General features: G+C 53.9%; 5 protein-coding genes and 1 long non-coding RNA gene across 14 annotated transcripts; 4 read left to right on the top strand and 2 right to left on the bottom strand.

The window, feature by feature from the left end:
* ZBTB21 (zinc finger and BTB domain containing 21) lies at window positions 7,010-26,486 on the top strand. Of its 2 annotated transcripts, XM_021071019.1 has the most exons (3): window positions 7,010-7,194; window positions 11,911-12,125; window positions 19,141-26,486. In XM_021071019.1, the coding sequence occupies exon 3, from the start codon at window positions 19,153-19,155 to the stop codon at window positions 22,354-22,356; it is 3,204 nt and encodes a 1,067-aa protein (XP_020926678.1). In that variant the 5' UTR covers window positions 7,010-7,194; window positions 11,911-12,125; window positions 19,141-19,152; the 3' UTR covers window positions 22,357-26,486. The 2 variants fall into 2 exon arrangements, with proteins under 2 accessions (XP_020926678.1, XP_020926677.1); XM_021071018.1 differs by lacking the exon at window positions 11,911-12,125 and having other exon boundaries at window positions 7,011-7,194.
* On the top strand, window positions 58,293-123,170 carry C2CD2 (C2 calcium dependent domain containing 2). The gene is made up of 14 exons (XM_003358976.4): window positions 58,293-58,962; window positions 69,778-69,876; window positions 78,795-78,914; window positions 82,198-82,302; window positions 87,655-87,777; window positions 91,580-91,700; window positions 93,933-94,041; window positions 96,889-96,953; window positions 98,350-98,474; window positions 106,057-106,231; window positions 107,612-107,725; window positions 109,418-109,545; window positions 111,909-112,260; window positions 121,256-123,170. Exons 1-14 carry the CDS (start codon window positions 58,690-58,692, stop codon window positions 121,474-121,476), a joined length of 2,130 nt encoding a protein of 709 aa, XP_003359024.1. The 5' UTR covers window positions 58,293-58,689; the 3' UTR covers window positions 121,477-123,170.
* On the top strand, window positions 130,599-197,805 carry PRDM15 (PR/SET domain 15). Of its 7 annotated transcripts, none has more exons than XM_021071013.1 (25): window positions 130,670-130,732; window positions 154,112-154,157; window positions 155,102-155,194; window positions 156,840-156,993; window positions 159,072-159,324; window positions 164,951-165,052; window positions 166,772-166,996; window positions 169,556-169,679; window positions 171,264-171,445; window positions 171,561-171,655; window positions 171,955-172,042; window positions 176,191-176,358; window positions 179,132-179,223; window positions 181,338-181,469; window positions 181,953-182,087; window positions 182,686-182,849; window positions 183,543-183,622; window positions 183,861-183,980; window positions 185,216-185,347; window positions 186,893-186,976; window positions 187,319-187,494; window positions 191,400-191,480; window positions 193,616-193,825; window positions 194,930-195,447; window positions 195,896-197,805. In XM_021071013.1, the coding sequence occupies exons 3-24, from the start codon at window positions 155,136-155,138 to the stop codon at window positions 195,407-195,409; spliced, it is 3,336 nt and encodes a 1,111-aa protein (XP_020926672.1). In that variant the 5' UTR covers window positions 130,670-130,732; window positions 154,112-154,157; window positions 155,102-155,135; the 3' UTR covers window positions 195,410-195,447; window positions 195,896-197,805. The 7 variants fall into 7 exon arrangements, with proteins under 7 accessions (XP_020926676.1, XP_020926670.1, XP_020926669.1 ...); XM_021071015.1 differs by having other exon boundaries at window positions 130,671-130,736; window positions 194,930-195,454; XM_021071016.1 differs by having other exon boundaries at window positions 130,672-130,736.
* LOC110256284 lies at window positions 211,521-212,781 on the bottom strand. Of its 2 annotated transcripts, none has more exons than XR_002337649.1 (2): window positions 212,596-212,781; window positions 211,521-211,885 (listed from the first exon to the last, which is right to left on the bottom strand). It is a non-coding gene; the product is annotated as an uncharacterized LOC110256284 (long non-coding RNA). The 2 variants fall into 2 exon arrangements; XR_002337648.1 differs by having other exon boundaries at window positions 212,660-212,781.
* Window positions 219,161-244,922, top strand: RIPK4 (receptor interacting serine/threonine kinase 4). Its single transcript, XM_003132781.4, has 8 exons — window positions 219,161-219,401; window positions 227,541-227,832; window positions 233,223-233,371; window positions 235,773-235,822; window positions 238,088-238,246; window positions 238,966-239,081; window positions 240,438-240,699; window positions 242,501-244,922. The coding sequence occupies exons 1-8, from the start codon at window positions 219,220-219,222 to the stop codon at window positions 243,658-243,660; spliced, it is 2,370 nt and encodes a 789-aa protein (XP_003132829.1). The 5' UTR covers window positions 219,161-219,219; the 3' UTR covers window positions 243,661-244,922.
* On the bottom strand, window positions 263,525-264,854 carry LOC110256283. The gene is made up of 2 exons (XM_021069289.1): window positions 264,153-264,854; window positions 263,525-263,819 (listed from the first exon to the last, which is right to left on the bottom strand). Exons 1-2 carry the CDS (start codon window positions 264,844-264,846, stop codon window positions 263,809-263,811), a joined length of 705 nt encoding a protein of 234 aa, XP_020924948.1. The 5' UTR covers window positions 264,847-264,854; the 3' UTR covers window positions 263,525-263,808.

Raw genomic sequence — 280,927 nt, 5'->3', positions numbered from 1 at the left:
AGAAACAAGAAACTGCCATGTCTGATCTTTTCAAAAACGGCTTCAGGCTTAGATCAATCCAGGCGGCGTTTTGAACCCTCTGTTCCCTATGTGCTTAGGGTCCAGCTCAGACGGCCACGCTCGGCCGTGCGGAACGTCTGGTAGAAACCCCACCTTTCCGCTTGGAGAGGCACAGAATAAACCGCTGTTTGGCGAGTTCGTTTTTCTCCTACAGTCTGGTGTCTAGGTCTAGAAATCCAGAAGGACGGTCAGCTCCCTCTGGTCTGTTCTGGACCCAGCGCGACCTGTGTCACGGATGAAGCGGGATTGCCTGGCTTGGTGGCCTCTGCGGGAAGCGGTGACTGATGGATTCCAGGGCTCTCTCTTCATGGCGCTGAGAGGACAGAAGCTGGCAGGGTCACCCCAGCCTCAGGCCCACCCTGAGCCAGGTCGCCGGGGAGTGGGAACTGCCTACCTGGGGCCCCACAGTCCTGAGTCTCACAGCCTTCGCCACCTGGACGGACTGCTCACGTCCCTTCCCCAGAAAGGATGCCAGGTCCTTGAGGACGGGGACCCTGCAGGGTTCATGTTCTGGTCCCGAAGCCTGGGTCATGGCAGGCACATAAATCACAACGTGGGAGGCAGGGAGGGGGCAAAGAAGAGCTGGCCAAGAGAGGGACAGTCCTTGGCCCCACCCACCTCACTCTACAGCATAAATAGCTCACTGACCAACTCAGACATCCAGCACTGGCCACGACTGTGAACCCCTCTGCCTCCTGCTTGCTTCTAGTTTATCCATCTGCACACCCTTCTGGAACCATCTAAGCCAGGCTCTGGGCTCCAATTACCCCTTCCCGTGAGGAGGAAAAGAAGGTAACGGGGCTGACCCGTTAACACATCCCCCCTACACACCTCAGTTATTTTCAGAGCAGGTGTTCCCATGGTGGCTCAGCAGGTTAAGAACCCAATATAGCATCCATGAGAATGCGGGTTTGATCCCTGGCCTTGCTCAGTGGGTTAAGGATCTGGTGTTGGGCGTTCCCATCGTGGCGCAGCAGGAACCAACCCAACTAGGAACCATGAGGATGCAGGTTCGATCCCTGGCCTCACTCAACGGATTAAGGATCCAGCGTTGCCGTGAGCTGTGGTGTAGGTCACAGATGAGACTCAGTTCTGGCATCGCTATGGCTGTGGTGTAGGCCAGCTGCTTCGGCTCCAATTAGACACCTAGCCTGGGAACTTCCATATGCCGAAGGTGCGGCCCTAAAAAGACAAAAAGACCAAAAAAAAAAAAAGAGAGAGAGAGAGAATCTGGTGTTGCCATAAGCTGGGGTGTAGGTGAAAGAGGCGGCTTGAGTCCAGTGTTGCGGTGGCTGTGGCGTAGGACTCTTTTCTTACCATGATGTGTGAGGACAGGCTTCTCAACGGGTGAGAACCCAGTGGGACTGACCCTCAAGACGGAACAAATTCCACCATCCAGAAGAGAACCGGCCCAGCCACTCCCGAGACGCACGGAACGGAACACGACACGGCGGCCACGGTGAGGGCAGCTGTCACAACCCACCCGCACAGAATCAAACATTTCACTACTTCCCATTCCCTTTTTCTTCTGCCTCATATGCTTTTCAAAGACCTCCTTCCACTGCTCATGTGTAAACAGGAATCCTGTTCTCCCATGTAGTAGGTTCAATGGCAGAGCCTCAACCATACCAGGTCCTAATCCCTGGGACCTGCCGTGTGACCTCATGTGGAAAAGGGGTCTTTGCCGGAGTGATTAAGTTAAAAGTCCTGAGATGGGGAGATGACCCTGATTGGAAGGGGCCCAAACGCCATCCCAAGGGTCTTTATAAGAGAGAGGCCATGAGCCAAGTTATGGCAGCAGCCACCAGAAGCTGAGAGGCCCCCAAGGGGTCCCTATCGTATCCTCCAGAGGAAGCATGGCCCTGCAGAAACTTTTTTTTTTCTTTTCAGGGCCACACCTGGGGCATATGCGAGATCCCAGGCTAGGGGTCAAATCTGAGCTGCAGCTGCCAGCCTACACCACAGCCACAGCCACGCCAGATCGGAGCCACATCTTCACCCACACCACAGCTCACGGGAATGCCAGATCCTTAACCCACTGAGCAAGGCCAGGGCTCAAACCCGTATCCTCATGGAGACAACGTCGCATTCTTAACCCATGGAGCCACAACGGGGTGCTGAAATCTTGATTTTAGCCCAGTGTTACTGATCGTGGACTTCTGACTACCAGAACGATGAAAGAATACATTTCTGCTGTTTTAAGTCACCAAGACGGTGGTAATTTGTTATAAAGCCCACGGAAAATGAATCGACTACCTTCCACCCTAACCTGACTGTTCAAAAGGACAACCCCACCCCCAACCTACAGGTTGGGCGAATTTGGACACTTAGATGCAAGTTCAAAATGAAATGGAGAATCACAGCGGGTTAAAACTTCCCACGTCCACATATGCAGAGGCTTGTGTTTTTAGATCCCACTTGATGAAAGGGCTATTTATTTGGTACAAGAAATGCAAACGAGTCCAATTATAGCATTACTAACACCCCCCACTTGGATGGATGTCACTGGGACAGAGTTTCTGAAGGAAAGCTGGCCATCAGGGCAGATGGCCTGCGACACAGAGCAGGCGACAGGTCCAAAGCTCCGGGGACACACAGGCTAATGGCAGAGTCTCTCCCCAAAAGGGCCCGCAAGCAAGTGGAGCAGCTGGCCTGCAAGCGGCCAGGAATAGATGCACAGACGTGACAGCAGAGGAACCACAGCGCAGAGGCAGGAGGCCTTGGGCGGATGCTCTGATCCACCAGTAGACTGAATGGGAAAAGGGAGGCTGAGCCAGGCCTGGCCCAGCCACGCAGGCCAGAGCAGCTGGTGCGGCCGGGGAAGCCGAGAAGCTGCCTCCACGCTACTCTGCAGGCTGTGCCAGCGCCAAGGCTGCCGACAACACCAGATCTGCGCTTAGATAAACCGCACTCAAAACGGACTGGACTGGGAAGGCAAGGCGCAGACTCGGAACTCAGTTCAGTGGCTCCCATGAGTGGCCAGAGGCCCTGGAGGCCAGGACCAGCAAGAGGGCAGATGAGGACAGACAGCAGGTGCGGAGAGGTAGATTTGATAGGACTGAGTGATGGATGAAAGCAGAGGCTGAGAGAGAGAGGCATCTACAATTACCGTCAAGTTTCTGGCTTGGGTGACAGGGCAGTCCCACCAAGTAGGACGGGGACAGGGGAGGAAGCACAGGTTTCAAAGAGAGAAAGCAGATGGGAAGTTGAGCTATGAGCTTGCTGAGGGCACGGCTGTAGTTTATCCCCGTGGAGATGCCTAAGAAGCTGGCCAGATAAGTGATGGGAACTGCATCTAAATACATACGCACGTATACGGAGCTGGAAATCCTGCTGGGATGCATCCATGGACGGATAACACTCAATAAAAGCATGTTGAACTCCTACCACAGGTCAGGCACTGCGTGGGCACCAGGCAGGCAGAGGGGAACAGGAAGCCCCCGGGGGTGGGGGCGGAGGAGAGGTTGGGGGGCAAAATCCAACAGCCTGTGCACAAGCGTGTGACCAGCCACATCAGCAGCCACGGGAGCACAGAGAGGGGCCACCAACCCCAGAATGAGGCTGCGTGATGATGGCGGGGAGGGAGGACCTGGAGGAAGGCAAGCGAGCCAGTAGGACAGAATGACCAAGGGGACACTGAGCGTGCATGGGATGGGGGAGGAACAGCTCCGGGGAGAGGACACTCAGTGACGAGACCGAGTGCGACTTGCTCAGAGAAGATGTGTGTGTGGGTGCTGGGGACACACATCAGAGGTGGGCTGTCACCCGCGTCAACCCACGCCCAACCTGAAAGCCGAGAGCTACGTTTTATTCAGCGGGCTTTCTGAGGACTTCAAGGCCGGGACACAGCATCTCAGATGGCGCTGAGACGCTGCTCCTAAGAGGTCAGGGAGCAGCTGGGATATAGAGGGGTTTCTGCAACAAGAGCCAGGGAGTTGGAATATCAAAAGATTGCTATTAATCAAAAAAAAACCCAAACACTTCAACTTTAGGAATTTAGCAATTTTTTACATATGAGGCCATGCAAGAGTGAGGGCTCCCTGAAATCATTCCTTTGATTGTGCACCTCAACTATCAGTGACAAGCATTTTTTTTTTTTTTTTGGCTTTTTTGGGCCGCACCCGCGAAGCTACAGCTGCCAGCCACAGCCACAGCCACAGCCACACGGGATCCAAGCCTCATCTGTGACCTATACCACTGCTCATGGCCACGCCAGATCCTTAACCCACTGAACAAGGCCAGGGATTGAACCCGAATCCTCGTGGATCCTACTTGGGTCTGTTAACTGCTGAGCCACCAAAGGAATGCCCAGTGGCCAGTATCTTGTGCTTTCTCATCCGGAGTCCTCTCAGGGCTCCTCGCTGGGACACTGAAATGTGGGGCCTGACGGCTGCAACATCCTTTGTGTGTCTGCAGATATGGCAGCGACATTTTAGTTCACACCATCCTGGTGTCACATTGTGAAATCTGAATGTTGTCCTTGAAGCCAGAGAGCCATCAAAAACGGAAGCACGGGAGTGCCCTGGCATCCTTCCCTTTTAAGAAAGATCACGTCGACTGCAATCCGAGGATGGGTTAAAAGGGAAAAAATCTTGGAGGTGGGAGCGCACTTAGGGAGTTGCTGGGCTGGACCGTGGTGACATTATCAGAGGAACAGTCAGGAGGTAGGTGGCCAGACCTGGTGACGGGCCCAACACCGGCAAGCGGGGAGGGGCTCGGGCTCAGGCCGCCGGGCTCAAGTCCCAGAGGTGGTGAGTGCAACACGAGGGCCAAGGTCCGGGGACTTGAAGTGTGAGGCCAGCTGGGGCAGACAAGCCAGCACCGGAGACCAAGAACCAGGGGGCAGGGAGCAGGTGGAAAAATCCAGGGCAATGAGGCATCACTGAAACAAGCAGCTCTGACGAAGGAATCGGTATCGTTACAAACCAGAGGCCAACTGAGCAGACTGAAAGGTTCGACTGGATTCGGCAGTCAGGCCCCTTTTGTGAAACAGCCCGATCACATGCTTTAAAGAGGTGACAACCACTCGTCTCTTCCCGAGGCTGCTGCGGGAAACTGCTCTGGCACGTGGTAGAATGCAGCGAAAACTCGAAAACCCAGCTCCTGGCAGCGGCTACACAGCTCAGGGTTTTCTCCCCTGTAACGCGGGGACAACAATGCGTGCTCGCCCAGCCTAACCACGGGGACCCCAAAACTCAAGGCCCTTTGAAAAACTTACAATCACGGTTCCTTTATGTACAAAGGCACTTTTTTGCTCCTCCGCCGTTCAGTTCAAAATACAAAGACATTTTTCAAGGTTTTAAACAGTTAAAGAAGAAAACTTTTAGGTGCCAGATTCTTCCTTTGAAACTGAGTCCTCTTAAAATTAGTGGAAGGAAAACTTAATGGACAGTAGAGCTTTAAATTTGGGAACAATTTTCTTTTTTCTTTTTACAGGCACATCTGCAGATATGGAAGTTCCTAGGCTAGGGGTCAAATCGGAGCCACAGCTGGGGCGTCTGTCATAGCCACAGCCACACTGGATCTGAGGTGCATCTGCGACCTACACCACAGCTTGTGGCAAGGCTGGGTCCTTGACCCACTGAGCCGCAAGGGGAACTCCCAGGGAGTTCCTGTCGTGGTCCAGTGGTTAACGAATCTGACTAGAAACCACGAGGTTGCAGGTTCGATCCCTGGCCTTGCTCAGCGGGTTAAGGATCCGGCGTTGCCGTGAGCTGTGGCATAGCTCGCAGATGCAGCTCGGTTCTGGTGTTGCTGTGGCTCTGGCGTAGGCCGGCGGCTATAGCTCCGATTAGACCCCTAGCCTGGGAACTTCCATTTGCCGAGGGTGCGGCCCTAAAAAGATAAAACAAAACAAACAAAACAAAACAAAAAACAACAACAAAAACACAAGGGGAACTCCTGGAACATAGGTTTTAATCTTTATCAACCTAATCAAGATTATTCCTTACACAAATTCTTCGAACATTTCTTAAGTTATCTTACCTATGGTCATGTGCATATATTCAACTTTCAAAAATCAATCTGAAAATTAAAGATATCTGAAAAAATACTAAACAACGTGGACTGGAAATCTAAGACTTAAACATCTGTCCTAAACGCAGTCTCCTCTGCCTCCAGGCTGGTCTGCTCTGCCTTTGGAAACACATCCAGATGTTCCGATTAGCTTGCCTACCAGAACCCTTCTTCAGTGTTCCGTTATTTCTGTAATACTAATTTCCTGGTTTGGAATGAGAGTGAAGTGAGCTTTCAAATTGATGAGCTTGTAATATTCATGCAGGAAAACGAGTCTGCCGGAGAGCAAATGAGAACTGAGAATACAGAAAATAAGTTAGCTACTCAGAGATGGTTTAAGTGATGCCTCCGAAAAGTGAAGGACCACGCAGCCCACAAGTGATGCCTCCGAGCCCTCTCCCCCCCCCCCACCTGCTCGGGCAAAATGAACCTGGCGGCCGGTCCCCGAGTCACCGGCGAGCGGTCCCAGGCCGCGCAGGTGGGTGGAAACGTCTGCGCTCAGGTCCGGACTCTGCAGACCCGCACCCAGCGCACCTCCACGCCTGCCGAGAGGCGTCCACGCTGCGGGCGGCACCTGCGGCCGAGGACAACCGCGCGGCGGTCGGAGAACCGTCCCCCGAGGGGCCGGCCGAGGGGCCGGCGGAGGCGCCCGCAGCGCGCTGGCCCGGGAAGGGGGCATCACCCGGCGAGCCCCACCGGCGCGGGTCCCCGCGGCGCCAAGCCCACCCGTGCGCGCCCCTCCCGCCGCCGCCTCCCCTCAGGGATACGCCGCCCGCCAAGGGCCGGGGGAGGGCGCCGGGCGGCGGCGCAGCAGGAACATCAGGCGGAAGGCGCGCGCGGGAGGACGCGGCAACCGCGGCGTCGGCGCCCGGACTCCCGTCAGGCCCGCCCTCGCCCGGCCCCCAGGGCCGCGCACCTCCCTCGCCCCGCCCCCCGGCGCCTGGCGGCCAATCACAGCGCCGCGCACGTGACGAGCGCTGCCTGCGATGACCTCATCCCTGGTGTGGGATGACGTCAAATTCAAGATGGATGGAATCACAGCGGCAGCGGCGGCTGCGGCGCGCGCGAGCCGAGTGTGAGCGGAAAGGGGCCCGGCGTCTGCCTCGGGGCTGAAGACGGGTGAGTAACTGTCACGCCCCTCGCCCTAGGAGAACTGCGGGGCCCCGTGGGGGGCTACAGCCTTCCCGCAAAACGCGGCCTTTCCTGACGTAACTCTGAGGTGATCTCTCTCCTCCTTTTTCTCTCCGCCAGCGGGTTGCGGGCTCCGAGCGCTTCTGCGCGTGCGCCGGGCCCGGCTCTCACCGAGCATGCCCCGGGCTCCCACGTAGCCGATTGTGCCTTCACACTGCGCATGCTCCTTGCCCGCACTTGGCCTCGCCCTCGCCACTGCGCACGCTCCGTCCCTCACTGGGCTTCCCTCGCCCGGCCGGTGCTCCTGCGCCGAGCGGTTGGGGCGCCTTCCGGCCGCGGGCGCGTGCTCCGTCCCTGGCAGGCGTGGAGGCCGGCCCGTGTCCTCCAGGCGCGCGTGCGTGCGCGGAAGCTGGGGGCCGGGTGGCCCCCCGCACCTGCCGCGGCCCGCGCCCCCGCCCCGCCGCTCCTCGGGCCCCGCCTGGCGGCCGCCGGCACTCCCAACGTGGTCCCGAAAGGATGCTCTCCCTGCCTCCTGGCCGGCCCTCCGCCGGACGCCGCAGACCCCCTGGAGGACCCGTTTCCCCGACTCTCCACCGCCGGCCGCAGAGCACAGCCCCCAGCTGCCGGCCAGCGTCTCTGCTGGGATGCGGAGGACTCCACCCGAGAGAGCCCCCGCCCGAACCTGCTGTGGGGAAGGGGTGGGTCCCGGCCAGCGCGCTGGGGACTTCAGCCCCGAGACCTCTGCTGGCTCCAGTCCCGAGATCTTTTATCACCCAGACCGCTCGCCTGGAACAGGTTCACTAGTCCAGTGCAGAAGCGCATGCCCTTGAGCGCAGGAGCGCCCCTCGGTCTGGCCCTTCACCGGGTCGCTGTGCCCTCCCCCGCAGCGCTGCGTGGTTCTGGAGGACCTACTTCAGCAGCACCTGTGGGGGCAGGGGGATTTTAGAGATCGGTTCTCCTACCGCATTGCCTGGCGAGGGGGTGTTGGGGGGCGGCGGGAACGTTAACAAGAGCCCGCAGCAGCCTGGAGGGGTCTCGGTGCAAGAGCCGCACTCACTTCTAGCATCCCGAAGGCACCAGCCTATTCAGCAGAGTCCAGTGACTGCCTAACGATGACCCTGAACCATCGATAAGGAGCCTGCATTGTGTTCTGCTTCCTTGTTCGGAAGAAAGTGGGTTAATCCATTTTAGAAAGATTTCTCATTGACTTTTTTTTTTTTTTAAGTGTTACCCTCTGATGCTTGGAGTAAATCCGTCATGCACCTTAATGATTAATAGTCATTACATTTAAATTTTAAGTACCATTAAATATCAGTGTTAAAAAGAAATTTGGGGCATTGGCTTACTTAAAAATAACTGTTAATTCATTCTTCCTTTTAACACTATTCAGTATACTCTGTGCTTCATTCTGTGGAAATAAAAGTTGGAAAGGATATGATCCCCGTCCTTGAGGGCCTCACAGTGTTTACGGCAGGCAGGGCATGTTAAGTGTGGGACAAAAGAGGGGCCAGGTTATGGAGAGAGTCTCTGGGTGAGGGGGAGGTGAACTGGAGGAACTGTTGTAATTGGCCCCAAAGCCAGTAGGGCGGAGGAGAGCAGATTCTAGAGCTGTGTATGAGCAAGGCTTGACAGGTTGTAGTCACCGGCCAGAAAGGAAGCGGGTTCTAGTTCGGGAGGCCTGCTGGCTGGCAGCACACCACACTCATAGGGAATGTGTGAGGACGAGCAGTCATGGGGGTAGGGGCCGGGGGAGGGTCATACGTACTGTCTTGGACAAGTGGGATATCTCGTGACAGCAGCGTCCTGAGAAAGACATTTGGAGCATTGAGAAGGCTAAGCAGGGATGCAGATTTGGGTGTCACCATCCAGCAGGAATGAAGGCCACAAGCCCTCATCAAAAAGCAAAGGAGGCTGCCGTGTGCTGGGCTCTGTGCTGGATGCTGGAGCAGCAAAGGTGAGCCAGCCCAGGTCTCGAGCCCTAGTGATGGCTGCGCAGTAGACACCTGCTGGGCCTGCGCTAAGCATTAGGGATGCATGGATGGAAGCAAGGGTTCTTCCTTCAAGGACTCTCATGAGAGGGTAGCTATAAAGGCACATCACTCGGAAGAGCTGTGTCACTGCAGAGGAGTGAAGAGGTGCCGTAGCTTGGATGGCTGGGCTGCTGGCAAGGAGCACATCACCAGCTTGGCAGAGACGGGGACGTCTGCGCTGGCTCTCTCTCTAGACGGCAGCACAGTGAAGGAAATAGGGTTCGGGGAAGTTGGGTATGCTGGTTTGTGGGGTGGATGGGCAGGAGGGTCCTGTAAGGGTGGAGAGATGAGTTCTGATCAGAATACCAAGAGTTTTGGGGGGGGGGTTCTTGGTTTTTTTTGTTTGGTTTGGTTTTTTTTTGTTTGTTTTTTTTTTTTTGCATTTTAGGGTCGCAGTGCAGCATATGGAAGTTCCCAGGCTAGGGATCGAATTGGAGATGCAATTGCTGACCTACACCACAGCCACAGCAACGCTGGATCCTTAACCCACTGAGTGAGGCCAGGGATGGAACCTGCATCCTCGAGTCGGGCTGGTAACCCGCTGAGCCACCATGGGAACTCCAGAATATGACAGTCTTGTGCGCCATTCGGTAGAGTTGGGCCTTATCTAGGCAGGAATAAAAAAATCGATACAGTATGCTAAAGGGCGCTAATGGGAGGAAGACAAACAAAAGGCAGTGTCCACTTCTGAGAGTGTCAGAGGACAGAACAATCAGCAAATATTTATTGTTGTGTCAGATACCCCGGTGAGCACTGTGAAGGGTGTCAAGGATGTTAAATAGGTGCCTAGTTCTTCGGTAGCTAACAGTCCTGCTGGGGAGACAGGACTAACAACAGGTGACACCGAATAAACGCTGTGTAGATGGTGTCACTCTCATCCAGGAGTGGAGCGGTGTTTTGCTCCTTATCAACTGCGGTGATGAAGGCAGGTCTGTGTGTTAGCTTGGGCCACCAGACCACAGCACTGCAGACTGGGGGCCTCGACCAACAGCAGTGCGTGTGTGTTTCTCACAGTTCTGGAGCCTGGAAGTCCGAGATGCAGGTTTTGGCAGCGCTGATTTGGCCCGAAGCCTCTGCATGCTTGGCTCATGGGTGCTTGTCTTCTCCCCGTGTGTCTGCGCCTCATCTCCACCCCTCACGGGAGCCCCAGTCCTGTGGGCTCAGGGCCCGCCCACCTCAAGACCTCGTTCTAACTTCATAACTGCTTCAAAGACCTTGTCTCCAGATATGCTTACATTCCGAGGCACTGGGGGGTTAGGACTTGGACATGTGAATCAGGGACACGATCCAGCCCTGGACTGGAGGCCGAAGGAGGAAATGGGCCCTGAGCTGAGCTCCGAAGGATGAGTAAGGTTCAGCTGAGTGGTGTCGGGAGGGGCTGGCGGAGGTCTGGGACACTCCAGATAGGGTGGTGGGAGAGGCCAGGCCTCGGCATCTGTCTCCGAGACGGAGTATCTGAAACAGGAAGTCGTCACAGGGCGGTCATTGGGGAAAGGAGATTTTAAAAGTGGTTTGAAACCAGATTTACAGAGCCTTGAGGTCTTTGTTTTTAAAACTTTGCATTTTTACCTAATGGAGACCTAGTGTTTTTATCATTTCATTTTTGACTTGGGTCTTAGTTCTCAGCATCGAGGCATTTCTTGACCACCTGCAAACCCTAGTTACTCCCTCCAGTCGTAGCACCCTGTTTATAGCCATTATAGCTCGTAGCACAGTGAGAAGTTACCTTTGCTTATGTTGGTTTCCTTGTTCATCTGATTTACCATCCTAGAAAGTTCTCTGCAGCCCTGTATTGCAGGTATGTCTATGCCTTGCACATAATAGAAGCTCAGTAAATAATTCAAATAGTAGTAATACGTTTTTTTGCTTTTTGTCTTTCTTTTAGGGCCACATCCGTGGCATATGGAGATTCCCAGCTAGAGGCTGAATCAGAGCTACAGCTGCCCACCTACGCCACAGCCACAGCCGCATGGGATCCAAGCCGCATCTGCGACCTACGCCACAGCTCACGGCAATGCCCGTCCTTCACCTGCTGAGCAAGGTCAGGGATCAAACCCTTATCCTCATGGGTACTAGTCGGGTTCACTAACCACTGAGCCACGATGGGAACTCCCATAGTAGTAATGCTTAATGTGTGCATCTGTTGAGCAATCAGAGCATTGTTTCAGGAAGCTCAGTCTAGCAGCCCTTTTATAAAGGAGGGATTTGGGGGCCTTGGTAGGAAGAATGAAACATAATAGTTAGGGTCCTTTAATAACAAGAGCCAAAACTGACAGGCCAGCTTGAATAGGAAAATAAATTTATTTTAAAGGTATAGTTGCTCTTGCAGTTGAAGGAAAAGCTAAAGTGTGGAGCCAGGAAGGACAAAAGCCCCGGGAACCGGTCGCTCGCCGCCCCGTGGGCTGCCTTTTCAGGCCACACCTGAGCTGGGTCGGCTCTGCTCACTGGCCGCCGTTGTTCTTCTCAGCCCTGCTGCCAGGGGAGAAAGTTTCTGATGGGCTCGGCGCTGGTCGTGTGGCCAGCCCCGAAGCCCTGAGCGAGGGGAGCCCAGTGCGTCGGACGTCTCAGGGCAGGCCCTCGGCGGGGCAGGCACAGCCGCCCTGTCAGCCGATGTCCGTTCCGCTGGCCGGGCACATCGCACGCCCTTGGACCAGACCCGACTTTCTCGTTCCAGGGGGGCCGCACGTGTGGCGAGGGGGGATCAAGGGAGTGACATCACCGCTCTCGAAGGGTCAGGTCAGCGCCACCAGCTTTGAAATCCGAGGAGCTTAGATGATGTCTGGATATCTGCACTGTCTCCGTGGGAGTGATGATAAGACCTAAACTCTGCCGACTTCTGTCCCCGTCCGATGGTGACAGCAACTAGAGAGGGCCAGGCCAGGTCCAGAGGTGAGGGTTGGGGTGAGCGGTCATATTCCAAAGTCACTTGCCGATGCTTTGTTTTGCTGAGTGTTTGCTGTGTGTTCTGTGCATTCCTTTTTTTCCAGTGCCACAGTTAGGACTTTATAAGCAGTTGCCAACATTCCAAAGGATTGTGTGCCCAGAATTCAATTTGGCATTGATGTTCTGGATGTAAAGAGACACTTTGCTGTGGAAGAGGCCATGAGGGGTTTGTGGGCTCCTCCTTGGAGCGGTTTGATTTATAATGGACCTTAGTCGTGCTGCCAGCCTGGAGTGTCGGCAACTGGAAAGCTGGTGGGGCTCTTTTGATCCCTTCCCACCTCCCTTTCTGGGCCCCTCACTCCCCTCCTCCCGTTTTTTCCCCAGGAGCTTAGCTCTGCTTTGCTTTCTTCCGTGTATGTTCCCAGGATGTTCTGTATTCCAGAGTTGCTTGCTTTTCTTCCATCTGCTTAAAAACCTTTACTTCCTGCCATTGGTATGGAGAGGGAATTATCTGCATTGGGTTAACTCATATTAAGATACAAATTCCCTGCCCCTCTTAGCACTTGGTAGCGGAGGACTTTGAGGTGATGATATGAAATGACTTTCTGGGATCCAGTTGGGAAGGGCTTTGTAGCCGTTCCAGGGAATTGAAACTTCAGGCCCGGGCAGGCCTCCAGGCTTGTCAAGCCCTGGCACCATCAGATGCGTGTTCCCGAAGAGCGTCTGCAGTGGATGGTGGCCGGTGGAAGCTTGAGTATTGTTGTCAGCATCCAGTAAAAGCCATGAGACCCTGGTGCTCCCTCAGTTCGTTCATCAGCCCCCCGCCCCCACCCCCGGCCAAATGAACAGTTTCCCAAGGTCCTTATTCTAGCGGCACTTCTGTCCCCCGGTTACACTCAGTCTCACATGTCTGTCCCACCCCGGAATGTGTGTTCCTGGAGAAGCCACCGCCAGCCAGCTCACCCCCTCCAGTTACTCCCTGGTGCTCCATGGCACGTGGTGGCCCATGGGGACATTCAGGAAAGGAAGAGGAGGAGGAAGGGAAGCACCGGCTTGCATGCGGGGAGCTCGCAGACACGCTGCCTCTTCTGTTCTTCACCCCGTGCGGTCGGGGTGTTAGCCCCGTTCAGCAGGGTGAGGGGCGCTCAGCCAAGTGGGCTTCACCAGGTCACATACCCACTAGGTGGCAAAGCCAGGATCCGAGACGGGTTGACTCATTTGAACGTCTTTTCCATGGCGCTGTAGTGACTGCCATGAATTGTCAGCCGTAAAGATTGTCTCATTTTGAAACATCAGGGAACAGCATGGAATAGAAACAATTCAGGCAGCGTTTAGGGAGCTCTTTGTGTGCCGGGATCCATGTGGTAAGCAAGCCAGCCCCGTTCCAGAATCTGGATTTCCGGGGGCATTTCCTCTGGCCTTTTCTGTGGGGAAGGGGCTTTCTTCCCCCTTTCACCCACTGTCCTTGTCAGAGCACCCAGGTTCTCCAGCATGGCAGGTGGTGGCAGGAGCTCCTGCCCTGGGCGCGGGTGGAGATGGGCAATGGGAAGATGGGGGCCCGGGAGCAGACAGCACGGTGGCTCGGCTCCCCTCCAGGCTGTGCTGTCTTCCCCAAGGCAGAGTCCTGAGCTGCTGGTGGAACTGGAGTTTGAGGAGCCCGCAGATTTATGGAGGAGAAAGTGCCTCCGGCCCCAGGCTGGCCGGCTCTGAGCTGAGAGCACAAAAGGCAGGCGGGTTTGAGAGCAAGTTCCACCTGCACATCCTCCAGCCACAAAGCGCTTTCTGGATCCTTTCCTGACATTCAGCAGTCGTGATTTGCCCCCGTTTTGCCTGCATTCTCAGCATAGCATTTTATATTTTTAATGAAGTTATTAAACTCGGTAAATGTACCTACTGTGTCGTTAAAAACCAGTGTTCATCGTTTGCAGCTAAACCAGGAAAGCTTTGGTGGCTGAATTAAAAGGGGAAAGCCAGAGCCTGTGCAGGACGGTGGGGCACCCCCTGCGCGTGTGCTCCTAACGCCCCCAATGCTAGAGCCCCAGAAGGTGGAGCAGCTCCCTCTCCTCCGATGACCCTTGAGGGGCCCTCGTGTCTCCATCATCTCCCCAGCCTCATCTCCTGCCCTCCCTTCCATGTGTCCTTTGCTCCAGCCAGGCCTCGTCTCGCCTCTGAGTTCTGGATGCCCTGCTCCTGTCCTTGAAATGTCCTTCACCTGTCCTCACTCCTCTCACATTTTCTGACTCCTGCTTGTTCGGAAACTTTTTTTTTTGGCTGTGCTCAAAGCATGTGGAAGTTCCTGGGCCAGGGTTCAGGGATCGAACCTACGCCACACCAGTGGCAACGCCAGATCCTTACCCCACTGTGCCACCAGGGAACTCCCAGGAAACTTCTTTACGCCCTCTGGACCTCTGCACGCTGGCACCTGGCGCTTAGCATCCTGGAGTGCGGTGACGGATTCTTTCCTCTTCCTACACGGGACTAAGTGGCATGAGGCAGGACCAGCGTTGCAGACAGACGCCCTGTGTCGGGTCAGTTCTGGCAGACTCTAGACGTGCCCAGCCGTAAGTGTGTAAGGTGATGACCAAGAGTCCAGGCTCTGGGGCCAGACTCCAGCCCCCTGCTGACTGACTGGGTGACCGGAGATGCACTACTTGACCCTCGATGCCCCAGTTTCCTAATTTGTGGGACACGGATGATGCAGTGCCGCGCTCAGGTGTTCGGGTGAGAATGAAAGGAGGAAGGTATGCCGTGAGGGTGGGAGCGTGGCCTCTGGCGCCACGTCACCTGGTGGGCATCCTGCTCTGCTCCTTACTGTCTGCGTGACCTTGAGCGAGGTAGTTTGCTCGGCTGTAAATGGGGGTGATAGGCTGCCTCCGAGGGTTGGTGTAAACACCGAGTTAATGCATGAAAAGTGTCTACAGTCGTTTGCAGCAGAGTGAGCAGTGTTAGTATTAGGAGTGTCTCATTAGGGTTTAGGGGCTGGAATGGAAAGGACATAACCTGGAGCTGTCCTGCCCTGGCCGTCAGGGTTTGGACACGCTCGGCCACTTTCACGCAGGTACTTTCATCGATGGCTCTAAAGGCAGCCAGGGTCAAATGAATAGTTCTAAATTCCACATAATTTTCCGGGGCAGTGACGATTCCTCTTACAGTTGAACTCTCAGTGATTTATTTGTCCTTAATTCCCTGTTTGCGTTCAGAGAATGTAGAAGCCTGTGGTTTAGGGATTATAATCAGTAACTTAGAACAAAATAGAGGTCATGATAATTTGATGGAAGAAAAAGGAGGACACTTTCTGAGCAGTGGCAAGTGAGGCAGTGGTTTTGGGCCTCGGGAACGGGGAGGAGCTGGGAGGTGGATCAGCGCAGCTTCACAGCCGAGGACCTAGAAAAGCTCGATGGGTTCCGTCCTCACACAGCCCCTTGGTTTCTCAGTTCGGGTTCCCCCAAAAGCAGACCCTGACACGGGGGTTCAGCTATAAATATTTATTTGGGAAGCGATCCCAGGAAGGAAGCACAAGAGAGGCTGGAAGGAAGTGATGCCGGCAAGGATGCCCACAAAGGGCACCCGAACGGCCAGATTCCTGCTGACACCGAGAATATCTAACCTGAGTTCCTGAAACTCTGCCGAACCAGTTTTTCTGTCAAACTTCATTTAGGAGTTCCCATTGTGATGCAACGAAAACGAATCCGACTAGGAACCCTGAGGTTGCGGGTTCAGTCCCTGGCCTTGCTCAGTGGGTCAAGGATCCAGCATTGCTGTGAGCTCTGGTGTGGGTCACAGATGCAGCTCAAATCTGGCGTGGCTGTGGGGTAGGCCTGCAGCTGTAGCTCCAGTTAGACCCCTAGCCTGGGAACTTCCATATGCCGCAGGTGCGGCCCTAAAAAGCAAAAAAACAAAAAAAAACCTTCATCTCAAGTAAGGGCATCCTTCCAGTTCTGGCAGAAGCCTTGGAGACATCCTCAACTCATCACGTTCACGCTCTACACTCATCCATTGGCGATCCCAGTACTGTCCTTCCCCCCACGGCCGCCAGCCTGGTCCAGGCACCATCCTGACTCACCCGCATCACTGCAGCAGACTCCCGACTGACTCCCCAGCCTACCCTTTTCCATAGTCCACTCTCTGCACCATAGCCTGAGGGACCTTTTAAAAACGCGATGCAGGTGGTTGTCATTCCCCCGCCCAGAATCTTCAGTGGCTGCCCAGTTCACTCCTGGTAAAGAGTGCAGTTCTTCCAGTGGCCCACCCAGCCCCGCCCAGTGTCTCCTCGGGCTCCCTCGGTGTCTGTTCCGGCCCTGCTGTCACCGTGTCTCTTCCCTCTGCTCGCGGGCCGTGATCCTCCAGGCTCACCCTTGCCGCCTTTAGCCCTTCTCAAGGGCCATTCTGTGGTGTGAACCACACGTGAGTTCCTGGTACAAGCTGGGGTATGACGTGGGTGCTGAATGAATGGTAGCAATTATTGTTTTCTTCCTCAGTTCTTACAGTAACATTATTAGCCCGATTTCTAGTGGGGAAAACTGAGGCTCAGACAGCTTGACTAGTCTCGAGCACTGACTTTCACGCTGGCTTGACTCTGACCCACAGGACAGTCGGTCCTCGTAGCTACGGGTCCCACATCCATGGATTCAGTCAACCGCAGATGAAAAATATATAGCAAGGAAAAAAGTCCAGAAAGTTCCAGAAAGCAAAATTTGAGTTTGCCGCTCACCTGCAGTTGTGTACAGATCATTTACATTGTATGAGGTGCTCTAAGTGATCTAGAGATGATTTAAAGTACGCGGGAGGATATGCAGGAACCACTCCATTTTTTGTAAGGGCGAGCATCTGTGGAGTTGGGTATCCTCGGGAATCCTGGCCAGTCCCCCGGGATACCGAGGGACAGCTGACCATCTCCGCCCAGTGTCCACTCACACGCGTGGAAATGGATGCATGTGACGGCAGCCAGTGTCCCCCAAGGTCATGGTCAGCCTTACTACGCTTGGGACATTTCCTGCTCTGCTGTAGTCTTTTTTTTCTTTTCTTTCTTTCTTTCTTTTGAAACGTTCTTGTCCAAGCTTTTGACTCTGTATCTGTCGCTTTTCCCTGTGGGAACATCTGAACTGGCTGTCTCAAAAATTATTTGCACTAAAAATAGTGTTCAGGACGCAGCTGAGTTATGAGTGTGGCGTTGTAAGCTTAATTTTTTTCTCTGCTGACCTCTCAATGATGACGGTTTCTTTGCACGTAAATAGACATGATTGCAAAGACAGTATGGTAGGATTAAGGGGGAAATTTCAGTGACTAACAGACGGAGAAGGGACGGGAATCTCTCTCTCAGGCACTCGCCATGGCCGTGAGACGATGCCAGGCAGGAATGAAGAGGAACTCAGCGCAGGCCAACTAAGGCAGCGTCTGTGGACAGGCTCCAGGCCGTGCCCAGGGAGGCAGAGTCACGCCTCCCGGTCAGCCAGGTGGAGGCAGCCCCGCAGCAGGGAGCCAGAGCGGCGGTGACAAGGCTGTGGACCGTGCCTGGGCATTCCAGGTGGCAGCCTGGGAAACTTCTTTGCAGGTTCTTCTCAAGAGCACAGAGGCTGGTTGGCCAGCAAAGGCTGACCCTTTGAAGCCGCAGGAGAACCTGCAGACGTGCAAGGTGCCAGGTTTGGTGTCTCCGCAACTTGCCCTCTGCAGACTGTGATGCAACGGTCCAAATGGTCTTTAGGCTGAATCCTTTTCTTATCACAAATCAACGTCATAACTGTTTTAAGAACAGATGGCATTATTCGCGGTTCCCATCATGGCGCAACAGAAACGAATCCGACTAGGAACCATGAGGTTTCGGGTTCGATCCCTGGCCTCGCTCAGTGGGTTAAGGATCCAGCATTGCCATGAGCTGTGGTGTAGGTCAGAGATGCGACTTGGATCCTAGGTTGTTGCGGCTGTGGTGTAGACCGGCAGCTCTAGCTCCAATTAGCCCCCTAGCCTGGGAACCTCCATATGCCACAGGTGCCACCCTAAAACCAACCAACCAACAAACTAAAGAACAGACGGCATTGTAAAACCAACGCAGAGAGATGAGGGGGCCTAAGGGAAGAGTCCAGTTTGGAGAGTCAAGCATTGTCTCTGTGCGAAACGGCTTCATCTCTGTTGGGCGTGCGGCTGGGATTCATCTGGACCCTTTTGCTTTTATTCTGAATTAAATGCATATTAGTGCTATAGTTTCTTCAAATTAATCGCACACCATTTGTCAGGTCCTTCCTAGGTTCGAGGTGGAGCTTCACCTCATTTTTGCAGGAGCCCTAAAGGAGGGCACCACTGTTACCCGCTTCACGCGAGGGCTCATCTGCGATGCTCGTGGACCACGAGGGAGGAGCCGGCATTTCCACCGAAGCCTCTCCGCAGAGCCTTTAGATGTGAAGGGAATTTCAGTGAAATCTCAAGGCAAACCCCTCAGGTTAGAGTTGGTATAACTGAGTTAGATCCAGGCCAGTTTCCATTGTGCTGTTGTTGAAAGTATTAACTGGGCAAGAAGATAGTATTCGGGTTGCAAGGTGTTCAGTGTAGGAAAGAAAACAAACTCCTTTTTTCTTTAACATTCCGACCTCTGTTAAACCCTGTGATGCTCTGGTAGTTAGCAAATGAATTTCCCTTTGCAACTTCTTACCCACTCAGAAGGTCTGCCAGAGAGCCCACAACTAACTTACACCCTGTTGTTAATTCATTAAACCCTGTTGTTTAATCCCAGCCAACAATAAAACTGACTTCCTTTCAGAATTACGGCTCGAGAGGGTTCAGTACTTCCTCCTGGCTCCCTGAGCTAACAAGGAACAACAGAACGAAACAGCAAGTGGCTGAGGGCCCTAATGACAAACCTTGCTGTCCAACGTCGCGCCGCCACACACCTGCCAAGTTCCAGCTGCCCTGTGGATGGCATTGAAAAGGCCGGTTTCCGCTTTCGCCCCCAGCCTTCTTCACTTTGAGTGCTGGCTGGCCCGCTGCGCCGTGGCCCGCGCTCACGCCTGTGCTTCCGTTTGTCTTTCAGACGCGCCCAGGCATGGAGGGGCTGCTGCACTACATCAACCCCGCGCACGCCATCTCCCTCCTCAGCGCCCTCAACGAGGAGCGCCTCAAGGGGCAGCTGTGCGACGTGCTCCTGATCGTCGGCGACCAGAAGTTCCGCGCCCACAAGAACGTGCTGGCCGCCAGCAGCGAGTACTTCCAGAGCTTATTCACCAACAAGGAGAACGAGGCGCAGGCGGTCTTCCAGCTGGACTTCTGCGAGCCGGACGCCTTCGACAACGTGCTCAACTACATCTACTCTTCGTCCTTGTTCGTGGAGAAGAGCAGCCTGGCCGCCGTGCAGGAACTGGGCTACAGCCTCGGCATTTCCTTTCTGACCAACATCGCTTCGAAAACGCCCCAGGCCCCCTTTCCCACGTGTCCCGGCAGGAAGAAGGCCTTCTCGGAGGACGATGAGAGCGCTTCTCAGAAGAGAAGCGTCATCGTCTGCCAGGGCCGAAGCGACGGCCCAGGGAAAGCCGCGAGTCAGAACCAAGCCGACCTGAGCCACCCCTCCCGGCCCTCACCCGGCGCCGCGGGCAAGGCCCACGCCAGCAAGCCCCAAGGCCCAAAACCAGGGGAGCCGCCGCACAGTCTGGCGCCGGCTGAAAAGACGTGGCCGAAGGAGGGGTCGGTGGGCCCCGCCAGGCCGCTGGAGCTCCCTGCATCTGCGGAGGAGCCGAGCCGAGGCGGCCTGGCCAAGCGGAATGCGGCGCTGCCTTCGAAGCCTCCGCAGGACAGGGAGGCCGCGGACGAGAAGCTGCCCAAAGGCCTGGCCATAGAGCTGGCCCTCAGGAGGCCGCGGCCGCCCGTCCTGTCCCTGCGCGGCTCCTCGGAGGCGCCCTACCTGCTGAAGGAGACGGGCCAGGGCGGCGGCCCGGCCGAGGACCGGAACCTGCTCTATTACTCCAAGCTGGGGCTCGTGATCCCGTCCAGCGCCTCCGGTCCCGGGAGCCAGGGCGTGGACAGGAGCGGACCGCTGGTCAAGAGCCTCCTGCGACGGTCCCTGTCCATGGACAGCCAGGTGCCCGTCTACGCGCCCGCCGTGGACCTCAAGTCTCCCCAGGGCTCGGCCCCGGGGCCCGGCGACGCGGCAGGAGGCCTGCTCTGCGCCCTGTCCCAGAAGTCGGCCCTAAAGGACTGCAGCGAGAAGGCGGCCCCCGACGCCGCGCCCGCGGGCCCGCAGCCCCACCGCCTCAGGTCCTTCAGCGCCTCGCAGCCGGCCGCGGCCCCCGGGCCCGAGGTGCGCGTCAAGACGGAGCCCCGCAGCCCCCCCGAGCCCTCCGACATCATCCGCGTCACCGTGGGGGACGCCGCGGCGCCCAGGGACCTGGCTCTGAAGACGGAGGACGACCAGAAAGACGTGAGCAGACTCCCGGCCAAAAGGAGGTTCCAGGCGGACAGGAGGCTGCCCGCCAAGCAGCCAAAGGCCGCCGAGCAGGGCTCCCCCGGCTCGGAAGGGCCCTTCGAGGGCGGCTCGAGCCCAGCCCTGCTGGAGGCGGACTTCGCAGATGCCGACGCGCATAAAGACGACTTCGGGGAGTTGGAGGGCCCGAGACCCGCCAAAAAGTTCAAATGCAAACACTGTCTTAAGATCTTTAGGTCCACGGCTGGCCTTCACCGGCACGCCAACATGTACCACAACCCCGAGAAGCCCTACGCCTGCGACATCTGCCACAAGCGCTTCCACACCAACTTCAAAGTGTGGACCCACTGCCAGACCCAGCACGGCATCGTGAAGAACCCGTCTCCCGCCTCCAGCTCCCACGCCGTCCTCGACGAGAAGTTCCAGAGGAAGCTGATCGACATCGTGCGCGAGCGCGAGATTAAGAAGGCGCTGCTGCTGAAGCTGCGGCGCGCCAAGCCCGGCTTCCAGGGGCCCGGCGGCTCCCCGGCGCAGGCCATCAAGCGCAGCCTGCGCTCCCGCGCCAAGGGGGCCTACGTGTGCACGCACTGCGGAAAGGCCTACCGCTTCCTGTCGCAGTTCAAGCAGCACCTGAAGATGCACCCGGCCGAGAGGCCCCTGGGCGCCGCCCGGGCCGGCCGGCCGCGCGAGCGCGCCACGCCCGGGAGCCCGGGGGGCGGCCCCGAGGCCTTCCAGTGCCGCCTCTGCAGCGCCAAGCTCTCGTCCCTGCTCGAGCAGGGCAACCACGAGCGCCTGTGCCGCAACGCCACCGTGTGCCCCTACTGCAGCCTCCGCTTCCTGTCGCCCGCGCTCAAGCTGGAGCACGAGGGCAAGTGCGAGTTCCGGCGGCTGACGTGCCTCGAGTGCATGCGCACCTTCAAGTCCGCCTTCAGCATCTGGCGGCACCAGGTGGAGGTGCACAACCAGAACACCATGGCCCCGGCGCCCGGCGCCTCCCCGCCGCGGCCCGAGCGCGACCGCAACGGCGAGCTGCCCGCCGCCACCGCCGCCGCCCGGCCCGCCGCGCCCGCGCCCGAGCCCGCGCCCGCCCGGGCCAACCACGTGGCCGCCGCCCGGGAGGAGCCGGGCCTCGGCGACGGCCCCGAGCCCGCCGGCTTCGACTCGGAGGACTCGTCCTGCCTGCCCGAGGACCTCAGCCTCTCCAAGCAGCTCAAGATCCAGGTCAAGGAGGAGCCGGCCGAGGAGGCCGAGGACGAGGCGCCCGAGGCGGCCGCCGCCGCCGCCCCCAAGGAGCCGGCCTCGGGCCCGGACGCCGGCCTGTGGCCCTGCGAGAAGTGCGGCAAGAGCTTCCCGGCGCACAAGCAGCTGGAGCGGCACCAGGAGCTCCTGTGCTCCGTGAAGCCCTTCATCTGCCACGTGTGCAACAAGGCCTTCCGCACCAACTTCCGCCTCTGGAGCCACTTCCAGTCGCACATGGCCCAGGCGGCCGAGGACCCCGCGCCCCGGGAGCCCGAGCCCGGCCCCGCGCCCTCGCCCTCGCCGCCGCCGCCGCTGCCGCCGCCGCCGCCGCTGCCCAAGATCCAGCCGCTGGAGCCCGACAGCCCCACGCGCCCGGCCGGGAGCCCCGCCGCCGCCGCCGCCGCCGCCCCCGCCCCGGCCGCCGCCCCCGCCGCGGCCGACAAGCTCTTCGCCCCGCAGGAGTCGGACACGCTCTTCTACCACGCGCCCCCCCTCTCGGCCATCACCTTCAAGAGACAGTTCATGTGTAAACTCTGCCACCGGACATTCAAGACGGCCTTCAGCCTCTGGAGTCACGAACAGACCCACAACTGAAGGGCCGCCGGCTCCCAGCCCGGAGTGTGAACTGCGTCCTAGACACCAGATGTTTTTTAAAAAAGAATAATAAAGGTTGGAAATTGTTATGCTTGAATGTACGTTTGAGGCGAACGGATCCTGCGTCGCGCTGTCCTTCCTCAACCTAGAAAAACTCGGAAAACGTTCTGCTTCGGGACCTTCCAGTCCCAGGATGACTCGAGTCCACGTTGCTGTTGACATTTGTTCTCGGTTGTCTGCATGGCTCCTCATTCCCGGGTGTCAGTCTAATCAATCTTTTCCTGGAGGTGGTTTGGCTTTTTTTTTTTTTTTCCTGATTTGCAATTCGTGAAACACTATTCAAGTATTTCTTCTTTTGATCAAGACACCCAAGTTCTAGATAAATCTTAGCTCTTAAGTCCAAAACGTATCAGAACAAAGGGGAGTGAGTAGTTTGCAGTATTAAGATCCTAGAATACTTCAGCAATAAAAAAAAAAGAATTAACCTCAACTTTAATAAGTTATCCTGACACTTGATAAATATTTGGTATTTTGTGATCATGTAGAACTTTTTTTGTATGAAAATTGTGAGAAATTTAAATCAGCAATAGTAATACTGCGATTTTTATAGAATAACAAAAAGACTTGCTCTTGGGATACTTCATATAGTTAGTGAGGGAAGACTTGGGAAATGAGAACAGTAGGATTTCTGGAAGCCCGCTAGGCCAGTCACCAAAGCTTTGCAGCCCCAGGCCCAGGAACCCAAAGTGCCCCGTCCCAGCTCTGGAGTCAGACCCACAAGGCAGGGCTGTGCGCCTCTGCCTTCCCCTGGCTTGTGCTGTCACAGATCGAATCGCTGGCTGTATTGGGGACAAGTGTACCATAGGGCACTCGTTTTGCATTTAACACCATGAGCATAACAAATAAGGTCAGGACGCATATTTTCATGGATCCCGAGCCGCCCCCCCCCGCCCCAGTGAGTCCAGCTGCTCTAAATCCCGAATTGCTGTTTACTTCCAGAGACTTGAAGCCGGGGAGGGGCCGCAGAGCACTCTCCGTGCGCTTTTCAAGAACAATGTACACAGGGGTCAGTTCTCCTGCCTCTTGGTCTTGGGATTTCTCTTCGACGTTTTTAGAGTTTATCCTGGTAAAGTGTCCGTCTTGAAACCATCCTGCTTGAAGTCCCTGCTTAAAATTTCGTAAATATGTCTTAAAGCACTATCAAGGGTCCCATATTAGTTTTTGCTACTTATTTTGACCCAGAGGGTTGGGGCTTCTTTTTTTTTTTTTTTTCCTCTTTGCTCTAAGTTATAATTCAAAGCCGTTCAGTGGGGTGATTCAAAAGGGATACAAATTATTTACTGGTGGAGGGGGTTAGCTACAGGAAAGTAGAACTACTGCTGAAACCCCCACATCCTTGTCAAGTAGCAATGGGTTAAGTGTCCAACTTTCTTAATTTTTTGGCCATGCCTGTGGCAAGCGGAAGTTCCCAGGCCAGGGATGGAACCGGTGCCACAGCAGTGGCAACGCCTGATCCTTAATTTCTTTTTTTTTTTTTTTTTTTTTTTTTTTTGCAATCAAGTAAAATCAACTACTGTGACTAAGAAATAATCTGCCGAGTGCCTAACCTGGTGCTCTAGCAAGAAAGAACTCTACTCATCCATCCTGTTACCCACATTGCCTACCAACGGTCAGAAAGATAGTCTTACTTTTTTATTGAAACACAAGCACTTTTATAAAATTCGAGTTGACTTCGGACATTGTGGAAAGTACATAGGAAATGTTGCCTTTTATTCTCTCATTTGGAAACTATCAAAAGTCCCCGGACCTGGTTGCTTGCTCTTTTTGTTCTTATATTTGATGGAGGAAGTAAAATAAAATTAAGTTGCAGTTATTGATGGTTGCCATCGCTTTGGCTTCTTGAAGAAATCTATGCATTTTAAAGACAAAACTAAAGCATGGGATCTTAAGTGAAGCGGCAGGATGGGTCATTGTGCGTGGCAGTCATTCCCGGGTCCGGTGGTGTTTCTTCCTCTGAACGCCCTGGTAGCTTTCACTGCAAACGAAGGCAGTTTCCCCAGAGTTACCATTACTTATGGCTGTTAGAGGATCAGCTCATAATTCTGTGACACACGGGATCTTGGCATGGTAAATTCCGTTTCCCAGGACTTGAACCTTTATGCTACATTTTTGAAGATTTTTTGATAACAGCTAATTAGTAAAAAAAATATTTTTGATCTAAATATAGGCTCTGCATACCTGTTAGATTTTAAACATTGCCAGTGTTTTGTCTTGTTAGTTCACATTTTTGTCTAGGCAAGGAACATAAGATTTCAAATAAAATTTTGAACCAAAAACATTTATAATGCAGTTCGGATTTTTCTATTACTTTTTATACTGTACCTTAAAAGCATTAGGCTGAAAGAGTTTATTTTGGTGGTCAAAAAATATGCTTCCACTCATGTAACTATTTTAAATGGTAAGATGTAAAATAATGAAAGACACCTAAATTGCTTTATTCAGTAAACAGGTTTTTTTAAGAATGTTTATCTCAGCCGGTAGGCATATACTTGGTATAAGAGAAGTTGGTCTTTTTCTTGTTGAAACGCGTTAGCTGGTTAAAGATATTCTTGAAATTTTTTTTTCTGATTGTAATTAATTTTTGAAAATATAGAAAGCTCTTTATTCCTTGTAAGTATTCAAGATGCCTGCTTTTTTTATGCAATTGTGGAGAGAATGTCAGATGTTTTAATATATTTGTTAATCTGAAAACTTTGCTATTGAGTCATTTTCTTCGTTTGGAAGACGGAGGGACAAAAGTGTTTTTTATCAAAGTAGGCAATGGAGGTAACAAATCACGTGCATTTTTTAGGAAAAATATTTACAGAGTCATAGAATACGCACCTTTGAAAAATCGTGGATAGTGTGCATTTACGGTTTACGCATTTCGGAACATACAGCTTCACAATTCGACGGTGGTGTTTGCATTTGTGGGCGGATGGATATGGTTCTTAGTTTGCTGTTTGGGAACAGACTGTAGCCTTCTCTTCAAAAATATGCCCCAGCACTTAATCGGTGATAATCAAGCCACACACAGCACCCACTGGTGCTGAGAGTGAGCAGAAACTGAGACCAAAATCAAATGTGCCCTTTGGGGAGAAAAGAGGTAACTTCACGCCAACCTGACGGGGTGAGGGAGGGTCAGGAATGGACTGATCCAATCGGCCTTTGTCCCCTCAAACTGCGTGTGTGTGTGTGTGTGTGTGTGTGTGTGTGTGTGTGTACACACAACCATAATCTGGAACTTTAGGAAATAAGACCATTTTCTTACTGCAAAAAGAACTAGATGTCATTCCTAACAGGTTTCTTTCTAAATTGCACTAATTAATATTGGACTATTACGAGTCCATCAATTTCTGATGTCTCGATGTTTTTTGCAATCCTTGTGAAAAGCATTCTTGATTTAAATGTTACTAACACATATTCTTTAATAAGTTCCTTAACACTGGCTTTTTTTTTAAGTTGTACAAATAGGTTTTTCTCTTGTGGCTTTAGCACTTTAAGAAGTTTGGTGTTTGCATCGCTTTCGGTGTGTCCAGCAGCGTTTCCCGGTATGTGGGCCACACGACCCGGGAGGAACCTCAGTGGTCGTCTTTAGATTCCGGAGGAGAAAACCATGAGTCAATGTCAGGTTTTTAAAAAAATTCCATTTAGAGACAGCCGTTTGGGAACCAAAGTATTTTACTGCACTCCGTTAAAAGAATTGAATTCAGTGCGCTGTAGTCATTTATTCGTACTGTCCAAATTTTCCACAAAGGTATACTTGGTTAATACTAATTTTCAAAAGGTGATTATTTCTTCTTGACGTTCGTCCAAGACTGTTTCAGAATTTTCATTGAATACATACTTAACTGCTTTAAAAAAATGTGGTTTTATAAGTGTGCATATTTTGTTGTCATATGCCTTAGCAGAGAAATGGTTGTTCAGTTTCATTTAGGAAATAAGCTCTTTTGGACTGAAAATTCTTAGTAAATAGGACTTCTACCTAATGTTAATCCATTGCTTATTTGTATCCAGTTGTCTGTTTACTTTGCTTAAATCCTGACTAAGATTGATCGGAGTCAATAAATTTGTACTGTATTTTGTTTTGAGTCCTGGTCTCACTGGTGTGTCCTGGGCCGGAACAATCCGATGAACAATGTCCCAGGGTCCAGAAAGCGGAGGTAGGGCGTCCCCATCGTGGCAGCAGAAACCCGACTAGGGACCCTGACGACAGGGAGTCCATCCCTGGCCTCGCTCAGCGGGTTAAGGATCCGGCGTGGCTGTGAGCTGCGGTGTAGGCCGGCAGCTGCAGCTCCGATTGGACCCCTGGCCTGGGAACCTCCATATGCCGCGAACGTGGCCCTGAACAGACAGAAAGTGGAGGTAAAGCCCTTCTTTCCGGGTAGCAGGAATAGCCGCTGAGAAGTTGTCAGATTTCATCCCCCCACCTCTCTAGGGTGCTGGTGGAAGGAATTTGCCCTAAAGCTTAAGTCCCTTGGGCTCCACAAATACATGGCAATAAAAACCCCACCCGAGGCCGTGCTTTTGCCGGTCACCTTTTCTTCACCGTTCAGATTAGCACGAACATCCCTGGTGAAACCGTTTTGTTTCCTATTTTAAGGAATTCTGCAGGGCAGAGGGCCTTTTCATTCTAATGAGGTTCTTAGCACCCGAAGCTAACTCTTTATCCTGCTGGCTTCCCCTGTCAAGTGCGGAGCCGAGCTGGTGACGTCAGGTAGCCTTGGCGGGCTGGCTGCCCATAGGGGAACTGGAGATGCTGGGGTGGTCGGTGCCCACTCCCCCTCCGCCCGGGCTTGTCCTCGCCTCTTCCCGCAGCTTTTGTTTCCTTCCCTGAGAGCCACTGCCAGCCGTTCCTGGAGCCTCTGGCTAAAAAGTTCTTGAACACGCTGCACCAGGAACAAATGATCTCATCTTCCCGTCGTGGCGCAGGGGTTAATGAATCCGACTAGGAACCATGAGGTTGCGGGTTCGATCCCTGGCCGTGTTCAGTGGGTTAAGGATCCGGCAATGCCGTGAGCTGAGGTGTAGGTTGCAGACGCAGCTCGGATCCCAAGTTGCTGTGGCTCTGGCGTAGGCCGGCGGCTACAGCTCCGATTCGACCCCTAGCCTGGGAACCTCCACATGCCGTAAGAGAGGCCCAAGAAATGGGAAAAAGACCAAAAAAAAAAAATTTCTATCTGCTTGAACCCCTGTATTCAATTTGTCACCCAATAGTTAGTCATTTAAGAAACTTAGGTTTGGAGCTCCCTGGTGGCTCTGGGTTCAGGTGCTGGTGTTGTCACTGCTGTGGCGCATGTTTGAGCCCTGGCTTGAGAACTTCCTCAGGCCACACGCAGGGCCAAAACAAACACCAACCCCAAAAAACCCTTGGGTTTGCCCTTTGTTCTTAGTAATAACGGGCTTGTCAAGTTTTGCAACTGGCACTGTGGCACTCCCGCCGCATCCGGTTTGGTCGCAGGCATACACACCTCTCTGACCTGTACTTCTTCCCAAAGGGACAGGAGGAGTTCCCGCTGTGGCTCGGAGGGTTAAGAACCAGACGTTGTCTCTGTGAGGACTCAGGTTCCACCCCTGGCCTCACTCAGTGGTATACGGATCCTGCGTTGCCGTGGCTGTGGTGTAGGCTGCAGCTGCAACTCCGATTTGACTCCTGGAGGTTCCATATGCTGCAGGTGTGGCTATAAAAAGAAAAACGAACAAGCAAACAAAAAAGGGACAGAGGCATGGAGGGAGGGATAAATTAGGAGTTTGGAATTAGCAGATACACGCTACTGTATATAAAATAGATAGCCGACAAGGACCTACTGTATTACTGTACAGCACAGGGAACTATACTCAGTACATTGTAATAACCTATAAAGAAAAAGAATGTATGTGTGTGTTTATATTTATATATATACGTAGAGAGAGAAAAAACTGAATTGTTGTGCTGCAGTCTGAAACTAACGATATTATAACTCAACTACTTACATTAAAATTTTTCTTTAATAAAAGAAAAGAACCCGAGTTTCCTCCTGCTGTCACAACAGGATTGGCGCTGTGCCAGGATGCAGCACAGCGGGTTAAGGATCCAGCGTTGCCTCAGCTTCCGGGGTAGGTCGCAACTGTGACATGGATCTGATCCCTGGCCCGGGAGCTCCAAATGCCTCGGGGAGGCCAAAAAAGAAAAAAACAAGTCAAACCAAACAAGGTGCCCATTGCATCACACCAGTGTTGACGGGCTGCCTGGCTAAGTTCACCAGTCCGCCTAGGCGTGGCAGCAGCTAGTTAGTAGCGATCACTAGTACTGCCAACGTGGCCCAGGCTGGTGCTCTTCACGCGTGCCCTCCTCCCGTATTATTCCCACTTTCCCTTCCTGCCCCTGCGCCCCCTCCCCTTCTCAGGGAGCCCAGTGCTCTCGGGTCCCCCTCCTGGACGGTTGCTCAGTCCGCCTGCGGCTTTCTCAGCCTTGATGATTTTGAAGATTGCGGACCCCTCATCCTGTGGGTTCCTTCAGCCCGAGTTTGTCTGGTGTTTTCTCGGGATGAGACCAGAACATTTCACACTTCTGTCCTGGAACATCCCAGGGGCTGCGTGCTCCTCCTTGCGGCCTATGGGTGGCACACGACGCCTGTTCCTCCTGCTACTGATGTATTCATTTTGATCATTTGACCGAGCTCGCTCCTGCCAGGTTTCCTCACTAAGCGTCCCCCCTTTGTAGTTCATGAACACTTTGCAGGGAGACACCCTGAGACTGTGTAAGCCCCCATTCTTCATCTCAGGTTTACCCACTAATGTTAGCATCAGTTGATGTTTCTGTTTCTTGCCTGAATTATTTTTATTTTATTTTATTTGTCTTTTTAGGGTCACACTCTCCAAACATGGAAGTTCCCAGGCCAGGCGCCAAATTGGGGCCAGGTCTGTGACCCCACAGCTCAGGGCAACGCCAGTTCTTTAACCCACTGAGCGAGGCCAGGGATCGAACCTGCATCCTCACGGATACTAGTAAGAATCGTTTCCACTGAGCCACAATAGGAACGCCCCGAATTATTTTTATAGTTGTTGCCAAACAGAGATTTTTCTTAAACCTGCATTTGTGGGCTTTCTACTCCAAGAAAAACTGTTCTCTTTCTCCCATTAATGTATTCGTGTATGTAGGCAGATTCATGGGTCCTGGTCTGTACAATGGGTATAATCAGTTGCCATCATTTTTATTTTTTTTTTCATTTCGATACACAGATTATCCTAGTTTAGCTCGTGGGCTTCTCACTGGCTTCTCTGATCTCTGGCCTGACCCCTTTATTCTGCTGGTGCTTCTTACTTGCTGACACATCCCGTCCCTTCCTTGCCCGAGCCATGAAATAAGCCATTTCTCTAAGGAATCTGATTCCTTTTCGTGGAGAATGGTGTTTGGAGCCCAGAGTCTGGCATTGAGTGTGCTTACTCATACTAACGTGTGCATGCCCCAGGCCCTTCTGTAGCTAGGCCAAAAGGGGAAACACACACACACACACACACACACACACACACACACGGGGGGGTTTCCTTTTCACGGCCACAGCCTGGGGAAGTTCCGGGGCCCAGGACTGAACCAGAGCCACAGCAATGACAATGCTGCGTCCTTAACCCACCAAGGAACTCCTGGATTTACTTCTGAATCTTCTAGACGTGCCAACATATGCCGAAATCGATGAGTTCACAGCATGGCTTCAATTCCGCATCCACATGGTTCTGTGGCGGCCTCTTTCCAGGTTTGTGTCTCCACCGAATGGCTTTTAACAAAGGAAAGAAGGACGGAGGAAGGAGGGAGGGAAGGCGGAGGGAAGGAAGGATGGCAGGAGGGCTGTTCTGGTAGATTTGTCTCTTTTCTTTCAGGTCTGTCCATTTTTTTATCATGTAGTTTAACACTCAGATATTAAGTGCATTAAATATACGGGTTGATTAATTAACCCCTTTATCATTTTTTTCTTTTCTTTTCTTTTAGCCACAACCAGGGCCTGTGGGAGTTCCTCGGGAAGGATCAAGCCTGTGCCACAGCTGTGGCGACGCCGCATCATTAATGTGCTACCACACAGGAACTTCACCCGTCCCCCCCTTTTTTTTTTTATCATTTTTAGGGCTGCAACTGCGGCATATGGAGGTTCCCAGTCTAGGGGTCGAATCAGAGCTACAGCTGCCAGCCTACACCACGCCGGATCCTTAACCCACTGAGTAAGGCAGGGATCAAACCTGCTTCCTTATGGATACTATTCCAGTTCTTAACCCACTGAACCACACGGGAGCTCCACCCTTTAGCATTTTTTTTTTTTTTTTTTTTTGTCTTTTTGCTATTTCTTGGGCCACTCCCGCGGCATATGGAGATTCCCAGGCTAGGGGTCTAATCGGAGCCGTAGCCACCAGCCTACACCAGAGCCACAGCAATGAATGATCCGAGCCGCATCTGCGACCTGCACCACGCCGGATCGTCAACCCACTGAGCAAGGGCAGGGACCGAACCTGCAACCTCATGGTTCCTAGTCAGATTCGTTAACCACTGCGCCATGACGGGAACTCCTAGCATTTTTAAAATGACCTTCTTCATCTGCTTTGAAACCTACTTCATTTGTGCTAATATAACTACTCCAACTTTCTTTTGACTAATTTTAGCTTGGTATATACTTTTTTCATCCTTCTACTTGTAACTTATTTGTGCCATTATATTTAAAGTGTGTTTTTGGAGTTCCCATGCTGGTGCAGCAGAAAATGAATCCTACTAGGAACCATGAGGTTGGGGGTTCGATCCCTGGCCTCGCTCGGTAGGTTAAGGATCCATCTTTGCCATGAGCTGTGGTTTAGGTTGCAGCCGAGGCTCTGATCCCACGTTGCTGTGACTGTGGTGTAGGCCAGCAGCTGTAGCTCTGATTGGACCCCTAGCCTGGGAACCGCCATATGACACAGGTGTGGCCCTAAAAAATAGCAAAACTTAAAAATTAAAAAAAAATAAAGTGTGTTTTTTAAAAAAAAGTCCTACTGTTTGGTGCAGAGAACTATATCCAATCTCCTGGGGTAGACCATGGTGGAAAAGAACGTAAAAAAATAATGAGATAATTTTTATAATTATGTATAACTGATGTATAACTGAGTCACAGCAGAAATTGGCACAACATTATAAGTCAACTCTACTTTAATTTTTTAGTATGACAGCATGCACTTAGGTACTGGTTTTTTAAATCCAATCTGACATCCTCTGTCTTTTAATCAGCATATTTGTATCATTTACATTTAATATGATTATTGATATGGATACATTTATTTATTTTAAATTTTATGGATGTACAGCTTATTCACAATGCTGTGTTAGTTTCAGCTGTACAGCAAAGTGATTCAGTTATATACACATATATATATATGTGTATATACACCTTCTTTTCTGTATTCTTTTCCATTACGGTTTATCACAGGATATTGGATAGCGTTCCCTGTGCTATTCAGTAGGACCTTGGTGTTTATCCATCCTGGATGTAATAGTTTGCATCTGCTAATTCCAGACCCCCCGTCCCTTCTTCCTCCACCCTCTCCCTTGGCAGATATGGTTGCATATCTTTTTTCTTTCTTTCTTTCTATTTTTTTAGGACTGCACCCACAGCATATGGACGTTCCCAGGCCAGGGTCGAATCAGACCTACTGCTGCCGGCCACAGCCACAGCAATGCAGGATCCAAGTCACGTCTTTGACCTGCACCACAGCTCATGGCAACACCAGATCCTTAGCCCACTGGGGGCAGGGGGGAGCAGGGATTGAACCTGCTTCCTCATGGATACTAGTCAGAATTGTTTCCCCTGAGCCACAATGGGAACTCCTAAATCTACCATCTTATTATTCACTTTCCATTTATTTCACCCATCCTGTGTTCCCTGTGTTCTCTCTTTTTTTGGAATTAACTGAGTTTGTAGGCTTTTAGTTATCTTCTTTGTTGGCATATTAGCTGTAACTTTATTGTTTTAGTAGTTGCTTTAGGGTTCGCAATATGCCCCTTTGCCTTATCATAGTCTCCCCTCAATAATATCATGCTGCCTTACGGATGATATAAAAATTGACAGCATATCCTTCTCAGTCTTTGTACTATGGTCGTCGTACTCTTCACATCTGTGTATGGCATAAGCCCCACAATTGTGTTACTATTTGCGTTTTAAATAGTCAATTACATTTTAAAGGAGTTTAATCAATAAGGAACAAAGTATTTATATTTACCCATATAAGTTTCCCCTCCAGAAGCTCCTAATTTCACCTGCAAATCCAAGTTTCCATATGGTATCATTGTCCTTCTGCCTGGAGGATGGTAGCATTAACATTTCTTGTTGTGCTGAATTATTTCAGCTTGTGTAAGGCTAGGAAAGTCTTTATTTTGCCAATTTTGAAAGATAGCTTTGCTGGGTATAGAATACTAGAATGGGAGAGTTGTTGGGTTTTTGTTTTTTTTTTTCCCAGTACTTTTAAGATGCTGCTTCACTGTTTCTACCCTGAATTATTTCCAGTGAGAAGTCTGCTGTCCTTCTCTTTTCCCCCATACATACTGTATCATTTTTGCTGTTTAAGTTTTTCTCTTTTTAATTTTATGGTACCACAGAATAATTTTACGTGTGTGTTTGTGTGTGTGCACATGCACACCTAGGCTAGTTTAATTTCTTGGATGTTTGCATTTATAGTTCTTTTCAGATTTGGAAATTTTTCCACTGTTATTTCTTTAAATATTTTTTTCTCTTCCCTCTTTTCTCTCCTTCAAGGGCTCCGATTATACTTTTATTAAGCCATTTGAAATTGCACCAGAGATCACTTTGCTTTATTAAATTTCCCCCTTTTTTTCTCTCTGTTTCATTTTAGATGGTTTTTATTACTATTCATCTAGTTTAATAACTCTTTTTTTTTTTTTTGCAACATTGAATCTGCCATTAACCGTCTGGTATAGTCTTCATCTCTAGAAATTTGATTTGGATCTAATTTATATCTTGTATGTCTCTACTTAACATATTTGATATTTCCTCTAGCTTCTTGAACATATGGAATACAGTTATAACAACTTTTTAATGTCCTTGTATACTAATTCTATCATCTGTTCCATTTCTGGGTTAGTTTTAATTTACTTCTTTTTTCTCCTCATTCTGGGTAAAATTTTTTTCCTCTTGGCATATCTGGTAATTTTTTGTTAGATGGTAGATATTGCGAATTTTACCTTGTTTGCTCTGGGTGTTTTTGCATTCCCACAAATATTCTAGAGCTTTGTTTGGGGGGCATAATTAACTTACTTGGAAACAGCTCTATTCTTTGAGGTTTTGTTTTTAAAACTATGTTAAGTGGAATCAGAGCAGCATTTAATCTAAGGCTAATTTTCTCCCACTACTGAGGCAAACATATTCCTCCTACCCAATATCCCAAGAGTTATTTGAAACAGTCTGGGTTCTGAGATGGTTCCCTCTCACGTGGCTCTTTTTCTGGCTTCAGAGGTTTTCCCACATGTATGTGCTGATCAGCACTCGGCTGAGGAGTCAAGCAGCATTGCCCTGTGGAGCTTTCTCCTCTCTGGTGCTCTCCCCTGGAGACCCCAGCCACCATGTCTTCCCTGGACTCCCAGCTCCAGCTCCTCAGTCAGGGAGATAGTGGTTCATCTCATTTCCTTATCACCTCTCCAGGGGTCACTGGTCTTTGTTGCCTAATGTTCAATGTTTTTGAAAAATCATTCATTCATATATTTTGTCGAGAATCCATTTGTTTCTAGCAGCATGGTAAATGCAGACCCTGTTACTGAGTCTTGGAATTGTAGGAAGGGGAACTGAGACTCATTATTTTATTTATTTATTTTTCTTTTCTTTTTCAAAAAAAATGTTTTAGTTTTTGTTGTTGTTGTCTTTTGTCTTTTGTCTTATTAGGGCTGCACGCACAGCATATGGAGGTTCCCAGGCTAGGGGTCCAATAAAAGTTGTAGCCACAGCCACAGCAAGGCCAGATCCAAGCCATATCTACGACCTACACCACGGCTCACAGCAACACCGGATCCTTAACCCACTGAGTGAGGCCAGGGATCAAACCCACAACCTCATGGTTCCTAGTCAGATTCATTTCCACTGCACCACAATGGGAACTCCTAAAAAATTTTTAATTGTAGTTGATTTTTTTCTTTTCTTTTTTAAAAAATGTTTTACTATAGTTGATCGAGACTGGTTCTTTTATTATCAGTATATTGTGAACATGCCCCAAAGCATCTAGCCCTACACATCTGTGGATGCTACCCTGAAAACCTGTCTGTGGAAAATTCTTCCAAATTCCAAGCAGCTCATAAATGAAAGTATTCCATAGGGATTTTCTCCAACTTGACCAAAAAGTCACACACGCATCTCCCTAAATCCAAACTAAACTTGCCCCGTGCTCAGCTCACTTTTGGTCAGGTTTCAAAAAGCCTGTGTTCACCCCATCAGGGTGATGGGGGGATGTCAGGGCAGAAGCAGACAGACCCCTCTGTTGTGTTCATTGTGTGGCTGGTCACACTTTTATAAAATTTGCCATAAGAGGATTGTTTGTGCAATCCTCCACACGTGAGGAACCCTGGAGTGTGGCCTCATTAGCTTCAAAGTGAATCTGCCTCTCTGTTATTCACTTCTAGTGAAAAACCTCAGTCACAACCTGGTCTGTGAATTTCAGGATCTGCTAATGGGTCACCACCCGCCGTCAGACCCTTTGCTCCGCCCGAGTCTTCAGATGACAGGGCAGCTGGGGTGCCCTCTGCAGGAGGAGGCTGGGGGACTGGGGGCTTGCTGGCTGAGGTGGGGGGGGCTGTCCCTTTTGGTCCTCCGTGCATTTGGTGGCAGAGATGAGGGTAGGGAAAATGTCAGGTGCACCAGATCCGTTTTTCTCCCACACGTGATAAAGACACCGGGATGACACCTTGATTTGTACTATTCGAGACAAATCTGGCGTCTAAGGACGCTGAGACTCGGTCCTCACGATCTCAGGGATGAAAAGTAGGTTTCCCAGGCATTGGCACTAGCGTTGGCTCTGCAAGTTGAGGTCGTAGCGCTCACCAACATGCAATGTCTCTTTCCGGAATCGAAGACCATAGACAGATTATTGAACGATGAAATTTGATGTTGTTTTTTTTTTTCTTGAGTTAAGTAAACAAACACAAAGTGTAAAATGCCCTACTAGCTGTTTCACGGAAGACAATTCTCACCCCTTGCTAGTGGGCCTCTAAGAAAGGTCGAGAACTGCTTCGAGCCATCCGTACAATTTGAGAAACACCCGGGGAACTTTTCCCAATGGGTTGCATTGAAGAGTTGGAAACGACTGTAGCAGACCCCTAGCAAAAAGCTTTACACAATTCAGCACTGAAGTTCTTTCCTGGAAACTTATATTGGTCCAAAGAATACAGGTGAAAGGATGATGAGAGCTCTAGAACCATCTTATAGTGTATAACAATCAGGATACATTTTTTTGGCCACACCTGCAGCGTATGGAAGTTCCCAGGCCAGGGACTGAACCCACGTCACAGCTGTAGCCAGAGTCACAGCAGTGACAGTACCAGATCCTTAATCACAGAACCACCAGGGAACTCCTGGATTTTGTTGTTGTTGTGGGTTTTTTTTTATTTTGGGGGGGGCCGCATCTGCAGCATATGGAGGTTCCCAGGTTTGGGGTCAAATCAGAGCTGCAGTTGCTGGCCTACACCACAGCCACAGCAAAGCCAGATTTGAGCTGCATCTGCAATCTACAGTGTAGCTCATGGCAACACCAGATCCTTAACCCACTGAGCAACACCAGGGATCAAACTCGCATCCTCATGGATACTAGTCAGGTTGGCAACCTGCTGACCCACGACGGGAACTCCCTCCTGGATTTTTTTTTTTAATAGCCGTATTTCCTGTGTCCATGCTAGTAATATATTATGCTTCCCAATAATTATTTTTTAATACATCAAGGGCAGGGCCACATTATAATTTTATTGTCTCTAGACAGTTCAGGGGAACTTTCTTCCATAGAAATATTTAAAATTATATTTTACATTTAAAGTATAAGAATCTTTTTCATTGAAAAAGAAAACTAAAACCCAGGCTGAATTAAGAATTAAGACATTTTCTTCAGCCCTAAAAGCTCTGTTTTCTTTCCTTCTGATTTTCAAAGAAATTAAGGTATTTTGCGGTTCTCTAAAAGTTCCATGGACCCTAAACACTGTGTCTGGTAGATAAATCACCCCGAGTGAAGGAAGGAATGAGGCCAGTGACGCGCAAGCCACCAGAGAGCAGGTCCCCAGGCAGAGGGAGGGAACTTGGGTTTCCCAGTTTCCTGTGAGAGAAGTTACCTGCTGCGTGACCACCTCCCAACATTTAGGCTGACTTCTTAGTCTGATGCCTGAGATTAGGGATTCTTCTTGGGGCTTTTTAATTCTTTTCAAAAAGAAGTATAAAATAGCTTTATTTCTGACTGACAATGAACGAGGTGCTCCGAGATTTCCTACTTAGGGACACTGGATTCTTGACGAGACAATCATTTTCTTTTTTTTTTTTTAAAGTATAGTTGATTTTCAGTGCGGGACCAATTTCTGCAGTACCGCAAAGTGGCCCAGCATACGTGTATTCCCTTTCCTAGGTTATCGTCCATCCTGCTCCACCCCAAGAGACTGGATCTCGTCCCGGTGCTGTACAGCAGGACCTCAGGGCTGAGATCCATTCGAACGGTTAGAGTTTGCACCTGCTAACCCCAAACTCCCCGTCCATCTCACTCCCTCCCCCTCCCCCTTGGCAACCACAAGCCTACTCTCTGTGTCTGTGCGTCTGTTCCTGTTTTGCAGATAGGTTCATTTGTGCCGAAATTTTAAATTCTGCATATAAGTGATCACATATCATAAGTGATAAATGGCATTTGTCTTTCTCTTTCTGACCTACTTCACTTAGTATGAAAATCTCTAACTGCATCCAGGCTGCTGCAAATGGCATGATTTTGTTCTTTTTTGTGGCTGAGTAGTGTTCCATTGTGTATATATACCACATCTTCTTTTTGTTTGGTTGGTTTTTGTTTTTTGCCTTTTCTAGGGCCACTCCTGCAGCATATGGAGGTTCCCAGGCTAGGGGTCTAATCAGAGCTGTAGCCACCAGCCTACACCACAGCCACAGCAAGGCAGGATCCGAGCCACATCTGTGACCTACACCACAGCTCATGGCAACGCCAGATCCTTAACCCACTGAGCAAGGCCAGGGATCGAACCCACAACTTCATGGTTCCTCGTCGGATTCGTTAACCACTGCGCCACGACGGGAACTCCATACCACATCTTCTTAATCCATTCATCTGTCCATGGACATTTTTGTTCCCATGGATAAGTCACTTTCTGATGAATTACCAGGCCCACAGAAGTAGGGGTTTTTTTTGAGTTCCCGTCATGGCTCAGTGGTTAGCGAACCCGACTAGCATCCATGAGGACACAGGTTTGATCCCTGGCCTCGCTCAGTGGGTTAAGGTTCCGGTGTGGCTGTGAGGTGTGGTGTAGGCGGCAGACGCGGCTCAGATCCCGGGATGCTGTGGCTGTGGCGTAGGCCAGAGTCTGCCCCTCCCCTGGAGGGGCCCCCATTCGATTCTGATTTGGTTCTGATCACCTCACGGATGACAGCAGTTCCCAAAATGAACACGTGCAGCGGGACTGGGTGGGGCGTGGCAGCCGAAGAAGGAGACTTTATTGGGGTTGGGTCTTCAGGCCCTGGGGGGTCAACACCAAGATGCCGTCCAGTTGGCAGGTGGGAGGGGGTCTCCTTCCTGTGACCCCGGCCTCCTTTGGCCTTTAGGGCAAGAAGCGGACCGAGCTGCCTGCAGGGAACAGGTCTGCTCCGAGCCCCGCCTGTGCTCTGCCCCTGGACCTGCCTGATCTGGAGGCTCAGCTCTGAGACCCCGGAGAGTGGTCTGCTTGGCTGCCCAGCGCTAAAGATGCCAGCCTGCCTCCTTGTTCACTGACCCCCTCAGTCCCAGCTTCCTCAGCACCGCGGCGAGGAAGAGGGGTGCTTTGGGGGACAGGGCGCAGAGATTCTAATAGAAGGCGCAGCGAAAAGGGAGTGGAAAGTCCCTATTTTTCCCAAGGTGGCGCCAGAAATTTCAATCTGGTGATGTTGGCATTGATCCCTGACAGCATGTCAGTCGGATCATTAGGCAGATGGTTTGCAAAGATTTAGAAAACAGCAGAGACTCCAGCACGGAAATCCGTTCCCAAGGCACATCTCTGGCTTCCGGGTTCTAGACCCGTGGCTCCGGTCACCCAAGATGTAGCATCCCCTCCACACCGGCCCCCTAACCCCGGGCAGACCCATCCCCCATCTCCCTCTCCCTCCAACCTGCTTTCGGGCCTTCTGCTCAGGAAGGGCTTCACCCTACCCGTGGGGACCCGGCCACCTGCCCCTTCCCCGCTCCCCTTCCCAGGTCCCCCAGCAGGTGCACTTGCCCTCTGGCCTCCCCTCCTCATCTCTCCCCCAGAGCCTCACCCACCCACCCCCGCGGAAACGTGCCCCGCCAAGTGCCCTGGTTGGGCCGTCTCATGTTTTTCATGCGCCTTGGGCTCTTTCAGGGCAGGCTTGGATCCCACGGTCTGGGGCGGGGCCTGAGAATCTGCATTTCCTACAAGTTCCCAGCCGGTCCCAGGCCATGCTCTGCACAGCGAGGCTCTGGGCAGCAAAATATACAGTCTTCCTCCCTCAGTCCTGGGCCAGTTCCCCACCCCTTAGGGATAAGGCCCGCCTCTCAGCAAGGCCCCCCTCTCAGCAAGGCCACCTTGCAGCAAGGCCCCCTCTGGCCAGGCCACCTCTCAGCAAGGCCTGCCTTCATCTCCAAACTCACCTCCATCAGGTCCAACCAAACACGGTTCCCATCAGCCGCCAGGAGCCAGCCCCGCCGTGGGCGGCCGCTCTCACTTCCTGGCCTTTGAATGCCCTGCACCTTCTCTCCTCTCTCTGCCTGGCCTCCCGCCCCCACGTCCTGTTCAGGCTTGTGTATTTCTGCTGACACTCAAGACCTGGTTCAAACTGTCCCCGGACTCACGGGCACCCGGAAGGAAGCAGGCTCTCCTTCATTCATGCCCCGCCCCCCACACGTGCCACCTTGTTCCGCAGCTAATGGTTTGGGGGTACCGTGGTCCCTCCCTCTGGACCAGGAGCCCTTGCGCAGGCTTTCCCGTCTCCCCAAGGGCAAGAGCCTGCCCCCTGGTGGTTCACTCCTGGAAGTGATTCTAGGGAGCAGGTGGGGGCTGGGAGGGAGGCCACCCCCAGAAGGGATGGGATTAAGCTCTCCGTGTCTTGGCTCAGGGACCCCCTCCTGCTAGGGCCCATCTGAGGACAGGCGGAGTGTGGGGGGTTGCCTCTGAGAAGGAAGACGCCGAGAAGGGAGTGCTGGTCCCGCTGGCCCTGCATCTCCCGTCACCACCCGCCAGGGCTTGGCCCCAGCTTTCTGATGTCCTGTCATTTCAAGACTTATGCGTGTTGCAGAATGGCTGTGCCGTCCACACGGAGGCGCCAGAGGAAGCTGGGCAGAGATCCCTGGTGTCACCAGGCAGAGGGCTGCCAGGCTGGCTCCCAGACAGGGCCAAGGGGACAGGTCGATCAGGAGGGTGGGAGGCGGCCCAAGTCCCTGACATGGTGGGGAAGGGGGTGCAGCTCCCCTCAGGCAGGGCCCAGAACAGGGACCACCGCCCCGGGCGCAGAGCTGTGACCGCAGGATGAGGAAAGGATTGAAGAAGAGCCTTGTTTTCGTTAAGGACCCGGCGGGCAGGCTGACAGCCAGGAACTAGTCAACATGCGGAAGAGCTTGCGGGAAGGATGCGAAGCCTGTCCCGAGCCTACGGCCTGAACCCGCAGCCACCGGGGGACCAGCCTCCAAGAACCCAGGCTGAGGACCAGGCCCTTCCTGGCCACCCCTCCTGCTCCATCCTCCCCGGGCCTCGGCCAGGGCTGACCTTCAGTTCTCAGTCCAAGACTTTTTAAATCTATTTACTTATTTATTGGCCGTACCCGTGGCACACAGAAGTTCCTGGGTCAGGGATCGAACCTGAGCCATAGCAGTGACGAGGCCGGATCCTTAACCCACGAGGCCACCAGGGAAGTCCTGTTTCAGAGACTTTGAAGTCGGACTGACAGTGATCCAATTTACAGAGAAAATAAAAACTGGAAAAATATCAAATAGATCATGGGCAAAGCTAAAGGGAAAGAGAAAGATGACTTGACGGGGCAGGAAAAATCAAGGAGTCCGCAGAAGCAGAGCTGGGAGGGAACGAGAGGGAAGCAGGGGCTTGGCGGGCCTTCTGGCGCGCAGACGTTCACGGGTCAAGAGGCAGGAGAGCGAATTCTGACTCCTCTTTAACCGGAAGTGTGAATATGCGAAATGAAAAACAAGAATCGCCTCCATGTGTGTGGTTGTCACAGCATCACCCTCTAACCCCTGCCGGCCTCCCTGGGACTCCTGTCTCTCCTGGGACGGGAGAAGGCTGAGCTCCCCCTGTGACCCCATCAAAGCTGGGGGTCCTGGCACTGCCTGTGTCAGCAAGCGCCCGCTGCCGGTCGCCCGTTTTCCAAAATACTCAAAATGCGCTGCTTCGCAGGTTTGCTTCTCTTTCTGCGCCTCTCGATGCGGTTCCCTTCTCATGAGGGCCCTCAGCAAAGTAATCTGAACACGAAGCAGAACAGTGAAACACCCAAGACCCGATCTGGAGCCCGCGGGAAGCAAACCCGTGAAACGGGGCCGCTGCTGAATTTCCCTCCCAGTCAAGAGGCAGCTGGGGATTCGCCGGTTACCGTCACATCTTGGGGTCAACTGGGGGATGACCTCAGGCTGGCAGTAAAGGCGGAATTCAATACTTAGCTGCAGGATCCTTGGGGAAATAACCCAAGTTTTCTGTGTTTTGTGTTTTTAAAAGACCAGAACTGGCAGTTTCTGTTGGGATGCAGAGGAAACGAATCCGGCGAGTATCCATGAGGATGCAGGTTGGATCCCTGGCCTCCCTCAGTGGGTTAGGGATCCAGCGTTGCTGTGAGCTGTGGTGTCAGTCGCAGACGCAGCTGGGATCGGGCGTTGCTGTGGCTGTGGTGTAGACCAGCAGCTGTGGCTCTGATTCGACTCCTAGACTGGGAACTTGCGTATGTCACAGGTGCAGCCCTAAAAAGCAAAAAAAATTAAAAAAAAAAATAAGATCAGATCTGTTCTTCAAACAAACGGTCTTTATATTGGAGCTTATTAAATGCTGAAGGTATATCATTAATAATAATTCAGGGAACCCTTCCCATGGGGGGCAGAAGCGAGGTCGTTTTTCCCCGCAGTCTCTCAGGACAGAGCTTCAGAGCCGGAGGAGAGGCTGCCCAAGGTGTCGGCAAGGGCCTGATTCTCCGTGAGTCGCTTCCGATGCTGGGTGTCAGGGTGGCCCCGGAGCCCGGCTGTCTCCTTTTCCTGGTGACCTTCACCCACCAGGGCCTGTGGGACCAAGATCTGTGTGGCATTTGCTGCCAACGTTTTGCTGTGGCCGTTCAAGGCTCTGACTTGTGTTCTCGCGCAGACCAAAGCCCATCTGGGTCCCCAGAGAGGGGACAGCGGTGGCACCTTGAAGCAGGCCTCTATAGAGTCCACAGTTCTTTATAGGCCCGCAGTGGGGCCCGGGCTCCCCGATGGGCGGGTCCCGGCTCAGGCCCAGATGCTGCTCAGGGGCCCTTCACCCGGAAAGACACCCGTGCAAATTCCAAGCGTGGAAACGATTTCCAAAGGGACGGGCAGGGGACTGTGGAGGGAGGCCAACCAAGGACCGAACCCCAGCGGACCCAGCCAGGCCGGTGCCAGAAGGAGGCCTCCTGGGGGAATGACGTAGAAACCTCAAGGTTGCTGGGAGCAGAGGGTGCAGAGAGCATCTCAGCCCGACGCCCAGAGCAGGAAGAGAAATCGAAATCGCCTCCTTTTCCGAACAGACCCTCTGTCTCGCCTGCAAGTGAGCCGTGTCCCCAGTGTTTGTGGCTGAGCTGTGGGCAACGTGGCCAAGGCTGTGGGAGATGTGGGGCCGCATCTCCAGGCCCCCACGCAGGCACCTGTTTCCACCTCCTGCATCTGAAGTCGGGGAGAACCTAGAAGCTGAGGCCCCCCGCACTGCCCCAGGCAAAGCCGGCAGCCCCCAGCCCCACCCTCGTCTGTCTCACCGCCCCGCCTCTGGAGCCCGGCCAGCTTTCTCCCGTGTCCCCAGTGGGAACCAGAGCGCAGCTTTCCTTGAAATAAGAACACGCTCCCCGTCCTGAGGCTGCTCACAGGCTGCACAGCCTTGTTTCTTGGGCTTGGCTGCAGGTCCCTACTTCCTGGGTCGGCATCCCTGCACCCCAGGGAGGACAGGGCAGCCAGGGCCCTTCATGTGGGTGTTAGAGAAAAGGAGCCCTGCCTCCAGGCAGATGCACGGCAGCCCCAATCACCCCTCAGCCCGATGTCCTTGTGCAGTGAGCAGCCTGGGCAACTGGATCGGGAATGGAGAGTAGTCACAAGAACCCACCAAGGGGTCTCACCTTCTTCTCTGTGCCATGAAAAGTGGCATGAAGAGGTGTCCAGTGCGGCAGACCCTGCAGCCCCCAGGGAACTCAGAGAAGAAATGGGTGAGTCAGCAACAGAGGACCATCTGGACGCAGCAGAGGGAGCTTGGACTGGCCTTCACCCAGTTTTCAGGCTTAATCTTTCAGAGATTTAAAATGAGGAGTTCCCATTGTGGCGTAGTGGTTAACGAATCCGACTAGGAACCATGAGGTTGAGGGTTCGATCCCTGCCCTTGCTCAGTGGGTTAACGATCCGGCGTTGCCGTGAGCTGTGGTGTTGGTTGCAGACGCGACTCGGATCCAGCGTTGCTGTGGCTCTGGCGTAGGCTGGTGGCTACAGCTCCGATTCAACCCCTAGCCTGGGAACCTCCATATGCCGCAAGAGCGGCCCAAGAAAATGGCAAAAAGACAAAAAAATAAAAATAAAAATAAAAATAAATAAAATAAAATGAATGTTGCATGGATGCACAGCGGCCCCAGTCACCCCTTTTCAAAGGTGCTTATTATCTGTGCTATATCCAGAGGGTAGCCTCAAACTTCCCGTGGTGAGCAGTTCGGATGGCAGCATAGCCCCCAGTCTTAACCCCAAGATCACACTTCCTTTAAGTGGAAGCTTTTCAAATCAGGGACGGTGTTCTAGCATCCCAACTCGGGGGCAGTCGAGGAAGTTGGGGCCGTAAAAGGCTCACTAAGGCGGCTTTGCTTTTGAGTCCCTGCTCAGGTTGCTCCAAGAACCCTCGTAAGGCAAGGACGCGGATACGGAGTCACCTGTAGTGACCGGAAGGAACGAGAGGCCGGGCCACCGTCCACGTGGGGGGAGCAGCCGGGTGCTGTGGGCCCCTGTGCATGGTCAGCCTCACTGGACCTTGACTTTGGTTCTGTTTGAATATCCTGGAAGCTGCTCTTCACCCAAGGCCCTGCCAGACACAGAGGGGTCTCTCCTCCCGCCGCCCTGCCGTGCCTGCTGCCCAGCGGGCCTCCCAGAGGGAGACACAGGGGTCGTCCTTGTCTTGCACCCACAGGGACGCTTTACATTCTGGGCCAACAACCACAGTTTCACCTGGAAGCTGGCTTGTTGATCTGCGCCACTTGCATTCACTCATTCCATCACCCAACAGGCACCTGCTGGGCCCGCACCCTCTGACCTGCCTCCTGTTCCGTGCTGGGATCCTGCCACACTGCGGAGGACGGGGTGCCCAGCCCAGTGAGGGAAGGAGGCACAGAGGACCGGTGACCCCCTTCTGCCATCACAGGAGAGGCTGAGGGCGGGGCGGAGCTGAGGCCACCATCGAGGGCCCCGGGGCTGGGCCGCTGCCGGCACTGTGCTTTCCCACGTTGTCGTCCAGTTGGGAAGATGGCTCGTCCAGTCCCGGGGAGATGAGCATAGTAGCCCCATTTTACAGACGGGGGAACTGAGGCGCAGAGAGATGAAACAACTTGCCTAAAATCACAGGAGCCCAAATTTGAACCCAGGTGGTCTGGCCTGAGCCTGCGGTCCTAACCCCTGTGTGACACTTCCTTTTCAGAGGGTGACTTGGATCTGATCCTGGAAGGAGAAGCATTTGCAGGTGGAGAGGGGAGGGGCACTGCAGGCAGAGGGCAGTGGGGGTGATACCGACCTTCGGGCTGATCGGGGGTCTGCAGAGACCCTTGGGAGGCTCGCCGTGGCTGGGGAGGGGCCCAGAGGGATCCCCAGAAGGGACGGTTTGGCATGGCTTCCAGGCCGAGCAGATGCAGTCCTGCCGCCCTTCGTCATCCCAGAAAGACAACCCGGCCACAGAGGGTCGGACCAAGCCCGGGGGAGCAGATCCACCCCACCCTGGAGGGCTCGGCTGGAGAAGGACCCGGGCACACCTGGGTTCAGGTGCAGACGGCAGCCCCCAACCCCACCTGGCTCTGGGGCTCGAGCTTCCAGCCTCTAATGTGAATGAAGGAATGTTTCTGGAAAACCTGTAGCGTCTTGCAGAGAGACCTCGAAGGTCTGTAAGACGTCGTCTCAGTCCTGAAAGAACTCAGAGTCTAGCAGGGGCCATACACAGGCACACACGCGTTCACACACGCACAGACGCACACACACAGAGAAATGACCACGAAGACCCCTGCAGCCGCCCAGCACAGCCCAGGAGGTGTGGCAGCGGAGGGCACACGGGCTCAGTCCAGGGCAGGCAGGGCAGGATGCAGCAGGCAGGAGAGAGGCCGAGGCGGGGAGCACCACCCAAGGGCCCTAATGGGAGCACGGGTCAGGGGGGTGGGCAGTGGAGGGGGACCCAGCGTGTGCAAGGAGGGAACGGGGAAGGGGGCGGCTCAATGCCAGGACCTAATCCTGGGGCGATGGGAGCCGTGGACAACACCCAGCCCTCTCACATGTGCCCACACTGTGCGGGAGCGCCACACCGTGCCTCCCAGCGGCCCCAGGTGCGAGGCATCCACGTGCCTGTTTTGCGAGGGGAGGCGAGCTAGAGAAAGGCCAGGTAAGGTGCCAAGGTCACCCAGCCTGGGAGGAGCGCAGGGGCTGGGGTGGGGCCAGCCACAGGAGGTGGTTGGGAGGTGGGAGGGGTGGCACGGGGGAGAAAGTGGCACAGCCGCCAGAGGACCAGCTGGAGAGCCCTCGGGTGGGGCGGGAGGACAGAAGCAGGAAGCTGCGTTTAGACTGAAAAGGATGGGACGTGGGTCCCGAGCCTTCGGACAGCGTCAGGTCAGGGCTGGAAAAATGAGGCGAGTGAGATGCTTCCGGTGTGTTTTCAAGAGAAGGTGGTGCCTCTAGGGCACAAAGAGACAAGGCAGGGATACTTGGGTCGTTGGATGCATTGAACGCTGTGTTTGCAGGTTGCCTTGCCAACAAAGTGCTCAGAAAGCGCGAGCTCGGGAGTGAAGGAGCGAAGGGGCGACTCTCCTCTCTGAGCCTCCTTCAACTGTGCTTAACAAAGAGAAGCCTCACGGGCCGTGCTCGGTTCCGATGTCCTCCTCCGATCCCACTCATCGGGGGTTTTCTTTAACAAAGGAAAATTTCACGTAACATAAGTCACCATTTTACAATGGACAATGTGGCAGCCTTGGGCACATTCGCAAAGTTATGCAACCATCAGTCCAACTAATTTCAGAACTTTTGCTTTTCTTTGGCCATGCTCATGGCATGTGGAAGTTCTCCAGCTAGGGCTTGAACCCTGGCCACAACAGCAACCCAAGCTGTGTGCAGTGACAACACTGGATCCTAAACCCACTTTGACACAATAAAACTCCTAATTTCAGAATATATTGATGGTTCCAAAGGGAAACTCGTCACCATTAGGGGGTCAGTCTCTCTTCCTCGACCCCCAGCCTCTGGCACCCACTGAAATCTGCTTCTGTGCATTTGCCTGTCCTGGGCACTTCATAGGAAGGCAACCACACTATAGGTGGCCTTGGGTGCCTGGCTTCTTTTACTCAGGGTAATGAGGCAGGGTTCTCCACGTTGTAGCCTGTGTCACTACTTCATTCCTTTTCATGGCTGAATACTATTCCACTCGATGGGTGGAATATGTTGTGCTTATGCCTCCATCTCTTGAGAAACACTTGAGTCTCCCTTTCCATTTCAGCAGACTCGGTCCTTGCCTTCTTGTGGCTGGTCCCAGAGCAACAGGATGGGGGCAAGTGGCCTCCCAGGCTCATCTGGCATCCTTGCTCCTGCCTGGCTGCCTCTTCCCATGGTCTTTTCAAGACAGGGCTCATTAAATACAGTGGATGGTCCAGTTCTGCCACTTGGCACCTGCACCGGGACAATTGCTTTAATGGTCTCCTTGGAAGGTCTCCCGCCACATCCAGGACTGGTCAGCCTAGCTCTCCCCTCCAATAAGGGATGTTCCTTTGTCACCATCTCTCCGCTTCCCACCCCACACCACCCCCCAACCCCCATCGAAAGCATCTCCTGTTTTATCAGGTGCAACCTTATTTTTTTAATTTTTTTCCATTACAGTTGATTTACAGTGTTCTGTCAATTTCTGCTGTACAGCCAAGTGACCCAGTTACACATATACTATACTCTTTCTCTCATGCTATCATCCGTCAAGGAAGCATCTCCCGTTTATCCCTACCGCGTTCAGGGAGGGGGAGAAACCTGGGCGAGGAGACGGTATGCGGGCCTCCCTGGCCCAACCTTCTGGACCTCAGGGCGGGTCACAGAGCAGATGGCCCCCCATCCGTCTGTCCCTCCCAGGGGCCTATTTCCACACAAAACACCTCTTCAGAGACAGAACTTCATGGAGACACGTCTTTTCCCTGTTCCTTCAACTTCACCTAACTTCGTAGGTCAACCTTTTTTTTTTTTTTTTTTTTGTCTTTTGTCTTTTTAGGGCCACACTGCGGCATGTGGAGGTTGCCAGGCTAGGGGTTCAATCAGAGCTGCAGCTGCCGCCTACATCACAGCCACAGCAATGTGGGATCCAAGCCACGTCTGCCACCTACACCACAGCTCACGGCAACGCCGGATCCTTAACCCACTGAGCGAGGCCAGGGATCGAACCTGTGTCCTCATGGATGCTAGTCAGACCCGTTTCTGCTGCGCCACGACAGGAACTCCGGGTTACTGCATTTGAACAGTGCTGCACAAACAGTTCCACCAGTGGGAGCCGCCCAGTGAGGTGGGCACACTTTTTATTTGCCAGTGGAGGGCAGCTTTGATGCTATGTTTGGAACGAACACGGAGGGTTATTCTTGAAGCAAATAATGACAACCAGCCCTTGACAACAGCTTGGGCTAAAGACCCAAGGTCGCGTCCAAGGGGATTGACGTGTCGGAAGTGAGGTTCCCTGCTCGGTGGCTTCCCTTCCCTGAGGCTGTTCTCAGCGAGCACAGGAGCGTGTGCGAGCACAGCGCCCAGGGACCCCTCCAGCCCTCCGGACTCAGGCGCCTCCCCCAACGGGGATAATCACTGCACAGCGCCGCCCGGGGGGCTGAAATCTAAACGCGTCCTGTGCTGTGTTCTGGCTTTCAGTTCCCTTGAAGGTCTTTGGTCGCTTTCCCTCTTGGTTAGTCTCCACGTATTTGTACTGGCCAAGATTCTGGGTGGTTGCAGCTGCAGATCTTCCTCGAAGATTCTGCGCCTTGGACTCTGTGTTCCTTGAAACAGTTTAGCCGAGGGCCTTGCGGTAATGAGGAGCCATGTCCCCCTGCAGAGGGGCTTCTGCAGGTGCCCTGGGCGATCCCAGGCGACGCCTCCCTTCATGAAATGTGGCACGGATTTCTGAGATCCCCAAGTTAATGCAAATGCAAACCATCTTTCTTGACATCATGTTTGACCCCTGGAACATTCTTTCTCTGGTTTTCCTTAGAAGGGATCTGTTCAGCATGTGTGCACAGGGGTCATTCCCAGATGCTCCTATTTATCTGTTCCCTGTGTCCTTAAATCCCCAGGTCCCTGGTGACAAAGACCGCCTAGCCTACCCTGCCCTGGCCTGCCCCAGAGCAGCTGGGCGCCTGCACCGGAAATCACCCTGGCCTACTTCCTGCTCCTTCGCGGAAGCCGCGGACTGGGGCTGTTTTCCAGGCAAGCTCAGCTGTGCATTTGAAAGGCCGCTGGTGTCCCTCCCTGGGCGTTCCTCCACCTGTGGGGCCAGGATGGTCCCATCCTGGTCTCTTGCCCCCGTCTTGCTGGACACAGAAGCATGGAGTTAAAACAATATATGTATGAAAAGGGGCTCAACATCGTTCATTATTAGAGAAATGAGAATCAAAACTCCAGTGAGCACCACCCCACAGCGGTCAGAATGGCCATCATTAATAAGCCTACAGATAGCAAATGCTGCAGAGGGTGTGGAGAAAAGGGAACCCTCCTGCACTGTTGCTGGGCATGTAAGTTGGTGCAGCCACTATGGAGAACAGTATGGGTGTTTCTTATAAAACTAAAAATAGATCTAACATATGATAGCGCAATCCCATCTATCCGTAAAAGACAAAAAGTCTACCTCAAAAAGACACATGCGCCCCAGTGTTCATAACAACGCTGTTTACAATAGTCAAGACATGGAAGCCACCAGAACGCATCTATCGGCAGAGGAATGATAAGGAAGATGTGGCGTACACCCGCAATGGAATATTACTCAGTCATAAAAAAGAATGCAGGCGTTCCTGTCGTGGCACAGCGGAAACGAATCCGACTAGGAACCATGAGGCTTTGGGTTTGATCCCTGGCCTCGCTCAGTGGGTTAAGGATCAAGCGTTGCTGCAAGCTGCGGTGTGGGTCACAGATGCAGCTCAGATCGCCCGTTGAAGCGGCTGTGGTGTAGGCTGGCGGCTACAGCTCTGATTAGACCCCTAGCCTGGGAACCTCCATATGCCACGGGTGTGGCCCTAAAAAGACAAAAGACCAAAAAAAAAAAAAATGCAATAGTGCCATTTGCAGCAACATAGATGACCTAGACCTGTAATACGAAGTGAAGTCAGAGAAACGAAGACAAATATCATATGATATCACTTATATGTGGAATTTAAAAAATAACACAAATGAACTTATTTGTAAAACAGAAATATACTCACAGACATAGAAAAGAAACTTATGGTTACCAAAGGGGAGGGAGGAATACATTAGGAATTTGAAATTAATAGATAAATACCACTATATATAAAATAAACAACAAGGACCTACTGCATAGCATAGGAAATTCTATTCAATAGCTTGTAAAAACCTATAATGAAAAAGAATCTGAAAAAGAATATCTCTGTCTGTCTATCTGTCTACCTAGAACTGAATCACTGTGCAGTACCCCTCAAACTAACACAACCTTGTAAATCAACTATGCTTCAATTTAAAAAAAGAAATATTGAAAAAAAATCAATGTATGTATAAATAATCAAGAACTGCAGGAGTTCCTGTTGCGGCTCAGTGGAAACGAATCTGACTAGCATCCATGAGGACACAGGTTCGATCCCTGGCCTTGCTCTGTGGGTTAAGGCTGGTTGCCTCGAGCTGTGGTGTAGGTTGTAGACGCAGCTCAGATCCTGCATTGCTGTGGCTGTGGTGTAGGTCAGAGGCTACAGCTCCAATTCGACCCCTAGCCTGGGAACCTCCATGTGCTGCAGGTGTGGCCCTAAAAAAACAAACAAACAAAAATCCCTGAAGCCCCTAGAACACACTCAAGGCAGGGTTAGTGTGTTTGCACAGAAAGGGTGGGGCTGAAGGGGGACCTTTCTCTCCCACTGGGACCCTTCAGCTCCCTCTTCCTGTCGCCTGGGGAAGAGCCTGGAAGGCAAAGTTGCTCCCTCCCTAGGGTCCCTGCTTCATTTTTGTGGCCCCCCTTAGCTCAGGGAGGGTCAGGCCAATCGGACTGGATGTGGAGGGGAGGAGGGGTCGCACGGGGGTGTTCCCGGGCTCAGCGGGGCTCCCTGAGAGGAGCGGTCCCCGCTTCCAGAAGGTGACTCTGCCGAAATGACACACCTGGAGACGCATGTGATGACCTCAGGTGTTCACAGGTGCAGCCACGCCTCTCACCGAGTGGCGTCGGGGGAGCACGACTCCATCAGAACTGTGAAAAGAGTGCAATTAATTTGTGCGCAGAAGCTTTAGTTCCCCAGGGATGTTCCACGGGCTTCGTGGGGGGTCACACAAGGGGCTCCTGGACTCCAGGTCCAGCTCCACCGCCCTCAAGCCACCTTGTCCCCCTGAGTTACTGTAACCGTGGCAGCGTCTAGGCGACCCCGGGCGTTCACCTTGTCCTCTCTTAATCCCTACAGCAATTGTCTCCAGACCAGAAACGTGTTCCCTTTGTCTCCTCGGAGCGTTGGTGACACACGGGAACACAATTACCACTTGTGGTCAGCGCATCAATGCTTTGAGGTCAATAGCTGCCCTTGGGTTGTTTGAAAGCCCATTAATAGTAGTTTCCTATAACGCTCAAGAGGTTAAATGTTCCTTCAGATATTTAGTTGATTCTATCTTTGTGCCCAAGTCTTTTCCAAAAAGAAAGAAAATAAAAAACTACAATGGTACCAAGGAAAATTTGGGGCCAGAAAGAAGGCAAAATATCGATTATAGGGAATGTGACTTGACGGGGATGGGAGAAGTTTCCAGGGTCCCTCGTGGGCCGGCTGAGCCGTGGCCGTCTCTCCAGCCTCCAGGGTCGGGACCAGCCATGAGCCGTGAACGCGCCCTTCTGCGGCCGCGCCATCCCATGCATCAAGTCCAAGTTGTTCTGAGGTCCACACTGGGAATGGCTGGACCACTGGGATGCCAGGGAAGATCCCAAGAAGCTGGGAGTGGGGCCGCTTTGTGCCCAGGAGTCTGTCCCCAGCAAGAAGGCCCCACAGAGGCCACCCCCAGTAGGAGCCTTTGAAACAGGCCACACAGCAAAGCCCCAACAAGGGGTGTGTGTGGGGGGGGGTCTGTCTTCGTGCCTTCCACTCTCTCTTCCTCAATGTCCCCCCTCCCAAGGCTGCCCCCCCCACCCTATGAACTTGACCTCCCTATGGCGGACACATCTATCCCTCCCCACGTGTGACTTCAGGTGTCAGTGGACAGGCGCGAGTCGGCACTTTCTGAATTGCGGGAAACAGAGCGTAGGCCGCCGCCTGCTCAGAAAGGCGCCTTCAGCACATGCAGAAATAGAGGGTCACACATTTCCGTTCATGAAGTAGGTCCCGGCCTCAGGTCCGAGCAAGCTTGCCAAGTCGCCTTGCTCTTGGGCAGTCCCACGGGCTCGCTGGGCCACCTGGCTGGGCCAGAGCTGTCATCCGGTCACATTCCTCCATCCACCCAGTGTGGGTGCAGAGTCACAGGGACTGTGTCATCAGGGTGGCCCAGGGGAGGCTCTTGGCAGGCTGGCCCACAGCAGGCTGCCAGGCCCTGCCTCTGACCCCGCCGGCTGCCTCCAAGCATCACCGCGTGACTCAGGCTCAGCAGTGGCTGTCGCCAGGGGGATGCAGGCGCATCCTGTTGACTGTTCACTCTTTGGGTGAGAGGTGGGCGCCTGGAAGGCCCCGCAGGGGTGGGGGTGGGGGGATCAGACCCACCTCGGTGGGCACCTGCAGGACAGGACTGCTGGCTCACTGCCCAGCCATCTCCACGGCAGGCGCTGGGTCAAGACTTGTCTGTGTTGTCCCCAGAAAGGGCTTGGGACCCAGCAGAAGCTCCACCCAAGTCCCTCTTGTGTGAATGAACCCTGAATGAACTTCCTTCCCCTCTGGGTTTGCAAGAATCCATGTCTCCTGGACTTCAGAACACAAATGGCAATTCATCTTCCTTAGGCAGACCTTTGCCTGAGCACATGAGAAATGGGACCCCTGGAGTTTCTGCTGTGGCCTGGTGGGTTAAGGATCCGACCGCAGCAGCTCAGGTCACTGCAAGAGGTCCAGGTTCAATTCCTGGCCCGGTGCAGTGGTGTAACCACAGATGCAGCGCAGGTGGCATGGGAACCCTTCATTTCCAGGTTTTAACATTTTCCTATTTTTAGCAGAAAGTGTTTGCTTTATAAAAGCCCATGGTAAGACCATGGGCTTTGGGGCCGTCACCACCTGGGGGCCAACACTGGCTCTGCCATTTTCCTGCTGCGTGGCCTTGGGCAAGTGACTCAGCCTCTCTGAGTTGTTTGTTTTGTTTTGTTTTGGTTTTGCTTTTGCTTTTTAGGATGGCATCAGTGGCACATGGAAGTTCCCAGGCTAAGGGTGAATCAGAGCTGCAGCTGCTGGCCTCCACCACAGCCACAGCAAAGTGGGATCCGGCCTCCTCTGCGACCTACACCACAACTCACAGCAACCCTGGATCTTGGACCCACTCACTGATCAAGGCCAGGGACGGAACCTGCATCCTCATGGACACTAGTCAGATTCGTTTCTGTTGCGCTGGGCCGGGCGCTCCCACTCAGCATCTCTGAACTCGGCTTCTTCACCTTTAACGGAGGCGGGGGCCACCACCCTTCATGGGCTGCCGTGAAAATTAAGTGGGCCCCTGGAGCAGAGCAGCTCCTCGGGTCGCTGGCGCACTTCTGCGCCTGCGCTGAGCGCCCGCAGCCACCCAGCCACGCAGCCTGCGCATGTGTGGGAAACCCGCCCTGGGGACACACGGCGACGGCTCGCGGGACAGACAGTAACTCCATCTGTATCACAGTCCCGCAGCCGGGGCGGCGTGCGTGTGGTCTGATCTTCAGGCTCAGAAACCGTCTCACGGCCCTTGTGATGCTGCACTATGAACAGTGCCCGCGGAAGGTGCCACCGAGCTGGGAAACTTCCCAGCAGGAGGACCCAGGCCCGAAACGGTGGCCCCGGTTCCCCCACCCCCACCTTCCCCCACACCCCCGAAGGCCCTGCAGGAAACCGTCCCCAGCCCCCAGCCTCCGACGGTGGAAATGACTAAGCCCTGTCCCAGCAGCCAAGGCCATCAGGTCAAATGTCCCCGCGGACCCCACGGCGGAGCCAAATCTTAAAAGCATTCTACTGAGAAGGAATTCTCGGAATGTCTTCCGGCAAGTGCCCCTCGAGGAAGCTGCACGTTTGGACTCCCAGGTCGCCCAGCACAGCCCCACGGGGGCCCAGACCCCGGTCCAAGGGGGAGGGGGACACCTGTTGATAGTTGAAGCCACCCCATCGCCATCTGGAGGCAAATTGCTCCAGAGAGAGGGAGATGCGTCCCCACCAGCAGAAACTCCCTGCAGCTCCCTCTTTCCTCTTCTAGAAAAGTAAGGTCATTAATTGGAAACTTCATGAAACTTTTTAAAGTCTTTAAGTATATATCCCAATTTTTTGTTATTTTACAAACCAGGAGAAGATCTTGATAACAATGAAGCCTATCTAGGATTCATCAGCATACCTTCGCTTAAGGATATAAAATGTGTATGACACTAGACATGGCTTTTTTCTTTCTATGGCTGCACCTGCAGCATATGGACATTTCAGGCTAGACGTTGAATCGGAGCTGCTCGCCTGCGCCACATCCATGGTAACACCGGATCCTTAACCCACCGAGGGAGGCCAGGGATTGAACCTGCATCCTCATGGATACTAGTCGGGTTCTTAACCTGCTGAGCCACAACGGGAACTCCCCAGACATTTATTAGTTTAAAAAATGTAACGTCATCACAGAAACTTTGGGGCTTGGTGCAGGGAGACATTCAAATGCTTCCACAGAGGCACTGAATGGAGCACCCTGTGCGCAGGCTCACAACCAGTTACTGCAGAACATTCTGAAGGGTATTTGGAAACATGGTTTCTGCTCTATCCTCCCTGTGGCCAGGGGACCCACCTGGTCCAAGGTTCAGAGTCACGCCTTCCAGAGAATTCCAGGCAGGTGGCTGCCTCTGGGTCCTGTAGGTGGGTGTGAAGACGGTGGCCTTGGGAACATCGCCAGCATGCTTGGGCCCTTCCCCTGCGCCCAGGCCCCTAGACCCCCACCCCACCTGCTCACAGGAGCCTAACGTAAGGGCTTAGAGGATTCAAAACACAGTAGTTTCCTGTTAGGAGCTGTTACAGGAAGCAAACCGCTGCTGTAGAGTGTGACGGACGCCAGCCCATCCAAAGGTTTGGTAGGTGACAACAAGAGTCCTTGGGCAGAGATGCAGTCTGGCTCCTTGGGTTTGATCCCAGGGAGGCAGCAGTGAGTGACAGCTTGAATCGAGATTTTTTTTTTTTTTTTTGTCTTGTATTTTTAGGGCTGCACCTGCAGCACATGGAGCTTCCCAGGCTAGGGGTCAAATCGGAGCTGTAGTCACCGGCCTACGCCACAGCCACAGCACAGCAACATGGGATCCAAGCCACATCTGCAACCTACACGACAGCTCACGGCAATGCCAGATCCCCAACCCACTGGGCAAGGCCAGGGATCGAACCTGCAACCTCATGTTCTAGTCGGATTCACTTCCGCTGCGCCACAACAGGGAACTCCTGAATCGAGATCTTAATTCTCTGCTTAGGAATTGAACCTGGGCAGCCTGGGTGAAAACCAGGAATCCTGGCCATGAGACTGGCTAGAGGCCCAAAGCAGAATGGCCCTGATTCGTGTTCCCTGTTTGAAAGCAAGAATGTCTCCTTGGAGAGACAAAGACTGTGAAAACAGGTATAAAGTTTATTGCTAGAAACACTACAACATGTGGGAGAGCACGCAGAGGAGTAGTTTATTTATCTAAAGCAGAAGCAAAGCAGAAATGCACACCCAAAGGAGGCGTGAGGGTGCAGGCATCCCCCTGAAGCGAGCCAGAGAGCTGACTTAAATCACTTAGATGGGACAGTTCTTCCGGGTCTTTGTTTTCCTTTGGCCAAGGATCCTGTTTTATTTCGCACACCTACTGGACCCAGGCCCCTCCCCAGTCTGCGTGTGCATCTTTTGGCCAAGATGGATTCCAGAGCAAAGGGTTCTGGGACGGTGTCAGGACTTCTTATGGCCTGACGCCCCCTCCCTCTTTGACCCTGAGGGGGTCTTTCTGTGCACGTGGAGTTGGGGAGGGCTCCTGGACGCAGGGGTGATTGAAGGGTCATCTTATCTTTTTATTCCAACAGAGCTCAGCTCCCGTCATTAACTTTCTCCTTGACGTGTCAAGGAGAAACAAGGCCCAGTTTACTCCGCCTAACAAGTCCCAGCTGGTTTCTTCCCCCCTCCTCCTGCTTTTTAGGGCTGCACCTGTGGCTTATGGAGGTTCCCAGGCTAGGGGTCGAATCAGATCTGCAGCTGCCAGCCTCCACCACAGCCACAGCGACGCCAGATCTGCAATCCACTGAGCAAGACCGGGGATCGAACCCAAGTCTTCATGGTCACTAGGTGGGTTGTTTCCGCTGTGCCACAACGGGAACCCCCAAGCCCCAGCTGTTGTCAGCCCAGGGGCCCATCCATCTTCTACCTCAAGTTGAAGGGACACAGGATGGAGAAGACAGCACGCAGGGAACAGAGAACGTGCCATGTGCTGGGGAAAGGCTGCCATTCCTGGAGACAGACCGTGCGCTATCTTTCACACCCTGGATGGATGGAACCTGGGGCGGGTGACGCGGGGCAGGGAGCAGAAGCAGGGGCGCCTGCTCCTGCCCAGAGGTTTACAAGGTGTTTTGTTGACCCTGCATGTCTTGGCCACCTGCGTTTTCCTGTAAGCCCAAGGCATTCCTCATATTCCCTCAACTCGCTTCTACACAGAAGTAATTCGATATTTATATGTTTACCTTCCCTTTGAAAAAAACTTAACAGCAGTGTGATGAATTCCACAGCAGGGGTGGTTGTTAGTTTATCGTGTGTCACAAGCCTCTAAATGAGCCGGTGGGGTGAGCAGGCCTTGGAGACATGGCTGCAGAGGAATGAGACTGGTTCCACCTGTCCCCCGGGCGGGGGGTGGCTGCCTCCTTCCTGCTGCCCAGCCAGTGCGCATGTGCACACGGGCCCTCACGCTGGACCAGGGGAGCCCCGGAGGTCCAGGTATCCTGGCTCGGCTGCCAAGGGGGCCAGCCTGACTTGGGTTATTTGACTGCATAGATCCGGCTACAGACCAGAGGATAATTAGATCTTTCCCCCAAACAAGCTGAGGTTTCTGCGTGAAGGGGGAATTCCTCCCAACCCTTCACAGCCTGTGGGCTGGAGGGACAGGTAACTCTCAGGAAGGTGGCGGGGTCATTCTGTTTCCCTGCCCAGTAAGGGCTGAGTCTCCCCGGGCCCAGCCCAGCTGGACAAACCAATGGATTGACCTGCCTGCCAGATTCCCGTGCTGTTCCCCGCGAGGGCTCTGGGTCCACCCACCTCCCAATTCCTTCCTCCTTCTCAAAGAAAATCAGCCCTTGGGAGCAAACTCCCACTGCCCCCCCGCCCCCAGCATCAAACTGGTCCACCCTCCTCTCCCGGCCTCTAGCCTCTAAGCCAGAAACATCCTCTCCTGCAAGGAATGATTTTCTCTCCCAGCCAAGCCCTAGACCTACTTTAAACCCTTCTCGTGGACTCTTAGGATCACCTTCTAGCTGGTCTCTCTGCCCGATCCCACTTCCCTCCAATCCAGCCTCCACTTGCTGCCGGGAGCGGGCTTTGTAAAATGCCGTCTTTTCGTTCTGTGCTTATGATGGATTGTTGCCTCTCCTTTTCTGTGGCACCGTCTACTGTCCATAATTTAGGTGCCCCAGGTGCAGACTCCACCCCCCCACCTCCTGGCCACCCCCAACCCTCACACCACCCCCTGCCACGCTAAGCCTCAGGATACTGACCCACCTGCAGGCCCCAGGGCCTTTGCACATGCACAGACTTCTTCAATATGCCAGTACCCCGATCTCCCCCCTTTCCAGCCTGGCACCTCTCCCTCAGCTTTAATCCTTGGTATCCAGGGCAGATCATCACAGCATCTGTGGTTCTCTGCTCTACTGCTCCCAGGGTTTTTTGCATAATAGGTGTCAATAAATGCCAGTAGGCTTGAGCCAGATCTAGATCCTAAGCTCCATCTGCCAAACTGGTCTGTCTTCTCAGCAATCTCTCCTCTGAGCCGGTTCAAAAGCTTCTCTTTACCTAGTGCTGGGCAGGGGCCAAGGAGGAGCTGGGGAGGAATGACTGAGGACCCTCTGCTGCAAGGGCAGGGCCAGAATCCCCGCTGATGGGCAGACTCTGGCTAGGTAAGGGAAGGCCAAGTGCCCAGCTTAGCCAGCGCAATTCAAGGTCAAGTCCCCTTCACACAGCTGCAGAAGTACAAGCAAACCACTAGCTTATGAGTTAGGCTTTTCATTAGGCCTTAGAAATCTCGGGCTAATGTTCCGAGGCCTTTCCTAATGATGGGGCTGACTCTTCAAGGAGAGGGGCACCGGGAACGTGCCACACACGGGCACACGCACAAACTTCTTAATGGGTATTTTGCGGAGCCCCTCCATGGGGTGATCTTAGCAGCTCTTTTTTCAAGGGCGAGGGGTGGGTTTCTAGGGACTTTCCAAGTATGTTAGGAGCAGAAACCAGACACTGTCTTGCTGATGGGCACACAGCGATCCCAGAAGTCACCCTTCCACACGTACCCGCGCACACACACATGCACACATACGCGTGCACACGCGCTCACGGAAGCCCAGCCAGCCTGCCCCGCTGTAACCCCGGGGTCGGGCTGGCGAATAGGAAAGTCCCGCGCTTCCGCGTCGCCAAGCCGGGAACCTGCCAGCTCAGGAGGATGCAGAGCGCGGCGCCCGCCCCGCCGCCGCGCCGCCACACCCAGCAGACGCGCGCACGTGGCAGGCCCGGGCCGAGGCCGCGACGGGGGCGGGGCCGCCAGGGGAGCGGGCCGCTGGGCCTTTAAGGGGACGGGCGGGGCGGGCCGCGGTCGGGGAAGCGCGGGGCCGACCCGGGCGCCGGGGAGGCCCAGGCCCCGCCCAAGGCCCCGCCCAAGGCCCCGCCCCGGCTCCCGCCGCGGCCCGGGCCCCGCCCCCGCCCCGCAGGCCGCGCCCCCTCCCCCGCCCGGCGGCCGGAGCCTCCTCTGGCCGCTGTGGGGCCGCCGGCGGGACGCCCGGGGCGGCGCGCGCAGGAGGAAGCGCGCCTGGCCGCGGCCCCGGGAACTGCCCAGACGCCCGAGTCGGGAACGCGAGCCGCCGCGTCCCCATTTGCCAGGTGTGCGGGGTTGGAGACGCAGTCCCGGGCCGCGGCTGCCGTGCGCCGGCCGGGCTTTTCCTCCCGCTCACCCCGCCCGGCTTCCCGGCGCCCGGGGCCGCTCCGCCAGCCGCCCGGCTCCGGCTCGCCGCGCCCCCTCCCCGCCCTCCTTGAGCCCCGGCCGGCCGTGAGCTGATGTCCTGAGCTCGCCGCCCGCGGGCTCTGCGCCCGGCCGGGGACTGCCCGGGAAGTTGGGGCGAGGCGCGCCGGGTATGCGCCATCACCATGTCCAGCCTGGGCTCGTGGCTCGGAGAGGTCCAGTGGCTGGTCTTGGTGGGGCTCTTCGTCGTGGCCCTGGGCACGGTGGGCCTGTACCTGGCGCAATGGGCGCTGGCCAGCGCGCGACCCCGCTCTCCGAGGCGGGCGGCGGAGCCTGGCGAGGGCCAGCGCCCCGAGTCGGATGCGCTGCTCGCCTGGATCCTGACGCTGAACAGCTGGAGGAGCCAGTGGCAGGCCGCCTGGGTGACCGCCCTGAACGATGAGGCCAAACGGAAAGGGGTGAGTTTCTGTGAGGGCCCGTCGTGCGGTGGGGTCGGGTGCGGTGATCTCGGGGTGCCGGTTCAGGGCTAGCTCGTCTTCCCTGAAGCCTCACCACAAGCTCTTGATTGATTCAAGCAGCAGGGCATCCTTGAAAGTTAGGAGAAAGACCTTGCAGAGTTGAAGCCCCGTGATGAGGAATCAAGACAACAGGGTCCGATTTTATCCCCCAAATAGGAGGTGTGGGGGGCCCTAAAATTCGCCCGCGGGATAGACTGGCTGTTGGAGAGACTCGTCAGGCGGACTTCGTCCCCTCGTAGCTCATACCTGCCTTTCCTGAAGTCCCAGGTGGAGTCCAGTATTCAGTTGGGCACTTAACTGCTTTTGCATCAGATACGCGAATAACTGTGAACCTAATCACTTCCGTCTATGGAGCTGAATTTCACCCAGAATGTGTTTCCAAAAGGTTTGCATTCCTACGAGTTTAAATTAGTGACTCGCGGGCCAGCCACTTGCCACACACGCACTGGGGCCTTTAGGTACACATGTCGTCTCTGAATCGTCCCAACTCCTGGGACAAAGGCAATGTCAAACATTTTGCCGTGGGGGCAACTGAGGCCTGGAAAAGTTAGGTAACCTGCCCAAGGTCACCCAGCCTGTGGGTGGGAGAGCGAGGATGTGAGCCCAGCTACCTCCTACCTCGAACCTCAGGCGCTGATGACAGGACTCTGCCGCCTCAGGCTCCTGTGGTTGTTCCTTGTCTGGTTGATGCCTTGGTGCTTTATTTTTACTTTCAAGACATCTTGCTTTAATGGCAAGCTCCTGGCACCTGCTATTTCCAAGCTTTCCATAGGAGGACTTTGGGCCTGATGGGTTTGGCGCACTACCTCCCAGCCTTTGCTGGTCCTCCCTGCCCCCAGGTGCATATATTCTGCAGCTGCTTGAGAGCTCCATGGAGAGGCCTGTGGCCTTTTGCTTTGGACATAGCGAGTGCTCTGTGTCTGGGCCATCTGCCTTCGCAATGTCCCACGCTGGGCCCTCAGCCTTGGTGCCGTGGCCGTGGCCCACATAGCCATGGATTTAAGAAGCAAGTGTTTGGAGCGTGAATGAGCCTCAGTCCAACTGAAGACTGTGTTCTGGACTCTGGGAAAAATAACTGTACCTTTTGGATGAACAAAAGCCTTCGGAGTTCCCATTGTGGTGCAGAGGAACTGAATCCAACTAGGAACCATGAGGTTGCAGGTTGTATCCCTGGTTTCGCTCAGTGGGTTAAGGATCTGGCATTGCCGTGAGCTGTGGTGTAGGTCGTGGATGAGGCTCGGATCCTGAGTTGCTGTGGTTGTGGTGTAGGCCGGCAGCTGCAGCTCCGGTTAGCCCCTAACCTCCATGTGCCCTGAGTGCGGCCCTAGAAAAGACAAAAAGACAAAAAAAAAAAAAAAAAAAAAAAAAATAATCCTTCAAGGTCATTTGTCTGCTGGCTGCCATGGTGCCTGGGATTGGTGCCCCAGCCACCAGCACTGGACAGCTAGCTCTTCACAGGAGCCACCCATCATCTCGTAGGCATGAGAGCCGTGTGACCTCAGCTACGTGAGCAAACACAGATTTGTTTCCCCACGAAGCTGCTGGCATTGACCCCTGGCTGACCCAGTGTCCCCGGCCGCAGTCCTGGGGCCGGGTACACTGCAGGCTGGAGTTAGGAGCTGATGAAGAGCCTGTCCCAGCTGGATGAGGCAGGGGACGTGGTGTGGGCCGCTGAGGCTGCTTCTCACCCTTCTGGGGGCTGTAACACACAGGCCTGTTGGTGAGTGATCTGGAGGGTCCTGGTGGTCTCACCCTGGGACCCCCGAGTCCGCCAGAGGCATGGCCCGCCTTCCTGGGAGTTTGGGACAGTCATGCTTTGTTCCCTGACATTTCCTGACTGGCTTAGAACCTGTGATTGCTTGCACATTGCCCGTGTGCCTGGCACGCCGGAGAGAACAGAGGCGATCCCTGCTCCAGAATCTGTCTGCAGCCAGTTGGGTAACGCTGAGAACACGGGAAAACACCTGAAGGTTTCAGAGGAAACCTTTTGCCCCACACACTTGAATCTGTGTGTGGGAGGAGGGAGGGCGGGGAGCGAGGTCGGGCTTGTTTGGATCTTCCGTGCCCTCTGCTCTCCTCTGTATACTGCAGAGGCTCAGACACCAGCTTTTCCAGAACCCCTGCCTGGAAGGGGTAATGATGGACCGGATTTAAGCTCAAAGCAGCTCTGAGTCCTCTCTGACAGTAGATTGGGTGTGGTTGTGGTGGCAGGGGTGTGTGTGTGTGTGTGTGTGTGTGTGTGTGTGTGTTGAGGATAGGGTGGCATGTGTTGCTCTGCCCTCCCTGGTGCCTGGAAGTGGGGCTTGATTTGAATTCACATGAGGGTTCTGCAGGCTGCTAGGCTCTGGGTAACTCCTCCTACTGCCTTGGCACCCCCCTTCCTCCTCTCCCCGCCCTGGGCTGTCACCATTGCGGCATGGATGGCAGCGTGGGTGCGCAGGCTCTAGTGTTGCATTAGTGGGTGTCCTGACCCGGGAGCCCGCCCTGTGGGAGCCTCCCTCTGCCCTCCCTCCAGCTGGATCCCTGCTAATCCCCGATTAGGGTTGACACTCCAAGCCCGCACTTGGCCCAGAGAGCCCCAGCTTAGTGGCCCCCTCCTGCCCCCACCTGGCCTATCTCTCTGCCTAGAGAGAGGAGACCCCTCCTCTGGCTATCACTGGGGCACTTGGGGACACAAAGCAGTAACTCAGCCATCCCCAGCGTCTTCAGTGAGCGTCTCTCCTCCCGTTCTGTTTTACCCCAGCTTGTATTTTCAGGCTGAAAGGAACCCTAGACCTTCCTGGTGGAGCCTCTCCCTTCTCCAGAAGGGCAGACCAAGAAACCTGCTGAGCCAACCCAGACCCTGGCCAGGGGTCTTCATGGGCCATCCGCATCTGAAGTCACGGTCCCCTGTGGGGTCCAAATTGGATCACCTTTTGACTTGGAGACCCAAATGTTCCTTTTGGTTGCGGTCCAGCAGGAAAGGCTAAAAGGGTAGGATTGCTTCAAGAATCATCCCTAACAGTGGGGCCCCTGGCTCCCGGGGTCTGAGGATAGGTCAGTAACTCGTGGATCTCCTTTGACCCTGGATGACCAGTGACTGTGGCCGCCGTGCAGGTTCCCTGTGTCCCAGGGGCTCATAGGATTTCGACCTGACCCTCACACTGAATGATTAGACAGGATGGTGAGCTGGGGAGCCAGGGGAGGAAACCATGGCTGGTCTTCCAGCTGGCCGGGCAGGTGCCAGGTGTTTGGGGAACACTGGCAGATTGCCTGGCGAGCCTTGAGAAAATACACAGGCCTGCCCCACCTCCCACTTCAGCCTTAATAGGTTGGTGCGGATGCAGGGAGCTTGCTGTATGGCTCACGAGTTCCCCAAGCCAGCTCCTCACTAGTGAGGAGCTGCTGGACACACACAGTGTCTGTTATCCAACCACCAGTCAACCATCAGCATCCCCTCCCCCACTGCCTCTCCACTCTGGCCTTGCAAACACCCTGTTCCAGCTGATCTGATTCCAGTTTGGTTCCGGAGAACAGGAAGATCCCAGAACTGGCTCAATCTCTTGACTAGGAATGAGTATCAGTCACCACGCTAGGAACTAATACCTTATTATCCAAAGGCAATAGGTGAGGTTTTCCCTTTGGTTCTCCTGCATTTAATCAACCTTTACAAAGTGGTTTTGGGGTGACAATCACCCCAGCAGTGGTCCATGCCCTTGTCACCCAGCTGGCAGCTCCAGGGCTGCTATTTCCACCGCAGGTCATTATCAGCTCTCGTGGCCTCATGACCCCTGCCTGTGGGCTGGACAGCACTTCCCTCCCAAGGATGCCATGGCCAGGCCATGTGTGGTCCAGAAGCAAGGACCATATTCTGTCTGGGCTTGTCTGGGAATGGGCCTCTCCAGCAGGCCCAGGCCCTGGGTGGGAGGGGGAGGGTCACTGAAGCTGTTTGTTTCTTTAGTCCTTTGTCCCAGGATTTTTTTGGAGGAATGTTCCAAATGCAAGTAACCAAGACTATAGGACAGTTTGTGGTCTTCGTGGGGGGAAAAGAAAAAAAAAAAAAGAGATGCCGTGTGAACTTAGAACATGTTATTAATAGCTCTTACTTGTATATGCATTCGCCAATTTGAAAAGTAAATAAAGTGACAAGACCTGGAAGTTTTCTTACTCTGTCATGAGCTTCCGGCATGTGGTACTTCCAAAAATTCAAGCTCCTAGACCACTGATGGCGGTCACAGTGTAAGAAATCAGCAGGCAGGCATGGGGCGGCACCCTTGGGTCAAGGCCATGGACCTGCCCCTCCCTGCGCCCTCCACCCTGACCCCCAAACGGGCTTCTCTCCGTTGCTCAGACATTCAGTGTTCTTTCCTGCGTGGGGCCTTCCCACTGGGCATTCCAACACTTATTTAAGCCTCTTCCTTATTTAACCTCTGTCAGTATTTCAGGGCTCAGTTCCAAGGTCCTTGAACTTCCCCTTCTGCAGAAGATGCTGCCCCAGCCCCAGCCCAGAAGTACCATGTGGTCACTGGTGCCCTCATCAGCCCCTGGGATTGTCAGGGAGGCCCGAGCCCTGTCTGCTCAGGCACAGCCCACCTGGTGCCCAGAGGACAGCTGGCTCAGGCCAGGCAGTGGTCAGAGCCTCAATAACAGGCTCTGTTAGAAACTTGTCACTGGAGGAGGGAAACTGGTGGTGTGCCTCACCCTGTGTGGACACAGGCCTTCCCTGCTTGGGATCGGGCCAAGCCTGGGCCAGACAAGCTGTTTAATGTGCTTTGTTTTTCACATCTAAAGAATCAACGTTAAAGGAGGCTCACTGATGACTTTGCAAATTGTCAATAGAAACCAGGCGTAGATGCCAGTTCAGGTTGTTCTTTGCACGCAGCCATTCTCTCAGCGAGCCCGGAATTGAGGGGAAGGAAGAGTGGGTGTAATGTTAATATCAACTAAAATGCAGCCAAAGCTCACTTCCACGCCCATCGGCCCCTCGTGGGTTGCTGAGGAGGGAGGCGACGTCTTGAGCCGCTTGGAAGGGCTGTGTGTTCACTGCTTAGGCTGGAAGACAGCTCTGGGGCTGTGTGTGACCTTGGGCAAGCCCTGACTTCTCTGTGCTTCATCCGTGGAAGCTTTGGGTTCAATGTGGAAAACAGTATCCACTCTGGATGAGATGAGGATGAGATGAGATCTATATGAGACCTTTCACCAACAGAGTCAGTAAAGGTGGGCTGCTTTCTTATAATGCCTTCCTTAAAAAAAAAAAAACAAAAAAACTTTATTTTTTTTAACTGCTTTTAGATTTAGAGAAGAGTTGCAAAAAAAAAAAAAAAAAAAAAAAAACAATTCTGTGTCCGTTTTTTCCTCACCCAGGCTTTCCTAAGGATAGCACAATGATCAGAACCAAAAATTAACACTGGTGCAATGTTACTGTAATTCATAGTACAATGATTTTAACATTGAACAGGATAGGATATTAACATTGACACAATGTTAATATAATTATAGTAGCAATATTAACATTGTAACAGTATAGGATAGGGTATTAACATTGATACAGTGTTACTATAATTCATAGTATGATGACATTAACATAGAACAGAACAGGATATTAACACTGACACAATGTTACTATAATTCACAGTACAATGATATTAACATTGAACTGTATAGGATATTAACATTGGTACAATGTTACTGTAATTATAGCACAGTGATATTAACATTGTAACAGTATAGGATACCATATTAACACTGACACAATGTTACTATATTTCATACTACAATGATATTAACATTGTAACGGTACAAGACATTAAGGAAATTTTTAACTAAAACTAGAGCCCCTACTTGAATGCCTCTACTTGAATTTCACCAGCTTTCCACCAGAATTTTTTTTTTTTTTTTTTTTTTGCTTTTTAGGGCCCTGCCTGTGGTATATGGAAGTTCCCAGACTAGGGGTCAAATTGGAGCTGCACCTGCCGGCCATAGCCATAGCAATGCCAGATCCAACCCGCATCAGTGACCTACATCACAGCTCACGGCAACACTGGATCCTTAACCCACTGAGGGAGGCCAGGGATCGAACCCACATCCTCATGGATACTATTTGGGTTCATTACTGCTGAGCCACAAAGGGAACTCCGCACCAGTATCTTTTTAATCCTTTTATCATCCCAGGATCCCGTTGAGGTCCTATGCGGGTTGACTTGTCCCCTTGCAGTTGTCTCCTACAGTCTGTAACAGTTTCCCAGTCTTTCTTGTTTTTCATAACCTTGACAGCTCTCAAGAGTATTGATTGTTGTTTTGCCCAATATCCCTCAGTTGGGTGTTTTCACACAATTGCACTGCAGTTACGCAAACCACAGAAGTGATGTGCCCCTTTCAGTGTCCTGCATCTCAGGGTTTGTGATGTCAGTGTGGCTTACCACTGGGGACAGTGGCCTGGATCCCTTGGTTGAGGTCATTTCTGCCAGTTTCTCTCTTTTCATCTTAAGTCTCCTCTCATAATTTTCCCCGTAGTTAACAAGTAACTTGGGGAGATACATTGAGATTGTCCAAGTCCGGTTACTCCTCATGCTTTTGCTCACTGGTTTTGGCATTGAACATCTGTATCTAGTTTGCAACCATTGATTTCGGTGGAGTTTGCCTAATAATGATTCTGTTTCCCTCTCTCCTTCTACATTTATTCATTGGAATTCTACTGCAAGAAAGAGCCACCCCTTCTCCTCCATCTGTGTATTTACTTGATTGTTTATGTCCATGTGGACTCATGGATATTTATTTTATTTTATGGGTTATAATCCAGTCCTCTGGCTATTTATTTTGTTGCTTAAACCTTTCTTGTTTTGGCCATTAGAAGCTCTTTCAGTAGAAGTAGCCCCTGGTGTTATTCCGTGTATATTTACATGCAGTATATATACACATGTGTTTATGTATAGTTTTGTTTCCTTTTTTTTAAAGCACTTCCTTACTTTATGTTTCCACAAGATGTTTGCTCTAGACATGTCTTTTAGCTTCCTCTCCCCCGGCCCTGGATTCAGCCACTTCTTCAGGCAGCCCTGATTCCTTTTACTGGAGATGTGTTTAGAAGCCAAGATCTGGGCATCAGAAGTGCTCAGCACTGCTGGGACCTCATTGCTTCCAGATCTCTTAGTGGGCAGACCTAGGAAGGACATGGGTGGATGCAGACCGTCTGTCTATACGCGTCTGTCTGTCTGTATATTCAAACCCATGACTGTGCTGACACCCTGGGTTCCAGGTCAGTGGCACAGAGTTCATTGTCATTTTCATCTTCCCCTTTCCTTATCTTTAACTTCCTCTTCCACGAGTGAAGCATCTGGGACTGATTACCTGTAACATATTTATCTGGTCAATTCTAGTACACACATAAAGCATAAAGTGCCTTTTTTTTTCCTTCTTCTTCTTCTTTTTAGGGCCGTACCTGTGGCATATGGAAGTTCCCAGGCTAGGGGTCGAATCAGAGCTACAGCTGCCTGCCTACACCACAGCCACAGCCATGCAGGATCACCAACCCACTGAACAAGGCCAGGGATCGAACCTGCATCCTCATGGATACTAGTTGGATTCACTTCCACTTTGCCACACAGGAACTCCCCACATAAAGTACTTTCTGAATTGCTATGTGGTACCCATGTGGGAAACACATTTACTGATTCGCTGTTAGCATTTTCGAGCAGCCAGGATCCTGTTTTCCACAGTGTCTGGGATAGATCTGTTTCCTGGCCTTTGGTTGGTTCTGTGTTTTGTGGTGCATATAGGTTTGTATTCTATCTGGGGTTCATCCCACATCCAACCTTTTTTTTTTTTTTAATCCATCTTTAGCCAGTAATTCAGGGTGCCACCTTGGTCACACACTGCTTCCACTGCTGTTTTACTCTCTCGGTGTATATTCCTGCCAGTTCCTGCCACTTGCTTTCCCCTGTGGACGTGAGGTCTTGCTTTAGTCCAGCGGGGCAGAGGCCTGCCCTCGGACAGGGTCTGAGTTTGCAGTTATGCTGTACACACGCTCAGCTGCCTGCAACTCAAGGATTCGGCAGCCAGAAAGAGGAAGGGAGCCTAAGCACACGGAGCTATAAGGAATGACTGGCCAATGGGGACCTGCTGCCAAGCACAGGGAGCTCTACCCAGTGTTCTGGAATCATCCGCGTGGAAAAGAATCTGAAAGAGAATGGATGTGTGGACATGGATCACTGAGTCACTTTGTTCTACAGCAGGAGTTTTCACAGCCTCGTACATCAACTCTGCTTCAATAAAACTTCTAAAAAATGAAAAAAGCAAAACATAAAAAAAAAAAAGAAGGGAAGGGAAGCTTGGGGTCCTCATTTTCACTTACTCCTGTGTTCCCTTTGTGAGGCTGCCCCTTGACATTCACTTTCCTAGCAGAATATTTTCAGAGTTTTCACACAGAAGGCATCATAGATAAGAGGGCACCGCCTGCATCTTCGGATGGGCGGGGCAGGTGGCAGCCTCTGGGCTGCTGGAGGTGACGTCCTGTCTCCAGGCTGATGCAGAATGTGGCTGCTTTCACACGCAGTCCCAGCAACTGTAATGACTCCTGGGATGGGCGGTTCCCTGCGTGGCACTGGGCTCTGTGCTGGGGGCATTTCTTTCAGCCCCCGTGGCTCAGTGATGTCATCCCCAAGCCACTGGCCAGCAGGTCCCCGCAAAACAAGCTCCAGCCCAGGTTTGGGCTGGGCAGGTGCACATTATTGTCTGTGGAACGATGGTCAGTGGGGACCTGCTGTCCAGCACAGAGACCTCTACCCAATAGTCTGTGACCATCTATGTGGGAAAAGAATCTGAAAGAGAATGGATGCATGTCCATGTGTAACTGAGTCACTTTGTTGTACAGCAGAAACGACCACAACCTTGCCAATCAACTGTATTTCAAGAAAACCTAAAAAAAAAAAAAAAAAATCAACCTATTCTGGCTACAGAGAAGGCCAGCAGAGCAGCCCAAACCATGGCTTCCTCACCCTTGAGAGGGAGATTTAATTCTCCCCTGATGTTTAGGGGGTGAGATAGATGTTGCTAATACAGGGTGGGGTTAGAAGCCTGTCACTGCCAATGGGCTTTGTGCATTGATTCTTGATCCCCAGCAATTCCTAAGAAACAGCCCCGCGATGACTTCATTCTGACCCATCGGCACTGCACTTGCCAGAAGGGCTTTGGTGCCGTTTTGCAGCATTTTTATCCCCACCCTGATCATGCCTTTGTAGTTGGAGCTGGCTCGTCACAGCTGAGTCTTGGAAATAGATGAGATACGGTGGGAAGTTGTGGGGCTGAATTTCTTTTTTAACCCCTTGATCAGAACTCACTGGACTGTGCTGAACTTTCTGGAGCATGTTAGGAAAAGAGATCAAGAAGGTGTTCCCATCATGGCTCAGAGGTTAACAAACCCAACTAGTATCCATAAGGATGCGGGTTCAATCTCTGGCTTCGCTCAGTGGGTTAAGGATCTGTCGTTGCCATGAGCCGTGGTCTAGGTCCTAGACACGGCGCCGATCCCGAGTTGCTGTGGCTGTGGTGTAGGCTGGCAGCTGTAGCCAATTGACCCCTAGCCTGAGAATCTCCATATGCTGCGGGTGCAGCCCTAGAAAGAAAAAAGACCAAAAAAAAAAAAAAAAGAAAAGAAAAAAGAAAAAAGAGAAGAGATGAAGAAGAGTTTTGTTTCGGTCTCGTGTTATTGGCACAAGTGCTCAGCCTCTAAAGAGAACTTACTTTTAAAGGCCAAGACTTGGTTGGCTCCCCAAGTCCTGATTTGTTCTTTTTTTATTTTTTATTTTTTTTTTGAGATCTGTGCCCAAGGCATATGGAAATTCCTAGGCTAGGGGTCAAATTGGCGGTGGAGCCGCCAGCCTACTCCTCAGCCACAGTAATGCCAGATTCAAGCCGCATCTGCGACCTACACCACAGCTCATGGCAACACTGGATCCTTCACTCACTCAGGGAGGCCAGGCATCAAACCCACATCCTCAGGGATACAAGTCGGGTTCATAACCCGCTGAGTCACAATGGAAACTCCCCACATTTCTTCTCTTGTAAATCATCAATCTTGTTGCCTTGTGGTCACACCTTTCACTTGGAGAGTTCAATTGCAAGAACCAAAATGGACATAGGGTCACCAACCACCCTTTTCTGGAACGGTAGGAGAGGATGCCTGGAGCTGAAGGCAGAGTTGAGCCAGGAGACCCTGAGGGGCAGCTTCGATAGTCCGAGAAACAGTGGCTCTGGAATCTGATCCTGGGGAAAGCCACCGGCTGGCTCATCGCCAGCCAAGGAGTCCCAGTTCCAGGGGAAGCAGCTGGCCCTGGATTGGGGGGGGGGTCCCTCCCCCCAACTGCAGTGGGACAGGGGGAGGGGAGCTCCCACGTGGAGCAGGGAGAGGGGACCCTGAAACCAGAGAGAGCTTTCCCAGAAGGGGAGGGCACAGCCCTTGAACCTGCTGGGCTTGGCCAGATACTGTGCTGGACCTGCAGACCCATGCCCAGCACAGAGCCCCTGTCCCCACCCCTGGAGCTGGGCTTCTCCCCTCAAAACATCCTTTGCCACCTTCACTGCAGCATCTCTGGTTTCGTTCATGCATTTCTTATGCCCATTTGCCCATCGCTGCTCTGTAGAAGCACAGGTTGAACCGACAGAAGTTGTGTTCTGTATTTGTGCATCTGCAGAACATGGTAGCAAAGGGTGTTGTTTCCTTTAGAAAGTAGCCCCCTGCCCCTGTGCACCCGTCCCCTCACTGTCCTTTCCTGTTTGTTCCAGGGCCCACTGAACCTCAGCTTCCAGGCAGACCCACTGCAGCAGCCCCTGGAGCTGGCGGTGCAGGAAGTCTCCAGCGTGGCCAGGTCGGCCCAGGAGAAGGTGAGCTGGGTGTGGAAACAAATTTAAACCTGGGGTTGGGGGAATCTCGTCTGTCTTAGAACTATTGAAATGGCAGACACTTTATATCAAAGAAAAAAAACAGCTAGGTGTTCCCACTGTGGCACCGTGGGTTATGAATTCAACTACAGCAGCTCAGGTCTCTGAGGAGGCTCAGGTTCAATCCCTGGTCTGACAGAGTGGGTTAAATCCAGTGTTGCCACAGCTACAGCTCAGATTCAATCCCTGGCCTGGGAACTTACATGTGCTACAGGTGCGGCTGAAAAAAAAAAAAAAAGGAATCTGGTCCATCAACTGATGAATAGATAAGTCGGATGTGGCATGTCCACATTGTGGAGTGTTATTTGGCTTCATAAAGGAATGCAGTTCTGACACATGCACACAAAGGACATTCTAATCACTCCAGAGATTCCAGGGTTTTAGGAGCTGTGTTCCAGGAACAGAGGACAAAGCCACAGGCCAAGCAGGGGCCACAGCCTTTTCCTAAGGGAGCTCCTCCCTGCAGGGAGCCTGGGCCATCTCACAGCTTTTCAGGTGGCAGCTGAAGCACTCCAGGTTCTCCTGCAGACACACGCTCAGCTTGGCTGGGTGGCAGGACCCAGCGATGGCTTGATGGCTTGGTCATATAGCGAGGCATTCTTGCGGGGAGGTGCTCCACGTGGAGAAGGATGTCACCCTTAGACCTGCTCCAGGGGCTGTCTCCACCCTCCCTCCAGTCTCAACACGCCCCAGTGCATTTCTTCCTCCCAGACTGTAATTACGCTCTTATGCAAGGGCAACTGGTGTCTGCCTACATCCTCTTTCCTCACATCCTGGGAGCAGTTTGCTCCAGAATGTTGGACCCAGAAGATGGAAACTTTGTTTCTAGATTCTGAGAGAGGCCTGAGAGCAGTGCTTCTGCCTCAGGGTGCAGCAATAGCCCTTCCCTGGCATGTCTGTGGGCTCAGAAGTTCTGTGGAGATATGAGGGCCCCAAGGGCAGCGTGGCTGTTCTCCCAGTGTGAATCAGGGTTTGGAGGGTTGTGCTGCGAGAGGCACTCCACCGAGAGACCACACATTTTGTGGACAGGATGCCTATGTGGGAAGCTTTCCAGGGAGATCAAGGTCATGCCTGGTGCTGGGGGACGGCAGTGATGTTGGCCTTCCTGGTGTGTGGTCCCCTCCGTGAAAAGTTTTAATTATCCTTGTTTTCAGTGTCATTTGTAAATAAAAAGGAAAAATAAATAAATAGATAGATAAATAAACATAATAATCCACCCAGACTAGAGAAAGGCTTTGAAGCCAGGTTGGGTCTGAGCTCACCTTGGGAATGACTTTCTCTCTCTGAACCCGGGCTTTGTACCTGTGAAGGCTGAATCCCTCCCCAGCAGGGCTGGTGGGGGAGTGAGAGCCCAGCCTGCCCACCTGCAGGGCCCCTGCCACAGATCCTGGTGCCCTCGGCCTATAAGGGCCACGTCTGTTCTCACTCGTGCCCCCAGCCCTCCTCGGCCCAAGGGAGCATCGTGCCCACTGTACAGAGGAGGACACCGAGGGCAAAGGGTTCGAGAACTACTACAAGCAGAGGCCAGAAGCGAACCCGGGTCATCCTCGCATCCGAGCACGAGCTCTGACCACAAACAGGGCTGTTCCTCTCATTCTTCCCGTGTTTATCCTTTTACTTAAGCTCCCCCCGGCCCCCCCACCACAGAGACCGTGCGGCTGGGCGGAGGGAACTGAGAGGCACCAACCCACCCTTGTTTGTGTGAAACCATGGCAACCAATGGATCTGGGCGCGGATGGGAATTTCCCCCAGAAGCTTATTCAGAGTGGTGTGTGGGGAACCCCACAGCCTCACTGGCTGTGAATTGTGTATTGTGAGCACATGGGTTTTTTTTTTTTTTTTCTTTTTTGGGACCTCATGTGCGGCATAGGGGAAGTTAGGGCCTGAATCGGAGCTGCAGCTGCAGGCCTACACCACAGCCACAGCAACTTGGGATCCGAGCCAAGGCTCTTGGCAACGCTGGATCCTTAACCCACTGCGTGAAGCTGGGGATCAAACCCGCATCCTCTTGGATGCTAGTCAGGTGCATAACTGCTGAGCCACACTGGGCACGCCCCACACGGGTTTTTGTTTGTTCCTATCTAAGTGTATCTGTTACATATTTATATACAAAAATACACTCTGAGATCTGAGGTGGTCTCCTTGCTCTTTGGTTTGAAGGGGCAGTGGGATGCAATGTCGCCCCGATTTCTTCCTGTGGTTGCAAATAGGAGTTTGGTTGACTTTTTTTTTTTTTTGTCTTTTTCCAGGGCCACACCTTTGGCATATGGAGGTTTCCAGGCTAGGGGTCGAATCAGAGCTATAGCTGCCTGCCTATACCACAGCCACAGCAATGCTGCGTCTGCAACCTACACCACAGCTCATGGCAGACACCTGATCCTTAACCCACTGAGCAAGGCCAGGGATTAACCTGCACCCTCGTGGTTCCCAGTCAGATTCATTAACCACTGAGCCATGACGGGAACTCCTGGTTGACCTTATTTTAATTCCAGGTACTACAGCATTAGCCTGGTATTTATGCTAAAACACTCTAGATTGCGAAATTGTTTGAAGGGGGTTGGGTTGGGGTGGGGTGTCTTTCCAAGGGCAGGTGTGAGATTCCTCCCTGGAGGCCCTGCCCTTCAAGCACCACCTCCTGGAGGAGGGGGTGGGGATGGGGGCAGGCCACCCTTAAAGGACAGCAAAGGGAATTTGGGGCTGAGTCAGCTCTCAGGCACTCAGCCTGGAGAAGGTCCTGGGCTCCCTGGGGCTTTGTTTGTGTGCTGGGACCAGGGCAGCGGCAGTAGGTGTAGTTGTGACTGAGTGACCTGGCCCAGACCCGGGCGCTAACAGCGGCCTGGAAAAGACCCAGTTCCCTCCTACGTGTCATCTTAAAAGAAGTGTCTTGTGTAGGCCTTTTAATGCCCGGAGTTCAAGGGAGAGAACAGCGCATGTTTTTTGTTTTTTTGTTTCTTTTTAGGGCCACACCCACAGCATATGGAGGTTCCCAGGCTAGGGGTCGAATCTGAGCTACAGCTGCCGGCCTACACCACAGCCACAGCAACTTGGGATCTGAGCCATGTCTGCGAACTCATGGCAACGCCGGATCCTTACCCACTGAGCGAGGCCAGGGATCAACCCGCAACCTCATGGTTCTTAGTTGGATCCATTTCTGCTGCGCCATGACGAGAAGCCCATGGATTTTTTTTTTTTTAATAAATTTTATTGCAGTAGAGTTGACTTAGAAAGTTGTATTGTTTTAGAAGGTACAGCGCAGTAAATCATTTATACATAGACATGTATCCGTTCCTTTTCAGATTCTTTTCCGTATGGTTGTTTAGGTAAAAAAGACCTACTGTCCCCACACACCGCAGCTGCTTCTTCCAGAACACACCTTCCCTCAACCCTGGCTAACCACTTCTCAGCAATAACAGTGATAATAAATTTTAAGTGAACACACAAAAAAAAAAAAAAAAAAAAAGACGTACTCTATAGCACAGGATTTTTTTTCTTTCTTCTTTTTTTTTTTTTGTATTTGGCCGTCCCAAGGCATATGGAGTTCCCAGGCCAGGGATCAGATCTGAGCCGAATCTGTGACCTACATCGCAGCCACAGCAACACCGGATCCTTAACCCAATAATGGAGGCCAGGGATTGAACCTGCAACCCCATGAATACTATTTGGATTTGTTTGCACTGCACCACAGTGGGAACTCCTATATAACATGGTTTAATGTGGCATTCCTTAGCTTAAAAATCCTGTGCCAGAGATCCCACTGAGGCACACAGGGCTGGCAGCATCTTGGGAGCACTGGATGCAGTTGCTATTGGTGACAGTGGTATGATGCAGCGGCCAAGCTGAGCATAGGCAGCTGTGCTCTGATAGACCCGGCCTACCTCCATGTGCCAGGTGCACCTAAAAAAAAAAAAAAAAAAAAGTGAAAAATACATGAATCAAATCTAGTATTGTCACATGTATTTTTGACAGAAGAAAATATCCAGCTCTAGAGGTCAGAGAGGACTGAGCAGTCAAGTAAGCTAATGAAAAAAGTAGAATCTGCACGGTAGGGAAGAATCACTGCAGGGTGGCATTTGGGGCCTGGATGCAGGTTTAATTCCGGGTCCGGCACACTGCATTAAGGATCTGGTGTTACTGCAGCTGCAGCTTAGGTCACAGCTGAGGTCAGATCTGATCCCTGGCCCAGGAACTCTGTATGCCGTGCGGTGGCCAGAAAAGAAAGAATGAATGAAAGAAAAAGAATCCAGACTGTGGCAGCTCGGGTTTCTGCAGAGGTGTGGGTTCCATTTCCATCCCCGGCCTGGCACAGTGGGTTAAAGGATCCAGCATTGCTCCAGCTGTAGGTTGCAGCTGCAGCTCCCGTTCAGTCCCTGACCCAGAAACTTCCATATGCCAAGAGTGTGGCAATTAAAAAAAAAAGAAGGGGGGGGGGAAAGGAAGGTGGAAAGTGCAGTGAGCTTTGAAGAAGTCAGAGGACTGTCTTATCAGCAAAGCGAGAGCAGGACTTTGGGAGAGTACCTGGGCCTGGAATTCTTCCCTGCCCCACTCTGTCTAAACAAAGGAACACAGTTGGAAGATAAGACCCATTCGCATAGGTGTGCAACCGTGTGTAAGTCCAGGAAGCTGGAGAGAACAGAAACCCAGGCGGCCGCCCGCTCTCTTCCTTCTGCTCAGGTCACAGCAAAAACGTGCGCATCTGCACCCTAGTGATGCTCCCCTCAGCTGCCCCCCCCCACCCCCGATCCCTGGGGGAGACCTTCACCTGCCAGCCAGGTGCTCCTGCGCCTCTGGGCCCCTCCCCGTGTGGAGCCCCTTCCCCAGGAAAGGCCTCCTTTGCAGACAGGAAGACTCTGAATAGAGTCTTGTTTCTTGATGTTTGGGGTGCGGTGTGTCACCCAGGACTTCTAGACTTGCTTTAGGGGAAAAATCTCCGGAGTAACGCAGGCAGGTTCGTGGCTGGCTGTTTTCAAGGCAGCTCCCTTCCCTGCTCCCAGACCTTGGCTTTGTCGAGGGGCCCACACAGCTTCCATTCTGGGAGAAGAGGCCTCGGTCCCCCCACCGAAACCAGATCTAGTTGCCGTTTACCTTAGAACCTCCAGTATCGATGCCAGACCGCCTCGGAGGGAGGCCCAGGCGGTAAGGATTTCACTGCCCTATTGAAACAGCTCTGTGGGGTTGGGGTGCCCTGAGGATGGCATCAACTTGGCGTCTTCAGGAGGGAGGCTTGTAAACAAGCTTGCATTTGAGCTGGGAGGCTCAAGGTCAAGATCAGGGTGTCCACCTGTTCATCCACGTTTAGGAAGAAGGCCACCCCGGACACCCTGGCACTAGCCGGAAGGGTCTCCCTAACCTTGCATCAGGTGACCCTGTTCTGAAAGGGCACCCTTGGGGACACTGACAGCCCTGCCACAATTTGCCTGGGTTGAGAGAATTTAATCCCAATGGCAGATAACACCTTAATGCACTCAAAGCAGATTAATTATTTTTAAAACCTCCTTTGCATTTTGGCCTCGTCCATTTGGCAAATGGGACCTTCGTACTCTCGGGGGGCCAGAGGCTGGCCCTGGAGAAGGATCTGGCCCTGGTCTGTCCCTCCAGCTGGACACGAGGGGATGGTGGTGGCATTTTGTTTGGTTGAACTGGAACATCAAGGCAGGACCAGATTGTTGTTTGAAGAGTTTTTCCAGCTGGATACTGAAGAGAGGCCAAGGTGTGGTTGGACTATATGACAGGTGGTGTTTAGAGGGTCTGGAAGCAGTAGGACTGGGAGAGACCCTCCAGGGAGGTCTCTATGAAAGGACGTAAAGGAGTTCCAATTGTGGCTCAGCAGGTTAAGAGCCTGATTAGTATCCGTGAGGATGAGGGTTCGATCCCTGGCTTGGCTCAATGGGTTAAAGATCCCGCGTAACCGTGAGCTACAGCATAGGTTGCAGACTCGGCTCGGATCCTGTGTTGCTGTGGCTGTGGTGTAGGCCAGAAGCTATAGCTCCAATTGCACTCGTAGCCTGGGAACCTCCATATGCTGCAGGTGCAGCCCTAAAAAGACCAAAAAAAAAAAAAAAAAAAAAAGAGAGAGAGAGAGACTTCCAGCCCTTTTAATGTCCCATTTTTAGTGATTGCATTTACTTTCCTGACTTGATATGATGGTAATTGTGACCTTTGGAGGCTTGCATTCTAGGAGTTTTAAAGTCTTTAAAAACCTTTGACTGTTTATTTGCATTTAACCAGGTTTTTGGGCTATCTCTGTGCCAAGGAATAGAGCCGTGGGGTAGCCTTTTGCAAGATGCAAGATGGAAACCAAACTCTTCTTCCTCCTCTTCCTCCTCCTCCTCTTCTTCTCTTCTTTCTTCGCTGTACCCATGGCATGTGCGGAAGTTCCCAGGCCAGGGACTGAACCCGAGCCACACCTGTGGCAACACCAGGTCCTTTAACTGCTAGGCCGCCAGGGAACTCCACCAACTCTTTCTTGAGTCAAGACACTAATGACACTCAGTGTTCTTTGTCACATTCTAATTAGCTACGTATAGATGGTTCCAAAGAAATAGCAGGAGTCCGCCCGTCGCTGTCTGGTTTTTCAGTTTACACCATAAAATGGCCTGAGCTATTGAGACAAAGGATTGAATTTTCTCCATGTCACTTGTGTGTGTAACTCGTCTGGCATCAAAATGCGTTCCTCCAGAAAGGATTGTTTATAGAGCATTTATTTTTAAAATGAATAGACGACATTTCTTATACAAACATTTTTTTGTTCCAACCTTTGATGGACCCTGGAGATGCAAAAACATGAAGATATGTAACGAATCCACATAAATCTGTCCTCCGACAGCAACCTTGCAAGAACGGATGAAAGTAAGGGTTGTGCAGTTTTTCTGCATATTTGGAAAAGGCAGTGTTTTCTTTTCTTCTTTTTTTGGGGGGAGGAGGGGGTGGCAGGGTACAGTGGCTTGATATGGAAATCTCAGTTCTCAGACCAAGAATCAAACTTGGGCCACAGTGATGCACATGCCAAATCCTAACCACTAGACCACCAGGGAACTCCCTAAGAGTTTCTTTTTCTTTCTTACTTTCTTTCTTTTCTTTTTTTTTTTTTTTTTTTTTTTTTGTTTGTCTTTTTAGGGCTGCACCCGTGGCATATGGAGGTTCCCAGGTTACGGGTCTAATTGGAGCTGTAGCTGCTGGCCTACACCATAGCCACAGCAACACCAGACCCGAGCCAGGTCTGCGACCCACACCACAGCTCACAGCAATGCCTGATCCTCAACCCACTGAGCGAGGCCAGGGATCGAACCCACAACCTGATGGTTCCTAGTCGGATTCGTTTCTGCTGCACCACAATGGGAACTCCGAGTTTCTTTTTCCAACCCTGTCCCATCAAGGTGTTTTATGGCAGATGCTGCAGACAGGCCCCGTGTTGCCCTAATGCAGTACAGGTCCGGTTTTTGTTGAGGGGCAGATGTGTCTGGAATGGAAAAGTACCGGTGGTGGTGGAGGAGGGAGGGGGGATAGCCAGCGATCAGAAGCGGGAAGGAGGATGTTTTCAGCCTGAACTTTGTGAAATAACAGTTACCCCGACAAAGGAACTATTTGGAAAATCTTCGACTTGGTATTTTAGATTCTCAATCCACCAGAGAATTAAAGAATTTTTCCTTCCTTTCCCAAGTAACACCATCCCCTGGGGGCTCACTCTGCCTCACTCCCAGCCTCCTGGTGCCTCCCAGCCACCTGCCGGACCCCCTCCGCCCTCCCTGTCCCCCTCCTCCCAGCCCGGTGCACCTGGCACCTGGCGTTGTGGTCCTTTCACACTGGGCTTGCTCGGCGTTCTGCCAGGAGGGCGGCCGACCCCTCATTCTCGAAGGTCTGCCCCTGCAGAGGGACTCGGTGGCAGAGACTCGCTGCTTCTCTGCGCAGTAAGAGCTATCATCGTTGTCCCTGGAAAAGGCTTTGTGATTTATGTCAGGAGTATCGTCTGCTATATTCCTGATGCAATTTGAATCGTAGGTCTTTAAATGAGCTCCTTTTATAATCCTGTTTTGGTTCAGCCTGTATCATGTTGTGACTGTTTTACTATTTCATGTGGCCTTTGAATTATCCCCACATCTTTGGAAACCACACTGGGTTAACAGTTATTTAGATAGAAACAGTTTCGTGTGTTCTGGGTGAGTCTTTTATTTGTTACATGTTAACACCCATAGCTAATGCTCTTGTTGAGCCCTATTTTCAGTGAGAGACGATGGCTGGTGGTTTTCACTCGTGGGAATGTGGAAACATCTGGGGAATGTGAAGTCAGCTGTGTGGAGAAATAGAACCGGGCAGTGTTTAAAGAATCCTTATGTGTGAAAAGATCATGGCTGGATTTGGACAAGACAGAGTTTAGCTCCTGAGAAACCCGTCAGGATGAAGAGACTTGAAATATTCTTTCTAGTTTTCGAACTGCTGCCAAACAGAAGAGATATGAATCTGAGTATTTACCCTCGTTTGAAACCCTGAATTCTTGTTCTTGCTGATGTATAGAGCCTGGATTATTTTGTGCAATGAACTGAAGAGTTATAAGACGTGAAAGTTCTCTCCTCGAAAGTTCTCTTGTCATCTGGAGTTCTCACTGTGGCTCAGAGGATTAAAAACCTGAGTAGTATCCATGAGGAATGCGGGTTCGATCCCTGGCCTCGCTCCGTGGGTTACGGATGTGGCGTTGCGGTGAGCTGTGATGTAGGTCGCAGATGCAGCTCGGCTCTGTCGCGGTGGCTGTGGTGTAGACTGGCAGCTGTAGCTCTGAATCGAACCTCCATGTGCTGCGGGTGGGGGCCCTAAAAAAAAAAATAAAAATAAAAAAATAAAGTGCTGTTGTTATCTGGTCCCTCCTGCAGGTGGTGTTTTGTCACGTGGTGGGCGATTCCATCCAGTTCCTGGTCAGCGCGGGGCCTGCCTCAGCTGGGGATGCGGGGCGCCCGGTGTACGGCGTGCGGCTGTCCCCGCTTCATCTGCAGGTACCGCTGGGGAGATGGTGCGGGTCTAGGGAAGCAGCTCTCATGAGCCTGTAGTGGGAGTGCGGAGCCACCACAGAGGGGACCCTGTTCTCCTGTATTACTGCTCACTTTGTAAGTTTCAGTGTCACCTTCCATGTCACATTGTCTCTGTCGGAAATGAGAAAGCGTGCGTGTTACAGGGGTATGTATATACAGGCATGCGTGTATACACACACCTCTATGTCTATACATTCGTGTATCTGTGTACATATGAATTCAGAGTTTCCATCTATCAAATACAGGAGATTCAGTATTTTTCAAGGGTGTTGTCCGCTATTAGATTTCGGATAGGTGGCACCTGAGGTGAGGAGAGTGGTTCTGTTTCAGGATCTGATACTAGATGTCAGAAGTCTCCTGCAGCCTGGAAAACACTTAGGGTCTGGAGCTGGCCTTTTTTTCAGCTTTTGAAAAAGTCAACTTTAAAAGACCCTTTGTTGGAGTTCCCTGGTGGCTCCGTGGGTTAAGGGTCCGTTCTTTGGCTTTGTTGCTGCTGTGGCATTGGTTTGATCCCTGGCCCAGGAACTTTGGCCTGCCATGAGCATGGCCAAAAAATAAAAATAAAGAGAGAGGGATTCTTTGTTATTCGTATAAATTAAAAGATGAGTGTTACCATTATTTTTGGATAATAGATACTATTAGAATAGTTATAGTGGACAGATATAATATCTAACCTTTATAATTGGTATATTTACATACTTTATATATAATATTAATAATTATATAGAAAACAATTATAAAGAGAGACATATATAATAATTACAGGCTTATGAGTGAAATTTCTAGATGCGTAAATCGTCAGGTAACTCTGCATCTTGCACATAGAGCAGCAGTTCACTGGAGCTGCTGTTGTGGCTCACTGGGTTAAGAACCCCACATAGTGCCCGTGAGGATGCGGCTTCCACACCTGGCTTCGCTCAGTGGGTTGAGGATCTGGTGTTGCCGCAAGCTGCAGTATAGGTTGCAGATGCGGCTTGGATCGGATGTTGCAGTGGCTGTGGGATAGGCTGGCAGCTGCAAACTCCAATTCAACCCCTAGCCTGGGAACTTCTATATGCCGCAGGTGTGGCCATAAAAAGAAAAAAAAAAAAAGTTCACTGAACTCTTGTTTAGTTGCTGTGTAAAGACTGAATTTCTGGGGCTTTCGTCGGGGTTGCTGCCACTTCAATGCTGTGTTTGCTCTCCTCTGTCCTTCTGCTTGGCTGCTAATTTGGGGATGAACCCAAGTCATAAGTATTCTCAGTTGCAAGAGAAGATGATATTCTGTATGCTTTTCTTAAAAAGCCATGATTTTAAATAACCAGGGCAAACAGAAATTTCTGGCTGCCTAAATGGCTTTTTCTCAAAACCCTTTCCAAGAGGAGGGAAGCAGAGAGCGTCAGTGGACCTCATGAGCTCATTAGATGTTAAAGCCCTCCTGCTCTTTTCAGTTTTTTGGAGAACATGATTGGAAGATAATTTTATTTATTTTTCTTTTTTTTGCTTTTTAGGGCCGCACCCACGGCATATGGAGGTTCCCAGGCTAGGGGTCGCATTGGAGCTACAGCTGCCAGCTTACACCACAGCCACAGCAACACCAGATCCGAGCCACATCTGCGACCTGCACCACAGCTCATGGCAATGCCAGATCCTTAACCCACTGAGCGAGGCCAGGGATGGAACCTGCAGCCTCATGCTTCCTAGTCAGATTTGATTCCGCTGCGCCACAATGGGAACTCGAGAAAATAATTTTAAAGTCTGGGACATGCATACCCAACATGACCCAGGTTTCGGGATGGGGTGACTCCAGCAAAGACGGCAAACATCCACCAAGAAAATGTAGTTTCTGAGATGTGGCTTGTGTGCATTTGACGCAGCTCAGACACAAGCAGCAGAGTTGTGTCTTTGATCTCTTAACACAGGCTAAAAGCAGCCTGTGGGTACCTCTCAGAGCAGAGGCAGCTGCTAGAGGTCGGTCAATTATTCATGCTCAAGGCAGGAGGCATTGTCTTCCTCTGCTTTTTCTCAGATAAAAGGTGCAGAGAGGCCAGCAGCTGCCCCCCTCACCTCCACCTGGTGGGTGCCACTCGGGGACCGTGGCAGTGAAACTAAAGGGCACTTTCACACGAGTCACCCAAAGCTACAGGGCAAGGGACGGACCTTTTCTCAGATGGGGTTGCCAGCATGAGTGAGCATCCTGCCTATTCAGAAAAGGAACCTGAAGCTGTTATGTCCGTCCCTTCCCTGGGGCTGCGGGGCAGCACGGAGACGGGAGGGGTCCAGATTTGGGCTTTGGAAGGAGCTTCCCGCTGACGAAGCCGGGCTGCTGGCTGCATTTGCTGTGGCTGCTGAAACAAACCGCCGCACGCTTAGCCCAAAACAGCACACACTTCGCAGCTTCTCTTTCTGGAGGGCCAATGTCCCACCCAGGTGAAAAGCCTGGATGCTCTGGGGGAGCATCCGTTTCCTTGCTCACCCATTGTTGAACTCAGCTCCTGAGGACCGTGGGACTGAGGGTCCAATACCCCGCTGGCCATCGGCTGTGGGCGGGTCCGAGCTTCTGGAGGCGGCTTATTCCGGGCTCCTGGCATCCTCCTCCCTCTTCACAGGGAGATGGCATGCCCTTCTGCCTCCCCTCCTTTTCACGGGCTCCCTGCAGCTCCTGGGACAACCCAGGATTGTCTCTCAGCCTCAAGCCCTTACCCTAGTTACACCTGCCAAGTCCCATTTGCTGCGGGAGGCAATGTCGTCACACGAATGTTGGAGCGTGGACGTCTGTTGGGGGGACAGCGTTATGCTGCCACGAGGGATGGGTAGGGTTGGATGGGGCACTGGGAGAGGCCAGAGAGGATAAGACGCTGACCTGCTCGGCACACCACCCAGGGGACTGTGAGCAGGTGGGGCTGGAGGGGGCGCCCGGCTCCCTTCTCTCTGTCCCTCCACATCCTTTACGCCTGGGTGGTCTGCTCAGAAAAGAGCTGCAAAGCAGAGGCGTCGACGTTCCCGAGGCTGCAGGGCTCTGTGGCATCCGGCCTTCCGCCTCCACCCTGAGGGCCCTCTCCAGGTGGGAGGCTGAGGCAGAGGAGGCCGCCAGCCAGGCAGGTGCAGGACAGTGAGGGGGAGGCCGATCGCAGCTCTCCTCTGGGTCTGGGAAGCACACGGTCTGCCAAGCGGGGATCAGCAACGGTCTAGGAAAATAAATGAACACGTAGGTGCACCTGATGGAGAGAGCAGCCCTCCAATAATTTTTTTTTTTTTTTTTAAACAGCTGGAGCTCCACATGAAGGAGAAGCGAGAGGACATTCAGATCAAGTGGTCCTTCATCAGCGCCCCGGAGATGGCCGTGGGCACCCAGCCCAAAGCCCCGGGGGAGGTCAGTCCCTGCGCCTCTCAGGTTCCTCCTCCCTGTGGTGTGCAAACGTGGGCACGTCGGGAACCCCTGCTCTGGTAACAGAGCCTCTGATTAGTGCATCTCTGATGGGGGAGCCTAGGAAATGGGCGGGGCAGAATGGGGGCGGGGCTTCCACGGCTTTAATCCCAGGCTCTCCCTTGGGCTGCACCTGCTATTGTGGAGCAGCTTTTAAACGTCCTGAACCCTGCCTGCTCCCCGCCCCATACGGGTTTAATTGGACTTTTTTTTTTTTTTTAAGGGCCACACCCGCAGCATATGGAAGTTCCCAGGCTAGGGGTCTATTCGGAGCTACAGCCGCTGGCCTACACCACAGCCACAGCAACGCTGGATCCGAGCCGCATCTGCAACCTACGCCACAGCTCAGGGCAACGCCAGATCCTTAACCCACTGAGCGAGCCCAGGGATCAAACCCGAAACCTCATGGTTCCTAGTCGGATTCATTTCCACTGCGCCACAACGGGAACTCCTAATTGGCCTTTTTTAAAGCGCTCGTGGGCAGCTGAAGCTGAGAACCATCGTGTGATGGAACCTAGGTTTGCTTGGACGGTCAATCACCCATGACCATCAGACCCTCCCCTTCACCCTGAGGGCGCCTCACCTGTGGCTCCAGCTGAGTCCAAAGGCTGGCGCCCAGGGGCCCCAGGTGCAAAGGCACCGCCTCCTTTTGCAAAGCTGTTTCGGATCTGAAGGTGGCTTTGGGTGTTTGAAGAAGTGAATCTGGGAGCGGGAGGAGGTGTGCGAAGTCACCTGGCAGCCGTCACTTTCCGTCGCTAGAAGGATGGTGAGAAGCAGCCGCACCAAAGGCAGAGATTACGGTTACTCCTTTGCAGCGGCTTTTCTGATCGTTCCTTGAAATGTTACCCCACTTCGGACTCTTGCTCAGCTGCAGCGCCATCACCGCAGCGGAAGTGTGTGAATGTGACAATTTGTCATAAAGACTTCAACCGTGCATGCCTTGAGAGAGACGTAGGCAGGTTTTTAAAACAGACTAAGAAGTCTGTAATTCTCTTCACGTGAATACGTGGAAAGTGTTTCTGAATTGGAATACGCTTTTCCTGACCAGCTGGTTCTGTGAAGTAATTGCGTTAAGTGTTTCCCTGGCCGTTGGTTTATCTTCTCCTGCTCTCCCGTGTTTGTAGCACCTTCCCCCACATGGCATTGCTATTTCAGGCCTACAGTAGACACACACAGTGTAAACTGCTCCCCCACCCCAACATCAAACCCACCGAAGTGCAAGGTCGCTTCCCCCGTCTTCATAGCAGAGGGTATCCCATCGAGGGGGCCCTGAGTCTGTCTTCCAAAACTACTCCAATTAAGTGTTTCCCTCTGGGTGGATGTGCTGCCAACTTGATGATCGTTCACGCAAGCAGATCTAAGCATTCGCTTCTGTTAGTGGCATTCCAGGCCTTGTCTGCCATCTTTTTTTTTTTTTTTTTTTGTCTTTTTGCCATTTCTTGGGCCGCTTCCATGGCGTATGGAGGTTCCCAGGCTAGGGATCTAATTGGAGCTATAGCTGCCAGCCCATGCCAGAGCCACAGCAACGCGAGATCCGAGCCGCGTCTGCAACCTACACCACAGCTCACGGCAACGCCAGATCGTTAACCCACTGAGCAAGGCCAGGGATCGAACCCGCAACCTCATGGTTCCTCGTCGGATTCGTTAACCACTGCGCCACGACGGGAACTCCTTGTCTGCCGTCTTTATGGAGTTCCATATTTTTTGAATGTGCAAAATTATTAACATAGCTGACACCTCAAAATTCCATGAAGTATTGTACTCAGAAGCCTCGTCTCCATCCTCTGCCTCCCGCCCCATCCGCCCCCTGCTCTCTGCTCATGTGTTTCTCTAGTTACTGCTTATCCATCCTGGGCTTCTTTTGGTAAAGTGGCTCTTCTTCCCCGTTCTTATCTAATAGGGAGCATTCTTGTCACGCCTTGCTTCCCACGGCGCCCTGGGCATGTCTCTGAGCATCAGGTACCCCTCATACAGGGAGCAATTCGATAAAAGTAAGCCGGCCCCGTGGGGTAACGCACCCTCTTGACCGCAGATGGGAAGAAGGCGTGGGGGCAGGGGCGTCGCTATAAAGGAAGGTCCCCAAGTCAGCTGCTCTGCAGATCTGGGATGGGAGGGACTCTGGCCTCTGAGGACCCCAAAGCCCAGCTTTCCCCTGGGTCCCCTCCTCTGTACAGTGAGGAGAAATTGTGGGGGTTAAAAAAGATACAAATACATAAGCCGGGCGAAGTACATTCTTACAGTGGAATATTATTCAGCTGGAGAAAGAATGGAGGGAGTTCCCATCGTGGCTCAGTGGTAATGAACCTGACTAGTATCCATGAGGACGCAGGTTTGATCCCTGGCCGTGCTCAGTGGGTTAAGGCTCCAGTGCCCCTGTGAGCTGAGGTGTAGGTTGCAGACACAGCTTGGACCTGGCGTGGCTGTGGCTGTGGTGTAGGTCGGCAGTTGCAGCTCCAATTCGCCCCCTAGCCTGGGAACCTCCATATGCTGCTGGTGAGACCCTAAAAGGACCACACCCCCCAAAACTCCCCTCATAATAGAAGAATGGAGTACTAATACCTGCTGGAACAAGACTGAACCTTGAAAATATCATGTCAGTGAAAGAAGCTAGACATAAACGACTATATATCATATGATCCCATATCTACGAAATATCCAGAATATGCAACTCCATGAAGCCGGGAAGCAGACTGGTGGTTGTCAGGGGCTGTGGGGGGCGGGGGAGTGACTGCTAATGAGCGAGGGGCTTCTTTTGGAGGTGATGGAAATATTTTGGAATTAGAGGTGAGGCTGCACAATACCGTATATGTACTAAATGCCGCTGAAATGCATGCCTGAAAGTGATTAAACATATGCGGCTTCACCTCAGTTTAAAAAGGAGGTAATTATGTCACATACCCATTGTCCCCAGAGAAAGGTGACAGCAGAGTGGATGGAAGTGCAGACCCCGGGGCCTCAGCGCCTGGGTTTGGCTCGGCTCTGCCCCTTATCGGCGCGGCCCCACTCCTGTTAACCGTGGCTAATTACTTCCCCCGGGGGGCCCCGGCCCCCCCCCCCGTCTGTAAAACGGGGGTGGTCCCATCCAAGGTGCTTGCTTGCGAGGATGGAGCAGCTAATACGTGGAAACGCACAGACTCGAGCCTGGCCCGTCCCCAAAGTGATATTAGCCGTCTTGGTTATTATTAGTTGCAGATTCCTGGCAGAGGATAGATTTTCAGTAAAATTTGGCGTATGTTTGCTGTCACACGGCCTGGCCACCGGTTGTCCTTGGGACACCGCAGACCAAGTTCTGAAATCACGTCCAGCCCCCAAGTTGGAAGATTTTCAATAGATTTTCCATGGCCCTGGTGAAAACAGAATCCCTCTGGCGTCCGTCCCCCTGAGCGGTGGGCGGGAGATGGGCTGGGACCACACAACAGGGACACTTACACCAGAGGTGACGAGGGACACCGAGGACAGAGCCAGAAATGTCATCAGGGCCACCAAGCATCTGGACTTATCGCCCGAAACCGCAGAATGACAGTGTGGACGCACGGCCGGCAGGGTTTGACGTGTTCGGTTCACAAGCATCCACCCAGATCCGGTTTGTGTGTGTGTGTTTTGTTTTGTTCTTGGTTTTGTTTTTGGTCTTGGCGGAGCCCCCAGGCCAGGGATCACATCCGAGCCACAGCAGTGACGACGCCAAATCCTTAATTACTAGGCCACCAGGAAACTCCCAGATCCAGTTTTTGAGTTCAAAAAAAAAAAAAAAAAAAAAGTCTTATTTAAATAAGGCTTTTACTTGTGATCTTAAAAAATAGATCCTCCCACTCAAAAAATGTAGTTGAGATGAGATGTGCAGAAAGGCGCACAGATGGTGGAGCATCCGTCGATCGAAGCTGTCACACACTGACCCTTCCTGAGTGCCCGGCATCCAGGCCAACAAGCGAGCAGGGTCAGCTCCCCAGAAAAGCCCCTCTGCCCCTTCCACTGACCCCCTGCAGCCACCACCAAGGGTATCCACGCTGGCAACTGATGACCACAACCCTGCGGCGTCACACAACACCCATTAATCTCAGTTTCTGTTGGTCAGTCCAGGTTCACTGGGTTCCCCGCTCAGGGGCTCCCAGGTTGTCATGGACTGAGCTGTGTCCACTGCAGAGCTCGGACCCACTTCCTGGCTCCTGTGGTTGTGGGCAAAACTCAGCTCCTTGCGGCTGTAGGACTGACGTTCCTTGCTGGCTGTGGGCTGGGCTGCTCTCGGCTCCTCGGAGCCCTGGCACTCAGTGCCCTGCGGCTCCCTCCCGTGTGGAAGCCCCTTCTTCACGGGCAGCGGGAGAGTCCCTTGCTCCAGTCTGCTCCGAGGGAGTCGTATAAACATAACCGTTGACGTCGTATCACCTTTGCCGTATTCCATTGGCTGGAAGCAAGTCACGGGTGCCCCCTGCCCTCCGGGTGAGGGGCTTAGGCAGGACGTGGCTCTTTGAGGGTCATCTTAGAACTCTGCCCACGAGCAGCATCGCTCAGCTCTGCCTGCCTGGGCACTTTAGGTAAAGGAATTGGGCAGTGAGTGTGTGTGTTTTTCGCTGGTTGGTGTCTTTCATGTAACGTGACGTCATGAGATTCATGTGTGTCCCTGTGTGGGCTCATGGCTGGTAGAATCCCACGGTGTGGCTGCACCGTAATTTATGTATCTCCCCAGGTCCTGATAGATACTTAGGCTGTTTCCAGCATGGGGCCATCATGCATAGTGGTGCGGTGAACATTCTAGAACCCGAGAATGCCTTTCTGGATATTCATTACAGTAGCTCTACAGAGCTTGTCGTGTGGCATATGTCATCCTGACTTGTTCTTCCACAGGTTTCTTTCTTTCCAGGCTTTTCCATTTTCTTGACTCCTTCTTAATTTAAAAAAAAAAAAAAAAAAAGCAAATGTCATGCAAGAAAGGAAAAAAACCCCACATGTCTACACATGTCTGTATGTTTGGGGGAAATAGCTGAAAGGACGTACCCAGAAATATCAGCATATTTCTATGTTGCACATGTCTTTGTGTGTGTGTGTGTGTCTTTTTTCACATCTTATTTTTAGTCATTTTTTAAAATAAGGACCATGAATTACTTCCGCAGTCAGTACAGAGGGTCCTCTGTCCAGATAAGACCCGGTGAGTGTCTCCCCCTGTCTTGGTCTGACCTCCCGGAGCCCCGGCGACAGCAAGTAGGTTTCATCTCAGGGACACAGAGGGGAGCCGTGCATGTGCCCGCCCTCCTGCCCTCCTGCCCGGCTATGAGACGACTTGGCGATGTCCTCCTCTCTCAACAGGACCAGGCGGTTGGGACAGATGCAGTGTCAGAAAGTCTCAAGGATGCTTTGAAGCACCTGGTTAGTTCCGCCTCCCCGTCGGTGGTTCTGAGCACCAAGCCCGCGGATGTGAGGGAAATTCAGGTAAACTGCTTCGCAGGCCGCGGGTGCTTGGCGACCCAGAGGGACCACAGTCTGCCTCCCTTGGACAGTCTGTGCTTTCCCCGCCCTCCGCCCACCTCGTTGAGCCAGACTGCATGATCACTTGCTGGGGGGTAATGACCTGGCCTGGGGCGAAGCTTTGAGTTCAGGGCACAGGGTTCCAAAGCCCCACGGGAACGAAGGAAGAGGAGTCTGGACCCCTCAGCCCGGCCAACCCTGATTCGCCCACAGCCTCTCCTCTTCAGGAACCCACACTTGACTTTCACTGTCCACCCAGAGCCTGCTGCCTGAGCCCTTATCCTTCCGGGATTGAGGTCCAAGGGAACTTGCCCCAAGGCATATACAGCGAGCTCCCTGGACGCGCAGACTTTTACCCGGGCTGGGGGACACCTGGTGACCAGGCCCTGCCTCCAGTAGCACCATCTCTTGGAGGGCTGTCTCCCTTGGGCCGTGCGGCCACATGAAGCTGTCTCTTCTGCATGGACCAGTCCCATGCTGCCTGCCCCTCCCCTTCCCCCCCCCCACCACCTGATTAGCTGCTGCTCCTCTGACCAAGTTCATGTTCAGGACATTTGTCCAGGGCAGCCTCCCTGGGCTTAGTCTCACATCGTTATGGGCGAAACTTCTAAAAGCTTTTGCTTGAGGTGAATTCATTCTCCCAGTTACGAGCCGATCCTGTGTGTGTGTGTGTGTGTGTGTGTGTGTGTGGTATCTATCAAGATTTTATTTTATTTTTTATTTTTTATTTTTTGTCTTTTTAGGGCCGCACCCGCAGCATATGGAAGTTCCCAGGCTAGGGGTCCAATCAGAGCTGTAGCTGCCGGCCTACACCACAGCCACAGCAATGCCAGATTCAAGCCGTGTCTGTGACCTATACCACAGTTCACGGCCACATCGGATCCTTAACCCACTGAGTGAGGCCAGGGATTGAACCTGCGTCCTCATGGATACTAAGATTCATTTCTGCTGTGCCATGATGGGAACTCCTATTTTTATTTTTTTAAATTTTTTATTATAATTGACTTACAGTGTTTGGTCAGTTTCTGTTGTACAGCAAAGCGACCCAGTCATTCACATATATCCATTCTTTCTCTCACACTATCCTCCATCCTGTCCCATCACAAGCGATTAGATATGTGGTTCCCTGTGGTATACAGCAGGGTGAGCCCATCTTTTTATGACAACAAATACTTTTATTTTCCTGAAAGTTATTTTTCATGCGTATTTCCCGTATTTTTATGTGGCATGGTGGACTATCCATTGTTGTTATATAGTTCACCACGAAATCAATTTGAAGATAGAACTTTTTTTTTTTTTTTTTCATTTTACGGCCCTACCCACAGCATGTGGAGGGTCCTGGGTCAGGGATTGAATCAGGGCTGCAGCTGTGGCCTGCACTCTTTAACCCACTGTGCTGGGTCGGGGATCAAACCTGTGCCCTGCAGTGACTAGAGCAGCTGTAGTCAGATTCCTTTTTTTTTGGCTGCCCCGTGGCCTATGGAGTTCCCAAGCCAGAGATCAGAGCTGAGCCACAGTTGTGACCTAAGCTGCAGCTGTAGCAACGCTGGATCCTTAATGCACTGTGCTGGGCCGGGGATGGAACCTGTGTCCCAGCACTCCCAAGATGCTGCCAATCCCATTGCACCACAGCGGGAACTCCTAAAATAATGGAACTTTTAATATGATGTCTTTTTGGCTATGCCAGTGGCATGCAGGAATTCCCAGGCCAAACCTGCACCACAGCAGCAACCCACACCATAGCAGTGACATTGGATCCTTAACCACCAGGCCACCAGGGAACTCCCTAGTATGATTGTTTTTGATGCAGGTTCTGGTCTCTGGTTCTTGTTAGGCATCCCCAGCTGTGAGTGTGCAGAGTCTGGAGACAAAGTGCCTCATTCACTGGACTAATATCAGTGGATCAGGGTGTTTTGTGATGTGCTCTGGGCATTGGGGGTTGTCAGAACGTAAGAAACAGGCCTCCTCCTCCCTTTGCAGCAGCAGGAGCAGCTGAGTAAGCAGACAAGCGGAGTGCGGTGTGTGTGGGTGTTTGTGCAGGATTCCCCAGGGCGGACGGTAGGTGGGGCTCCGCCCGGAGACTGGGGGTCAGGCCTGGCTTCCCAGAGGCGAGAGCAGAGTCTAGGCTGCTCTCCTTCAGTGATTCTGTCCTGGAGGTTTAGCTCAGATCAGAGGTACCCGGCTGTTTTGAATATGACTAAAATTTTAACGTCAAAATGTAAGACACTTCACAAAATAGTACTGTATTTTTAGAATTCATTGATTCTGACAATAAAGGCTCCAAGACCTACCGCAAATTCAATAATACTTTTAAATAGATTTGTGCAATTTATATATCAAAATAGCCTATATATTATATTGGTCAGGGTTTTTGAGAGAAACAGAACTTATAGGGTGTGTGTGTGTGTGTATCTTCTATAATAATAGCCTCCATAATTGCATAAGCTAGTTATATATATATACAATTTTTTTCATACACACATTTGGATATTTCTTGTAAGGAATTGGCTCATGTGGTTATAGATGCTGACAAGTACAGGAGGATGCAGAGGCTAGAGGACTGGGAGAGTTGATGCTTCCATTCAAGTCTAAAAGCAGGAGAAAACAGATCTCCCAGCTCTAAGGCAGTTAGGCTTGAAGAATTCCCTCTGGGGGAGAATCAGCTCTCTGGTCTACGCAGGACTTCAACTGATTAGACGAGGCCCACCACATCAGGGACACAATTTGCTTCAGTCTGTCTGTTGAGCTAAACGTTAATCTCATTAGAAACCTCCTCTCAGACACACCCAGAATTCTGTTTGACCACATACCTGGGTGCCCCATGGTCCAGTCAAGTTGACACATAAAATTAACCATCACACATATACAACTGATAAAACATGGCCTCTCCATCCCAGACAGGGGGGTTGCTCTGTGCCCAGTGCCCTCGGACCTGGTTTTTAAGGGCTTCTGTGATTATTTCTTGGCCTCCCAAGACCTGCAGCTCGCAGCTGGCAACCCCCTGGCTCAGAAGAGCCTTTTCTAGATGGTAACCTAAACAATACGACGGTTGTTTGAGACATTAGCGAGTCCTCCCCCAAAAGCTGAGGTCAAATGGGTGCTTAAGAGCCCCCCGTGGGAGGCTGTCACTGTGCAGAGATCCGTGACGCCTCCGAAAAGCCTTTCCAGGATCTCAAACGTTTGTACCTTGGGAGTCCCGTACTCAGGGCCGTGGGTGGGAGGGGGGAGCTAGCTTGGAGAGGCCGTTATGGAGGTGGGGTCCTCTCTGCTTGGGGCGCTCTCTGGTGGAGATGCGTCGATGCTGATTTGAGGACGTGGTGATGAGGCTGGCCCAGCACCTGCCTCTGCTTCCTCCCCACCTGGATGGAGGAGCTGCCTGGAGGTGGGAGGTTGCCCTCTGCATCCTGGCTGGTGTCCCGCTCGGTGCTAGGGGGTGGTGCATGCCTGCAGCCTGGAGAGGGCGTCCTGCTCTGTCTTCAGCACCTGCTGGGTCAGGCGTGGACCCATCGCCACCCACAGCCAGATTCTCGGGAGCCTTCTCTGGCCGAACGCTCTGTTGCTTCACCTGCTTCCTGTGGGAAGTGGCGGTGGGCGAGCGGTACCCTCTGCCCCCTTGGAAGAGACAGTTGTTAACGGAGCAGGCCGGGGGCGAGGGTGGGGCCAGGCTCCCTCTGCAGGTTCTCGTGAGGGTTCCTCCCGTGTGGCAGGTGCCTGGCGGCCGCTGCCCCTTCCCCCAGGTCACTGCCCTTTGTGTGACTTTCTGCAGCATCCACAGCGCACCCCGTCTACTCAGGAATCCTGCCCTCCCAAACCTCCAAGGGCTCACGAGCTCAAACTCTTGGTCAGGAACATCCGAGCCTCCCTGCTGAGCCGTCCTGGTGCTTCAGGTGGGTGATGCTGCCGCAGGGGCTCCCAGGTGAGGGCAGGGGGCCCAACGAGCTGTGGGCGTGGCGTCGCAGCGGGAGCAGAGGGGAGGGGTGCCTTGGGGGGGGGGTCCTGCTTGGGCCCCCCCCGCCTTCTTTTGTGGCTTCCCATGGCCAGGTCTGTGGCGTGATCTGTGCCTCTCAGCCAAGAGCATCACCGTGGTAGGGATGCGAGCCCGTGAAGCCACGTGCCAGTTTTGCACACGGGAAGCCTAAAGGAAGAAGGAAGCATCTGTTGCTGGCCCTTTTCTTTAGTCTAGAAGCCGCTTTTCTTGGGATTTTTTTTCACCGGTGACCTTGTAAATGCACGCCGAGCACCTCTGACTGACACGCACCCTCTGCTGCCCTGGAAGGGGAGGTGCCACATGTGGGGACCCTGGGGTGCCAGGAGGGGCTGCTCTGGAGGGGAAGCAGAAACGCTGCAGAACAGATGACTTTTTTGGTGATTTTAAATGACAGCCAAGGAGTTCCCGTCGTGGCACAGTGGTTAACGAATCCGACCAGGAACCATGAGGTTGCGGGTTCGGTCCCTGCCCTTGCTCAGTGGGTTAAGGATCCGGTGTTGCCGTGAGCTGTGGTGTAGGTTGCAGACGCGGCTTGGATCCCACGTTGCTGTGGCTCTGGCGTAGGCCGGTGGCTACAGCTCCGATTCGACCCCTAGCCTGGGAACCTCCATATGCCGCGGGAGTGGCCCAAGAAATGGCAAAAGGACTAAATAAATAAATAAATAAATAAATAAAATGACAGCCGAGACCCCACATCCCTGGTAGCTTAGGACCGGACACCTCTTTCCACTGGGGTTCAGCTGTGCAAAGAAGAGCAGTGAGTCCTTTTTTACTGTCTGAGAACTTCAGGGTCGCTTATCCTCATTTGCAGGGAGTTTCTTCTAGTTCCAGAAGCACAGGCAGGCCGCACTTAACAGCCACCCTCCGTGAGGCTGGGAGTGGGTGACTGTTCGGTACAGACACTTGGACGTCACCAAGTGGCCGCGCCGCTTAGCGGCCGGGAGGGACTCCCGGACCCATGTGGCCAGGATCAGGGTGCCCCTTCTTCACCTCTGTCTGCAGCTCCCCCTCTGTGTCCAAGTCTCCCCTTGAGAGTGGTTGTGAAAATGTGTCAGATGATGTGTGTACAACACCAAACACCAACCCCCTGCTACACAGGAAAGGGCCAGTGCACCGCTCATCTTTTTTTTTTTAAACTTTTTAGGGCTGCACCCTCAGCATGTGAGAGTTCCCAGGCTAGGGGGTGACTCGGAGCTGCATCTGCAACATACACCACAGCTCACAGCAATGCCAGATCCTTAACCCACTCAGCGAGGCCAGGGATTGAACTCCCGTCCTTATGGATCAAGTTTGTTAAGGCTGAGCCCCAGCAGGAACTCCCCAGCATTGATTGTTGACTACACAGTATAATCGTTCATGGCTTTATGCTGTGGGGCAAGCATCGCCTCAAGGCAGACACAACCCACCCGTTCATTGAAATGTCCCGTTATCTGGATCAAATACCTCAAAAAGTTTTGACTGAGCCAGTCAGACCTAAAACCACACACTGTAAGCAAGGAAACGGGTTCTCTGAGGTACCCCCAGATTTAGCGGTGGCCTCTACCTTTTGCAAGTGGGGCCCACATCTCTGCTGGAGCGTCACCCCCAGGGAAGGTCCCTCACGGGGTGGGGGAGGGAGCAGGGGCACTTGGGGTCAGCCCAGGCTGTGGATATCCAGTGAGTAGATTCTCTAGCCCCAGGTGAAGTGCTTTGAGGGTTTGTAAATGGCAAATGCAAGGCACACTGGGAGTTCCCATCGTGGCGCAGTGGTTAACAAATCTGACTAGGAACCGTGAGGTTGTGGGTTCGATCCCTGGCCTTGCTCAGGGGATTAAGGATCCAGCGTTGCCATGAGCTGTGGTGGAGGTTGCAGATGCGGCTCAGATCCCACATTGCTGTGGCTGTGGCTGTGGCGTAGGCCGGCGGCTATAGCTCCAATTCGACCCCTAGCCTGGGAACCTCCATATGCCAAAGGTGTGGTCCTAGAAAAGGCAAAAAGGCAAAAAAAAAAAAAAAAGGCCCACTGGACCCTCAGAAGTGGGGGAGCCAAGACCACAGGCAGTTCATCAGCCTTTCTTTCCTGTGCAAAATGTCTCGATGCACCGAGAAAACAAGACTAAAGCCCAAATGGTGCCACTCTGTGTGATTACAGGCAGCATTCGCCCGGTGTGCGTAGTTCAGCTGAACGACCCCGCTCAGAAGTTCTCCAGCGCCGTCTCCAGAACCACCACGGCCCTCACCTGGGATGAAGAATTCGCCTTGTGCGTACAGTTGGTTTCCAGGAGCTCGGGGTTCCACGGCCGCACCCCCCGGACGGCCACATTCTAAAACTATTTTGCAGTGTTGTTCACAGGGAAAGAAGGGAGGGAGGGAAGGAGAGAAAGAAAGAAGGAAGGAAGAGAAGTGTGCTAAGCATCTGCAGTAACTTACATACGCGGATTTCTTTTCAAAGGCATATCCCTTAACCTCGATCCCTCCTCCCCTAAGTCCCCGTGCCCTGCTCTGGCAAGAGAGAGCTGTTGTTGGGCCTCCTGCTTGCTCTAGAAACACCATCTGGAGCAGAACAGAAGGACATTTCTTTCTTTCTTTCTTGTCTTTTTAGGGCTGCCCCCACAGCGTATGGAAGGGCTCAGGCTAGGGGTTGCATTGGAGCTGCAGCTGCTGGCCTACGCCACACCACAACAATGCAGGATTCAAGCTGCATCTGCAGCCTACACCATAGCTCACGGCAACGCTGGATCCTTAACCCACAAAGCAAGGCCAGGGATCAAACCCAAGTCCTCATGGATACTAGTCGGGCTGGTTACTGCTGAGCCCTAGCAGGAACTCCAGTACTGACGATATCTGATTGATACTAAAATCTGATCAAGAGAATGGGAAAAGGCAAGAGTGTAGAGACCACTTATAAATGATGCTGTAGGAATTCTGACTGATGTATTATCACATAGAATCCAGTGGCACATTAAAGCAATACACCGAGACTGACTGAGTTCATGCCAAGAATGCAAGGATGGTTTAATATGAGGAGATCTATTAAAGAAATCCGTGTCACTAGATAAAAGGAGAAAACAAACGTATTATCTCTATATGTGCCCAGAAGATATTCAGTGACATAAATGCCCATTTCTTTTCTTTCTTTCTTTTTTTTTTTTTTTAGGGCTGCACTTGTGACATACGGATGTTCCCAGGCTAGGGGTCAAATCGGAGCTGTAGCTACCGGCCTACACCACAGCACAGCAATGCCAGATCTGAGCTACATCTGTGACCTACACCACAGCTCACGGTAACGCCAGCTTCTTAACCCATTGAGCAAGGCCAGGGATCAAACCTGCATCTTCATGGCTACTAGTTGGGTTCTTAACCTGCTGAGCCATGACAGGAACTCCCCATTTCTAATTTTAAAACTTAATTAGAACAAGATTTATGGTCATTTCTTTAATAAGATTTGTTTTAAAAAATCACTGAAAATGATAAATACTAGAATCATTCCCATTAAAGTCAAGAGAAGGATACCCACTGTTTTGTTCCAGAAGTACTGGTTAAGGCAATTAGATAAGAAAGAGAAATAATACACAAGTACTGGAAAGGAAGAGGCAAAACGAATCGTTACTTAGAGATGATATTATCGCATATCTAGACTGCTTAAGACAATCAATTAAAACTATTAGAAATAATGGATATAGAATAGAAATAATATCTAAAACCAATATAAATAATATTTCAGTAAAGTAGGTGGCTACAAAAATGTAGAAATCAATCCGTTTCTGGTACTTAAGTAATTAGAGGGAGTTCCTGTCGTGGTGCAATGGAAATGAATCTGACTAGGAACGATGAGGTTGCGGGTTCAATCCCTGGCCTTGCTCAGTGGGTTAAGGATCTGGCATTGCTGTGAGCTATGATGTAGGTCTCAGATGTGGCTCGGATCCCACGTTGCTGTGGCTGTGGTATAGGCTGGTGGCAACAGTTCTGACTGGCCCCCTAGCCTGGGAACCTCCATATGCTGCGAGTGTGGCCCTAAAAGGACAAAAGACCAAAAAAAAAAAAAAAAAAGTAATTAGAAAAACCAACAGAATTCCATGTGTAATATGAAGAGCTTTTATAAATTATTAATGAAAACATGAGCAGGCTCTTAGAAAACTGGGCAAAATCGCTGAACTAGAATTACAAAAGTAGGAGCTATAGATAGCTAGAAATGTCTTAAGGGAGGTTCCATCTCAGAAGTAAAGTAATGCAAACGTAAACAAAAGAGCTTGTTTTTCACCTTATAGCTTGTTAAAGTGAGACTTATCAGTGGAAGTACATGTTGGAATGATCATTCCAAAAGTCATCAATATATATGAAGAAAAGCAAACCTCTAATATGCATGTGCTTTTTGACTGGCAACTGCTTTTTTTCCTAAAGAAACAATCACATAATGTGTACATTTGAGGATGTTTATCTCAGCTTGTTTATAAATATGAAATATTGGAAAAAACCCATTATAGAGGGTTGGTTATGAAGGAATTGCCTGAATAAAATCTCATCAGGCCGGGGAGTGGAATACTAGACACCTGTTAAAAAGGATCTTGCTCTGTGGTTATTGACATGGAAAGATGTCCATGATATCTTAAGTAAAAAAACAAGGTTATAAAGGAGGCAGGAGGTATATTATGTTCTAAATTTGTTTTCAAATATATAATTATACCTTATATGGCAATATCTTTCAACACAGTAACTGCTAGCCACATGGAGCTCTTAAAATTTCAATGAAGTGAAATTAAAATTAAACTCCGTTCCTCAGTTCGTACTGGCCACATTTCAAATTGTCAACGGCTCTATGTGGCCAGTGGCCCCCGAATTTGGTAGCAGCTCTCCAGAGCGTTTCCATCGTCATCCAGGAAGTTCCATCACATAATCCTTGGAAACTAATCACCAAATAATCACAGTAACTATTTCTGGGTAGTCAAGTTGCAGATGACTTCGTATTTTGGTTATATGTATCTCCGCCATTTCTTAAATATTGGCAGTGATTTGCATTCCTTTCAATAATCAGAAAACCAACACCATTTCAAAAAAAAAAAAATAGTGAAGTGTTTTTAAGGCTTCATAGCCTTTCTTTCTTTCCACAGTGAATTGAACGCCAAGTCGAGGGAATTGCACCTGCAGATCTCAGAGGATGGGCCGTCCTCAGAAGGTAGGTGTCCAACAGGTGGGCCCTGCCCTCTGGGAGGGTCACCCAGCGGCCCTGACCAGGGCCTCGGGGCGGGGAGGGCAGGAGACCCAGTTGAGGGGTCAGCCTCTCCCCTGAAGCCACCCTGGTCTTCCCAAGGGAATGTTTGGTTGAATGTCCTCTCTGGTCATAGCAAGGCCATACGTTTTGCAAGGTCATACATGTATTCAACTGGTTCCTTTTTTCTTAAAAAAAAATCCAAATTTTTTATTCAACAGTTCTTGGCTTCGAGAAGCAGTTCTCATCTCTCTTAGCCTTCTAGACCTTGTTGTGGATTTTTTGTTTGTTTCTTAGATTTTTTTTTTTTTTTTTTTGGCTTTTTGTCTTTTCTAGGGCCACACCCGCGGCATATGGAGATTCCCAGGCTAGGGGTCTAATCGGAGCTATAGCCGCCAGCCTACACCAGAGCCACAGCAACGTGGGATCTGAGCTGCGTCTGTGACATCTCCAGGATCCTTCTCATCTCACAGAACTGAAACTCCGGCCCCATTAAACAGCCCCCCTGCCCCCCCCCCAACTTCTGCTTTCTGTCTCCATGAATCACACCTGACTTTTCCTTATAAACTAAAGCCACAGCAGCTTGACATGGACCCACACTGTAGATACAAGAAAGCAACGATCAGATGTAAAAGACTCACTAAAGTGCTCACGGACCTGGGTGTGCGTGGGTGTAAATTAATAATTTCGATCTTTATTCGTTTTTTTAGAATCTCTGAGTACATACCAAAGTTGGGAGTGGTGACCCTTGCCTGGCTTATTTAGCTGTGAAACCAAGCTGTCAGGGTATCTCCCGAAGTTACAAAGACACAGGAAGAAGCAATTCAAAGTCCCCGCTATGAGCAGGAATTCTGAGGTGGCCTCCTTGGGTCTGTAACGTGGATGCTCCTGGGATGAGAGCTGACCTTCCAAGAGGCGTGTGATCTGCATGCAGGGCGGGACCGCGCTTTGTCTCATCCGTTCTGGGGGCACCACCCCGAATGTTTGAGTGCCCAGATCCTAAGAACAGGGACCCTGTCTTTCTTGCCCACAGCCAGTTTGCAGCTGACACCGATCTGCCTTTTTAATCTCCCTTCTAGATTCCAGTTTCCATCGCCTGACCCCTGATGTCCTTCAAAGCAGTAGTTTCTAGCCAGTGTAGGTCAGACCTTGCCTCTCATCATCCTCTGTCTGTAGCCTCTGTTGATCTGGAACATTCCACAGCCTCCCTGTGTCTTTTTTGACCTCGTGGTTTCTAAAACGTTCCCAGCAAGAGCAGTGCGAGTCAGGAGCTGGTTCCGGTTGCACCAGATCACTGGCCGTCCCACCTTGTGGTCCCCTTGGAGACACCCAGTGTGTCCCTGCCTGTCCCCTGTCTCTCTAGGTCTGTTGGCGATGACGACTGTGCCCTTGGATTTATTTAAGAAGCAGCCTTCTGGGCCACAAAGCTTTACGCTGACCAGTGGGTCCTCCTGGGGCAGCTCGGCCCTGGGTTCGGTCACGGCAGAGGTAAGAGGTCATTCGCTCTGGGGCCACATTCAGCTCGACCTGCTCGGGACAAAAGAGTGTCTTAACTTAGGTTTGTCAGAGTCCTGTTCTTTTTTTTTTTTTTTTTTTTTTTTTTATTACGCAAATGAATTTATCACATCTGTAGCTGTATAATGATCATAACAATCTAATTTCCCAGGATTTCCATCCCACAGCCCAAGCACATCCCCCCACCCCCAAACTGTCTCCTCCGGAGAGCATAAATTTTTCAATGTCTGTGAATCAGCATCTGTTTTGCAAAGAAGTTCAGTCTGTCCTTTTTTCAGATGCCACATGTCGGCGAAAGCATTTGATGCTGGTGTCTCATTGTACGGCTGACTTCACTTCGCATGATAGTTTCTAGGTCCATCCATGTTGCAAAACATGCTGGTATTTCATTCTTTTTAATGACCGAGTCATATTCCATTGTGTATCTGTACCACCTCTTCTGGATCCACTCCTCTGTCGATGGACATTTAGGTTGTTTCCATGTCTTGGCTCTTGTAAATAGTGCTGCAATGAACACCGGAGTACATGTGTCTTTGTGAGTCATGGTTTTCTCTGGGTAGATGCCCAGGAGTGGGATTGCTGGATCAAATGGTAGCTCTATGTTTAGTTTTCTGAGGAATTTCCATACTGCTTTCCACAATGGTTGCACCAATTTACAATCCCACCAACAGTGTAATAGGGCTCCTTTTTCTCCCACCCTCTCCAGCACTTATTGTTTATAGACTTATGGATGATGGCCATTGTGGCTGGTGTCAGGTGGTACCTCAGAGTGGTTTTGATTTGCATCTCTCTAATAATGAGTGATGTTGAATATCCTTTCATGTGTTTCTCGGCCATCTGTATGTCTTCTTTGGAGAACTGTCTGTTTAGATCTTCTGCCCATTTTTTGATAGGCTTGTTTGTTTTTTTGGTATGGAGCTGCAGAAGGTGTTTATAAATTTGGGAGATTAATCCCTTGTCAGTGGATTCACTGGCAAAGATTTTCTCCCATTCTGTGGGTTGTCTTTTCATGTTGTTTAGGGTTTCCTTTGCTGTGCAGAAACTTTGAAGTTTAATTAGGTCCCATTTGTTTATTTTTGTTTTTGTTGTCAATACTCTAATAGGTGGATCTGAGAAGATGTTGCTGTCATTTACGTTGGAGAGTGTTTGGCCTATGTTTTCCTCTAAGAGTTTGATAGTGTCTGGTCTTGTATCTAGGTCTTTAATCCATTTGGAGTTTATTTTTGTGTATGGTGTTAGGGAGTGTTCTAATTTCATTCTTTTCCATGTGGCTGTCCAGTTTTCCCAGCACCACTTATTGAACAAACTGTCCTTTCTCCATTGTATATTCTTGCCTCCTTTGTCATAGATGAGTTGGCTGTAGGTGCGTGGGTTTAATTCTGGGCTTTCTGTCCTGTTCCACTGATCTACATTTCTGTCTTTGTGCCAGTACCATGCGGTTTTGATGATTGTTGCTTTGTAGTATAGTCTGAAGTCCGGGAGCCTGATTCCTCCAGCTCCGTTTTTCTTTTTCAGGATGTCTTTGGTTATTCTGGGTCTTTTGTGCTTCCAAACAAACTTTAAAATATTTTGTTCAAGTTCTGTGAAAAATGTCCCTGGTAGTTTGATAGGGATTGCATTGAATCTGTAGATTGTCTTAGGTAATGTAATCATTTTGATAATATTAACTCTTCCAATCCATGAGCATGGTATATATCCTTTCATCTATTTGTGTCATCTTTGATTGCTTTCATCAGTGGCTTATAGTTTTCAGAGTACGGGTCTTTTGTCTCTTTAGGTAGGTTTACTCCTAGGTATTTTATTCTTTTGGATGCAATGGTCAATGGGATTGCTTCTCTAATTTCTTTTTTTGCTCTTTCATTGTTAGTGTAGGGAAATGTCATCAATTTCTGTGTATTGATTTTGTATCCTGCGACTTTGCCAAATTTGTGGATGAGATCTAACAGTTTTCTGGTAGAGTCTTTAGGATTCTCTAGGTATAATATCATGTCATCTGCAAATAGGGATAGTTTTACTTCTTCCTTTCCAATTTGGATTCCTTTTATTTCTTTTACTTCTCTGATTGCTGTGGCTAGGACTTCCAGAACTATGTTGAAGAGTAGTGGTGAGAGCAGATATCCTTGTCTTGTTCCTGATCTCAGCGGGAATTCTTTCAGCTTTTCACCATTGAGAATGATGTTCTCTGTGTGTTTGTCGTATATGGCCTTTATCATGTTGAGGTAGGTTCCTGTTATGCCCACTTTCTGAAGGGTTTTTATCAGAAATGGGTGTTGGATTTTGTCAAAGGCTTTTTCCGCCTCTATTGAGAGGATCATATGGTTTTGATTCTTCAGTTTGTTAATGTGGTGTATCACACTGATGGATTTGCGGATGTTGAAGAACCCTTGCATCCCTGGGATAAATCCCACTTGAGCATGATGTATAATCCTTTTAATGTATTGTTGGATGTGGTTTGCTAGTATTTTGTTGAGGATTTTTGCATCGATGTTCATCAGTGAAATTGGCCTGTAATTGTCTTTTTTTGTGGAATCTTTGTCTGGTTTTGGTACCAGGGCGATGGTGGCCTCATAGAATGAGTTTGGGAGTATCCCTTCCTCTGCAATTTTTTGAAATAGTTTCAGAAGGAGAGGTGTTAGCTCTTCTCTAAATGTTTGATAGAATTTGCCTGTGAAGCCATCTGGTCCTGGACTTTTGTTTGTCGGAAGTTTTTTAATCCCAGTTTCCATTTCAGTTCTTGTGATGGGTCCATTCATCCTTTCTATTTCATCTTAGTTTAGTCTTAGAAGATTGTACTTTTCTAAGAATTTGTCCATTTCTTCTAGGTTTTCCATTTTATTGGCATATAGTTGCATATAGTAGTCTCTTATGATCCTTCGTATTTCTGTGATGTCCGTTGTTACTTCTCCTTTTTCATTTCTAATTGTATTGATTTGAGTCCTCTCTCTTTTTTGCTTGAGAAGGCTGGCTAGGGGTTTATCAATTTTGTTGATCTTGTCAAAGAACCAGCTTTTCGTTTCATTGATCTTTTCTATGGGTTTCTTTGTTTCTATTTCATTGATTTCTGCTCTGATCTTTATGATTTCTTTCCTTCTACTAACTTTAGGTCTTGTCTGTTGTTCTCTCTTGAGCTGCTTGAGATGTAAAGTTAGCTTGTTTATCTGAGCTTTTTCTTGTTTCCTGAGGTGGGCTTGTACTGCTATGAAGCTTTCCTCTTAGAACAGCTTTTGCTGCATCCCATAGGTTTTGGAGTGTCATATCTTCATTGTCATTTGCTGCTAGGTATTTTTTAATTTCCTCTTTCATTTCTTCAGTGATCCATTGGTTGTTTAGTAGCATGTTGTTTAGTCTCCAAGTGTTTGTGTTTTTTGCAGTTTTTTTCTTGTTGTTGATTTCCAGTTGTATAGCGTTGTGGTCAGAAAAGATGCTTGATATGATTTCAATTTTCTTAAAGTTACCAAGGTTGGATTTGTAGTCCAGGATGTGATCAATCTTAGAGAATGTTCCATGTGCACTTGAGAAGAATGCATATTCTGTTGCTTTTGGATGAAATGTCTATAAATATCTATTAAGTCCATCTGGTTTAATGCTTCATTTGGGGCCTGTGTTTCCTTATTGATTTTCTGTCTCGTTGATCTGTCCATTGCTGTAAGTCCCCCACTGTTATTGCGTTATTGTCCATTTCTCCTTTAATATGCCTTACATATTGTGGTGAACCTGTGTTGGGTGCATAGATATTTAAAATTGTTGTATCTTCTTCTTGGATTGATCCTTTGATCATTATGTAATGTCCTTCCTTGTCCCTTAAAATATTCTTCATTTTAAAGTCTATTTTGTCTGATATGAGTATTGCTACTCCAGCTTTCTTTTGATCCCCATTTGCATGAAATATTTCCTTCCATCCTCTCACTTTCAATTTGTACGTGTCCCTAGAAGTGAAGTGGGTCTCTTGAAGACAGCATATATATGGGTCTTGTTTTTGTATCCATTCAGCCAGTCTATGTCTTTTGGTTGGGGCATTTAGTCCATTCACATTTAAGGTAATTATTGGTATGTATGTTCTTATTGCCATTTTATTAATTACTTTAGATTTGTTTTTGCTGCTCTGTTTTCTTTCCTTCTTCTTTTGTTCTTTTCTGCCTATAGAAGTTCCTTTATATTTGCTGTAAGGCTGGTTTAGTGTTGCTGAATTCTCTCAGCTTTTGCTTGTCTGTGAAGGTTTTGATTTCTCCTTCAAATCTGAATGAGAGCCTTGCTGGGTAGAGTAATCTCAGTTGTACGTTTTTTCCTTTCATCACGTTAAGTATATCATGCCATTCCCTTGTGGCCTGCAGAGTTTCTGTTGAGAAATCTGCCAATAACCTTATTGGGGTTCCTTTGTATGTTATTTGTTTCTTTTCCCTAGCTGCTTTCAAGATTTTCTCTTTGTCTTTAATTTTGGTCAGTTTGATTAATATGTGTCTCAGAGTGTTCCTCCTTGGGTTTATTTTATATGGTACTCGTTGTGCTTCCTGGATTTGAGTGAGTGATTCCTTCCCCATGTTAGGGAAGTTTTCGGCTATTATCTCTTGGAATATTTTTTCTGTCCCCTTTTCTCTCTCTCTTCTCCATCTGGCACCCCTATAATATGGATGTTGGTGCGTTTCACGTTGTCCCAGAGTTCTCTGAGACGCTCTTCATTTGTTTTCAATCTTTTTTCTCTTTTCTGTTCTGCATCCATAATTTCCACTAATCTGTTCTCCACCTCACTTATTTGTTCTTCTGCCTCCTGTATTCTGCTGTTAGCTGCTTCTAGTGAGTTTTTACTTCAGTTATTGTATTTTGCATCTCTTCTTGTTTAAGTTTTATATCTTGTATCTCTTTGGTCAGGGTTTCCTGTAAGTTATCCATCTTTGCCTCCAGTTTATTTCCAATGTCTTGCATCATCTTCAGCATCAACAGTCTAAAGTCTTTTTTCCTGGAGGCTAAGAATCTCCTCCTCACTTAGCTGTTTTTCTGGGGTTTTTCCTTTCTCCCTCATCTGAGTTATAGTTCTCTGTCTTTTCATTTTTATAGGTTTTTGGTGTGGTGACCTTTTTACAGATAATAGAGTTGTAGCCTCTCTTACTTCTGATGTCTGCCCCCCTTGTGGCTGAAGTCGGTATGGGGGGGCTTGCTGTAGGCTTCCTGATGGGAGGGGCTGATGCCTGCCCACTGGTAGGTGGAGCTGATTCTACTCCCTCTGGTGGGTGGGGCTTAGTCTCTGGATGGGATTAGAGGTATCTGTGTGCCTGAGGGGTCTTTAGGTAGCCTGTTTACTGAGGGGTGGGGCTGTGATCCCACCTGGATTGTTGTTTGCCCTGGGGCTTCTCAGCAGCTGGCTGGCTGATGGGTGGGGCCAGATTTTCCCAAAATGGCCCCTCCAGAGAAAGGCACTGCTGCTGAATATTCCTGAGAGCTTTGCTTTCAATGTCCTTCCCTCACACCAAGCTACGTTCACCCCTGTTTTCCCAGGATGTCCTCCAAGAACTGCAGTCAGGTTTGACCCAGATTCCCATGGAGACTTTGCTTTGCCCTGGGACCCAGTGCACGTGAAAGTCTGTGTGCGCCTTTTAAGAATGGGGTCTCTGTTTCCCCCAGTCCTGTGGAGCTCCTGCGCACAAGCCCCACTGGCCTTCAATGCCAGATGCTGCGGGGCTCTTTCTCCCTCTGCCAGATCCCCACACGTGAGAGTTTGATGGGTGGCTCAGACAGAACTCTCACTCCTGTAGGTGAGTCTCTGTGAACCAGTTAGTTTCCAGTCTGTGGAGCTTCCCACCCAGGAGGTATGGGGTTGTTTATATCACGAAATCACCCCTCCTACCTCTTGATGTGGCCTCCTCTTTTTCTTCTGGAGTAGGATAGCTTTGTTAAGGTTTCCCGTCCATTTGGGTGAAGAGTGCTCAGTCTTTAATTGTGCATTTTGTAGTTTTTAGAAGAGAAGTTGAGCTCCAGTCCTTCTATTCCACTATCTTAATCCCGTCCTCCCAGGAATCTCCATTTATTTATTTCTAAACCCCTCAGAGTAGTACCTAGTGATTTCTTAGCATATTATTCAACCTCTGATGCAGTTGTAAAGAGAACCATTTCCAAATGAACCACAGCTCTCGTGGATTTACCACTGTTTCTCCTAAAGAACCACATCTGTCTTTTTCCTCACTTGGAAAACTCTTCACTTTCTTCATGTATCCTCTCTGTTCCACCAAACTTCAATAATGGACAATCAGCCGGGACCATTCCACCAAATGCTCCCTGGGACTTGGGGACAAGAGGCCATTAGGGTCAGAGTCATTGACGAGGAGAGTCCTGTTCTTGCTTCCACGTGAAATGAGACACTCGTCCAAGAAGCGCTGGTGTTGCTTAGCGGGCATTTCTAGGCATCAGCGGGACGCTTCCTGACCGTGATCACATTGCAGTGTCTGCCTGGTGTGAGTCCACGATGGCCTTTCCCGGACCAGGAAGGGCAGATGTATTTGGTTTGGTTTTCCAGCTTTTATTCCCATCATGATGTGTTGAGGGGCTGGGTTTGTGGCTGAAACCCAGCCTCTATCCACTGGTGCCGAATAGAAACACCACAGAGACAGAGTTTTGGGCGAAGGAGAAAAAAACAGCTTTAATGCTTTGCCGGGCGAAGGGGGGCTCCCAGCAGGCTCGTGCCCTAAAGACTGTGCCCTCCTGGGGTGAGGTTAGGAGGTGGTTTTAGAGTTTGGGAGTGGAAAATAGGGCCGCAGAGAAGGACCAGGGTAAGGCAAGCTTGCGTTCTTCTTCTAAGCTGGTGTTTAGTGGCCCTGGCACGGGTTCTGGGGGCCCCCCTCTCTGGTTTTCATTTGTTGAGGGTTTTCGTTCTGCAGAAGCAGCTCAAAGATATTGTTAAGTATATTCCATGAAATGAAGCCAGGACTCTGTTCCCAAGGCTGCACTATTTTTGTTGTTGTTGTTGTTGTTGCTATTTTTTTCTTTTTTTTTAATGCCTCACTTGGGGCACATGGAAGTTCCCAGGCTAGGGGTCTAATCGAAGCTACAGCTGCCGGCCTACACTGCAGCTACAGCAACTCGGGATCCGAGCCATGTCTGCGACCTACACCACAGCACACGGCAACGCCAGATCCCCCACCCACCGAGCGAGGCCAGGGTTCGAACCTGCGTCCTCATGGATGATACTCGTCGCATTCGTTTCTGCTGAGCCACAACGGGAACTCCCCACTATTCCTTCTTGACTGTTCCTTGTCTGCGTCCCTCCCTTCCCTGATGAGCAACTGTTTGAACCTGCCCTCTGGGACTTGGGGAAGGTCACGGTGGCTGAAGCTTATTCCCTAAAAACAAGAATTGGGGGGCCCAGAAAGGTCCTGCTCCGTTTCAGATTTGAGCCTAGGTCTCATCGCCTTACCTCAGTTCTGGGGGGTGGGGCGGAATCCTGTTAATTATAAGTTAATTACGATACTAGGTGACAGCTGAAGAAATCAGGGCCCTTGCAAAGGAGGGCAGGGCCTGTGGCGGGGGGTCCATCGGCCGCAGAGCACGTGACCAGGCTTCTCTGCAGTTCTCTTACGTAGAACCCAGCGAGGCCAAGTCCTGGCAAATCCCCCCTCCTGTTCCTGCTGCAAAGATAGAAAAAGACCGCACGGTGATGCCCTGCGGGACCGTGGTCACTACTGTCACTGCTGTGAAAACCAAGCCTCGCTTTGACGCGGGGAGAGCGACCCCGCCCAGCTCTGGTGAGTTTCTGCCCCGTCGAAACTGAAGTCCCGCGTCCCCTGTGCACGTCTTGCCTCTACGCTGCAGAGCCTGTGGCTGCCCGGTGTTATCACGACGAAAACCTCAGGGGACAGGAGGCATGGTGGTTGGCAGCGGTCGTTGGCAGAGCTTTTCCTGTTGTAGATGGCTGTCTTTCTGTTTTGTCAGACATGTGAGAAGCCAAGGCAAGGCTCAGCCCTGGAGTAGATTTTGAGGCAAAAAACTAGACATTAGATGAAATAGCTATAGTTAAATTCGGTGCTCCGTGGTGTTTCCATGGGGACAGCATACCGTCCTCAAAACATGAGACGTGAGTGGTCCGTGTAGTTTCTCATGTTCAAAATCATCCATTCAAAGGCTTGATTTTAGATCCAGCAGAATTCTGTACCTGTCCCCACAGCCGCTGTCTTGGGACGACTTCTGTATAAGTGCGTGATTTTTTTTTTTTTGGCCAGGGCATGCAGTGGTTTGATGTGGGTTCTCAGTTCCCAGACCAGGGATTGAACCTGGGCCTCCACAGTGAAAGCAACAAATCCTAACCACTAGACCACCAGGGAACGCCCTACTATTATTTTTTTAAATTTATACTGTGTTCCTGCCTATACAAAAAGTATTATCTTCCCGGAACAGACCACTTAGCACAGTTGTTGAATGCAAAACAGAGAGTGAACTTCTGGCTTAATTAAAAGGTTTCCAAAATTTTATTTAATCCTGGACTTCCAGCTCTTCTTTTGGGCACACCCCCCACCCCCCAAAAAAATAAGGCGGTTAAAAATAGGGAGTTCCCACTGTGGTGCAGGGGGTTAAGAACCCTGTTTCAGAGGTGTGGGTTGGCTCCCCAGCTGGCACAGTAGGTTAAAGGATCCAGTGTTGCCATAGCTGCAGTGTAGGTCAGCAGCCGCAGCTTGGATTCAGTCCCTGACCCAGAAACTCCCATATGCCGCAGGGGTTAAAAATAAAATAAAAAAAAATAAAAAAATTTAAAAAGTAAAGAAAACCATAAGGTTTGGTGCTTACCTTTTCCAATGGCATGAAGTAGGGTTGAAGGGAGGGGTGATTTTGCCTTTCCGCCAGCCATCGAGTCAGCTTTCGGACGGCCTCCCCCCCTTTTTTTTGTCTTTTTACGGCCACATCTGCAGCATATGGAGGTTCCCAGGCTAGGGGTCTCATCGGAGCCACAGCAACGCCAGATCCGAGCTGCGTCTGTGACCTACACCACGGCTCATGGCAACGCCGGATCCTTAACCCTCGGAGCGAGGCCAGGGATCGAACCTGCAACCTCATGGTTCCTAGTCGGATTCATTTCCGCTGAGCCACGAACTCCTCGGAGGGCCATTGTAATCGGGATTTCTCCTGGGCAGAGTCTCCCCTGAGGACGCCCGTCAAGGTGAAGGTCGTTGAGAAGGACATCTCTGTCCAGGCCATCGCCTGCCACGGCGCCCCCGTCAGCAAGACCTTCTCTTCCTCAGATACAGGTAACGCAGATGCGCGTCCCCGCGGCCTCTCGGCCACTGGGCTGCGCGCGGTACCTCTCAGGAATTTGGGAGGAGTTGTTTTTCATAATAAGTGAGGAACGAGGAGCCCAGGGAAATGGCAGAGGCTGGAAGACCAGGAGCCGTGTGGATGTCCCTGCTCTGAGCCTGAGGGACCCTCCAAAGAAGCCCCACACCCAGCTTACGCCTCACTTTATACAGTGTCCCAACCCGATCTCCCCCTGGTTCAGGGGCCAGTTCCGTGGGTGTCGGAAGACAAGCAGGACCCGGGTGACATAGGCATAAGAGCGACTTTAGTTTTTGTCTCCCGCTGTCCCCTGAAACCTGCGTGATAGGACGTTTGCCCCAGACCACTGGGTGGCAGTTTCCCCTTTTATTGTCCCTTGTGTCAACACCTGTCCCTTGAAATCTAAGCACGATCCAAGTTTGGGGGAGGACTTTTCTCCCTCGGCTCAGGTGTGACCTGGGGTCTGAGAAGCGGCGGGCAGACACCCTCCCTCAGGCTCATCCCCCGACCCACCCCACCCCGTCCCCCGTCCACCGAGTCCTGTTTCTGATCTTGCCACGGTCAAGGCTGGGATGCAGAGGAGCCCGCAGCAGGCAGGCAGTTCTCATTTGACAGGTGTTATCTCGATGGTCCTGTGTTCTCTGAGCCTGGTGCAAGTTGAACACTGCCTCTTGCCCTGGGGGCACTTCCCTGGTTTTTGGGGGGGTGCTGCAGGCCTCCCCCCAAATGCAACTTCCTCATGGGAGGTCAGGCCCCTTGTCAGCTGCTCCTGGAGGTGCTTCTTCAGCTCTGCTCCTGCCACGTATCACAGGGGCACCATCACCCCGGGCTGGCGTCCTGCTGTGGTTCCCACCTGGTCTGTGGGCTGTGACACCTGTCCCTATTGTGCAGCCAGGACCCTAGAAACTTCCTCGGGCACAGCTGGCACCTGGGCAGGCTCCCTGAAGCCAGACAGAAGTGCCCAGGCTCTGCGTACGGAGCAGGCACCCCCGTCCCTGTGCCGAGGCCTGGTACCTTGTGCACAGCTCTCTCTCCAGGAGCCTCCACTATATCCCAAGGAGCTCTTTGCTGGGTGCGGGTCGGCGTTCAGCTTTTCCCGGGTGTTGCCTGGCTGTGGGGTCGACCATGGCGAGGAGCTGCTTCCGTGAGCCAGCCCTTCCTCGGCCTGAACACCCGAGGTGTTCACCTGCTCCCGGGATGGGAGGGAGTAGCTGTGTGGCCCTTCAAAGTTCATCTCCCCGAAGCTCAGGTTACCTGCCCGAGTCCCTTGTCACCTCAATGGGGGCACAACCTCGGACAGTCAAGGGCATGACCTGGAGTGTGCCCCTCAGTGACCACAGGGGCAGCCACCCCAGACCCCCGGCCGCGAACACCAGCCTAGGGCTGACTGTGGTCCCAGCTGTCACCTGTCCTGCTCAGAAAGTTTCCCCAGACGCCAGCCGGCCCTACTGTCACCCACGGTCTCTGCTTTCCCGCTTCCCAGGCAGCGGGGGGCCCTTGTGACCGGCTGGCCGCCCCCAAAAGCCTGAGCCATTGGCTCTCCGGCTCTTTACGGAAAATACTTGCCAACCCGTGTTTCAGACCAAACCTGTCACCCCGGATGGTCCCAGCAAGGACTCAGATTTGCTAACGTGCCCTCACTGCCCGCCCCCTGCCCCCTCCCGCAGAACTGCTGGTGCTGAACGGCACCGACCTGGTGGCCGAAGTCGCCATCCGCCAGCTCAGCGAGTCCTCGAAGCTGAAGCTCAAGTCCCCGCGGAAGAAGAGTACAATCATCATATCCGGCGTCTCCAAGGTGAGCCCGCCGCCCCTCCCGCCGCAGCCGCCCGCGCTGCGCCCACTCTGGAAGGTTCCGCGCCCAGACGCTAGGGCATCGCGCGCCCGTGAGGGGCGCCTCCTGGTGTGTCGTTTACGCAGCGCATCCTGGTCCCGAAGGAGACTTGAACGTCTGACCCGGGAGGTTTGGTGGTTGAGAGGTTGGTGAATCACTCGGAGGAAACGTATTGAAAGAAAAAGACCAGTGTGTTGTCCGCGACCCTTTGGGACAGAACCGCCCCCCTGTGGCTGCCCCATCGTGGGAACTTTCCCTTCATGACCCGTTTCCAAACCATCTCCGTCTTATGCAGTGAACGTTAGTTAATGCCTTTTGCAAAGCTCGTTTTAAAACATATCCTGCTCCAGGGGTTCCCATTGTGCCTCGGCAGGTTAAGAATCTGACTAGTATCCTTGAGAATGCAGGTTCGATCCCTGGCCTCGTTCAGTGGGTTAAGGATCCAGCGGTTGCCACAAGCTGTGGTGTAGGTCGCAGGTGAGGCTTGGATCTGGTGTGGCTGTGGCTGTGGTGTAGACAGGCAGCTCCAGCTCTGATTCGACTCCTAGCCTGGGAAATGCCATATGCTGCAGGTGTAGCCGTAAAAAGAAAAAGAAAAGAAAAAATTTAATGAAATTGGAACTTCCGTGGGCAATGTGGGAAGGAAAGGGAAACAATATGAATATATGGCTTACAATCTGTTACAGAAACAAGCAGCAACCAAATCCCTGGTCCCAATCCCCCTTCCTTCTTTCTGTTCTGTGACCAGAGCAGACGTCCAGAGCCCATGGCAGGTGCGAGGCCGTCCCTGGGAGATACAGGGCGGGCCAGGCTGCTGGACAGGGCAGCCCCTGGAACAAAGGGCCACATTGCAGCCCCTTCCTCTTCTCTGACTCTTCGGACCCAGCAGGGAGGACGTGAGCAGTGGGGGCAGTTAGGAGCCTTGGCGTCGGGAGGGGATGAGGAGGAAGACGGGTTTTTGGACGGGGATGGCAGGTTGGTACTTTGAAAGCGTAAGAGGGTGGGACAGTCACCCCTCGGCTGCCGGGAGAGGGGCCAGGGCAGGTCCTGGGAGGTGTCAGAGCTGAGTCACCAATGTTGCCATCTTCCCTGGGCCGTGGGTGGCCTTGACCAACCAACCATCCTCTCCCAGGGGCCAGGGGAGCCTCTGGGTTTCCTGCTTGTACTTCCAGTAGCAGCCAGCAGGGGGCGATGGCATCTCAGGAAGTGCCGGGCCCAATGGGTGGGTTTTCTTTAGGACGAATGAGCAGACTCTGACCAACACCTCTGTGCTTTCCCTAAGGTTTGTTTGTTTGTTTAAGAATCACTAGGCTCTTAACATTTAATTATCCAACTGGCTGCAGTGATCATTTTTACTGATGCTCAATTTGTCCCAAGTTGGGTCAGTGAGCACTTCTGCCTTGAGCCAGAAAAGGGTAGTTGTCAGTTGTCACTAAGTAGACTCTCTCGTGCAAGTGCCACACAGATCGGGACCAGCAGCCCAGCCCCCCGGGAGCCCGCCGTGTCCCTGCCGTCACTTTCCTCCCCTCCAGCAAACTACTTTCCGACCGGCAAGCCCATAGGTTAGTTTAGCACCTACATACGCCTTACACGTAAATGTAGCTCTTAGGGTATTAAGTGCACAGTGATTAATTTCTACTTGCAGGAAACACAAAAATGCGATAGAAACGGGTTAAAAGACAAACAGAGGAGTTCCCATTGTGGCTCAGAGGGTTAAGAACCAGACGTCGTCTCTCTGAGGATGCAGGTTCAATCCCTGGTCTCGCTCAGCGGGTTAAGGATCCAGCGTTGCTACAAGTTGGGGCATAGGTCGCAGATGCAGCTTGGATCCCGTGTTGCCGTGGCTGTGGGGTAGGCCTCGGCTGCAGCTCTGACTTGACCCCTAGCCCCGGAACTTCCGTGTGCCACAGATGTGGCCATAGAAAGAAAAGGAAAAAGAGATAGAATCTGGACCTCCAGAGCTCACTTCCTGTGTCACGGTGTGTGTGTCCCCCCCAATAGTCAGAAGGGACCGTGTGTGTCCCCCCAATTCTCAGAAGGGATGCTCTTCCCACAGACCCCTCCGGCTGGGCGGGTTGCACGGGGAGGGCGGAAGTGCCCCCCAGCAGCCTGTGCCCTCGGCCCTCTGCCCTGGGGGCTCTGCATCCGCTGCTGTTCAGCCGCGTTTCCCTGGCTGCCTCCTTGGAGGGCTGGGGTGCCTTCTGATGCTGACGTCACCAGTCGGGGTGTCTGGACAGCGCTATTCCGGCTTTTTCCCTCCCCTGCTGCTCCGCCCAAACGTCCTTGTCCTCTTCCCTCACCGCGACTTTCTCTCTCGCCCCGGGCAGACCTCACTATCTCAGGACAATGACGCCGCCCTGATGCTGGACTACGCGGCCTCCATGGACAGTGCCCGCCAGGAGGACACCCTGGACCAGCCGAGCGCGGCGGCTGCGGCCTCGGACCCGCCCGTGGAGGAGCAGGAGGAGGAGGGGGCGGCGGCAGTGGCGGCGGCCTCAGCCGGGGCCCCCCCGGCCCTGGAGCCCCAGGAGAGCGAGCTGGACTGCTGGGACTTGGAGAAGGAGCCCCAGGCCGGGGCGTGGGGTGGCCAGGGCCCCCCGGACCTTGATGGGGACGAGCTCTCGGAGAGCTCCCTGAGCGTGTCGGAGCTGGAGCCGGGCGCTGCCAAGAAGCATAAAGGTACCAGCACCTCCCTCCTCCTCCCCGAGCCCCCCCAGTGCCCCCTCCCACCTGTGGCTTTGCTCTCCTGCTGGTTTCCAAGCTAAAACTCAGTTCTGGCGCTCGGCTTCCTTCCCCTTCTCTCCTCCGAAGGCGCCTCCCCCAGCGCCCCCACATCCACAGAAACACCTGCAGGGAGGATTTGAGCCATTTCAGAACTGTGTGCAGGGGTGGGGGGCAGGGGGCAGAAGCCTTCCCAGTGTGAGTGGCCGGGTCACCCCTCGGCACTGGGGGGCAGTTTGTGTTCACGCCCTTCCTCTGTCGGGGATCACGGGCATCGGGCTGGGGACTGCGGGGAGCAGTCTTGCTCCTTTGTTCTTGGTGTGGGGGACCAGTGGTTCCTCCTGGGGGCGATTGGGGCCCCTCTCCGGGGACATTGGCCGTGTCTGGAGGCAGTTTCACAGCTGGGCGTGGGGGTGCTGCTGGCTTTGGGCTGGTAGAGCCCAGGGTGCCGCTCAATACCCCGCCGTGCGCACGATGGCCCATCACAGTGTCACGTGGCCCAGGCGACCTGGGGCCAGGCTGGAGAGCCCACTGGGGAGGGGCTGCATCCAGCCTCACCCCCACCCCCATCATGGCCCACTCCTGCCCAAAGCAGAGGGCCCGGATGAGGGGGGAGGCGAAGGTTAGAAGGGGAGGAGGCGAGGAAGGATGCGTGGGTGTGACTTCCGGACCCTGTGATGGGGGTTGGCGCACTGGTCTATCTGCCCGCTGCCCACCGGGCTTGGGGCTTATCCTGAGGACCCTGGCGGGCAGGGGAAGCTGTGACCTGTGACCCCCGGCCCCAGAGGCAGCTCCCTTGCTTTTGTTGTGGAAGAGATGGCCTGGCTGCTGGTCTGCACCCCCAGCCTGGGCGTGTCTGGGGGCCAGAGCAGCCCAAGGGGCCTCGGCTGCCCCTGGGGGAGGCAGGTGGGCCTGGGCAGGTGGAAACACAGGGGGCGGGTGTGGGGCAGGGGCCTCGCTGCCTCTCCCTCTGCTGCCCTGGTGGACCAGCAGCCTGGCTCCTCTCCTTGCCGAGCCCGCCCTCCCTCCCGCCCCACTCCCATCACTCTGAGAGCCTGGGCCTTGCCACCCGGGTCCCTCTGAGACCACTGTCCTTCACCCCCCGCCTCCATGTGGTTCCTTCCGGGGAGTTCTTGCCCTTGCGTCTCCGCCCTTGCTGTGTTCTGGTCACCTGCTCCTCTCCTGTCACCAGCCAGGTGGGTGACACCCTGAGGCCTGGTGTGTGGGGCTGGGGGGACCCTGAGCCCTCTGCACACCTCTCGCTGTGCTGCCCAGACCCAGGATTGCTTTGGCTTTGGTTTTGGGGTTTATTTTTTGCTTTTTTTTTTTTGCTCTTTTCTTTGCATCTGCAGCATATGGAACCTTCTGGGCTAGGGGTCGAACTGGAGCTATAGCTGCTGACCTAGACCACAGCCACGGCAATGCAGGATCCGAGCTGCGTCTGCAACCTACACCACAGCTCACAGCCACGCCAGATCCTTAACCCATTGAGCGAGGCCAGGGATCAAACCCACATCCTCATGAATAGCAGGCAGATTCGTTTCCTCTGCGCCACAACGGGAACTCCAGACCTGGGATTTCTCAGAGGGACGTATTTGGCAGCATTTTAAACGTTGCTTTTCATTCCAGTGTTTTCTGAGAGATCTGTCCTCAGCATCTCCCTGAGATACGGTCAGACCCTTGCATGGGGACGTGTTATGGATGCAGATAACTTTCATCTTCCACCGCAAATTTTCAAAACTGGGGCTACAGGTGCCAGCTCTGTGACATTTTCTCTCATTTTTAAACTAAAGCCTGTTTTTCGGTTTAAGAACTACCCGTCTCTCTTGTCCTAGCAAAGAGCTGGCACTGGTTTCTGAGGCTGCCTTGCCGCCTCAGAGCCCACCCCAAATGCTGCCGGTGGGAAATGTATGCATGGTGATGATACGGCCGATACAGGAGATGCGGCCCCCAAATTTGGGGTTATTTTTAGCCTAACAGATGATGGGCGTGGTTGCTTGGCAACGGGAACGCCCCGCACACGACTGAATTCTGTGCTCGACGTGGCCGACATGGTCCATTACTGTGCCCTTCACCGCGAGGGAGCACGGAAGTCTTGGGGGAGCCTTTGAAAGCGGTTAAAGGGGGAACCACAGCCCGCCTGGCCCGGCGTCCCGCACCGCGAGGCCGCGTGCGGTGCGATGCCGCTGCTGCTGGCCGCCGCGTGCGGACTGTGCTCTTGCCAATTTTCTTTTCATCTCTCCCTTCTCTCCGTCTCCTGCTCACCCCCTTTTTGCCTTAAGAGGATCGCTATGCCAACCAGCATTAATTGCCTACGCAGTAAGTTATTTTTGTTTCATTTATCTTTTTCATTGCGCACGGCCCCGCTCTGAGCAAAGCACCTACCCTGACCGAGCCGAAGCCCAGCCCCCTCCCTTCCTTTTTCCTCCTGCCCCCGTCTCCTTGGAGCTTCTCAGGACGCTGGCTCTCCCATCTTCCTCCTTCCTGGTGCCCTGGTCCAGGCATTAGAGAACCAGTACCTCAGCCGGCTGGGCGGTGGGGGTGGGACCCCTGCGTGAGCTCATGTGACACCCTCACCATGAAACACAGACCGACCAGCTCCCCTGGCCGTTCTGGGTCTAAGCAGTCATCCCTTCCCTAAAGGGGCCGTCTCGGTTCCTCGTGAAATCAGAGGCATTGTTCTTTGGGTGGTCAACCCCAGGTTTCAAGGGGGCTTCTGGTCACTGTTTTTCTCCCTATCAGATTTTAAGATGCATTCTTCAAGGAGTTCCTGTCGCGGTGCAGTGGTTAACGAATCTGACTGGGAACGATGAGGCTGTGGGTTCCATCCCCGGCCTTGCCTAGTGGGTTAAGGATCCGGCGTTGCCGTGAGCCGTGGTGTAGGTCACAGACGCGGCTCAGATCCCACGTTGCTGTGGCTCTGGCATAGGGCGGCGGCTACAGCTCGGATTAGACCCCTAGCCTGGGAATCTCCACATGCTGTGGGAGTGGCCAAAGGCAAAAAGACCCAAAAAAAAAAAAAAAAAAAGATGCATTATTCAACCTGTGTCTGTTAGACTCTGTGGAGACAAGCAGAAATAAATGTGGGAATAGTTGCAACATTAAAGATATCGTTTAGGAGCTCCCGTTGTGGCTCAGTGGGTTAAGAACCCTGACATAGTGTCTGTGAGGATGCAGGTTCTATCCCTGGCCTCGCTCAGTGGGCTAAGGATCTGGTGTTGCCACAAGCTGCGGCATAGCTCGCAGATGTGGCTCGGATCCGGCGTTGCTGTGGCTGTGGTGTAGGCCAGCAGGTATGACTTGGATTTAGCCCCTAGCCTGGGAACTTCCATATGCCTTGGATGCAGCCCTAAAAAGACAAAAAAAAAAAAAAAAAAAAAGTATAATAGTTATTTTTAAATCCCACGTATATTTGTTTATACTTCAGCCTTAGGGGTTTTTTTTGTTTTGTTTTTGTTAACTTCTCTGGAACCAAGGAAAGATTTTTTTTTCCTTTTCCCTGTCCCATCTAAGACTGGTTATGTGCCTCAGATTTCACATACCCTGTTTCCAGATTTTATCTCCAGGCACCTTCAAGGTTGTGGGTGAGTCCTGCTTCTTGCCTGGTAGGTGGATGAGACGGCCTGGTGTCGAGGAGGCTGGCTTGTGTAAACAGGTGGCTCGGGCTCCCTTGTCTGCGGGCGGGAGTTTCTCCATCAGCAAAGGTGACAGGGTCAGATGTGACATACCAAACTGTAGTTACTGTCTCGGCCAGGGAAACACAACCAGCAGCTTCTACATGTTCAGGGAACTGGCTTATGTGATTGTGGGGCTGTGTGCCTGAGACCTGCAGGTGGGCCGGCAGGCAGGAGATGCAGCAGGAGCAGGTGCTCCGGGCCTGAGGCAGCATCTCTTCTTTGGGGACCTTCCCTTTTGTTCTCAGGCATCCAGTTGATTGGACGGAGCCCACCCACACTGCCAGGCCTGCCTCCTTTAGCTCAGGCGCTGATGGGCAACCTTAACCACATCCGCCGGGCGTCTTCCCAGCACCTCATTTCGTGTTGGATGCCGTCACCAGGTGCTCCAGACACACTGACACAGGAAACTGAGCCCCAGTGTCCCTTAGTCCTGGTGGCTCGGAGTGGTCCTGCCTCCTGGCAGACGAGGGGTATGCTGCCTTTCTGAGCCAGTGACCCCTCAGCCCCTGCGGCCAGGCTGCCCCGGCATCTGCTGAGCACACCTGTGTGCCTGTGTCATCATGGCATCATTTACCCCAAAGGTCACTTCAGGGTTTTATTTAGCAACGAAGTTGGCATAACCTCTTTCATGCTGGTGATTCTTCTGGTTTGGTGAGATGAACTGTGGGCCCCAGAGATGGGCTTGCGTGGCTGGAATGTCCTGTCCTCCCCACATGGCCAGCGTGGCTCTCGGGAGCTTTACATCATTCTGGAAAGCCTGTCCAGAGAGCAGGGCTCTGCTCTGCAACCCCTCTGGGAGCCATGTCCAGCCCGCCCTCCAGAGGCCTCCCCCTTGGCTGCCCATGGGTGAGCCCTCCAGACATCTGCTGGCCCCTCCTGGCCCAGACGCTGCCCTTAGCAGCATAGACGAGCCAGCTGTGAGAACACGGCTTTGCGCCCTGTTTCTGCATGTCTGCTTCCTCATTTGTAAGCAAGGGATGAGGTCAGTGTCAGAGGGGCACAGAGGCATAACCAGGGCTCCAGCCTGCAGGTGTGCAGACCTCAGGCCTTCCCTCACGCAGAGACCTGTCCTCTGTCCAAAAAGCCGATGTCCCCATAGATGTCGTGACAAGCTGGGTCCAGGTGGAGGAAACGCAGGCTTGGTGAGCAGAGCAAATGCCTCTAGGACGATTTGCAGCAGGGTACCCAAGACAGCATCTGGTTCTGGCATTGACGTTGGGCAGGCAAAGTTCACAACCAGCACGCCCGTCCCACAGGGCGCGGGTGAGGACAGGAAACAAACAGCCCTTTGCAAGCCTGCTGGGTCAGCACACGCACGCTGGTGCGGGGCTGGCCGGAGCCAAGATGCTGCTTAAACATCGCAGCCAGCAGTGCGTGGCGTTTAAACGGTGATGGCAAATGCATCTCCCCTCTACCAGCTGTTCAGGGGATGCAGGCCGATGCTTCATCTTAATGTGGCTAGAATCTAGAGTTTGGGTGATGGACGTGCAATGGCACTTAAACGAGCTAACGTAATTGCTCGCGAGTGTGCGGGTTCCCTTCCTAGAATGCTTGAGCACAGCCACCCCTCACCTGTTCCCGGGTTCTGGCTTCTCTCTCAATCCAGGGCAGAGCCCGACCTCTCAGCAGCCTGGTGCTGTGCCCTGTGGGGCAGGCTGCCTTGTCCCCCGTTCCCCACAGCCCTGAGACATCAGAACATGAAGGGGCCTCAGGAAGCTGTCACCTTCCAGCCTCTGGTCTGGTTGCTGGTGCTGAAGCCGCTGTCCTTAGCGAAGCAATCTCCGCACTCCAGGTGCTGGTGGCGGTTTGACCTGACCTTGGTGGGCTGTTTCCAGCCCCAGCTATGCATTAGAAAGACCTGGGGTTTTTTAAAAACATGCTGAGGGAGTTCCCGTTGTGGCTCAGTGGTAACGAACCCGACTAGTATCCATAAGGATGCGGGTTTGATCCCTGACCCCACCTAGTGGGTTAAGGATCCAGGGTTGCCATGAGCTGCAGTGCAGGTCACAGATGTGGCTCAGGTCCCGTGTTGCTGTGGCGTAGACTCTGATTCGACCCCTAGCCCGGGAACTTCTGTATGCCACAGGTGCGGCCCTAAGGAGAAAAGGAATAACAAATTAAAAGGTGCTGATATCGGGGTATCTCCCCTGAGCCCATCACATCCGATTCCCGGGGCTGGGCCTGGGCGTCTGTAGTTTTAAAGGTGCCGCCTGACTCCAGCGTGTCCTGGGGCTGAGCACGCTGTTCCACTGTCCGCCCTCTGCCCCGATCGTCTGTGGGGCACCCAGGGTCCAAGGATAACTAGGAGGACGGGGCTGGTGCTTCAGCACCCTCATCTTCAGTCAGACCCCCCCCAGCTCTCTGCCGGGCTGTGTCAGGTTCCTGGGGCCGCCGTGACAAAGCACCGGGGCCAGCACGGTTGAAACAGCAGGGTCTCTCCTGTCTCAGGGCTGGAGGCTGGGAGTCTGAGGTCAAGGCGCAGGCGGGGCTGGTTCCTCCTGAGGCTGGGGGGTGGGGGGTTTGTCCCACGCTGTCCCCAGCTCTGGGGGTTCGTTAACAACCTCGTCACCCCTCAGCTTGTGGAAGCATCCGGCCACCCTCCGCCCTCATCTCCACGGGGCCTCCCTGCGTGTCAGTGTCCAGGTTCCCCGCTGGTATAGGGGCGCCGGTCCTGCTGGGTCATGATTCCGCTGTAACGTAAATCCCACAGTACTGACCATGTCTCTGCATGAGGACCTGTATGAGGGCAGGAGCCCAACACAGCAATTTTGGAGGGACTCGATCCAACTCGTGACACCGCCCCTGCTCAGACCTCAGACTCCAGCTCCAGCCCGCAGACTGAGTTTCAGCGCAGGAACACAGATAAAAGGGGCTTTGCAGGTGGATTCCCCCCGGGAGAGCCGCTCTCACAGCTGGGCTTCCCGGCTCTAGTCTCCAGCTGGTCTGGGGGATGGACTGGTCTGCTCCCCTCCCCACCCTTCACCAGGGGATGGGGGGAGCGTGGCATCAGAGCCAAGGTCCCCAGCGGACTTTCCTGCCTCTCCATTCCAGTGTGACAATGTGACAGCCCCACACTTCCATGCTATGTGGGGGACTCCAAGCATAAACGAAAGCAGTTTCCTCTAGATCAGAAATTCCTCCTAGGTGCCCCCAACCTGAGGTAACTGGCCAGGCTGGGAAGCTCCAGGGCGCTCTATCTGCTGAGTAATTAACCCAGGGCCTCGGTGTACCCGCCCCACTGGCCGGACCCCAGAGTCTAGCCCTGCTGGTGGTGTGATTCTTGCCACAACACACCCCCACTGGTGGGTTTTTGAGATATGAGGCATTTTACAGGGGTTGACTCAGCTCTGGGAACAGACGTTATGGCCCAGGGCACAGCTCGTCGGGCCCAGTGACAAGAGTAAGGCCACTGGCACTGTTACAGTCGCCCGCTGCCTTGTTCCTCCCCTGCCATCCTCACCGCCCTGCACGCGCCCCCCCAGCTTTAGCTGATTGTAAGGAACATCCTAGGTCGGAGTTCCCATCGTGGCTCAGTGGTTAAGGAACCAGACTAGCATCTACGAGGATGCGGGTTTGATCCCTGGCCTTGCTCAGTGGGTTAAGGATCCAGCGTTGCTGTGAGCTGTGGTGGAGGTCGAAGGTGCGGCTCGGATCTGGCATGGCTGTGGCTCTGGTGGAGGCCGGCAGCTGTAGCTCCAGTTGGACCCCTAGCCTGGGAACCTCCATACGCCGCAGGTGCGGCCCTAAAAGACGAAAAAAAAAAAATGTCGTAATGAGTCGTAGGTAATCAGTAATTGGTTGATTGTGTCCAAAGAGACCGTGAAAAGGAAGTTTTTTGGCAGTTTTAACCGAATTCAACCTGACCCATTCCTTGAGCTCCCGTGTTCTGCTGCTTAAATAAGACATGGACAAGTGTCCTGAACACCAGGTCTTGTGCGTGGCCTCTCAAGGTCACAGGCATGCTGCTTTCCCCCCGGGAGGTGGTGATTTTGCGAAGGTCCACGGGTGGCTGGACCAGATTCCACGAGTGCGCGTGCATTTCAGCTGAGAGAATGACGTGATGCCTTCCAGGTTCCCGTGTGAGTAAACCCCGGGGGAGGGGGGTTTAGCCATGAAAAGAATGAATTGCCAGATGAGCTGCTTCTTGGGACAGTCAGCCCTGTCCTCTCTCCATCATCAACACCTACATGCAGACGAGCGTGGGTTTCTCCCCGCCGGCAGGAAGGGCCCCACACCCCGCTGGGGGGGCCCCCCGCTGGCCTGCGTTACCCTGTCTGTGAAAGGGGAATCAGGTTCGGGGCCTTTCGCCCATCGCCGAATTAGCTTGCATTTGACCCCGAAGGGACCATTGCTGTCGAAGTGATTGCTGCTGCTCCTTTTTTCCAGTTCATGTTCCACCACCTGACGTCATAAGTAGGTCAAAGCAAACAAAATTGAGGTTTTAGGTCAAAAATGACCAAGTAACGGACCTTGCCTGTGGGTTAGCCTTGTGTGCATGTGTGGGATCTGGAGTTATAAAAGTGCTTCCTCCTCCTGGAGTTCCCGCTGTGGCACAGTGCGATCGGCAGCGGTGTCTCTGGAGCCCTGGGATGCAGGTTCAATCCCCGGCCCCGCACAGGGAGTTGAGAATCCAGTGCTGCTGCAGCCGATCTGATCCCTGGCCCAGGAACTCCATAGGCCGGGCGGCAGGCAAAAAAAAATCTTTCTCCCCCAGAAGAAATGTTACTTAACTTTCCCAAGAGAGTGAACACCACGGCTCTCAGAGCCCTTACTTTGGTTGTAGTAGTATGAGCATCCTTCTGAGGGAACACGGCACTGCTCTGCCGTTCACACCCTCCTAACGACGGGGAGTGGGGCGCTCTCACCCTGCCTAACGATGGGGAGTGGGGTGCTCTCAGCCCTCCTAACGACAGGGAGTGGGGCGCTGGCACCCCTCCTAACGACGGGGAGTGGGGCGCTGGCACCCCTCCTAAGGACGGGGAGTAGGTGGGGCTGGGGACCCCGAAAGTCAGGCATCTCAATGCCTGCCCTGGGAATGGCTTCCAAGCCTCGGTCCAGCGCACTGCCCAGCTTCCCCAAGCTTCTCACTGCACCTTGGAAGCGCGAGGGCCAGGCACAGACCCTGCTGCCTTCTCGAGCCACCAGCCAGGGCACTGCAGCTGCAGTACTCAGCCTCTTCCTTGTATGAGAGGCCTCGGAGCCGCCTTCCCCCCCCCCCCACCCCCTGGACTCGCCGTTTCCTCTACAGCCCCTGACCCTGTGCCTTGCTCTTGCAGGAGGGATTTTAAGGAAAGGCGCGAAGCTCTTCTTCCGCCGGCGGCATCAGCAGAAAGACCCCGGCCTGAGCCAGTCTCACAACGACCTCGTGTTCCTGCAGCAGCCTGAGGGGGGGCGGAGGAAGGGGGCGACGCTCGCCCGGATCCTGAACAGGAAACTGCTCTCCAGGCACCGGGGCCAGAGCACCGTGAACGGGGCGCCTGAGGACCCAGGCCCGTAGGCGGCGGCGCCCCCTTCCCTGCAATGCTGCAGACGGGACCCACCAGGAGCACCTGCCAGGATGCCGCCAGAGGGCCAGCCAGCTGTCGGACCGACGGACAGACGGACGGACAGCCGCCCTGTCTAGCTGGATAGTTTCCAACAATTTTCCCTCTTTTAAAGGGAAAAAAAAAAAAAAAATCTGAGCCTCCAGCTGGGAGGTTGTCCCCAGGGAGACCGACAGAGCCCAGTGTGCCACCAGGAGCCACGAGAGCTGAGGGCTCCATGGCGTGGGCTGTGCTCACATCTAAGGGTCCAGGTCAAACAGGTGAAGGATATTTACAGTGTGAACTCCAGAGGCTCACATCGGGGCTGGGGGCCGGCAGGTCCTGCACGCTCCAACAGGTGTCACTTTGCGTCCATGCCTGGACCGCGTCCCAAAGAGTGGTCACTGTGGACGGAATGGACGGGTCAGCTCTCCTCACTGGCCGCTCAGAATAGAAAGTGCAGCCAGCCCTGAGGACTGAGAGGCGGGACAGAAGCAGGGTTTTTGGTAAACAGAGAAATGACAAGATAGGAGTGAAAACACTACGACCAATGTAGGAAGACATTGGCCTTTGATAGTAGCCATATAACTTGAAAAATTATGCAACTGCTGAATATATCCTATGCACATCCTCTGCCCGACACCTTTCCAGGTTTCCTTTGAGCCTCTTTGCAAGTGGGAGATATATCAATTCTTATGTGGTTTTCACATGTGTCTCTATGGCGTCTGAAGCTCTAAGAAGGCCACCAGGCCGTCACCACGTGGGAAGCCTTCCTCCCCGTCGGGCACCCTTGCTGACCAGAGTGGCCCAGGCCGCTCAGATGACATTAGGAGCAATAAGTCACAGCTAGTGCCACACTGTAAACACACATGCATGGTTCGTCTTTGGTGCAAGCTTGGTTTGCCCAATGTTGCTGGTAGGTGGCTCAAACCAAGTGCTGTGCAGAGGGCACAAGAGGACATTGTGTGTGTCTCAGGTGTGAGTCTTCGGGTGGCAGTTTAGCAACAAATGAGCCAAACCTGCATCAGAGGTTCGTTTTACAGGCTCTCCTGAGTTCTGCTGTCCTCTGGCTAGCCCCTCGTAGGCGCCCCCGCTCCTTGAGGTCCTGCAGGAAGACCAGTGGGCCTGGCACGCGTCCCCAAGCGCTTCCAAACCCCTTTCCTCGTCAGTGTGCCCGCCGGGGCTTTTCACATCATCCCCTCCTTCTGCAGGAGTCGCTTTAAGACACATGCCTGTTAAAGAGCCCTTGTCATCGGGGTGAGAGGTTGTGCATTAGAGGCATTTTCCTCCAGTAAGATTGAATGGCCGTTAGGAAAATTTGGCTTCTGTCACGGATGTGAAATTGGATGAGTTCCTTTGTGTAGGTGCTTTTGTTAATCCTTACAAATGTACTTCAGGGGAAACAGAGCCAAGGTGGGGCAAAAACCTTTACTAAAAATCAAAATCATGGAGATTTTTTCATTTCCTTTTTTTTTTTTTTTTTGAGAGATTAGAAAACTACATTAAAAACTTTAAAATGCACACTTAAAAATTCTTGGTGTTCCCACTGTGGGCACAGTGGGTTAAGGATCTGGTGTGGCTGTGGCTGTGGCACAGGTCAGTTCTGGCTTGGATTCAGTCCCTGGCCCTGGGAACTTCATATGCCGCGGGAGCAGGCAAAAAAGAAAAAGAAATAAAAATTCTTAGGTGTCCCACAATTTATCGAGTGACGGTAAAGTGACTTTTCCACCACACTTGCTTTTAAAGCATGTATTCCAATTGCACTCTCTGTAAGCCAGCGTCTGGTGTTACAAAATATAATATGTTCATACCAGGGTAGGCCCCACAGGCTAGTAATCACCACTCGTCTTTGTGGAACCCATGGACCTGTTAACGGTCTGTCTGACTCAAAGGAGTTCTGTTCTCTCTCACGTGGTTGGCAGAACCTATGGCATTCCAGGAGTAATTCTCAGAGGGTATGGTGTGTCAGAATGTCAGGCACTGATCAGAAGCTGTTGGTGCAATTTTTTGTTTGATTTTGAAAATCCACATGCACTCGATTTATTCAAGTGTGAAGGTGTCAGTTTTATTTTTTATTTTTTGCTTTTTAGGGCCGCACCTGTGGCAGATGGAGGTTCCCAGGCTAGGGATTGGAATCAGAGCTACAGCTGCTGGCCTGCACCACAGCCACAGCCACCCAGGATCCAAGCCTCGTCTGTGACCTACACCACAGCTCACGGCAACGCCAGATCCTTAACCCACGGATCGAGGCCAGGGGTCGAACCTGCATCCTCCTGGATACTAGTTGGGCTCTTTACCCCTGAGCCACAGTGGGAACTCCAGGTGTCAGTTTTGGATTCAACTTTCTCGACCTACCAAAAGTCTCAGCCACTCCCATTCCTGATGGGCCCCCTGAGCGTTCTGGTCACTGTTCAGTCCCTTCTTCCTGGGCTCAGCTTTCTCGGCCTCCTCGTGACTTGGAAGCTGTTCAGGGTCCCCGGAAGCGCCAGGTGGGCCGTGCGTGCGTCGCACGGGGATTCACAGGAGGGGAGCGTTTGCTGGGAGACCCCGTTCCTGGCATCTGGCGGATGGAGGCCTCACCCTCTAGGCACACACACAGTCTCCATCAAATGGCTTTTTCTGAAGGGAGAGGACACTAATGCGGCAGCGGATAGGAGGGAACCGAGCCGAGGGCAGGGGCAGGGTAAACCCTGAGGACGTGGGCTCTGTCAATACTGGGAATGTGTCTTTTCCAGGTTTGGTTTTCCCTGGCGTAGGATACGTAGGTTAAAGGAGATGCCCTGGAGGCTAAACACCAAATGCAAACCCACGACCCTGTAACCCCCTCCCTTTCCCGTGTACCTGGTCCACAGGCTGGAGTGGTTTGCGCGCCTTTTGCTTGGGTTGTCCTGATGAAATTTTTGCAGAGCGGTGTTTTTCAAAGCGAGTTTTCGTGAACACTGATGTTGGTGTGTGTCTGTGTGTCTGGAGCCAGCTGCTCACGCGGGTTTTAATGAGCTGGCGACACTTCTGGTTGATTCGTTTAAGGAGGAGCCTGTGCTCTTTGTGGAGAAGAAACAGACTGACACGTGTGTGTGCGTTTTCACGGAGCGTTAACAGAAGTACGCATCTCATCGTTCCCGCCGAAAACCTGCCGTGAAGAAGGTGGTTTAGACGGAGCACTTTATTTCAGTCCGGTCTCAAGTTCAAGTTCAAAAGGGGGCCCTGGATTCCCATAGATCATAGCAGGCCCATCGCTGTCAACCAGTCACAAGTTGGGCGCCGGTCCAGATTTTTGGCTGGTTTTACTGGCCACATCTGCAGAAGAAAGTTGCAAGTTTTCTTCTTGGGCGGAAAAGGCGAGATTCATTTTTGCTGCTGTCACTCAATTCGAATGTTTTCTGAGTAACGGTCTCACGGCTCTCGGCCTTAAAACCTAAGAACCCAAGTTGGTGGAGGTCGTGGATCAGACCATCTAACTCTGATCAGATGAAAAGCCCGTCTCAGCGCCTGCCTGGACCCTGAGGCCCGGCCCCGCCCCCCTCGCCCCAAACCCGCCAGGGCCTGACGACCAAAGCTAGCAGCTCGGGGACAGCCGTGCTGCTCAACCCTGTGAAGTAGACTCAGGTGACACCTCTGGCTCCTTTTTCTAGCATCTCTACTTTCCGGATGAGGAGACACTCGAAATACAATAAACTGCCCAGTTCACTGAGCTTCCAGCTGGCCAGTGATGGGCCATTTATAATTCAGGCGTGTAGAGTTTTCTCCCTACATGTTATATCAAAGCTACATTTTTTTTTTTAAAGGAGAAAATAAAAGGGGTTGGAGAGGTCTAGCTTGATGACCAAGTGTGATGAGTTTCCATGACAGTGACTGCACCCCTGGGGCCACCACGGGGTCACGGGGGAAGATGTGGCTGGACCACCAAGGCCTTCGAAGGAAATAAACATATGCACACACAACGCTAAGCGCTGAGTTGTTCTTGCTGAGTCCTGTGCTGTCCCCAGTAACCCGGGGCCCTGCTGAGGGTCTCGGAACCATGGTCTTCCTTCATCAGGTGCCCCATTGGGCGCTGGGCACGGCCACGTGGTCACTGGCGGAGGGAAGAGCCGTCACTACATCTCCTTCTGCGGTTTTAAATCTCTCGGCACCTGCTTTGGGCCTGGGACTAAAACCATTTACTGGGACATCCACATGTCCAGTCCCTTTTGGGTGCTCGTGAACGGGAGGTGCTACCCAGGCAGGCTCGGCTGGGCCGGGGCCACCAGCGGCCTTGTGACCTGGGGGGTGAAGCCTCCACCCATTGCGGACTGCCCGAGGGTGGGTGCGCAGTGGGCCTCTGCACGGGGTCAGAGGGGCAGATTCTAGGCGGGGCTGCGGGAGGGCTGGCATCCGAGCTGGCCCTGGGACCCTGGGCGGGAGCGGGGCAGGAGTCTGCAGGGACACACAGGCTGTCCCTGCAGGACCACATCCTCCTGTCTCCTTCCATTTCACCCCCCTGCTCTGCCCAAGCTCTGGGGCACATAGAAAACCAGAACCTGCCCAGCTCCTCCCCTCCCCCACCCCAGCCCCCAGCGGTCCTGACCCTGCCCGTCCTTTCGAGTGTGGTGGGGTCACTCTGGGGCCAAGACTGACCCCAGCCTTGCATTTCAGAGGAAGTGTCACCCTGTGCAAAGCCCCACGTTAGCGTGGCTTGGATTCCGGATTCTTTGCTCTGGACCTGGCAGGTGGTGGCCCCTCCTCTGATTTGGGATTCAAGGGTCCGGGGCCTGGGATCGAACTGCTTCCTGTGAGACCGGCGTCCACTCTGGGCTGGCACTCTGGTTGGCCAGCTCTCCTAAGCCGATCTCCTGCTGGTCCCTGCAGGAGCAGCTGTGTTCTTGCCATCCCGCTGGTCCCTGCAGGAGCAGCTGTGTTCTTGCCATCCCGCCTACACACCAGACAGGTATCCACCAAAGCCACCTCGGTCACTCTGGAACGCACACCCCTGGCCCCCAGCACACACCCCCTCCCTATTCCTACGATGAACCGCGCACAAGCCCTGCCTCATCCATGAAGTGCTCGGTGGCCCAGGATGCCCCAGGGCACTTCCATGGGCAGCCTTCAGGCCCTGTCACTTGACCCCACCTCCCTCTCTCCTAGACTTGCACCCCGCCAAGAACGTAGGTGCCCGAATCACCTGGGTTTGGGATGCTGCCCGCTCAGAGCATGTGGACATCTGATGACAGCTTTGAATAAGCTCACGGGGGATGTCTGCTTATGCCCACCTTACCTGACTCATCGCGGCCCAGGGTCAGGGGACAGCGCCAGAGGCGGAGAGGATGCATGTGTCAAAACCAGCTGCTTTTGACCTTGGCCACTCCCTGCACGCTCAGGGGCTGGTGTACAGAAATGGCAGCCCACTCATCAGAGGGCTGGACACCAGGATGGATGACCTGGCGCAGAGCCTGCCTTCAAAAGAAAGCTGCCAGGCCAGACTTTCTTCCACGGTGAGCCAGAAGCATGGACTTCCACAGCTGTCCACCGCTCTCCCAGCCCTGAGCCAGGATGGCCCATGATGCAAGTTCCAGCCGGGCTGCACCCATGCCAGGCATTCCAAACTCTTGGTTAGAGTGCTGTCACCAATATTCACTTACTTCATTACCATTATTAATATTTTGCTTTTATTTTTATTTTTTGCCTTTTAAGGCTGCACCTGCAGCATATGGGACTTCCTGGGCTAGGGGTTAAATCAGAGCTGCAGTTGCCAGCTTAAACCACAGCCACAGCAACTCAGGATCCCAGCTGCATCTGCGACCTACACCACAGCTCACGGCATCACCAGATCCTTAAGCCACGGGGCAAGGCCAGGGATTGAATCCGCCTCCTCTTGGATACTAGTTGGGTTCTTAACTCACTGAGCCACAACGGGAGCTCCAGCAAAGGCGTTTTATATTTAAGTGGACAGAAAGCCAGAGCCGAGAAAATGTGTCAGCTCTGCATGTGCTGGGAAGTGCACGTGTCAGGCAGACCAGTGTCAAGGCTGCGAGCATCACCCCCGGCCTGGGGCCACAGGGCTAGTGATTACGTCCTGACCTCACAGCCAGTCTCTGTGTAGGAAGGAAAATCCACCGACAGTCGTGGAAGCTCTTCTCTGTTTATTTAGGTCTCCCAACTTATTTTCAAAATTTTCACATCTACAGAATGTCCCACAGACCCTTCACCTGGTGTCGTCCGTTTAGCCACCTCTGCTCTATCTAATGTCTGATTGATCGGTGGCTCAATTATTGTTTGAGGACATCATGCTTCACCCTAAATTCTTCAGAAGACATTTTTCTAAGAACTCAGGCATCTTTGTGTCATATTTCACCCCAATTATCATTATCCCAATTTCAATTAGGAAACTGAACACTGATGCAGCACTATTATCTGGTATCACAGTCCCCAGCTGCTTCCACGACATCCTTGGTAGGTGGGGGTTTTGGGTGTGTTTTCTGCCTGGAGTTCAGGAGGCAGTGAGAATTTGACACTTTTAAGCAAAAAACCCAAAATAAAACCACTTTTTCCTTAAATGTTAGAATTTTGGATATAGGTCTGTCTTAACAGGAGTTATTTCCGGCCCTCATAGATGGAATGAGTATATTGAACAGGCTGAGAAGAGACCTTTGGGAATGCAGTCCCCTCTGGCGCTGACCTGTCCCCCTTTTCTATAAATGACCAGCTTAGTCTGCACAGACCGGAGACCCGCCTCTGAGCGCGAGAACTGCCTGTCATGTTACTAGTGGGGCGGGTGTGCGGGTAGGGGAGCCCAGCAGTGGTCGTGGCCAGTTTGGGGCTCCTGGGAGTTGGCGTGCATTAGGGCAATGACCTAAGTGATGGGGGTGCCAGCGGAGGACCTGAGAATGTGTCCCAGGCTGAGGGAAGCAGTGCCCATCCCAGACCGCATTCCCGGACAGAAGGTGGGGCTTTCACCGCGGGGCGGGGCACAGCAGGGCGGGGGTGAGGGCGCCAGCAAGGTGACCACCTCTGAGCCCCACCAGATCGCACCGGCAGCACCACACACTGGGCAAGCCTCCTGCCCACTGCCTGTGCCCTTCCCTGCGGATGGGTGCTTGGTGCTTATGACCAAGCTCACAGATCAATTCATACATGTGAGTCTGGCTGCAGGAAAGTCCCTGCCGGTGGGACGGCTGAGCCAGAGGTCACGTGCATCTGGACTGTCTATGGATATTGACAAATGGCCAGGATACAGGCGTGCTAATTAATCCTCCCACCTGGAAAGGGGAAACCACTTGTTTCTTTTAAACTTTAAAAAATCTCTGCTGCTAGGAGTTCCCGTTGTGGCTCAGCAGAAACGAATCTGTCTAGTGTTCATGAGGACGTGGGTTCCATCCCTGGCCTCGCTGAGCAGGTTAACCATCCGGCATGGCTGTGGTGGAGGCTGGCTGCTGTAGCTCCAATCCAACCCCTAGCCTGGGAACCTCCATGTGCCATGGGTGCAGCCCTAAAAAGACGAAATAAACAGTAGATAAAAATGATCTCGTGGCAATTTTGCTTTTTCTCTTATTACAGTACAGTGATTAGCGTCTTCTATGTTTAAAAGGCGTCGCACGTTCTCGTCTGTGAACTGTCCGTCGACTGTTCATTTTCTACGGCGTTATTTATCTTTTCTTTTATGGCTGCACCCCCGGCACATGCAAGTTCCAGGGGCCAGGGAGCCACAGTTACAACCTACTCAGCAGGTGTGGCAACACCAGATCCTTTAACCCACTGCACGGGGCTGGGGATGGAACCTCTGCCTCCCCAGAAAATGAGCTGCTGCAGGTGGATTCTTAACCCACAGTGGAAACTCCTTTGCATCTTTTTCTTGTTGGTTCTTAAGAGCTTTACACAAGCAAGAGGAGAAACCCTTTCTAATATCAATTTCAAATCATTTCTCTCCGTTCATTCCCTCTCTTTGACTTTATTATTACATATTTTTCTTTGGGGGCCACCCTGTGGCATATGGAGTTCCCAGGCCAGGGATCCCAGCCACAGCTGCAGCAATGCTAGATCCTTAACCCACCGGGCCCCGTGGGGAATCGAACCTGTGTCCCAGAGCTCCCAAGACACCACAGACCCCTTTGTGCCACAGAGACTTATACCTCTTCGACTTGATTAATGAGGGTTTCTGCCAGGTAGAAATGAATGACAGTACATCTGAGAATCCTGTCCTGGCCTAGATAAATGACCCTCTGGTCCCTCTACTTCTAAGACTTTCTGATCCTCCTGTCCACTGGATGGTGGGGGCGTCAAGAGGCCAAGCTTGGGAGGGAGGCAGAGCCAGGGAGCAGTCTGCCTGTGAACCTTCCACCCAGCAGTGCGGCGGGGTAGTGGTTAAAGGGCGGATTTCAAGGACTCACTTGGCCTGGCCTCTGTCGCCAGAGCGCTGCTGGCCTCCCTCTCCTTCACGCGCCTAGGGGCTGAGCAAGGGTTTCTAAGCATTTACTGAGTGCACAGGAAAATGACCAGGGATTGCAGCAACTCTGGGCTAAATGCAGAACTCATTATGATTGGGCAGCAAATCTTAGGCCCGTTTTAAAGAAAAAATTCGACTTCCTCTCCCACCTAATCCCCCAAAGGCTCGGAGCGGCCATCAGAAGAAAGGGGTGCTTGTGCGAGCTGCCAGCGCGAAGCTGTCGGGGGTCGCGGTACCAGCCTGCGCCACCAGGGAAGGGGCCGCGCGTGGCCGCCAGACGCTCCCTACCGTCCCGGGGAAAGGGCAGCCGGAACCCGCCCCGCTTTTCCCGGCCGATCCGGATCCAGCCACCCGCTCACCCCGCCTGCGCCCTGTCACAGTCCTGTCTACACCACCCTCGCTCCCCCTCGTCCACGCGGTCCTCAATCCCACTGCCCCGTCTACCCCAGAAGCTCCCGTTCCACTGGTCTGTGCCACCTTCTCCGTCCACACGACCCGCGCGCCCTGCCGCTCCCTGGTCCACGCCGCCCGCTCCACCGTTTCCGTTCTGGTCCACACGTCCAGCTTCCGCGCCCAGGCCTCCCGCTCCCCGGCTCTCGCGTCCACGCCGCGCTCTCGCGTCCACGCAGCCCTGCCGCCCGCTCCAGGTGCAAGCCGCCGGCTCCCCCGCTCCCGCGTCCACGCAGCCCGCGCCCCCGGAGGACTACAACTCCCACAATGCCCCGCCGCCGCCCCCCGGCTTCCGGTGCTGCGCAGTTTCCGGAGCGGATCGCAACCCGGAGTCCGGATCCGATCCCGCTCTGCACATTCCAAAGGCAGGTAAAGCCCGGGCCCCGCGCCCGCCGCCCGCCCCCGCGCGCGCCGCCCCGGCCCGGCCCGGCCCGCCGCCCCCGCGCGCCCCCGCCCGGCCCGCCGCCCCCGGCCCCGCCCGGCCCGCCGCCCGCCCCGGTCCAGCCGCCATGCCGCCTGTTCTTTGTTACATTCGCCGGCTGCGGGCACCGTGGGCGATCGGAGTCAAAACCCGGCTGGATTTCCCGGAGCCGCTCCGGGATCGCCCTGCGCGCCGCCAGCCCGCCCGCCGCCGGCCCCGCCGCGGGCCTCGCCGCCCATCGCCCCCCAGCCGGCCTGCTCCGGGCGCGGGGCCGGGGCCGCGCTCGCCCGTGGGCGCGGCGCGGGGGCTCCTCCGCCCCCGGCCCCCGGCCCGCGGTCCCGCCCCCGGGCGCCCTCGTCGCCGACGGTCCCTCGTGATGTCACTGTCCCCGTCCTGGGCCCAGCCCCCGGGGGCGCACGGGGAGGGTCCCTGGACCCTGGCTCCTGCGATTGGAAAAGCAGACCCCTGGATTCGGGCGATGGGGTTGCCAAGGCCCCCACATCATCCCGTTTGCGTAAACCCGGGGGTGGTAGAGGCAAGGTAGCGAAATCCGTGGACCTGTGACCCAACCAACCCCGCCCTTGAGGTGGGAGGCTGTGTTGGGAAGGGGCGCACCGGCCCCGCCCTGGCGCGGACAGGTGGACCAGCTGGCCACGTGGCCTCTGGCCGGGGGACGGGTGTTCGCGTTAAGGGTCAGCTTTGAGAAGACAGGTGAAAACGCGGAGTGGAGAGAGCGCCCTACCTGACAGTTATGACTATTCTGTGTTTATTAAGCTCTCAGTGTTGTTGAGATCTTTTTCACAAATGCACAGAAGTTGGCCCCTCCCCCACCCGGGGTAGATTAAAATGGTAGAAACAAGTGTGCCATCAGAGACACGTGGAGCAGGGTACGCATTTAAAGCTGTCAACCCACAAAACCCACTTTTGCCTAAGCCACTCTCCAAAAATCTGGACTCACCAGATACATTTGGAGAACCCAGCTTGGTTCCTGGAGGTATTTGTAAGGATGAAAAGTACATGAACAACTGGTTTTGCCAGAAATCTTAAAAGGTAACAATGAGACCTTTCCCTGGAGAGTGCAATTATGTAGACACTTTGTTTTTATAAGTCCGCCTCCCCCACCCCACCCCACACACTGTATTTTGTTTCAAACCTGGACATTTTCACATTTTCCACATTTTCACTGCTCCACTCTGCTTTTCTGGGTTTCACTGACATCCCTGCCTTTTATGGTGAATGGTTGAGAAAGAGAACTGTAGTTTGAATTTTGAAAGCGGAGAAACAATAAGATTTACCCTTTATAAAGTTTCGTTCTCCTGTATCTGTGTTTCATATTTTTGCAGAAGAGTGGCGGACAAAGAGTACAATAATATGGTTGATTTTCTAAGCAGATGGAACAGTTCTTTCTTTCCTAGAGACCAATAAATTAATTTCCAAATCAACCCTGCCCGCAACCCCCATTAGCTTTTCCAGGAATGTGAGAAAGGACCCCCTTAGCTTGGGATTTAAATACCTCTCATAGATCGTATTCTTTCGATACCATCGTCTGTGCGGACAGCCAGGAGAAAAACACGCCTCCCATTCTGCAGGTTTAAGGCTCTGGAGGCAGTTGTTTCGTGCACTTGGGATGTGAGAGGCTGAGACGGTGAGCTGTGACTCAAATGCTGTCTCAGCCTCCGTTCGACACTTGGGAAGCGTGCCTGGCGATACCCATCCAGTTCATCTCACGAGGTTCACGAGTGCGCATGTTCATTGGCCGTCCGCTCAGCAGCTGTCACGTGCCAGGCACTGCAGAGCAAGAGGGAAGCCCCTGCCCGTGGACCGAGGGAGGTAGACAGTGCTTAGAATGCAGAGAAGAAGACCGCAGGAGTTCCCGTCGTGGCTCAGTGGTTAACGAGTCCGACTAGGAACCATGAGGTTGTGGGTTCGATCCCTGGCTTTGCTCAGTGGGTTAAGAACCCGGCGTTGCTGTGAGCTGTGGTGTAGGTTGCAGACGCGGCTCGGATCCCACATTGCTCCGGCGGCCACAGCTCCGATTCGACCCTATCCTGGGAACCTCCATATGTTGCGGGTGCGGCCCTAGGAAAGGCAGAAAGGCAGGAAGGATGGCAGGTGGAGAGGCAGGGATGTGGGTGGCAGGGACCAGGAAGTTCGGTGTGAGCGGGGGACATCTGAACAGAGACCAGGGCTGTGAGGCCCTCAGGGGGGATCTGAAGTGTCACAAGCCAACCAGTGCCAAGTGCAAAGGCCCTGAGCTGGCCACAAGCTTCTGTGGTCAAGTTGGGGCAGCACAGGCTACACTGAATTCAGTTTTCCCTGAGCCAGTGGACACCAGTGGGGGCTTTGGGCAGGGGTGGAGTAGGATCTGTGTCTTTTTAGAGATGACCACCGCCGCAGAGGGGGGAGGGTCCAGGCCCAACAAAGGTCTCCCAGAAACAGGGTGGGGGCGGGGGGACATGAGGTGTTAGGATACAGAGTATTTCTAGAGCGAGGAGGGCCTGGCTGCTGGTCCAGGGGAGGACTGTGCAGCTGACAGGTGTGCGGGTTGGGGGGTGGCCCGGGAATCAGGGCTCCGTGGACCAGCGGCGTCTTCAGACACCCCTTGGGATGGGGAGACCCTTGCCCAGGGCCCATGGTCTGGTCCCCACCTTCCGTAAGTGGCCCCATCCCAAGGAAGGGTCTGCCTGAGAGACCTCAGGCAGGTGGTCCTTGCTAAGTGGGGGTGATCAGGAAACTCTCCCCTCCCCAGCAGCTTGTCTGTGGAGCCGGGTTCCTGCCCCCACATGGGTAAAGAAGAAGAATAGGAACAGAGTGGAATCGAATTCCGCAAGAATGTGAATGGATTGGGGAAATGTCCTCTTTTCCTCCTTGAACCCAGCGCTGTGCCAGGCGGCTGCGTTACCCCGTGTGGGCAGCGTTTTCATTTTGACCAGTGGCGTCCCAACTCGTGGAACCAGAACTCAGACCAGGAGTTCCCATCGTGGCGCAGTGGTTAACGAATCTGACTAGGAACCATGAGGTTGCGGGTTCGGTCCCTGCCCTTGCTCAGTGGGTTCACGATCCGGCGTTGCCATGAGCTGTGGTGTAGGTTGCAGACGCGGCTCGGATCCCGCGTTGCTGTGGCTCTGGCGTAGGCCGGTGGCTACAGCTCCGATTCGACCCCTAGCCTGGGAACCTCCATATGCCGTGGGAGCAGCCCAAGAAATAGCAAAAAGACAAAAAAAAAAAAAAAAAAAAAGACCAGGAGAGATTAGCACAACCTCGGGGTCCTAGGAGATCCAGACTGATTTGGTCTAGAGGCATCGTTTCCAGCGCAGATGTAAAGGCGGGTTTAGCAGCCGCAGTGACGGGAATCGGCGTGGGTGGGGGAGGAGCGTGTCCACCTGCTTGGTGATCGCGGTGGGTATCACCCCCGGTCGTGCTGAGGTTCCAACAGACGTGTGTAGAAGAGCCGCATAAAGGTGTGATCTTACGAAGTTAACATTTATAGTACGCTGGAAATTATGTCCCTTTCAGCTGTTTAAAGCAAGGTGAGCAGTTCCCACTGTCAGCTGAAGAGCTGGAAATAGCATTTTATAAAACACTTTTGTGGGATGGTTGGCAGAGGTCGGTCATACCTGGAACCAGGCGTGGGGAGGGGGTCTCAGGGGCCTGGGTCGACTCCAGCAGGTGATGGCGGGTGCCTGTCGGGTCCAGAGGGAGAGGAGCAGGGAGCCAGCCTGGGTTAGCCCACCTTGGCGGCTTTGGATGGGAGACGGGAGCGCAGAGGGGCCCAGGCAGACCCTGGGGCGGGATGAGAGACCAGGGTTTCTGGAGGGAGGGGCCGTGAGCTGCGGGGTGGGGGGCGGGGTGCTCCAGGGAGCAGCGCTTGGGTCGGGGCCAGTCCCCCATTCGGGGGAGAAGCCAGCCGAGTTCTTCCCCGGACTCGTGCAGCGAGAGGAAGGTCGGGCATCAGGGAGGCGGCCTTAAAGAAAACGCTCCTGTTTGTTTTAAGGAGTAAGCTCTCCTGTAGGCTGGTGTGAATAATCTCGGGGTGTAACTTTGGCAGAGAGAGATGCGGGACTAGGGAGGTGCAGGTGGGTGGGGCTTCCTCGGAGAAGTGGGTGTGACCTGCCGGTGTGGTGCGTGGTGGGCGTGGCCAAGGGGCTTCCGAGAGGAGGGGCCCTTTGGATGAGGTTTTAAGGTTTAGGTAGGAGTTTGACAGATGGAGGGAGAGCATCTAGAGGAGGAAACAAGGGATCGTGGAGGCTGGGAGGCCAGTCGCGGATGATGTGGGTGAGAGGAGCCCTCGGTCGTCATGGAGGAGCAGCTCAGGGTCACCGCGGGGGCCTAGGGGAGGCCTCGGGTCCTGATAAGATCCAAGGAGGCCCAGCTCTGGTCCCCCTCTGGAGTTTCCCAGCAGGCGTGGGGTCCTGTTTCCACCAAGTGATGTGAAATTGAAGCTTGGGCTTCCCAGAGGTGACACCTTTTGTCACCTGGAGGTGCTGGGTGTTACTGGCTCTGCTGGACTTGTGTTTGACATTCAGCACCATCTGCTTCTCCAGCTCAGGCACGGACGTGCTGCAGGTACGGCCAGATACCCTCAGGAAATGGCCCTTCCGCCACGACGCAGCTGGAGGGGAACCTTACGTCACACCCTGCGAGGGGCCTTCCTGGGGTAACGTGGCGGGACTGTCACTCCCGCTGCCTCTCTGGGAGAAGGGACATGCCTGCTGGGGAGGAATGCCCCAGGCCTGTGGCCTTCGGGGAGCTTAAAAACTATACATGCTAAGTAGTTGTAATAAGTTGGCCTTCTATTGTGACCAGAAGCATAAATGCAGTTTTGATGCCACAGTCGTCAAGAGGTTTACAAAATGCCCATTCTGACCAGGCCACTTCGTTCCGTTCCTTGACCCTGTGGTCTCCGTCCCCCTGTCCCTCTGGGTCCCTTCCTCCCACACAGCTGACTCTTCGGGACTTTGTTCTCTGTGGCTTCTCTTTCTTTCCACTCTGCTCCCACCCTTCTGCTGAGAATGAGTATTTTTCACCACCAGTGCGCCCAGGGTGCTTAGTTTTAAAATATCTAGTCTGTCTCACAAAGCCCAGCATTAAGTAAGAATCAGGTCTCTCTCTCTCTCTCTCTCTCTCACACACACACACACACACACACACACACACACACACACACACACACACCCTTTTTCTGTTAAGCCAAAGGATGACTGCCCATTAGAGCTCGAATCAGCCTGAAAAGGTCTATGCCAGCTCAGTTTTTTTTTTTGCTTTTTAGGGCCACTTCTGTGGCATCTGGAAGTTCCCCAGACTAGAGGTTGAATCAGAGCTACAGCTGCCTGCCTACACCACAGCCACAGCAATACCAGATCCCTAACCCACTGAGCGAGGCCAGGGATAGAACCTGCGTCCTCATGGATACCAGTCGGGTTTGGTTCCACTGTGCCACAGCGGGAACTCCTCACTTTCTGTTTTTAAGACGGCATCTGTGGACCGGGCTCTTTTTGCTCAGAAATCCCTCCTAAAGAACCAGATGTGAACCTCAGGAAAACAGGTGTCACCTTTGATGGAACTAAGAGCTTCCAAAAGAGGAAAGAGAAGAAATTATTAAAGAAATAACACAAGAAAATCTGAGGATGGCAGGAGTGCCTGGTTGGAAGGGCCGGCCCGGGCTTGCATCGAGGCCGTGAGACTTCAGGTCCCTGGAGCTAAAACAGATGAAGGGGGGGGCTGCATACAGAAGTTTTGCCTCCTGGAAAGTCATCATTCCTCCGTGGGAGCCCGCGTCCGGCCTTCTGCAGGGGAACGACTGACTGGGTACCAGGCAGGGCAGCTGGCCGGTGAGCTGGGAGTGGAGACGTTTGCAGATATGGCAAGTCCTCTGGAGAGACGCCCTCCAGGCCCCCCTCCAAGGAAGCTGCAGGGAAGTGAGCCCCCCAGCCAAGGAGTTAACCAAGAACATGGAAGTAGCGGGGCTCAGGAGACAAAAGCTCCATACTCACAAGAACAGACAAATTCTGGTCCCAGTGGAGGGAAGGCCTCCTGTGGCCCCTGTCAGACCTGAAGGGCAGTGGGTCAGGAGGGGCCACTCCTGCAGCGCGGGGGAGCCCCCGGGACACCACCACCTGACCCCCGGAACCTGGGGCGAAAGAGAAGCTGCTGTGCATGCGGGAAGATGTAGCAGGGGTACCCTCCCCAACACTGCTGCCACCAGGAGAATCTGCACACGTGCACACAACCACAACACCTCCACGCAAACAGCAGAAACAACACCCCACAGAATTTGCACACAGACAGCACAAGAGCTGCACAAAACAACACAACAGAATTTACACACAAACAGCACAAGACCTGCACAAAACAACAAAATCTGCACACGAACAAGACCGGCACAAAACAGCACACCACAAAATCTACATGCAAACAGCAAGATCTGAACAAACAACACAACACTAAATCTACACACAAGTAGTATAAAACCTACACAAAGCGGCACACAGCAAAATCTATGTAGGAACAACACAATGAGCTACACAGAACACAACAAAATCTACACACCAACAGCAACACAAGACCTGCAACCACACAACAAATCTACAATGTACATAAAACACGACAAAATATAACACAGCAATAAACAAAATTCACACACAAGCACAAACTAAGGAGATATTAGAAATAACCGATTACCTTTAAAAAAACTTATACTAGAAAATAAATATATCCATCATATAGTTTTTTAGGCAAGCAGTTAATATTCTCAGAGCTTTTTTTTTTTTTTTTTGCTTTTCAGGGCCGCACCTGCAGCACATGGAGCTTCCCAGGCTAGGGGTCAAATCTGAGCTGCAGCCACCGGCCTGCAACACCACATTCTTAACCCACTGAGTGAGGCCAGGGATCGAACCTGCATCCTCATGGATATGAGTTGGATTCATTTCTCCCGCGCCATGATGGGAACTCCCCAGACCCATGATTTTATACTCACTGGTCTATCAGAGGGTGTTGGAAGTGGGGCGGGGAGACGTGTGTGTGGAAGCCAGGGGTCCATGCGCACAATCAGAAATAAAACATAACACCCGAAGTTGGGGGACCCAGGGCCCCCAGGATCCGCACGAGGCAGATGTAGCATAAAACCCAGAAGTCGTGCGCGTGTTTGGCCTGGGAGGGGGTGCAAGACGGGGGCGGGTGGGGGGTGATGTGCTGGGTGGGTGCTTGTGGGATCTGAAGCTGCGTGTGTGCTTTATGGCCAATCTCAGGAAGAAGATAAAAATTCTCTTAGGAAAGAAGAAGGAAGTGGCAGAGAAAGGCCTTGTCCTGAGAGGGGGCTTGAGCTGGCTTGGGGCCAGTTTTGACCTTGAGGGCACGGATGGATGTGAGTAGAGCCTGTGGGCCTGGGGGCCTGTCGTCCCCGTGCAGAGGAGGCGAGACCGAACCTGGGGTTGGCAGAGACCGGTTGGGGCCCCTCCCACCCCTGTCTTCTGTGGCCAGGAGCCTGGTACCCCTGGAGGAGCTGGGGTGCAGGCATGCATCTTTGTGGCTGCGGCAGAGGCCCGCTGTTCTGGCTCCATCCTATTTTAAGCTACGGGGACTGGTTTCACGAGCTAACATCAGCCTGCATGTCCTGGGTGGGGTACCAGTGGGTCGAATGAAGGGGCTCTTGGAAATGAGTTGGCAGGCTGTGAAAGGTTGTGTCACGTCCCTGAGCCCTGGGCTAGGCCGGGCCCTCAGACTGGGGTTCTGCCCAGAGGGTGCGTTTATGGGCAGAAACGGTGACAGCGGGGGCTTTAAAAACGGCAGTGCTGCCAGACGGATAGACAGACGGACGGAGGGAGGGAGAGAGGAAGGCAGACCGAGATGGACAAGGTGGCGCTGGTGGCACAGAGGGTAATGGAGGGTCAGGGACCGTCCAGAAGGGAGAGCTCCTGGGCATGGGAGCAGGGAACAGGGCAACCTGTCTGGAGCAGGGCGTCGTGTCGAGCGGGAAATCAGAGAGAGCGGGAGCTTACAGCTAGCTTACAGAATTGTCACCCCAAGTTCATGAGTTTGCACTGCGTCGGTTAATAAGCAATGCAGCGTGATGGCTGTATTATGCCTTTTCTTTGTAACACTGAAAGCTTGCTTTTGAAAAATACATAGGAGTTCCCACTGTGGCATGGGGGTTAAGGGCCTGGGTTGTCTCTGGGCAGTGTGGCGTTGATCCCTGGCTTGGCCCAGTGGGTCGAGGCTCCAACACAGGTCTTAACTTGGCTTGGGTTTGATCCCTGGCCTGGGAACGTCATATGCCATGGGCTCAGACAAAAAAAGAAAAGGAAAGAAAAGAAAAGAAAAATACATACATAGCGAAATGCAATGCAGGGACCGAGCGTTGTAGGATGGAGACCTTTGAGAGCCACCGTGCTTTGAAGTCCTGATGATGAACTCGAACTTCAGAATCGTGCCTCACAGGTGGGAAGGCGGCTCAGAGCAGACAGTGCAGCGCTTCTGTTGAGCAGGTGAGGAAACCGAGCCCAGGGAGAGGAAACAACTCCCTGGAGGTTCTCTCACTCGCAGCTGGGCCCTGGCACCTGTCCTGTCACCGTAGCGCCCGGCCCTTCCCTCCGTCTGTCACATCCAGAGTCTAGCGCCCGGCCCTTCCCTCCATCTGTCACATCCAGAGTCTGTGCTCAGCCGTGATTCTCTAGCACATCAGCCAGCGTGTGCACATGAGTCCAGGAACGGCGGGGCTGAACATGTCAACAGATTCGTATTGCAGGACTTCTCAGGGCCTTTAAAGTGCCATTGCGTATCAAGACCCCAGAATGGGAATCTGAAATGTTTCACAAATGTACTGGTCACAGATTCCACCCCCGCCCCCCACAGAGCGTCCCTCAGGACTGTTTACAGCACGTGTCTGAAAGTTGCTCTTGTTGGTTAGCTGTTTCACCCTCCAGATTTTTCCCTTCGTGCTTTTACCGTCGCCACAAGGCTGTGTGCCCCATGGGAACAAGTCCTCCTTGCTTAAAAGAAGTTCCCTGAGCCCCTGGGCAGGGCTGGCTACTGAGCATTTGAGATGTGGCAGATTCAAATTAAAATAGCCCGTAAGTATAAAATACACACTGAGCATCTAAGACTCAGTGTGAGAAAATTCATTAATCATTTTTATATTATATAGGAAATGATAATACTCTGGGTGCATTTTGTTGAATAAAATGTCACCAAAATTACATATGTGAATCCCAACAAGCTTTTTTGTGGATATAGGCAAGATTATTCTAAAATTTTATTATCTAGGGCCGCACTTGCGGCATATGGAGGTTCCCAGGCCAGGGGTCGAATCGGAGCTGTAGCTGCCAGCCTACGCCAGAGCCACAGCAATGCCAGATCCGAGCTGCATCTGCGACCTACACCACAGCTCACCGCAATGCCGGATCCTTAACCCACTGAGCAAGGCCAGGAGTTGAACCCTCATCCTCATGGATTCTAGTCTGGTTCTTTTTTTTTTTTTTTTCCTGCTCAGGTTCTTAACCCACTGAGCACAACGGGAACTCCTGTTCTAGAATGTCCGTGGAAAGGCAAGGGAACTAGAATAGCTCAAGGGATTTGAAAAAGCAGAATACAGCGGGAGGACCCACTCTGCGGAATTTTCAGATTCTTCTAAAGCAGAGGTCAGGACTGTACTGGCTCATGTCTGCCGAGTGCGGTCGTGGAGGAGAGACAGCCTCAGAGTCGGGGAGCAGGAGACGAGACCCCGCCGAGACCCCCGAGAACGGGGCTGTGGAGCAAAAGCAGTTCGGCAGCTGATGCACCGGACGCCTGTTGGCGAGAAAATGAACTTGGATCCCAGCCTCACATGGAAACAAAAACTGACTCAAATTAGGAGTTCCCGTTGTGGCTCTGTGGGTTAAGGACCCAGCACTGTCTCTGTGAGGATGTGAGTTTGATCCCTGGCCTCACTCAGCAGGGGAAGGATCCAGCGTTGCCTTGAGCTGAGCTTAGGTTGCAGATGTGACTCAGATCTGGCATTGCTGTGGCTGTGGCGTGGGCCGGCAGCTGCAGCTCCAGTTTGACCCCTAGCCTGGGAACCTCCATATGCTGCAGGTGCAGCTGTAGAAAGAAAAAAAAAATACACTTGAATTGGATAATAGAGTTAAATGTAAAAGATCAAACTGTAAGACTTTTCCAGAAAACAAAAGAGGAACTCTTTGGAACCTAGGGCTTGGCACGGAGGTCTTAGCTATGATACCAAAGCATGATCGATTAAAGGAAGAATCAGTGAGTCAGACTTCATCAAAATTAAAAACCTTTGTTCCGTGAAATGCCCCATGACACAGATGGAAAGGCACGCTGTAGGCGGGTGTTCGAGCCACAGGCCTCGAACTGTAAGGAACTTTGAAAATATAGCTGTGAAAAAAACCTGACAGTCCCATCAGAAAATGGGCGAAAGACGTGAAGAGACTTTTATTTTTTCCTTTTTAGGGCTGCACCTGCAGTGTGTGGAAGTTCCCAGGCTAGGGGAGGAAGCAGAGCTGCAGCTGCTGGCCTCGGCCACAGCCACGGCCGTGCTGGACACTTTAGCCCACTGATTGAGGTCAGGGATTGAACCTGCATCCTCATGGATACTAGTTGGGTTCATAACCTGCCGAGCCACACTGGAAGCTCCCTGAAGAGACGTTTACTGAAGAGAATTTAGAGACGGCAGATGAGCCCACGAAAAGATGTGCAGTGTCACTACCCAGTAGGGAAATGCAAGCGAAAACCACAGCGAGAAGAGCTCCAGTAAGATGGGGACTCCAGACGCTGGCGAGGATGCGGAGAAGCGGGAGCTCTCCGAGGTTGGCAGTGTGGCCGTTTCTTTGAAAACCAAACAACCACTTCACCTGTGACCCAGGAATTACACTCTTGAGCCTGCAGCCCGGAGAAATGGCAGTTGATGTCCAGAGCAGCCTGTGCACAGGTGTTCATGGCAGCTTTATGTGGAAGAGCCCAAAATGGGGACAAAACCGAGTGTCCTTCAGTGAGTGGGTGGTCACACCCACGCCGGGGGATGCTGTTACCCGGCAGTAAGAGGGACGCCCTGCTGATGCCCGCAGTGACACGCGTGGATCCCAAGGGCATTCTGCTGGGTGAAGAAAAGCCACACACGGTGCGGTTCCATTTATGTGGCTTTCTTGCCACGGTCCAGCGGTAGGTTGGAGGACCTACATCCTGTAGGGTTAGAGGTTGCTAGGGGTTTGGGGTGGCGGGGGCAGGGCGTGCCCTAAAGGGGCGCATGAGTGAGAGAACATTCGCGAACCTGGATTGCGGAGGTGGTGACGCGCGCGCGTGCACCTGTGATAAGGAGACAGAACTGCGTGCGCACACGTTGCACCAGGGTCCGCATCTTGGTTCCCAGTGTGTGCGGTGGTTCCCTGAGGGATGTGATACTGAATGTCACTGCGTAAGGTGTCACCCGGGGGAAACCGTGAAGGGGCGGAGGGACGCCCCACCCCCACCCCGTGCTCTTTCGGAAACGGCCTGTGATTCTGTAATTATTTCAGAACTGGACTGAAGAGCTTAAAAAGTAGTATGTGTGTGGCCCGCCTTCCGTTTCTGTCGCGAGAACTGCTTTGAATGGTGACGTGGGGAGACGGCTCTGTCGTAGCCATCAGCAGCAGACTTGGCCCGTTCCCTGTCCCCTCCCTGTGTCGCGTAAGCAGGTGGGGGCGGCCAGGGGGCCCAGCCAGGTTAGCAAACAGGAGGTAACCTTCATTTCTCACCTCCATCAGCAGTCTTCTTGAAAACCCCGTAAACCCTGTCTTCTTTGAGTTATTTTTAGCTTCTTTTAGTTATTTTTAGGTCTTCTAAAATGGTGACATTCTCGGAGTTCCCATCATGGTGCAGCGGAAACGAATCCGACTGGGAACCATGAGGTTGCGGGTTCGATCCCTGGCCTTGCTCAGTGGGTTAAGGATCCGGCGTTGCCATGAGCTGTGGTGTAGGTTGCAGACCCAGCTCAGATCTGGCGTTGCTGTAGCTCTGGCCTGGGAACCTCCATATGCCACAGGTGCGGCCCTACGAAAGGACAAAAGACAAAAAAAAAAAAAAAAAAAATGGTGGCGTTTTCATTTTCCAGTTTCAAAACTGATGGTTCTTTCTAAGCTCTGGTCTCTGCAGATCACATGTAACATAATCCTTTCCTGGGAGTTCCTGCTGTGGTGCTGTGGGTTAAGGATCTGGTGTTGCCGAAGCCGTGGCACAGGTCACAGTGGAGGCTCAGATTCAATCCCTGGCCTGGGAACTTCCATATGCTGCAGGTGCAACCAAAAAATAATAAGGAGAAAATAAGCCTTTACCGCCTCACACCTGCTAGGATGGCTGCTATCAAAAACCTCAGAAAATAGGGGAGTTCCCGTCGTGGCGCAGTGGTTAACGAACCCGACTAGGAACCATGAGGTTGTGGGTTCGGTCCCTGCCCTTGCTCAGTGGGTTCACGATCCGGCGTTGCCGTGAGCTGTGGTGTAGGTCGCAGACGCGGCTTGGATCCCGCATTGCTGTGGCTCTGGCGTAGGCCGGTGGCTACAGCTCCGATTCGACCCCTAGCCTGGGAACCTCCACATGCCATGGGAGTGGCCCAAGAAATGGCAAAAAGACAAAAAAAAAAAAAAAAAAAAAAAAAAAAACCAAAAAACTCAGAAAATAAAGGCGCTCCCCCTGTGATGCAACAGGACAGGCAGAGTCCCTGCGGCAGCAGGACTCAGGTTCGATCCACAGCCCAGCACAGCGGGTCCAGGACCCAGCATTGCCTCAGCTGCAGAGTCAGTCGCAGTTGCAGCTCAGATCTGATCCCTGGCCAGGGAACTCCATGTGCCATGGGCTGGCCAAAAACGGATGGGGGGGGGGGGAGAAAAAAAAATGAACTCAGAGAAAAAAGTAAACACAGAAGTATCATATAATTTAGGCATTTCCCTCTGGGCGCACACCCCAAAGAGTCGAAGGCAGGGACGCAGAGGGGTATTTGCGCCTTGTTTGTAGCAGCATCGGTCACAGCAGTTAAAACGTGGAAGCGAGGTGAACATCGGATAGGACTGTACCTGTGATGGGGTCTTCGCCTTGGACAGGGGGACCTTCTGCCCCAGTGTCACAGCATGGGTCAGCCTGGAGGACATCCCGCCGAGTGAAATAAGCCCATTATGAAAGGACAGAGACACTGTGTGGTCTGCCTGCAGGAGGCACCTCGAGGCATTGGAATCTGAACCGTCATCTTTGTGCTCTGTTCCCGTGTTTGCCGAGGTCCTGCTTCCCCATCCAGGACCTGAACCTGGGGGAACCTGGGGCGAGCTGGTCTGCGCGGGAAAGCAGGGTGGCTTGTCTCTTCTCTCCAGTCGGTGTTTAACTCGCTGCAGGTTGGGGAGTGCCAGGTGTCCTGTAGAGCCACACCGTGTGTGTGTGTTGGGGCAGGGGGTTGTTTTTCGTCATCCCCACCGCATGCGAAAGTTCCAAAGCCAGGGACCAAACCTTCACCTCAGCAGTGACCCAAGCCACAGCAGTGGCAACTCCAGGTCCTTAACCCACTGAGCCACCAGGGAACTCCCACACTGTGTTTTAATAGAAAATTTGTGCAAAATTCAAAACAGCCCTGTGAGGTTTCTGGGCTCCCTGAGCTGAGGTTGGCAGTGGGGTGTCTGCTTGCAACTGAGGTCTGGATGATAAAGGCTGGCAGCTAGAGGAGGGGACCTGGTCCCCAGCTATCTGCCTAAGGGCCAGGCTTGGCTGGCGTGTGGCCTTGGAGCCCTGGGCCTTGATGGGAGCCATGGGTGGGCTTGGAGCTCACATCTATGCTTGAGTGACTTTGTTTTTTATTTGTTTGTTTGGAGTAGAGTTGATTTACACTGCTGCGTTAGCTTCAGGTGTACAGCATAGTGAATCATAAGAATCATAGGAATTCACATAGTATGTATTATATAAATTTATGTCATGTTTATTATCTAAATTTCTATTATATAAATTCTTAAATTTATGATATATGTTCTTATATTTATGATATAAACTTGATATCTATAGATTATACATTTTATGGTTATATATAATCATAAGAATCAGTGAATCCAAAGAATTTATATATTCTTTTTCAGATTCTTTTTTTTTTTTGTCTTTTGTCTTTTTAGGGCCACACCTGCGGCATATGGAGGTTCCCAGGCTAGGGGTCGAATCAGAGCTGCAGCTGCCAGCCTACACCACAGCCACAGCCACGCAGGATCCAAGCCGCATCTGTGACCTACACCACAGCTCACGGCAACGCCGGATCTTTAACCCACTGAGCGAGGCCAGGGATCGAACCTGCATCCTCATGGATGTTGGTCAGGTTCCTTAACCACTGAGCCATGATGGGAACTCCCCCTCGCTTTTAATCTGTAGCGATTTTTTCCACTTTTTACAGTTCTGTTGACTTGTAGTTGATTGACGAGGTTGTGGTCTCTCTGTGGACGGCAGTGACTCGGACATGGACTCGCATCCCTTCTTTTCGGACGCTCTCTCGGTATCAGTTATCGCCAAACACTGAGTAGAGGCCCCTGTGCTTTACGGCAGGTCCCTTGTGCCCAGGTCCGCAGGCAGTAGCGTGCCTGTGCCCAGCCCAGAGCCCCAGTCCACCCTCCCCACCGCCCGCCCCCTGTGGTAACCGTAAGTTTGTTTTCAAAGGCTGTGCATCTGTTTCTGTTTTGTAAATAAGTATGCTTTTTTTAGATTCCACATTAAAGTGTTATCCTATGTTGTTTGTTTTTGACTTACTTCACTTATATGATCATTTCTAGGTCTGTCCGTGTTGCTGCAAATGGCATTATTTCATTTTTATGGCTGAGTCGTATTCCCTCGTGTAGAAGTGCCACCTCTTCTTATCCATTCATCTGTCCTTGGGCATTTAGGTTGCTTCCATGTCTTGGCTGTTGTAGATAGTGCTCCAGGGAACATTGGGGTGCATGTCTTTTTGAATTAGTGGGTTTTTGGTTTTTTTTTCAGATAGGTACCCAGAAGTAGGATTGCTGGGTCATATGGTCGTTCTGTTTTTAGTTTTGGAAGAATCTCCATACTGTTCTCCGTAGTGGTTGTGCCAATGTACATTCCCACTGACAGTGTGGGAGGGTCCCAATTCTCCTCACTCTCCAAAATCTATTGTTTGTAGACTTTATTTTTTTTTCCTTATTTATTTTTTTTGTCTTTTTCGGGCTGCACTTGCAACATATGGTGGTTCCCAGGCTAGGGGTCAAATCAGAGATGCAAGTACCAACCTACACCACAGCCACAGCAATGCCAGATCTGAGCCATGTCTGTGACCTACACCACAGCTCACAGCAGTGCCAGATCCTCAACCCACTGAGCAAGGCCAGGGATCAAACCCGCATCCTAGTTATGGATGCTAGTTGGGTTCATTACCACTGAGCCACAATGGGAACTCCTGTTGTTTGTAGACTTTTTGATGATGGCCATTCTGATCAGTGTGAGGTGATTTGCGTTTCTGTAACAATTAGTGATGTAGAGTATCTTTTCATGTGGGTTTTTTTTTTTTTTTTTCCCGTCTGTTATGTCTTCTTTGGAGAAAAGTCGGTTTCGATCTGCCCGTGTGTTGATTGGGTTGTTTGTTTTTTTGATATTGAGCTGTTCGAGTTGTTTATATATTTTGGAGATTAATCCCGTCTTGGTTGCTTTTCTCCCATTCTGTGGGTTTTCATTTTGTTTAGGGTTTCCTGTGCTGGGCAAAAGCTTTGATGTTTAATTAGGTCCCATTTGTTTATTTTTGTTTTTATTGTCATGACTCTAGGAGGTGCGTCTGAGAAGATGCTGCTGTGGTTTATGCTGGAGAGTATTCGGCCTGTTTTCCTCTAAGAGTTTTATAGTATCTGGTCTTATATCTAGGTCTTTGATCCATTTTGAGTTTATGTTTGTGTATGGTGTTAGAGAGTGTTCTCAGCTCATTCTTCAAAAAAAAAGAAAACGCAATGAATTTAATTATATTTATAATTATACAGCCATCATCCTACCCCAATTTTACATTTGCATCCCTAACCCCAGCCCATCCCCCCTGACCTGTCTCCTTTGGAAACGGTAAGTTTTTCAAAGTCTGTGTGTCAGTTTCTGTCCTACCAAAAAGTTCATTGTATCCTTTTTTTAGATGTCACATATAAATGATAGAATACGACATTTGTGTCTCACTGTCTAACTTCACTTAGCATGGCAATTTCTAGGTCCATCCATGTTGCTGCAAATGCCATTATTTCATTCCTTTTTGTGGCTGAGTAACATGCCATTGTGTATATGTGCCACATCTTCTGGATCCACTCCTCTGTCGATGGGCATTCAGGTTGTTTCCCTGTCTTGTCTATTGTATGTAGTGCTGCAATGAACACTGGAGGAGATATATCTTTTTGAGTCGTGGTTTTCTCTGGATAGATGCCCAGGAGTGGGATTACTGGGTCAAACAGTGAGTCTATTGTTAGTTTTTTGAGGAAGCTCCATGCTGTTTTCCACGGTGGTTGCACCCACTTACATTCCCACCAACAGTGTAAGAGGGTTCCCTTTTCTCACTGTTTCCAGCATTTATTGTTTGTAGACCTTTTGATGATGGCCATTCTGGCTGGTGTAAGGTGGTACTTCATGGTAGTTTTAATTTGCATTTCTCTGATAATTAGTGATGTTGAGCATATTTTCATGTGTTTTTTGGCCATCTGTATATGTTCTTTGGAGAATTGTCTGTTTAAGTCTTCTGCCCATTTTTTGATGGTGGTGTTTGCTTTTTTGGTATTGAGCTGCAGGAGGTGTTTATGTATTTTGGAGACTAATCCCTTCTTGGTTGCTTAGTGTACAAATATTTTCTCCCATTCTGTGGGTTGTCTTCATGTTTTTTAGGGTTTCCTGTGCTGTGCAAAAACTTTTAAGTTTAGTTAGGTCCCATTTGTTTATTTTTGTTTTTATTGTCATGACTCTAGGAGGTGGGTCTGAGAAGATGTTGCTGTGGTTTGTGTTGGAGAGTGTTCAGCCATGTTTTCCTCTAAGAGTTTTATAGTATCTGTCCTTATACTTAGGTCTTTAATCCATTTTGAATTTCTTTTTGTGTGTGATATTAGGAAGTGTTCTAAGTTCATTCTTTTACATGTAGCTGTTCAGTTTTCCCAGTACCACTTATCGAAGAGACTGTCTTTCCTCTTTGGTATATTCTTGCCTCTTTTGTTGTAGATTAGTTGACCCTCGGTGCGTGGCTTTATTTCTGGACTTTCTATACCAGTCTATTGACATATTTCTTTTTTGGTGCCAGTACCATACTGTTTTGATGACTGTAGCTTTGTAGTGTAATCTGAAGTCCAAGAGCCTGACTCCTCCAGCTCCATTTTTCTTTCTCAGGATTGTGTTGGCTATTCGAGGTCTTTTGTGTTTCCATACAAATTTCAAATTTTTTTGTCCACCCAATCCCCTCCTTTACCCCACCAACCACTGCTCTATCCTCACCTCAATAATTTTGATATTTCAAGAACATTGTAGGAGTCTCCCATCGTGGCTCAGCAGTAACGAACCCGACTAGTATGCAGGAAGACATGGGTTCGATCCCTGGCCTCGCTCAGTGGGTTGAGGATCCGGCATTGCTGTGGCTGCAGTGTAGGTCACAGATATGGCTCAGGTCTGGCGTTGCTGTGGCTGTGGTGTAGGCCGGCAGCTGCAGCTCTGATTCGACCCCTAGCCTGGGAACCTCCATCTGCTGTGGATGTGGCCTAAAAAGACACACACACACACACACACACACACACATCCAGAACGTTGTATAAGTAGGACGATACAGCAGGTCACCTTCTGGGATTGGCTTTTTTCACTCCGCATCGTTCTGGAGCTGCCTCAGAATCTGTTGTGTGTCAGCAGTTCCGTCCTTTCAAGTGCTGGCTAGTATTCCAGGCTGTGGATGGACCACAGGTTGTTTAACCAGTAAGGTTTGAACAGTCACGTGCAGGTGTTTGCAAGGACGTGAGGTGCCATTTCTCCGGGACAACCTCCCGCCAGTGCTAGGTCATGGCCATGTTGGTTCTACCAGAGATGGGCCGTGAGATGTCTGTTCCCACCAGCGCATGCGGGTGACCGGGTCTCCCCATCTTCGCCAGCATCCCGCCAGGGGTGCCGAGAAGTGTGTCACGTGTCTTCCTGGGTTGTGACTTGGGTGGTGTGGTGGCAGATGATGTTGGGCATCTTTTCCTGAGCTTCTTTGCCAGGCAGATGTTTTCTTTGGTGAAATGCCTGTTCATGTCTTTTGCCCATTTTCTGATTGGATGGTTTGCATTTGTACTGCTGGGTTTTGAGCGGTTTTTGCATATTCTAGACATGGATGTGGGGTTTGCAGAAATGTCTCCCAGTCTTGACTTTGCTCATCCTCTTAACAGCATCTTTGTAGAGCAAACATTTTTAATTTTGGCAAAATCCTAATTATCACTTTTCCTTTTATAAACTATATTTGCAGTGACAAGTGTGAAAACTGGCTAGCCTGTGACTGCAAAGATTTTCTATTTTTTTGAAAAAAATTACTGTTTTATATTTTTAAGTCCATGTTCCATTATAAGTTCATCTTTGTTTTTTTTTGTTTGTTTGTTTTTGTTTTTGTTTTTTCCTGTCTTTCTGTCTTTTCTAGGGCCGCACCCATGGCATATGGAGGTTCCCAGGCTAGGAGTCTAATCGGAGCTGTAGCCACTGGCCTATGCCACCCCCAGCAACTCGGGATCCGAGCCGCGTCTGCGACCACACCACAGCTCAAGACAACGCCGGATCCTTAACCCACTGAGCGAGGCCAGGGATCTAACCTGCAACCTCATGGTTCCTAGTCAGATTCGTTAACCACTGTGCCACTATGGGAACTCCTATAAGTTCATCTTTGTGTAAGATGTGCGGTCACAGGGATTTTTGTTTGTTTGCCTCTGGATATCCAGTTTCTCTAGCACTGCTTGTTGAAAAGACTGCCCTTTCCCAATCGAGCTGCTTTTCCCATTTGTCCAAAATCAATGAGCATATCTGTGGGCTCTGCTCTCCCTTCTCATTCGTCTGTGTGTCTGTCCTGCCACCATAATTAAGCTCAAATCACATAGGCTGACACTTCTCACTTCAACCTTCTTATTCAAAATTGGGTTTGGGGTGCAAAAAACAATAGAAAAAAAATCACTGAAACCAAGAGCTGGTTCTTTGAAAAGGTCAACAAAATTGACACACCTCTGGCCAGACTCACCAAGAAGTGAGAGAAAAAACCCAAATAAAATAAGAAATGAAAAAGAATTCTTAACGGATACCGCAGAAATACAAACAACTACAAACAGTTAGATACCAACAAATTTGACAGCCTAGAAGAAATGGACAACTTTCTAGAGACTTACAGCCTGCCAAAACCGAATCAAGAAGAAATAGATTAACTGAACAGGCCGATCATTAGACATGAAATGGAACATGTGGAGTTCCCGTCGTGGCTCAGTGGTTAACGAATCCGACTAGGAACCATGAGGTTGCCGGTTCGATCCCAGGCCTCGCTCCGTGAGTTAAAGATGTGGCGTTGCCGTGAGCTGTGGTGTAGGTTGCAGACACAGCTTGGATCTGGTGTTGCTGTGGCTGTGGTGTAGGCCTGCAGCTTCAGCTCCGATTGGACCCCTAGCCTGGGAACCTCCACATGCCTCGGGGGTGGCCCTAGAAAAGACAAAAAAAAAAAAAAAAAAAAAAGAATATGTAATAAAAACACTCCCTACAAACAAAAGTCCAGGACCAGGTGGCTTCACAGGTGAATTCTACCAAAGAGGATCTTACACGCATCCTCCTTAAACTTTTCCAAAAGGTTGAAGAAGGAGCACTCCCGAAGACAGGCTATGACACCGCCATCACCCTAATTCCAAAACCAGACAAAGAAACTACCAAAAAAGAAAATTATAGGCCAAAATTTGGTTCTGGGGATTTGGGGGTGGGGGTTGTTTTGGGGTTATTTTTGTCTTTTTAGGGCCACATCCACAGCATATGGAAGTTTCCAGGCCAGGGGTCGAATCAGAGCTACAGCTGCCGGCCTCCACCACAGGCACAGCAACACCGGATCCTTATCCCACTGAGCGAGGCCAGGGATCAAACCCACATCCTCATGGACCCCATGCGGGGCTCTTAACCCACTGAGCTACGGCAGGAACTCCTCCTGATTGTTTTTAACAGCTGTTTTCACAGGGGCTGACACATCACCCTCTGTTGTCACAGCGACCATCTGCCCAGCTCACCCCTCGTTCCCCACATCCCCCCAAGTGACATGCAGGTCGTCCTGCTCTGAGGCCTGTTCTGACACGCGTGATCAGTCTGGTCTCCCGACACTGTCACTGGGGTCCCCCAGCGGTCACAGTTGTGGTTCATTTGCTTTTGGTCGTAGCAATCCCGTAAGTTTTAAAAAGATTCAAGGTTAAGCAGTGCTTCTCAGGCCTGAGCTGCACCAGCAGAGCCTGGAGGTTTGTGAAGACACAGGGGCTGCTGCAGCAGGTGCGGGGAGGGGCCGAGAAGGGCCCAGGGGCTGCCGGTGCACCTGTTCGCTGGTCCAGGGACCACACTTTGAGAAGCGCTGGCTGTAAGCTCCCCGCTTTGGTGGTTAAAATGGCCAGATCTCACCCTTTGAGTCTTTCTGTCATTTTCCTACAGCAGCACTGCCAGCCTGCCATCTCTTGCCCTGGGAGCTCTTACCTGCCGTGGAGTCCAGGGGCCGGCTGTCCCTCCTACGCAGGTGTGCTCTGACTGAGCACGTGGGAAGTTGCCACGACAGCACAGGACCTGAGGATGTGCCTGCATGCAGCCTGACCAGCCACCCAGGGTGGCTGGGAGCTGTGTTCTCAGGCTTCCAGAACTGTGTTAGAGCCCGCGTTTCTGGGGCCAGATGCTTCTAATAAAGAAAGTTCTTCTCAGGACGCACGTAAAACTAGCAAGAGTGCCGTGGGACAAAAGGGCTAAAACGTCCCCTAGGCTCCCCGCCCTCGCTCAGTTTCTTCCTGTGGCACCTCGAACACCAGCCTGGGGCGTTCCCACTGTGGCTCAGCAGGCTCATAACCCGATATCGTGTCCCTGAGGATGCGGGTTCGATCCCTGGCCTCGCTCAGTGGGTTAAGGATCCCGAGGTGCTGTGGCCGGGGTGGCTCCTATTCGACCCTTAGCCTGGGAACTTCCATATGCCGCAGGTGCAGCCCTAAAAAGCAAAAAAGGCTGGGATTTCTCTCCCAGCGGGTGCGCTTGGAGGAGCCGCTTCTTTGGGGCCCCTTGGGGGGCCAGGGACCCCTTCTTGAGAAGCCAGACCTGAGGCAGGTGCTGCCCGGGGCCGGGGGAGGGGGCCTTGCCGGGCCTCGCAGACTTGGCCAGGCTTCCCGGAGGATGGCCAGAGCCCCTCCCTTTGTCAGCACCCTGCAAGTCTGCGAGCTTCATAGGGACCCCGATCCTGCCCTGATCCAGCTGCAGTTGGGGGGCTGCCTCTTCAGGACCCACTCTTCTCCTTGGAGAGCTTCCTTGACCGTGAGCCAGTGGTGGCGGGTCCAGTGGGGTCCTGCTGTGGGCAGATGATACTTGGGCTCCTGGAGGCATCTCGGCGTCTCGCTGAAATGGGTTTGCAGGTGTTTCTTCTGCCTCTCTGTGCCTCTTCCTCTTTTGCTCCATGACCAGCCCGCTGCCCCCCTTCCAGACTGGCCCCAACCTCGCCGGTGGAGCCCCCCAACCAGGAGAGCCCAAGTTAGAGGTGCTGAGGCCACGAGAGACATGGTGTAACTTAAAGGGATGCCCCCTCCCAGGAAAAGAAACTACTCTGTGCTGTGTTTGGGGAACCCAGACCCTGCTTACTTACCCTTGGCATTTTGAGGGCAAACTGGAACCCGCATCCCTCTGCCTTGTTTCCTTAACTCTTCCGTGCTGCTACTTCCGACTCTGCTCCTGAAAATTCAGCAAATCTGAATGTTTCTTTGGACTCTGCATGGTCTGCTTGTCACTCTTGCAAAGCTCCTGGGGATGGGAAGTGGGCAGAGGGCGTGTGGGGTCAGCTTTCAGGAAGGGGGCCCGCGTGCAAGGTACCTAGTGACACACAGAGGGGCTTGGACGGGAGTGGGGTGATGTGCTGGGGGCTTCACTGGGGCCGGGGGCGTGGGAGGGAAGAGGGTCTATCATTCAGGATGTGTCTCATCCAGGGCTCCCCCCAAAACTACACGAGGTGGGCATTTTGTTTCCATTTTTTAGGTCGGGACTCTGAGGCCCCAGAATTAACATGTCCGGGTCCCCCCCGACTATGTAGAGGCCTAAGCGCAGCTGCCTGCTGTGAAGGTGAACCTCAGGGTTGGACAGGAAATGGACGGGACTGTCCTGCTGTCCAGCGCAGGGAGCTCTGTCCAGTCTCTCGGGGTAGAACGTGATGGAAGATAGTATGAGGAAGAGAATGCGTGCATCCGACTCACGGGGTCACTTTGCTGTACAGCAGAAACTGACACAGCACTGTAAACCAACCCTAATAAAACATTTTAAAAATAAATAAATACAGTGACGACTTACCGAAGCCTTTAAAAAGGAACGAAAAAGGAAACGGCAGTGACCGGATGGGATCAAGGTTTTGTGGCGAGCAGGAGGGCGCGCCTCTGCGACGTCATGTGTTGCTTTGGTCCCCAAGGGAAACGAGTGCCACCCGGGTGCCACCCACAGATTAGCGGCTGAAGGAAAATAGAGGTCGCGGGAGGCGTGCTTGCCCTGGAGGAATTCATAGTCTGGAGAGAGAAGGAGAGAATGCAAGTGACCTGTGAAAACTGGCCATGGTTAAAAATGGTGCTATGGGAGTTCCCGTCACGGCACCGCAAACACAGATCCGACTAGGAACCATGAGGTTGCGGGTTCGATCCCTGGCCTCGCTCGGCGGGTTAAGATCCGGCATTGCCGTGAGCTGTGGTGTAGGTCACAGACGTGGCTTGGATCTGGCGTTGCTGTGGCTCTGGCGTAGGCCGGCAGCTGTAGCTCCGATGAGACCCCTAGCCTGGGACCCTCCCTATGCCACGGGTAAAAAAAAAAAAAAAAAAAAAAAAAAAAATGGTGCTATGTTTGCTTTCCAAATGGAAATGGACGGCTGGTGTGGAAAGCTAAACGCCTGAGTTAATCTGGAGCCATCCACACCAATGGCTTTTATTACAAAGCAGTGTCGTTTTGGGTGAGAAAACGTTTCAGGGCCCCTGACCCCATCCCGCAGCAAAGGGGACCCTGCTGTGTGTTGCCCCTAAAGCACAGCCAGTCCCCCCCCCCAACAGGCTCCAGGGGGCGTGAGCGGGAGCCGTCTATAAAGACGCCTTTGGCCAACAGCTGACCACTGACCCGCACTCTGTGCCCGCAGGTGGCGGAGATGGCCGAGGACGGGAGCGAGGAGATCATGTTTATCTGTAAGTGGCCCGAGGCTCGGCCTCACCTCGGAAGGCGGAGCCACGCCCGCGGTTTGCCTTTAAAATAGACAAAAGCTGCCGCTTTTAAAATCGTAGAGATTTTACTTAAGAGCTGTGATTGGAGTTCCCTGGTGGCCTAGCAGATTAAGGACCTGGCGTCCCTGCAGTTGCTCAGGTCGCTGCCATGGCGAAGGTTCGATCCGTGGCCCAGGAACTTCCACATACTGTGGGCATAGCCCTACATAAGTAAGTAAAGAAATAGACGTAAAGAAATGGCATTACATAAAAATTAGTACCGGAAACCCATTTATTGTATGAGAGGTGTGTTGCTGGGTATGTTTTTAGAAACATCATCTGGGGAGCTCCCCTTGTGGCTCAGCGGGTTGTGAACCCAACGAGTATCCATGAGGATGGGGGTCCGACCCCTGGCCTCACTCAGTGGGTTGAGGGTCCGGCCCTGCCAGGAGGTGAGGCGTAGGTCGCAGGTGTGGTTCAGATCCCGAGTTGCTGTGGCTGCAGCTCCGGCTCGACCCCTAGCCCGGGAACCTCCATGTGCCGAATGTGTGGCCCTAAAAAGACACAAAACCATAAAAGGATCATCTTTCTCACAACTCCTGGCAAAGGGCACTGTGCTAGGGCAGCGGCAGACTCCAAACAGTCATCCCAGGGTTTAGAAAGAGGTTTCCGGCACCTGAGGTTTACGATACCAGGTTAAGTTGGTGAATTTAGTCATTTGCTGGGAAAGGCCCTGTCCCCTGTCCCCATGGGGGGTGACTGCCTGCTTTGCCATCTGCCACAGAGCTGGGTTCTCTCATGGGGATGCAGGTCCAGGGCCACGCTTTTGTGTCGCAGGGAGCACTCTGGGTCACCCCAATGGCCGGGGAGCCCCGCGGTGCCCTGGGGGCCTCCCCTGCCCGCCCTGATGCTGGGCTGTCTGTTTGCAGGGTGTGAAGACTGCAGCCAGTACCACGACTCCGAATGCCCCGAGCTGGGCCCCGTGGTCATGGTCAAAGACTCCTTTGTGCTCAGCAGGCGAGGTGAGTGACCGGCTCGAGTTCCTTTTACCGTCCGGCCGGTCAAACGGAGACCGGCGGCCTTGACATCCGCGGAAGGGAGGAAGCAGCACAAGAAGAAGGAGAGCCTTTGGGGAGAAGGCCTGTCCTCGCACGTGTGGCGTCTGGGGTCCCAGCCCCCACCCCCAGGGGCCTCCCGCCGGGCCGAGCCAGGGCGTGTTGCGGAGGCTTTAGGGTCCGTGTCTTTTATCCAGTTCCTGGTTCAGCCGATGAGCTGAGTTGGTTTATGTGTTGAGTGGCCACGGCCAAGGTTGTGGGTCTGCTTGCTCAGTTCCCCTGTGCTCTGAACCCAGACCTGCCAAACCTGACAAGCGCCCTCCTGGGCACAGGGCGGGGATGGGGGGCCCTGGGCCGTGAGCAGGTTGCCAGGCAGTGCTGTTGCAGCTTCTGGAGAAGCACCTGCACATTGGTGAGGAGGCTCTGCGGCCCTGCTGTCCCCCGTTTCCCTGGGGGGCGTGTCCCCCTCGGCCGCCCGCCCGGGTCACAGGCCTACCTGCCCCGAGGTTGCTGTCTGAACTTGGACGGGACGTGCTGCTCTCCGCACCTCAGGTGCCCCATCTGCAAAGTGGGGAGAATGGCCGTCCCCCTGGAACGCTGTGATCAGGGCACCTGCTCCGGGGCCTGGCACTGGTGGTGCTCAGCTCCTCACTCGTCAGTGCTCTTTCTGGAAGCCTCCTGGCGGTTTTCCCAGGCTCTTTATTTACTCTGTCTCACTGTGAGGTGCCGTCCCTAAGCAGAGTGTGCTCTTCCCCCCAAGTGCAGATCTGATCAGCCTCACAGAACCCGCAGAGGTGGCCCGTTGGCCACAGAAGTCCCCCCATGATGGGTCCCTCCCTCCCCGTCCAGCCTCCTGCCCGCTCGAGGGAGGGGTCTGGGCGCCCCGGGGCTGGACGCGGGTCAGGGTCGCCCTCACCTCTGCTCACGCCCCATCCCAGCCGTCCCCCCCGACACGGGTGTCCGTCCTCGACGTTCTCCGAGTTTACTTCGAAAGGCCACCTCCCCAGTGACACTGGCCCAGTGTCCCTGGCTGGAAACTCTTTTCTGGTCTTGGGAATGCGGCGGCCTTTCTGGTCCTACCCGTGGCACCTCCTCGTGGTCTCTGTGGTCCCCCACCCTCTCTTTGGGTGTGTGTGGGGAGCAGAGGCTCTGTCTCTTGGGCAGGGATTTTATTTATTTCTTTATTTATTTCTTTATTTTTATTTTTGCTTTTTAGGACCACACCCGTGGCATATGGAGGTTCCCAGGCTAGGGGTCCAATCAGAGCTGTGGCTGCCAGTCTACACCACAGCCACAGCAACACAGGATCCGAGCCGCGTCTGTGACCTACACCACAGCTCACAGCAACGCCGGGTCCTTAACCCACTGAGCGAGGCCAGGGATCGAACCCGTGTCCTCATGGATGCTAGTCGGGTGTTAACCATTGAGCCATGACGGGAGCTCCTTCGGCAGGGATTTTCACCGCATCCTTGAGGAAACACCCCATCGCCTGCTCTGGAGGGTTGGTGAGGGCGACCTTTCCCGCCATCCTAGCCCACGTGCCCTGCTGGGAGAGGCGCCTCGGCCAGGGCACGCGCGGGGCCGAGAGAGTCCCGCTTTGTTCCACTCCTAGGTCGTCCCTTCCCTCCAACCTGGAGATCAGACGCCTGGAAGACGGAGCCGAGGGGGTGTTTGCTGTGACCCAGCTCGTCAAGCGCACGCAGTTCGGCCCATTCGAGTCGAGGAGAGTCGCCAAGTGGGAGAAGGAGTCTGCGTTTCCACTGAAGGTAAAAGCAGGGCTGGCGGGCCGTGGGATCCGTGTCTCGAGACCTCCCTCCCGGGCAGGTGCAAGGCTGGGCGTGACGCCCACTGAGGTCCAGCGATTCCTAAATGTCTCAACCGCTCCGGGGACGGTGGTGCTGCTGAATTTTGCAGGCAGTCCTCCTTTTGGTTTGTTTTTACATCACAAGAGCACCAGAATTAAGTTAGTATTTTGCAAAACACTAAAGACGAGTTCCCATCATGGTGTAGCGGAAACGAATCAGGCCAGGAACCATGGGGTTGCAGGTTCGATCCCTGGCCTCACTCAGTGGGTTAAGGATCCAACGTTGCCATGAGCTGTGGTGTAGGTCGCAGATACGGCTGGGATCTAGTGTGGCTGAGGCTGTGGTGGAGGCCAGCAGCTGTAGCTCCGATTCAACCCCTAGCCTGGGAACCTCCATATGCCACGGGTTCAGCTCTAAAAAGCAAAAAAAAAAAAACAAACAAACAAAAAAAAAACTAAACAACAAAAAAAAAACCACTAAAGAGAATGTATTTAAAACATATGCCAGCGCAGACCCCACGTGCAGCCTCTAGGCGGGGGCTTTGTGTGGGTTCGCAGGGGTGTGTTGGCAGTTTCCGCCTGTGCAGAGTGTAGGCCGCTTTGCCAGGCTCTCAGAAGGCAGGTGTTTCGCTGCGGCAGTGGTGAGAGGCCAGCGCACAGTGAGGCTGCTCTGCTCCGGGAAGCATGTCACACTGGGAACTGGCAGCTTTTATGTGACCCCGAGAACAAGAAAATGGAAATAAATTGCAGGGAGAGCTTGGGGCGCTTAAAGCAGCCCCGAGGAGGCGCCATGAGCCGGCAGGCTGCGTTCACGGCTCTGTCCCCACGCCCCGCGTGTGCCCGACCGCAGCCAGCCATCAAAACCCCCGTGAAATAAACAGGATCGGGTGCTGGTCAGGCCGCGTTAACCCACAGAGGGAACTGTCCCCGGAGACCGCTCAGCAGAGACCCACGTGTTTCAGGACAGATGACCGTGGCGTTTTGATGGTCCTTGGGAAGCCGAGTTTACCAGGCAGATGTCAGCACAGCAGAGAGCAGGAAAGGTGCTTGAATTGTTCACAAACCGAGCAAGGCAAGAAGGGCTGCTTTATGTGAGCAGTGCTACGGAGAGGCCAGGGGCCGATGCGTGGCAACTGTGGGCACGTGGTTGGCCAGGGCCCCTCTCAAGACGTCCAATGTACCCATTTTGGTGTCTTCTGGTGACTCAGATTCTGGAGGTCCGCGTCTGGTATTGGGTTGTTTCCAGCACAGGCTCCCGGTGGCCACCTGGATGCCGGGGGCAGCTTCAGGCCCATGGAGGAGGGCGAGACCGGCTGGGAGCAGCCCCCCGCGCTGGCTGGCAGCCCCCTCTGCCTCCTCCCCTCGCTCCTGAGGGGGCCTGTAGCTCTTAGCAGTGAGTGCACCAGCAAATAGGGGCAGGAGGCCCCTCTTCCATGTAAACTTCAAAATATTTAGGTTTCTCCCTCTGCGCCCTGCCTGCATTAAACCCCTAAAGCAAGGTGCTGCTTTGCAGACGAGGGCACGGCTTATAAAACTGCAGGAACTTTGCCAGAGTCATTGAATGTACTGGCCACAGAGCTGGGAGGACTCAGGGGTCCTGATGCTGAGCCAGACCGTGTGCAGAAGGCGGCGTCCTGCTACACCTGCGCAGGTGCACCTGGACCAGGAGTAGACCTCAGCTGAAAACTGGTTTGAACTTGAGGATGCGGGTTCTACACCTGGACCAGGAGTAGATCTCAGATGGCCTCGTTCTCACCTGGGCCACGCATGAAACTCAGGTCTCCCCGTGACACCTGACCTCCTGCTGTTTCTTCTGCTTCCCTTTGGCCCAGGACCAGCCTGACCTGTCAAGTTTCTCCCTGGGCCCTCCCATCACTAAACGCCTAGTCAGGGCCCGAACGGAGCCTGGTTTGGCCTGTGATGTGGCATCGCCTAGGTTGTTCAGCAACCACCACCCCCACCCCACCCCCCCGACCCAACACGCGCACACACGCGCACTGACGCACACACTGCTGGGTAACGGGCCGCCCTCACCCTCAGGTGTTCCAGAAGGACGGGCACCCCGTGTGCTTCGACACCTCCAACGAGGACGACTGCAACTGGATGATGCTGGTGCGGCCGGCGGCGGAGCCCGGCCACCAGAACCTGACGGCCTTCCAGCACGGCAGCGACGTGTACTTCACCACCTCGCGCGACATTCCCCCTGGCACCGAGCTGCGCGTGTGGTACGCGGCCTTCTACGCCAAGAGGATGGACAAGCCCATGCTGAGGCAGGCCTGCCCCGGGCTCCATGGTACGTGGGGCCCCTGCCCGCAGCCCGCCCTCTGTCCCGCCGCCCCCCAGCCACCCATGACCCCTTGGCCGTGGGCAGCAGCCTGGCATTCATGCGGCGAGCCGGCTGGTTCAGGAAGTGCCCAGGGTCGGTCCTGACTCCAGGTAGTGGGTCTGTGGTTCTGCTTGTTGAACATCCCAGGTCGGAGACCCCTGCCCAGGCCTCTGAGGTCAGGTTGTGGCCCCTGGGCTTGGCAGAGGGCACCACCCAGAGGTGAAGGAGCCTGCCCTGAATCACAGTGCAGAGGAGGGTGGAGTCAGGATTTGAACCGGGACTCTGGCTCCAGCGCTGATTTTGGCACCTTCCAGCAGCCTCCCCCCCAGAGCTCAGGGTGTGTGTGTATAGCATATACGTGTGTGTGTATGCCTGTGTGTACTCGTGCATACCTGTGTGTATATGCCTGTGTGAATGCATGTGTGTGTGCATATAATGTGTCTGTGCATGTATGTATAGCATGTACATGTGTATGGGTGTGTGTATGCCTGTGTGAATGTGTGTGTATGCATATAAGTGTGTGCACATCTGTGTATGCATGTAAGTGTGTGTATGCATATAAGTGTTTGTGTGTGTGTGTGCATATGCGTGTGTGTGTGGTCAAAGAAAGACCTAGAGGAATCATGCGTGATTCACCCACCCACCCATGTTGGAAAAGCAAATCACAGAGCACGGCCTCCTGACCCAGGGTCGGGGGCATCACCTCTGCGCCTGGCCTTGAGGGCCACGAGAGATGGCGGGCGGTGGGTGTTGGGGCTGGAGAGGGGCCCTTCACACGGCCCCACCCGGTACCACCCAGAGGCAGACGTATGTGCTTCCTGTTGCACAAAGATTGTGTCCCCGGGGGAGAGGCGGACCCTGACTTTGCTTCTGACCCCAAACAAGGTTCTGATGCGAAAACGACCCCTTTTATTAGGAGCATCACGGGGTACAAACAGCTCTGTAGAGAGAGAGGCTTAAGGTGTTTGGAAGGTTCTGGTCTGTCCCGTGCAGTTGAGGTTTCATGAGCTGCTGCGGGTGGAACACACACGACAGTGTGAGGGAGGGAGGGGCCCATGAGGCGGCCCTAAAGGACCACAAACTGGGGCTTAAACCAAAGAAATACACAGTCTGGAAGCTCAAGTGCAAGATCAGGGTGTCAGCGGGGCTGGTTCCTCCAGAAGCCATGAGGGAGGGTCCTTTCCTGGCCCCTGGCCCAGCTCTATGTTTCTGGCAACTTCTAGGGGTCCTTGGCGTCACCCCGGCCCCGCCTGGGTCTCTCCTTACGGGGCCAGTCCCTGGCTTTAGGACCTCCGAATCCAGTGGGACCTACCTGCATTACACCTGCAGACTCTACCCAAACGCTCCGGGTGGACATGACCTTGGGGCCCCTCTTCAATCCCTACAGGCTGGGTGGGGGATGGTGGTGGCACGTGGAGCCTCTGGGGGCGCCCCCAGGGCTGGCACTCAGGGCCTGGTGGCAGCAGAGGGCTTGCGGCTTCACAGGGACATTTGCCGAGGAAGACTGGGCTTGATGGCACTTACTCTGATGGTGAAGGGGACAGGAAGGATTTGAAGAGACCCTTGGTGTCTCACCGGAACTGCTCCTCTGGCATTTGCTAAAACCAGGCACCTGGCCCAGCGCCCCGGGGGCAGCTGCAGTGGCCCCCTGCTGGGTCAGGGGTCATTTCCAAGGAGGCCAGCGCCCCAGGTGCTGGCCAAGGTCACAAGGACCTTCCTGACCTGGTTTTCCCATGTCCCGGGTTCCTTACCCCGTACGCCCACCCCACACCAGGGTTAGGGGGTCAGAGGCTGACCTTGTTAGTTGTGTCCGGGAGGATGGCTCGCCCCTCAGGACTCTCAAGGTCAGAGTCAGTGCTGAGGTCGCCTCCCCTCTTCAGGGTTACGGGGGTGTTGGCTTTCCACCTGCGGGCGAGCTCTTTAAGCTCTCTCTCGGGTTGCGAGAATAGGTTTTAATGAATTAGCCAGTGTCGTCCAGTACAGCCACCTCCCGAGCCGTCCACACCGCCATCACCAGGAACACTCGGGTGTGCGTTTTGAACACCTCACCCAGCTGAAGCCCTCCCTTGGGCGCCCGCCGCTGCCCACTTCTCAGTAACGAGAGCGGGTAACGCAACCTGTGAAGAGAGGCTTGGAAACCCAGGGGAAGCCGGTTTTCGGCATGATCGTGAGAGCCCAGACCCTGCAGGTAGGGGGCTGGCGTCACCTCTCCGCTTCTGAGATGAGGCCGCTCCCCATCCCGCCTCTGGTCTGGAGGCACCTGTGGGAGCACGCGGGGCCTCGGTGACCTTTGGCCTGAGCAGGGTGAAGGGGCCTGTGGGCCAAGAACGGGCCACCCTAAACTACTTATAATACGGCTGAGCGAGCCGCAGAACTGCTAAGACGCATTGATTTAATTCTGGCTCTTTTCTGGGTTTGCGTCAAAGATGCGTCTTTGCAATCAGCCCTGTGCAGGTTAGCAGGGCGGACGTCTGAACACAGAGGAAAGTCGCTTTCCACCGGAGGGAGCAGTGACTAGTTCTTTCCAAAACTGCCGGGTTTTTCCCTGAGCGCACATCCTGTTGGTTTTTCTTTTACGCACCCTGGGCCCCTTGGTGGCTAAAGGAGGAGCCTGGGAGGCCCAGGGGTCTCGGCAGGCAGGCGGGCCTGTGCGGTCGGAGTCAGCTGCCGACGTCCGATGTTCACCACCACTTTAATAGTGAAAAAGAAGACATAGAAATACATTTCATAACACTTGGGGAATTGGGGGGGGGGCGCATCTGCAGCATATGGAATTTCCTAGGCCAGGGATTGAATCTGAGCCACAGCTGTGGCAACTCCCGGTCCTCAGCCCGGGCTGGGGATCGAACCTACTCTGCCACAGAGACAACGCCGGATCCTTAACCCACTGCGCCACGGTGCGAATTCCTAGTTAGGGAACTTTTAAATCACAGGTCCCATTGCTTCTTAACTCAAAGACACTTGGCTTTTTTGATTAGTGTTTTCCAGTAGTTTTAAAAAATCAGCACTGTGGGCATGTGGTGACAGACGATAAAACAGCGATTTAGGTGTGCAGTTCAGACTGGTGTAAACCCACCACGATTAAAATGCAGCTGTTCTCATCACCCCAGAAAGTCCCTTTGTGCAGCTCTGCGATCCACCCCCTGGCTTCTAGCATCTACCCCTGTCCCTGTGGTTCTGCGTCTTTTCCCGTCATTTAAAATGCTGTGTTTCTGCATCGTTGGCTCACTGCACGCGCTGGTGTTCCACGTGACTGGTCCCCACTGCGTGTTTTGCTGGCCATCCTGCCGGGAGCCTTTCCCTGTAGTTACCGTCTCTCTGTCCCCAGGCACCCTTTCATTCTACGCAGATGTTTCTCTTGTTGGATGTGTAAGTTACTGGAACCAGGAATTCACTTCTGGTTGTTGGCTAATTTTTTTCTTAAAAATTCTTACCAATTTTTTTTTCCCTTCTCTACAGCCGCGCCTGCAGCATATGGAAGTTCCCAGGCTAGGGGTCCAGGCAGAGCTGCAGCTGCCGGCCTGCAGCACAGCCACAGCAACGCCAGATCCAAGCCACGTCTTCCACCTACACCACAGCTCACAGCAACACCTGATCCTTAACCCACTGAGAGGCCAGGGATGGAACCTGCAACCTCATGGAAACTGTGTTCGGTTCTTAACCTGCTGAGCCGCAATGGGAACTCCAGAAACTCTTATCTTTTCAAGATCATTTCTGGACAATAGAGTCCTGCCCTGGGTGGGAGGGCAGCAGTCATGACTCGTTCTCCTGCGTGGTCCTGTTGACCTAGCGTCCTTGGGGCAGTGGGCTGATGATCAGGTTTCCTGCCTTGGGGGTGGGGGAGCGGGGACCTCACGATGGAGATAACGAGATAACAGCTCATTTGATGGGACATTGCCTTTTTCCCAGGCATCTGCTGCTGGGGCAGCTTCTTCTCTAAAACTCAGAGCTCCTGTGCAGGAGTTTTTCCTTCTCTAGAACCATGTGTGTTGGGGAAGGTGAGCGAGATGCAGGAATTTGGCTCTGACTTCCATCTGTCTGCGTTTCCTTCTGTCGCTCTTCAGCGGATTCCCAGGGAGCAAGTGCAGAGGGGAGCCCAGGCTGGTGGGAGCATGCATCCTGCAGCATCACCCGGGTGGCTCCCGAGCTGCTGGCTCTCCCCTCTCTCTGCTCGCTGTTTCTCCCTTCTGGGAAAATGCACGCCGGCAGCTGTAGCAATGCTCTAGCTCTTTTTCTCCCAGCCTTTGCCGCCTAACTGCTGGTTTTGATCCAGGAAGAGGTGTGCCTTTTCCCGTACCGAATGCAGGTACAGTCACAGGTGTGGACGGTCTTGCCTTGTGACTCGTCCTGGAGAGTGGCGATGGGTCATGAGGTCCACACAAGCTCCTCGGAGATGGGAGCAGAGGTCCTGGTGGGGACTCCTGGCCCCTTCCAGCCCTGACAGGCTGCCACGTGGGCTTGTTTGTTTGTTTTGCTGTTTAGGGCCAAACCCATGGCATGTGTAAGTTCCCAGGCTAGGGGTCGAATCGGAGCTGCAGCTGCCGGCCTACACCACAGCCACAGCCACGCTGATCCTTAACCCACTGAGCAGAGCCAAGGATCGAACCCTCATCCTCATGGATGCTAGTTGGCTTCATCTCTGTTGAGCCACAGCAGGAACTCCCCAGTGGCCATTTAAACCTAAATTCAAGTTCAATAAAATTGAACGTTCTGTTCAGTTCACCCGTGGCTCCCACCTTGGACAGTGATGGTGGGACATTTCTGTCTTTTTTTTACTATGGTGTGAATGACCTTTATTGTTTGCAGCGGGAGGTGGAAGTTGAGGGAGTGGGATGGCTCTGGCTCCTGGGGCTGCCCTGCTGGACGGCGCTGGGCAGGGGCTGTGGCCGCACCTGCCTGGCTGTTTCGGGTTCCACGCTTTCTTACCGCCTGAGCCAGTGAGAGACGGGGGAATTGGGTGTGGGCTGCATTTTTGCCTGGAAGTCGTCCGAGGGGATGTGTCCGGTCCATGTTTCTCTGCCTGGTGACAGACCTGCTTCAGGCGCTGGTTCCCACTCTTGGTCCCCCCTTTTTTTTTTAATTCAGTGAATTTTATTATATTTAGAGTTGTACGACGATCATCACAACCGGATTTTAGAACATTCCAACCTCCAATCCCCAGCCCATCCCTCCCGGCCCCGACCTGTCCCCTTTGGTAACCATCAGTTTTTCAAAGTCTGAGTCTGTTTCTGTGCTGCAGATGAGTTTATTTGTATCCTTTTTTTTTTTTTTTTTTTGATTGCACACATGAGTGATAGCATGGGATGTTTGCCTCTCACTTGTCTAACTTCACTCAGACTCAGAATTCCTAGGGTCACCCAAGTTGCTGCAAGTGCCATTATTTCCTTTTTTATGGCTGAGTAGTATTCCATTGCTATTCGTCCTGGTTTCCTCATCTGTGAATGGGGGCATTCACAGGTAGGAATGAGTCTGTGTGATTAAAACTCGCAGAACGGTGCTCGGAGTTGCGGGTGCTGTCAGCCTCACCCCTCGGCTGGGCTGGCCGCACGGGGAGGAGCTGCTGGGGCTCACCTTCCCCCTGTGTCTTCTGAAGCCGCAGGCACCCCCGAGAACAGCACCCCAGTGGAGTCGGAGCCCAGCCAGTGGGTGTGCAAGGTGTGTTCGGCCACCTTCCCAGAGCTGCAGCTGCTGAATGGTAAGTCCTGGGGAGCCCACCCTGACCTGCTGTCACTGCCAGGCCATCCCTTTTGCACGGCGGCAGACCCCACGGCTGTCGGGAGCTCCTGCCTCTGCTCCCAGAGCCTGTCTCCCAGGTCCCTCAATATTCCCCATTGGCTCCCATTTCTGTGCTTCGGCTTGAAGTTTCCCTGCGTGTCTGGCACCGAGGGGTCTTGATTTTATTTCTCTGAGGTGCAGCAGAGTGTCACCTCGGAGGGCCATTCTCTAGTTGTGTAGCCCTTCCGAGTGTTTTCAGCCAGGTGGCCTCATCCTTAGCTTGCTGTGTACGTTACTGAACTGCCAGACCCCGCCCGAGACACGTGGCACGTGATATGGCTGGTGTTAAAACGACCCAGTCGGAGTTCCCATCATGGCACAGCAGAAACGAATCCAACTAGGAACCATGAGGTTGTGGGTTCGATCCCTGCCCTTGATCAGTGGGTTAAGGATCCGGCGTTGCCGTGAGCTGTGGTGTAGGTCACAGATGTGGCTGGGATCCTTCGTTGCTTTGGCTGTGGTGTAGGCAGGCGGCTACAGCTCCCATTGGACCCCTAGCCTAGAAATCTCCATATGCCGAGGGTACAGCCCTAAAAAAGACAAAAACAAAAACAACCTAGCCCCTTGTGGGCCTGTGCTCCACACAGTGGCCCTGAGTGTGGGACAAAGGAAGAAACAGCAGCCGCTTGACCCTGAGTGCCTGTGTGGGCCAGGTGAGGTTGTCAGGTCTTTCCTCGGGAGTCTCTGAGCTTCTTCCATTGAAAATAAAGCACTGTTTTCTTTCCTTTCTTTTTTTTTTTTTTTTTCCCTTTCATCTGTGTTTTAATGACAACTTCATTCATTGTGGATTGAATATTTCCCAATATTCTTCGGAGCTTACGTTTTTAAGTAATTGCATTAGGTATTCACTGTAGGAAAGTTAGAAAATCTAAATAAATTTTAAGAAGAATATGAAAATTGCCCTTAACGTCGTTGTCTAGAGAGGCCTGCTTTACTGTCTTGATGTGTTCTTCCTGTTTCTCTTGGAAGGAGAAAATATGTCCACAGGCTTTAGTCGTTACAAAACCACGTGTGGTGGACCTGACATGTTTCTGTCGCCTAAGTGACTGTATAAAATGATAATCATGAAGTTCCCATCGTGGCTCTGTGGAAACAAATCTGACAAGGATCCATGAGGGACATAGGTTCGATCCCTGGCCTCGCTCAGTGGGTTAAGGATCCGGCGTTGCCTGAGCTGTGGTATAGGTCACAGATGCGGCTTGGATCCTGCGTGGCTGTGGCTGTTGGTGTAGGCTGGCAGCTGTAGCTCCAATTTGACCCCTAGCCTGGGAACCTCCATATGCCGCGGGTGCAGCCCTAAAATAAAAAATAAATAAAATCAATAAAATGATAATCTTATTTGGTGCAGTGGAAATGCTTTTTTTTTTTTTTTTTTTTTTTTTTTCTTAGTTGCACCCATGGCACATGGAAGTTCCTGGGCCAGGGATCAAACCTGTGCCACAGCAGTCACCTGAACCACTGCAATGACAACACCAGAGACAAGAGAGCTCTGGAAATGCTTTTTTTTTTTCAAAAGCTAAGGAAATACGTTTGAGTTGCCTATGCAGAGGGCACACGACTAGCAAATAAAATGAACAAACGAGATGGGGGTCAGGAAAGGACACCCTCCCGTGAACGCTCGTGCTTCTCTGTCCTGCAGAGCACCTGTTGGGCCACTTGGAACAAACCAAAAACGTCCCCCCTGCCTCCCAGCAAGAGTCAGCACCTGAGAAGGAAGCGGAAGCACCCCGGGGAGAGCCTCCCGCAGTTCCCAAGAGTGTCAGTGCCGCCAAAGAGCAAAAGAAAAAGCCTCGAAGGGGCAGGAAACCCAAAGCATCAAAACCCGAGCAGCCGCTAGTCATTGTTGAAGGCGAGGAGCCAGCAGGTGAGGCTGGTCCTTGGGGAGGAGCCAGCAGGTGGGGCTGGTCCTGGGGAAGAGGCTGCTGGTGGGGGTGATGGGGGGGGGACGGTCAGCAGGTGAGGCTGGTCCTGGGGGAGGAGCCAGCAGGTGGGGCTGGTCCTTGGGAGGAGCCAGCAGGTGGGGGCTGGTCCTGGGGAAGAGGCTGCTGGTGGGGGTGATGGGGGGGGACGGTCAGCAGGTGAGGCTGGTCCTGGGGGAGGAGCCAGCAGGTGGGGGCTGGTCCTTGGGGAGGAGCCAGCAGGTGGGGGCTGGTCCTGGGGGAGGAGCCAGCTGGTGAGGCTGGTCCTGGGGGAGGAGCCAGCAGGTGGGGGCTGGTCCTGGGGGAGGAGCCAGCTGGTGGGGGCTGGTCCTTGGGGAGGAGCCAGCAGGTGGGGGCTGGTCCTGGGGGAGGAGCCAGCTGGTGAGGCTGGTCCTGGGGGAAGAGGCTGCTGGTGGGGGGGTGATTCTGCGGGAGGAGTGACAGGCGTGGGGAGGGACCTGGAGCCAGGTTGGCTCCCTGCCAGGCAGGAAGACTCAGCACAGGGAGCCCACGTGGAAGCGGAATCTAGCCCTTCTCCTTTTCTGAGTCAGCCCTTTAGAGCACACCTTACCTGTAGTCCGGCTGGCGCTGCCGTGTGTAGGCTGTGAGCTTTGACAGCTGGGTCAGTTGTCAGGCCAGAGGGCATTTCCACGGCCCCGCTCCTTCCTGCTTGTCTCTGCACGTGGCCTGGTGGTCCCCAACCTGGGCGCTCTTGCTGTGCCTGGCGTCTCAACGTGGGGGGAACCCGTCCACATTGGGGTCCCCGCTGCTCCTCCTCCTTTGCTGCTGTGCAGTGTCCGTCCATCACGTGGACACATCTACTTGCGTGTGGGCATGTAGCTGGTTTCCAGGCCGTGGCGAAGGCCACTCTGACAGTACAGCTGTCTCAGTGAGTATGGAGGGACCTTGGATCCTCCAAGGCCGTGGGGCCTCACGCAGCCTCTGCTGGGAGCGCCCACGGGCCACTCACATAAGGACCAGGCATGATGCTCAGACACTAGCAAGCCCCTCACTGCTCTCCTCACCGACCACTGGGCAATTTGTGTTCTTGCTGTCTGGTTGAGCCCAGGATTTCTTGAGAGTGAGAAGAAATCCTTATTCCTTCTCAGAATTAAAAAGAGAATTCAGAGAGTTCCTGCTGTGACTTAGCAGGTTAAGAACCCAACTAGTATCCATGAGGACGCAGGTGTGATCCCTGGCCTCTCAGTGGGTTAAGGATCAGGTGTTGCCGTGAGCTGTGGTGTAGGTGGAAGACGTGGCTTGGATCTGGCGTTGCTGTGGCTGTGGTGTAGGCTGGCAGCTGTAGCTCTGATTGGACCCCTAGCCCGGAAGCTTTCGTATGCTGTGGGTATAGCCCTGAAAATAAAAAAATTTTAAAAGTAGAATAAAATAAAAAGGGAATTCAGGAGTTCCCTGGTGGTCTAGCAGGTTAAGGATCCAGCACAGTGCTATTGTGGCTCAGGTCATTGCTATGAGGTGGGTTCGATCCCTGCCTGAGAACTTCCATGTGCTGTGTGCAGGTGCCCCCCCCCCCCACACACACACCAAAAAGAGAGAGAGAGAGAATTCAGAAGAACGGGCCTCACATGACATTCTTAGTAGACGTGGTTTAACCTCCCCTGGGCAGCCTCCTGCTTCTTTATAAACAAGCAGAGAAGAAGGAGGAGGTGACAAGCCTATCAGGTGATGATTTCACTAATGTTAGTTGCATCAAAAGACTTATCCTAGTAGGGGAAGTGGCTAAATCTTTTGCTTATCTTCCCATGTTTCATTGGTCCAGAGCTCCAGGCCTGGGTCCCTGTTGCTATGGTTATTTGATAGTTGACTCCTGTGAAAAACTGTTACGTGCTTTTGAACGTACTCGAGATGGTGGCATCATTTATAAAAATGACTCTTTCCTGGAGTTCCCATCGTGGCTCAGTGGTTAGCAAATCCGACTTGGAACCATGGGATTGCGGGTTCGATCCCTGGCCTTGCTCAGTGGGTTAAGGATCTGGCATTGTCGTGAGCTGTGGTGTAGGTTGCAGATGCGGCTTGGATCCTGCGTTGCTGTGGCTCTGGCGTAGGCCGGTGGCTACAGCTCCGATTGGACCCCTAGCCTGGGAACCTCCATATGCCGCAGGAGCAGCCCAAGAAATGGCAAAAAGACCAAAAAAAAAAAGACTATTTCCAAATCTCTGTCAGGACTAGTAAGTTATAAGACCCACTATGTATCGAAACGTTTTGGGTTGAGGTGGTACGAAAAGGAATGGAAATAGTGTTATGACTGTCGTGGTTTTTAAAAAGAATCGCAAATGGTAACTGCAGCTTTGAGTTAAGAATCACATTTTGCTTTTCTAAACTCTGCAGGCAAATGTGTGGGTTCTACACCATTGCTGCTTTTTTTCCTTCTATGTAAATCTTGGGGTCCGTGTCTACAATGCCGGCCTGGCAGCGGCCCTTGGGCTGTCGACTTGGTTCGGTTCTGGCCCTGGCCCTGGTGACCTGGCTTGTCCTTCACGCAGAGCACGTGGCAGAGATCATGACCGAGGTGGAGCCTGTGACCTCGACGACGACGGACGAGCGGATCATGGAGCTGGTCCTGGGGAAGCTGGCCACCACCCCCACCGACGCCAGCTCCGTGCCAAAGTACGTCCGTCCCTCCTGGGCAGGAGGCGCCAGTGGCGGCCGATCCAGCGCGGCAGGAAGGCCGGATGGCAGGACATCCTGGGGCTCAGTGCTTCACTGCGCATCTGCTGGAAACAGTTAACAGTTTGTTTAATTGCAGTAAAATACGCATGGTATAAAACTTAGCATCTTAACCACTTTGAAACGTACCGCTTGGTGGTTTTAAATACATTCACATAGCTGTGCAAAACCTTCCATCCTTACCTAGAACTTTCTCATCTTCCCCAGGCTGAATCTCCATGCGTATTAAACTCTGACTCCCCGTCACCCCCTCCCCAGCCCCTGGCACCCACGTTCCACGTTCTGTCGCTCTGAAGGCCTTCTGTGAGGTCTCTAGGGACTGCACACGCATGGAAGCGCAGGGTGTTTGTCCTTCTGCGACTGGCTTATTTCACTGAGCCGGGCGGCCTCAGGGTTCATCCGCATCGCAGCCCGTGTCAGGATTTTCCTTCTGTATCGAGGCGGGACAGTGTCCCACCTCGTGGAGAGGCCGCACGGTGTTTATCCATCTGTCGGGGGACACTCGCGTCGCTTCTGCTTTTTGGCTAGTGTGAGGACGGCTGTAACAGAACCCTTGGTATTTGAACTTCTATCAGTTTAACACCTTGCTCTCTGTTTTTTGCTGTTTCTTTTGTCTTTTTAGGGCCGCACCTGTGGCTTATGGAGGTTCCAGTGCTAGGGGTCGAATCGGAGCTGCAGCTGCCGGCCTACACCACAGCCACAGCCCCGTGGGATCTGAGCTGTGTCTGCGACCTACACCACAGGTCACAGCAACGCCGGATCCTTAACCCACCGAGCGAGGCCAGGGATTGAACCTGCAACTTCATGGATACTAGTCGGGTTCATTACCACTGAGCCATGATGGGAGCTCCTTCTTTTTTTGAACAAGGAAAATATTTGTATGTTAGTTATTATTCTCAGGTGATTTGGGGGTCTGAAGCTGAATGAGATAGTGGCATTTTTTTTTTTTTTCTGGCCCTTTTTGGAATGCTTCCTACAGTGTCAAAACGTGCCTGGTCTTGTATAATCTGGGAACCTGTGCAAAAGCTTAAAACAGCAGAGTATTGTCAGAAGCTCATACTCTCATGCTCAGAGCATTTCAGTCACTTACTGTCAGAAACACATTTAATAGGGAGAAAAAATTCGAAAAATCAGGTTCAGGGAAAATATAAACCAGGGTAGAGGTAAGACCAAGTCGGAAAACAAAACAAAACAAAACAAAAAAAAACACAAAAAAACAAAAATAGGGACAGATCCGGTTCCCCTGCGGAGGCACAAATTGAGCGCCAAGCTTCCAGGCGGCCAGCGTTAACTCCCAGGGAGATGCGTGGCTGGTGCAGAGAAAGCCAGCTGATGCCGCTGTGTGTCAGGGTGTCTCCCTTCCAGACTCCCTGAAGCCGGGGGACACCCGAGCACTGTCCCCCTCGCCCCCGTCTGCCTGGGAAGCTTTGGAAGCTCTTTCCAAGATAACTGTCACTTTGAGCTTCTTTCTCCAGCGACCCCGTCTCCACCCTGTCTTACCAGCTCGTGCGTCTCACCTGGCAGGTTCCCCCATCACCAGGGCAGCACCATCACCCTCAAGAGGAGCCTCATCCTCTCGGGTCGGCCTGGCATCCGGCGGAAGCTGGTCCGGCAACTGGGGGAGCACCGGCGGGTGTACCAGTGCAGCCTCTGCAGCAAGATCTTCCAGAACAGCAGCAACCTGAGCAGGCACGTGCGCTCACACGGTGAGTCCCACGGCCGCCACGCCTGCTCCAAGGGCCGGGCGGCCCGTCCCGGGGGCACCACCCACTCCATGGGCACCCGGAGAAGCAAAGTGGCTCCTCACTGGTCGTTCCTTAGGTGACAAGCTCTTTAAATGCGAGGAATGCGCCAAGCTCTTCAGCCGCAAGGAGAGTCTGAAGCAGCACGTGTCTTACAAGCACAGCAGGAACGAGGTGGGTGATGGACCAGACCCCTGACCTGGAAGGAGTCGTGGGAGGCGGAGGGGGAGCCAGAGCAACGAGGGGAGCCCACACCGGGCCAGGTGCTGCCAGGGCTCCGGGAGGAGCCGGCCCGGTGCCGGAGGGCCCCTGCATGCGGGGCTCTCCTTCTAGAGCAGGGGGATGGCGAGACTGAACGACCCTTCACGGTGCGAAGCTGGGCAGGAGGGGAGCAGAGGCGGCCTGGGGACTGTATTCCGGGGGCTGCCGGAGGGTGTCCCAGCTGCACCTGCTCCCTGTCCCCCTCTCACCAGGTCGACGGCGAGTACAGGTACCGGTGTGGCACCTGCGAGAAGACCTTCCGCATCGAGAGCGCGCTGGAGTTCCACAACTGCCGGACAGGTGCGCTCAGGCGCCGGGCGGGGTGGGAGCCGCGCCGGCACTGGGTCTAAGGGAGCCGCTCACCTTTAACCAAGCAGCTGTTGCTTACAGAGACACAGGTAGAAATTTCCAACGTAAAGGGAATTTATTTTACTTCCTATTATTCTTCAAAAGCGGCTACATGTGGCCCGTGTCTAAGCCACTGAGGTTCCATCCTCAGTGAGAAAGGCGAGCGGCCGGTCAGGCTTTGCTCTCAGACGGCGGGAGAACTCGCAGAAGAGGTGGGGTCATGGCCGGAGGGGTGGGTTTCTGTCTCGTTGGCAGGACCTCCGTCAGTGGTCCTCTGCCCGTGTCCGGGGGCCCTGGCTGTGCCCTCGCAGGCCGTCTCCGCTCGACGCCTGCCTCTGCTCCCATCTCTGCTCCTCCGATGGAGCCGCACTTGCTCGCAGGCAGCTGAAGCCTGCGCGCTTGGACCAACCTGGGTGAACACGGGTCTCTGGGCCTGAGCGAAGGTCTCAGGCCCTGTCCTCTGGCTGAGCTGATGACTGGCAAGTGTACGTGACCAGTAAATCCCCATGTCCAGCCAGGGGACACCCATGTAGGAACCCAGCCTCTGAAGGGGGCCCTGTCCTGTCCCCGTGCCCCGTGGATGAAGGCTCACTGCCCCTGTTCCCACGCGGGGAGAACAGGGATGGGGGGCTCACTGTTGTCTTTGAGGCTCCTCCTCTAGGAATCATCGCACAGCCGGGGAGGGACGCTGGGGCAGTGGGCTTAGAGACCCACCAGGTCAGCCTTTGATTCCGAACCCCTTTCCTGGTGAGCCCTCTGTCCATCACTGCCCGCTGTCTCCGTGCCGGCGCCCCCTCGCATCTCGGGGAACCCTCAACCCCATTATCTAAGCATCCCTGTCCCTCCCTGCCACTGGCCAGTGGCTGGCACCTGCTCCCGCAGCCTCTGCATGTCCCTTTGTTTGCTTCCTTTGCTTGTTCTGCTCTGAGGGCTCCGTCTGAACCTCCATCCATGGGGCCTTGATCCCACAGAGGAGCTTTTGAGTGGAAGGTGAGTCTGTCTCACCTGGGCTCCAGCTGCCCTGCTGCGTCTGTCACGGTCATGAAGTGGCCTTGGAAGCTTCTAGATGGACCTCCAGTGTACTGCACCACCTGCATGCTGAGCTCTGCCCCCCAGGGATCCCCCAAACCCAGGGAAATTCCCCACCCTTCTCTTTGACGCCCTGTCGGTCAGCTGGGCTTCAGCTGCACCTGTTGACCAGAGGCGGGATGGCGCCCCGTGTGGCCACGCTCGGTTTTGCACAGCAGGGTGGGGGCCCGCGTGGAGGGCGTGCCCTGCCCGGTGGGGTGTTTGGTGAGCGACTCAAAGTCCAGCCAGAGACAGCGTCCTCTTTTTCCGTCTAATTCTCTGGACATGAATGAACCAGAAGGTAATACAAGAAGTCAGAGTGGTAGTGGTTAAATATCAGCAGAAAAACTCTGTTAAGCCAGTCGTTTCTCTTTGTTACATAGAGATGACAGCAGCTGTGACTTGAAATGCAGTTTTTCTCTGATTTCCAAGGTTAGACGTTTTGGCTGGAAAACGAAGATAAACCTGGGGACTGAGCTCATTTGGGTAATACCTGGCTTGCGTGTCGCTGTACCTTCCGGTATGGGGTTCACGCTCAGAGGGCATGTCTCCCGTGGACGTGAAGTCAGGGGTGCGTGCAGTGTCGAGGAGAAGCTTCGAGAGGAGTGGTCTGATGGGTTTCTCTCAGGCTTTCGCTCAGCAGGCCTGTCCTGGCATGAGGAGTCCTTGGTCTGACTTCATGGCCAGGCCCTCAGGCAAGACAGGTCCCCCAGAAGCCCCCCCAGCCCGTCTCCCGGGGGCCCTGTGCCCCCGCTTGTTGGGCCGCACCCCCTGGCCTGCAGCCTTGAAGGTCCCCAGCCTCGAGACCAGAACGAGAGCTCAGAGACTGTGACAGATGGCAGTGGTTCCCTGGACGGGGGAACCTCACTCCAAGGTCCCGGAGTGACAACCCCCCCATCATGTGCCAGCAGCTCCCCTTTATAGGGGAATTGGTGTCCTGTGGCCTCATCAGTCACCAGGGGAACCAGCAGCTGGGCGCATCCCTCCCAGCCCCTCAGGTTAACGACCATCAGAGGGCAGGGGTCTCCCTTTAATAAACTAGCAGGTGGAGCCTTTCTGGCCTCAGGTCTAAGACATTCACCAGCTGGAGGCGTGGGTCTGGCGTGTGCACGTGGGCAGGGTGGCGGTGAGTCGGGGCCCGTCCAACGGGATGGACAGGGAGCAGGAGGACAGCCATCTCGAGTGGCCTGACCACATGCCACGTGTTTGTTCTCCGTCACTGCATTTTGTTAAAACATGACTGTGGACCGTGAGGGCAGCGGGATCGTGGGTGGGAGAAGGTGGTGTGTGGATGCCACAGCTGGAAGAGCCACCTGTGATCTGGTGGCCAGCCTCAGGATGGCATGGCCCTTCACAAAGCAGGATGGCAGATGGCCTGACTCTGGTGTCTCAGTCCTAAAAATCCTGCTGGGTCGCTCTAGCAGGAAAAACCCTCTATCATGAAGGACCACCAGATTGCCTGTTATAGCAAAAGTAACGAAGCCAGTTGTGCTGTGTGAACCGGGTGGAGTATTACACACCCACTAAAATGGGCATGAAGGTGTTTGCACGCTGAGCATCTGTGCTGCGCACCCAGACACGTGCACAGGGTCCCGGTAGCCCCAGGCCTCCACGTGGGCTGCACAGCCAGTCACCTGCAAGCAGTTAAACCACCGCTGAGGCCCAGGGACATGGGGCAGAGTCTGGAGACGGTGGGGTTGTAACAGCAGCCTCGGGGGAGGCTGCTGGCCCCTGGCAGAGGGAGGCCAAGGGTGCCCAGGTCACTCCATCTGCATCCCAGAAAGTGACACGGCCCAAATGGCAGCAGCGCCCAGGCTGAGATTCCCGGACGCAGGGTCCAATGTGCCACCAAGAGCAAGAACCTCAGTCAGAATCACCGTAGAAAAGGAAGCTGCCTTCGGGCTCTGGGCCCTGTGCATCGGGCAAACACCTGCTGCCCTGGGGAGCTGGTCGGTGGGCTGTAGCCAAGGGCCCAGAAATGAGGGTGACCCGGTGTGTCCTCAGGCCTTCATTCTGGAGGGGGATGCACAGGACAGGGTTACTGGTGCTGCAGACGGGCCCATGGGCAGTGAGGGCTCCCTTCTGGGGCTGGCTTAGGTGGCGGCCCCCTGGACCGCTGCGTGTCCTAAAGGAGCAAGGTGGGTGTGGCCGGGGTGACGTGGAAGGTGGGGGCACAGGACAAGTCAGGAGAGCGCTTGCAGGGTGGGGCCCCAGGACCGCTTAAACCGGGGGCAGAGGCAGACCCGTGAGGAGGAGCCAGCGCTATGCAGGAGCCCGTGGTCCCCGCTCCTGTGCTCATGGGAGCAGACCCTCAAACCGGCCGATGGCTAAGGGGGCAGGAGAGCCAAGCGGATGCCGTGGGCGCTGGAGGGAGAGAGCGGGTTGGGCACCATCAGAGGCCCGGGTGGGGCGGTTTGTCCGCCTTCGGAGAGGGGACTGGAGGGGAGGCTGGATGCCCGGAGGTGGGTGTTTCTGGAAGCTTCATTGTGGGGTGGGGGTGGGGTGCATGTCTGCTAAAGGGGGGCCTAGAAACAAGAATTGGGGTTCTGAACGTGCTTTGGGGGAGGAGCCTGCGGGAGGGCAAGGGCCAGGTGATGGGTGGGCTTCGGAGGAGCAGGTGGAGGACTGAGCCAGGGGGTGGTGGGAAGGATGCAGCTCCTCTGAGGCTGGGGGAGGCAGGGGCGGGGGCTGCAGTCAGCTCGGGTCGGGTGTGAGGGCCCAGGACGGCTGTGGCTTGGGCCTGTCGGGCTAGGAATCCTCAGATGCGGCGGGAGATGTGTGCCTGGGGGAGGGGCCGGGTGCGGCCCGTGTGCCGTGGGGGAGGGGCCGGGTGCGGCCCGTGGGGGAGGATGACACACTCGGTGCTGGCGCTGCAGGCCGCTCAGGCCTGGCTTGGCAGGGGCCACGTCAGCTCCGGTGGCGCCGTCTCCCGGCCCCGCCCCTCACGCGTCCTCGGCCTCCACGTGGTGCCTGCGCGGGATGTCATTTACCCGAAGGCAGCCCGCCGTGTGTTTTGCTTGCCTCCTTGACAGATGACAAGACGTTCCAGTGTGAGATGTGTTTCAGATTCTTCTCCACCAACAGCAACCTTTCCAAGCACAAGAAGAAGCACGGGGACAAGAAGTTTGCTTGCGAAGTCTGCAACAAGATGTTCTATCGCAAGGACGTCATGCTGGACCACCAGAGGCGGCACCTGGAAGGTGAGCGCACCTGCGGCCGGGCGGGGTGGGGGGAATGTGCTAGCACCGCCCCGTGGGCACCTTCGGACCGGCCCCGCCCGACGGCATCAGCTCAGGCATCAGGAGGTGCTGACACGCGATCACAGAGCCACGTGTTGGTGGGACCTGAGAAACGTCCCAGTGCCCACAGCAGGGACAGTTAAGGAGAACGGACTCTTCGTGGGACTGTGTTAGGCAGTCACCAAAAACGTGGTTTTCAATGAGTTTAACATTGTGAGAAAATGCTTTTGATGTGACCGGAAGTAGGAAAAAAGCATGAATGAAATCTCACACAGGGATGCTTTCCGCCGTGTGCGTGAGCAGCAGGTTCCGGGGAGATGCTATCGGGGCCCTGAGTGACTTTGCTCGTCCCTCCTACACTGTTTCCCTGGGGGCCCCGATGACACCCACCATGCCTGGGGGCTGCCTGTCCCTGGGGTGGGTTTCCCTGAGGCCAGCACAGGAGAAAGGGGACTTCAGTGGGGTCAGTAACGGGTGGGATGCGGAAAGGAGGCAGAGCAGGAAATGAGGTGTGGGTGCGGTGACCCCGCAGGGCAGCCCCGACGAGAAGGCGGGGCGCCCGGGGAAGGTCTGGGCACAGGTGTGTCCTGAGCTCCTACCCCACCGGGAGGCTCAGTTAAAGAACCTGCTCAGACAGATCCTTTTTGAAAGCAGCATTGTAGATTTGGTAAGCCTAGTTTTTAACCCTAAAAGCTACCGCCCTCTGGCTGACCGGCGTTTCTCTGTAAGTGGCACTCACTGACCAGAGCACTTTTTTTTTTTAGGGCTGCACCTGTGGCATATGGAAGTTTCCAGGCTAGAGGTCAAATCCGAGCTGCAGCTGCCGGCCTACACCACAGCCACAGCAACGTCAGATCTAGCCTCATCTGCGACCTATACCACAGCTCACAGCAACACTGGATCTTTAATCCACTGAGCAAGACCAGGGATTGAACCTGTGTCCTCGTGGATGCTAGTCAGATTCATTAACTGCTGAGCCCTGACGGGAACTTCCCAGAGCACTTTCTTATGAAAGTTAGAAAAAAATCACTTTACCAAGATTTGCAAACGAAGATGTGTCTGTGTGAAATCTGACTACTGCACTCAGCTGTGCTGTCACGTGTGGTCACAGCTTTTAAAACAAGCCTGGAGTCACATCCCGTCCTGGGTCACCTTTGCGCTGTGCCTCTCGACCTGGCCGTTCTTCACGCGGGTTCATAACTCCACCCCGTTCCCTCTGTGAGTGGTGGTGCCCTGAGGGCCTCTCCAGCCCAGCCTGGTGTCCACTTAGTGACCGGGTGGCCTTGGCCATGCTCCTGGGCCTCTGTTTGCTCACCTGTGCGGTGGCGATGGTGCCTGGCCCTCTGGGCTGCTTAAACTGGACCCCCTTGTAAAGCCCCAGGTGGGCCCATATCGCCACCACCCACCATCACACCGGAAGTCAGGTGTCTCCTGGTTGGCAGTCACCTGGGTTGCCTTTTATAGCTTCATCTTGCAACATCTTCGAGCTGACACAGCTCTGACGGTTCTTCTCGGGAATGAGCTGACGCAGTGTGGCCGTGCCGGGGTTTTCCCTCTGTGTAGAAGCGTGGTCCACACCCGCCGCAGACCCGTGTGCTTATGCTGCTGGGAGCTTTTTGAAGAGTGATGTGCTGGTCTCCAGGCCGGCTTGCCAGGCCTTCTTAAGCCCGGCTCTGTGCTCACCTGTGTTACTCAGGAATGTCCCAGAACGACGGGTCAGTGGTGTAGAGAGAGGCCACGAGAAGGGGGCTTTTCTTTCTTTTATTCAGAGATTCCCTAGGACTTCCTGTCATGGCTCAGTGGTTAATGAATCCGACTAGGAGCCATGAGGTTGCAGGTTCGATCCCTGGCCTCACTCAGTGGGTTAAGGATCCGGCGTTGCCGTGAGCTGTGGTGTAGGTCGCAGACGCGGCTCAGATCCCACATTGCTGTGGCTGTGGCACAGGCCAACGGCTACAGCTGCGACTGGACCCTAGCCTGGGAACCTCCATATGCTGCAGGTGTGGCCCTAAAAAGACAAACAAAAGAAACAAAGATTCCTCATTTCATGCAAACTTCTAAGTCTATTATGAATAGCTATGCCTTAAAACCATAGCGATTTTAGCATCGCCTGACCTTTTACCTTGATCCCTACTTGGCTGATTTAATTTGAAGGATGAATATTAGTGGTTTTGTTTGTTTGTTTGTTTTCCTTTTTAGGGCTGCACATGCAGCATATGGACATTCCCAGGCTAGGGGTGGAATTGAAGCTACGTCTGCTGGCCACAGCCACAGTCACGCAGAACCCAAGCCCACCTGCAGCCTACACCCCAGCTCACGGCAACACGGCATCCTTAACTCACTGAGCAAGGCCAGGGATTGAACCTGCATCCTCCCGGATACTAGTGGGTTAACTCCTGAATATTGTGTCTTTAATACAGCAGCCTCTCCAAACCCCACCTTTGTCTGGGGCCCTTAGATTGAGCACAGACACTTTTCTTAAGGGCGTTCTAACGCCTCTGCATCATGAAACTCGTGACACTGGCCACCCTTGGCGTTCTGAGTTTCAGGTGTGGCCCGGGCTATGGTCACGGATCTCACAGCGTGGCCACCTGCCTTCTCCCCCGGGGCCGGTGTTGGGTGGCGCAGGTGCGTCACAGGTAGCGCTGGCTCCATGGTCCCACTGCAGGCAGCCCTGTGTCCCAGTGGCCACGGCTGGTCCTGTGGGTCCTGACCTTCTCCGGCGGGGTTGCAGGAGTGCGGCGGGTGAAGAGAGAGGACGCGGAGGCCGGCGGGAACCTGCTGCGCTACAGGAAGGAGCCATCCGGGTGCCCGGTGTGCGGCAAGGTAAGGCTGGCTCGGGTCCGGGACCTGGTTTCTTTAGGGGATTCCGAGCTCTACCCACCGCGTGTCGGGGAGGAGTGTTTAGGGTCGAATGGCAACTCGGTGTCCTGAGCCGCGGCAGCCCCTGCCCTCCTGTCATCTCAGCTCTGGCCACCGAGGCAGGTCTCCAGGGAGGGAGCCTGGCTGTGATGTTCCGTCACCGGGTGCCCTTGCTCTGTCTCCCGCACCCTGAGCCGAGGGCCCGTGAGACGCCCCTGGTTTATTTCCCTGGTCAGTGCAGGTCCCCTGCAGCATTTTCCGGTGAGAGACTGACCTGGCCATGGCCTTGTGCTCCGTGCATGGTCTGTGGAGGCCAGGGCCCCAAGTAAGCAGATGTGCCCCCGGGGCGTCTGAGCTGGCTGTCCGAGTTGGCCATCAGAGAGGGCCGAGTCCTCAGCAGACCCTAAACTCCAGAGCACACTGCCCATCCGAGCAGCCCTGGGCTGTGCCCAGCAGTGGGCATTGGTCAGCTGCCATCTGGGCCTCATCGGTTCACCATGGAAGATGCCAGTGGTCTTTGTGGATGAGCTCCTGGCCCCGGCTAGACGTGCGGCTGCTGGTCCCCCAGGCTCAGCTCCCGTGACTCGGCTCACAGAGTCTCTTGGCCATAGTCCACGGGAGCCTCGCTGCCCTGCAGCAGCCGCCAGGTCTGGCTGGTGGAGAAGTGAAGACCATGGGCACGTGGCCAGCTGTCACTCGCCCCGCCTGCCAGCACGTGGCAGCATTGCCAGATCTTTTGACCTTTTCAAGAGAAAGCGGAAATGTGTGTTTTTATGGGAAACTTTCTGATTTTTTTTCAAACCACAAAGCCAATAGCTCCGCAGGGTAGTGTGGTCTGTGGGCCCTGTGTTGGGGCTCTGACTTAGTTTGGGTTTGGGGGCTGGCGAGGCTGGAGGGTCAGGGGAGCTGGTGCAGCAGAATGCCTGAGCCCAGGTGGCCAGACCAGGCTGCCCACGGGCAGGGTGGGTGCAGGCCGTGCCCTGTGTCCCCACGTGTCCTGGTCATGCTGCCCTCTGACCACTGGCTCTGGAGGAGCAGTGGCACTATGTCCCTTCCATGTCCTTGGGACATCACGTGTGTGAAACAAGCCAGGGGTGCAGCTGACATGCTGTGACAGGTTCTCCGAACACTCACACAGGGTCTGGGCAGGCAGTGGAGGAGGCTAAATGTCTCCACAACTGGATCCTTCACTCCTCCGACTGTTCCTTGTCTCCAGCACCCCCCCCCACCTGGACCAGAGGTGCTGGCGGACCCCTGCCGCCTCTGCCCCTCCCCGGGAGCCCCATCTTCCTGCTGTGCTGACTCAACTTCCCTCCCAGCCTCTCGGGGCTGCCCGCCCCAAGCCACCCGCAGGTCTTGGAAAGAAACGTCCTGTGAAGGCATCAGCCTCTGTTGCTTGCGAGCCATTTGCCTTTCATTCACCCGTCACGCTTCCCCCCTGAGAACACGCGCGGGCAGGCGGGCTCGAAGGAGACCTGCATCCGCTTGCTTGGCCTCTGGGAAGGTCAAGACTCAGATCGGGGGGCCCTGGGAGTGGTCTCTGCCGCCCGCCTTGGCTGCTGAGCTCTGCTGGTGGACCACAGTGCCCCTGGCCCAGCCCCGTGGACAGGTAGTGGGCGAATGACCGCGTCTCCACACGCCTCAGTCTACCCTGGAAACACGGAGAAGCTGGGGGAGGCGACGTGAATTGTGCGTGAAATACGGAGCACCCCCTGAGGGTGGCATCTTTCTTTGATAGCCCCTTTGAGAAGACTGCATTCTTATCTGGGACTTACCGGCTTCTTGGGAGCCTCATCCTAGGGAAGTATTTAAGTGAGCTGAATAAAGTGGAGCCGCATGCCATGTAGAGTGGAGACGAGATAGCAATTCATTATGTATCATAATGTAAGCCTGAACTGAAACGGTTCAACAGTCGCGATTCTAGCACCAACTGACTGACTCTCTGTGTCTCAAACACTGAGGAATTGCTGTCACTTAAGCTCCGGGGGGAGCACTGCCGTTTCCAGCGGGGTTATGGTTTCTCAGTGAGGCCCGACGTGCACGGGGCGGGCTTTTGCAGCCGGCTCTCCCGCCCGCAGGTGTTCTCCTGCAGGAGCAATATGAACAAGCACCTGCTGACCCACGGCGACAAGAAGTACACCTGTGAGATCTGTGGGCGCAAGTTCTTCCGCGTGGACGTGCTCAGGGACCACATCCATGTCCACTTCAAGGTCAGTGGGTGGCGCTGGGAACAGTGCCACGGGGGGGGGGGCCCTCGTGGCTCTGTAGGTGAGCTCTGTTTGCTATGTCGCCTGACTCCAGTTAAAAATCCCTCCGCGTTGGGGACCTCTCGAGGGGAGGACAGGGGCCAGGGTGGAGTGCCTCCCTCCCTGCCTTTGAGGAACGGGAGGCAGGAGTGGAGGGGGCGACGGGCGGGGAGGATCCTGGATCCTCGCTCTGGGCGGGAGAAGTGCCGATCCCGGGAAAAGAAAGAAACGGGTAGCTGGTGCCGAGGCACCGCCTAGCTCGGGACCGACCTGGCAGTTCCTGGCCCCGGCGTTCAGAGCCACCTGAGCGCAGGCAAGGCCTAGGGGCCCTGACTTAGGGGCGTGGGGTGTCCCGGGCGACCCGAGGGAGCCGTTTGCATCAGGTGCAGATACCCGAGTCGGGTGTCCGCCGCGCGGGTTACAAAGCGGACCGTGACCGCTTTCCAGGACATCGCGCTGATGGACGACCACCAGAGGGCGGAGTTCATCGGCAAGATCGGGATCTCCTCCGAAGAAAACGATGACAACTCCGACGAGAGCGCAGACTCGGAGCCCCACAAGTACAGCTGCAAGAGGTGTCAGGTAACTGGACCGGGGCCTTCGTGTGCCCGGGGCTGCTGCCTGCAGAGGGCGGGCGGGCAGGGGGCGCTTCCCAGGCGACCTGGCAGGCGCCCCAGGTCTCGGTGCTTCTCGGGGATGGCGGATGTCAAGGTGGGCTTCGGCCAGGGCTCCCCTCTCCTCGCCCTTCACCTCCGCCTGCGCCACGCACATCAGGGAGCCTTGCAGAGGGGGTTGCCTGGCGGGGGCGGGGGCGGGGGGGGCTGCTTTAGCGCCCGAGGACCCCACGCTCCGCGTCTCCAGCAGTTTGTCCTGTGCGCCGTGGTCCCTGCGGCTTCACTGCTTCCCTACCAAGCAGGTCCGTGTTCTCCACGGGCATTGGCACCTGTGTGCTCCACCGGGCACCTGGCCGGGCCTTTGGGGGTGGGTGAGAGCCGGGTCAGGTGAGGGGAGAGGAGGAGGAGGGTTCTGGAAGCCGGCCGCGGAGGGCGGGACCTTCCGGGAGCTGGGGGAGGAGCTGGTACCCGCTTCTTACTCTGCGCGCTGGGGGCGTGGGGGGCGTGGGGGGCTGGGAGCTCCGGGGCCACAGGCGCTGGGCGTGACCGTGTGCGGCGTGTCGCAGCTCACCTTTGGCCGCGGGAAGGAGTACCTGAAGCACATCATGGAGACGCACAAGGAGAAGGGCTACGGCTGCAGCATCTGCAACCGGCGCTTCGCCCTCAAGGCCACCTACCACGCGCACATGGTCATCCACCGTGAGAACCTGCCCGACCCCAACGTGCAGAAGTGAGGCCAGGGCGCCAGCGTCCAGCGCGGTGCCGGGGGAGGCCGGGCTTCCTTGCAGAGAGGCAGGTGCTCGCGGGAGCGGCTGGAGCACAGAGCCCTGGGCGGGGTCTGGGCGGCGCAGGCCAGCCCCACCTCTGGCTTCAGCCCGTCATCCCTGCCGCGTGGAAGGATGTCCAGCAATGATCCTGTTCAGAGGCTGGTTAGTCGGCTGGGGCAGCCAGCTGGGCGGCTGGAACAACAGAAACGTCTTATCTTGCTTCCAGAAGCCGCAGGTTCTAGGTCAGGCAGGGCTGGTTCCTTCTGTGGCCACGAGGGACCAACTAACTGTCCCGGGCTTCTCTCCCCTTGGCTTGGAGATGCCGTCCCCTCCCTGTGTCCTCCCGGCCTTCTGTGTGTCTCTGTGTCCCTGTTTATAAGGACACTGGTCATACTGGATTAGGGTCCATCCCAGTGTCATGTTTCCCTTCACCTCTGTAGAGACCCCACCTCCAAGGACGGTCACATATTGAGGTGTTGGGAGTCAGGACTCCAACACGTGAATTTTGAAGGGGACACAGTTCAGCCCATGACGGAGGCTAAAGTCTGTGTCCCTTGTTGCCCCCCAGCACCGTCTTTGCGCCACCTGCTGATAGAGGCACTTAGCCAAGTGTGCGCTGCTGCTGACGGTCCTCCTGAGCCTGCGTCTCCTTTCAGGTACATCCACCCGTGCGAGATCTGCGGGCGGATCTTCAACAGCATCGGGAACTTAGAGCGGCATAAACTCATCCACACAGGTAGCCGTTCCTGCCAGGACATGGGTGCCTGTGCTGACCACGCCCCTCCATGGGCTTCGTGCCCAGCGGTCACGCTCGCCTCCCTGCCCGTGCTTCTCCAGGCCTCCTTGCCACCTCATCCCCAGCAGGACCCCTCCCTGCCCGGTCCCCACCCCCATCCCCTCGAAGGCCGAGGAAAGATGGACCAGCTGCGGGCAGGTCCCGTTTTCCCGGAGTGAAAGTCTGACCCATCTGTCAGGTGTGAAAAGCCACGCCTGCGAGCAGTGCGGGAAGTCCTTTGCCAGGAAGGACATGCTGAAGGAGCACATGCGTGTCCACGACAACATCCGGGAGTACCTGTGCGCCGAGTGCGGGAAAGGTGAGTTGCAGGAGGGCCGGTGGTCAGACGGAGGGGCAGCCAGGCCGACCAGTCCCCTAGAGCTGGGTCATTTACTGAACACCAAGACACGAAGTGTTTCGATGAGGCTGAGAAGAGAAATCAGTCCCAAGGCAGGAAGGCAGGATGAAATCAGGCACAAGGAAAATGCTTTAAAAGTAGGGAAATAGGAGTTCCCTGGTGGCCTAGCGGTTAAGGATTCGGCATTGTCACTGCTGTGGCTCCGGCTCCGTCCCGGGCTAGGGAACGTCAGCATGCCATGGGGGCCCCCAAAAGAAAAAGAAAAAAGAAATAGTGTCACATACAGTTGTTCAAAGTCAGACTAATCTAAGAGTCACCCCACGGCCTGAGCATAGACGCAAAGTCCTCGGCCACTGACTAGAACCAAGCCTGGGGCCCCCTATGTAGAGACGGTGATTTACTGTGAGCAGGGATTGCTGTGCCTGGTATTTGAGTCCGATGAAATTAATTGCATAATAACTGTCAGTAAAATAGCTCATGTTAGTTAAGTGTAAGGAGGGCACATAACCCCAGTATATGGTAGATTTTAATCCATGTCTGTTTAAAAACAAAGCTGTCGGGCAGCCTTGGCGCTGCGGGTCTTTCTCTGGCTGTATCAGCTCAGTGCTCTGTGCCCAGTGCCTCCCTCTTCCACCTCCCAATGCACTGGGGAGAGGAGTCTGGGGGGAGCACACGTGGGGGGGCATCCTCTGTAGTAACCCGCCCCTTTCAGAATTCCCATTATGCCTTCTGTCTCCCCCCTAACCAGTCTTTTGCATCTGTCACATCTGTTTGTGTTTGTGCTGCATGTATCTTCCGCTCCAGTCATTGCTTCATCGGCGGTATATAATCTGCTATAACCTGTCCATTGTGTTGTTTATTCCAGTTATTCTGTCTTTTTAAAAAAATGTCTATAACGTGTACTTACTTTTCAAACCTGCAAGATTCTCTGTAACTGGGTGGGGGGCACTGTCTGGGGTGGGGGGTTGGGGGTGGGCGGAGGGGGCTTCTCAGGTAGGGCAGGCTTAGGGATCAGGCCGCACGTGCAGGGTGGGGGGGCGGTGTTTCTGGGGTAGGGCCCTGTTAGGGGTCGGGACATGGGGAGGGGGGTGTGCACTGTCCAGGGGGGTGAAGAGGGGCTTCCGGGGCGCCCCGTTAGGGGCCCTGCCCGAGTGTCCAGGGTGCGCCAACCCGCGCCCCCTCGCCCTATCCCGCAGGCATGAAGACCAAGCACGCGCTGCGCCACCACATGAAGCTGCACAAGGGCATCAAGGAGTACGAGTGCCGGGAGTGCCACCGCAAGTTCGCGCAGAAGGTCAACATGCTCAAGCACTACAAGCGCCACACGGGTGAGTCCGCGGCCACGGTGCTGGCGCCGCAGCGGGCAGCCGAGCCTGGCGCGGGAACGGCCGGAGGAGCTGCCCCTGCTCCTCGCGGGCTTGAGCTGCCACCCGGCCGCAAGCTTTGTGATCCAGCCCCTGGGAGGTGGGCTCGGCAGCAGGTTTCGCAGAAGCTCCTCCTCCCCGCAAGGGCCCTGCACCCCTGCGCACGCGCAGAACCCAGGCTACCGCCCCCTCTCCTGCGTCTTCCCTTCCGCTCCGCGCTCTCCCTGCCGGAGCTCCCCCGAGCTCGAGAGATGATCAGAGGAGGGCCGGGGCGTGTGTACCCACTGGTCATCAGGGTCATCAGGTCGTTGTCTGGACACATCCCGACGGGAGACCCTGGAGCATCCTAAGTGTCCATCAGGGCAGTGGCTAAATCGTGGCCTGTCCGCTAAGAAGGACAAGCGGTCCATACAAGTGATGAGCTGCATGGGCTGATGTGCGTGGAAGTTCGCAGTCCAGTGGAGGAACAGCCAGCCCCTGAAACAGATACGAGTTCACTTTTTAGGAGAACGTGGAGGAATGTATATGCATATGCCAAAAAGAGAACTCTGATGGGAATCAGAAAGAGAGGGTTATCCATCCCTGAAAGCTCTGGTAGGCGCCTCTAGTGTCCCCTCTAAAATGGACTAGGGTCCTGCCACCACCTGGCCCAGCCGCCCTGTGCGCCCACCTCGCTCACTGTCCCCAGGGCCGTCCAGCCACCCAGGAGTCTGCTTTGGGTTCCCCCGGAGTGCCGGCCCCACGGCGCTGGCTTTCACAGACGTGTGCGGCCCTCCTCTTCCGGCGGAAGCTCGTCCAGTTTTCGCTGCCTTTTTTCTGGAAGGCTCATCCCCCGGGATGGGGGTCACACTCCTCTAAGGTCTCATTACACTCCAGCCGCCGGGGCGGAGTGCCCTCTGTCCCTCTGGCCTCCGAGAGCCATGGTGAGCACCGGCTCCTGCGGACAAGGGGCTCCATAAATTCAGGGCCTTGACCATTGCTTGCCTTGTGTCCATCTGGGGGGAGCCTTTGTTTAAGAGGAAGTCTCAGGGGCACCTCCTTGTCACTCTGGGCTTAGAAACAGTCCACTGGGCCCTGCTTGCTCCCTGGCTGCAGGCGGCAGGGTGGGGGCCCCGACTCCTCCGAGCCCTCGGATCTGCAATGAAGCAGATACAGACCTTCAGTCGTCAGTGTGGCTCTGCCTTTCCTTGATCATGAGCTGGGCAGAGGGAGCTCATCGGATCGGCTTCTGCCGATTTAGACGCCGCCGCAGTCCCCGGGTGCCGGGCTGAAAGTGTCCTGGCCTCGGAAGGAGCTGCTGGCCCGGGCGCCTGCAGGAGGGGAGCTTTCAAGCCCGTTTGCTGGTCGAGGTTGGGAATGAACGGTTAGGGTCTGTGGCCTCCTGGTAATGGACCTCCCCCCGCCCCCCCGAAGCCCCTACACGTAGAGACGCGTGTCAGGGACAAGACGGCTTCGGGGTGTGGTTGAAACACTCATGAAACGTGAGGCCGAGCCTGCCTTTCCCCGCAGGGATCAAGGATTTCATGTGCGAGCTGTGCGGAAAGACCTTCAGTGAGCGAAACACGATGGAAACGCACAAGCTCATTCACACGGGTGAGTGGGGGGGGCTTTGGGATGGATTCCCCCCCCCCACCCCAAATGTAAACTTTTCCAGACTCTCTGGCGCCCTTCTGCCTTCACAGTGGCTCCTCCTCCCCCGCCCCCAACATTCAGCCCGTCGAAACTTTGAAATGTCCATCCTGGGATTTTTAAACATTGGCGCAGCCACGGGTTCTGGGCTCCGTGATGGGGGAGGCCGCTCATCCTTGGCTGGGCCGTGCTGCTGGTCCCGTGGTGCGACCGTAGCACGGGTGACCTGGCCGGCGACCCTGGCTGCGCGGGTGGAGGGTGCCCCCACTGACCACCCCGCTTCTCTCCCTCCCCGTGTGTGGGAAGTGGGCAAGCAGTGGACGTGCTCCGTGTGTGACAAGAAGTACGTCACCGAGTACATGCTGCAGAAGCACGTGCAGCTCACCCACGACAAGGTCGAGGCGCAGAGCTGCCAGCTGTGCGGGACCAAGGTGTCCACCAGGGCCTCCATGAGCAGACACATGCGACGCAAGCACCCCGAGGTGAGCCTGGGTGGCCGCGCCCTCTCCCTGCCGCCCTCCCCACGCAGGCCCGGCCCCTCGGCCTGGTGGCTTGGGACACTCAGAGACCACCCCCCACGTTGGCTTATGCCCCCCCCCGTCCCTTACAGACGTGTGATTCCTCCAGGCAGGGCCCGGGTCTCCACTCTCCTCCGAAGCTCCGTGCCTGCGTGTAGAAGGCGCCGAATGAATGCGTAGAGAGCCTCAGATGCATTTTTTGCTGAGGTTGTGAACTATTTTTGCTGGGATTACAGCAAGATGAGAGTATAGCCCTGACCCCTCCCCCATTCCCTTTGGAGACCCCCACGCGGTGTTGGGGGCTGATTAGGAGGCGGCTTTGAGGAACAAAAGGGAAGAATTACACCGAGGCAGGTAGACGCTGGCTCATGTGGAGGCTGGTCCCAAAGAAAGGTCCAGGTGCTAAATAATTCAGCATACTCTAAAAAGAAGTAAATGGAAAAGCAAAACTGGAAGAAAATGCAGGAAAATAGCTCTCGTGTCACTGAAAAAAGGGAGACTTTTTTTTTTTTTTTTTTTTTTTTTGTCTTTTTTGCTATTTCTTGGGCTGCTCCCTCGGCACATGGAGGTTCCCAGGCTAGGGGTCCAATCAGAGCTGTAGCTGCCGGCCTACGCCAGAACTACAGCAACTCGGGATCCGAGCCGCGTCTGCAACCTACACCACAGCTCACGGCAACGCCGGATCCTTAACCCAGGGAGCAAGGGCAGAGATCGAACCCGCAACCTCATGGTTTCTAGTCGGATTCCTTAACCACTGTGCCACGACGGGAACTCAGAAAAGAGGGAGACTTTCTAAGTGCAAAAGCAGCAGAAGAACTTTCAAACAAGATACCTGATTGCATCAGCCGCATAACACTTACAGCTTCTGTAGGTCAAGAGGATAAGCAAAGGGAGGAGCTCCCGTTGTGGCTCAGCGGGTTAGGACGCCGGCTCCGTCCCTGGCCTCACTCAGTGGCTTGGGGAGCTGGCATTGCCACAAACGTTGGTGTGGGTGGCAGATGCGGCTCCAATCCGGTGTTGCCGTGGCTGTGGCGTAGGCCGCAGCTGCAGCTTTGATTCGACCCTGGCCTGAGAACGTCCATGTGCCACAGGTGTGACCATAAAAAGATAAAAAAAGAGAGAATAAGGGAAGGGAAAAAAACTGAAACAGGAAGTTCCTGTGTGGCTTGGTGGGTCAAGGACCCGGCATTGCTGCAGTTGTGGTGCAGGTTTGATCCCTGGCCTGGGAGCTGCACACACACACTGAGTGCAGCCAAAAAAAAAAAAAGAAGAAGAAGAAAGAACTATCTTAAGGTATTACTGCCATTGACAGATAGAAAGTTACCATAAAGGTAACAGGTGGCTGTGGCTGTGGTGTAGGCCGGCAGCAACAGCTCTGATTAGACCCCTAGCCTGGGAACCTCCATCTGCCGCAGGTGTGGCCCTAAAAAGACCCCCCCCCCAAAAAAAGGGGAATAAGTATTCCAGGAGGAGAGCGGAAAGAACCCACTGTGTGTCCAGGGAGAGGCAGTTTTGGAAAGAGGGGCTGCAGATGGTTAAAACAGGAGAAAGCCTTTAGAGGTGACTTCGAAGGTGTCATGCTTCCCCTGCGGAGTTAGGGGGAGTCTTAGATTCAAAATGACTGTGCTCGCGGGACGCCCTCCTAGAGGGCGCTGTGACCCTACTTCTGTAGTGTTTTGCGAATGACTGTTTGACCCCCCAGACAGACAGCCGCAAGGGGGCAGGGCAGGTGCCGCCGCAGGGCGGGGCTGTGGAGGCCTGCGGGGTGGGTGCCCGCTGGTACTGGCAGAGACCTGGGGGCGGGGGGCCGTCCAAGGGCAGCTAACGTGTTAGGATGTTGAGCATAAACCACTTTCCCATGTTCAGGATCTCGCAGAATCGATACCATTTTATGACTTCAAGTATGGTCTTTCTCTTTGCTTTAAAAGAATGTTACATGAAAAAAATTTGAACAGGGAGTTCCCGTTGTGGCTCAGTGGCAACGAACTGGACTAGCATCCATGAGGACGCAGGTTCGATCCCTGGCCTTGCTCAGTGGGTTAAGAATCCAGGGTTGCCGTGAGCTGTGGTGCAGGTCGCAGACGCAGCTCAGATCTGGCGTTGCTGTGGCTCTGGCGTAGGCTGGCAGCTGTAGCTCCGATTTGGCCCCTGGCCTGGGAACCCCCATATGCCACGGGTGCAGCCCTAAAAAGCAAAGAAAAAAAATTGAAATACAAAAAGTGTTTTTCATGTGCGGTTTTCTCTCCTAATGAGAGTAAAGCCAGCAGATGCCCCTTTGGTGGTTCTTCCTTGGCATCAGCCACTGGACTGTGTGACAAGGACACTGATGATGTCACTGTTGATGGAGGTGGTGACAGCGACAGTGGTGACTGATAGTGGTGGAGGTGACTGACAGTGACGGTGGTGACAGTGACAGTGGTGGAGGTAATGGTGACAGTGGTGGAGGCGGTAGTGACTGATGGTGGTGCCAGTGACAGTTGGTGACAGTGGTGACAGTGATGGGTGACAGTGGTGGAGGTAGTGACAGTGACAGTGGAACCTAAGTCCGAAGATACAGTTCCTGTCATCCTTCTTAAGTAAGCCACACCCACAATCTATAGTCTATAATTTTGTGGGGTTTCTTTTTTTTTTTTTTTTGTCTTTTTTTTGTCTTTCTAGGGCCGCATCCACGGCATATGGAGGTTCCCAGGCTAGGGGTCGAATTGAAGCTACAGCCGCCGGCCACAGCAACACAGGATCTGAGCCACGTCTGTGACCTACAGCACAGCTCACGGCAACGCCAGATCGTTAACCCACGGAGCAAGGCCAGGGATCGAATCCGCAACCTCGTGGTTCCTCGTCGGATTCTTTTCCGCTGCGCCACGAGGGGAACTCCCTATAGTTTTGTTTTAGTTTGTCTTGAGCCACGTGGTGGAGGCCCCCCTACAGACAGACGTTCCCAGTTTTCCCCGATCTCGCTGATCCGCTCCCTTAGCTGCTCCCGGGAACCAGCCTCTGCAGGGCACTGTGGTCTCTCTGCGTGTGGGTTCCATGGCCCCGGCTGTGCCGTCATTCACTTAAGTCACAAGTACAGCAGGACGAGGTTCAGGGTCGGGGGAGGGGCCGTGTGGGCACAGAGGGCCATGTGGGCACAGCCTGAGGGTCTGTGTGCGAGGACCGTTCCGTGGCTCATGGGTGGGCAGACGGAGGCAGCGGCCACTTCATCAGAGCTGACAGGTGACAGTACCTGGACAAGTGTCAGGTTAAAAAGAAGCTGGTGTAGGAGCTCCCACTGTGACTCAGCAGGAGCCCGACTAGTATCCGTGAGGATGCAGGTTCTGTCCCTGGCCTCATCCGGCGGTGCTGTAAGCTATGGTGTCGGTCGCAGACGTGCCTCGGGTTGCCTGTAGGCCGGCAGCTGCTGCTCCGACTTGACCCCTGGCCTGGAAACTTCCATATGCCGCAGGTGCATCCCTAAAAAGCCAAGAAAAGTAAGCTGGTGTGAAGCCGCATCCTTGGTCCTTCCTCGTAGGACAGGATTATATCTCAGCCCCTCTGCTCTTGGTTTGAAGTCAGACCCGGTGAGGACGCGCTTTCTGCGAGCACGTTATATGGGGGAGGGGTCTGCACCCTTGGCCAGTGGACAGCGAGGTGACCCACAGGTGTGAGGAGCACAGCAGAACTTGAAGAGGGGACCCGGGAGGAGGGAAGGAGAGGCCCCACCTGGATCCTGGAATTCAGGTGTTCAAGTCCCAGGCAGAGCCCGTGGGGACGTGAGTGCCTTCAGGGTGATGGCCCATCTGCCGCACGTCTGGGTCCCGTCGCCCTCAAAGGCACTCCCGTCCTCCAGGCCCGGGGTCCGGGGCTCAGGGCTCTGTGCTCACTTCTAGGTCCTGGCCGTGAGGATCGACGACCTGGACCACCTCCCAGAGACCACCACCATCGATGCCTCCTCCATCGGCATCGTCCAGGTGAGCGCAGCACCCGGCCTGGGGGGGCGGGGCCTTTTGGGGGCGGGGCCTTTTGGGGGCGGGGCCTGCCGCTCCCGAATGTCTGACCCGTGGGGCTCACGCGGGGTATCTTCAGCAACCTTTGGGGGACATACCACACCCACTCTTCGCACTGGTTTACCTCTCTGTTTTATTGGTTGGTCGTCACCCCAAGAGCCTTTCCGTTTCTGTAAAAGTTTCTAGAATTTCAGTTTTCTGAATGCTCACCATCTCTTTTGGAGAAGAGATGGTTTATTAGTCAGAGTTCCCCCCGAGAAAATAGCTGAGAGAACACAGAGAGAGAATTAGAGACATTTATTTTAAGGAATGGGCCTGCAGGGCTCTGGAGCTGGCGAGTGAGAATCTGTAGGGCAGGTGGGAGGCTTTAGACCCAGGAGGAGTGGGTATTGCAGCCCAAGTCCACTCCTCCTCCGGGAACTTCAGTCTTTTCTCTCAAGGCCTTCACCTGATTAGACAAGGCCCACCCATGTTACAGACGATGCTTTCCTCAGCATCCACTGCTTTAAACATTCACCGCGCCTGAAAAAGCCCTTCATAGTTGCATCTAGATGACAGCGTTTGATCTCACAGCTGGGCACCCCAGCTCAGCCACGCTGACACTTAAAACTAACCATCGCAGGTGGTTTCCAAAAAATGTAGCATGATGAGGTTGTTATAAGCAGAACAACTTTACATGTATTAAGTGAACTTACTTTTCTAAAGGAATTTTTAACCAATATCTTTATCTAAAATCTTCATATTAAAGAGAAGATGTCATGCTGTCAGTATTTTTTTTATTATTATTGTTTGCTTTTTAGGGCCACGCTAGTGGCACATGGAAGTTCCCAGGCTAAGTGTCGAATCGGAGCTACAGCTGCCGACCTACACCACAGCCGCAGCAACATGGGATCTGAGCTACCTCTGCAACCTACACCACAGCTCATGGCAATGCCAGATCCCCAACCCACTGAGCAAGGCCAGGATCAGACCCACGTCCTCGTGGATACTAGTTGGGTTTGTTTCCACTGTGCCATAATGGGAGCTCCCTCGGTTATTTTTAAATTGTGTCTATACCTCTGTGTTTTGAAATAGCACTTTGGGCGCAGGGCTCAGCTGCTGGGTTGTGCTGAGCACCTGGGCCCCCTCAGCAGCTCCAACACCCATGACCCTGTCCACCCTAACAGGGCAGCCTCTCAGTGGCCCTACCCTGGCAGGCCTCCTGAGGGTCTCTCTGCCACCGGGTGGGACCTCGTCTCCTGGGATGGCACCAGAGGACCAGGAGGAGGGTGGCAGACCAGGGTGGAAAGCCCTGCTGGCCTCCACTGCCTGGTGACCTCTGCAGTGCTGAGCGATCCCAGCTGTGAGTCGGAAGACAGGCTGTCTCAGCTGCTCAGAGCAAGTTGTGTCGGTCCCCTGGCTGGGGTCGCTGTTACCAGTGGGCCCTACTGCTGTCCCCAAGAAAGATGACCATACAGTTCTCGTGGTCAGACTCATTTTGACCCGAGGCTGTGTCCACAGTGCATTTGTTTCAGCCTGGTGACAAGAGCCCTGATGCGAAGGCATTTTCAGCTTCAGGCTGAGCTCGACAGAGTTGAAACTATGGTTCAAAAAATTTGTTTTCAGAGATATTTCTATTTCAACACAAAATGCAGCTTTTTAAAGTATGACTTGTGGGAGTTCCCACTGTGGCTCAGTGGTAATGAACCTGACTAGGATCCATGAGGTTGCGGGTTCGATCCCTGGCCTCACTCAGTGGGTTAAGGATCTGGCATTGTTGTGAGCTGTAGTGTAGGTCACAGATACGGCTCGGATCCCACGTTGCTATGGCTGTGGTGTAGGCCAGCAGTTGCAGCTCCAATTAGACCCCTAGCCTGGGAACCTCCATATTTAGGGCAGGTTTGGCCCTAAAAAGACAACATTTTTTTTAAAAATATGACTTATATCTAATTTTTTCCCTTAAGGAAAAACATAAAAGCAACTGAAACCAACAGGAACTCGCCCCAGTCCTTAGACGTGCAGGATAGAAGACGAGCGGTCGGGGCAGCTCTGCGATGCACTGGCCGCCGCGGGCGCACGACCCACTGACCCCAGTGTCGTCAAACCTTCTTTTCCTGCAGCCTGAACTGAGCCTGGAGCAGGAGGATTTAGCCGAAGGGAAGCACGCGAAAGGCGCCAGGAGAACCCACAAGAGGAAGCAGAAGCCGGAGGAGGAGGCGGGGGCCGCGGGCGCCGAGGACGCCAGCTTCAGCGAGTTCTCGGAGAAGGAGGCCCCGTTCCCGGGCGGCGTGGGGGACGAGACCGACTCCGCCGTGCAGAGCATCCAGCAGGTGGCTGGACCCGGCTGGCTGGGGGCCCGGGCGCAGGGGCTGGGACCCCGGCTGCTCTAGCACTCATCCCATCTCCCCGTTCAGACCCAGGAAGCACAGCACGAGGGTCTAGCATGTTAAGGACGGTCAGCCCCCCGAATGGGAGAAGGGATGCATCTAGTTTGGGGGTGGGGACGAGGGCTGAGTGTGCTGGCTGGTCAGGGAGCCCCCACCCGGCCCTGGGTGCTGGCGCACATGGCCAGCCAGTCCGCTGCCCTTCACGGAGCCTTTGCTGACCTTCCCCGCTGGGGCCGGAGGCCCCGGCGCCCCCCAGCTGTATCTGAGCCCAGCTCTCTTGACCATCAGGGGTCCTGTGTCTCTCTGGCCTTTCCTCCATCTCCAAGGGCAGGAGTGATGCTTTCTTTCTCATTTATTAACTCTTGGGACTGCGCATTTATTCAAGGCCCTTCTTAGGTTTTTTTTTGTTTTTTTTTCTTTTTTTTTTTTAAGGCCACCCTAGCAACATGTGGAGGTTCCCAGGCTAGGGGTCAATCGGAGCTGCAGCTGCTGGCCTACACCACAGCCACAGCAACGCAGGATCTGAGCTGCACCTGCGACCTGCACCACAGCTCACGGCAACGCCAGATCCTTAACCCACTGAGCGAGGCCAGGGCTCGAACCCACAATCTCATGGTTCCTAGTCGGATTCATTTCTGCGTGCCACGACGGGAACGCCCTTCTTAGCCTTAAAGTGCGATTCTCACTTTCCAGCAGCTCTTTATAGAAGCCCAAAAGGCATGAAGGTTGTGCTGTTTTTCTCCTTGTTAGTTACTTTTCTCTATTATTCCAGCCCCCGGAATTGTTTTCTCAGTTCCAACGGATGGGCTGGTGGCCTCCACAATTATAGCTGTGTCTTGCATCTCTTTTTCACCAGAATTCTTTTTCCGGGACGAATCAGCTTGGTTTCATCTTTCCCCGGAGGGGGTTGTACCTCCTTCCTTTGGGCCTGCCCTGGCCCTGCCAGCACCACGACCCAGCCTGCGTCCCAAAGGGCAGCCCCGGAAGCCTCCTCTGTTCTCAGTGCTGCAGAAACTAACTGGGCCGCGTTGCGTGTGACTCTTGCAGGTGGTGGTGACGCTGGGCGACCCCAATGTGACCGCGCCATCCAGCTCGGTGGGCCTCACCAACATCACCGTCACCCCCATCACCACCACGGCGGGGACTCAGTTTACCAATCTGCAGCCGGTGGCCGTCGGGCACCTGACCACCCCGGAGCGCCAGCTGCAGCTGGACAACTCCATCCTGACCGTGACCTTTGACACCGTCAGTGGCTCGGCCATGTTGCACAACCGCCAGAACGACCTCCAGATCCACCCGCAGCCGGAAGCCTCCAACCCGCAGTCGGTGGCCCACTTCATCAACCTGACCACGCTGGTCAACTCCATCACGCCCCTGGGGAGCCAGCTGGGCGAGCAGCACCCGCTCACCTGGCGGGCAGTGCCCCAGACGGACGTCCTTCCGCCCCCGCAGCCGCAGGCGCCCCCGCCCCAGGCCCCGCAGCCCCAGGGCCCGGCCGAGCAGCAGCCGCAGATGTACAGCTACTGAGACGCGTTGCGGGGAGGCTGGGAGAGCGCTCCAGACAGGTGGTTGGTTCGTTTTGCTTTATTGTTGAGGTTTGTTTGCTAGATAGCGAGCAAAAACCACGTGCACTGCAGAGGGTGGGGAGGTCGGCTTAGCTTTTGCCGAGTTACCTCCCGATCCCCCAGCAGCCGTCACGGTCTGTCACTTAGCTCCAGAAGTGACCGCCGGCAGGCCAGCCATCCCCAGGCTTCCCTCCCAGAACCTGGATGGATGGACACAGGGTTGGGGACAGTGAAACGCAGAGAAGCCGCATCCTAAGAATGTGTTGTCGGGGAGGTAGGAGGTTGGCTTGTTTTCTTCCTCTAGCGCGCAGCTCCTGTGGTCCAGCGTAGCACGTGCTGCATGAGAACAGTTTCCTCCTGCTCCCGGACTTTTCTGCAAACAGCAGACACAAGTTCAAGTAGCTTTTTTCCTCTTTGTTTTATTTTGGTTTTTTATTTTTTATTGTAGGGCCACACCCACAGCGTAGAGCTGTTCCCCAGCCAGGGGTTGAATCCGAGCTGCAGCTGCAGCGACGCCGGATCCTTTTAACCCGCTGCACTGGGCGGGGATCGAACCCGCACCTCCACTGAGACCCGAGCTGCTGTAGTTGGATTCTGAGCCCCCTGCACCGCATTTCGAACTCCCTTTTTCCTCTTGGAAATTTGAGTTGCATCAGATTCGCTCTGCCGACCAGCCTGGGCCAAAACCTGGTGGGAAGGTGCCCTGTGTGGCCATGCCCTCCTCCTGCCTTAGGGGTCAGTGTGGCCAGGGGCCCGGGAGGTCACTGACCAGGGCGTCTTCGTAATAGCATTTGTGCATCAATTTTCGGTATGGTTTTTTCTTTTAAAAAGAACTTTATCTCCCGCATATAGTGTGTACTTGAGACTCTGGCGAGGCCACGCCGTCCTTTGCTTTCTTGTCACACACGGAAGTCGTTTGCACTGTAGGACTGTGGGTCCACGTCCAGCTTTACACAGCTGCCCCAGTGCTGGGGACAGTTACGTGCACGGCGCCAGCCTCACGCTGCCCCTTCTGGAGGCTTCTTGCAGCTGTCTCAGGATTCTCTGCCATCCAAATATATTTATTATGGCTGAGGCTCAGCCAGAATCCCCTGCACGGAAGAACAGGGAAGAAATTCATGTCCTCTTTGTGTTTAAACTTTTAATTCCAAAGGTTGATGTGTTTCAAGACCAGTGTTCTATGAACGTGTTGACCGAGCTGGGCTCTTTACAGCGGGAAGTTGAGGCTTTTCTGAACCACGAAGACAGGGCTGTTTCCTGCCAAGCAGTAAAGAAAGCGGACGAGGTTGTGGGCTGGCAGCAGCTGCAGTGTCCCGCGTGAGCGGCCGCCTGCTGGTGCTGATCGATGGCACCTCTGCCCCCTGGGGACACGCGCCTCACACGTGGGCACCTGTTTCAGAGGGGCGGGAGCTCAGGGCCATCGAGGGGGCCATCAGCAGCCGGGCCTCCCGCCGCCCCGCCCGGGGCACAGCAAGAGGCGTGGCGGGACGCGTGATGTGCCCTCTCCTGGCCCTTGAGCGCCGTCCAGAATGAACTGGAACACTTGCCGTGCGCGGTCCTGATGGCTCCTTGTCCCCGATCCCGTGGGATCTGGGAGAGCGCCTTGGTCACGAGCCAGCAGTGGAGAAACGAGGCGACCAGCCGGGCTGCGGACGCTCTGTCCCGCCACACGCGACGTTCTCAGCCCCTGGCTCTGTTCCCAAGAGGAGGGTCGCGAGGAGAGGGCTTGACAGGTGCAGCCACGCAGCACGTGAGGGGGCCTCCGAGTCCGCTGTCCACACGCAGCTCCCCGGCACGCCCAGCTCCCGCCTCTTGGTTGACCTGATGGTGGGGGATTGTTTGCCTTTTAATTTATGATAATTATTTTTATGTTATTTATGTATATAATTAACTGCTTTATACGTAATGGGTTCGTCCAATGAACTTGGGCCGGGGTGATACTTTTCTAAGCATCGTCTCCTTCTCCAGATGGGAGTAGACCAGGTCTCCGTGGGATCCTCAAGAGCTCCAGGGTTCCTAGGGTGTTTTTTTAAAAATCCCTGGGAGGTCCCTTTTGCATTCATAGAATATGAAGGACAGACGACCAAGTGAAAAATCCAGACTTGCTTCAACACCCGCTAGCATTTATCTTCTCTTCCTCTTCCCTGTGAAGTAAAGGCCTTTGAAATCACAGTTTTATTTTTTTAAAAGACGTTGTTTTTGTGCCTAGAGCAAGGATGCATCAGATGTTTTTAAAGGGCCTAACTTAGGTCGTGGGCCCGAGACTACTACCACTGTTTATTTAAATACACAGATGCGTAATAATTCTTCTTGTTGTGATAAATGAGAACTCTAAATAAAAATCAAATTTACTCCTGAGTGATCTGTAGAAATACTTGGCCTTAATAGGGTCACTTTCTGCGGGAAAATTGATTTCTGCCGTCTTCAATCCGTGGCTGTGCGTTTGCATATGAGAAACTGGAGAATAAAGCAAAAAAGTCCTTCTCGGCCAAAAGAGTTATCAACTATATAGGTGGTTCTACATTTACCACTGTTTACTGATGCAAAGGACTTAATTTTTTTAACTAACGGCAGGTGCATGGCTGTAGCCATGGGGGAAACTAAATGGAGCCGCTGTGGCTCCTGAGCTCTGTGAATCCCTCTGGGTTATTCCAAATTAATCAACAGAAGAAACGTGCGTTTGGCCCATGAATCTGTAAAGGTGTGTCTTTCTGTGCCACACGATGGTGTGAGCCTTGCAGAGCTGGCCCCCAGGTTCCCCGCCTGGTGTGGGTGGCGTGTCCCCCTGGTGAAGAGGGGGTCAGGCCCTCAAGTGGGTACCCACCGGGGCCCACAGGAAGCCGCCTTGGAGGGTTCCAGGCCCGGGAGGCCAATGCACGCAGCTCACGCAGTTGCAGTGCCAGGGCTTGTGGCTTCCAGCCCAGGGCGGTGTCCGCGACGCTCCTGTCAGATTTTGGAAAGGCGTCAAGACCGAGAAGTCCTGTGTATTCCATGTCCCATCCGTCTGCGTAACGACAAATAAAACCTGCCGTGATCTGCATTTTGCAGTTGCCGGTCCTCTGCTCAGACCCCCTGTTCCACGCAGTGGACACACGTGTATTTTGAGGACGGTCGCAATTCCTGCTGCAGTCCGGACCCTGTGAAATGTTTGCATTATTTCAAATGACCCAAACAAAATAAATGAGATGTTGAGCTATCAGAACCTTTCACAGCCCTTTTTTTTTTTTTCTTTTCTTTTCTTTTTTAAAGCAATGAAGCAGGTGGATGTAGCATGTCTGGCAGAGCTCAGCTGGGCGGAATGGACACGAAACAGCCATGTAGCCGGGGAGGGGAGAGCTTCACAAGTGAGGCCTTTCGTTGGGCCGGTGGCCTGGAAAGATCCCTAATTTTATTGGTCAGGTATTAAATGATACGTTTGGATTTGTTACGAACAACGATTTTTTTTTCTTTTCTATTTTAGGGCCACTCCTGCGGCATATAGAGGTTCTCAGGCTAGGGGTCTCATCGGAGCTACAGCTGCTGGCCTCCACCACAGCCACAGCAACGCCAGATCCGAGCTGCACCTGCGACCTACACCACAGCTCACGGCCATGCAGGATCCTTAACCCACTGAGCAAGGCCAGGGATCGATCCCGCGTCCTCATGGATGCTAGTTGAGTTCATTAACCGCTAAGCCATGAAGAGAACTCCAGGAGTAGCGATTTTAAAGTTAGGAAACAGCTGGAGTGTTCCAATCCTCTCAGGGTATGAACCCCGGGACCCTTGTCTCAGGCACGTCAGTGTCGTCTCAGAGGCCAGCGGGTGGCAGCAAGTTCTCGACTCGGCAAGATGACATTCCCGTGACATCTGACAGACTGTGAGCCGAGGGCCTTCTGCATCCCTGCACCAGTGTGGGAAACAAATCCGAGGGAGCCAGCCTGGCCAGACATCCTCGGGAGTTCCCGTTAACGCTTAGCAGGTCTATAACCCAACTAACGTCTAGGACGATGCGGTTCGATCCCTGGCCTCGCTCAGTGGGTTAAGGGTCAGGCGTTGCCACAAGCGGCAGCATAGGTTGCAGATGTGGCTCGGGTCTGGTGTGCCTGTGGCTGTGGTGTAGGCTGGTAGCTATGACTTCAATTTTATCCCTAGCCCAGTAATTTCCCTGTGCTTTGGTGCAGCCCTGAAAAAACAAAAACAAAAAAAGCACCCACAATGTTTTAATTTGGTACTCAACATTTTTGGAGTAAAAATTATCATGACAGTAATAAATGAATCCAACAAAAACACCCCCCCCAAACAACCCCAACCCCAAAACAATAACAAAACAAATGCTGGTGTGTCACCCCCTTGCACGACCATCTGAGCTTGGGCCTCAGCTCCAGAGTGTCTGTCTTCTGAGCTTTAGCCACAAAACAGGGTAGCAAGGTCACAAAGGAAAGAGAGGGAACTGACCCTGGGTTGCAGGAACTGCTCTAGGAATCTGAAGGCCGCGGCAGCTGCTTTTCTGCAGGGATGGCAGGGGCGGGGGTGGCCACAGTCCGGGCGGATGCTGTGCCATTCGTGCGCTGCTGTCCCAGTGAAGGTCCCCTGACGTCTCCAAGGACCACCAAGCTCACAGTCCGACCCTGGGAGTCACGAGCCCTGGCTCCAAACCTGGTGCCCCCCGACTGTCCCCACTCACAGCCGACAGCCCTACTGTCCGTCCCTCACGCAGGCAGGAAAACCAGGGCCATCTCACGTGACAGCCTCAAACGTTGGCATCTGCCCAGGTCTCGCCATCTCCGCGACCGCCCCCCCTCAAGTTTCCAGCTGACAACCCCTCAGGGGCTGCCCTCCTTCCACTTGTCCCCAGCGTCTGCCCTCTACAGCCTGGCTCACACGGCCCCTGTAAAAATGTCCTTCTGTGTGTCACCGAGACCAAGGCCAGCCTCCTCCAGCAGACTCTACGGGTTCTGTGGGCACAGCCCTATCCTTTCTCCGGCCGTGAGGTGCTTCCTGCACCCCCTGCCTGCTCAGCGTCTCCGCACACCCAGGGCCCTGCTGGCTGCCTTTCACTTGGCTCATGCTGCTTGTCCTTCAGATCTCAGCTCCAACACCACTTCCAAAGAGAAGCCTCCAGAATCCTCCAGGAGCACCCCCCCTTCCTGCTTGCATGACCATCTGAGCATCACCAGGTGGCAGCTACAGCCGGTACGCTGTACAGATGTACGTGGTAGAATTCGTTCTTCTGCTCTTTCTGATGGTCTGGAAGCTCCAGAAGCGAGGGGGCTGTGCCGTCCTCCTCAGGTCACCCTTGCCCTGACCACCCCCCGCCCCCGTAGTAAACCTGATCTCAGTTAGAGATTTTTTTCAATTTATTTATTTATTCATTTTGTCTTTTGCCTTTTTAGGGCCGCACCCGTGGCATATGGAGGTTCGCAGGCTAGGGGTCCCATCGGAGCTGTAGCTGCCGGCCTACACCACAGCCACAGCCACACAGATCCGAGCCGCATCTGCGACCTACACCACAGCTCATGGCCACGCCAGATCCTTAACCCACAGAGCGAGGCCAGGGATCGAACCCACAACCTCATGGTTCCTAGTCAGATTCGTTTCCGCTAGGCCACAATGGGAGCTCCTGCAGTTAGAGATTAATTGACAAGCGTTCTTCTTAAGTGATGAAGGAAAAGATACTCCCTTTGGCACCAAAACTTTGAAGCACCAAACACACAAACAAACCCACCAGATTTTATTGTATCCAGGTGGCTTTAGCTTGTGAAACTTGGAATCCTAATTTCCAATGAGTCAATCATAGTGGTAAGGTTATTATTTAAGTCTTCAACTTTGTTATGATTTTTGCCCCTTGTTAGCAAATAGTAAAATACGATTAAATCTTTGGATTCTTCATTCTTAATAATGAATGGCAGGTGACTGTTCAGTAGAAAGTGATTCTTTTTTTTTTTATGCTTTTTTTTTTAACGGCCACACCCACAGCATATGGAGGTTTCCAGGATAGGGGTCAAATCAGAGCTACATCTGCCAGCCTACACCACAGCCACAGCAATGCTGGATCCTTAACCCACTGAGCGAGGCCAGGGATCGAACCTGCAACCTCATGTTCCTAGTCGGATTCATTTCCACTGCGCCACGACGGGAATTCCTGATTCTTTCTTTATAACAAGTGCTTTGATATTAAATGATCACATACTGGAAATGGCAGTTAAAAAAAAAAAAAAAAGACACTCATTTGACACAATCCTATAAGTCTCATGCCTAAAACTGTAGTAAGCTTTGCAGACCCTGAGGTACTCATCAGTGTTCAAACCTAGAACCTGGGAGTTCCCGTCGTGGCTCAGGGGTTAATGAATCCCACTAGGAGCCTATGAGGTTGCGGGTTCAATCCCTGGCCTTTCTCAGTGGGTTAAGGATCTGGCGTGGCCATGAGCTGTGGTGTAGGTCTCAGACACGGCTGGGATCTGGTGTTGCTGTATCTGACGTTGCTGTGGCTGTGGCTTTGACTGGCGGCTACGGCTCCAATTAGACCCCTAGCCTGGGAACCTCCATATGCTGCGGGTGCGGCCCTAGAAAGGCAAAAAGACAAAAACAAACAAACACCTAGAAGCTGGTGGAGTATTAGTGTATCCTATTTGGTTTTCAAAATTCATATTCCCAGAGTTCCCATTGTGGCCCGGTGGGTTGAGGACCAAATGTTGTCCCAGTGAGGATATGGGTTTGATCCCTGGCCTCACTCCGTGGGTTAAGGATCTGGCTTTGACACAAGCCATGCCACAGTTAGCAGGTGTGTCTCAGATCCGGTGTGGCTGTGGCTGTGGCGTAGACCAGCAGCTGCAGCTCTGATTCAACCCCTAGCCCAGAACTTCCGTATGCCGTGGGTGTAGCCATAAAAAGAAAAAACAACAAATCCTATTTCCTGGGCTGCTCAGACATCCCCCTCAACCTTACTTAACTGTCTAGAATCCTCGGTGTAATGGTTGGAGACTTGAACGGAACAACAGGACAATGAAACTGGCTAATAAATGCCATCGTGAAATCAGCGCCCTGCCTGTGTCCTTCGTTTCTGAGCAAACTGAGCGAAGGACCTTTCGCTGTAGGTGGTTATCTTTTGGTAGGTGGACTTTGATTTTCCAGTTCTTTACAAACTGAGAGCTGATCTTTCCGCGTTGTGTACATCATGCGAGCATCATTCCGTGTGTGTGCGTGCAGCCGAGAGGAGCTGTGTTTAAAAGGCGAAAGACTCGTACGATCTGAAGCAACTAGACTATTAGGGGTTGTAATTAAACCCCCCACACATCAGTTTTGGGCAAGAAGCGTAACAGTCTGGCATCCCGACTCTGCTCAAACGGGGCTCCACCGTCACTCAGCGAGTCCCCCCAGGGGCCCCCCCGGACAGCGGTCATCTCATTGTGTCATGACATGGGGTCTCTCCACCAAAGGGTGGACCTCATTGCCAGGGAAATGTCATGAGAAAACTTTTTTTTTTTTTTGTCTTTTTTGTCATTTTAGGGCCGCACCTGCGCCACGTGGAGGTTCCCAGGCTAGGGATCTAATCGGAGCTGTAGCTGCCGGCCTACACCAGAGCCACAGCAATGCAGGATCCGAGCCACGTCTGCAACCTACACCACAGCTCACGGCAACACTGGATCCTTAACCCATGGAGCAAGGCTAGGAATCGAACCCACAACCTTGTGGTTTGTAGTCGGATTTGTTTCCTCTGCGCCACGATGGGAACTCCAGAAAACTTGGTCTTAATGGCTCTGTAAGTCCAAGCATGTAGAGCTGGGCTTCTCTTTTATTTAGAATAGTGTCAGTACTTTTGGAGAAACTGCGAATGTTGAGAAGCTGCTGGGCCCCTGCTCAGGCCAAACAATTCCTTTTGAGAAAAGCTTGGTGAGGTCCCCTCGTGGCTCAGCGGAAATGACCCTGACTAGTATCCATGAGGACAGGGGTCCGATCCCTGGCCTCACTCCGTGGGTTAAGGATCTGGCGTTGCCGTGACCTGTGGTGTAAGTCGCAGATGTGTCTCAGATCTGGCGTTGCTGTGGCTGTGGTGTAGGCTGGCAGCTGCAGCTCTGATTCGACCCCTAGCCTGGGAACCTCCATGCGCCTCAGGTGCAGCCCTAAAAAATAAAAATAAAAATAAAGCAAAGATTAAAAAAAAAAAAAAAGGAAAGCTTGGCCCACACCAAGGTCCTAAGAGCATTGCACTAGGATTTGCCAGAATGTTCCACGAATAGGCAGCATCTGAAGATGGCACCAAATAGTATAGAGATTAAAAAAAAAGCAACCAAAAAAAGACTTTTTCTTTTTCCTTTTTAATGGAAAAGGCAACAACAAACAAGTGATTTTCCTGGCACCTGAGTCTGTGTCCCCCGCGGCCCCCTCGGCCACCCTTCCCACCCGGCCTGTAATTACCTCCCGCCCCACACCTGTCAGCGGCGTCAGAGCCTAAATATTTGAGCGGATTATTCACCAGCCACAGTGAGACTTCTGACTCCGAAGCTCACGGTCCCCTGCAGGCTGCCGTGCAAGTGGCTGTGAGAACTCCTGCTCGGTAAACAGCTCATCGCGGGCCCCAGTGACTCACAGCGCAGGGAGCGTCTCTTCCCTCTACGTGGGACCAACTCAAGGGTTATAGCCCCGAGCTGCCCCCTGGCACCATTCTTTCCAACCCAGAACAGAAACACGGCTGAGCTCCCGCAGACAGGATGGGTTTTCTAGTGAGTAAGGCAAGAGGAAGGGAAATGTTGCATCATAAAGTAACCGTGCCTGTCCCCAGACATCCCTGCGCCGGATAATCGAGGGGTCCCTCTTCTCCTCGTGGCGATAAAGATCAAAAGAGCTGACTGTAACCTCTCGCCTGATCACGTTGCCCTTCTTGAACCCAAGAACCAGCTCCTTAAGCTGCCCTAGGCCGTCAGCCTTTTCTTTTTTTCTTCCTTCTTTTTTTTTAGGGCCGCACCTGTTCCCAGGCTAGGGGTGGAATCAGAGCTGCCGCTGCTGGTCTACACCACAGCCACAGCAACGCCAGATCACAGCGGCGTCTGCGACCTACACCACAGCTCAGGGCCACGCCGGATCCTTAAGGCACTGAGCAGGGCCAGGGATCGAACGCTCATCCTCATGGCTACCAGTCCGGTTCATTACCTCTAAGCCACAATGGGAACTCCTCCTTCAGCCTTTTCTCAGGACATTTTCTCCTCTCGGTCTTTCCCTTGAAACTTCAAGGTTTCCAGGTATTGCTTGTGAACTGGAAAGTCTTTTTCTGTGTTCTGGTTAGGGGTCTTCCTGACGCAAGTCCTGTGCTTGTAGACAGGACTTAGCTCCGAATCACTTCACTTCAATTAAACTTGACTGAAGTACATAGAGTTTCCAGAGTTTGTTCACTGTTCTGTCTTTAGTTATAAAATTCAAAGAACATCCCCAAGATAATAATCTTCTAAAATTCCCCACTTTCCTGGGAGTGGTGAAACAGTGATGAGTCTGAACCACTTTCTTGTGCCTAAAGAAAGAATCTGAACATGTGACCATTACACACAGATAATAGCCTTGGAAAGATCCCGCACGAAGAATATTGCTCAGGAAGTTCCCGTCATGGCTCAGTGGTTAATGAACCTGATTCGTATCCGTGAGGATGCAGGTTTCATCCCTAGGGGTCGCTCAGTGGGTTAAGGCTCTGGCATTGCTGTGAGCTGTGGTGTAGGTCGAAGATGTGGCTCGGATCCCTCGTTGCTGTAGCTGTGGTGTAGGCTGGCAGCTACAGCTCTGATTAGACCCCTAGCCCGGGAAACTCCATATACCTCGGGTGCAGCCCTAAAAAGACAAAAGACAAAAAAAAAAAAAAAAGAATATTGCTCAAAAACACTGTCCCTACATGCTTCTTAATTTAAAAAAATTATGATAGAGCTAAGCAGAAAATTACCTAGTGCTCCCGTTAGGTTCTATTCGTTCATGTACATAAACAGTACGGGTGTGTGTGTGCAGCCTGAACTTCATTTCTTGTTCTTTTTCTTGCTTTCTTTCTTTTTTGGCTGTCCTGCATCTTATGGAGTTCCCAAGCCAGGGATCAGATCTGAGCCACTGTTGTACCCTACGCTGCACCTGTGACCACACCGGATATTTTAACCATGGCACTGGATGGGGGATCAAACCTGCATCCTAGTGCTGCAGAGAGGCCACTGATCTTGTTGTGCCACCATGGGAACTCCCACTTCTTGTTCTCATACAAAAAGGGTGCATTTCTGTGCTTTTATTTTCTCTCCCGCACGATAGTCCATCTAAACTTTGAACTGAATTTCTTTGATGATCAGTATTTCGGTTTTCCAGGGGAGTCTAACTTTTGAATTTCTCCATCATCCAGAGCATTGTGGTTACATCAAATCTGGCTGTATTTACAAACTCTACCTATTAAACTGGGCTTGTACGTACTGAGGGCTGGGGTGCCCCTAGGCTGCACGCTTTTCCTCCTTCTTTCTCGTTCTTTGAAAGTACTCGCAGGGACCATTGCAGTTCTGTCCCATCACAGTTAGATGGGAAGTGACGCTTTCAGGACCCATAGCTGGAATTATACCACACTGTGTGTGTGTGCTTTGTGGTTTTACGTGGGTGTAAAGAGAGTTCTCCCCTGTAAATGTCGCTTCAGATAATAATCTTTCTTTCACTTTTAGAATGCCTTGCCAATGCCTTTATCACCTGACCCAGTTCAAGGAACACTCTTTATAAGCTACAAGGACATGTCTTTAGGGTGGGGGCCAGGGGAGCCAGCGGGCACCAGCTCAGTGTGTGCTTAGACACACCCTCGGGAAAAAGTTCTGGCTTGTCCTTCTTGTCCAGGAATGTTTGCCCAAAATACAAGTTTTTGATCTCGTGAAACAATAGGTTCCAGACGACAGTGAGTCGGTTGCTATTTTCTGGTAGCAAATGAAATATTCTTGCCAAACTTTTTTTTTTTTTTTTTTTCCTGTGGTTGGATTCCATTAGGATGTTCGAAGCATAAAGTCTGGAAGGTTTTTGAATCACAGTCACATGCTTTAAATGGGCATTTCCTTTTGCATCCGAAGTTAAGGGTTGCCTGTGTGCATAGGACATACCACTCTTCAGGACAGATGGGCAGACAAATCCTCAATTGATCATTGCCGTTTAGTAGGTCTTCACGAAACTGTTTTAGAGTTGGACTGAATTGGCAACACGGTGACATCGTGTCATGATTGTACCATGAAGCCTCAGGTGGTGAAAATTAATGCTGACATCAAGCGACCTTGGGATCCAGGCAAACGCAAAATTCACAGCCTTGACTTCCTCCTAGCTGCCCATGTGAAAACACACCGAGTGAGTCCCTATAAGTGCTTCTTTCAAGTTAATTATATTCAGAAGTTCTTTGAAGAAAGATTTAGAAAGCACACTGCTTATTGTTAAGAAGCGGGGGAGAACAGGAGGTCAGAAATGGGAGGTATTGAAAGGTTTCAAATTCTTTTTAAAGGAGTTCCTGTTGTGGTACAGCAGAAACGAATCCAACTAGTATCCATGAGGATGTGGGTTTGGTCTCTGGCTTCACTCTGTGGGTTAAGAATTCTGCGTGGCTGTGGCTATGGGGTAGGCTGGCAGCTGTAGCTCCAATTTGACCCCTAGCCTGGGAACTTTCATATGCCGTGGGTGCAGCCCTAAAAAAATAAAATAAAATAAAATAAAATAAAATAAAATAAAATAAAATAAAATAAAATAAAATAAAAAATAAAAAGATGTTTTAAAAGAGAATAGCATATTTTTCTATGATTATTGTTTTGCATTCTTTTAAAATAATAGGTTTTTTTTTTCTTCAGCCATCTGATGCTTTTGCTTTTGGAGTTGATCTAGTCCATAGCTTCATCCGAGCTGAAGAACTTCCGTGCCATCTTTATGTTATGGAAAAACTTTTTCTAGATACAAAGATATGGAAAGACATTTTACTCAAAATCTAAGGTACCTTTAGAGGCATGTGTCTTTATATCTTACCATAAATTTGGGGGACCTGTGAGCAACAAATTTTTGTGTTGATAAATTTGGGGCAGTTTCAGATTATGTAAGGATTTGTGGTGATATTGGGCTCTCCAGGTCCAAGAGCAGGAAAAGAATTTAGCATCTTCTTTTTTGACTCTTGGGAACATTCCTGGTTTTGTTCTCAATGGGGGCAGATTGAGGTCCTCACACACTGCTTGGGTTCCAAATATCTCTATTGAATCAGAATGGACTGGAATGTCCTGGATTTCTCCTTTTATTAACGGGAGGTTTGCACATGAAGCACGATTCAAGAACAGGCAATATATGGCTAGCCTGTCCTGCTCCGTAAGAAAATCTGCCACTGCCCTCTTTCTGCTTTCAAAATTTGAGGTCCTTTTCTTGTAGGAAATGTCAGTTGAAATAAGAATTTTTTTTTTTTTTTTTTGTCTTTTTCAGGACCACCCCTGCAGCACACGGAGGTTCCCAGGCTAGGGGTCGAATCAGAGCTGTAGCTGCCGGCCTACACCACAGCCACAGCAACACCAGATCCAAGCCTCATTGCAACCTATACCACAGCTCAAGGCAACATTGAAACTTTAACCCACTGAGCGAGCCCAGGGATCGAACCTGTGTCCTCATGGATACTAGTCGGATTCGTCTCCTCTGAGCCATGATGGGAACTCCATGAATTATATTTTCAAAAACTCTTTTATTAAACCACACATTGCTAATGCGTTTCTGTTTAATTTTAGAGCAGGTATTTATCGGTATTGCAGCAAATGCTTTACCAGTAAGAGGAAAGAGAATTCTAGGCAGCCAGGTGAGGATGTATGTAAGTGAGAGTTCTTTGTGCTTTTTCTACAGGCATATTAGATCATTTAATGGAGATTTTAAGATTTATATACAAAGAGATATACCACTTGATAACTCTGTAGTGATAATTTGATTCATCAGATTCTACCAAAGCTGAGGAAAGAAAACATAAGATGAATCCCTGGAGAGAGCAAAAAAAATTAATCTTAAAAAAAAATCAGTTGAGGGGGTTCTCAATGGGTTAATGATGCGACTTGTTTCTGCGGCGGCTCATTCCCGGGCGGTACAGTAGGTACAGTAGGTTAAAGATCCAGATGAAGCTGTGGCTGGGATTCGACCCCTGGTCTGGGAATCTCCATATACTGTGGGTAGAGCCGAAAAAGAAAAAAAAAAAAAAAAACCAAACAACAATGTGACTCTTTATATTCTGAATTTCCTTCTAATGTGGTTTTTTAATGGTGCATTTTGTTTGTTGCACCTGGTGCATGATTTGATGCTGAGTAATTTCGTGTAGAAAAATGCAAGGACTCCATAACCACAACGATTTCTCCCTCTGCCTGCCTCTGACCAAAGCCATCTGCAGCTTTTTGCAGGTGTGGGGTGCTCCATTCTCCCTGGACATTTGAGTTGCCCCAAGAGCGTCTGCCGGCTGGCAGGACCCCTCCTGTCCAGCCTTCCCCTGTCAATGCCCAGAAGGCAGTTGGAAGCCGGCGCCGCTGGGGTGGGCACGGAGCTCAACCTGCACGCGGTTGAAGAGATCGCGCTGGAAAGGTGGGCCCGCTGGGGCTGCGGATTAAGCTATTTGAATCCACCGTTTTAAAACCGGCCACAGAGCCCTTCAAACAGTTGGGGTTTTTGGGGGAACAGAATGTATATTTATTCAAGACTATGGACATGAAACATCTTTGATACTAAACTACCTTTGAATAAGTAATGCAAATATTGTGGCCCTGACTTTGCAAAGCCTTTTGCTTTGTTTTGCAAATGGAAGAGTTAAAAGCGCGAATTAGATGAAGCGGGTGGTTTTCATGTGTCTCTTGATTTCTTTTTGTTCACTGTGCAAGCTGTTAGGCGCTGTGGTCTGAGTGTCTCATGGCCCTTGAATTATGGTTTCTGTGATAAGAGGGCCGAGTGGGGGGAAGAGAGTTGGACAAGAGGAGCTGAGTTGGTTGTACTCTGGGGACCTGGGCGTGAGCCAGGAAAATAGCCGCCTGGTGGGGATTTGTAATTGATCACGACAGGGGTCTTCTCACCAGCTCAGAGGAAAGAATCGGGGTAGTTTATGTGCAATAGATTCAAAGCATCTCCCAGAAGAGCTTCTAGAAGCCTTTGGCATGAAAGGCAGGGGTCTCTCCTTGAACTCGAAGGCCAGGCTGTGCCAGGCTCTTAGGAAGCTGGCAGCTCCTCCGTGCCGTCTCCTCCTCCGGGCGCCATCCTGTCAATATTTGCGGAGTTAAGGCGCGCCTGGCTCCCGCCCCATGCCCGCACCTCTGCCCCTCCTGCTCGCCATTGGCTGGCACATGGATACGGGCTGGTTGCAGAAAACAATTATTCCCACAGAAAGTGACAGTTATTTAAAAGGGATCCCAGAATGTGGGAAAGTGGGAGGCTTAAAAAAAATTCCTTCATCTATTTTAAATGGGTAGTTACTTTAAATGTTGGTATTAGTTTCCTTAACTGTTAGTTTTAAATGATTATTTAAGACGAGCTTATCAGTACTGGTTCTTAAATGGTATCAAAGTACCGCATTAATAGTGATGTTGACAATAGGGGAAGCCGGGGAGGGGGGGCAGGGGAACAGGGGTTTATGAGAATTCTTACTTTTGTGTCATTTTTCTATGAACCCAAATCTGGTCTAAAAAATGAGGTCTGTTAACATTGCTAAAAGACCTACATATATGTATGTATATATGTATATGTGTATGTACGTGTGTGTGTGTGTGTGTGTGTGTGTGTGTGTACGTGGCATTGGTAGGAGATCACAGTGGCTCCATTTCCTTGGAGAAGGGTTGATCAGCAGCTTTTAACATGACGCAGACACCTCCCCCCAGAACTGAGCAATTCCTTTCCTAGGTATTGACCCCAAAGAAGTAAAATCCCATTCAGGGGTGTCTCGAGGTGGGCGCCCCCACCGGACTGGGAGATGAGGGGTGAGGAGGTGAGGGTGCCACGCAGCCGCCTTCTCCCCGTTTCATTCTCCTACTAATTTCCACGTTATCTACCGCCACATACTGGTCCGAGAAACGCCCTGGGTTCCTTCCTGACCATCCCCCACCTTCCAAACTCCCGGCCCTCTCTCCCGCCTTTCTGGAATTCCTCTGTGTTGCACAGTCGACCTCTTTTGTTGACTTACTCTACCTTTCCCTTCAATTTCTTATCTCTTTGCCATTTGTTGAAATCCTTGGGAGTTCCCTGGTGGCTCAGTGGGTTAAGGATTGCCCAGGAACTTCCCACGGCATAGGAGCAGCCAAACAAACAAACAAAATCCTTGGCTTTTAAAACTTTTTAGTTTTGATGATGATGTGTTAATTGATGAGTTCTTTCTGATTCTCTAGTCGTTTTTCTTTCCCGTGCCCTCATCTGTGTTGGCATTTGCATTACCTTGTCCCCTGAGTATTAGAAACAGGTTCCTTGTTTTAAGCATCCCCTCCCTACCCCCCCCGAATTATTTTGGAACTGTTTCTTCTGGGTTCCCCTTTTCTTTGTCTTTTGTCTTTTTAGGGCTACACCTGTGGCACATGGAGGTTCCCAAGCTAGGGGTCTAATCAGACCTGTAGCCACCGGCCTACGCCACAGCCACAGCAACACCAGATCAGAGCCACATCTGCAACCTACATCACAGCTCAAGGCAACACCAGATCCTTAGCCCACTGGGTGAGGCCAGGGATTGAACCTGCAACCTCATGGTTCCTAGTCGGATTCATTTCCACTGTGCCAAGACGGGAACTCCTTTTTTTTTCCTTTGGGTCTAGGGTTCCCCTTTTCTAATTGTTTTCTGTCTTCACGTTGGAGACTTTCCTCAAATCTCTGCCAGTCCTGAAGGTGCTCTGGGTGTGACCACGGCTAATGTCACCAGTCCCTTCCCCAGAGGCCCCGAATGCCAAGCGTAGAATGTAGGGTCTTCATTCTGTGGTGGGCAATGGATGTGGGGGCACATCTGGCTGGCAGTGTCCTAGGGAAGGGGGTGTCTGGTGCAGCTGAGTAGGGAGACTCTGGCTCAGGTTCGAACACACACACACACACACACACACTTGCATGGAGTAAAGAAAATGCTTTAGACCTTAGGAAGGAATGTAGTTCCAGGATGAAATTTTTTTTTCATGTATTCTTCAGTCACATGTTTGATCTTTTCTCTGCTTCCCACTAAACAGGCCTTGAATTTGAGCCACATTCTTTAATTATAAATCCTGACTTTTCTCTCTGCAAATTAAAAATGAGCATAAAATAATGCATCGTTTGTTTGAGCTTTAAATTACAAATGACATGAGCAGTCATAAAGCAGAGGTGTGTTTGAAAATAATTTGAAGATGACATGAATGGAAGTTGCTTTCATCTGCATTCCTGCCAGCTTTACAGCTGTCTTTGACTCCCTAAGCAAGTACACGGGAACGGCGGCTGACCCATCCGCCAGGACAGGCAGGTGTCATTTTAGTCCAGTCATCTTCCATACCTGTGGATCAGAAGTCAGAGCAAGACTTGGTTACTGCAAGCATGAAAACCTTCATTTCTGCAGAATGATTTTCACTGCATCCCTGGAAGCCTATGAAAGCAGCCCAGCCTGAACCAAGAGAGACACTCAGAGCCAACACTCACACTGGCCTTGGCATATAGGTCATGGAGACACGGTCCTGGGGACACATTCGTCTCATCTATTTAATGCACACAATTCCTTTTTATTTTCATTTTTTTTTATTTTTTATTTTTGGCCACACCTGGCCATGTGGAAGTTCCTGGGCAGGGATCAAACCCAGCCACAGTGGCGACACATAGCACTAACAAGGCCAGGTCCTTAGCCCTCTGAGCCACAAGGGAACTCCTAATGCCCACAATTCTGAGAAGTCTGGCTAGAGGGAGAAGGTGAGGCAAGAGAGCCCAGTGACCCGCCCGCTGGGAGGTGGTGAGGCTGGACTGGACACCATGGGCAGCTTGAACGCCACCGTGCTGTCCGCTGCCACTCAGACCGAGAGACCAGGGGCCCGAGCCAAACCACGGCCACTTGTGCCTACAGCAGTGCCTGGCACAAAGCGGCTGCGCCACAAGGACCTGCCAATGGAGCTCTGGACGTCTGGCTGGGAGCAGGGCCGGCTCATCCGTAGGGCTGATTCGCGAACGGCCACGGCTGCAGTTCCTGTGCTCGGCCCACAGGTGGCAGATGCTCACCTTGCGGAGAGGCTCCCTTTTCGGAATTTGGCAAAGCCCCCGGGGTGTGTGGGAGAAGTCGTACCCACGGATTCCTTTCCAAATAGACATCCTGGGAGGGAAGTCTTGGCTGGCGAGGTCTGAAGTGAGCAGCGATAGGAGAGACCCAGCGGCAGAGCAACATGCGTGCGGGACGCAGGCCCTGGGGTGGGCGTGGCTCGGGAGTGGGCGTGGCTGGGGTGGTGGGGGCGGGGCGTGGGATGGGCGTGGAGGCAAGAGGCAGCTGGTCCGGCCAGGGGTGGGGGACAGCGGCAGCAGAGCAGCTGACCCACTACACCCCGGAGCAGAACAGGAGGCGAGCTCGGCCTTCAGACCTTGCTTTCCAACCATTTTAATGCAATTTAGTTCCGCTTCAAAAAGAGAGCTCCTGACTTCTCCCCTTCTTGGTCCGAGGACCTGTCTGGACAAGTGCAGCCTACGCGCTGACTCTTCATTCCACTGACCTTGAAGAGTAGTATTAAACCTCATTCTAGTGGCTTAGAAATGGCTTTTTAGAAAGCAAAATATAGGAGTTCCCGTTTCGGCTCAGTGGGTTAAGAACCCGTGAGGATGTGGATTTGATCCCTGGACTCGCTCAGTGGGTTAAAGGATCTGGCATTGTTGTGGCTGTGGTGTAGGCCGGCAGCCGCAGCTCTGATTCGACTGTAGCCCAGAAACTTCTGCATGCTGCAGGTGCAGCCTTAAAAAGACTGGAAAAAGAAAAAAAAATCCACAGAATATAAAACACAAAATGGTCTGCAAAAAACGTGAATCTGGAGCTCCCACTGCGGCCCAGCAGAATTGGAGGTATCTCTGCAGCGCCAGGACACAGATGTCATCTCTGACAGGGCACAGTGGGTTAAAGGATCAGAAGTTGCCACATCGGAGGTATAGGTCCCAACTGCAGCTGGCTCTGACCCCTGGCTGAGAAATACATATGCTGCGAGGCGGCCAAAAAAGAAAACAAAAGTGAATCTACCAGTTTTGCCAATAAAAAGACTGACCTGGCTTTAGCAAAGAGGGTGAAAGTGTAAAAGGAAACCTCTAAGTCCCTGTATTAGTCAGGGGTCTCCAGAGACACACAGCCACCAGCCAGAACCAGAGCTCGACAGACAGACAGGGAAAGAGCGACTGATTGAGATTTATTGTAGAGGCTGGATTCACGATTTGGGACCCAACAAGCCCCCAGATCTGCAGGGTGAATTGGCAGCTGGAGAGCCAGGAGAGCTGATGGTTTACTCTAGCCTGAAGAACAGTGGGCTTGAGACCTAGAAGGAGATCCTGTTTCTGTTCGAAGGCCATCAGGCAGGAGGACCTGTCCCTTACGATGTTCCAGGCCTCCAGCGGACTGCATGACACCCACCTGATGCAGGTGGGAGCAACCTGCTTCATTCAGTCTACAGATTCTAATATTCATTTCATCTGTGAACACCTTCACCCAACACTCAGGATGTTTGACCAAAGATCTGAGGCTTTAAGGCGCCCAGCACTTCAGGACCAGCATGCAGAGCGCTATTGCAGGTGTGACTCGACAAGTACCTGCTTAGCACTGCTCCCTGGCACCTGAGCCTCTGTGTGCTGTGTCACCAGGACCTGGACCCATGAATGACTGCACCCGAGGACACCCAGAGAGGACAGATATGGGACCACTCCAGTGGGAGGAAGTATCTCTGAGAAGGGAGGCTGGTGCAAAAAGGACATATTTGCTCGAGAAAAGCTAGAAACTGGGAGTCAGCCTCTCCTCCTTCCATCTCCCCCCCCCCCCGGGGAGGCTGCGGAAATCCTTGCCAGGAATCTTTCTCCTGGTGCAGCCTCTCCCAACTCACTTTTTCAGAATTAAAGGGCAGAATCGCAGCAGTGACCAAGTCATGTTCTTTTAGCAAAGAGTGTCCAGATCACGCAGGGGTGTCTCAAACAGCCATGCAAGTTGCAGCAGGAGCTGCTGTTCAGAAGAGAAAGGCCTCCTTCCAAGGGGGGAGGAGCTGCCAGAGGGCAGGAGGCTGGGGAGGACAGAGGGGCGGAGAGGGGGGGAGGAGGCGGGAAGTGGGGGGCTGGGGCGAAAAGGGGCTGGGGGAGAGGACCCCGAATTTTGGCCGGGGAGCCACTGCCCCCCTCCCTGTGGGCCGTCCAGCAGGAGGCTATTAGAGGCACTGGCTTCCTTCTGGGCGCTGGACACACGCTCATTCGCTGCTTGGCTCAAAGGACCGAAGTAGCCGGTCGCCTAGGACGCTGTGTCGGGGGCGCGTTGCTCCGAGGACCCTAAGAAGGACAAGATAGGTTTAAACTCAGGGAGCAGACCCGCATGCCAGAAATAGTAAACAACCCGCACTGTTTACCAGCTGGCACCTGCCACGCGCATGTGTCTCCTTGGAGCCCGACGCCAGCCTGCGGTCCACTTCGGTGACCCGCAAACTCACCCGCGATCTCGGCGCTGGCACCCTGCCCCGGGAGCGTCCTCGCACCTGCCTTGGCTTTGGCCGGCAGGATTGGCTGGTCCCCGCGGTGGGACGCAGAGGCAGCTCCTGACCCCTCGCCGGCTGGCAGGGTCGGCGCGCGGTGCTAAATGGAACGTGGAGAAGGGGACATCCCCTCCGGAGCGGGTCACAGCCGGAGGGACCGTTTATTGGGATGCGCTGGCGGAGGGCGCGAGGTGGGAAGAAGCGCCTTCGGAATTCTCAGGGAGAAGGGCCAGCGGCAACCCGGGGGGCTCCCTCCCCGCTGCCCTCACCTGCTCACCGGTGCTCCCGGTCAGCTGTCCCCGCGTCAGGCCCTGGGGCTCAGCTCAGAAAAAAATCTCCGGGCCTGGAGCCCGGGCGGTGTGCTAGGCGCTGCGCCCGCGCGGGGCGCCCACGGTCTGCGCTGCCTGCCTCCCTCGCGTTTCCACCCTCACGACGGCCGCTTCCCAAATGCGAGATGCAAAACTTGCACTGAGATCGGTCCACTTTTACCTAACTACATATTGAAAGTGGAACTCTATGCTTTGATTAAAAGTTTTCATTGCTATAAAAATTATTGACACTGGAGGGGGTTCAATCATTTCACCGAATATGAATGTTTGCAAAATTATAGATAAGGTTTCTCTGTTTACTAAGAAACTTGCTACAGCTATTAAGAGGGAAATTTCAATCTAGTATGCATGTTCTTATTTCATAATCTGATAAGACTTGTATTTTAAAGCTAACATTAAAAGCTTTAAATCTCAATTGTATATGCTTAATCTCATACGTAAAACGGTTTGATAGCTTTTGAGGTTTTTCTTAAAGCTCGCGAGTGCCAAAACATCTGCAGTTTAAAAATGATGGATCTGGAGGTGGGCCTAGTGGCCTAGAGGTTAAGGACCTGGCGTTGTCACTGCTATGGCTCCATTGCTGCTATGGCTCCAGCTTGATCCCTGGCCTGGCAACTTCTGCATACCTTGGGCATGGCCAAAAAATGAAAATAAAAATGATGGATCTTTATACTTTGTGCCTTTTAAAAGATTAAAATCATTTCAACAAAATTATTTGCTGTGTTTAAATCTTTTCACCTAGTCTGTCACTATTACTTGCTATGCATTTGTATTAAATACTTGCACAACAAAATAAGACTATAAATATTTCCTTTAGACTCTTGAGTCACCTATTTTATATTCTACATCTAAAAACTATCTTTGGGCTTTCTTGGATGGCCAAGGTATAACTGCAGAGGTTTATCCTCTCACACTGTAAAATAAACAATGCTAAAATAACCACTAAAATATTGAAACTGTAACTTTGTTGTTGTTGTTGTCTTTTTAGGCCGCACCCACAGCATACTGAGGTTCCCAGGCTAGGGGTCGAATTAGAGCTGCAGCTGCCGGCCTACACCGCCGCCACAGCAACGCCAGATCCGAGCTTCATCTGTGACCTACACCACAGCTCATGGCAACACCAGATCCTTAACCCACTGAGCGAGGCCAGGGATGGAACTTGCGTCCTCATGGGTACCAGTCAGATTCGTTTCCACCGAGCCACAATGGGAACTCTAGGACTGTAACATCTAAACTCAGTGATTTATTTTATTTTATTGAAGTACAGTCGATGTACAATATTATATAAGCTACAGATGTACAAGTTTGAAAGGTTATACTCTATAGTTATCATAAAAATTGGCTGTATTGCCTGTGCTGTACAGTGTATCCTGTGGCTTATTTTATACATAATAGGATATACCTCTTAAACCCCTAGTCCTATATTGCACCTTTCCCCACTGGTAATCACTCATTTGTTCTTTATATCTATGGGTCTGTTTCTAACCATAAGTTACTTTTATACTTGGAAATGTCAATCTTACCGGCCAATGACCAAAAACCATTAACATAAACACTCTCCCATAATCCTAGAGGGTCTAGAACTCAGCTTGTCTTGACAATTCTTGCAAGGGACTTTGTTTTCCTTTTACAGATTAAAAAACCGCCCCTCAGAGTGGGTTGAGTGGCTGGTACGAGGACCCCACTGAAGTCAGAGCAGCAAGCTGGGCCAATCCACCCAGCCTTGGCCAGGATTTGCCCCCTATCTGCTTGCAGCTGTGGGCTGGCTGTCAAAGCCCCTGTGGGCTCTGGTTTCCCAGCCCGGGAGCCCAACGCCGGGCCTGCAGCAGACACTCCATAAATATTTGTCGAGTGAAGCAAGCAGGTGATTAAATAAATGAAATTGGTGTGTTTTATTACCAGACTGGTGTGGACTGTTAGTCACTGATACTGCTTAACTTCCTGTAGGTGAGACGCTAGACTCTACAGGGAGTCGAGAGAGAGGTGCCAGAGGCAGTGCAAATGACTCATTTTCTGCTCAGTTCAATTCTCCCCCACCAAAATAACAACTGTGTTTATACATTTCAAGTTATCTTTATATGTTTTCGATTCTGATTATTTTTGTCAATATTAGCTCAAATGTTAGCTACATTCATGACAAACAAGCTTGAAATAACCACTCCGGGCTCAAGAGATCAAATTTTGATTTCAAGATTATGTGGGAAAGGACCAGGCTGGGAAAGACCAGGCTGTCTGGTCTTCCCAAGAGGTCCTGGAACATGCACTGTCGTGTCCCCAAGTGTGAGCGCTCACCAAAGAGAAGCCCTGGGAGCGAACGGGGGTCAGTTACTGGTTGTAAAACAAGACTATATATGCCCAGTGGAAAGTAAGGTCTATAAAAGCTAAGTCTGAGGACGGGTTCCCGTCATGGCACAGCAGACGCAAATCCAACTAGGAACCACAAGGTTGCGGGTTCCATCCCTGGCCTTGCTCAGTGGGATAAGGATCCGGCATTGCCGTGAGCTGTGGTGTAGGTGGCAGACGCAGCTCGGATCCTGTGTGGCTGTGGCTGTGGCTGTGGTGTAGGCCGGCAGCTGTAGCTCTGATTTAACCCCTAGCCTGGGAACCTCCACATGCCCCAGGTGCACGTGCGTGTGGGCGCGCACACACACACACACACACACACACACACACACACACACACACAAAGCTAAGTCTGAGGCTCCAATACACTGGCTAAGACCAACCTGTCCCTTTTGGTGACCACACATAAATACAGTTGATGTCTTTGAAACACCCCCTCTCGCCTCCCCATCCTGTCCTCATTATTCATCTCATTTGGCTGAGAATAAACTGCACAGTCGAACGGTAATGAGTGTTTTTTAGGCGTGGAAGTTCGCAGTTACACTTCTTGACCTCTGACCCAGTTATCTTTCCAAGAACTGGGTGCATTCCGGCTGGGATTTCCTCCCCACCCCGGCTGGTGGAAAACCATCTTTCCTTTTCAAGTGACCTGTCCTTGTAAAGAGAGGCTGTTCTCCAGGAAAGGGTGGGAACCTGCGCTGTCTTTGGAATGCACTTTAGATTTGATGTTGGGGTAATTTTTCAAAAAAAAAATTACCTTCCAAGTAGAAACGTCCGTGTGAAAAGGTGAAGGGAGTTGGGCTGAATGCAAAAGGCCAAAAGCTCCCACGCTCTGTGATTTCTGTGGCAAACGTGCCGTATTTTGAAATAACACCATTTTAGAAACGGAGAAAACGTTGGTGAGGGAGGAGGGCTTGGAAGTTTGGTTATAAAGGGCCACAGGAGGGGTTCTTGCCCATCTAATGCCCCGTATATTGACTCCAGCGGCAGATTCGCGAATCCACACAGGTGACAACATTGTATACACCTTATTACTCGCTGACAAGGACAAATAAAATTGGGCAAATCTGAAAAAGAGCGGTGGATTGCATCAAAGTCAATATCTACTTTTTTTCTTTCTTTTGCAGTTTTGCAATGATAGCACTGGGGCAACCCTTGGCAGAGTGCATTATTTTTTGCAACTGCATATAACTCTACAGTGAGCTAAACACACACACACACATGCACATGCCCGCACGCACGCACACTCGCAGGCCACCAGCCGAGCGCGGCGCTCGCTTCTTCCCCCGCTGGGCACCAGGGGGAGAGCGCGCTGTGACCTCACCGGCCGGTGGGTCGTTCCGCCCCAACCCGGGGCCCGGGGGGCGGGGCCAGCGGAGGGCGGGGCGCTCGGCGGACGTGACGTCAGCGGGCGGGGCGCGCACCTGGGCACCTGGGCGGCCGCGGCGGCGCGGGGCGGCGGCTGGACGCGCGCGATGGAGGGCGAGAGCCGGAGCCCGTGGGCCCTGGGGCTGCTGCGCACCTTCGACGCGAGCGAGTTCGCGGGCTGGGAGAAGGTCGGCTCGGGCGGCTTCGGGCAGGTGTACAAGGTGCGCCACGTCCACTGGAAGACCTGGCTCGCCATCAAGTGCTCGCCGAGCCTGCACGTCGACGACAGGTCAGCGGCCCGGGCGGGGACCGCGGCTCCGGAGCGGGCGGCAGGCAGCGGGGCCCGGCCTCGCAGCGGCCGGCGGGGGCCCGGGTGCCGGAGTGCCGGGCGTTCTCTTTCTCTCCACCTGAGTCGCCTCCAGAGCAGCCTCGGGAGGGAGACCAGGCGCCGGGCGGGCGAGCCCGTGAGCTCCGGGCGGTGTCCGCGCCGCTTGCCCGGCCGGAGGGACGCCGGGTCTCATTGCTCACACCGCGGCCCCGGGCTGCGGCTCCTGCGGGGGACCTCGGGGGGCCGCGTTGCCGAAGATGCAAATGCCCAGTATTGTTACCTGGCTTCCGGTGAGCCCGGGATTTTCAGGGTCGCGAGCCCACCTCGGGCCTTGGACCCGCGCCCCTCGGAGGTGCGCCCGGCCCGCCCAGGACCCACCCCGGTGCTGCGGTCTGCGCCCTGCTTAGAAAAATTGCCGTGTGGGGATCTGGGCTTTGTGAGTGAGTTAGTCTCCGTTCGACGTACTTAGTAATTTGCTTTGGAGCACAAATTGGTGTAAGATGGTAATTATTTCGGTCGGAAGCCCTGGCTTGGCTTGGCCGGGCTTCCTCGGCGCCCGGGCACTTGGGCGTGGGCGTTACCTGGCGTGGGCCTAGCGGTGGGGTCCTGCGGGCGGCCTGGGGGCCTTTTTCTAAGGTCCGGCGCTTTCTGCCCGCGCGCTCTCGTTTTAGCTGTCTTAATTTCGAGGCCGAGCCTCTGGGGAGGGGGCTTGCACTGACCCGCTTGGTGGCGGTGCCCTCCTGGACCCCGGTTTACCCGTTTAAAGACCTCAGAGCCGGGACCCATCTGCCTGGCCTTCCACAACAGGCCTGCCCAAGTTAGTGAAGACGCCTGGAAAGGCCCAGAGCTGCCCCAGTTAAACTTGGCCGGTGGAGTGTGGTCTGCGCATAATTTGGGGGGTGGGAGGAGGGTCTGGAAAAGGAGCTCTTTTGGGGCGGGGGGGAGGTTCGTCATTGGCGGTTGCATTTTGATAATTTGCAGGCTTCAACTGGGGGCATTTAAATGGCTTATCCTTTGGTGAAGCTTGCCTTCTACATGGAAGTTACTTGCTGTTTGTGTTCTGTAAGCTCCCTCAGGCGGTCAGCCCCCAATAGACACAGACACGAAAAAGCGGCTCCTGTTAAACCCGGAATAGCCTTTGCTGTCTCAGGGTTTCTGATCCCATGCTTTTTGAGTGATGGGGCCTCCAAACTGCAGCTTTTCAGCCCTCGGATGGTGGTGATGCTTATCCAGGGGTGGCTGTGTGTGTCGCTGGACTAGGTTACCGCCTGCAATCCCCCATAGAAGGAAACCCCCCGTCCCCCCTCCCCGTACTTGGTGGCTTTGTGTTTTCATCTTGGCCAAGGAGATGATATGGCAGAGCTATTGGTGGCTCTTTGCTCTAAGCCTCAAACCCAGTGTTTCTTGGAAACTTCAAGAGAGCAGTGATAAGTGTCCTATAAATATCACTAACTCAAAGGTGAGATGCTTGTGAAGCTGGGCCTGGGATCCAGAGAACTTCTCAGGCCAGGAGGGGCGCTGTGGTTATTTTGATGAAATCCAAACCACTTTTGAGTGCCCGCCAGTCGTTAGATCCTGAAAGACGAGACTCCAGCTGCCATGCCGTGCGGGTATTTTTCACTCTTGGGGACATTTATTTGTCTGATCGAGTTTTCTGGCCCAGGTTTCTGTATCAGCGAAGGTTTTCACACCAGCATCTTGTATTGGAAGAGCCTAGTAAACAGGCTGGGCCCAGGCTGACTCATCAGCTTGCATCTTCAGAGTCTGCTATTCCCAGCAACCTTGTTTCTTGGGTGGCCCAGTTGGAGATAGGGTTTCTCTGCTTGAGGCAGCCCACTTAGGGTCCTGCATTGCCCATTGAAAAGCGTTTTGTCCTTTAACTGGAAGGCTTTCCTGCCCTGCCTGAGCCAGGCAGGTGGTGGCATGTACTGGGCAGCAAGGTCAGCGTCAGCATCACCCACCAGGAAGAGGTTCACTGCTTGCACTTGGGTGGAGCAGGCTGGACCTCGGCGGGAGTGGCAGTAGCTGATTTTTGTGACTGAGAAGATGGTCGAACCCCTGCCCTTTGCAAAGCAATTGACTCTCTTTGGTCTGAGGTTCTCATTAGGCATGTGTGTCCCTCCCTCTGTGGTGCAGGAGGAGCTGGTTGCATCGCAGGCTTGCAGGGTTGCATCTCGACCTGGAAGTGGTGCCACCCGTGCTGCCAAATGTGGGTTCTTCTGATGAGCTGCCTCCCCCCCTCTCCCTTCTCCTTGCACGGTGTTCCCTGGAGTGGGGAATGGGGTTTCCCTGGGGTTCCTGGGTGCAGCCCCAACCCTGTTCCCCTCCTGGCTAACTAAATCTTATCTCACCTGTGTGAAGGCTGGCACCCCTCACCCCCGCCACCAAGGCCTGGTCTTTTCATTCCCAGGGCTTCCTCCACGGGCTACACGGGACCCACCACAGGTACAGATGTGGATCCGGCTCATGTTCATAGGCTGCTTCTCCTTCCGGGCGGGCTGGGGTCTCCTGGCTGCAGTCTTCATGCCCCACCCCTGATCCGCAGCACCCACCTGGGTCCCTGGGAACAGCAGGCTGCCCCAGGCCATGAGAGCTGGTACTTCTGTGTGGGGACAGTTGGGGGCTCCCAGGCCCCAGGCCTGTCTTGAGGTTCCCAGGGGGACACCTTGGTGAGGTTCACAAGTGACGCCCTGTCAATCTGCACCCCCACTCCTCATGGGCACATCTGGTGGATTTGGGGATGTGAGGCCGCCCCTGCTGGCCCTCATTAGGGGATGGTGAGGGCCAGGGCGGAGTCTAGTGGGGGGCACCCCCGTTTGGGTGAGAATTCAGCTCCGGAGGCCCTTCTGCCAGCATTTCCCTCCCCCGCCGCCGCCAGCTGGGAGGAAGCCCAGGATAACTGGGCGCCGCTGGCAGCTGCTGCATGATGGGCAGCGGCCCGTCAGGGCGAGCCTGAGCAAACCCCGGGTTTGCAAGTGCAGAGCCGGCAATCGGACAAGCCTGGCTCTTGTCAGTTTTAAAAATAGAAGTGTGGGAACCCCGGCAGGCTCCCTGGGAAGGTAATTGGGCTGGTGCGCAGTGAGCAGGCCTGGCCGAGAGGCCTCTGCCTCTGCCAGCAGGTGATTAAATCCTCTTTCCTGCTGCCTCTTCCCCGAGGGGGCCCAGGTCGCTCCCTCTGAGGGGCTCTTTGTTACTGACCCCCTCCCCCAGCCCAGATCCCTTTCTCTTCCCACACGTTCTGCCCATTTTCGACCCCCTCTGGGGTTCGGGCCTCCAGAAAGCTTCCCCACCCCACCCGCTGGGCTTGGCCTTCCTGCCTGAGCCTGGAGGGGAATCTCACCCCTTCTCCCGAAAGGGTCTCTGAGGAATAACCCATCTGGCGATGCTGTCTCGTCTGTTTCTCCCGCCTCCGCTGCCCTCCCCGAAGCGCGCTTTGGCTAATGGAGAAGAGAAACTGAGCCCATCTAAGCGCTCTTGGGACACTGTCTTAAGTAGTTGAACCACGGCATGGGCCTGCCGGGGCCCAGAGCTTTTCCCGGTCGGACCAAGGCGGGAGGGTGGGGGTGTCCCCCGTTCCTGCTGGGGAGAGAGCTAGCCACCCTCGCCCCAAAGAGAAGTGATGACGGGAGAGAAGAGGACGCCAGCCCCGTTGAATGGTGTCTCATCGCAGTCACCGTTTTTAGGTTGTTCCAATGAAGACGGAGATCCCAGGACGGGGAGGCCCCGACCCCACCGCTGACCCGGTAGAATGGGATTCGATGGGGGCACGACCCTGAGGACCCGGGGGGCCCCCCCGGCCCCCTCCTGCCCCTGGGCTCTGGGACTGGTTTGGAAATCCCTCCGGGTCCTAAAGGAACAATTGTCATCCTGGCAACCGAGCTCCAGTTCTTTTTGTGTTGTTGTCAGCATAAACCAGAAATCCTGCTTGGAGGAAAAGTATATTTTAAGAAGCAGAAGCTTTTTAAAAGCTTACTGAATTGCAGATGCTGCTGTGTGTGTGCACGCGCGTGCGTGGGTGCATATGTGCGTGTGTGTATGTGTGTGTTGGGGGTGCTCCTGGGGGCAGCTGACAAAGGCCTAGAGGATGGGGTCTCCCAAGTGGTTACTTTATGTAAATAGGATGAATGGGACCCCCGGGGGTGTCTGGGGGCCCGGCCACCCTGCCGCCCAGGCCCCTGTGAGGCAGCTCCCTGGGTTCCCTTGAGCCCCCTGCTGGGCAGCCCCGGGCCCCTTTTCTAGCCTCAGAGGTGCAGCCGCGGGCGGGGTCCTCTGCTCCAAGGCCTTTCTGAAGGAGCTGTGGCGGAGAAGGTCGGGACAGCTGGCTGTCCTCCGCGAGATGCCCTGGTTGTGTGGTCTGTGGCACCAAGGCTGTCCTTAGAACATCCAGGCTGTGGCCAGCTTTCTGGAGCTTTCCATTCTCTGGAGCAAACCAGTGGCTGGGCTGCGGGGTGGAGATGAGGGTGTCTCTTCTTTTTCTTTTCTAAACAAAGGCCGAAAGGCCCCGGGCGGGGCAGAGCCTGAGGTGGCTGCCAGCGCAAGTCACCTGGGCTTCACTGGACTTAGCCCTGCGGGCAAGTGGAGGCAGGTGCCACTTGCCGAGCGGCACAACCCTCACTTTGGCCTCAGGGTCATTGACTTTCTCCTGGGGATCAGTCGGGCTGGTGTGAGGGGCTCACTCTCAGAACGCCTGCTGAAAGCAGAGAGTGACCTTGTTAGCAGCCAGCCTGGAAGCTTGCGGCCTGGAGGGAGCCTCGCACTATCCTGGTGGAGCTGGGTCTTCCGCCAGGGCCATGGGCTCCATGCTGTGAACTCACGCTGCTGGGGAGCTGTGCACGCCGCCCGGCCACTTGAAAAGAAAAGAAAGGCAGTGGGAGTGAGGGGGCGAGTCATCCAACCGACTCTTAGAATAGGAAAGAGAAGCCGCGGCGGTGCTGATCCCCGGCCCGGGCGCTTGGGAGCGAGTGTTAGAACCCATCAGTGCCGCTGACACGAAGGGCCTCCAGGAGGCGAGCGAGGAGGTGGCCTCCGTCAACGACTACCTGTATTTTAACCGATGCCTGACCAGGGCCCCCGGCCCTTCCCTCTTTCAGGTGTCCGTCGAGACCGGGCTCCTGGTCACCTGGAGCCCTGCAAGCGCTGTGCCTGAAGGGAGGGGCTGGCCGGCTTGGGGACCCCACAGAATTTCCTCTGAAAGGAGGGAGTCGCCGGGCCCCCGCAGGGGCTCCTGGGGACACCTTGCTTTTCATGACCTGGCTCTTTACCCGGAGTGCTTGGAGGGCAGGTCGTGCTGAGCTCAGTGTTGTTTTCAGGAATGCCCCTGAGTCACTCCTGCTGCCTGTCCCACCCGTTCCCGAGGCCAGCAGGCTGCGTGTGCTCCTTGGCCTGTTGACCTCCTGCTCTTGCTGCCTGCCCCCCACATCCCATCACCGCCAAGCCTCCGTGGTCCCTGGTGGCTCAGCGCGTTAAGGATCTGTGGCCTTGCTCATGCTCTGGCTCCGGTTCAACTCTGGGCCCAGGAACTTCTGCCTGCCACGGGGGCGAGGCCAAAGAAAAATCACCAAGCCTTAATGATTCTCCCTTGAAAATGGGCCACACAGCTTCCACCCTCTCCACTTCTGGTGGCTAGCGATCACCCTGAGAGCATCGTGGCCGCTCTGCTCCTGGAGCTCCCGTGTAGGAGTGGGATTCTGTGACATGCTCACGAGCCCCTGCTGCCGCCCTCTGTCCCCTCGAGTTAGGCCCCCCCTTTATTAAACTTCTCCCGGTCCCTGTTCTTCCCCTTCAGAGTACCCGGATTTTCAATTCCACTTCTTTTTTTTGGTGTAATTCTGCATCTTCCCCTCAGAAGGTAAATAGCATGGGGGGGGGTTCTCTCGTGTCATCGGATCTGACACACAGAGGATGCTTGGTGAATACTTGTCCGCGAGTGGACTTTAATTAGATGCAGATTAATGTCGCAGTGAATGCTGGGAGCGCGAGAGTCGGCAGTCGTGGACTGTTGTGGTTTAACGTTGGCTGGAAGTGCGTTGGCTCCTTACCTGCGGTTGTCAGGCTTGGCACTCTTGGCACTGGAGCTGGGCACGTCTCTGCCGTGGGACTCCTGGGCGCTGCAGGAAGTGGGGCAGCACTTCTGGCCTCGGCCCCCTGGGTGCCAGCAGCTGCCCCCAGCTGTGACCACCAACATGTCCAGGGTCCCCCGCAGGCCAGGTCACCCCTAGCTGAGAACCACTGTCTACACCAGGGGTCCCCTCCCTGAGATGCCCGCCTGGGCACATGTTCACCGTGGGCTCCCCTCCCAAGTGCTGGGGCCAGCCCTGCGGGCAGAGGCGTGAGGCCCCGTCCAGCCAAGCCCACCCTAGGCACAGTGGACTGGGAGTGCGGCCCCGCCTTGCAGGTGGGAAGTGTTTCCACAGCCTAAGGGAAGCCTGGGGGCCTGTTGTGCTCTCACAGAGGAGGTGGCTTCAGGAAGAAACTGGCTCTTTATAGTTTCTGATTCTCCAGCAGGCTGGGAAGCAGGTGCAGGTGGGGGGGGTGGGCAGGTGCATCCCAGCCCTCGAAGAGCCCCTGCGGTGGAAGCAGAGGCGGCCTGGGCTAAGGAACTCTGCACCCAACCCCCACTGCTGCCTGTCTCCGTCCCCATCCGGGAGGCTGTGTGGTTCTGGACTGATCCTTAGGCGCTTCCCAGAAGGCCGGAGCCCATTCTTTTCCCACCCAGAGCCCATTCTCCAAGGCCAGGGGATCTGCATTTCGGCCGGCTCCCGGGTGCTCTCTCTGATGGCTGCGTTTGAGAACGGGCCAGGCCCTGTCCTTGTGGGATTCAGCCTCTTTTCCAGAATGCACTCTGAGACTTTGACCCATCACGATGACACTGACCAAGGCCCTGGATTCTGGTCTGTAAAACCATGGGCTGCCCCAGGAAGTGACCTTAGACCAGGGGTTGGCAAACGTTCTGGGGAGGCAGAGAGTGAAGCCTCCAGAGTTTCTTTACAAAACACACCAAGGACCACGTGATCAGGCCGCCCTGTCCTGGCGTGGATCCAAAAGAGGGGGTCTTGAGCACCCGTGTGTACGTGCACACGGCAGCCGTCACGGTAACCAAGAGCGGGCACTGGCCCGGTGTCCACCCGCGGCTGGCTGGACGGGCACGCCGCGGTCTCCTCAGGCAGCGGTCTGCTGGTTTGCTGTAAAGGGAGTGAGGTTTGGTGTGTGTTCCAACGTGGAAGGACCGTGAGAACATGGGATTAAACAAGCCAGTTACCCAAGGACACATATCCTATGATGCCACTTATGTGAGGTTCCTGGAGCAGGCGAATCCACGGGGAGCAGGGTGGGAGGGGCTGAGGGCAGGGTGGGTACAGAGTTCCTGCTGGGGCTGCTGGGGATGAGGACGGGCCCGATGGCTACACGGCACGGGGCGGGTGGGTTATGATGCCTTCGAATCACACCCTTGCAGTGAATGGCTAAAGTGACAACGTTAGCTGAATTTAACTACAGTAAAAAAAAAAGCGGGGGGGGGGGGTTAAAAAGAAGGCGGCTCTTGAGCAGCAGCATCAGACCGCACTTTAGACCAGCGCTCTGTGCATTCCAAGCTCGGGGTGGGTTCGGGAATGCTCGGTCCAGCTGGAGGGATGGGCTTCCCAGAGGAGGGGGCTAGGTCCTGTAGATGGTTGCTTCATTCCAGCTTTTCGCCAAACCTAAGCGTCCCTTCCCGCAGCCCCAGAGCAGGGAGTCAGCCTCCTCTGAGGCCCCAGAGCTCCCATGCGCTCAGGGCCCCTGGGGGGTTCAGGCAGCGCTCGGGAGCTCTGTCCTCCTCACCAGTAATGACCCCACAGCCCGCAGCTGTGTGAATAACCTTGGCACTGAAGCCCTGCAGACATGGCAAGGCCCAGAATGTAATTATATGATGTTGCTGGGAGCTCGGTGTGTGCGTGTGTGTGTGCGTGTGCATGCGCGCGTGCGTGCCCATGTCCACAGGTGCATGTGGACGTGCATTTTAGTCATTTTCTCAGCCACGTGGAGCTGGGGATCTCCTGGCTCCGGCGCCTTGCGTTAGTGGCCAGGGGACCGCTGCACGTTCCTCACGGCTCTGCCCTCTTCCAGGGAGCGCATGGAGCTTCTGGAAGAAGCCAAGAAGATGGAGATGGCCAAGTTCCGCTACGTGCTGCCCGTGTACGGCATCTGCCAGGAGCCGGTGGGCCTGGTCATGGAGTACATGGAGACGGGCTCCCTGGAGAGGCTGCTGGCCTCCGAGCCGCTGCCCTGGGACCTGCGCTTCCGCATCATCCACGAGACGGCGGTGGGCATGAACTTCCTGCACTGCATGGCCCCGCCTCTCCTCCACCTGGACCTCAAGCCCGCCAACATCCTGCTGGACGCCCACTACCACGTCAAGGTAGGGACGCACGGCGCCCGAGCGGGGACCAGGGCCCCGGAGGGCTGGCCGCGCAGGGGTCGGGCTGGGCTGGAACCTTGGAGCCAGCGGGAGGGTGGATGAGGAGGTGGTCCTGCTTGCGGGCAAGAACTGGAAGCAGAGGCCTCTCTCAGCATCAGGACGCCCCGTCTTGCCGCGTGTGGCTGGTATAAACGCCACAGAGTGTGGGGCTGGAAAACGGATGCTGACGAACAGGGGGCCCTCCCCCACATCCCGGTTCAGGGCACCCTGCGGGTTGGTGGGCTCTGGAGTCAGGCCATGGTTCCCCTCCGTGGCTCCGGGGGTTGGGCTGGTGGGAATCTGGGGTGCTCTGAAATGGGGGGTGTCGGGGAGGGAGGGTCTCGGGGCTCCTGCTCTTCTCCTCTGCCCTTTTTTGATGAGTTTATAAAGCAGAAAAGTCTGAGTGATGACATAGCCAAAAGTCAGGTGCCGGCCACTCGGAGTTGGGCATCGTCAGTGCTGTCAGCTTGGCGTTTCTCTCCCCCAGGGGCTGTGGTGTCAGCCTGGTGGGGTGGGGGCTGTCTCTGAGTGTCCCACACGGCGACATGGGTTCTAGGCTGGCCCACCTGATGTGGTCGCCGTGTCCCTCAGGAGGGCGGATCGGTGGCAAGGGCCCTCACGCTGTGGCCTCGGGAGGAGGGGGACCTGAGTTGTTTCTAGCCCTGGGCCTGGGGGCCTCACTCGGCTGCTCCCCGCCTCTGTGGCAGGCACAGTGCTCTGGCTGAGCCAGCTCGTGGCCGGTGGGGGAGTCAGTGTTCCCGTCAGACACTAGTTACAGGGTGTCCTTAAGGAGATGTCGCTCAGGAGTTAGATTTGAGCCAGAGGCTGGAGGTCCCCTCCTGCTAAAGGGACGCAGGGAGCTGAGAAAACAAACAGCCAGTCGATGGTTCCAGTCCGCCCAAGTTCTAGCATCTCCAGAATCCTGTTGCCTTCTGGTTGGGGTGCTGGCCTCACCTGTGCCCCCCCACCCCAACAGTTGTGACTAGGGGTGCAGAGTCCCTGGGCATCAAGTGCAGCGTGAATCCTTCGACCCCCATCTAGAATGAGCGCGGAAACGGGGGGCGAGGACGGCTGCCCTGCGTGGGACGGAGCTACCTGTCTGTGTGGACGGTGGCTCCTGCTAAGCTGGGGCTCAGAGGGAGTAAATCCAGGGCCACTGTCATCCAGCTGTACATCATCGAGCAGAGGTGACAACGAGATTCTGTGGCCCTTGGTCCCCCGCCCCCGCCCCAACCTGCTGCCGTTCGTGAGATGCTCGCAGACATGGCGTGTGACACGCAGTGGGTGGCAGGCAGCCCTTGGCAGTTGGAGTCACCGGGACTCAGCTCAGGGTGGGGGTGTCACTGGGTGGGACAGGTCTTCAGGGAGGACCAGGCTTTTCCGCCGTCAGGAGCTGGGGGCACACACAGCACACAGAAGAGCCTTGAGGTGGATGAAACGGCCCCACAGAAGTCCCGGAAGATGCTGTGGGCTTTAGGCCAGGGGAGGCAGGGTGTGGGAAGGCCTGCACGAACCTTTAAGGATGCCAAGGCGCCCTGTAATAGCCACGCTTTCTGAGGGGCTGCTGATCCCTCCGGGTCCGTGGACAGGTGTGTCCGCAGCCACGCGCCTTTGCACTGTCTTGTTGGCACCAAGGACCATGGTTGGCCCGGCTGGGCTCATATCTCTGCACACTGTCCCTGCGGCCCGCCTGGCAGTCATGTGGGATGTTTGGGGTGTGAGGCTGTCGCTTTGCGGGCTGCTGTGGCTCTTCCTTCCAGGCGTCCCCTGGGGAGCCCAGCCCTCCCCCACTCTGCCCTGGCGGGGCGGGTGGCGGCCTGTTGTTCTGGGGCTTGGTGCCCGGCCGGCGGGAGGCCTGGGCCCTGGGTGTTGGGAGTGGCCAGTGCAGAGTCCTCCTGTCCATGCCGGGATGTGGAGCTTCGTCCGCAGTGGCCCCCGGGCCGGGTGCACAGTAGGGCCCAGCCATGCCCAGGAGGGCAGTGAGTGCTGTCGGCTTTCCCCGTGAGTCGTTTCTGCGGCGGCTTCTGGGGATCCTCAGCCTGGGCACCTTCTTCCACCGCCTGTCAACACCTGACTTGGCAGACCTGGCGCTTCGTGACAGTTTTAGGAAGGGGGTGAGCATTCTTTAGGAACCAAGTGGGCCCTGGGGTGGCTGCGAACAGTCTCCAGGGGCAGGAAGGGAGGTGGTGCTGCGGCTTCGAGGGGCCAGCCCTGCTTTCCGAGAGTCCGGAAAGGTCGGGAATGTGCTCGGCTGTGGCTCCCGTCTTTATTTGAAAAGTTGTTTTACTGAGGGGAGTTCCCTTTGTGGTTCAGCAGTAATGAACCCAACCACGATCCACGAGGATGCAGGTTTGATCCCTGGCCTCACTCAGTGGGTTAAGGGTCCGGTGTTGCCGTGAGCTGTGGTGTAGGTCGCGGTCATGGCTGGGATCTGGTAGGCTGGTAGCTGCAGCTCCGTTTTGACCCTTAGCCTGGGAAGCTCCATTTGCCACAGGTGCGTCCCTAAAAAAAAAAAAAGGGTAAAATTTATTTTAATGAAGTAGAATTGGTTTATAATGCTGGGTTAATTTCTGCCACACGTCGGAGTGATTCGGATACATGCCTACGTATGTATGGATTCTGCTTCAGATCCTTTTCCCTTATGGTTGACCACAGGATAGTGAATCACAGTGGGCCCTGGTGTGCACGCATTCTCATTGTAAGAGCTCACATCTGCTAATCCCAGACTCCCAGCCCATCCCCCACCTCCCTCCCCTTTGGCGACCACAGTCTCTTCTCTCTGTATGACTCCCGCTGCCATGCTCAGCCCTAAACAAGCAGAAAGTGTATTTACATGATGCGTGTCTTTCCTCTTCAGGAACAGCTGCTTGGCTGCGGTTCTAAGTGGGCCACTGATTTCTGGGCAGGTTTTAGTGGGTGGTTATTTGGAGCAATAAAGTTTTCACCTGAAACCCTTTTTTTTTTTTGTCTTTTTAGGGCCACACCTGCAGCATATGAAGGTTCCCAAGCTAGGGGTGGATTTGGAGCTGGAGTCGATGGCCTAAGCCTCAGCCACAGCAACGCCAGATCTGAGCCACATCTGTGGCCAACACCACAGCTCACAGCAACGCCAGACCCTTCAGCCACTGAGCGAGGCCGGGGATCAAACCCGCATCCTCACGGCTCCTAGTCGGGTTTGTTTCCGCTGAGCCACGATGGGAACTTCTTCATCTGGAATCTTGAATGAGGACCGAAGTTGTCACTTTACCCGCCTCCCTTGGTCCCTGGAGACTACATTTTTGTCCATAGATGGGGTGATTTTCACAGCAGCCGTCTGTTTTGCAAAGTGTGTTAAAGACACAACATGAAATGAATACTTGCTGTTAATATGAAGTATACTAAGCATCACTGGTAAAATACTAATTTTCATATCAGTGATAAACCGACTTCAAGTTGGTAATGAAATAACTCTACTTAAAGTCTCAAGCTGTGTTGACGGCCTGCTTCACCCAGACCAGACTGTATTCTGAGGGGGGCCCAGGGCCCTGCTCTCGCTGGTCCAGCCCTGCCTGTGCCCTTTCTCAGTCTCTTGGTCTGGTCCGCTGCGCTAAGTGTGAGGGTTCCTTTGTGATTTACAGGCCGCTCGCTCTTCACAGGGCTCGCCACACTGTCCCACCGCCCAGGAACCCGGGGGCAGTTGGGCAGCCCCTCCCAGGGCAGGACAGGCCAGAACGGGCAGGTGGAGAAATCCTACAGGCCAGGGGTCGGTGGCCGTCAGAGAATTCTCGTCTCGGTTTATGCTTTGGTGCCAGAGCTTCGACATAGAGTTCATGCTGATTTTCTTTGCGCCAAGCATTATCTCGAAGCAGCTGGCTGTATCTGAAAACGACAGAAATGGAAAGAGAAGGCTGCCAATGCCGGGGGAGGGGCACTGGTGCCAAGGTCCCTGCATCCGAGTCCGTCTTCAGTTCTGAGTTAAAGCGTCCTGCCGCTGAGCTGGGTGCGGGAACTTTGCCCGCTCCGCTTCGAGCATTACCACCCTGGACCTGTAGGGTCGGGGTGATGGGTTTGTTCTGGGGAACCAGCGCCTCCTTTTCCAGAGGGGGAAGTTTCTTGAAGGCCAGAGAGCAGACAGCTGCGGGGGCCCTGAAGTGGCCGGTCTGGCCTCTTGCACGTGGAGCCGCGCCCGTCCTGGCAAGGCCTGGCTGCAGAAAGGGGGAGGCTGGTCCGGTCTTGCAGGCTTTCCTCCCGTCACCCCCTGCAGGGGGGGTCAGAGATGCCCTCCAGGGAGTCCCGTCATCATTGTCCCTGTTCAGTGGTGATGACACCAGACCACTGGCTCACCTGTGGGCAGGGGAGCCCAGGATTAAAGGCCTGACTCAGTGCACTTCTGATCCCTCCAGAGGTGTGTTTGGGGAGGAGCCCAGAGTTAATTAGGAGGCTTAGAAAAATCCACAAGCCTGGAAGAAGATGATAAAGGGGCTGTTTTCCACGTGGATCCTGAGTCCCTTAATGCCGTGAATGTGGCTAATCCCACACACAGAGGGTGGCGAGCTTCGCTGCCTCCGCCTCCCAAGGCTGGATTCGCACCCCGGGGGCGGGGAGCTGGCGCCCCCATGTCTGCCGGCTTTGACTTCCCGGCTGCGGGTTACCCTGAGCCTTCGGGCCACCTTTGCCTGAGGGGGCGGAGATATGTGGGGCACCCCGCCACCCCGGGTTGGGTCCAGGTGCTCCCTGGGGTCCAGCTGCCCCCTTGACCGTGGGCCCGTGGGGGAGGGGACGTGCATCAGACCTCTTATTGGGATGCTGTGTGTTTGGAGGCAGCAGGCGTCTGCTCCCAGAATGTTCCAGGTGGAGGACCAAGCCCCCCCCCGCCCCCCGCCCCAGGCTGGCGGTGTGCGTTTTGCTCACATTAAAGGGCTGCTGAAGGCGTGCTTCCCTTTAAAGAACATGCTGCCGCTTGCCCGCCTCCCCAGCTGCGCGGTGGCATGACTGGTTTGCCCAAACCCTGAAAACCTAGCACGGCTCCCTCCCTTCGTGCGTGTGGCCCAGGCTGTCAGACTAACGCCCCAAGGACAGACGCGGGACTGACATCCTCAGCTCAGAAGGAAGCGAATTCCTTCCTTGAGTGTCATCTTTTCCGCCGGCCATGAAGTGCTTACTGGCGTCAGAGCTGGTTCTTCCCGAGCCGGCCGTGCCTCCCTGCCACCTGGGAGCGCAGGGCTGCTCCTTCCGATCGTGCCCATCTGGCCCGCGAGGGAGGTTGGGATAGGATGAGCCGCCCTGGGAAGGCAGCCGGGGTGTGGGTGGGGGTGTCCCTGCCCTTCAAGCTGCCATCAAGCTTGACGAGCCCGTTCTCACTGCTCTTTCAGATTTCCGACTTCGGGCTGGCCAAGTGCAACGGGCTGTCCCACGCACACGACCTCAGCATGGACGGCCTGTTCGGCACCATCGCCTACCTCCCTCCGGAGCGCATCCGGGAGAAGAGCCGGCTCTTCGACACCAAGCACGACGTGTACAGGTGTGAGACAGGTGTGCGGGCCCCGGGAGCCTCGGGCTCCAGATGCTGCTTTTCCCAGCGGCTCCTGGGGAGAGGTTTGGTCCAAAGGAAGGGGCTTTTAGACCGTGGGTACAGGCTACCCTGGGACTTTCCTGCAGGAGACAGATCTCTGCTGTGAGTGCAGGGGCCGGGGATGGAGAATGTTAATGCTCAGAGCCAGTTAGAGCCAGTTATGCACCCAGAGAGGCCGCCCCCGCGCTGGGAAGGCTTTGCTGTGTTGAGGGAGTGTGGGCTTTATTGTGTGTCTGCTGGAAGAACCTCCTGCTTTAAGTGACCTGTGTGTCTGTCTGCATGTGGATTTGGGCCCCGAAGCCAGTCCCCTCTGGCCCTGAACTTACACTTCCTAATGTCACTTACCTGCAGCCCAGAGGGGCTGGGGCTGTTTGCAAGCTCACGAGGGGTTTCTGTGCTAGAGACCCTGGTGAGTCATTCAGTCCTTTTTCCAAGTTGCAAAGGTCTTCCTCATGCAGAGCGCAGACTCCTGGGAGAAGGGAGGAGGGAGGGCGGGGACGAGCACACCCTTAAGCCCCTCCTTGTGGCTCTTGTACCACACTGGGGGACGGTCACCCGAAGCCCCGCCTTGGTGTCATCGCCACGGCCTGGAGGCCTGGAGGCCTGGCCGACTGGTTTGACCACAGCCACCGTGCACGTGCTTGGCTGCACGTCTGCTGGCGAGTGGCGAGTGGCGCTGTGGGTGCTGGTCACAGCTCAGAGGGCTCGGGGGGGATTAAGAGTCTCTGTTTATTTCAGACTTGAGAGTTTCAACCTAGAACTTGCAGATTTCTGTTCATTTTCAGTAGGGACTTCCTGCATCTCTATAATCCGCCACTATCAGCCCAGTGCAGGCTGGTAGCTCAACCTTCGGACTTCGGGTTTGGTTTGGTTTTAATTTACCAGAGAGCTGGTTCTGAGACGCGAGTCCGCCTTCTGCCCAGGTCATCAGCCTCTTGAAGAAAGCAGTCTTTTCTCTCCAACACTTGTCTCCAGGATTGGCTTTCAAGCGGTGGGCAGCTGAGCCTGAGTTCAGTAACAAAGATATTCATATAATTGTATTAAAATATTTGAAAAAAATTTACCAGGTTGAGCTCTTTTGGGGTGTATCCAGAGCAATCTTATATATAATTTCCAACAATGAAAATGGCTCTGGGGGAGCTCCCGTCGTGGTTCAGCGGTTAGCGAACCTCACTAGCATCCATGAGGACTTGGCTTTGATTCCTGGCCTTGCCTAGTGGGTTGAGGATCCGGCGTTGCTGTGGCTGGGGTGTAGGCTGGCGGCTACAGCTCTAGTTAGGCCCCTAGCCTGGGAACCTCCATATGCTGTGGGTGTGGGCCTAAAAAGACAAAAAGACCAAAAAATAAAATTAAAAAAATTTTAAAAGGCTCTGGGGGAGTTCCCGTGGCGGCTTAGTGGAAAGAAACCCGACTAGTATCTGTGAGGACTCGGGTTCCATCCCTGACCTTGCTCGGTGGGTTAGGGATCTGGTGTCGCTGTGTAGGTTGCGGATGAGGCTCGGGTCCTGAGTGGCTGTGGCAGTGGCTGTGGCTGTGGTGTAGGCTAGCAGCTGTGGCTCTAATTTGACCCCTAGCCTGGGAACTTCTATGTGCTGCAAGGGCGGCCCTAAAAAAAAGAAAAAGAAAGGAAGGAAGGAAGAAGAAAATGGCTCTGGGACGTCCAGCCAGCTGCCTCCCCTTCTTTTCCGTGTAAAGCTCTGGGTGACATCCCGGGGGCAGGTCCCCGAGGCAGGATTTTGATGCCCAGTGTTTGCAAGGAGAGCGTGTGTATGCAGCTGACACGGCTGTTCTCCCCGCAGGCTGCTGGTCCAGGTACAGGGTGGCCTTCGTTTTCTGGGCCCCTCCTGCTGTTTGCTCAGAAAGCTCTCTTGGCGCGGTTTTGTCTGTTGTTTGACATCTGAGCTTTCAATGTGCCTTGTTCCATAAGAAGAGTATTCGCCTGGGAGTTCCTATTAAGGACCCTACATTGTCCCCATGAGGACGTGGGTTCCATCCCTGGCCTTGCTGAGTGGGTTAAGAATCCAGCATTGCTCTAAGCTGCGGTGTAGGTCACAGATGTGACTCGGGTTTGGTGTTGCTGTGGCTGCAGTGTAGGCTGGCAGCTGCAGCTCTGATATATAAAATGAGCTCTGCTTGGACCCCTGGTCCAGGAACTTCCATATGCTGCAGGTGTGGCCGTAAAAGGAGGGGAATAAAAGTGTTTGCCTGTTTAAAAAATTCCTGAAAAGGCTCTCGGTGGCCCCTCCTCTGTAAGACTGTGGTGGTTTTCCTCCAGCTTGTTGCTGTGCATGAGAGCCTCTGGCTTTGGCTGAGGGTCCGACTCCGACACTGATGCCTCGTTTCCTTGCAGCTTCGCCATCGTGCTCTGGGGCGTGCTCACGCAGAAGAAGCCCTTTGCAGGTGAGTAGCCGTGCGGGGCCCGGCCGTCTCTCGGGGAGCAGAGGAGGGCGTGCTTTGTGGGCCTGTCCCTTGAGCAGTGTCTGCGAGTGGAACGGTCCCACGGTGGGGCTGCTCTGTCCTGCCCAGCAGGTCTACACGGAACCCAGGGCCCACATCACGCAGGCTTTTGCATAGGCCCACAGGCGCTCTTGCTGTATAGTCACGCACAGGGAAAGGCCCAGGTTCCCCGGGCGCTCGGGGTCTTGTTGGGTGCCAGCTCACTCTTCGGTGGGTGTATATGATACACTATTTCAAAGTTTCTCCCTTAACTGGTGGTAAGTGCTCTCAGAGTGTACCATCCTCACCACTGTCCATTTCCAGGACCTTCCGTCACCCCAGAAGGAAACACCCTGCTGCCGAGGCAGCCGTTCCAGACCCCCCAGCCCCCAGCCCCCGATGGCCGCTCGTCTCCTTTGTCTCTGTGGGTTTGTCAGTGTTGTTTCCAGCTAGCTCTTTAATTTGTAACTAATTATCTTTTTTTTTTTTGCTTTTTAGGGCCACACCCATTGCATATGGAGATTCCCAGGCTAGGGGTCGAATCAGAGCTGTAGCCGCTGGCCTACACCACAGCCACTGCAACACCAGATCCGAGCCGTGTCTACGACCTACACCACTGCTCCCAGCAACCCTGGATCCTTAACACACTAAGCGAGGCCAGGGATCGAACCTGCATCCTCATGGATGCTAGTCAGATTCGTTTCTGCTGCGACACGATGGGAACTCCCAAATTTTCTAATTTTTAACAGTAAAGTACATCTAACATACAAATGACCATCCGAGTCCTTTTGAAGTGGGCAGTCCAGTCGTGTGGTGGACATGCCCGTGGTGGGGCAGCTGGTCTGCAGCCTGTGTGGGGGGGTGTTGGCACAGAGGCTGCCCGGGGTCGGGGTCCCCCCACCCCCCCGCCAGGCCGCCGCCCACTGATTTCTGTCCTTGAGGCCCCTGGACCTTGACTCGGTTGATTGGAAAAGTCGTGTCTTTTCCTTAATTGTGTGTAGGAGGACTTGCTTGTCCTCTGAAAGCATTGTCGAGCTACTCACTATTTTCTGGTTTCACCAAAAAGACCTAAAGATGCGGACCAGAGTTAGCATGTGGCCCCAGCTCAGCTGGTGGTGGCGCAGGGTGGCGGCCGTGCGGGGGCCAGGTCTGTACGCTGTGACCCTGTCCCCCTGCCGCCACCGCCTCCTCTGTGGAGGTCCGGGGTCTGGATCGTTTGTCGCAGGGCTGCATGCCGGCCTGACCACAGTCACCATCCGGTGGCAGCCCTGAGGTCCGGCACGTGGTGGGGACGTCGTGGCCCCCGTGCTTTATCCTTGATGGGGGGGTGTCCAGGTGCCCAGGAGGCAGCTTGGGAGCCTCTCGCGTCCGTCTGGCAGCGGGAAGCCCTGTCGGGTTTCGCAGGCTGGGTTATCACGGAAGCGCGGTGGTTATTGCACAAGGTTTAACGGGAAGGCAGAACGGAACGTCAGAGTCGAAGCCTGGCAGCTGCCAGGGACCCGGGGCCCATTTTCCACCCCCGCCGCCTCTCGGGAGACCCCTGCCCAGCCTGCGGGAACCAGGAGCTGGCTGCGCGGTGGGGTTTTAGGCCGCGTGAGAGTAGCCATCCACCGAGGGTTCCCTTGGGCCCTTTGTCCTGGAACCAGGGTGGCAAGGCTGAGGGTCCGTGCTTGCTTCTGGGGGTGGTGGTGGTGGGGGGGGCAGGTGGGCCCCACGTTACAGATGGCAGGGGGAGGGCCCCCGTCCACGCACCCCAGACTAAAAGGGACGGGGAGTCTGGCGTCGATGCCGTGGCTGGCTCCCCGTCTGGCCCACCGGGGTCCCGCCCTGTGGGCTAAAAAATGTGGGGAACACTTTTTCGTCCAGACTTGGGGGCTGGGCAATGTGACGCGTGACCAATAAGGGTCCCTCACTTGGTGGGCAGAGGCGCCTTTGGAGCCTGTCTCGCTCAGGGTTTTTCTGCTTTGAACTTGGCTTTCCTTTGAAGTCGATGCCCAGGGGATCTGCTCTGATACCCGGCAGTGACTTCATTTCGCAGATCACAGGTAGCTCCTAAAACCGGGAAGACAGGACAGATGTGCCCTGCAAGCTTAAGGATGAGCGCGGGGTCTGCGTCTGCAAGAGGGAGGCGTCTGCCGGGCGGGTGCCGCCGGGGCAGCAGGGGGTGCCCGGACGCACGCGCTCCCAGCCGCGCGGAGCTGCCCTGACCCGCGCGCCTTCCCTTCGCAGATGAGAAGAACATCCTGCACGTCATGGTGAAGGTGGTGAAGGGCCACCGCCCCGAGCTGCCGCCCATCTGCAGACCCCGGCCGCGCGCCTGCAGGAGCCTCCTGCGCCTCATGCAGCGGTGCTGGCACGGGGACCCCCGAGAACGGCCCAGCTTCCAAGGTGAGTGTCCCGGGGGCTGCGTGACGGTCGTGCCGTGACAGAGTCCATGGCCAGGACAGGGTCGCGGGCAGGGGAGGTTGGGAGGCTGTGCAGAGACAGGGGCACCAGGGCGAGCCCGGCACCCACAGGGGTGCTCGCCTGTGGCACCTGCCCGGGGCCTCCAGCACCCAGGGCCTGGGTGGGGCGGCTCCAGCTGGCCACCCCGCCTGCAGCTGCCGCCCGAGAAGTGTCTTCTTGGTGTTTCAGGCTGAGATGCAGAGCGGTGTCTTTTAGGGACAATGTGACCGCTGGCCTGGGGCTCTCTTGGCCTTTCTCTTGGGGTCTTGTCCCCAGGAACAGCTGTGTCCTTTGGTTAGGAAAATGATCCTGATGCAGTTAATTGATCATTTTGTTGGAAACTTACATGGAGGAAACGATGAATGAGGTTGGGGCCCTCTTGCCGGGTGCCAGCAGCCCAGGCCATCGGGGTACGCGCTCTGGGGGCTGGCCAGCGGGGCTCCCCAGGGAAAGGCTTCTTGGGGACACAGGAATGCAGTGGCTCTTACTTGGAGTCTGGTGGGGGCCCCGGTTTGGCCCCGGGGTTGCTGGGAGCTCAGCGGGGAAGCCGCAAAGCTGACCGTCAGGAGCGGCGCCATCCAGGCCCGAGGTCGCCCGTTCAGGCGGAACGTTTGTGTCCGTCAGTGCCCAGGGGACATGCCCTTCTGTGTTTTCTCCCCCAGAAATCACTTCCGAAACTGAGGACCTGTGCGAGAAGCCTGATGAGGAGGTCAGAGAGCCGGCTCGAGAGCCAGACGTGAGAAGCCCGCCCGAGGGGGAGGCCGAGGCCGAGGCCGAGGTAATGGGCCTTCCCTTGGCCTGGTGTCTGATGCTTTGGCTTTGAGCTCGAGCCTCTCCTTGCAGCAAACGCCCTGCTGGCCTGGACTGCTCGGCCCGGCTCTGAGGCTTGGGCCACCCCCTGTCCCCGTTCCAAGCTGGTCACCCTCGTGCTTGCTGCCCTGGTGAGCCGGCCATGGCGTCCTGGCTCAGGGCCGGAGGCAGGCCCAAGACGTGCTGGCCTGATTGGCTTCCTGCCCGATGGCACCTGTCCCCACCTCCCGTCCGGTTACGCAGGACAGTGCGGGCCTGAGCTTCACAGTGAAGAGCTGAGGGCTGGATGTGCCTTGAACCTTGGAGCCAGAGGCCAGGGCGGGGAGGGGTCTGGGCTCCCAGTGTCTTTTTACACCTTGAGGCTGGGGGTCCGGCCACTTTCTAACTGCTCGTAAATGTTTTACCCTGTGACTGCCACACAGGGTATGTAAGCTGTGATAAGAAGTTCTAAGCACACTAAGGAAATACCTTGATGGGAATAAGGGTTGCAAGTGGAGCCTGATAAACGAACTTTCTAAGGTGTTATCTGGCGTTGGGCCGCTCACGCAGGCCACGGTGGAAGGCGGGGACACAGTCACCGTTTCCCCGGTGTCCGCTGTCTGAGCATGAAGGGCGTGTGCCTGGGGTTGGAGGGCAGAGGGACGGGGGGAGGTGACCTGGCCCCTGATAAGGAAAAGGAAGGCCCCATGAGTGGGCGTGACTCAGGGCCTCAAGCCACCAGGTCAGAGCAGACCAGCCCTTCCTAGGACAAGGGGCTTTGGGGACAGATGGGCAGGAATCTGGAAGAATCGCCAGTCACCCTCAGACTCTGGTCCCTAGGACCTGCCGTTCTTGCAGCACTCCTTCCAAGCCCAATTAGGATGCGCTGGGGTGAGCGCTGGGCTGTCCCCGCCACTGCGCCCCCACCCCCTGTCCACACGCACCCCCACGCTACACGCCAACAGCTCCAAAGAAAGTGGCAGGTTGGGACCCCAGTCCTTTTGTCCCCTTCCTGTATGTCCTGTCAGCTCTGACCTGTTCTGGGTGGACTTGACCAGCCCATAACCCTGGGCCACACCACCAGGCAGCACTGCACTGGGAGCTTTGTCATTGTCGTGTGTGTGTGTGTGTGTGTGTGTGTGTGTGTGTGTGTGTGATTTCAATGTCCTCCTGTGGGTGGACCCAGCGCGGGGTCTCTGGACTCCCCAGAGTGGCATTGCGTGCACCTGCCGGGACCTCAGTGCCCTGCCTGGCTCCCAGGGGATCCACACGGCGTTGCCCCCGCCGCCGTCCCACCGGGTCACGGAGGGGGCCTCATCCTCCGCCTCCGTCCTCGTCTCCGCAGGCGCCCGTGCCCGCCCCGCTCAAGCGAGCCTCCGCCCCGACCTTCGACAACGACTACAGCCTCTCCGAGCTGCTGTCCCAGCTGGACTCGGGCGTCTCCCAGCCCCTCCAGGGCCCGGAGGACCTCAGCCGCAGCTCCTCCGAATCCAAGCTCCCGTCCGCCAGCAGCGGCAAGAGGCTCTCAGGCGTGTCCTCTGTCGATTCCGCCTTCTCCTCCAGAGGGTCGCTGTCCTTGTCCTTCGAGCGGGAGCCTTCCACCAGCGGTGAGCGGAAGCCCCCGCCCCTGGGAAGTAACCAGCTCAGCTGTGGGGCTGGTGGCTGGGGGGTGGCAGGGTGTGAGCAGCCGAAGAGGACCGGGCACCCAGTTTCTGGACCTGACAGTAGTTCTGTGTTTTCTCCAGCCCTTCCCCGATGGGGTTTGGGCGTCAGGACAAATCCAGAGATGCAGGCGGGTGACCAGGTGTCCTTTAAGTGTGAGGGGGCGGGCCATGCCCCGCTGCCGTGTGGGGGGACCTTACTGCACCAGCATCGCAGCCTGGGCTGACCTCGGGTTTGTAGGTCGAAGACCCCGCGGTGCATCTCGGGAGCCCCGTGGGTGTGCCAAGCCCTGCACCCCAACCCCTCCCTCCCGATGTCAGCCCTGCACCCCTTGCTCTGACGGTGCAGGGTAGACACCCCGTTCTGTCTTGTTTGTGGGCTCCTCCTGGACCATAGCCATGCACGTTGATGGGTGAGCTGTCCCTGGAGGTCGTGACCCTTTGGTCCTGTTGGAACATGTTGGGTTTTGTTCTCTGAGGGCGCTTCCCTGTCCCCGTCCTGTCTGGGTGCTGATCCCTGGGCATGGGGCTGGTGCTCGACCAGCTCCCTCACTGCCGCCTGCGAGGATAAGGTGCCAGGTTTCCTCCCCGTGAGGTGTTCACGCTCAGGGCTGTGGCGCAGGGGCGCCAGGGGATCGGGGGAGTGGGTGCAGACCCAGGAGGAAGGGGGCTTGCTTTTCCTGGGGTATCAGGGAATCCCTCCTGGAATGAGGGCTTTTCCTAGATGCCCAGGATCCCCCGGGATTTTTAGAGTGGGGTATTTAGGATGAAAGAGGGCATTTGGGGCTGAGGAAGTGCCTTACAAAGACACCGAGGGGGTCCAGGCCGGGCTGCACGGGAGGTAGGCAGCCAGCAATGACGTTGAAAAGAAAGAAGTACCGAACCCCCACCCCACCCCCTGCCCACCCCAAGGAAGATGTAGAACCTTCTCTCCCACTCGGAGGACCATGTGTAACTTCCTCATCTCCTTGGAGGAAGACGGGAACCTTCTCTCGGGTCTAACGGCCTCCGGGCATCTTCCTGCTTCGGGAGGGCCCCTCACTGGCCCAGTTCAGAAGCTGGTGTCGATACGCCGAATCCCGATGGGGTTGCTTCCGTTCTCGATACAGCCCGGCCCCCCTCCTCCCACGCGGGCTGGACCCCTTGAGAAGGTTTCACAGGAGGGCGTCGTTTCGTGGCACTCGACCCCCGGTGGCGCGGGAGGCTTTGTGTGTTCAAGGAAACCCTCTCATCTTGAGTAACAGTCCTCCTGGCACGGCAGACTCTGTCCTTTGAAGGCTGTGCTAGAAACACTCTTTGTGGTGTTGCCGGGGGCAGGGGGGGGTGTAAGAGCCCATTTGGAGGCTGGTCTGGGAGCAGGTGCATGAGCACGAGGGGGCCGTGGTGCAGGAGCAGCCCGCTCTGCGGTGGGTCGGGGCTCCTGCCTGGTCTGTGCTCCCCGTCCCGCCCACTCCGTCCCTTCCCGTTCATGACCGCGGCGGTCTCTGAGCACCAGCGGGGCCGCACTTCCATCCTTTAATCCAACCACGACCTGCGGGATGGCTAGCGTGGTCTTCGACTTTGCAAATCGACAGGAGAGCATCTGGGGATGCTCACGGACCTGCCCAAGGTCGCCCCTCTAGGTCTCAGATTAAATCAACGTGCACCGCCTGGCACTTACGCTGTTTCGGGTCAAAGGCGGCCTGCAGGCCACGTTAGGACCCTGGGCGGGCGGCCTCGTCTGACCCCGCCTCTGCTCTCCCCGCAGAGCTCGGCACCTCCGACGTCCAGAAGAGGAAGCTCGTGGATGCCATCGTGAACGGGGACACCAGCAGGCTGATGAAGATCCTGCAGCCGCAGGACGTCGACCTGGTCCTGGACGGCGGCGCCAGCCTGCTGCACCTGGCCGTGGAGGCCGGGCAGGAGGACTGCGTCAAGTGGCTGCTGCTCAACAATGCCAACCCCAACCTGACCAACCGGAAGGGCTCCACCCCGCTCCACGTGGCTGTGGAGAAGCGCGTGCGGGGCGTCGTGGAGCTGCTGCTGGCCCGCAAGATCAGCGTCAATGCCACGGACGAGGACCAGTGGACGGCCCTGCACTTCGCCGCCCAGAACGGGGACGAGGGCAGCACGCGGCTGCTGCTGGAGAAGAACGCCTCTGTCCACGAGGCGGACTGCGAGGGCCGCACGCCCATGCACGTGGCCTGCCAGCACGGCCAGGAGGGCGTCGTGCGCATCCTGCTGCGCCGCGGCGTGGACGTGGGCCTGCCGGGGAAGGACGCCTGGGCACCGCTGCACTACGCCGCCTGGCAGGGCCACCTGCCCATTGTCAAGCTGCTGGCCAAGCAGCCCGGCGTGAGCGTCAACGCCCAGACGCTGGACGGGAGGACGCCCCTGCACCTGGCCGCCCAGCGCGGGCACTACCGCGTGGCCCGCGTCCTCATCGACCTGCACTCTGACGTCAACATGTGCAACCTGCTGGCGCAGACGCCCCTGCACGTGGCTGCGGAGACGGGCCACACGAGCACCGCCAGGCTGCTCCTGCACCGCGGCGCCCACCGGGAGGCGGTGACCGCGGAGGGCTGCACCGCCCTGCACCTGGCCTCCCGCAGCGGCCACCTGGCGACCGTCAAGCTGCTGCTGGAGGAGAAGGCCGACCTGCTGGCCCGGGGGCCCCGCAGCCAGACGGCGCTGCACCTGGCCGCGGCTGGCGGCCACTCGGAGGTGGTGGAGGAGCTGGTGTGCGCCGACGTGCTCGACCTATCGGACGAGCAGGGGCTCAGCGCGCTGCACCTGGCCGCCCAGGGCCGGCACACCAAGACTGTGGAGACGCTGCTCAGACACGGGGCCCACGTCAACCTGCAGAGCCTCAAGTTCCAGGGCGGCCCCGGCCCCGCCGCCACGCTCCTGCGGCGGAGCAAGACCTAGCCTGCTGCCCCGGGAGATGGGGCCCGCGGGGTCCCTGTCCCAGCGCTGTGCTCCGCTCGCCGTGTGTGGCCGTCGAGAGGCAGGTGGCTGCTGACTCTGGATTCGCGCCAGCATCTGCTTGGGCGTCACCCTTGGGACGGCGTCGGTCTGGGTGGGCTCGCCCATCCGCCCGTCGGTGCACCGGTGTCGGAGGGGTGGGGGCTCGGAGGCATCTCGCCGCGCTTCTGGCTCGTGACACGGGCCCCTTGGTGACGAAACCGAGAGCCCACCGTCCTGGGCCGAGCTGCCGGCAACCGCCCGGAACGCACCGTCTGGGGAGGCAGGTGTGGGAGGAGCTGTGTCTTTTCTCTCCATTTGCAGCGGCAGGCGGAGAGGCCTGTTCCAGAACGTTGTAGCGGAGTGCCTGTTTCATCGCGTGTCGTCTTAGACGGGCGCTGTCGACTGCTGCTTAGACGCAGTCAAACCATTCCCGTTGTTGGGTGGTCCGGTCCCGGAGTGACTGTAATGTGAGTGGTTGGTCTTTAAGCCACAACCCATCATCGGACCTGCTCTCTTCTAGCCGCACGCATTCGTCCGTCGGTCAGTCCTCGTGAGCGGCCACCCACGTGTGCTGACCCGCGGCCTCGTGCATTTCTCACTGTAGAAGACATCGAGCGCTGGCGTCAAATGTCGGCGTCCTGAAGGATGGGCTGACAACCTCAGTTTGGGACTCAGAACAGTGTTCCCTGCTTAGAAGGTCCCACCTTTCTCCTCATTTTCTTTCCAGATCTCGTTTTTGGCAAAGGGGGGTGGTTTGTGCTGAGTGATGCTGTTTTGGGGTCCCCCCGGGGGTTTCTGACCTGCTTTGCAAACAGCTACACTGTGCAGGGGCCTCGGCTTTGGGGGGGTGACCCCCGAGTCGGGTCCAGAAGACAGCCTCATGGTCTCGGACGTAGAAGCCCCGTTCTTTCATTGTCACCTGTGTCGCACATGCCACTGTTGGGGTGGGTTGGCCGCAGGCCCTCCCCTGTGTGCGGACGTGGCCGTCGGCCGGGCGTGTGAGTCAGAGATCGATGCTGATTGATGTACCGTATGTGTTCATATGATTCTGTGGACAGGACCGTTCTTTTCTATGACAGGAAATATCCAGACTGCTTAGAACTGGCTATGTTTTAATAGGCCTCGTGCTTTTAATATGTTACCCTATGGTGATATGCCGAACACGTGGAAGAAAAAGGTTTTCTTTGATATCAATAAAGCTGTTTTCTTCCTCCTCCTTCAAAGCTGGTGAGACTTTTTTTGTAACGGCCCTGCCCACGGCATGTAGAAGTTCCTGGGCTGGGGACTGAATCTGAGCCGCAGCTGTGGCAACGCCGGATCCTCTAACCCACTGTGCCAGGCTGGGGATCGAACCTGCGCCTCTGCAGTGACCCGAGCCACTGCAGTTGGATTCGTAACCCATTGCACCATGGTGGGGACTCCCCATGAGACTTTTGTCTTCATATAAATGAGCTTGAATACTCGGATTTCGCAAATCAGCATTTGAGCAGTCGCATGTGGAGGGCAGTGCAGTGCCTTTCAGAAGGGCAGTCTGTGTGCCCTGGATTAACCTGTGATTTGGGGGACCTGGGCTTCTGCCTCCGTAGCCTGGATCCTTCCACATGTGTGGCCCAGCGGGAAACTGATCTGGTCTTGGTGGAAGAAGCTCCCAACACCAGCGTTTTTATTTCTTTTTAAGTGTGTATAATTTTTATTTTCATTTGTTTACATTTTGAAATATTTTTAAATTACAGAAAGGTTGTAAGAATAGTATGTGGAACTCTGGTGTACCTTTCGTAGATTCTGCATTTGTTCACATTTGATCTCATTTGCCTGGTCATTCCCTTTCTTTCTGATCTTCCCACTCATCCATCCCCCTAACCCACCCACCCATCAGTTCCCACCTCTCTGTTCACCCATCCCCTACCCATCCTCTAGACATCTCTTCATCCGACCGACCATCCATCCATCCACCCATCCACCCACCTGCCCATTCATCCATTCACCCATCCCTCTGTCCATCCATCCATCCATCGTCCATCCATCCATCCATCCACCTGCCCATTCATCCATTCACCCATCCATTCACCCATCCACCCACCTGCCCATTCATCCATTCACCCATCCATCTGTCCATCCATCCACCTGCCCATTCATCCATTCACCCGTCCATCTGTCCATCCATCCATCCATTCGTCCATCCCTCTGTCCATCCATTCACCCATCCAGCCATCATCCATGTATCTGCCATCCATCCATTCGTCCAGCTGTCCGTCCATCCGTCCGTCCCCCCACCTTACCGTACCCATTCCCTAGACGTCTCTTCATCCATCCATCCCCCACTTATCATTTATCTGCCTCCTATTCATTAATCACTCCATCCACCTGTCCATCTGTCCATCCATCTGTCCGAGTAGGTTGCAGACTATGCCCTATGACCCCTAAAGAGTTCAGTGTGTATTTTCTAAAAAACAAGGACTCTCTCCTGTGTAGCCACAGTGTATTCGTTAAAATCAGGAAATTAATGTTGATAAAATGCTGTCATCGCTCTACACAATCCTTTTTATGGATTTACTCATTGTCCCCAAAATGTCCTTCATGGAAAAGTCACCCCCAGTCATAGCACCAGGACTCCGTTCTCTTCCCGCCCGGGACCCTGCTGTGCTTGTGAGTTGAGATGCCTCAGGCTTCGGTCCTCGTTCCTCAGTCTTGTCCTTTATGACTTTTCCTTTAGGGGAAGTGCAGCCAGTCATCCTGTCGGCTGTCCACAGTCTAGGTTAATCTTTGTTCTCTTCTATGTTTAATTTAGGTTAAGCGTTTTTGGCAGAGGTACCACAGATGTGATATTGTGTATGCGGTAGAGCTACCTTTAATTTTTCATTTATATCATGATGGGATTGCAGATTCCTGTTTGATCAGTGGATTCCACTCCATTATTTATTCTGCTGTTCAGCTCATCCCTGATTGGCCTCTTCACACCAAGTATCCCTTTGACACATCCCCAATTGTTCTTTGAGCACTTCTTGAGTTTTAACACATCGAGATGGTCTAGGCTCATCTTGGACTTCCTTCTCCCTAGCCTCAAAAACAGCCCTTTCTTGGAGCTCCCACTGTGGTACAATGGGATTGGTGGCCTCTCTGGAGCACTGGGATACGGGTTCGATCCCTGGCCCGGCACAGTGGGTTAAGGATGTGGCACTGCTGCAGCTGCGGTGTAGGTTGCAGCTGTGGTTCAGATCTGATCCCTAGCCCGGGAACTCCATATGCTGGGGGGTGGCCAAAAAAGAAAAGAAACAGCCATTGCTCCAAGGAAACCAGTTTCCTTTAGTGAAAAGTGATCCTTAAAAACCAAGATCTGGGCATTAGATGTGCTCATTGTCCCTGGAGTGTCATGGCCTCAAGAAGACAGATCTGGGAAAACCATGTATGTGTAACTTACGTGTATTTACACACACATAGCTCTGTGTCTTATTGAGAACCACGGTTTCACGTCGGAGCCTTCAATTAGAGTCCAGCACCCCAGGGCTTATTCTGGTTTATCCTGCATCTGCTTCCTCTGACAATGAGAAGCTTGGTGCCCATCGTCCTCCACACGTGCTATTGGCTCCCTCCCCAGGTGTGTAGCATCTCTGCTGTGCTGGCGGCCCCCTCCGTCTCTGTCCTTCCGCGCAGCCTGAGCCAGCAGCGCCTTTCGGCCTGTGCCCAGCCGTGCGCCCGCGGACCTCCCTGGCCCGTCAAACGAGGGTTCTTTTTAAAATTCTCTTGTGCCAAGAATCAAGACCTCGCGACTTTTACTTCCTAAGCCTCTGCCATTTGGCCGAAGTTTACTTCCCTCCCAGTGTGTGTGTCCATCACGCCCTCCCTGCCTCGAGGTCGTTTAGCAACATTACATTTTCCTTCTTTGAATCCCAGAAAATGGAGGCCTTTCCCCCTTTTTTCTCTGATCCCTCTTTCATGCTTTTTCATTTAGGAGCATCTTCTGGTTTGAGGACTGCGTGAGCTTTTAGACTTTCTGCTTTAGCGGGGAAAAATGCCTTTTTATTCCTGGGAGGAATCTGAAGCCTTCAGATGCTCCGCTGTTGCCCTGGGGCTGAAGGTCCCTTGACACCCTCAGCTGGCCCCCATAGGGACGAGCCCTGGAGAACATCAGAGAGGTGGCCGGCCTGTCTTCAGCAGCTTTAATGAGATGGTAGGTTCTGTGAGAGAAGCGGTTCTTAGCAGAGCCAGGTGGGGTCCACGGCAGCGCCCTCCTGCACCAGCGTCCACATCCAGAGTTGACCCCGCTCACCGTAGTCCTTCCTCCAGCCTGGGGCGAGGTTGGAACCAGGGCTGATGCAGCTCCTCATATTCCCCTGCTCTTGCCAGCACATCAAGGGCGGGGACCAACCGGCAAATAGCAGAGGTCTCAACCCCGGCCTCAGAGATGTGGTCCCCTGGGCTCAGCTGCCTGTCCATCTCCGAGAGCAGAGAGGTCGGACACCTGACCCTGGAAGGTGTGTCCATGGCTTCAGGACTCCGTGTCCTACGGATCATAGGACATGGGGCAGATTCCTTCTGGCGGCCATGCAGCTCCTGGTGTCCCCCCGTGACGGCCTCCAGCACCCATGCCTGGGTCCCTGAGGGCTCCCTCGGGAAACAGTTTACCACCTGACTGCTCCCCGCCGCTGATCAGCCTTCTTCCAGGTCGTTGAGGCTGAGCCTTTGCTGGAGAAATTTCACGGTGTCCAGCTCTAGCTGCTTATTTCAGAAGCCTGGGCGTGATTAAGGCCTCCTGTTGACAGTGGGAGAAAGGAAGCGGGGGTTTGCAGAAGCTGGCATTCGGCAGAGTCCTTGCACCTAAGCTTACACCGGGGGTGCCCAGGTTCTCAAAAACTTTGGCTCTGAACCCTGGGCAAGTTTTCCTCCCATCCTCCCCTCCCCTCTGCCCCCTCTCCCCTCCCTCGCACCTCCCCTCCCTCCCTCCATCCTCCTCTCTCACCTCCTCCCTTTCTTTATAATTACCCTGTGTGTCTGTGGTCGGGGACGGTGGCTCCGATGGTGACTGTTGAGTGACGAGAGGCACTGGGTGAGCAGTGTTCCACACGGTGATGCTAGTCACTGCTTTGGGCCCCACTGGCCAAGGAAATGTGCTGCTTCGTGATTCCAGTGTCAGGAATGGCTGGATCCAGGCATTCACAGTGTCACCTTCCCCAGTGTTGGTTTCATGAGTGGGCAGACAAGCTGCTTGCAAAAAAAAAAAAAAAAAAGAAAAGAAAAGAAAAAAGTCCAAGCTTAAATAAGCTCAGCTTGAGGATCCCACTAGAAAGAGAGCTTCTCTCCTGCGATGGCTCCCCTTTCCCCAAACCTCAAATTAAACATCATTCATAGAAACGTAGCCGCGTTTCCCGTCCCCACACTTTCACAGCGCTGGGAGAGAGGACATCCTACAGTCGAAGCTGGCAGCATTCGGAGATGCTTTAGATGATGGTGCATTTTGAAATTCATGGCATCTCAGAATGGACATCACAGGCAGCCCTCTGCCTGGCTGTGCCCTTGCCTGTGGCCAGTTGTGGTAGCCAGGGGAGGAGAAGGTTCTGGTCGACAGGCTGGGTCAGGCGGGGTGCTCTCACACCTGAATGTGGGGCAAGTAGTTTCCTAAAGAAAAGTCAGAACGCTCCTGATGGAACAGGGGGACTAGAGGCTGGAGAGTGACAGCTGCAGGGAGTGCCGCACAGAGGCCCTCAGAACAGCTGGAACACCCGGGACCCAAGTTGTACGAAGAATGTGGGTCTGGGCGTCGTCTCAGGAATCGGACAGAGGCTCCCTGACCCAGGGGACCCTGGGAGAAGGGTGGGAGGGGTCCCAGAAGGACCACCGTCAGCCTGGCTGTTGGAGACATTGCCCACTGGCTTTGAAGCCACAGCAGGTGTGTCCGAAGAATCTTGGGGCTTCTCGATAAGATGCAGCACAGGTGCAGGAAGCCCTGCTCCCAGGCTCCGCGAAGCCCCCAAGGAGGGAGGAGGAAAGGCACCCCCAGTCACTGAGCTGCGCCTGGACGGGGAGGCGCAGAGCCGGACCCCCGCCTCGGAGAGTGGGGACGGGCAGCATTCCTGAGCCAAGCTGGACCTCAGGTTGAGCCCGACTGAAGCGGACGAAGCCACCAGAAAGGCTGGTGGGGACAGTTCTCTTGCTCAGGGAACCACCTCTGCAGGCTGCGGGAGGGACGAGCCTCCCAGAGCCTCCGGGGCACTGCTGTGGCCACGATGGTGAAGGGGTTACCCAACGAAGTGCCCTCCTCCACCGATGGAAAGGGCTCTCATGTGTGCCTGCGCTGAGGCCGTGTCTCTCCTGAGAGATTCTGTGTTTGCAAGATTCTCAGCTGCAGGGCCGGGCGGTAATGATTTTCACGCTCCCTTCAGGCTCTGCGGGGCCTGGACCGCACGCAGAGTGCGCACTCTGGAATCTGACACCTGACGGGCACAAGCCCTTCTGTATGGGTCCTCTCGCTTTTCTTTTGTTTTGTCAACCACCGTGGTTAAAGCAAGGCTGAGATACGCATGTCTGGGGGCTCCTCCCTGGCTGGTAGATGGTTCTATTCCTTTTGGGGGGGAGTTCAAAGGTCTCACTTTTAACAGCTGCCTCACACTGGCCCCGGGGCTCACTTTGGGGCCCAGGATGTTTGACCCCGTGCCCCCCCCTCCACCGTCTGAAGCCGCCGGCTCAGCAGGCTGGGCTCTTTTGGCCTCTTGTCTTCTGCCCCCTGGAGATGTTCCCTCTCTTCCTGGCGTGAAGCGAGGCGAGTCGTTTAAAAGGCTTCTCACATTTTATGCAACGTTGCAAGCGGGGTAGCAGGAAAGTGTCCCTGTCCGGTCCACACCGGGGAGGGACACGTCCAGTCATACTGACCCGGTCATGGGGCGGTATGAAGAGGGAATTCTGATTTCACTGCGGCTGGTGTCAAAGCTACCCTGGGTGGCTGTGGGCCTGGGTGGGGTTGTCAGGAAAGAGCCAAATCTCCACCTTCTGCAGGCAGAAATGAACGCTTTCATCACACAGAAGAAGCAGACAAGCAGCAAGGGGAGCCGGTGATGGGTGACTACTTAAGAGAGAGCTTCAGGATTTGTACATGGGGAGTTCCCTGGTGGCTCAGTGGGTCAAGGACCTGATGTTGTCACTGCCGTGACGTGGGCTCGATCCCTGGCCTGGGAACGTCCACAAACTATGACTGGGGTGGGGGAGACTTGAACATGGCTGCCCCACCATGTGGGAGCTGCGTCTGGGGGATGGGCAGCTGGTAGCCTGGGGTCGGCTCTATTCTGTTTCCTTTGAGATTCTCACTTTTACACTGTGTATATTTGTTGTTGTTGTTGTTTTACTTTTTACACTGATTTTATTTTAAAAACACACAAACTAACACAGAAGAGTCTAAAAACGTTGCCCACACTTGTCGGTTTGCTCATGAGAGGGCCCCGCTGGGCTCGGGCATGAGCAAAAGTTGGGCTGTCACGGCAGAGACCCACCTCTTGGAGGAATTGCAAATTGCAGGCGTCCACGGGCTCTGCTTGCACTTTTTAGGGCAGCTGCTTCAAGTTCCAACGTCCAGTCCACAAGGGCCTTCAGCATCTCCGAAGGGCCAGCGCCAGAGCTGGGCGATGAGAGCCTCCCGGATCTCGCGAGGGAGAATGCAAGACGCCTGCCCGTGACCTTCCGCCGGTGATCCACCAGGAAGACTTGCTCTGTTGATTTTTCCTCCATTCACTTAATTTTTCTCATTGTTTAATAGTTTTATTGAAGTAGTTGCCTTACAAGGTTGCAATGATCGCAGAATAGTGCGTAGACTTCCCTGTGCTACACAGCAGGTCCCCACTGGCCAGGCTTTCCATATACAGCAGGGTGCATAGGCCCGTCCCAAACCCCCAGTCCCTCCCCCACCCCCCAAACCCGTCCCCTTTGCTAACCATAAGTTTGTTTTCTATGTCTGAGTCTGTTGCTGTTTTGTATGTTCATCTGTATAAGTGCTATCATAGACTGTCTTTCTCTGCCTGACTTCGTTCACTTAGTACGATAATCTCATTGCTGCAAACGGCGTTATTTCATTCTTTTTTATGGCTGAGTAGTATTCCGTTGCGTGTATGTACCACATCTGCTTTATCCAGTCCTCTGTCGATGGACATTTAGGTTCTTGCCTCCATGTCGTGACTGTTGTGAATAGCGCTGCTAGGAACATTGGGGTACATGTGTCTCTTCAAACTGTAGTTTCCTCCGGGTGCGTGCCCAGGAGTGGGATTGCGGGATCATATGGCAGTTCTGTTTTTAGTTTTTCTTGCTCCATGGATTTAGATCCAATCCAATGACTTTGTAATTAATCCACACAGATTTTCCTTTCCACGCAAACCAACCCTCCGAGGCTCACGGTGGCTTCTTGGGAAGGTGGTATAGCCAGGGAACTTTCCTTCTCCTTTAGCCCCGAGTGGGAATTATCAGCGTTGACTTGGCACTGAGTAACCGGGCGGGGCTTCGCTAATGAGCCTGTTCCTCCTGCTCCCTCCCACCCTCCCTCCACCCAGACTCGGGCTTTGCCTCTGTCCGTGGGAGGCACAAAGCTTGATCTCTCTCTGAAGCCTTAGCCAGATTTCCTCTAGCCACCCCGGCATGTGGACAGACCTGGTTCTTTCACGTGGCCCCGCTGGGCGGTGGCAGGCCATGGGGCCCCACCTGTGACCATACCGCCTGCGGCCTGGCTTGGTGGGTGAGGCCAACCTACTGAGGCAAGTGGACACACCTTCCATCCCCTTCCACGAGCTCTTTCCGTCACGGCATCCTCTGCAGAGTCAGAGCCTGGCGCAGGGCTGGAGGCCTTGGTCCCCGGCCTGGTCCACTGCTCTGTGTGCCCAGGGCGGGCTGTGATGCCTGAAAACCGAGCATCCAAAGTTGCATCAACCATGAAGAACTGTCGGTGGTTTATACCCAAAGAACTGCAAACGGGAGCTCCGGGAAGCCGCGTACCCTAGTCCTCAGAGCAGTGTCCTCACACGAGCTAAGGGAGAGAGAGCCGAAATGTCCATCACTGGCTGAGGATGAGCCGCGCAGCATCTCCACAGTCCCTGCTGTGTGCGTCCACCTCGAGGAAAAAAAGAAAAAAATGGCCCCTCGACAGAAGCCAGCACCACTGGAAGAGGAGCAGGAGCCCGTGGCCCTGGGCTCACGTCACTTCGGGTTCCGGCAGTCGGGGAGCCTCTTCTAGTCCCGCTAAGGAGGCGGGCGTGCCGGTGCTCCCCTGTGTCCTGCTGGTTTCTGTCTCGTTTTACGATTTGCCCCGTTGCTTTTGCAGGTGATGACGCTGTGTGGTCGGACACTCATCTCCCATCCCCTCACTTCCTCCGCCATGGACACAGGCCACATCCGCCCAAGCAGCCTGGGCCACTCCTGTCCCCTGATCACAAAGCCTGTCCCTCTCCTCACCCTCTGGAGGACGGTGGTGGGTAGAGGGAGCCAGCTGGAAGACAGAGGAAGGGAGGAGGCCCAGAGGTGCCCAGCCTGGGGAGTCAGCCCTCATGTGGCGTCCAGGTGACCGTCCTGGGAGGTCAGTGGGAACCGGAAAGCCCGTGCTGGTGGGGAGGTGAGCTGGGGGTTGTCATGGGCCAGGACCCTGGGAGTCACCTGGATGCTGGCTGGAAACGGGGTTATGGAGGCCTGGGGAACAGCCTGTGTTGCCCTCAGAGTAAACACCAGCCCCTTCTTTTTTTTTTTTTTTCATTTGGCCACACCCACGGCATACGGACGTTCCCAGGCCAGGGATCAAACCCGCGCCACAGAGCAGTGACCCGAGCCACAGCAGTGACAACGCTGAATCCTTAACTGCTAAGCCCCCAGGGCACGCCTCTGGCCCTTTCTTGGAGTCAGCTGGGCAGTGGCTCAGAACACTGTCCCTTCCTGTGGCCCCAGGGTGGGAATGAGGAGTGAGCAAGCTGGCCTGTCCCCAGCGCTTCCCAACAGGCAGGACGAGCTCTTGGAACCAGGCTTCGTGGGCTAGAGAGATGGGCTTCGGGCAGGGAGGCTGCCCGGGTGTCCCCCACACCCTGATCGCTGTCATCTCCATCCCGGCCGGCAGGTTTCCCGCCCCAGGCAAATCTCCACCCCGGGACCCCTGTGTGATTCGGGTCTTGACTCACAGGACGCGTCTTACTGGGAAGGGGCAGCTCAGGCCATGAGCCCCTCAAATCACGGCTTCTTTGGGAGTAATTTTATTTTATTTTATTTAGTTATTTAATTAATTAATTTATTTGGTCTTCTTTTGCCATTTCTTGGGCCACTTCCCGCGGCATATGGGGGTTCCCAGGCTAGGGGTCCAATCGGAGCTGTAGCCACCGGCCTACACCACAGCCACAGCAACGCAGGATCCAAGCCGCGTCTGCAACCTACACCACAGCTCATGGTAACGCCAGATCCCTAACCGCCTGAGCGAGGCCAGGGATCGAACCTGCAACCTCATGGTTCCTAGTCGGATTCGTTAACCACTGAGCCACAACGGGAAAGTAATTCTAAACGGGCAAAACAAAGACACTGCCAAGAAGTCAGAGGAGGTCCGGGTGCCGTGGGGCGCTGTGTGGGTGCAGGGGCCGGGCCGAGTTTCCTGGCGATTGCTGGCAGGGGCTGGTCGGAGATGGAGGGGTGGGGCTGGCACATGCAGAGAGGCCGGGGGGAGCCCCGTGGCCTCTGCCGGGTTATCCGGCCCCTCTAGGAGGCTTCTCCCAACCCTGGCCCCGCCTGGGAGCTGCGTTTGATGCACCCTGTGCTCTTCAGGTCTGTCTAGAGAAACAGATAAAAGGATGCGGAGATACATAAACGAAGAGATTTACTGCGAGGAAGTGGCTCATGTGGTTGCAGAGGCTCACAGATCCCAGTCCTGCGGGTGGGCCCGTGTGAAGTTCCTCCACCCAGCAGCTCTCTTCTTCAGGGCAAGACAGCCTTTGGGGCGCTCAAAACTTCAACTGATTGGACGAGGCCCACCCACGTTATGCAGAGCAATCCAAGTCCACCCATTTAAATGTGACTCTCATCCAAACATACCCTCGCAGTAACATCCAGAATAATGTTTGACCAAATGTCTGGGCCCCGTGGCCCAGCCTAGCTGACGTGGAAAGTTGGTTCTCACACTCCTCTTATCCTCACCAGCCCTGGGTACCAAGGGCCCCGCGGGACCGCCAAGCTCACACGGAGTCCCCTTCTGTTGGGTGAATATCATGGTTCCCACCTGGCGTCTGGATAAACACACGGACAGAGGGTACTGTCTTCCCAGGGATGCAGGGTGGCCTGTTGATGCTGCTGGGGGCCTGGACCCCTCCCTCTAAAGATGAACCGCCAGGAGGGAAGAGGTTAACACAGATAACCCCACAGTCCCCGAGGAAGCCAAGTCACAGGAGCAGCTCTGCTGATGGGGCACATTTTTCTTCCATTTATCAAAGTCTGTGACGGACTGTTGGGACCTGCCACAGGGACCTGTCACCTCAACCTACCTGCACACAGCCTCCCCGGGCTGGCCTTGACCTTCCTGGAGGCCTCCCACCCAAGCCAAGGAAAGGGCTCCCTGCCTTCCCACGGCCCCTCGGAGGGAAGCTTCCTGGAGCCAGAGTCGCAGCCTTGCAGCCACCGACTGCCCGGTCTTGTTGATTAAAGCCAGGCCAGCGCCAGCACCACTCCCAAGGATGAGGCAGGGCCTGACTAAATGGGGATGGGAGTGTGGGTACCAGTGCTGGGAGGCAGCTTGCACCCACACATTTGCCCAGAGAGGCAAAGCTATTGCCCACGATATTTTTTTAGTGTCAGTATATCCCAAATATTACATGAGACATACTTACACTAAAAATTTATCCCGAATACAATTTATTATTATTATCATTGTTATTATTTTTTGCTTTTCTAGGGCCGCACTGGTGGCATATGGAAGTTCCCAGGCTAGAGGTCAAATCGGAGCTGAAGCTGCTGGCCTACACCGCAACCACAGCAGCTCTGGATCCAAGGTGCATCTGTGAGCTACACCACACCACAGCTCACGGCAACACCAAATCCTTAACCCACTGAGCGAGACCAGGGTTCAAACCCGCATCCTCGTGGATTCTAGCCAGATTCGTTTCTGCTGCGCCACGACAGGAACTCCCACAGTTTATTAATTTTTCATTAATAACTTTTTTCTTTTTATAGTGGCACTTGCAGCATTTGGAAGTTCCAGGCTAGGGGTTGAGTCAAATCATCCAGCCTACACCACAGCCACAGCAATACTGGGTCTGAGCTTCATCTGCAACCTACACCACAGCTCATGGCAACACCGGATCCTTAACCCACAGAGTGAAGCCAGGGAGTGAACCCACATCCTCCTGGAGACTATGTCAGGTTCTTAACTTGCTGAGTCACAGTGGGAACTCCTACAGCTGTCAATTTTCCTAACATTTTATCTGGAATTTTTAGTAAAAATGATTTGTCATTTTTCACATAAACATACACCAAATACGGCATGGGACTTACAAAAATGGATGAATAATGAATATATATAAATTATACTCCTACTTTATCACATGACTTCTTATTCTAAAAAGCTGTTATTTAGATGAAGCTCACATTTAACTGGGCTCCCTGGGTTTTATCCGGCAACCCTACTTTTATAATATCTTTCTAGCCATTCTTGATGCTTCGAAAAGTATAAAACTGTTCATTTTTAATTAATTTTTAATTTGTTTTTTGTTTTAGTGACGTGTAGTCGATTTACAAAGCGTGTTTGTTTCATGTGTACAGCAAAGTGACTCAGTTATAGGTATATTTTCAGATTCTTTTCCAGTAGCGGTTTTTACAAGCTCTCAAATAGATTTCCCTGTGTTGTTAATCTCGTTCATATGTGAGAGTGTGTGTCCGCTAATCTCAAATTTCTAATTTACCCTCCTCCTCCCACCAACCTTCCCCCCTTTCCTTTCCTTTTTCTTTTTCCTTTTTAGGGCCCCACCTGTGGTGTATGGACGCTCCCAGGCTAGGGGTCAAATCGGAGCTGCAGCTGCTGGTCTACACCGCAGCCACAACAGCCACTGAGCAAGGCCAGGGACAGAACCCACTTCCTCTGGATACTAGTCGGGTTCTTAACCCGCTGAACCGTAACAGGAAGCCCAGAACTTTGTTTTTAAATACTTTGGGATTTGGATTTCTCCCACGTAAGTCGACTCCCTGGGTTTTCCGGCCACCCACAGATGGCATGATTCTGTCAGCAAAGAGGTTCCATGTCTTGGGATACAAAGACCACCTGCTTTGCCATTTGTAAAACGAGGTTCCCAGGGTTCTTCTGTTCAGCCTGGTAAGTTGCTTGTTTCTTGTCTTTGGCCCCTACGTTGGGACATGGTGGCAAAGCGCCCAGAGTGAAGCCAGCCCCCTGGCAGGTGCGGCCTGGTGGGCTGGGGAGGCTGGGCGAGGTCGCCACCTCTCAAGGGAGCGAGCCGGGGGTTCCCCTTGGGGCTCCGCGTGTTACAAACGCCACTAGGATCCATGAGGACATGGGTCCCACCTGTGGCCTTGCTCTGTGGATTGTGGATCCCGCGTTGCCGTGAGCTGCAGAAGAGGCTGCAGATGTGGCTTGGATCCCGAGTTGCTGTGGCTGTGGTGTCCCCTGGACCTCCATTCTGGCCCTGAGGGTCCGGTGGCCCCTCTGGCACTTCTGTCTCCTCCTCCCCCAGGGGCTTCCTGCCTGGCCTGCTGCCCGGATCCCCTCCTCCTCCACAGGGTCACGGCCACTTTCTCCAGGAAGCCTCCCCGCCCCTGGTCCAGGTGTGACAGGTGCCGCCTGGACGCCGTAGGAGGAGGCACTTCCTCACCGGCAGCACTTTCCTGAGTGTCTGCGCGGCAGGAACCAGGGAGGGTGTCTCCCCAGACGCCCTCCCCAAACCACCAAAGAATCCCAATGACAGGTGGCACCCCGCCCCACCCCCAAGGAGAGAAGAGGTTTTTCTGTCTGGCAGGTGCCAGACAGACAGAGGGAGTGGTGGAGGGCTGGGAGTCGGGGGAGGAAGGGAAGGCCAGAGACCCGATGCCGTTCATGTGAATGTGACCTGATTCCATTCACACGAAATGGCCAGAGAGGCAAGTCCTTAGAAAAGCAAAGTAGATTTTTGGTTGGGGTGGGATTGCAGGGTGTTGGCTAAAGGGCAGAGTGTTTCTTTTCGTGTTGTTGACAGTGGTCTAAAATTGACTGTGGTGGAGTTCCCGTTGTGGCGCAGCGGAAACAAATCTGACGAGTGACCATGGGGATGCAGGTTCGATCCCCGGCCTTGCTCAGTGGGTTAAGGATCCGCTGTTGCCCTGAGCTGTGGTGCAGTTCGCAGACTTGGCTTGAATCTGGCATTGCTGTGGCGTAGGCTGGCAGCTGCAGCTCCGATTGGACCCCTAGCCTGGAAAATTCCATATGCCGCAGGTGCAGCTCTAAAAAGACAAAAAATTAAAGTAAAATAAAATTGACTGTGGTGATGGTTGCACAGCTCTGTGAACACACTAGAAGCCATCCTGAAGCTCCCAGCAGGTTAAGGATCTGCCCTTGTCACTGCTGTGGCTCTGGTTACTGCTGTGGTGAGGGTTTGATCGCTGACCCGGGAACTTCCATATGTTGAAGGCATGGTCAAAAAAAAAAAAAAATTGCTTGTACACTTGTGCAAGTGAGTGAATGTATGGTGTGCAAATTAGATCTCAGCAGAGCTGTTTACAAAAAGCCCTGCCTCCTGATAACCTGCCCCCCAACCGGTGTTCACTCCCTGCCCCGCCAGGAACGAGGCTGGTTAGTCGAGTCATGGCCTGGGCAGCTGGCTGGGCAGATTCTGTCTGGGACGCGACCCCCCTCAGCTGCCAATTCTACACACAGGCAGCACACAGCCTTGGGCAGAGGGCTGGCCTCCAGCGTCCAGGCCACGGGTGAACAGTTAACTGCTGTTTTCTGAGCTTGCAGCTGACGGAGGCTGTTATCGCGGGGAACTAGCATCATGGGGAACTCTGGCGGCCCTTTACACACTCATCGGGGAGCCCTCAGAGATTCGCGGGCACAGAGGTTGAATGACACTCAAAAGGCAGAGCCAGGACACCGACCCTGGTCACGTTGGAGCAAGGAGGAGGGTGACCTACTTGCTGCTCTGCCCAGAGCTTCAGGCCACAGGCTTGGTCCGGGGAGGGACACCCGGGGACCAGCAGCAGACACAGATTCTACAGGCCTGGCGAGGAGCAGGTGCAGCTCCCGTGCAGTGGCTGCAGGGCGAGGTCTGGTGGCCGCGGCTTGGTGCCGGGCCAGAGCCACCTTCCCAGGCCCCTGTCCTTCTTCTCAAAGATGCAGATTGGGCTGGATCATCTTTTTTTTTTTCTTCTTTTAAAATTTATTGTGTTTGAAATGCATCATAATGTGCTAACTTTTAGAGAAAAATTTTTATTGGGAGCTCCCATTGTGGCTTAGCTCCCACTGTGGTTAAGAACCCAACCAATATCCATGAGGATGTGGGTTCCCTCCTGGGCCCTGCTCAGTGGGTTAAAGATCCGGCATTGCCCTGAGCTATGGTGTAGGTCAAAATCTCCGCTCAGATCTGGTGTTGCTGTGGCTGTGGTGTAGACTGGTACCTGCAGCTTCAGTTCGACCCCTAGGCTGGGAACTTTGGTATGCTGTGGGCACGGCCATAAAAAGAAAACATCTATTAAAGTATAGTTGATTTATTATTATTATTATTTTTTTATTATTATTTGGTCTTTTCTAGGGCCATGCCCACGGCATATGGAGGTTCCCAGGCTAGGGGTCTAAACGGAGCTGTAGCTGCCGACCTACACAAGAGCCATAGCAATGCGGGTTCTGAGCCGCGTCTGCGACCTACACCACAGCTCACAGCAACGCCAGATCCTTAACCCACTGAGCGAGGCCAGGGATGGAACCTGCAACCTCATGGTTCCTAGTCGGGTTCGTTAACCACTGAGCCATGTCGGGAACTCCAGTGTAGTTGATTTATAAAGTTCCTTCAATTTCTGCTGTACAGCAAAGTGACCCAGTTATATAATATATGCGTGTGTGTGTGTGTGTGTGTGTGTGTGTGTGTGTTTAGATTTTTTTTTCTCATACTGTCTTCCACCGTGTTCTATCCCAAGAGACTGGACATAGTTCCCTGTGCTGTACAGCGGGACCTCATTGCATATCCATTTTGAATGGAATAGTTTGCATCTACTGATCCCAAACTCTCCGTCTACCCCCCTCCGTCCCCCCAGTGGGTCATTTCATGACCTTGGTGTCGTACATTGAACATCCCTGGAAGTTATGTCCACGTCCCAATCCTCAGTAGCAATGGATGGGAGCTAGGTGGAAATAGGGTCTTTGCAGGTGTAATTAGTTCAGGGGTGACCCTGGATTTGGGGGGGCCCTAAATGACTGGTGTCCTTAGGAGAACAAGGCAGAGGGGACGAGGCACACAGAAGGGGGGCACAGAGACAGACCCTTGGGGGAAAGCCAGGCGACGATGGAGGCAGAGACCAGGGGGTGCCGCGCCGAGCGGGAGCTGGGACAGACGCCCTCACCGTCTCCAGAGGGAATCAGCCCTGCGACACGCGACCTGGGACCCGCGACCTGGACTTCCAGCCTCCAGGACCGAGGGAGAGAATGGATGTGCTTTGTCCCAGCAGCTCTGGCTAACGTACACCCTACGGTGAGAGGGAGACAGTCCTGCAAACTGCCAGCACGGATCGAAGCCATTGTGGCTCACAGCTCTCATATAATTCATCAGAAAAGCAAGCTGGTAAAGTCCATACGAGCTAAAATGGTCAAATAGCATTTAGACAAAGAACATGGCTTGTCTTGATGGATCGTGTTCGGCTGACACGAAGCCTCCGCAACATCGACGCGGAGACTTTGCAGGCCTGGCCTCCCCACCCCCGCCCGCCCAGCCTCTCCAACCAACAAACCACCCTGGCGGTGCTTGGGAGTCCAGGTTTAACAGGTTAAGTCCACTTGCCCCTTTTCTGTGCAGCCCGAAGCGAGGGGAGTCATGTCCCCCGCCCCCAGGCTGAATTTCACGGACCCTCCGCTGCGGGCTCCGGGGCTCCGAGCCAGTGAGGGCCGTGGGGCCCAGTGGTTGTGGATGGACGGGTGTGTCAGGCCCATCAGCCTCCTGCAGCGAACTGGGGGCTTTCAGGTCCCGAAGATGTGACGGCCTGGTCTTTACTCCTGCGGCCCTGCCAGTGGGGGAGGGGCTCCCTGGTGGGGACGGGCCCTGGTCAGGATGCGAGTGGAGCCCCACTTCCCGGGGGGCGTCTTAGAGGTGGACCTTAGGCAGCCGTGTCCGTGGGCACCTGGGGAAATGGCAGCCTTCGGGCTAGATCTGGTTCCCCGTCTTGGCTTCTGGGTCCTCTGCAGTAGGTCCCGTCTAGGCCTAGACTGGAGCATCATGCTCAGAGGCTGTACTGGGAAAGAAGGTTCTGGAAGTCGAAAGTGGCAGGAGCAAGGTATGGATTGCAGGGAGGGCCTTCCAGGCAGGGTGTGCGCCTGGGGCAGAGGGGGAGTGAGAGGGCAGCTGGGCTCGTTTTCTGTGGCTTAAAAGGACAGGCGTTTATCACGTCACAGTCCTGGAAGTCAGAAGTCTGCTTTGGCGGGAGTTTCCATGGTGGCTCAGTGGGTTAAGAACCTGACATAGTCTGTGAGGATGTGGTTTGATTCCTGGCCTCGCTCAGTGGGTTAAGGAGCCAGCCTTGCCGCAAGCTCTGGTGTAGGTCACAGATACACCTCGGATGGGGCATTGCTGTGGCTGTGGTATAGGCCGGTGGCTGCAGCTCTGATTCAACCCCGAGCCTGGGAACCTCCTCGTGCTCCAGGTGCAGCCGTAGGAAGAAAAAAAAGGAGTCTTCTCTGGGGCTGGCGGGGATAAAATCAGGCACAGCAGGGCAGGTTCCCCCTGTAAACCCCAGCAGAGAGACTCACCTGGCTCTTCAGCTTCTAGAAGCTGCCCGTGCGTCTTGGCCCATGACCCCTTCCACCCTCCTCCCAACCAGCCCGTCCCTCCTGTGTCTGCTTCTCCACCCCTGACTCTCCCCTGTGACTCTCTCTCCACTCTGGTGACCCAGGACAATCACGTGCTGAAAGAGAACCAGGGATTAGGTGAAGCCAAGTTGGGGTTTGATTGTTGGTTCAGAAGCTGTTCCAAGACCTTCTCTTGCTTTGGGAGCAACAAGTGGACTATGTATTCAGTGGGTGCCTCATAAGGGTTTCTGCCCACCTGCCTGCCTACTGTGTGGCTTGGAGGTCAGCAGGCAGGGCAGAGGGTTCTGGAAGTAGAATCTTTACACGTCCAGGCCCGCTGCCCACGTCGGGTCCTGCAGAGGGTGAGGTTGGGGTCAGGCTTCTCCTGCCCCCTTTCTCCCCCCGCCCCCCTCCCCCTGCAGTCCTCGGGGTGCCGAGCCCAGGCCCACCTCTGCTCCTGATGAGCCCACCCAGGCATCTAAAGGAAAGGCCCCGTGACAACACAGAAAGTGGCCCCAGGCAGGCCCATGTCCTTGCCCCCTAGCGAAAGAATCAGTGACTAGACTATTGCGTGCAAATGATAACCACTAGGCTATCAGAGGGGGACTCGGTGCCACCTGCGCCTTCTCACTGCCCATCCCCAGGACCCAACCTTTGAACCTTCAGCCTGGTCTCCATGGCAACCGGGAATCAGCTCACAAACAGGGGAGCTGAAGAAATGTCAAGGGGCAAAGTTTTCATTTATAGCACCTCGGCATGAGGGTGTCAGGCCAGGTCTCAGCCAAAGGCTGTCCAGAACAACAAAGCCGGCCTCCTGGCCATTGGTTTGCCTGTCAGCAGAATGGCTGGAGTCACAGGCTGCTGTGGTTAGGATGCTTTGGGCCGTAAATAATAGAATCCCTAACTCTTAGAGGCTAAAGCAACACCTCTGACTGTCTCATAAACTTTTGGGGGAGAGCACTGAGTTGGTGAGATTTTCCCAGCTTTCCCCACAGTGGCAAGGTGGCTGCAGGGGCTCCAGTCATCACATCCTCCAAGGACAACCTCCCAGTGCAGGGAGGGGCAGACGGCCAAGGGCTTCTGCTCTCACAGCTCTTTTATCACCTTGTCCAGACACCCTTGGTGATTTCACCTTCCTGATTATTGGCCAGACACTCACGCGGCCACTGTTGGACATTCGAGCACTTTAAAGAAAGGAAATAGGGGAGTTCCCTGGTGGCTCAGCAGGTTAAAGACCCAGCCTTGTCACTGCTGTGGCTCGGGCCACTGCTGTGGCTCAGGTTTGATCCCGGGCCTGGGAACTTCCATATGCCACGGGCACCGCTAAAAAGAAAAAAGGAAGTGGGGGGCAGGGGGCGTCCTGAAGTGTCCAGTCTCTGAGGCAGATTGTGTCCCCTTCCACCCCATGGGCACACTCATGCACACTCACACGCGTGTGCAAACACCCTCACATGTACTCTCACACCTACCCATGCACACATGTTTAATCCACACGCTAAACTAACTAACCCCTCCTCAGCAGGGACACCCCAGCAAGGCCGGAATCAGTCAGGGCTCCCCCCAACCCAGGCCTCAGGGAATGAGTGAGGGGTGGGCTCCGAGGTCCGGCCCCAGGACTTTCCCCTGCACTGTTTGGAAGGAGCTGCCCCCTGGAGTTGGCCAGGACCCAGTGGGAGCTTCGGGGCCCCTGGGGCTCAGGTGCGGGGCTGCTCTGCTCTGTGTTTCCCGCAGTCGGTCCGCGGAGAGGGCGGCTTGACATTCTGTTGCAGCTTTGCAGAGGGAACGGAGCCTTCCCCTTAAACTAACACACAAACCAACAAAACAAACAAACAAAAAAGGGGCGTAATCCACGCACAGTCTCGTGATCTTCGTTTTTCTTTGGGGAAGATGTAAATGCTTAGGGAACATTCTTCCACCGCTGAGGTCAGTGCCCGGGTGAGTCCTGTCCCCACCAGGTGAGTCCTGTCCCCGCCGCACACACGTGCCTTGGCTGGTGCAGCTCAGCCCGCTTCGCCCCTGATCGACCTGAGTCTCCTCGTCTCCTCGTGGGCAGCAGCCTTTGCCTGGGGCATGGGGGCCCCTGGCAGGGCAGCCACCCACACAGTCCTCGCACAGAAGGGCCCAGATGCTCTTTCCCCGTCACGCCCGCATCACAGGAGCTCTTAGGAGAAAAGGCACATTTGAAGGGGCGCAGGCACGTGAGCGTTAACTTGTGAGCTCCTGGGGTCCCTCCAGGCCTTCCCCGTCTGCCTCCTCCCGTCACCCCCGCCCCCCGCTCCCCCTGCTCCCCCACATCAGCCCTGTCCCCTCTTGTGTCCTCCCACTAGATGACCCGGACACCAGCTCCAGCCTGACGTCTGTCCCCAGCCCAGGAGACGGTCCTGCTCTGTCTGTTCCCAGAGAGGGGACGGGCCCCTGTGGGGCAGGGCAGGGAGGGGCAGAGGAGGGGAGAAGGGGGAGAAGGAGGGGGGAGGAAGCGGAGGAGTTTTGTCACCTCCGCTGCTCTGTGTCGTCCGAAGTCTGTCAGCGGCTCTGGGCCTCAGTGTCCTCAGAAAGCTCAGGTGTGAGCCTCCAGGGCGGCCTCCTCTTCCCCAAGCCCCGGAGGCCCTGGGGGAAACGGCTGCTGCGTTTGGCAAGGAGACAGTGGGGGACCTTCCTCTCGGGGCTCCTGGAGCGGGGGGGCAAAATGCCAGGAACCGGCCGGCAGGGACCGGCCCCCAGACTCCGCTCCCTCCTCTACTGCTTCCCACACAGGGCTCGCGAGGAGCCCAGGTCCAGGGACAGCAGGTCCCGCATGCGGGACCCAGGCGCAGCACCGGCGTGTGATGCTGGATGAGCGCAGGGACGGGCTCTTGCGGTTCCCGCAGCGCGGTGGGCGTCCTCACCCCGCTCCAGAGGCTGAGGCTGGGACATCGAACCCCGGCGGGTTGGGACGAGCCGGCCGGTGAGGCCAGGCGCTGTGCTGAGGTCTCGTGCTCCTGGATGCCGGTATCTGGAGGGGGACAGGTGCAGGCGCCCTCTGGGAAGCTGGGGCTTGTGCCCTGACCGCCTCTGCTCCTCCCCGCTCCAGCTAAGGGGGTCCCCACTCCCTGTGGGAGGTCCTGGAGAGTGTCAGCCCCAGTTACCAGGACTCCGTTCTGGCCGTGGGGGTCCCGGGGGATGGACACGGTCAGGTGCCTGGTTTCCATCTGTCCTGCTTGGCCTTGACCTCGCTCAGGTTGGGAGGGGGCAGGACTCCTGTGAGGTGCCAGTGCAGACAGAACGGGGGCGGGGGAGGGGGGTGGCCGACGCTGGTTCCTTCTCTGCCTGAAGACGGCTCCTAGGACCCAGGCACCGCACAGGCCCTCAGAGCCCAGGCATCAGAGCAGGACCCCAGAGCTGCTGCTGAGACAGCCCCCATCTCTGTGGGCACCCGGACCCTCAGAGACCCCCGAGACTCCCCCCGTGAGGGTTAATTATTCACGCAGCGGGACCCACAGCCTCCAAAGTCCGCTCCTCCCCTCCCCCACGCCTGCAGAGGCTGCCCCTTTGGTCTCAGATCCACAGAGGAGAGAGCAGCTCTTGGAACCTGGAAAAGATTTTCTCTGAAACACATATTGGTTGAAAAATAAATGAGAAAAGACAGAAAGGTATCAACAAGAAAACAAAAGCATTTGGTGTATTTCTGTCCAGGTTTTTTTTACCTGAATATGATTCAGTCGGGGTCCCACTAGGTACCCGACTAGTCTCCATGAGGATGCAGGTTCAATCCCTGGCCTCGCTCAGGGGGTTAAGGAGCCAGCATTGCTGCAAACTGTGGCGTAGTTTCCAGATGTGGCTCAGATCCACTGTGGCTGTGGCTGTGGTGCCGGCGGCAGCTGCAGCTCCGATTCAACCCCTACCCTGGGAACTTCCTTATGCTGTGGGTGTGGCCCAGAAAAGAACAAAAAAGAGAGATTTCTCTAAATGAGTACAGTACACTGTGTTTAACGTGGGGAATTGATCGCATGAGGTTAGAAGTGCCAACAACCCCCCCTGGGGGGGGAATGTGGGGGGCAATTTGACAGAACACCCAGTGAAATGTGAATTCTACATAAATAACGAATACTTTTTGGGGGTCAGTGTATCCGAGGCGATATTTGTGTAGCTGACATTCAAGTTCAAGTTGAACTGGGCGTCTGGGGGTTTTCTTTCTTCCCGAAATCAGATAGCCCAGGGATCCCAGAGGCCCCATCCTCGCCCCCACCCAGCGCTGGAGAGAGGGAGGCGTGTCACCAGGGACCAAATGACAGGATCCCACCAGTCCCCACCCCCCAAAAGCTAGAACAGAGGCCTAGTTGGCAGGGCTGGAGCTGAGGCCACGGAGCTCACTTTAGTGTAAATGCTTCTTCCTGCCCCCTCCCTCCAGCTCAGGCCAGGGCCTCCCCTTGTCCAAGCCCCGCCTGCTGACCTGGCGGCCTGGGATGTGCAGCAGGTGGCCTCTGCCCTGAGATGAGAGGCCAGTGGCTCCAGGACTGATGCAGCGTGAACCGCTCAGCCGTCAGCCCGGGTTCTATGCTCTGCTCCTTCTCTGAGAGTGTAACTTTCAGAAGGTGTGTAATATTCCAGGGCGTGGCGTTCTAGAGTGGGTTTGGCTTTTCTGGAACTGTGTGCCTAGGAACCTCGATTTTCCACCGTGAATGCCAGGGGCAGAGGGCCTGCTCCTGGGGAGTGTGTCAGTGGCTCGGTGGTGGCGCTCCCTCCCGTCTTCCCAATCAGAGGCTGCTCCCAGTTCAAGGTCAAGGCTAGAGGCTGCTCCCCATGCCCGGGTGTCCGGCGGCATCAGACACACAGGGGGCATCATGCTTCCGCCACACTGTGAACATCTTTGCTCTCAGAGAGGGACTTAAGTTTTATCACAGTCACACCCACACATGTCACCGTGTCTGCTGTCCTTCAGCAAATGCTCCTCTGATGGCTGCGGAGGCCGATGTGGCGCTTTGTGAGACCTTCACACTCGGTCCCAGGTTTGAATGGGACCAAAGCACAAGGATGAGGTGGTTCTGAGGATGCGCGGCTCTTCCTCACCCTCCCCACACGCACGCACACGCGCATCCCATGGCCCCGCAAGTGTCCACGCAGAGCGCTCCCTCTGCCTGAGCCCTGGTAGGGCATCCGAAGGGACCAAAAACCAAGTCGGCACTCAGTCTGGTGCGTGGAGGGAACGGCCAGCCACGAGTCTTGCTGCAGGGGTTTTGGGGAGGTGCCTGCCCTCTGAGCCCCAGTGTCCTCGTCACACCCCTGTCCCCTAGGGATGCGGGACGGTCGAGAACATACTGTGGGAGGAGCCCTGGGCACAGAGCAGGTGTGAAATCAATAGGCATTTTTGGCCGCACACACCCAGTGGATATGGGTTTGGGAGAGCCAGGCAGGGAGCCCCCCACTGCCGACTGGGGGGGTCAGCTGGTGACTTGGGCCTTTGCAGGGGGGTGTTTCTCGCTTGGGTGAGCTGTTCAGGGCCAGGCCACCCCCCTCCCTGCTCTGCCCCCAGCTGCCTTCCACCACCTCCCTGCTGGCTGAGGCCCGGCACCCAGGCCATGGTCTCCGCTGTGATGGGCGGGCCCACCATCTCATGGCCACCTCTGCCCAGACCCCCGGCCACCTCCCCAGACAATTGTGGAGGCATGCTGCTTTGTGGGTCACTTGCCTAGAAAGATGAGTTAAGTCTGCAGGGCCTCACTGACCCTGGGCGACTGGTTTGCCCAAAGCCTCTTGTGTCCTGTCCCCCAACCATCCCAGTTGTGGGGGTGGCCCAGGTCCAGGTGGCCCCCAGCTGCAGCTTCCTGTGCACTTTCTGCCCCCGGCTTCTCCTCAAGGAGCCCAGCCCCTGGAGACACAGGAGGTGGCCCTCAATGGGGAGACGGGGGGATGGCCAGCCTCACCGGACCCCTCGCAGGCCCTGAGGGACCGCGTGCTCCGGGACCCACCTCCTCCATGTCTTTTCTTTTGTCTTTTTATGGCTGCACCTGCGGCATATGGAAGTTCCCAGGCGAGGAATCGAGTCCTACACCACACCACAACCACAGCCTGCTCCGCAGCCACAGCCACGTGGCATCTGAGCCCCACCTGGGACCTCCGCCACCGCTCACGGCAATGCCGCCGCCGGATGCTTAGCCCACTGAGCGAGGCCAGGGATCGAACCCATGTCCTCATGGATGCTAGTCAGGTTTGAAACCCACTGAGCCACAATGGGAAATGCCCCGCCCCTGTGCCTTGAATGGTTCTCTTCCTCTCGTTTCACCGGCTTCCACCCCCGGCTGGGGCTCCCCACGGTCCCTCCTAACTCCAGGCTCCCTGGGGCCTCTCCCAGATCCTGCATGGCGGGACCAGGTGCCGACACCGTTCTGGGCCAGCCTGGCGAGGCTGCTTCCAGAAGGCCACAGGATGCCCGTGAGGAGCCTGGAAGAGGCTGGATCAGCCTCCACCCCGCAGGCCCAGGTTCAGGACCAGATAGTGCTACATTGACTCTCAGATGTCACCGTCTCAAAGGTGACCACATGACCAGCAGAGTGAGACCTCCGCCAACTCAGGGCTGCTCCTGAGCAACGGCCGCTCAGCAAAAACTCAATTCCTGAGCCACATCCGCGTGGGGGACAGATGGGCCCCATCTGGCCTCGCTTGTGTGTGTTTTCCCTGGCACCTGTTTTCAGGTCGGGGTGGAGGCCAATGGCCCAGAAGCCGGAGACCTGGCCAGCAGCCTTGTAGCCTATAAAACACGGGGGGCGCTGCAGAAACAACTGCAGCATCACCGACGGTAAACGGAGTGCTCAGTCCCGGGTCAGGAGCCACCACTTTAACCTTGAACGAACGCTGCCCGCCCGGGGCAGGTCCCCAGCTCTGCACCTGCGGGGCCTCCCCGGGCCTGCACCGGGGGCATCAAACACGCTTCCAGAGTCAATGCCCTGCTGCCCCACCAGGAACTTGACCCAGACTGGCCCCAGGTTAGACCCCACCCACTTTCTAGGCAAATCACAGAAAGGTGTCAGCTCTCCTTCCTGTCACTTGGCTTTGGCACTGGCTTTGCATTTTAATGCCTTTGCTCTGTCTGCTCAGCATGTTTTATTGGTACAAACAGCAAAAATGGAGCAGGTGCGCCTGGAGCGGGCTGGGCACCCCCCGCCCCCAGGTCTTCCCTTACCCCCTCCTCTCCATCTGCTCCTCTAGCAGGAAGTGGCCAGTGCTGTGGGTTTATTTTGTGCTCCCCCCCCCAAGATATACTGGGGTTCTGATCCTCTGTACCTTAGACGGTGACCTTATCGGGTACAGGGTCTTTATGGGGTGATCAAAGGAACATGGGGCCCTCAGTGTGAGGCTCTGATCCTATATGATTGGCATCCTTATAAAAAGGGGAAATTTAGACGGAGACAGACGTGCAGAGGGACCCGAGATGAAGCCACAGGGAGAAGGTGGCGGTGGGACTGGGGGATGCATCCACAAGCCAGGGGATGCCAAGGACGCTGGAAGATACACACCACAGGACACTCCCTAAAGCTTCAGAAAGAGCGTGGCCCTGCCGAAGCCTTGGTTTTGGCATTTTAGTCTTTAGAATTGAGAAAACAAACTCCCTTTCTTCCTTCTTTCCTTCCTTCCTTCTTCTTTCTTTCTTTCTTTCCTTCTCCCTCCCTCCCTTCTTTTCTTTCTTTTCTTTTTTTTTTTTTTTGCTTTTTACTGCCACACCTGCAGCATATGCAGGTTCCCAGGCTAGAAGTCGAATCAGATCCGTAGCTTCTAGCCTACACCACAGCTCATAGCAACGCCAGATCTGAGCCTCGGCTGCGACCTACACAGCAGCTCATGGCAACCCCTGATTCTTAGTCCACTAAGTGAGGCCAGGGATCTAACCTGCATCCTCATGGATACTGGTTGGGTTCTTAACCTGTTGAGCCACAGTGGGAACTCCAAGAAAATAAATTTCTTAGCTTCTAGAATTGAGATAATAAATTTCTGCTGCTTAGGCCCTCAGTTTGCGGCACTTTATTAAGGCAGCCCTAGGAAATAATACAGGGGTTAATTCACTAAACATGAGGGAAATAAGCTTTTCAAATACTACCTTTATCGAGGGGTAATATTATACCTGATTATGTGTCTTATATATGAAATAGTTGCCCATCAGTCAGGATTTTGGGAAAACAGTGTATTTTCAAAACCCAAAGGTTTGCTTGCTAAGGAAGAACTTGTCTTGCAAAATAAAGAATCCCTTTGTAGGAGTTCCCATTGTGGCACAGTAGAACGAATCCACCTAGGAACCATGAGGTTGTGGGTTCGATCCCTGGCTTCACTCAGTGGATTAAGGTTCTGGCATTGCTGTGAGCTATGGTGTAGGTTGCAGATGTGGCTCAGATCTGATGTGGCTGTGGCTGTGGTGTAGGCCGGCAGATGAAGCTCCAATTAGACCCCTAAGCTGGGAACCTCCATATGCCGTGGGTATGGCCCTAAAAAGCAATAAATAAATAAACAAACAAATAGAAGAATTCCTTTGTAGATCAAGTTTATAGACTTAGTTTATGTTTATTATCACTGATTTTGCTTTTCTCAGAAGCAAGATATCTATGGATTTCAATGTCATGGCATTTGTTTTTTTATTTGTTTGTTTTATGTTTTTCTCTCTTTGTCTTTTAGGGCTGTACCCATGGCATATGAAAGTTCCCAGGCTGGGGATCTGATTGGAGCTACAGCCACAGCCACAGCAATGCTGGATCCAAGCTGCGTCTGCAACCTACACCACAACTCATGGCAATGCCGGATCCTTAACCTACTGAGCGAGGCCAGGGATCGAACCCGCATCCCCATGGATGCTAGTCGGGTTCGCTAACCACTTAGCCATGATGGGAACCCCTAAATGTCATGGCATTTGAAACAAAGATCAGGTTATTTGCCACCATGGTCTTGCCTGATCTGCCTTTGGAAGGTTCTGGAGCAGAGCTGTGAGTTCCAGAGGTTAACATCCAGTTTCGTTGTTGTTTTTTTTTTAATTGAAGCATAGTTAATTTATCATCTTGTGTTCATTTCAAGTAGGCAGTAAAGTGATGCAGTTACACCACACACGTATATATCCTTTTTCAGACGCTTTTCCATTATAGGCTATTACAAGATATTTTAGTAGATTTCTCTGTGCTAGGTAGTTTACCACCCCGTGTTTTTTTGTTTTTTGTTTTTTTGTCTTGCTTTTCAGGGCTGCACCTGCAGCATATGGAGGTTCCCAGGCTAGGGGTTGAATCGCAGCTGCAGCTGCCAGCCTGCACCACAGCCACAGCAACACCAGATCCTTTACCCTTTGAGCGAGGCCAGGGATTGAACCACATCCTCATGGATACCAGCCGGATTCGTTACCGCTGAGTCCCAAGGGGAGCTCCAAGACATCATCCAGTCTTGACGGCTTCCCTCTGCCGGCAGCAGGCAGCATCCGGGAGACCACGAGCCACCGTGATCCCCGCTGTCAGCCTGTGCCGATGCCTGGTGTGGAAAATGGGGCGGTATTTATTGATTCTGGCTGCAGGTTGGGACTATTTTTAGAGCTGCACTGGCTGGCAGGAGCCTGGCGGGGGGGGGGGGGCAGCTCCCACATGGGGGGAGGGGAGGGGCAGGGGCGAGGCTTCCCTGGGCAGCCGTCCAGTGAAGCTGGAGAAGGGAGGGCGCCACGCAGGCTGGCACCCTCCTCTGCAGCCTGAGTTCTGCGTGAGCATCCCCTGCACCAGCTGTCACCCCCCAGCCACTCTTGGGAAACCCCTGGAAGGCTGTTGTATTGGGAAGCTGCCCTTCCCAGGGGACGTGGACCTGCCCTCCTGCCCCGTTTCCTGGGTGGGAGAAGACCTGCGTTAGCACATGGAGGTGGGCCTCTAGGGGGCTGCCGTCCGCAAAGACACAGAAGGCTGAGTAGGGCGACTGCTTCCTGGAGTCACCTCCAGAGAAAGCGAGGTCCAGACCTCCTGAGGATCTCGGGCTGGGCATGCCGGGGTCTAAGGTCATCTAGCCTGTGTGTGTCAAGCATGTCACTTGGAAAAACGTTTGGGGATAAAAGCACTGCAGGACTGCTCAGGGCCTTGACTGCTCACCTGCTCGGAGACTCAATAAACAGGGCTGTGGGAGCAAACTTTCCCAGGTGGATTTGACCTTGACTCTCTCTCTCTCTCTTTTTCTTTTCTTTTTAGGGCCACACCTGCAGCATATGGAAGTTCCCAGGCTAGGGGTCAAATCGTAGCTGTAGCTACCAGCCTCCACAAAAACGCCAGATCTGAGCCAAATCTGGGACTTATACCACAGCTCATGGCAACGCCGGATCCTTAAGCCATTGAGCGAGGCCAGGGATCGAACCCACATCCTCATGGATACTAGTCGGGTTCGTAACCTGCTGAGCCACGACGGGAACTCCTGACCTCGACTCATTTTTAAAAGTCCGGTTTATTAGGATACACGTGGCGAAAGTAAAACTCAGTTGTAGGCGTTTTGGCTGATGGACAGAGCATGTCACCATCACTATAATCCAGAGTAGGACTCACTTACACCCCCAAACTGCCCCGCTCCCTGGGGAAGCCAGCGTCCTCCTTCCGCCCCAGCCCCTGGCGACCAGTGACAGGTCCAGTCTCTGCTGAACGAGTTTCCAGAATGTTATCTCAGTGGAATCCTCCAGGATGTGGCTGTCGTGTGCGGCTCTTCCTCAGTGCCGTGCATTCGAACTGCACCGGGTGGTTGCATGTGTGTCTGGAGCTTGGTTCTTGTCGTTGCTGAAAAACAACGATAAGAACCAGAGTTTGTTTATCCACCTACCAGGTTGTCTCCAGTTTGGGGTGATTTGGAATAAAGCTCCCTTAAACATTTGTAAACAACATTTTTGGTTTTGCGTATGTGTTGTGTGTGTGTGTGTGTGTGTGTGTGTGTCTTTTGGGGGCTGCACCCGTGGCATATGAAAGTTCCCAGACTAGGGATTGAATTGGAGCTGCAGCAGCTGCCAGCCTACACCACAGTCACAGCAACTCGGGATCTGGGATGTGTCTGCAACCTACACCACGCCGGATCCTTAACCCACGGAGTGGGGCCAGGGATCAAACCTGCATCCTCATGGTTGTTAGTCGGGTTTGTTACCACTGAGCCATGATGGAAACTCCTGTATACAAGTCAGAGTGTAAATATTAGCTTTTATTTATTGGGTAAACATCTAGGATGAGAATTGCAGAGTCAATTTGTGAATCTATGTTTAACTTCAAAAGAAACGGCCAACCTGTTTTCCAAAGTGGTTATAGCGTGATACATTTTTTTAATTTCTTTTTTATTATTGAAGCAGAGCTGATTTACAATGTCGTGTTAATTTCCCCTGTACAGCATAGTGATTCAGTTACACATGTATGTATTCATTTCCGCATCCTTTTCCATGATGTTTTATCACGGGATATTGACTAGAGTTCCCTGGGCTGTACAGTTAGACTTTTGGTGTTTATCCACCGTTACTCATTCTCGTCAGTGATTTATGGAAGCTTCATTGGCTCTGCAACCTCACTAGCACTTGGTATTGTGAGTTATTTATTATAGTTGTTGTTATTGTTATGACAGCCATTCTGTTGGGTGTGTAGTAGTGTCTCATTGTGGCTTTAATTTGTACTCCTCTAATAATTAATGAGGAGGCATTTTTATGTAGGCTTCTATCCTTCTTGGCTATCAAATCATCTTTTTTGGCGATATCTTCTTTTTTTTTTTTTTTTTGCTGGAATAGTTCATGGGAAATGCTTTTCTGACCCAGCTTCTTCATTTTAAAGATGAAAAGGAAAGTCAGCACCAGAGAGGTTATGTGACTTGCCAGAGGTTGCTCAGCAGCAGCACAGCTGGGACAAGAATTCCCTTCCTGCTCCGCAGCGGCTCTCTTCCTTGCCATGTGCAGAAAAGATAAAGTCCAAAGTGACTGAGCAAGATTCCTCTCTCTCCTCAACTCAAAACTTGCAGTACCTCCATTTATAAGGAAAAAAGTTAGTTTGGTGGTCTTCGATCTTTTCTGGGTGCTCTTTGTGAGTCTTCAGGTTAAATGTGGTAAATTGAGTATATACATTTTTCAGCTCCTTTTAAAAAAATTCTCTAGGAGTTCCTGTTGTGGCTCAGGGGTTAACAAATCTGACTAGGAACAATGAGTTTGCGGGTTCAATCCCTGGCCTCGCTCAGTGGGTTAAGGACCCGGCATTGCCGTGAGATGTGGATGGGTCACGGACACAGCTCAGATCCAGCATTGCTGTGGCTGTGGTATAGGTTGGTGGCTGTAGCTCCTATTTGTCCTCCAGCCTGGGAACCTCCATATGCCCTGGGTGCGGCCCTAAAAAGACAATAAACAAACAAACAAACAAATAAGTAATAAATAAGAAAAAAATTCTCCAAAACCCCAGCACAGCAAAAGAAGTCAACTCACAAGAATGAATGAGAGAGGAGACAACAAAAATATTTATTGGAACAGCAAGGCATGACTTTCCTGATTGGAAGAGAAAACCAGAGTTCCTGTTGGGGTACAGTGGAAGTGAATCTGACTAGCATCCACGAAGACGCAGGTTCGATCCCTGAACTCGCTCAGTGGGTTAAGGATCTGGCATTGCCAGGAGCTGCAGTGTAGGTCACAGATGAGGTTCAGATCTGGCATTGCTGTGGCTGTGGCTATAGCCAGCAGCTACAGTTCTGATTTGACCCCTAGCCTGGGAACCTCCATATGCTGTCAGTGTGGCCCTAAGAAGACAAAAAAAAAAAAAAAAAAGAAAAAAAAAAGGAAAAAAAAAAGAAAAAAAAAAGAAAGAAAAGAAAGAATGAACCAAGTTCTCTAACAAAACATGACACAAAACACATCATCTTGAAATTTCAAAACATAGTAAAAAAGTGTCCTAAATATATTTATAGAAGAAAAAAAGTGGGATAAATTTAAAGTATCAGACTCTCTCAATAATAATATTGGCAAGCAGAAAATAATGAAGCAACAGTTTCAATTTTTTTTTTTTTTGGTCTTTTTAGGGCCATACCCATGGCACATGGCAGTTCCCAGGCTAGGGGTCAAATTGGAGCTGCAGCTGCCGGTCTACACCACAGCCACAGCAACATGGGATCTGAGCTGAGTCTGCAACCTACACCACAGCTCAGGGCAACACCAGATCCTTAACCCACTGAGTGAAGCCAGGGATCCAATCTGTGTCCTCACAGATACTAGTCAGATTTGTTTCTGCTGAGCCAATGGGAACTCCTCAAAATTCTAAAAAAACTTTTACTTGGAATTGTTTATCTATACAAACTGTCAATCACAGGGTATAAAGTATATAAGATCTGTAAGATTTAAAAATTGTCGGAGTTCCCATTGTGGCTCAGCGGAAATGCATCTGACTAGTATCTATGAGGGAGCAGGTTCAATCCCTGGCCTTGCTCAGTGGATTAAGGGTCCTGCATTGCTGTGAGCTGCGGTGTAGTTCACAGATGCAGGTCGGATCTGGTGTTGCTGTGGCTGTGGTGTAGGCTGGCAGCCATAGCTCTGATTCTACCCCTAGCCTGAGAACCTCCATAAGTCGCGGGTGCGGCCCTATAAAGGAAAAAAAAATTCTATCTCACATGCATCCTTTCTCAGGAAGCTCCTGAAGAATGTGCTTCACTTGAGTAAGAAAGTAAACCCACATGTTCCTGTAGCTTAGCAGGTTAAGAACCTGACATAGGGCCTGTGAAGATGTGGGTTTGATCTCTGGCCTCACTCAATGTGTTAAGGATCTGGCATTGCTGTGAGTTGAGGCATAGGCCACAGATGTGGCTCAGATCCAGTGTTGCTGTAGCTATGGCACAGGCGGGCAGCTGCAGCTGCAGCTCCTATTCAACCCCTATTCCAGGAATTTGCATATGCTGCAGGTGTGGCCCTAAAAAGAAAAAAAAAAAAAAAGTAAACCCAGAAAGAGAAGGACATGGGACACAGGACAGAAAAATACAAAGGAACTGTAAGGAGGATGGCTGTGCCACAAACCAAGAGGTCAGCCAGTCCCAGTGCAAGTGAGATGACAGAGCTCCAGAAAGGATAGCTCCACTGGAAAAACAAACAACAACAAAACAAAACAAAACAAAACATGAATGATGACCTGATGTGTGTGAGTTTGTTGAGAGGAGTTTTCCAGCTTTGTCAGATACCACTGGGGAAGAATGGTCAGCCGTATATTAAAAAAGTGAAGTATGTGGGGAAAAAATGAGGCAATAGTTAACTCCAGGAAAAACAAAAAGTTGCACAAGAGTAATCTTGGTGCCGTCAGTGGCTCCGTTGTAACGTAGGGAATCATTTTAATGCCAACCCTAAACATTGGTTTGGCTACAGATGGTGATATAAGTACATTGTGAAGCTGGTGGGTAGGATGGAGGAGATCGAGAGTGTGGTGGGGTCATGGTGTAAGTGAGCTAAAATGGAAAAAACAAGAAGTAATATGGTAATCATCTTCCTTACTAATGTGGAGGGAAAAATTAAAAAAAAAAAAAAAAAAAAAAAACCAGCAGTAAAGAGACCTGAAAGTAACTCAGGGGAGGGAGCTGGATGTGGGAAGGGATGTGGTGACAAACACAAGCCTGGCAACATGCTTTGACATTAAAAACAATGTTATAAAAATTAATCAAAAGGGAAGAAATAAAAAACTCTGTGATTTTCCTTTCTGGAGAGAATCTGGACACTCCCTCTGAGCTGGTTTTAGAAACCCACAGCCTGCTGTGTGGACCTCAGGGCAGGCACCCTAGGTTGGTTGAGACTCTGCTTCTTGCTGTGTCCAGTGGCTCCGATGGCCCTGGCCACTGAGCTGGCCGATGTTGGAGCACAGGTGTACGTGACTAAGTCAGAATCATCTCCTGCTTGGGCAGATTCATGGTTTGGTAAAGGTGGATTTATTGCTACACAGCCAACCACCCCCTAACAGACAAGGGGTTCTGACACGTCGGATGGGAACACAGGCTGGGGTGGAGGTGGGACGTGGAAACCCTCTTCTCCTTTCTCTACTGGCTCTGCCTTTCTTTTCTTTTCTTTGGTCTTTTTGCATTTTCTAGGGCCGCACCCTCGCGGCATATGGAGGTTCCCAGGCTAGGGGTCGAATCAGAGCTGTAGCCGCTGGCCTACACCACAGCCACAGCAATGCAGGATCCAAGTAGCATCTGTGACCTACACTGCAGCTCACAGCAACGCCGGATCCTTAACCCACTGAGCAAGGCCAGGGATCGAACCCGCAACCTCGTGGTTCCCAGTCAGATTCGTTAACCACTGCGCCATGACGGGAACTCCTGGCTCTGCCTTTCGAAACCTCAGCTTTCTCATCTGGAAAGTGGGGGTGGTGGTGCCTTCCTCACTTGGTGACTGTGGGAAATAAAGGAAATACTTCCGCCTCGTGCCTGGCATAGACTAGGAGCCCAGTGAGCCGTGACTGTAATTATTTCTTAAATGTGGTTTTCCAAGAAGCAGTGGCTTCCTGGGTGCCCCTGTGTGCGTTCAGGGTCAGTTCATGAGCTGACGGGCACACCTGGGTGATTCACCTCCCACAGGGGCTATTCTGGGGCCAGCAGCTCCTCCCTGGGCTGGGACAACGGTGCTTCCCTGGGACAATGAAGACAAACAGGTTGACAGCGTCACCAGGCTGAGCAGGCCCTCCTGGGAAGGGCCGTGGGAGCCGGCAGGTCGCAGGGCCCGGGCACAGATTTCCGGGACGAGGGCCTTCGGTCGGGTTGACTGAGAGAGCCTAGAACTTGGCACTGTAAGGCCTGGGCAGGGCCGAGGGGGCCCCCAGGTCACACGGTGGGCGGAATCTGCCTGCTGCCCTGGCCCCTGCCCGCTGCTGGGGCACTGCTAGGAGAGAGCCCCTGTGAGCCTTCCTCTCATCACCCCTCCCACAAGCATCTCTGCCCCTGGAGACAAGGTGGGGTGACAGGTGGACGGACAGTCCCTGGGGGGAGGGGGTTAGTGTTTGGTGAATTAATCCTCCAGTAAAATGCACATAATGTAAATGTACCTTTTTCTTTTTTTATAACCATGTTTAAGTGTACAGCTCAGGGGCATTAAGTCTGTTCGCACTGCTGTGTAACCATCTCCACCATTTTTTGATCCTTTTTTATCCATCTCCGGATCGTTTTTTTTTTCCATTTATAATGATTTTTATTTTTTCCATCATAGCTGGTTGACAGTGTTCTGTCAATTTTCTACCGTACAGCAAGGGGACCCGGTCACACATACATGTACACATTCTTTTTTCTCACATGATCCTGCTCCATCATAAGTGACGAGACATAGTTCCCAATGCAAGACCTCATTGCTCATCCAAAGATCCAGCACTTTTTTAACTTTCCAACCCGAAACTCTGCCCCATCAATGCCCACTCCCCCTCTCCCAGCCCCTGCACCTGCCGCTCTGCTTTATGTCTCTACGGCTCTGACTCCTCTAGGGACCTGATGTGGCTCTTACAGTATTTCATGCCTGGCGTCTGCCACTGAGCCTCATGTCCTCGAGGTTTATCCGCGTCGCAGCATGCGACAGAACACCCTTCCTTTTTAAGGCTGAGGGCTATCACATTGTGTGAAGGGGCCACGGTTTGCTGGTCCTTTCTCCCATCCATGGAAACTTCCACCACTGGCTACTGTGAATAATGCTGCTATGAACAAGTGTGTCCAAAGATCTGAGTTCCTGATGTCAATTCTTTTGAGCACGCGCTCAGAAGCAGAGTTGCTGGGTCATATGGTGATTCTGTTTAATTTCTTGAAGATTCATGCATGTGGCAGGGGTTCAAAAATGCCGTATCAAACGTAAGATACGTTGAGCAGCATGGAAAGAGTGCCTGGATCCTGCCAACCCGGATGGACCGGGGCTGGAATTCTGGCTCTGTAATCACAGCCGCGTTACTTCACTTTCCTGCGCCTCCGTTTCCTCATCTGTCAAATGGGAGTAATACCATCCACCTCATGTCATGCGGGGTTTTGAGAAAGTTTAACTTAAGCAGGAAAGTAGGAAAGGCTAGTGGCTTAGAGCAAGGGTCAGAAAGCCACGCCCTGCTCCTGTTTTTGTGCTGCCTGAGAGCCAAGAAGAGTTTTCACATTTTTTAAGAGTTGTAAAAAACAAAAAACAAAAAACAAAAAAATCCGCTAAGAAGAGATGTCAGAGTCCATATGTGGCCTGCAAAGCTTAAAATATTTACTCCCTAGGTCTTTTTAGGAAAAAGCTTGTGATGCTTCGTTTAGCGAATGGGCTCTGAAGTCGGAGTCCCTGGCTCCAAGGTTAAACTGTGTGACCTTGACCCAGTCCTTCTGTCCATCTGTACCTTGGTCTCCTCATCTGTTAAGTGGGGATAACAATGCCTGTGGTTGGTTGTCCGTCTCTGCCAAGTCTCTGCTCAACGCAGCCATGCTTTGCTCCTTCGGTCACATTCTGTAACGTGTATCTCCTGTCCTCTGTGTGGTCTGTCTCCCAGCTGGCACGGACAGGGGTGTTGAGGTGCTTTGCTGGCTAATGGGTCTCTGCACTTGGCAGAGAGCAGGAACTTGGTAGATATTGGCTGAGATGATTCAGACCCCATGGGAAAATGTGAGAAGCAAACGGGGGGATGCTGTCAGCCCTGAGGTGGTACGGGTGGCACAGAGACCCCTGGGCACCTGTGGGGGAGGGTTCTTCCCACCTGACAGGTTCTGGGGGCGTCTGATCCTAGAGCCGTCTCTGCCCTACACAACTGGGTGATAAAACAGTAGGAAAGGCAGTGGGCAAGGCCAGCGTGCTTCCCGGAGGCTGACACACGGGGCGTGGTGCCCGCAGGGCTGCGGGCCAGCCCCACGATCCAAGGCAAACACGGTCAGTTCCCTGGGGACCTGCCCGACTGGTCCCCACACCTTCGTGAGCAAAGGCGGCCAAATGACAGGTCCTGTTGGCTGCAAGTCTCCAGGGACCGGGGGCCACCCTCTGCAGCAGCCGGGCTCTGCCAAGTTGACAGGTGCCTCAACGCCACTCGCTCAGGAGAGCCCCGTGATAACCCACCGCAAGGCGCTGGGCCCGTTTTACAGCTGAAGGCACTGAGGCTGTCAGAGCCTCACGCAAACTCACTGATATTACGTCACACACTGTCACTGCGTCACACAGTTATTGATGCTCCCTGTTATTACGTCACACTGCCAGGACTTGACCCAGGACGCTGTACCAGAGGGTCTCCCACTGTGCAGAGAACGGGGGACTTGAAGATGGACATCGAATCACTGATCATCTAGAGAAGAGGTAGGAAGACACACCACCCCCAAGGCCGGGGGTTGGGGGCGGGGCTGGGGTCTGGGACCTGGGGGCGGGGCCGGCGGCCGGGGGCTGGACTTCCAGCAGGCGCCTGCGCGCTGAGCTGCCGGAGGCTCCTCCCTCTTCTGCAAAGACCTTTCCCTGCGGGTGGAGGGTTTAGCCCGCAAACCCCAAAGGCGGTGAGATCTGTTTAAATCTTCATGGCCTTTCATCCTGGCCACTCGGGCTCACTCAGCCTCGCGCATGTGGTGGCCTGGTTCTTTTCACACATGTGGTGGCCCGTGTTCATTTTTTGTGGTTCTTGCCCAGGCAGGCCGGGCTCCCAGCGCAAAGGCCCGCAGGCTGGGGGGCGGAGGAGGGTGAGGGTGGAGGTGGCCGGGAAGGAGGGGGTGGAGGAGCAGGTATGAGCGGCTCTGTTGACAGATAAGTAAACTGATGTCAGGGAACAGGTGTCTCCCTCAGCAGGAAACGCAGGTCGAGTGACATACCCGAAGTTCAAGAACAATTATTAGCCAGCAATCCGCTAAGACATCCTAACAGGACAGCCCCAGGGTTCCGAGGGCGGCGAAGGAAGGGGTTAGAGAAATGGTCCTTGCCGCGTCCACCAGAGGCAGAAAAAAAGAGTCGAATTGCCTCCCCAGGAATCCAGACTGCCACCCCTTCGGCACCAGATCAGGGAAGAGGCCAGATTGCAGGACCAGGAGCTGGAAGAGGCCCGGGCTTGCCTCCAAGTTCCAAAAGCATTGCTGTCACATTTACACCTCGTCCCATTTAGACTGTGCACCAACTATGGTGTCCTCAGACTTTGCCCTGTTGAGGCAAGTTAGATGGTTCTTTTGATCTTTTTGCAGGTGAGGCATTTTTGTCTTTTCCTTTTTTTTTAATTCGCTTGTTAGGGCTGTACCCGTGGCATATGGAGGTTTCCAGGCTGGGGGTCGAATCCGAGCTGGATCCCCAACCCTCATCAGAGCTTGCGGCAACGTAGGCTCCTTAACCCACTGAGCCGGAGGCCAGGGATTGAAGCTGTGTCCTCC

The sequence above is a fragment of the Sus scrofa genome, chromosome 13 (genome assembly GCF_000003025.6).
Source record: "Sus scrofa isolate TJ Tabasco breed Duroc chromosome 13, Sscrofa11.1, whole genome shotgun sequence".
In the NCBI taxonomy this organism is placed as follows: Eukaryota; Metazoa; Chordata; class Mammalia; order Artiodactyla; family Suidae; genus Sus; species Sus scrofa.
This window is presented reverse-complemented; position numbering and strand designations above follow the sequence as displayed.

Coding starts and splice junctions, on each gene's coding strand:
- ZBTB21 (XM_021071019.1), top strand. CDS start 19,153: ATGGAGGGGCTGCTGCACTACATCAACCCCGCGCACGCCATCTCCCTC.
- C2CD2 (XM_003358976.4), top strand. CDS start 58,690: ATGTCCAGCCTGGGCTCGTGGCTCGGAGAGGTCCAGTGGCTGGTCTTG. Junction 106,232..107,611: donor AGCGACCCCGCCCAGCTCTG/GTGAGTTTCTGC, acceptor TCTCCTGGGCAG/AGTCTCCCCTGAGGACGCCC. Junction 107,726..109,417: donor CTTCTCTTCCTCAGATACAG/GTAACGCAGATG, acceptor CCCCTCCCGCAG/AACTGCTGGTGCTGAACGGC.
- PRDM15 (XM_021071011.1), top strand. CDS start 155,136: ATGCCCCGAGCTGGGCCCCGTGGTCATGGTCAAAGACTCCTTTGTGCT. Junction 169,680..171,263: donor GACGCCAGCTCCGTGCCAAA/GTACGTCCGTCC, acceptor CTCACCTGGCAG/GTTCCCCCATCACCAGGGCA. Junction 183,623..183,860: donor GCATAAACTCATCCACACAG/GTAGCCGTTCCT, acceptor CCCATCTGTCAG/GTGTGAAAAGCCACGCCTGC.
- RIPK4 (XM_003132781.4), top strand. CDS start 219,220: ATGGAGGGCGAGAGCCGGAGCCCGTGGGCCCTGGGGCTGCTGCGCACC. Junction 219,402..227,540: donor AGCCTGCACGTCGACGACAG/GTCAGCGGCCCG, acceptor GCCCTCTTCCAG/GGAGCGCATGGAGCTTCTGG. Junction 240,700..242,500: donor GCGGGAGCCTTCCACCAGCG/GTGAGCGGAAGC, acceptor CTCTCCCCGCAG/AGCTCGGCACCTCCGACGTC.
- LOC110256283 (XM_021069289.1), bottom strand. CDS start 264,846: ATGGAAACCAGGCACCTGACCGTGTCCATCCCCCGGGACCCCCACGGC.